The sequence below is a fragment of the Sebastes umbrosus genome, chromosome 19 (genome assembly GCF_015220745.1).
Source record: "Sebastes umbrosus isolate fSebUmb1 chromosome 19, fSebUmb1.pri, whole genome shotgun sequence".
Classification (NCBI taxonomy): Eukaryota; Metazoa; Chordata; class Actinopteri; order Perciformes; family Sebastidae; genus Sebastes; species Sebastes umbrosus.
The window spans coordinates 24,592,416-24,849,971 of record NC_051287.1 but is presented as its reverse complement, the minus strand read 5'-3'; the positions used below and the strand labels follow the sequence as shown (position 1 = coordinate 24,849,971).

Genomic DNA, 257,556 nt, shown 5'->3' with positions numbered 1-257,556 from the left:
AGGGCCTCGCTGTGGAGCTCCCCAGCTCCCACAGCTCCTCCCCGCCTTTGTCTCCCCAACTCCACACCCCCCAGCAGGAAGCCTTTTTGTGGGGATGAGACAGCGGGCCTGCTGGGCCTGGCTGGGCTGAGGATAAGGATCAGGCTGGCTAGAGTAGGGTGGCAGATGGCTGCTTGAGCCCATGTGAGACGACACACCCCTCTGGCAGCCCTGCTCCCAGAGCTCGGCCCAGTGTCACCAATAGACGCAGTAGAAATATTGCAGTTGGAGGGGGGGGGCGGGGGGCAGCATTAGAAAAGCATTAAAACAAACTGCTGTCTGATAATTCTTTTGTTTTTGTCCGACAGGGGAAGGTCTCTTCTCCTCTGTTAAGCCGTGCATGTACATGCTTTGTTAATGTCATCTTTGATATTATTATTATATTATTTTTTTAATCATTTAGTGTTTTTACTGTCGGTTCATTTTGAAGTCTTGTTTTTATGATAACATGTATGTATGAGGTATTAGTGGTAGGCCTTATTGCACAGATTTGATTTGTTTTGCACTGTTTTGCTTTACAATTTTAAAAAAAAAAAAAAAAGCAAAAGTTTGAATTTGAATCAGTGCTTGTGGATTAATATTAAAAATCCCAATAGTGAGACAAATGGGTTGAGCATAGTGAGGGATTTTAGGATGTTTTAATGGACTAGTGGCCTTGTCATGTATCCATCTTTATAGGAGCGCTCTTGTTGCGAGGCCTGCAGGGTCGGCGGCAGCAGAGGGCACGCTGAGGACTAAACTCTCGGACTTATTCGCATCATTCTGTTGCTGAAGAAAAAAAACAAAACACATCTGAACAAGTGAAAAAAGTGATGTGACAACAACAAAAAAAGAGCATGGCACACAGAGAAACAGAAGTGAAATGCTTCTTTAAAGTGTTCTCCAACTCAAGCCATTCTTTGCAGTGGACATTTTGCAAGTGTTTAATATTGACTGTATTTGCTTTCTTTTTGAGGAAAATGACAACTATTAACCTGTGTATTTGAAGATGACAATGACAAAAAGAAGAAATCTTATTGTATGACCTCATTAGCTAGTCATGTGTGACCCTTATTCCAGCTAACGTGTGTACTATGATATTGACGTACCAAGCCAATCATGTACCATTTGTAAATGGGCTCTATATATAATCTGCATACACTATATTTACAAGTATTTAAACCATTGGAATAGAGGGGGGAGAGTGCAACAGCGATGTTACACACAGGAAGACTGTGGTTGTGTGGCTAGAGTTTGGCCTTCCCATGCATTTCTATCAGGAGGTAGTTCTTTGTTTGGGAGTAGTCACACATACATATGCACATGCATACATATTCTTAGTTTCCCATTGAATCTCTGTGGGCAGTTTTAAGTGTTTTTATATTATTTTCTCTGTCTTGCATCAAGAATTAAGAATCCTGTGTGGTAGAAACACACCCCAGAAGATTAGTTAGATGAGAAAGGTGACTCAAAGCTCACAAATGTTTTTGGAGGTGCAGCCTAATCGTCTGTTAAGTGTGTCTGCTTAAGAAGTGATTTTGTTTTATTGTTTTGTTTTTTTGTTGTCTTTATTTTGTTTCTAGGTTTCTATTTAAATTATATTTAGCTCATTTATATATCTATTTTCCCATCTGGTGGGCTTTCAAGACATCTGAAACAGTTGTGATACCCAGCTTGCTGTGTAAGTGTGGTATTACCGTGTTTTAGTTTATGAAAAGAAGAAATACCCATCGGTGAGTTTCCATTATGCAAAGAGCGACTCGCTCTCGCAGCAGATGGGGGCAGGTGGGGATTGCCCCCCCACCCCCCACCTCGTCTGTGGTACTGGAGCCTCCCCCACCCCGCGTGCCCTTAGACCCCTCTGCTCGGGTCACATGACTCACTCGACAATTGAATGAGACACCCCTTAATTTGCATATTCTCATGAATATTGAAAAACGAGGCTCTGGTCAGCACACAGACAAGCTGTAGGTTGGTAATAGTGGGTCATCTTGTGAACTCTCGTTTGTTTTGTTTTTCTAAGCAACTGAAAAATAAACTAACAGGGAAAAAAATGATGTGACGGAACAAAACTGTGGTGTGTCTTTCTGCCTGCTCACTTAACAGCACAGTCGCATGGAAGTCAGGGTGGTATCATGAAGATATTCAGACATCACAAAGGAAACACAATGGTGCAGGCACCGCTTCCTCCGTCATTACCAGATAGACTGCGTAACTAATCTTGGCACCGCAGTAGGTCATTATACTAACAATTCATACATGTGCACACTGGAACTCCTCATTTACATGTCTTCGCCTTTACATGGTCACACATTAAACAGACCACACTTCAGAATTTTAACAACCGTGTGCGTTGCAGTCTGTCCTTGGCCGGTGATTTGCCTTTGGTTAGCCCCTGACACATGCCTGGGGCTCCCCGACTGTGGGCATCCCAACGGGAGCTCTCAATGCCGGGGTTGCCTCCCCAATGAGGACCCCCGTCCCTAGAACCTATAGGACGTCCTTCAGCACTCGTCGACATCAAACAACGTAATCCCATGCGTCAGAATATTTAAATCCATTTGACAGTGTGATCCACAATTTAAAATTACCATCAACACCATGAGAAGCTTTGTTTAGTTGTGAGATGGATTTCTGATGATGGTTTTCTTTCATCTAGAATCACAACACAAGTGTCTTTTTAATGCAGTACAAACAGGGACAATAGGGAAGATGTTATACAGCAGTGGACCAACTCATGCAGCTAAAGCAGCGTAAAGAAAGAAAGAAAGATTCAGTTACTGTAGTGGAAAAATAGAGGGGGAAAATAAGGAAGTGGGAAGAAATGGTGACAGATGAACTGAAATGAAACGTGTACATACATATATATCTATATACTGTGTATACATATACACCAATCAGCCATACCATTAGGACAGCATGGGCACCCTGAGCGGTCTGCGGCTACGCAGCCCCATACACAACAAACTGCTCCTCACTGTGTGTTCTGACACCTTTCTATCGGAACCAGCATTCATTTTTTCAGCAGTTTGAGCTCCAGCAGCTCTTCTATTGGATTGGACAACACGGGCCAGCCTTCGCTCCCCACGTGCATCAATGAGCCTCGGGTCTGACTCTGTCGCCGGTTCACCGGTTTTCCTTCCTTGGACCCTTTTTGGTAGGTCCTGACCACTGCAGACCGGGAACATCCCACAAGAGCTGCAGTTTTGGAGATGCTCTGACCCAGTCGTCTAGCCAGCACTATGTGGTCCTTGTCAAAGTCGCTCACATCTTTACGCTGGCCCATTTTTTCTGCTTCCAACACAAAGTTCAAAGTTCAAAATGTTCACTTGCTGTCTAATATCTATCTTTAGTATAGTATGTCGAAAAAAAAGTCATAGTATAGTATGCTGGAAAAATAAAAAGGTCTTGTATAATATGTAGGAAAAAAGTCATAGTATAGTATGTTGAAAAAATAAAAAAAAAAGTCATAGTATAGTACAATACTTTTTTATTTTTTCGGCATACTATACTATAACTTTTTTTAGACATACTATACTATGACCTTTTTTTATTTATTCGACATACTATACTATGACTTTTTTAAAAAGAATGTCGACATACTATACTATGAACTTTTTTTCGACATACAATACTATGACTTTTTAATTTTTTCAGCATACTGTACTATGACCTTTTTTATTTTTTCTACATACAATACTATGACTTTTTTTCGGCATACTACACTATAACTTTTTCGACATACTATACTATGACCTTTTTAAAGAATGTCGACATACTATACTATGACTTTTATTTTTTCGGCATACTATACTATGACATACTATACTAAGTAATAGTATAGTATGCCAGAAAATTAAAAAGGTCATAGTATAGTATGTCGAAAAAAACTCATAGTATAGTGTGTCGAAGAAAAGTCATAGTATAGTATGCCGAAAAAGAAAAAAGGTCATAGTATAGTATGTAGAAAAAAAAGTCACAGTATAGTATGTCGAAAAAGTCATACTCTGTAGAAAAAAGTCATAAAAAAGTCATAGTATCGTATGTAAAAAAAAGTCAACAACACCCTACAGGCGTTTCTGAGCTACTGCATTCACAAGAATGGGAGGATTGTGAGGTCACAGTGACCTTGACCTTTAACCTTTGACCACTAAAATCTAAGCAGTTCATCTTTGAGTCCAAGTGGACGTTTGTGCCATATTTGAAGAAACTCCCTCAAGCTGTTCCTGAGATATTGCATTCACGAGAATGGTACGGACGTGAGGTCACAGTGACCTTGACCTTTGACCACCAAAATCTAATCAATCCATCCTCAAGTCCAGGTGGACGTTTACACCAAACTAGAAGAAATTCCTTCCAGGCGTTTCTGAGATATCGCATTCACGAGAATGGTACGGATAGATGGATGAGTAGACAACCTGAAAACATAATGCCTCCAGACATAACAATAAAAAGGACTGTAAACTATATGGATTGGCGTAGGCTGTTATTATTGCTATGTTTAAAAAAAAATGTTTGCAAAGATTAAGAATGGACTACAGCTGAAATGACTCGTCAAATTAAAAGACAATTTATCAACAACTATCCTTGAATTTGTGAAGAAAACGCGGCGCACATAACAGTATTTTTACACTCTGGGATTGATTGGATGATTCTTGCCAAAATGCATCTTGGGAGACTTAATTAACTTCTAACCTGAATATTTTATGTATTCAGACTTGAACCTTCAACTTTTTACCAAAGAATCAGATATTTTCCAACAGTTTTTTTTTCTTTTTCTGATGGACATTTTCCCATTATTTTGAACATTTCATAGACTCAACAATTGCTTCATCAAGAAAATTATTAGCAGATTAATTGTTCATGAAAATAATCGTTAGGGTGTCCCTAATATGGACTACAGGGTTAAATCTGATCACGCGTGCTTCATGGCGCAGTATCATGACTAGAGCTTTGCCCACTTTCTCTGCTAGTACTGACGGATGAATGGATTTGTGTTCAGGGTGACTCACATTGTTTGAGCCAGACAAAAGCAGGCAGCATCCCAGCTGGCCTTGATGACGAACCAAAGACGAGGAGGGAGGACACTCGCATTAAGATAACTGCTTACACACTCACCACACACTCTCCCACAAACTTAAACAACACAAGCGCCAGCAGACCCTGTGTTCAAGTATCTCGTCTCGTATCTTCAGTTGTCTGATGGCTCACACATTGTGTTGTTCAGACCTTTATGTTGTGCCCTCCTGTCTGCACAGTGTGAGTCTTTCTGTGTTTGATCAGTACTGCAGAATCTGTTCTGTTTGGTCCGAGGGGTACAGAGGCCAGATATTGTGTAAAACAAAGTGGAGTTGAAACACACAAGCATCCCCAGATGTTTTCCTACAGTACGTTTGCTGTGGGAGAAATCAATAACTGTGGGCTACGGAGTGGTTTTAGCTCGCTCTCTTGACCTTTCCATCTCAGCAGCAGCTACTGCGCTGTAGTTTATTTTACTGCCCAAAAAAAACAGATTCTATCTCAACTATATTTGGATTCAGACATTTCAGTTGTATCATGTACTGATTCTGGAGTCTAATGTGGACCTCTGGACTACATTTACTTATTAAATGTTTTAGTATCACTATTTCTTTATGGCCAAATTAAATCTGTGTGTCATTTCCACCTACAGTATATACCTTTACATTCTGTACTCTAACTCATTTTTCATTGTTTATAAAATACATTTACAGTGTCAACTGAGCCTGACATTATCTCTTGTCCTGGTTAAAGTAAGACCAACAAATAACCACATTATCTGAAGGATTTAGGTTGTTAGAGAACGACATGAAGCAAGGCATAACGTAGCTATTGATATGAAAAACAGTCGGCTGCTGGTCAATAAAACCCCAGAATATAAAGAAATGGTACCAACTTAATGACTAGCATAAAAACTATCAGGCCTAGTTCTTGGTCACAGCAGCCCAAACACACACTTTTTGTGTCAAAATGTTTTTGAGGTTTTTCTCAGGAAAAGAAAGTTTTTCGAGTAAAAGTAAAAAACGTCATCTCAACTAGAGCGGAAACTGGAAAGCTGTATTCCTGCTTCCTGAACTGGCAGTGGAGGAAATTATGTCATGACCTGCTCACTTCCTGAATGAACTGTTTCAGGGCCCCTTTTTGGTGAAGCCCCTGCTGAGTCAGTAAATCACCAAATTATTGGTTTGTGGAGGCTGTGAATGGATCGCATCACCATTAATTCACTTGTGCCATCAGATACTGGGTGGATCTATTGAGCTTAGAACAGCTCACAAGCAAATTCAGACACCCATCAGTCTGCACCTCCATTCTAAAAAAAACTATTTTCTAATCTATTTTGGTGAAAACATACAGTAGATGATAAGATATTAGATATAGATGTTAACATTTTTTTTTAAGTAATGTTTGCCTGTAATTGAGTCGTGAAAGTCTTATTTTCTTAACACGTACTGAATGACAAATGTTCTTGTGCTGTGAGATAATTTGAACCTCTTTCAAAGCAACTTAATATCAGAATTTTCCAGAATTAAGTGTATTTTTTCTTGACTCAAGTGAAACAATCTGCCTTATTATTGTCTTGTTTAAAGATAATGGCACTTATTTCTAGAAAATTCTTGAAAGAAGTTGATTTGTATCAGAAATATGCACTGGCATTTTGCAAGCTGCAAGCTGCATGGAGGGGGGGGGGGCAATCATACTCAGGCAGCTTGGCGGAGGTCTGCGCTCTCCGAGTGCCATTCTAGTTTTATTATAAAAGGAGACTACTAGAAGAATCCACACTGCCAGCAGCGCTGTGAAGCTGTCCTTAGGCACAGTGGTGAGCTAAATGCTAATGTAAACATGCTACCATGCTCACAACGGCAATGCTAACATGCTGATGTTTAGAATGTTTGCTGTCTTAGTTTAGCATGTTAACATACTAACATCTGCTAATTAGCACTTAACACAAAGTACAACTGAGGATGATGGGAATTTGGCATGGATGTGTAAAGAGAACTGGATACAGCGTTGTAGGCAGGCTCCCGTTCATTCCTATTAGAGTTGCTCAGTGGCGCATGAAGCCAAAATGGCTTGACTGCAGAGTGATAAAGTACCCGGATCTTCCGCATCCATTGGGCCCATTGAGCAGGCGCAGTAGCGTTTTCTATAACTCCGCCTCCCAGCCCTCGGTCTGGGGCTCATTCACATTAACGGAGGAAGAGAAACAACTCTAGATTCAGGTATTAGTGCATTTTTTGCAACTTTTAGGACCTAATAATTTAAATAAGGGCTATTCAAGTGTTCGTACTGACAAGTTGATTCACCTCAAAAAACATTATCCACTGATTTACAGACATCTCTTTCCCAATGTAAGTCTATGGGGAAAAATCTTTTTGGGCCCAAATGGCATCACGTGACGGACACGGAAGTTGCAATTTCACCGTTTGGCCACTACGAAAATTTGCTTCGAATCCCAGCGCTCTTCCTGGGGGCTTGGTATTTGGTTATAAACCAAAATAATGGATACAAAATGTTACCAAAGTCAGTCGGCTTCATCACCAGGGGACCATTAATGACTGTACAAAATGTACAAAGATGCAAATTTGTCTACGCTGTACACTGCAATGTTGAAAATAACGTTGTGCCATCCCAATCACTCCACTATTTCATTCATACATCATGGATAGAGAGAGAAAAACAACCATTCATTAGTGTACTAAAACACAAACAGGGACCAAATAACTCAAGGATGTGTACCTCAGTAAAGCACCAGCCATTTCGGCCCAATGAATCACAGAACATTATTTCTCTGAAAGAAATATAAATTGCACACTTTCATGTACGCCAGTGACATGTCTTAAAACAGCTCTGCTTTGAGGTGAGGAAACATGACGTATTTGTTGTTCGGGAGCATGTGTGCCCTTGCAGCAGCCTGGCTGAGAAGTGTGCTGCAGTAGGCTTTTCTCACTTTGTTGCTGCCAGCAGCAACACACACACGCTGCCAACGTCAACATACGGATCTTTATGCAGGGAGAGAAGAACGAAGGTGAGGGAGAGGGGAAAATAAAGGAAATGAAGAAACTTCAGAAGAGGATAACAGAGAGGAATCAGTAGTTTATGTGGAGAGAAAACAAAGGCAGAGCGAGGGAATGATCTAATGGTTCCCCTCAGTTTCTCTCTTACAACATTCATCTTGGCTAAATGCTGTAATTTATGAGGAATGGCGGGTGTGTGTGTGTGTGTGTGTGTCATTTCCAAGCCTGACCAGACCAGCCACCCAGAAGTGTGTCTTCCTTTGTGGCTGACAAGCCGGCGTGAGCGAAGCTTCCGCTGTGAGCTGCACTCAGCGGCTGATCACTCAAGCAGAAATCAACATGCATACAAACACACACACATGTACACACCATAATTAGAGATGAGAAAGGGACATGAGTAGCATCAGTATGAGCCTCTGCTGCTAACTGGAGCAGAGGTGAACACACACATGCTGTACAGTGTACACACACACACACTGCAGCCGTTGGAGGTCGATGGAAGTGTCCGCAGACAAGCAGTGGGAAGTAACACCTGATGTCTTTGTTGCCAGGCTCCCGCCTAGCGACTGTCATTGTGGCAACCCACTGCGACAAGCACGACCCTGTTGCTAGGCAACCTGAACTTCTGTGACAGATAGTCGGAAAGTTCTCTGGTGAGAGCGAAACTGAAAGACAGAAAAGGAGAGAGGTACAGAGAACTGAGCAAAAAAAATAAAAAACAAGGAATAAAACACTCCATGAAGGTCTGTGGACAGTTTATCAAATGAAGCACAAAAACAGCAAGAACTGAAGTGTGTCTTCAACAAAACTGCTGCCTTCTCCTGCTTTTACAGACCCGCTGCCCTGCGTGCCAGCAGCCCTTTGATTTGTGAGGTGGCATGCTGTGCAAGGCGTGTTCCCAGTATACTGTGTGTGTGTAAACACACATAAAAGAGCTCAGCACACAGCCAGCGGATCACATGGAGTGTACAAGGTACTGCTTTGTCTGTGTCCATGCAGACTCTCCTCCACACACACACTGAACACATTCCCAATACTCAAACACATCAACTGAATACACCTCATCTACACAACCTGTTTCTTCAAACCCCTCCATGCAACATGTACATGTCAAGGTTGTGCGCTCCTCCTTGTTTGACCAGTTTGTACCATTTTATAGCAACATAACTAGCCGCAGTACAACTCACAGCACTTTTTAATGCACAGCAGCTACTGCATGTCCACAATTACCGGGGATAGATGTATCGGTGTTTCCGAGCTGCAACTTATGACTTAGTTTAGCTACCAATCAATCTATTGATTCATATGTTAATCAACAGATTCATCATTAAGTCTTTTAAATGTCAAGAATGATGAGAAATGTGAGTCATATATTACCAATTATTTGGGCTGTCAAAGTTAACACGATAAAAACACGTTAAAGAAATTGGTTTTAATGCCACTAATTTCTTTAACGCATTAACACAATCGATCTTTCAGAGGTTGTAGCAGGCTCAGTTTTAAAGGCAGAGTGAAGGTACTGGTATCATATGAAACTATAAAATCTAAGGAATCAATCGGCACCAATCATCGGTGGTGTCATACTGAAGGATGCTAAATAACGCTCCAAACTCATGCTACATTTTGGTGAGGAAAAACTGTCATGGCCATTTTCAAAGGGGTCCCTTGACCTCTGACCTCAAGATATGTGAATGAAAATGGGTTCTATGGGTACCCCCCAAGCCCCCAGGAAGAGCGCCGGTTGTCGAACACAACCTTCGTAGTGGTCAAACGGTGGTACTACAACTTCTGTGTCCGTCACGTGATGCCATTGGGCCCAAAAAGACTTTTCCCATAGACTTACATTGGGAAAGAGATGTCTGTAACTCAGCGGATACATTTTTTTGAGGTGAATCAACTTCCCAGTACGAACACCTAAATACCCCGTATTTAAAAAATTAAGTTTTTAAAGTTGTAAAACGTACTAATAGCTGAATCCAGAGTTATTTCACTTACTCCGTTCATGTGAATGAGACCCAGACCGAGGCTGGAGCGCAAGCTGTGACGACGGCGTGATGTTGGAACCCCCTGACCGAGTCATGTGACAGAGCGGACGCTACTGCGCATGTTCCATGTGCCCAAGATCCGGGTACTTTTCCAGACGGAAGTCGAGCCATTTACACTTCATGCGCCACTGAGCAACTTTCATAGGAATGACCGGGGCCCCGCCTCCAACGCTGTATCCAGTTCTCTTAATACATCCATGATACCCAAAAGTCTCCCCTTTACAGACATGCCCACTTTATGATACTCACATGCAGTTTGGGGCAAGTCATAGTGAAGTCAGCACACTGACACACTGACAGCTGTTGTTGCCTGTTGGGCTGCAGTTTGCCATGTTATGATTTGAGCATATTTTTTATGCTAAATGCAGTACCTGTGAGGGTTTCTGGACAATATTTGTCATTGTTTTGTGTTGTTAATTGATTTCCAGTGATAAATACATACATTTGCATAAAGCAGCATATTTACCCACTCCCATGTTGATAAGAGAATTAAATAACTTGACAAATCTCCCTTTAAAGTACATTTTGAACAGATAACAAATGTGTGATTTACTATTTTAATCAATTGACAGCCCTGGTAATAATGTATTTCATTTAACGTAACCATCGTCATATATTAGAGTCTTGATTAATTTGGGATTAACAGTGATTAACTATGGACAATTAAATATTTTAATCAATGGACAGCCCTAATTTTAAATTAAAATGTTGATATCCAAGCCCAAAACTGTCCATACATGTGTGCATTATATATTGTAGTATAATAATAATAGTGCTAAATAATGTTACAAGTGAAGACTGTGGCAGATCTGAGTCTCCAGCACTCAGTTTTTTTTGTTTTTTTTAATTATTTGCTGATCCACCAGGAGGATCTGGAGAATTATTTTTAGAAAAAAAATAATGTCTGGACCTCAGTTGTCATGGTGAAACAGAGGCATGATTCTATATCCACAAATTAAATAATGCCTTCAGTGAATAATGTTTAGTCTGACAGAAAAAAAGATTTGTGTCAATTCCTACACTGTGTATTTGAATGTGTTGAAGGTCTGAAGCTGCATCAATACATATAAATTGGCAAATCCAGAGCCATGTTTATACAGTAGTGGTATGTGTGAGGAGTCACTGACATTTCAGGAGCTAAGACAAGATGTTAAAAAAAAAAGTCAGTATACCCTGACATGCCTAATAATGGCCGAGGATGATTCAGAGGGTTAGGCAGTGGCAGTGCTACACCACTAAATATAACTGTTAGTGTCCAAACTCTATTAGTATTGGCATTGTGTGAATACTTGTGATGTGTGAGTCAGAGTGATTTTGACTGGTGAGTGTCATACGCCCACGAGTTCCGGGAATCGCTGTAGTCACTTTGTCTAAATGATGCTGCATTACAGGGTGTTGTACTACACAATTCATTACAAGTAAGGATCTATTCATTTGTATTTGTAATCCTATGTGTCAATCTCTCAATATAAACATTTCTAAAAAGAGATTGCAGTGAGCCTGTGCAACTAGGGATGTCACGGTACCAGAAATCTAGTAGTCGATACCAATACCAGTGAAATTACCAATTCGATACCGATACCACGGTGAAAAAAAAAATCCCATATAATTCAACACACACTCCTTTATCAAAACGTTTGAACTTTACAAAAAACAGAAGCATGTAGCCTTTAAGTAATAAATCAAAAGAAACGTCTATTAACATTGTAAAACAGAACAGTGGCATGTACCCTCACGTATTTAAAACAAACTATATTGTCTGGATGTCTGTCTTTGAGGTGCTTTGCTAAATTGGAAGTATTTCCTCCTTTGGAAAGAAAAGTACGACGGCACCGTTACTGCACCGCATACTGTTTTTTGCGAATTTATTATTACTCCTTGTAAATCCACCTCGAACGCAAAGTACTTCCATACCCGACTCTTGCTATTTGTTTTTTTTTTTGCTTTTTGAGGCGGAGGTAGCGCTGCAGCAGCTGCCATCTTTCACATCTCGTGTTGTTTTTTTCTGTGCTGTTACGGCGTTCTTCTTCTTCCTTCATTTCACGGCAGATGAGAACATTTGTAAGCGTATACTGCCGCCATTAGATCCGGAAGAATCTCCAGTACCTCTGCTCCGGTACCAAATGACCATTACAGGCATCGTTCGGTACCTTGGGTATTGAAGAAAACGAGCACTGTCACATTTTTTTAATTTTGGTACCGAGTTGGTACCGAAGTATCGGTTCCCGTGACATCCCTATATGCAACTTTTGCTTGGACCAAATGCAGGATACAACTTCTAGTGAGGTGTCCTGCTTCTTATTTTACCGCTGTTACAATATCTTTATCGTTATTGGTGACATACTGAAATGTAGCAAAAGCAAAGTTACACAACAATATCTACAGCTTTAGCAGCAGATATGTATTGAACTAATTTATTTTTATAAAAGCTTGGTAACACTGGAAAGTAACACGGCAAACTTCATCCACACATTCTCACAAAATATGTGGTGCTAGAAACTAGCGGATATAGGTACCACTCCTTGGGCTAGTTGGGGAACTACTGTTGCTGGTGAGCTAACCACTTACATGCTGGCCAGCCGGAAACATGCTAATGCTACTCACAGTTACTCTCCAAACTCACGCTGTCATTTACATTTAGCAGGCTAGTTAGCTCGGTGGCTAACGGGACAATAAATTGACAGAGTTTGTTCAAGCGGCGTATTTGTAAAATCCACTCCTGTTTTATGAAGCCCATATTATAATGTGCGTATCTGCAAGTAAGCGAGAGGCCGCATGACGTCAATTCCGTCATCAGAGGGTGTACGTGTTTACGCGTAGGCGGACCTGCCGTGTTTCTTTTGTGGAGCGGTTTATAGCCTACTAGATATGTCACAAGAACCGGTACCAAATTCGATGCCAAAATTCTGAAAACGTGACGATACTATTTTTTCTACAGTACCGCAGGTAGCGTAGGTACCGGGGATCGGGGCTCGAGACTAACGGCAACCCGAGGACGATAGAAAATTTCCCTGATAATGCTACACTGTGAACAAAAAATGTGTGTTAAAATCAGCAGGAGGAGAGCTAGCAACGTTAACTGATAGCAGCCGGTGGGCAGCACAGTCTGGCTTGGCAAACAAATGGAGCTAAAAGCTAACGTACGGAGGTTGCATTGAGTTATATCATGATGCATTCAAGCTTTATTCAGTAAAAATGAGTATTGTACAAAGGTGAATTGTAATGTTATCATGATGTGTTCAAATGTAATCTTGTAAAATTTACTTTTTGGCGAGAAACTTGAGGAGGATCATCAAGTATTACCAATAAATTAGCAAAAAACAGTATGCAAACGGTAAAGGGGTGTATGTTGAAGTACATGGGATTTACTGTTTTGTTCTTGTTTTTTTACCATGGTATCAAATTGGGTATCGAGAATCGACTAGAGAACATTTCTGGTATCTTGACATTCCTCTCGCCTACTCAGAAGATGTTAACTTAAAGTGAATGGTGCAAAACAGCTAATAAGCTATGATAGCTGTGTGTTCCCTCAAAGGTTAGCACTGTCAAGACTGTTTCCTATTGGTCAACGGCACAAATTTGGATGCTAAAGTTCACCAAAGTTGAACTTGACCTGAAACATTCATGCAGCTTTTGTTGAAATTAAATGATTTCATATCTTAAATTTAACTGTTTTAAATGCTGGTGTGATCCAACTTCAAGACAGAACATGTTGTTGGATTATTACATTTTTACATCGGCTTCCTTTACATTGCAAAGAGAGATAAGAGAATTATGTTTTTCTCACGGTGCAGCATACAAAAAAGAGATAAATATCAAGCTCTAGACATAAAATATGGTGGCCTTTATCTGCTTCTTCCTGTTCCAGATTGCAGGAGGCAGTAACCTATCACAGCATGCAGAGCAACAAGCTGGACAGATAGTCAGTCCATCACAGGCTTAATACAGATAAACATACAACCACTTGCTAACACTTTCACCTCTACCAGTAATTCAAAGTCCCCAATCCACTTGATTTGGACGATGAAAGGAAAATTTGATTGATTTTATACCATCAGCCTGAGACTTTGTAAAACATGATAGTAATATCAAGCAACACAGAGACTGTTAATGAATGTGCTGTGGCTCAAGGCCAAGAGAAAAGAGAATAGGTAGCATAATTATACTGAGCTGAGAGCTCAGTTAATTCATCTAATTAAGAGTATTGTTGCAAGCGTATCAGCTCACCAGAACATGCTGAGTTTATTTGTACTAGCTAAGCTTTGAAGTCTGCTAACAAAAGAACAGTAAAAAGTGAATTAATATAGAAAAAACAATTGGCCAGTGTGTGAATTATTCACAATGTCTTCATTATTTTTGTCTATTTCCACTGCAGCAGGTTAACTGATGTGAAGTCTTTTATCTTACAGTAGATCCAACACTGAAAGAGTTGTTTTCTTGTTTTTTCCCCCCCTTCATCTTCACCTTCATCTTACAGTAAATACAACATCCCCACCCCCTCTTTGTCTTCCCTGTTGCTTTTTTACTTCTACATAATAACGGCATGCCCACTTGGCACCTACAAGCACACACACACATACAAACGGCACACAGACATTAGGTACAGTAGGCGTCTTTACACGTTTAGTCTTCTGGTCTCCTAGTAACCAAAGTTGGTGCAGCGGTAGAGCAGCTGTCTGCTGTTTTATTAGCTGTCGTCTGACTGACTGACTGAGACCATGTCCACATTAGAGTGAATTTGGAAATGCATCTCTTCCACAACAAAGATGGAACAAAGACTCATGTGGCAAACCTTTCACAATCATGGCTAACAAAATAAAGGTAAAACCTGAATAGATGAATGGAGAATCAAAATCAATGCAGATGCTTCCATGCTGTCAATTTTAGACCGACATGTTAGACAGCGCTCTCAAATAGCATCATTAAAACACTCAATTTATACAATGTTTATACATTCATTCATTTCCGTGCTGGAATCAGATTGCCTAACTAAGCACGATGGATTCACAGTCAAACTGCATACATGTAATCCAACGCAATTTTATCTGATTGATAACAGCCTCACTGTTTACTAAGCGTGTGACGAAATATCGTGCTGCGAAATTTCGCGATATAAAACGTGACGATATGCGTCGTTGAGACGAAATACTGAATGGCGAAGGAGAGGCCAGACACACAGCCAGTAAAGATCAAAGTAAGAAAGCTGCACATGTTGATCGTCATCTTTTCTTGTAAAATGTCCGGTGGGAAAATGTCCTCACCGTCACATCCCTAGTGCTGGTGTGGTTAGTGCATTTGCAGCTTCCTACTCTCTAGCTTATATTGCGTTTCGGTGCGGCTGAACCAATAAAGGTTTTGCGATGACCTATTTGTCTGTTTTGTGGTCAAAGCGTTTTTTTTTACTGTCATACAGTTTGTTTGATAACAAATCAAGCGTTATGTTAATGTCAACTATGACACAATCAACACGTTCTCATTCCAGCTTCTCATACTGCTGCTTTGTCACGTCCCTTGCCGTCACTTAGGATTAGGCAACAGAACCACTTTGTTAGGTTAGCACTTAGTTACTACGTTTATAAAGTGAAAATGAAACTGAACATTTTGAACACAGGGCACAAACAAACAGCTGATTGTAAACCTGAAAGTGAAACGGAACGCACGAGACACGAACAGCGGTCTCCTGGATGAAAGCCTTGTGTTGTTGGACTCATCCACCTCTCCTCCCTCCCGCACTGTGTGCGTCTTTTAGAAAAAAGACTACTTCACCACACTCCTGGCACACTTTCTATAAGCATTTACATTGTGGTTAAGGGAAAGCACAGTGCTTCTCATACAGGTGCTAAAGGGTGTATTAAACGCCGATGGCCATGACAAAGCGTCTGTATTTGACGCCCTGGGAATGAGAACAGGCAGACATAATTGTTTTGACATTCAGTGTGGACAGCAAACTAAAAGATCTATCAATATGAACATAAAACCATACCACCAGAGGCTTCCTGCTGACATGTTGATCCTCTCCCTGTATCCCACTCTGAGCTCACATGACAAAAACAGCCCCGATGCCTTTTGGGAAACCCAGACAACACTGGCTGTCCAAAAATTTGACCGACTCTGTCTCTCATCCTCACAAACATTACACACTGTCCCTGGAGCCCCGTGGGCTGAAGCTCACCTGTCACACACTCTCCACAGCGAAGCAGCCACTCAGACACACGCCTCAACTGGCTTTGTCTGATGTCAGTGGGTGGTCAGTGGGTCACCATGTTAGTCATGTGGTGGCCAAACAGTAGTCAGTCCAGGGGGGTGATAGCAGGCTTGGCGACAACTATCTGGCTATGTTGCTTCCTGGCAGTGAATGCTCCATTGTGTCGAAAAAACTATTTGTGCCGACAGAGCCGAGATATCCACAACACACATTTTCTCCTTTATTTCCTCTGTATCGCTGTCCATGAATTCCTTTCTTTCTGAGAGAAAGAGCAGACAGTTCATCGTAATGCGTCTCTCTTTTTATAACAGTGTTTTCAGCACAAGGGCACTCAACGACGGCGGTGAAGAAACTTTCATTTTTCTCCCCAAATTTAATTTTCATGGTGTTAACCTGAAGAAAATATCAGCATGTTTTCAACAAACAAGAATTTCATTATCAACCTTCTAAAGTGTTAAGCTTTGAAGCGTTGAATTTCCATTACAGCATCTTTACGAGTCCCGGAGGTAACGATGTATATTACTGCGCCTTTATGACAATAATAACATACTTAATGAGATCAGATATGATACACACTCTATATGGCCTGGTGCTCCTCTTCTAAGAGTCACGCTTTTCATTAAATATGTACCTTTTTTTTTTTTTACATTGAGCCATGAGTGAAATGCCAATACAATATATATGATAATTACAATGTGTGGGCTGGAGCATCTCTCACCTCTTTAAAGTCATTCATTATCAGTCTCCCCAGGTCTCCTATCTGTGCATCTCTGTACGTGTGTGTGAGGAGATGTGTGTGTGTGTGTATATGCTGGTAAATGCTTCACTTAATGTAATCTGTATGAAACACAGACATAATATTTCAGTCTGGCCTCTACCCTACCAAGAGTATCCAGTAGATGAGTGGGTGTTACAATAGTGTGTGTGTCTTTGTGTGTGTGTGTGTGTGTCAGAGCCTCCATGGCTGCACTTCAGACACGAGGCCCGCAGACAAAGGGCCATTCATCAACCCATTCAGCCGATCGCGAGGCCTCTCTTGGAGACACTGTGGGGCTGACGCCGAGATTGGTGGCACCGGGCGCTACAATAGTGACATTATTTGGCGTCAGCACAACTACGCCACGCTTCTTGGAAGAATGACTCAAAGCTCCAAATGCTGGAGACATGCACACACACACAAAAAAAGACGTGCACGAGTGTAGGATGGGTTTGTGAATCGATGTTGTGTGTGTGTGGAACTAGTCGAAACAAAGTAGGACATTGCTATTCGGAAAGCAGTCGTGATGGTGATGCCCGTTTCGTCTTCCCAGGAGCAGTAGGTGTTTAGAGGCAAGTTGTCTTGGTAACGGCATATTTCCCGTCTCACTCAAGGTGATCGACTCGGTTCTCACCTCTTCGCACATTCTCACAAACACTCATTGTTATTTTATGGCACGTCAGTGAGGAGCACATGGTACGACTCCCCAGCCTTTCACAGCCTCTGTGTGATTGTCATTCCCGCTCGCAAATCTCTGCAACCTCTCAAGTTTGTTTTCCGTCACAAAGTGATGATTTTAAAATAGCCGTGGTAGAAAAGGTAACCCCTTTACAATAAGGTGCACAAAATCCCAGGAAGCCAATGAGAAAGGATCACAAGGGGGACAAAAACTCCAAACATTTGGTGCTTTTCCTAACGATTAGTCGATTAATCTGTTGAATATTTTCTCGATTTATTGATTAAAATGTCAGAAAATGGTTAATAAGTGTTTCCCAAAGCCCAAGATGACGCCCTCAAGTATCTTGCTTTATCCAAAACTCAAAGATAATCAGTTTACTGTCATAGAGGAGTAAAGAAACCAGAAAATATTTATATTTAAGAAGCTGGAATCAGAGAATTTTGACTTGTTTTTCTTAAAAAATTGCTCAAATCAATTAATACATTATCAAAATAGTTGGCAATTAATCTAATAGTTGACAACTGATCGATTAATCGTTGCAGCTCTAGACGACATCCAAAAATACGACAACCTATGCACAAAATGGCCTTGTAGAAGTGTTGCAGACAGCACTAGAGGTGTAACGATTCATCTACTACATCAATGTATCGATTTATATTCCTACAATCCAACTGCATCGATAGGTACTCGACAAGTTGTTCTTCACGGGGGACGTATATCGATCTAAAATCGATTTGCAAGGTAAATAATCGATTGTATCATTAATAAGAATTTGCACCTTGTATTTAAGCACGACAAACGTTATATGGATGTATTTTTTAGCACTTGTAATAGTAAAGAAATGTTAAACATTACTCCGGTTCACTTACCGTGTTTGACGTCATCAACATGCACCAGCAGAGCCAATCTCAGAAAAACGACAACAGAAACGAAGCATGGCTGATGAGCCGGTTGAGCCAGACGAGCGAGACATTTTCATTCTGCGTTTGTGGTCCAGCGTGTGGAAACATTTTGGCTTTTACAAAAAGGGAGATGTCCTTGATAAATGGCTCGCTGTTTGCAGAATATGCGAAGGCCAGATAAAATACAACGGCAACACGACCAATCTTTCCAAGCACCTACTGAGACGCCATGGGACTCCTAACACCGAATGCCCAGGTAACTATTTGCCATTAATCGTTGTTTACTTGTTTATAGCCATAATTAATTTATCCCTGATTACCTTACAAGAAAAACTTTGAGGAATCCTGACCTGCTCTGTTCAGTATACAGCTATTTATTTCAAAATCATACTGACTGAAGTTTTGGCAAAAAAAAGTTACTGTATCAATTTCAAGTCATTGAGTCGTATCATATCGAATCGCTCTAGATGAGCCAAACATCGTCCTTGAATCGTATCGGAACCATGGAAAGTGATACGTATTGTAGTAAAAACGTAATGTTACACCCCTAGACAGCACAACTAATTGGTTTGTAATTGCTTTGGAAAACTGTCAATTACTTTTGTTTTTTATCGACCAATCTGAAACCTCATATTTGCTCATTGACAAACCCTTTAGACAATCAGATAGTCCTGATTGATTTTTTTTAATCTGATTTGTGTATTATTGACACATTCGTGCTGCGCTAGTTAAGGTGACACATTATTGGCCTTGATTGCTCATCATCCGTACCTCTCCCAGACAGATTGATTAAGTTATTGATTGGTCACTATAAGAACACACTATAAAATCTCCTCCGGCATGTGTTTTGTCTTCTTACAATGGCCCGATGCTATTGATCTTAATTATTAATAAAGCACACATCTTACACATGTGCATTTTAACACCGAGATCTAGGCATGTGGCGAGATAGGGGGATGGTAAAGGAGGTTGAAAGATGAGGAATGAGGGGATATTGATGAATGGAGGGTGAAAGAAGAAATGGAAAACAAAAGAAGATCAGACATAAATTATTTCCCTCCTGATCTCTGTGAGTCAGAGAAGGAGAGACGGTGTGGTACTTTAATCCACCTTTTCCTCCTGTGTGTATTTACAGTGCAGTCTAACGTGTGTGGGGAGTGACTGCCTGGCCTGTAATTAAACTCTAGTTTGTCTTAACACTCACCTCAGAGCCAAGGGAAACACCAACGTGTCAGAATTAACATACAGGTGCAAGAACTTGTTCTGCCCTTTGAGCCACATGGGGCTCGGCTGATATATCCATGTCAACACACATATCTTAAACTGCAGGCTCACTAACAGAGGCTGAGGTGTATTTGAATGTGCATTTAGAAACCTTTTAAAAATAAGCTGACTGAGAGGTGACCTTAAATCAAAAGACATGCACTTGAATACCAGATGCCGAAGCAAGTAAATCAAGTGCCACTATTTTTTTTTTCTTGGTAAATAGGACCATACTGGTTCACTATAAAATGTGTTTACTTTACATCGCTGCCGACCATTTTTGAAAGAATCTCTTGATTTTTTCATTTGGGCTTTAAAGTTAACGCGATAACGCAAATTCGTTTTAACGCCACTAATTTCTTTAACGCATTAACGCAACTTGCGTTATTTCAGAGGTTGTAGTGGGCTCAGTTTTAAAGCTAGAGTGAAGATACTGGCATCCTATGAAACTGGGTAACCAAAGGATGACCATGTCATACTAGCTTGTCGCGAAGGAGGCTAAATAACGCTCCAAACTTACGCTAAATTTTGGTGAGGAAAAACTGTCATGGCCATTTTCAGAGGGGTCCCTTGACCTCTGACCTCAAGATATGTGAATGAAAATTGATTCTCTGGGTACCCACGAGTGTCCCCTTTACAGACATGCCCACTTATGATAATCACATGCAGTTTGGGGCAAATCATAGTCAAGTCAGCACACTGACACACTTGGGCTTGAGTTTGCCATGTTATGATTTGAGTATATTTTTTATGCTAAATGCAGTACCTGTGATAGTTTCTGGATATTTGTCATTGTTTTGTGTTGTTAAGCGATTTAAAATAATAAATGTATACATACATTTTGCATGTCTGTATTAAATACTTGACAAATCTCCCTTCAAGGTCCATTTTTAAAGATAAAAAATGTGTGATTAATTTGCGATTAATCATGGACAATCATGCGATTAATCGCGATTCAATATTTCAATCAATTGACACCCCTAGTTTTTACTGATTTCCTACCTTTCAGGCAGCCTCTGGTTTGCATTTTTAAATAATGTAATTTTCTACTTTCTTGAGATAAGAAACCAATCCTTTAGTTTTTTGTAAAAGTTACAATAACCATTTCACACAGGAAAATAACGGCCAATGGTAGACCTAGCTAATAGAGTGGATTTTCATTGTGTTTTGAACACAATAGTAACCTGTGGCTGTCTGGAAAGTAGGAAATTAACCTTAAAGTGGAACTGAAATGTTGGATTGTGTTTCTACAAAAGTTGATTTGGTTTCTACTTCTCCGCCGCAGGCCGCTGCAAAACGCACTACCCCATTCAAAATGACTTGCGTTTTTGCTGCACCGCCTGAGCCCGTGTGAATGCAGCCTTAAAGTGGAAATGAAACGTTCAACCAAGTTAAGCTGGTTTACTAAAGGGATTTGCACTCTAATGAACCAGTTTCTAACAAACATGACAAATGTCAGCATTGAAGAGAAAAAAGAAGATCTGTGTCATCTTTCGTGACAACAGCGTCGCCCTGTTGCAGTACTCTAGCCTGTGACGTCACTCGGTTGGTTAGCTCAGCTAAGTTACACAGATACAAAGGTAGAGACCGTGAAAGACGGAGACTGAGGAGACACGGGACAGAAGAAAACAAAAGGGGGGAAACTTTAGTATTGCTCCTGGATGTAAAGATGAGTTTTACAATGTTAAAATCAAGGACAAAACAGCCCATTTCATAAACTGACACTGAAACAGAGATCAGTAATGTTACTGCAGCAGTGCTGCCTATAGTGACACTGGGAGAGCCCATTGACAGGCACTGAGTCCAGCTGACTGTCTCCCCATCTGCAGTCCTCTCACCTCACTGATCACCCGTTCTCCTCCTCTGCTGTCTCATTCAGACCGTTCAAAGACAGGGTCGCTAAGAAAATAAACACCGAAAGCACTACTTTATTCTGAAGCCCACGTTGTAGCGCTTGTTTATGTAACTTGCCGGTAGCTTCTGCTAGCTAGCTACCGGCTCAACATTAGCATCCGAAAACTCCCGTCGCAAAGTAAAACTCATCACCAAAGCAAATACTAGAGACATTATCTGCCTAATATTACCCGTGTTCTCCTTCAACTAACCAACTAACTACCTAACACGGTTAATACTCCCAAGCCGACGAGCACACAGACCGACCGGCCCAGTCTTCGCTCCGTGTGCGCATCGGCTAAGTTTTCCTTTGTGACGGGAGTTTTGGTCAAACGCTATAACGTGGGCTTCTGAATAAAGCAGTGCTTTCTGTGTTTATTTAGCAGAGGAGTAGAGACAGGTGATCAGTGAGGGGAGGGAACGGGAGATGAGGAGACAGTCAGCTGGACTCAGTGCCTGTCAATGGGCTCTTTCAGTGTCACTATAGGCAGCACTGCTGCAGTAACGTTACTGATCTCCGTTTCAGCGTCAGTTTATGAAATGGGCTGTTATGTACTTTATTTTAACGTTGTAAAACTCATCTTTACATCCAGGAGCAATACAATAGTGGCCCCCTTTTGTTTTCTTCTGTCCTGTGTCTCCTCAGCTCTCTACTGTTGTATCTGTGTAACTTAGCCGAGCTAACCAACCGAGTGACGTCACAGGGTGGAGTACTGCAACAGCGCTCTTGTCACGAAAGATGCAGGAAAGATGACACAGATCTTCTTTTTTCTCTTAAATGCTGACATTTGTCATGTTTGATAGAAAATGGTTCATTAGAGTGGAAATCCATTAGGTAAAGCAGCTTAACTTGGTTGAACGTTTCATTTCCGCTTTAAGGCTGCATTCACACGGGCTCAGGAGGTGCAGCGAAAGCGCAAGTCCTTTTGAATGGGGGTACGGGTGCGTTTGGGCTGCGGCTGCCACAGGGGATGACAAAAAAAAATGCAGCGTCCTGCGGCGGAGATGTAGAAACCAAATCAACTTTTGTAGAAACGCAACCCGACGTCACGCTGCGGTGGCCAATCACGTAGCCATCCATCCAGAGTTGTACAACCCAGCCACGAGGGAACAAAAGACGTTAATCGTTGCAGTTAATGTGCCATTAAAGTGACTCACCCAAACCTCTGCACAACCCTGCGGAGAATCACCGCAACGCCTGATCTTGTGTGAATGCAGCCTGAGACTTATAGTATGCTTTGTAAAAATGTTGGCAGAAATGCAAAGCCTGCTTGATTTGTGGTTAACAGGCTAAAACTGGTCCATTAAATAAATCAATAAGAATTTTAACTGAAAATTGAATTTCAGATTTTTTAATCTGACACACAAGTCTAATTCTTGAACATGATGCATACAGTCAAAGATTTTAAAGTTTTTTGCCAGGCATCAACTTTCCTATTAGATGTATCAGACTTCTAAACTTTTGGTAGGAGCTTGTATCAAATACACCCCAAATGTAATCATAGAGAGCAAAGCTGGAGCCCAGGCCTCACCCATCAGGTGAGAATTGGGGAGAAAGAAAGTCAGACTAATGGTGGGGAGGGGATCTGTTTACGACGTTGGTGATGAGTTTAGAAATGCTGCCTTTTGGAGGTTAGGTTTCAGGTAGTTATGAGGTTAAGAGGAGAACACATGAGGGGAGGAGCGGGGTGAGAGGAGAGAAGATTGAATTTAAGAGAAGTAAAGTGTGCAACGTTAGATTGATATGAGGGAGAACTTTTTCCCTTAATGACAGAGACAGACATGATGGAGAAAGAAATATATACACCTCAGACACCTCTTCTTCACACTCTGTCTATCACCCTCACAAACACGCAAGACAGATTGCAGACCAAATCAAAACGCTAGCCCTACATATGCACAAAGTCACGGGCGCCTTCCCTGCAATATGAGCTTTCAAGCATATACTGTGAGTGTGTGTTGGTGTCTGTCTCCTTGCATTATCACCTCGCTTCTGCCCTGCGGCTTCCTGTTGACGAGCAATGCAAGAAAAGCAAAAAAAATAAATAAGTGTGAAGCAGAATGCGAGAGACACACTGGATGAACTGTTAACTTCCTCAACCCACCCCCATTCGTCTCACACACACACTCCTGCACTCTGCTCTTTGTCCCAGCTCTTTCCCCTATCTTTTTCTCTACTCCCCCCCTCTATTCAGCCTCTTTCCTCTCAGTCACTGCCTGTGACCTCGGCAGCAGTATAAAAGCCAACCTTACACGTCAGAGGAAGGTCACTTGCACACAGGGAGGTCAAGGAGAGGTTGCGTTCGTGCCCCGGGGCACTGCTTCTGTCCCAAAGGACTGTGGGCAATGTGACGAGAACGAGGTGGGGGTTGGGGGTTCCCACTTGACCTCATGGGGGTGTGGATGTTCAGCTAACACACATACAGCTGTATGCTTCCAAGAGTTTTATATAGTCACTATTAGGGCTGCACGATCAATCCAAATTTTATCAAAATCGCAATATGGCCGCAATTTTCAAATCGCAGGGAGCGCATTATTTGTTAAAGGCAAAATGGGTGTCGAAATACTATTTTAAATTAAATATTGTGGTGCTGCAGAAACGTCCTGGCCTGCACGTCATATTCTACCGACTTAAGGAAACATCTTTGTTTGGTACAGATCTCTGCAACAATCACACCACAATCATTTTAATATGGTTTTCAATGAAAATGAGAATAATTGTGTAAAAATGATCATTCCCTCTAATATCACAAATCATATTGTTATTGCAATATCAGACAAAATATTATTTAGAAATTATATTTAGATTGATTATTTAGATATTTATTTATAGGATATAACGCAAAGGCCGCACTACTGTACACACACACGCACCTCTACACACAACACAACAGCAATATCTGTTTGAGAATAACTAATAATAATTCATGTTTAATATGACTAATGAATAATGTTGTGAGATTATTCCTTATTTCATGGGCTATTTTGGGATTTATACATTATTATTACATACTTATACATTAGAAAATACAAAAAAACAAAGCATTCGAATACTGATTTGGAGGTCGATTTCCACGGCAATGGTCGAAGCATTTGGGTCAGCCCTACTATATATATATAATATATACACAGTATATATATACATGTATAACTATGCTGAATATGGATCTACAAGTCACTTGATTTTTTTGTTCAGTTTGAAGGCATGAATGGCAAAAAATAAAGCTTCAGATTGACATTTAGAGAGGACATGTTCACTGTTTATTGTGATTCACAGCGTCTATATCCAAATAAAAACGCCAGCAGTCTTTCCTGCTCACAGGGAGGGGATATTTCCTCCTATATCTACATATTATACCGCAGCCTGTCATGAGCGTTTTATATTTTGCATAGAAAAATCGTCCTTACTTATACTTCATTTTATGAATTATTCTCATTGTCTTTTTCTTTCCTCCTGTCTCTAGGGTGTGTGTGTGTGTGTGTCCATTGATTGTCTGCCTCCTACAAACTGATCTGTCTTCCTCAGCAGTGTGACAGGTCCCTCTGTGTCTCACAATAGACAGACAACCCCCTCTCTCGCTCTCTCTCACACACACACACAGAGAGTCACACTTACCATACAGCCAGATGGGCTTGTGTCCCCCATCGCCAGACAAATTAAGTTTGGGCCCCCAGATTAATATTCAGGCAAAGCACTGGCTCTATATAATTGAATCACGGTGCCATGAGTGTACAACAGGGGCTACTTTAGATGCAGCCACCATGTGCACACACGCACACACACACACACACTAACACTTGGCTGCCAGCTGCGCTCGGTATCCTGTCTGCTGGTTGGGGGCAGGTCATGAATACAGAATCGCAGCTCTCTGTGCACCACACAATGTTTTGTGGTGGATTTTACCTTTAAGACTCCACTGATATTCCACCACTAATATTCTGAAGAAAAAGGGTACAAACATGCACAACATTTCTTAAAATGAAAACAAACAAAAAGATCTAAATCAAGAACAAGCCAAGTTGGTGCATCTCATTATAGCTAGACTGATAAAACTTAATGCAGGTATATCTGTATATTTGTATCAACCCTGTTTCTTCACAAAATTACGTTTCCCTACAACTAAACTGCATTCTCAATAACATTTCGAGGGAAACATATTTTCTCCCAGATTACGTTCGCAGTTTTAAATGAATTAGATTGAAACAAAACAAAGCAAAACATGCTACAAAACTATTAGGTTTAAAAACATCATGGTTTGGCTTAAAATGAATATGTTTGTTAAGTTAATAAGCCACGGAAGTAAATTAAAATAAGTGAACGTTGACTTTTGCATACACGTGGGACACAAACGGCGGTCTCCTGGGTGAAAGCCCTGTGTTTGTTGGACCTATCCACCACCCAGACTTCCGTAGACTATCAATATAAGCATATTTGTGATACATCAAAAACAAATAAACATAATCAGCGACAAAAAAAAATTAATGAAACGTAAACTGTTTCGTAAACTGAAATTCACAATGCAGTTTTGTTGAATGGGAAAGAGGCTGCTTTGTATAAGTCGGCTGATAAGTTACAATAAATTATTGTGCAGAAACGCCAAAGATACATTATATTTTAGGTATATGTACAGGGTCGCTGTTACATCTTTTGTCCACCAAAAAACAGTGACAAGTCTATTTTTCAACTATTTTTCCCAATTCTTAAAATGAACAAATTTAACGGATCATTATCAAAAGTTAATGTTCTTAAAAAGCATTGAATAAAAAGTCTTGAATTTAATTTACAAAAGTCTTCAATAATTTCTCATGCCTGCCTTAGGCAGTAATGTTAATTATAAAAGGTGGGCCGTTAAGGTGGACCAGCTTTTCTCCTTAAACTGACGAGCCGCTACTCTGAGTTTTGCTCAGCTTTTTAATTAATTATTAATATTTCTTTTAACTGCTTAACCAATCAGTTAAAATGCTTAATGTCGGTTAACGGTTAAACGGTTAATTATTAACATTCCTAATAATAATATATAATTGTGGGCCATATCGTCTCTTCTGGCTTTCCATCATACTTTTTGCATACTAATTGCATTCTATGTGAGATTTAAAAAGTTGATTAAAGTTAATTAGGTTAATTAACTTGGTAAAGTCGCAGAAATCTTGGCTTATATTATGTGTTTATGTAAAAAAAAAGAAAAGGCTACCAGTTGATAACAGATTTTTTTTTAACTCTCATTTATCAATATCGGTGTCCCAAAAATCAAATATGGGTTGGGCTATACTGCTATTCTCTTCCGGCAGGTTACTGCTGGTATAGACATTTTAGCAGCAGACACCAGCATTATCTTATAGTCAATAATCTTGGCTCCACTGGAGAGGGAGGTCTCCTGTGGTGTATGGTTAAAACTTATTTCTTTGTGTTGTGGCTTAAAATGTTGAGCTCACTCAGCCCTGATTGCTGCAGTTCATCTTAATTAGACAAAGAACCAGCTGGCTGGGGGAACTCCAATTATAGGGCTTGCAGCTTCAGTTAATGTACCTGCATCAATACTGCAATTGTGCCACCTTAATGTAAAAAAAAATCCAAGCTTAAGAATTCCCTTGAACCTGTGATGCTGATCACGTATGCTGTGTATAGCGAGCATATGCTATAGGTAAGAGGGATCAAATATTGAAGTTCCCTTTTGATAAGGATTTCTTTTTGATTAGGTATGCTTTTTGAATGAAAGTTCCATATTGGTTGTTTTTTGTCTTACACTTTTAACAAAAGTGATTTGCAGTAATATTCTTAGTGCTGTAAACAACCTTTATCTCCAGGACTTTACTTGAAATAATGCAGCTTTTTAATCAGTAGAAACAATAGTACGGAGGCTCAACAATGGTTCAGTGGTGCACTTTCTTCAAAGGCACATGTTTGGTTTTAATATTTAACTGGGAGGGTTAGTTTGGCCCCTCTGTGAAAAGCAATTTGGTCCCATAGGGAGCAACCAGGTGCTTCAGGGAATTATTATTGGATTTTTCAAATACAGCATGTACTGTACCTGTCACCCATCGATCTGGTCCGTCATGTTAGTCATGTTTTAAAGAAAAGACACTCAGAAAAAAAGATGAAAGAAAAATGGCATCTTTATGTAAACAATATACTCTTGATAATCCCACTTAAAATTATACTTTTACTACATAATTACTGTTAATTTTGAAGACAAATGCCTTAATGTAGTTTTTATTTCCCCAAAAGGTGACGTCTGGAGATACAAAATATTGGGCCTGTGCAAGAACATTTCTGTATTCTTACCCTAACTCTCTCTTACTTTTTTTCGTACCGTGGGCTCATATGAACATGCCACGTCAGATTCGGCAAACGCTCCTAACTTCAGGTAACGGTGTAAATGACCTGCGTAAACACGACGACCGCCACCTGTGCGTAAACGAGCATGTGTTCATGAGAATTGTAAATTAGCATAATTAATGCCCCAAAGATACTACATAAGGCTGTACGTCCTGCCCTATTCATCTGTCTCTGCCGACATATCAGCATGGTGACACGCTCCTGACACACACACCAACCCGACAGAGAACTAGCGGCCGCCTGCTGCGTCGTCTCACGTCGCCTTTGTTTTGGCCAACTAGTTACACCTGAACACACCGCAAAGACTACAGCCGACGCACATTTTGCGCCTGCATGAGAGGAAATAACTCTCCACACCAGCAGGCCGCGGTAGTCTGTATTCCTCATTCAAAAAAGGGAAACGGGAAGACCGAGGACTGCGGATATACAAGCTGTTGTTATGATACGTACATGAACCCAAGCGGCGTTTGCCGAACCATTTTCACACCACACTCACTCACCACTTAGCTTCATTCAAGATGGCCATGTTGTTGTGAAACTATCCGTGTGTTGGAATGATCAGATGAGATGAAGATGAAAACTGAGAAGAGTCTTTTGTGTTTTTCATCTTGACTTTACTCGTTGGCTTGCTTTCCTCACTTCCGTTTCTCTTCTCATGTACTGATTTGTTTAAACGGAACCGCCAATCAGACTGATTTCTTTCACTGCTGGGCGCCGCCGGCGATTTAACATGTTGAATCTGCCGAAAAACCTCCAACACGAGCAGACTGGAGCCGACGGTGCGGGACACACCGACGGCCCTAAACTGTCCGACGGCCGACAGTCGGATGGGTGTGTCGGGGCCTTAAGGATTCCAAAAGAAGTAGGTCAGCCATGACGCGCCTGGTTACACTTCCTGTTGGCCTTATTATATACAGAGACAGATTAGTGCGTAATTGAAGTTGTTTTACAATTTGAGATGTTCATATTGATATTATAGTGTATATATATAGTGGCTATATGAATACATTTAGTATTATATTATTATTCGAATTGTGGAGTGAAACAGGATAATGTCAACATCAAACTCAAAATTCAAAGTAATGAAATGTTCAATTCATTAGTGAAAAACTTATACTTATACTTATGATAACAGCAGACTAATTTTGTGTATATACGACAGATCTGGACCGCTCATAAATTGTGTTCGTACCTAAGAGAAAATTCAAAATACGAGAAAATTGGTGAATGCAACAAGTTCTCCTAAATCACTCAAGCCACTTAAGGACGAATCTGTTCGGACGAGTGGTTCTTGCAATGATCCTAATAATAGAACAGAGTGCTAGTCTGCTCAGCTAGCTGCTAGCCTGCACACTCATCTTTCACCCTCACACACACTCACACCTCCACAGTCTCCTCTGCTTCCTGTTCTCTCACAGGCTGTCGCCCTCACAAGTTGTGGTGCAGAGAGGAGGAGGTGACATGGACACACCCGCACACACAAACACACACACACACACACACACACTCACCACTTCATTTCTCACCAGGCTTTTTCTGTTGCTTCCCCCACCTCCTCCTCTCTTGTCTCTCACACTCTCAGTCTCACTCAGGGTTCAGTCGTGGGTTAGCTGGCACAGTCGCCACATATTGGATTTCATGTTGACTATTCGTCTACGTTTGTTTTTCATCAGTGTTGGCATATTTCGTTAGGGTTTCACACGACATAAGAGGCAAACACTTTCATTTTTAAATGCTCTTCATGTACAGATAAGATGGCAATAAATGCCAATTCTTGTCTGAGTGAAAAGTCCTTGCATCAATGAAGTGGTAATGATTTCCCATCTGCACCTTTTTGGTAATTTATTGGCTCCTCTTGACATCACTTGTGCCAAAATGAGCAGGGAGGACACGAGACGAGTGAAGGTACCAATCAGTGTCTCCAGCTCTCCCACTATTCAAAGCCAGTCTCAGCACAGACAGTGCTAACCAAAGCAGTGAAAACAGCTTTACTTAGCAAAGACGCTCCCACATACAGCTCTCCAAAATCACATCAATGCTCCCCTTTGTCAGTTGGATATAAATTCTTCAACCACTAGACACGACTACGCACACATCAGTGGGTGATTAAGGCCATAATGCCAGCGAGGCTGAGGCTGTTCTATGGTAGAGGGGTATCTGTCGTCCACAGCTGTTTGTATGCTCGACTCATCACTTCCAGGTGATTAAATCCCCACAGTCATCTTATCTGAAGGCAGCAGGACAGGTAAGTGCACTCCACTGGCAACCGTTTATTTGAGGGATGTGCTGCACATTTTCAAAGAGCCGTCCCAATTATACACACCACTTCCTGTGTGGGTGTCTTGGTTAAGGCTTGCTACAATCAGAACCAGACTGAACTTCCCCTATACTAAATTGGTTGTGTCTGCACAGCTTAGTTTATAGAAGTTATAAGGGGTACATGAGCACAAAATATGATTTTTTTAGGGGGACACAAATTCACATGAAAGCCAAAAGGAGTATGGGTGTGTCCCAATACCCATACTTGCGATATTGAGCACTTAAACTTAATAACAATAACTGATTTTTTTATTGGGGGGGGGGGGGGGGGACTACTCAGGGGGCTAGAAGAAACAACATTGACATATCACCTTTTAAAGGGATAGTTTGGGTGTTTTGAAGTGGTATAGTATGAGGTACTTATCCATAGTCAACATTACCGACAGTAGATGACGGTCAGCACACCCACAGTTTGGGGAAGCAGACAGGAGTGCCGACATGGGAGCAAAGCAATGTACTGCTGTAGACGGGGCCTGCAGCAAAACATATTTTAGACACCTAAAAGAAAGGTCCACCTAAAAAAAAAATAAAAAACAATCGATATCCATTTAAGTGTACGCTATATTTAGAATATTTTCGTTGGTTTACCTTACCATGAGACAGCCCTTTCCTACAGGGAACTTATGCCATTGAATGCATCTATGCTCTCGCCAAAGCCACCAGACTCCACTGAAAAAGAAACCTGTAATTTTACCTCACAGAACACAGGGGGTTGCTAATCTACCGCCGCCTCGATCGGTTAGTTTGTTTGTGCTATTATGCGACTTTGGTGAATCCAAACTTACCAAATTCACACAATAACTCAAATACATGAAATGATCGAGGCAACGGTAGACCAGCAGCTCCCGTGTTCAGCAAGGTAAAATTACCGTTTTTTGTCAATGGAGTCTGGTGGCTTTGGCGAGAGCATAGATAACGGCTCCAGCTCCCCATCAAACACAGACTGTATAGCTGATTCACAACAGGGTAAAACAGCAAAAATATTCTAAATATAGCGTACACTTGCATGGATATTGATTTTTTTTTTTTACGTGGGCTTTTCTTTTAGGTGGTTAAAATACGTTGTCCTGCCGTACCCGTCCACAGCAGTACATTGCTTTGGTTACGTGCAGTAAGTCCTGTCTGCTTCTCCAAACTGGGGGCGTGCCGACCGTCATCCACTGTAGGTAATACACTGACTATGGATAAGTACCACATAGAACCCTACTTCAAAACACCCAAACTATCCCATAAAGAAATTGTTAGAAAAGAAGTTGCTCATTTACACATTCAGCAGTTATGGAGCAACATTATCATTTGTTTGGAGTCTTATTTCTGGCCACCTGGCGAATTTGAGTCCAATATTCTCTCTCTTTTATCACAGTTTTTGGTCTTTACCAACTCCTGAGGAAGATATCTACATTCACCAACTATCTGCTGTTTACCTTCTGGTGCTGAGCAGGTTGTGTTCAGTGGGTTTTTAGAGCTTTTTCACTGAAAACAGCTGCCTTCTGCGGCCTCAAAAAACGACATGAGAGCTGTGAACCATAACAGTCAAGTTGCGTCCGGACAGCTAACGTGACAAGTCTTCACAGGTATTTTGATAACATTTTGATGACATTTTGCCGCCATGAGTAATTGTCGCCATTGGAATCCATTGTAACCAACATATATTTATACTGGCCACCGTCGCCGTTTGCCTAAGGTGCGTCCAACAGACACAGACACTGAAAAAGAGCAAGCCCAAATCAACATTAACACACCCCAAAAAACAAAAGAGCAGACTATGCTAGTTGCTCCATTTCCATTATTGATGCCACACACACACACCCATATACACAAACATATGATCACAACAGCAGAACCACTAATGACATGCTTTAGTTCACAATGGCACACCTTTATTAACTCACAACATAACTAACCTGAAAAGAGAAACAGAGGCCTTCGAGCTGGAGTGCACTGGTCAACTCAGACGCTCCCCAAGGCACAGAGCTTTGCCTCTGTAATCTACCAGATGAGGGTATTAGCAGCATGAATAATTAGGTCAGATGTCCTGTTCTGGGCCAGCAATACCCAGCTACTTCCCTAGAGTTCATCACAGAATGAGTCCTCATGATAGGCAAGAACAGGACGCTCAAATGCAAAGCAAAGAGAGGTGCAGATGTGATGTCGTCATGGCCACACAAACCACAAATGGTTAAACATCATCAAAGAGAAGACCTAGATATCACTGCAAGCCCCTGCAGTCCTGTTTTTCAATGTCTGAACCACTTAGCGAATGAGAGAGAGACAGAGACAGAAAGAGGGAGAGAGAACGACATCTTTCCAACGCTAATGCAGCAGGGACGGCGGGCCGTTCTGTTGAAAAGCACATGAAGCCCCAAGGCAGCTTTCTGGTCCTTAGTAATCTTCTTCAAATCTCATCCCTTAATGCTCACTCACACCCAAACACCCATCTGAAATGATCCAAAAAAGGCCAGACCAGCCGCCTGGATGACTGGATGACTGACTGGCCGGCTAATTGACTGGGTGAGTGAAATCAATGTTGTGAACTGGATGTGCTTTTCAGCTCCACTAACAGTACACTGGTTCAGTAAGAGTTCAGCATGCCACAGTAAATGGTGGGGGATTTGTGTGTGGCTCAGCTGGTAGGACAGGAGGCAACACAGGCCCCAGATGAACAAAAAGGAAATTCCAGCCCTGTTTGCCCATTATCAATCAGATCAATGTACAAACAGTTAAAAAGCTAAACCAACCGGAGAGTCATGTGAGAAGTTGGTTTTAATGAAGGTGCAACAGCAAGTCTTCTGTTTTCCATTCACCTCCAAGCCAACTGGAGAGTCGTATAGTGGTAACAAGGCCGCTAGTCTTTATACAGCTCACACACACAGACTCAAACACATGGCCTCACTGCGTTTGGCATCCTCTTCCTCACGTTTCAGGGCTGCAGTGAGACTTTCTGTCCCCTAAATGCAACCTACATGCACACACACACAATGACATTTCAGACGGGTTTCCGCTCTTACAGTACGTCCAGGGCAACTCCGAGATGGGCGCGACGTTGAACTCTGTCCCAAGGAAAATTGGATCCCTTCCACTGTTTAAATTCCACGGACTTTGAGGCATGCAGTTGCTTAGCAACAGCAGAGCTGTATCCCCCCTCTTTAGTGTCTGCATATTCCAGCTTTGACTTAGACCCAAGTTAAGGATCTGAAATAATTCTGGTTTATGTAAATACACTTTAGAAGCATCAGACAAGCAAATAAACAACTTCAAATTAACTTGTTATGATTGGTCATGTTTTTATTTATGCTACGCTTGGGAGAACATTTACACCGACTAGGCTAGTTTGAATTGGAGATGGAAATGACGGTTATAAACAATAAATGTCAAGTAGAGTTGTTCCAATACCGATGCCAGTATCGGAAATGCGTCCGATACTATCAACTTGTGTAACTGGAAATCAATTCTTCTTCGCCGCTCCAAAACAGTAGCCTTGGATGTATCATAGCTGCCACTGGCAACTACTGTTTTAGAGCAGAGAAGAAGAACTGATTGCAGGTAGTTTTTCACATGACGATAGCAAACAACAACAGTGCGGTGTTAGTGGAGAGTGTAAAGCTGGGGATACAACAAGCTGACATCAAAGAACTGGAGGTAACGAAGGCCACCAGTTGCGTCCCCTCTTTGTTTTGGCCGACAAGTTGCACTCGAACACACCGCAAAGACCACAGCCGACAGCCAGTTGGCACGTACGTTCTGCGCCTGCGTGACAGGAAATAACTCTACCTACCAGTAGGTGGCGGTAAATGGTAAAGGGACTTGCTTTTATACAGCGCTTTTCTAGTCTTCCGACCACTCAAAGCGTTTTACACTACATGTCAGCATTCCCCCATTCACACACACATTCATACACTGATGGCAGAGGCTGCTAAGGTGCCAACTTTGCCCATCAGAAATTCACACATGCCTTCGGAAGCAGGTTAAGTGTCTTGCTCAAGGACACATTGACATGTGACCCGGAGCGGCCGGGGATCGAACCACCAATCTTCCGATTGGTGGACGACCTGCTCTACCCTCTGAGCCACAGCCGCCCACAGTAGTCTGTATTCCTCATTCAAAAAGGGAAACCGGAAGTCCGAGAACTGCAGATAAACAAGCCGTTGTTATGATTCGTACATTAAACCAAGCGGCTGTTTGACGAACATTTTCACACCACTCTCACCACTTAGCTTCATTCCAGATAGCCATGTTGTTGTGAAAATATCCGTGTATTGGAATGATCAGATGAGATGAAGATGAAAAATTAGAAGAGCCTTCTGTGTTTTTCCTATTGACTTTACTCGTTGGCTTGCTTTCCTCCCGTCTGTTTCTCTTCTTAGATTGGTTTAAGAACCACCAATCAGAGTGATTTCTCTCACCAACATGCTGAATTGGATGAAAAACTAGAGCCGATTGTGCAGGACACACTGTAAAAACTAGGCCAACGGACGCTCACCGACGGCCCCATACTGTCCGCAGTCAGATGGCTGACGGTTTGATTTATCAGGGCCTTTATGGTAAGAGCGAGCGAGGGGCGAGGAAGCGAGGAAAATGTCAGCCATCCGGCAATACATCGCAGTGGAAAATCCAACAAGTAAAACGGCAATATGTACAGTATGTAGGCTTCCATTTCGAGGGGTGGCATTAGTGTTGTCAATTTCATCACCAGCAATCTTATAAAACATTTGAAGACGCATCACACAAAAGAGCACGACAACTTCACCAAGGCAAAGGGGGGGGGGGAAAGGACGAACCGCAGCAGCAAACTTTGGAAATTCGCATTCCAACAACGAGGTAAATTCTACAAAGATAGCCCAAAAGCCACAAAGATATCATATTTATCATGCTGGTATCAGATCGGTACCCGGTATCAGCCGAAACCGCAAGCTCAGGTGTCGGAATCGGTAAGGAAAAAATGGTATGGGAACATCTCTAATGTCAAGTGTAATCTATTTTTTTTACAGCACTTATATCTCTTTAACTCATAATTAATCAATATTTTAGTGCCTTTATTTCCTTCCATAGTCTAACTATACACAAGGGCACAGTCAGCTGATTAAAGTGTGTTTCTGCTCTGATGGAAGTCAGTGCATGTTTTGATTTAATGTCTGATGGGACTGTAAAGCTTAAAGAAACTGTGTGTGTGTGTGTGTGTGTGCGCGCGCTTTCTGTGTCTACTGCTCTAATCACTATAATAACTTCTGCTGAACATCACAGTCCCCAAGGGTGTTGTGTTTGTGCATGAGAGACTAGTGGGGGCTGAGAATGACGGGACTGCGAGTCTCCGTTTTTTTTTTTTTGTTCTGGATTCTCTGTTTGGAGGTCCCTGCACGTCCCCCACGATTCATCCAACTGGTTTTTCTTTCCTTCATCTCTCCATCATGGCCACAGGAATCAAAGCAGCTCTGTTTGGTGTGTTGCCAAATATTTGATAAGGCTCCACATTGCCCAGATAGACCCTGGACCCGTGGACAAATTCCTCGGCTAACAAAGGGGATTTCATTACATGAGCAGGATTTGCTGTGTGTGTGTGCGCCGCATGGACCGAAGGACTGACTCAGGCTGAGTGGTCCAGTAAATTCACTATATTCTCATCAACGCATGCTCAATATTCTCACCATGTGTGCCTCTGCTGTTTAAATTTTCATGCTCTGTGTTTGAGATGTCATCGGTTTCAGAGGTTTGTTCACTACTAGCGTCGTAGTGTGCTCTTACCATCTCTGTGTTTCCTGTGTTTGTTATAAATAGATTTCATCTACACAGGCCTTTCTGTTCCCGGTCTACAATCTTCTCCTTCTCCATTTTCCCTCTCCACCGGATTATAGATAGTTGTAATTATGAAAGCAGTCACATACTTTATTGGACTGCGTCTCTATGGCCAAGGCTTTAAGTGTCTGTCGTGGCTTTGGAACCTTTGAGAGAGGAACTCGTAACCCCAAACATACAGACTCAAACACCGGAGACACTACAGTATGTCATTCATTGTGGAGCGAACCACAAAAAACATGTTGGCGACACTCACCACTGCTCAAAGACTCAAAAGTCGTCCAGCGTCACGATGTAGGGAAGTTAAGAAAGGTTCAACTTTATGCAACCTGGAGACAACCAATCATGCTCATTTCGGGAAACGGAAGCAAATTGTTGTTATCCAATCCAATCAACAATGTAAAAGTACTTCAAACTAAATAGAAGAAAACCTCGTCATCACCAAGTCAATGGCTTGCTGATTGTCTAAGATATAACTTTAATGAGCCACCGTGACTGAAATGCCAGAAAACCTACGAGTCTACAGCCATGCTTGTGGCTCTCTGAGGCTGTACTTAGCATAGACAGTATGTAAGAAATGGACGTAGTCACCGTGATGTCACCCGTTGGTTTGTGTACTGCAGTTTTGAAGCCTCGAGTTCGGAATTTTCGCCCTCGCCAACAAAGAATCGCCATCAGGTCAACAAGGAAACAACATTTTCAGAGAGAAAACCAATCTCTGAATATGTGATGTGGACACAAATGATGTAAAAATTACATTCCTCTATCACAAACGGCACAATGCAATTGAACTCATCATTTTTACCTATTTGTCAAGTGAGTAATTAAGCTATCGATTTACGTCAGTAAAACAACTTTTCTCTGCTCTGCTTGTTTGCCGTCGTGCTGGGACTCGGACCAGAACATCAAGATCAATTTCATATCTCAGTTTAGAAACGGGTCTTAGACATGTTTAGCTTAGCTCAAACAGTCAAAGCTTCCTTCCAAAGCTCTGTGGTTTTTCTACTCAATGAAAGGGATTTAAATGAAATATATTTAATTGGAAACTGTACCTAAATGGATCTTTTTATGATAGGAAGTTTCTAAAAACATCTTCAAAGATCCAGCCAGTCCGAGTCTTGATTCCTCTATACAACGCTCTTCTAGGATAGATATTTGATGAAATACTATTTTATTTCGTTAAGGTTTTGCTTTTTACAGTAGACCTATGTATTTATCTTATTTGGCTTTCCAATAAAACGTCTACTTTCCTGTAATGTGAGAGCTTTCAGTAAGTAACAGTGGCAGAAAGCTGGAATGAAAAACATTTTCTCAGGCTCTTTGCAGAAGGAGAGCTACACATCATCACGCATATAAAGCTTGTCAGCACACTTCTCTCTCCTTCTGTGATTGTTCTCAATAACCCCTGTTGCCCAGATGAATGATGGCAGCTACTGGATGGAAGCCAGCATCTGCTTCACTTCAGCTGAAAGTCTCTCCCCAACGTTTCATTCAGTACCATATCAGGCGTCAATATCAGGCGTCGCTACACAAAACCAAAGAGCAACGTGTAATAGAGAGAGAAAATGGTTTAAGATGAAAGAGCAGCCGGTTGCTCACGCACATTAGCCCCGTCAAGTGTGACCGAGGCAATCTAAAGGGAGGCGTTTGTCAATATGCTGTTCAAACCAGACAAAAAGACTTTGACAGGGAGGCAACTTTTTATGCAAGCTTACTTATCTTCAAAAAGAATAATGATTTTTAAATTTTAACTAAATCTATCAATGCAAAACTTATTCAAGGCCCTGACACATCAAGTCGACTATCGACTGTCGGACAGTTTGGGGCTGTCGGTGAGCGTCCGTCGGCTTAGTTTTTTTTCGATGTGTCCCGCACTGTCAGCTCTAGTCTGCCCGTGTCAGACGTTTTTCAGCCGATTCAGCATCGGCGGCCGCGTGAATCGGTGAGAGAAATCCCTCTGATTGGCGGTTCAGCTTAAACGAATCAGTGCACAAGAAGAGAAACAGGCGTGAGGAAAGCAAGTCAAGAGGAAAAACACAGAAGGCTCTTCTCATTTTTCATCTCATCTGATCATTCCAATACACAGATATTTTCACAATGACATGGCCATCTGGAATGAAGCTAAGTGGTGAGTGAGATTGCTGTGAAAATGGTCAACAAACAGCGATTTGTTTCATGTACGTATCATAACAACGGCTTGTATATCCGCCATCCTCGGTCTTCCAGTTTCCCTTTTTGAATGACAAATATAGTGTACCGCAACCTGCTGCTGTAGAGATATTTTATCTCACGTAGGCGCAGAACATCCGTGCAAACTGGCCTGTAGTCTTTGCGGTGTGTTCGGGTGCAACTTGTCCGCCAAAACAAAGGCGACGTGGGACGACGCAACCCTCGGGTTGGTGTGTCCTCAGCTACAGTACAGTTTTGCAGTAGCACAACCTTTCTCAGGAATGAAAATCAGGTTATTCTCCTGTGATTTAATGTAAGAAACTTTGTGGGAACATATCTATTTATTCTGCTGATACCGTAGCTTAATATCCACCACAGTATCTCTCTCTACTGTCTGTGTATAGCACAGTGCATACAGCAGAACTAAATCAAACTGTCTTTTTCTTTCTCTGGTATCTCATTTTAACAAACAGTCTCTGCGTGGTGCTAATTTTTTTCCCTTCGCTATCTTGATCTTCTTTCTGCCAGTGTGTCTCCGTCGGCCAGTGTGTTTGGAGAGCACAGTTCGCCCAGGACGACGTGGAAGTACGTCAGCGTTGTTGGCTCGTGCTTAGAAAAAGGCAACAGGAAGAGACCACTCAGAGAGAAAGGAGACAGGAGAGGGGGTGAAGGAGGAGGGAGGGAGACAGAGTTGATGCACAGCAGGACATTGATAACTTATTACATCTTAAAGATTTTAGTTTTGAGTCTATTGAGTGCTCCTTTAGGCCTGTCTTGAACAGATTCATTTGCTCTGAACTCTCTTTATAAACAACCCAAACAGTGGATCTGTTTGACTGAATGTCTTAAAAGGGTCGGATCACACAAATTACAGAAATATGTACAGTTCTGGCCCGAACAAAAGATGAAACTCCCTTTCCAAATAACTTTTGAAGATACAAAACATTTTCAGAGTTGGGAACGTTTCCCTGAGATACTATTAGTCCAAGGAAAGTGACACATGATATAGGCCTACTTCCATGCTGACTAAAGGCCTTTACACACTGGGGGCGTGACGAATAAACAACACAAAAATGTAAAATACTCGCCTGCAAATATTTCTCATCAAAAACAGGTAAATACTGGCAGCGATGCAAATTTGCGACAGTTGCAAGACTTTTTCAATAAAAGATTCAAATAGATTTGAGCAAGCAGAGGACCAACTACCGGGATTGTATTGACCCAGAAAGTCTGGCAGTCTGATGGCCTGGCCCATAATGCAACACTCTTTGTAGGAGCTGGGGTACATCGGTGCTCGCTCCGTTCAAGAATTATATCTGTTGTTGTGACTGCGTAAATATCCATTCCTCTAATATGACACGATCCCGACTTTTTCAAAAGAAATTTCCTGAAAAACCTATCATCTCGGGGAAGATATGGCATTTAATCAGTAATGTGTAGCCATGCATAGTTCTAGTTTTCAGAAATCTGTCTCGGAGATTTCTGTCATCACCCCCAATACAATGGCGCTGAATAGAAAGTCAGTGTGGCGCTCCAAGCATTGAAGAGTTTAAATACTTAATTTAAAAATCAAACCGCTTTTTCCATAAACTGTGTTCTGATCTACAGAAATCACTCATTTTCTAAGGAACTTTTATTTTTTATGTTTTGTTCCAATGAAAACTGTTCACATCAAGGTCTGTGGGTTATCTTACGTATCAAGGACACCATCTCTGGAAAGAGAGAGTGTTTTCGAAATTTCTTAAATGTTAAGTGTCAAACAATGTGAGCGCCTCAAAAGAAAATCCATTCAACTCCACTATATTGAGACGGGGACATAAAGCTTAAAACCGAAACTGTCTTCATGCCTAGAAACCATAGAGGTAAGTCTGTATTGTCCGTATAATGACAATTAAGTCAGCAGCACTGGAGTCAGTGAAACTGGATCTTTACCGAGCTCTCAGTCGAGTGTTACCGATGAATAGACAGCAGTTTCTGTGCTGCTTGTGTTCTCCTGGCATTGAGCGAGGAGATAATTAGAGTAAAAGCAGAAGTTATAGTCGTCTCTGCATTAATCCCAGGATGTTCATTCTCTCTCTCTCTCTCTCTCTCTCTCTCTCTCTTTGTATCTCCTTCTCTTTATCTCTCTCTCCTGCCTGGATCAGCACTCCTGCTTTGATCTTGCTCTTCACATAACAAGGCCCCAGGGTCTACTGTACAAGACAGTAGAAAAAGTCCAAACTACAGTGTGTGTGCGTCCGTGCGTGCACCCATGCACATATGTGTATTAGTACACATACTTAAAAGTATGTGTTGAATATCTTCTTGCTTGTGTCAGACACTCACCAAATTTTCCCTCAGGGATTAATTCTTCGAGGTTTTTTTTTTTTTCTAAAACGCTTACTCCACTTTTATCATCGCAGTCTATTAAGCTGAGCATGAACTGTACAATTTTAGAAGAGTTGTTGTGAAATTCCTTCTCCTATACTGTACGAGTATAGCCAAAGCTCGCGATTTATGTGCTCACACTGTCCGAACCGACCGTCCGCCACAACCTGAGTAATCACACTGTACATGTAAAAAAAAAAAAACAAGAAAAAAACACGCCCCTCGGCCGTTCTGGCTGTTGACAGTTGTCAAAGATTTGTTTGAAAGCTCCGAGGCAGGTAAAGTTTGTTTGCTAGCAGAGGCAGGACTCCTAACTTTTTTCAACGTCTAGAAATGAATGTGGACTGTCCCGAATTTAAATCTTTTTTTTTCTGCATTATCATTAGTTAATCATTCAAAGTGACCTTTAATATAAATTGAACATCAAAAGTGGTTTATTTTTGTTCATAAATTCATAATTTTTCTTTCATTATTTTAAAAATAATTGAATTATAGTTTTTTTTATCTATAATTTGTTTTTGATGTTAAGACAGCCACGTTAAATCTAAGTTGTTTTTTTTTATGTGTAAAAACTAGCATTTGGTCAAAAAATGCTCCGCTTTGCTAAGGGGCCCTATACTAAGGGGCCTAAATGCTTTAATTTGCTAAGGGGCCCTATGTTAAGATTTTGCATAGGGCCCCCAAAAAGCTAGAACCGGCCCTGTTAGCTGGTGCATCTTAAAAGGTTGAGGAGCTGCAGGACAAGATGCTCATGTCATGGGGAGAGGAGCAGCATGTTGCCACGGACAACATGAGATGGACAGATCACATTGCAGCCTTATTACCCAGAGGGGATGAAGAGGAGTAAGTAAGTAAGTGGTTAACATTAGTAACATGATTTGAGCTGTTGTGGAGTTTTGACTCAACGTAACATCAACAGCTCACTCACTGTAAATGCAAACGTCGGCTGCTGACTCATTGGTGAGCAAAAAGGACAGGATGTCCTTAAGAGAGGTCTGTACGGGTCACAATGCTAACAAGGCAGAAACGTACTAACTTGATCATCTGTGCCATCCTGTCTGCTGAAACCTCAAAAAAATATATATTTCTATATCTATTGTACATTGTTATCTTGATAGTTACACTCTGATTACTGTAAAAAGAGGAGAAAAAAGGCACTGATGTTGGGGAACCGGCTCGTGGCTCTGCTTCAACTGTGTGAGAGCTTGTGGACGGCCGACCAAAATTTCTGACATGTCAGAAATTCATGCGACTGTCCGACGGCCGGTCGGGAGGAGTTAATCGGTCCCCCCATACACTGCACGGCAAACGACGCCCGACGAAGCTGAAATTCGGTCCGACTCTAAAATGAGTCCTGCAGCTCAAAATTCGGGCCACAACGGGCGAAAAATTGTACAGTGTATGCCCAGCTTTAGTGATGTTGCTTGGATGAATTTCTAAATCACCATTGCAGAAGGTGATAAATTTAGTGTCATTATGTTTCCTTGCATTAACTGTAGAAAAGTAATCATAATATTGGGGCAGAATTGATCATAAAAAGTGTTCATTCTTTGTTTTTGCTAATTTTCACTCCTTTGTTGCCATAATCAGCACATTTTACACAACTGTGCAAAGACTATTATCTGCAAAATAAATGCCATTTCAGGATTTTGGGAGACTTTGGGGAATGTCGATTTAAGGCACAACAACAGTTTTTTTAATGAATAATGAGGAGATGCGTAGAAAAGTGGAAAGTTGCAAAACAAGGACAGTATGTTCTCCCGTAATTAGAGCCAGTACTATTTCTGGTCAGATGTGTTTCTATTTGCTCGTGTAAATAACATCATCTACCCCATCTTGTTTGTATCTCTCTCTCTTTCTGGTCAGACAGGATGTTTTGAGGAGGAAGACAGCAGGGTCACAGTCTGATTCAGAAAGTATGATAAAGATCAACCATTTCCTTTGCATCATGTGTGTGTGTGTGTGTGTGTGTGTGTGTGTTCCTGTGTGTATATCCTCCTCCATCATAACCCAAATGTTTTTCATGCAAAAGGCTGATTACTGATCTATAAAAGCATTCATATTTTATATATTAACTTATTAGTTACAAACCCCTTATAATGAGTGCCTTAATAGGAAGTGGTATTGTCTTATCTAAATGTGATTTTTCAATTTACAAACAAGTAAAAATGCCACATGCAGTTCATGCTCTTATCACATAAGGTAATTTGTGATTTAGGAAAGCAGTACAGATTGTTACAAACATTTTTCTGCCCAAGCCTGAGCATGTAATACATGAGTAGTAACGTGTAGGGCTGCGACTAACAGTTATTTTCATTATCAATTAATCTGCTGAATATTTCCTAGATTAAATGATTATCATGTCGCCTAAAAAAAATGTTGTTGAAAACTACCATCACAACTTCCTTAAGATGATATCTTTAAATGTCTTGCTTTGTCTATCTGAGGCCCTGTTGAAACCTGGTATTAGAATGCGTCTCCACGTGAGTCTTGAATGACCACTTGTGATCCGATCTCACAGTGAGAGTGTGCGGGTGAGTGAGCGAGCGGGCAAGCAACCGGGCAGGCAAGCGGGTGTCAGCTCCATGCAAAGCACCGGAATAAAAAACACAGACACATCTCCGACAGTATGATAATAATGAACTTCGCATGCCTAGTCTGATAGTCTGTAGATATGTAGCCTATATTGTATATAAGATATATTTTAATATAATACAGTTGTACCTACAGAATACAGTAGAGCAAAGAAGCCGTTTCCATGCTGCGAGGCAGACAAGCGCTTGTGTCTGCCTGTCTATTCACCTGAGGAGCACAGAGACCCGCGGATCCTAGCGGGATGTCAGTAGAGGCGGTGGTGCTTAGTGTGGCCCAGGACACATTCACAATGCTAAAACAATGTGGCCATAGTGTATGTGGCCCAGACCACCTCCGAATGTGATCTGAGCGATCGGATGTCAATGCGTCTCGAGTGCGTTGACACCTGTACTTAGAACTGTCCACTTGTGATCCGATCACTGAGGACGCATGTTAATACCAAGTCTGAACAGGGCCTGAAAATTGAGAAATTGAGAGGATGGAATTAGGGACTGTTAGTTATTTTTGCTTGAAAAATTAACTTAACAACGAACCGTTTTTTTAAAAAGTTGCAAATTGATTTTCTTTCAAGTTCCTAATCGATTAATTCACTAACTGTTTCAGCTTGAGAGTAATATAAATGCAACCATGTACATTTTAGGGCTTTCACAAGTCAACATTTAGTCCATTTTAAACAAACTCGGGTGCAGTTGTGTTTAGGTAGTTGTGAACGCAGTAATAATACTCCGATCCAAGAGTACGAGGACCAAGACCGCTTGTGAGAGGCGGTCTCGGACGGGTTGTTTCCAAGCTAACTCTAATGCAGTTCGATTGCAGTGAGGACATAATCTTAACCAATTTCCAGGAAGTGAACCAAAACGCAGGCTGCCTATGCAGGCATTTTTGTTGACATGGATACAGGTAAACGACAGGTTAAGATGAGTAGGAGAGGACGGACCTAGACTTCTGCAGATGTCCCATGTTTGCTTGACATCTGAGCTGAAGAGAACATAAAGAATATGATAAATAAAGTCCACAAAAATAGTGACGCTTATAAAGTCTGGAGGTGAAGGGATTCATGGGCACAGCGGATCAGTGCCGAGTCAGAGTGAAAAAACTTTGTACACGCCCTCAGCAAATCATTTTTTTTTTTTCATTTTATTTGGTCCGCTTTAATTTGTGCACTGTGAAACTGAACCAGACTAAATACAAAAACAAACCAAAAGTATCAAATTCACTCTGATTTGGACTAGCCAAACGGCTTGGGAAAGCGCCCTTAGGGGCAGTAAACACACTACAGAAACTAAAATGAGATTTTTGGAGAGAGGGCGGGAGGCTGGACACTAAGGGCCAGGTTTGGGTTAAAGGAGGGGGGGAGGTTTTAAGGTCCCAGCCAAAGTGTCTCCTGCAGGAGGTGGTGTGTCGGCATGGAGGGATTCCCGCTCCTCTGAAGTCTGGCAGTCGGTATCTGGTTACTCCTGTAGGTCTGCCATGATTACCCTCCACTCACATTCCTCAGCCCTCATTTACTCCAATCCACACAGGAATCCTACAAAAGTCTGCACTACACACAGACGGACACATAAACACAGGGACCAACAAACCCAACAGATCTCCAGTCCAACGTTGAAACCGACTTTTAACTCAAAACATACATCTCAAATTACCACATTTGTCAACCCCACTTCTTCAAATTTCCTCTTCCTTTTCTCCCCGTCACAAACTCTCTGTCAATCGAAAAATGCAACACAACGACTTGGACTGTGGCTGAGGTTTGTGTTGCCGCTGTAGTGCTAACCTGGTTGTAAAATGCTAGAAATGCTGTAATCCACATGGAGGCGTTTGTCACCTCACACCAAATTGTGAGGGGAGCAGCGGTACCGTCGTGGTTTAGCCCTCGACCTCGTCTGTCACCCTCCTGCTGGAAGGAATGCCGTTAGAGACGGCCGACTAGGCGCCCAATCAGCTGCTCATATGTCCACGTGTTGCAAAGTTCTTCTGTGGTACTGCAAACAGGACGTTATGTGCTTTCCAATTTCATGACATCAGTGTTTGTACACATATCTGTGTGCTCAAATACTCGGTCGCATCCTGCCTGGTGTGCATAACCGTGCCCACAGCCTCGTATTGGAGTCTTGTTGTCTCCACACGCTGCTTCCTTCCTTTAAAAATGAATTTCCCATTCCTTTATTAAAGTCAGCTCTCTGTCAGAGAGTCTGACATCCACATTGTTCCTCTGTGGGGGGCTTTTGGGGGCCTCTGGGAGGAAGGCCCAATAAGACAGAGGACAGTGCAATTCATAATCAAGAGGAAGGCAAGGAAACGGCTCTTCTTGTGTAACTAAATTGAAAAAGAAAAGGATATTGTAGTCATCTCGAGCTTGTCTCGTACCGATATTGCGCCTATCAATCATATTTCATAGGGTGTGTTCACTGACATTTCTCTTGATTTATCATGGTAATAATACACACATACTGTGTGTATAAATACACAGAAAGAGAAGAGGGAGATGTATGTGATGATTTAATGTGATGTGTGTGGGAGGCGGTGTCTATACACTAAGAATATGGACATCCAAACATCATCTTTTTATCAAAATGCATCTAAAGAAAACGTTCCTACAGAGGGAAGTATTCCATATTTGGGTGGAGAATTCCTTAACAAAATATTCACTGAAATAAATTAAATTCTCTTTCATCCATAAAAGAAAAAGCCAGCTTCTGATAAAACTTAGATTAGTTAAATAAATCACTAATTTTTGAGCCAGATGGGGTTGTTTACATATGGAGTTCACATATTAGCAGCTCTACAGACTTCAAAGTCAATATTGTGAACGCTGCAGCTGCTTCAATTAACAATGAAATATAGATATTGTATGAGGTCCCATCCTCGGGGCGATATGTCTGATAAACATTCAACATTTGACGCAGACAGAGAGAGAACGTCTGGTTTCTTTCAGCAGAGACATATATATATATATATGTATGCTTTTCTTTGACTTTAGTGAGATATATATATATATATATATATATATATATATATATATATATAAATAAAGGTTTGTGAAAAGATTGAGATAATCAACATTACTGTCTGCTGTCCAGACCAAAACAAACTACTTTATGATGTAATCTAGCAGTTCTGTCAAATGTATGTCAGTTTTTTTAAACTGAAAACGATCTCTGTCCAGACGAGCGTTTTAGGGCCGTTTCAGAATTAATCTCCGTCCATACCACCACGCCTGAAAACCCATATCACATGACCATTCACATACACTGTGCATGCGCCTGCCGGTGTAAGCAGAAAGCAGTGCTGGGCTCAAGAATTGATGCTTGTATAATAGCTCGCCTCCTGCACATGTAGGCAGTAGTAGCATTTTAAAATGGTGAACTCAACTGCACAACAGCTGCTGCTGTAGACAACAAGGCCAGCAACGCTTGTATTCCGTTATCCATGTTGAAATCAACCACTGGTGGTTGATGCTGATGTCGTAAAAACCCAGAGTTTTAAAACTAAAACGGCGTCAGCTGTGTTTTCAGACGACTCCGTTTTAGAGGCTTGAAAGCGCCGGAGTAGTGTGGACGCTAGGCATAAACGTAGCAAAAGTTATGCTTTCTAAAACGAAAACATATTAGTGTGGATGTAGCCTAAGTAATTTTTCAAGCGGCACTCTCTAGTAGCAGCTTCTCAGTTTGGAAGATTTCCTGCTTTTCTTTGACTTTAGTGATAATAAACTAAATATTTGTGGCTGGGGTTTGGACTGGTGATCAGATAAAGGAAAAAAATATGATCAGGAGATTAATCGATAGTGAAAGCAATCGTTAGTTGCAGCTCTATCTGAGCTATTGACCTGTTGAAAATGATGTCAACAATGTTTGTGCTGATCTCAACGTTTTTTATGCCTCTGCGCCGGCGACAGCCGTGACCAGAGGCATTATGTTTTTGGGATGTCTATTCTCGTGAACGTGACAACTCAGGAACGCCTGGAGGGAATTTCTTTGAATTTGGCACAAACGTACACTTGGACTTTAGAGCCCCGTTTCCACCACAGGAACTTTCCCCCGGAACTAAGAACCTTTTGAGGAACTCATTGCTCATTCAACTGCAGGGACTACAGTCTAAATTAAGTTTAGCTGCTTCAACTCCTGTACGGAAACGGATGGACACACTGAACTTGCAGGCAGCAGAGTGCGTTTACCCCTGCGACCAGCAGCAGCCCTCGTCCCGTGTCATGTCAGCCAACTAATTTGCCTAATCTTCGCAGGTCTTTAGACCACGGTGGAAACGCAGACAACAATGGGCTGTAGGAACCTTTAGTTACTTGACAAGTAGTCCCTGGGGCTAAAAGTCACAGGAACTTTCGGTGGAAACCCGGATAAGGATGAACTGATTCGATTTTGGTGGTCAAAAGACAACACATTTTTCGCCATAACTCAAGAATTCATATGCTAATTATGACAATTTTGAACAAATGACTAACGGCATAAAATGATGTGAAAGTGATGACATTTTGGACAGACATGGATGGAAACTGGAACTTGACTTGTTGGCGGAGGCAAGGCGGTATTTCTTAAGCAAACTATTGCATTAAGAGCACAGTGGTCACAACGGTAAAGAAAGAACATCACCACTTCTTCCTGAACCCAACAATTCACGTAATTCTACTCACATCAGTCAAAATCAAAAGGTTTGGGTGCATCGACATCACCTCGGAATAGGGGTATTACATTTCTCCAAATCCCTGATTCAATTTGACTCTTGATTTTAAGATCACAATTCGATTTTCGATTTAAAGATCGTTACAACATTGTTAGACTATGTAGTCTTGATTCGTAAAGCTCAACAGATCATTGGTTTTATGAACTGACAACTGTTTTTTACACTTTCAAATTCTTATTTAAAAAGAGAACTGAACTCCTTTTTTATTTAGAAAGTGTTTCAAAAATTAGACTACAACAGTCTACAATATGAAAAACTACATCTTTTCAATATCAGTATCTGTGTGACCCACCTCAGTACATAATCATTACAAAAACAAATCCTTCTACAGCGCATTATAGAGTGCTGTAATCTACAAAAATACAGTTTTGTAGTCATTTACTGTCGCGCTTGTTTCTCTCCTTTCTTTTTTTCCTCTCGCCTCTAAGTAAGCGGGGACGGAGAGAGACAAAATGCTCGTCGATCCTGCTTTTGATTTCAATGGTCGAGATCGGAAACTAATTTCGATGTAGAATTGAAATCGTGACCCCCCCTACCTCGGAAGTCTTCGCCATTGTAGTGAGGTGATTTCTGTCGTTTCAATAATCTCATTCTGGCTCTAGTAACTAACAACAAGATGGTGGAGTGCTGCAAAACAAACTTTTAGGCTTCAAAACATTCCTTCTGAAACATATCAAAGATGCTGCATCCATGTTTTTCTATGTGCAAACACGTATGGTGTGGTGGCACAGTAGCAGTTGGCACGGAGATGAATAAGTACTGGCATCTAAACTCACAAACTCTAATTACAACTGCAAACAGTGCACAGAGAAGCAGTCTTGTGCGTGACTGTTCCAAGCAACAGATCAATATTGGCTCAAAAATCATCACATGGAAAACGCAGGACTTGAAACATTTTTCTAATGACGACCGGCGAGCTGTTTTTCTTGCTGCTGTCAGCGAATTCTGATGACAGTGGACAATATAGCATCAGAATCTTTTCATCAACCGCAATGCAGTACTACTTCTAAAAACTTTGAAATAAGAGAGACTATTAGTTGTATTGGAGATCAAAGACAGTCTAACATACCTACGTTGTGCATGCACATACGTTTCAGCCACTGTGTGTGTTGGGTTTGCTTTTTTTCTGGGGTTAGGGAGAACATGCCTGCAGGCCATGCTGGAGCTAAATAAGCATAAGAATGCCAGAAGTGACTGTCCTCTTCTTTAAACCCCCAACCGACACATCCAGCCAGTAAATCGGCTAGACTGTCCCCACCCCACCACCTCCATAACCTCCCATCCTGGGCCCCAGCCCCCCCTCCTGCTGGGAGCAGGCAGATAGACAGACTGTCTTATCTCCCCCCCTCCAGGGAAGAGGAAGAGGGGGATGGGGGGGGGGTCTGGCTTTGTGTCTACCGCCACGGACGAGGACTTTGTGTTGCATCCCTACATGCATGCATGCATGTATGCAGGCACGTGTGCAGGAATACATGCCCATAATATACACATGAGCACACACACAAACAGGCGGGCAAAGAATATATGACACACAGCACGCAAATGCAAGGACAAAGCATCCTTTGATCTATATATACTGCATATATAGGATGTCTCAAACAATAATGTGGTTTAAGATGACTCACATTCCAGGCAAGACTACAGCACATTATTTAAACAATCACGAGGATGTTTATATCAGATTCAATGTCAGATGACATTGTAATTAGAAAAAAATATATAATAATTCCTGAAGTGAAAAGGTCAGGGCGCATTCACACACAAAGAGCAGGCCAGAGCAACCCCCCACTAACCCCACCTAGACGGGCTTCTAAGGCCCCACCTACACACCACAACGCTGTTCATCCTCCCCCCCATCTGCACACACACACTTATATAAATATACATGAAAACACACACGCGTAGTGGCTAACCTGCTGCGTAGACTGCATGGGTGTGTTAACCACAGACAAACCGCATGTTGGTTTGATTCCAACATGCAGAAGCCGGTAGTATTTCATTACATTGTGGAACAAGATGGTGGTACAAACGTGGCATTTTTGTCAACGTGATATGGAGAAAGTGGAATGTAAAAGCATGCGTTAGAAAATATTCAGGTCTATTTTAATACAATAGTCATATGCCCATATGTGCATTGTCTGTTTTGTACAGAAAAAACACCGCACAGTACATCAGGGCAGGGCCAGCATAGGCCATATATGGGAGTGGCTGTGGCTCAGAAGTAGAGCCATTGTGATATCTGATGGGGGGGCTCCAAATCCGAATTTCGCCTAGGGCACCAAAAGGGCTAGAGCCAGCCCTGCATCAGGGCCTTAACTTTGGTTTGTCTAACTCAGACTGCTGAAGCCTCCTATTAGCTTTTTCTGTTCTTTAAAATAAAATGAAATATGGATTTTGTCCTCCATCTCCTAAAATCGAGTTATTTCATCGCATAGGAGGAATGATTACAGCATCCAATAACTCTATAAGTGTATATGTATGGTCTTGTGTAGGGCTGAAACTATTTCTTTGTTCCATCGAAAAATAATCTCCAACAATTTGAATAATTATTTAATTGAGTCATTTGTAAGCAAAGCATGCCAAAAAAATCACTGGACCCAGCTTCTCAAATTTGATTATCTGTTGGTTTTCTTAGTCATTTCTGAATATCTTTGGAATTGTGGACTGTTTGTTGGACAAAACAAGCAGTTTGAATATATCAGCGAGGGCATTTCTCACTATTTTCTGACATTTAATAAAGCAAATCTCCAGTTAACTGCAGCCATGGCCATCATGTGAGTATTGTATTAAGATAGACCTGAATAAATCTAAACCCTTCAAGGATGATCAAACACTGTAGCTAGACATTCCACAAACATATCACAAAATGACTTATTCAAGCTACTTATGCAATATAAAAAGGACAAGGATGGGAAAAAATGTCACAAGCATCCACCAGCCACTGCCAATAAATGCAAACTAGAATGGTGTCTGTCTGTCTGTCTAGACAGCCCAGACAGTAGACAAACAAGGCCACATTAAACCAAGCAACCGCCATAACATCGACAGTCACACACCAGCAAGTAGTCACTTATTTAAGCATCAGTAAAACCAGCAGCAAGCAAAGACGGATGGAAATTAGCTAGTAGCTATATCTGGTACAAAGCATCTTTTAGCTACATGGTCCCACATATAAATACATTTTATAAACTAAGACAAACACAAACAGTCAGGGAGGGTGTATTTGACTTACCTTACTTGACGCTGAGGCCCATTCTCCTGTCTGTCATGAACGTGAAGTGGTCAGTATCCAGGTGATAGTTGTTATGGCAATGTGTAGAGCTGAAACCATTTCTTTGTTCCCCCGAAAATTGATCTGTAACAATTTCAATAGTTAATTATTTATATAAGTAATTTTTTAAGCAAAACATGCCAAAAATATACTAGACCTGCTTCTCAAATTTGAATATTTATTGGTTTTCTGAGTCATTTCTGGATATCTTTGGATTTTTGTTTGACAAAAAAAAGCAGTTTGAATACATCATAATGGGAAATTGTGATGAGCATTTTTTCAATATTTTCTGACATTTAATAGATAAAAAACACCAGTTTATGCAACCATGGCCATCATGGGAGTATTGTATTAAGATAGACCTGAATAAATAAACCAGTCCTTCAAGGATGAACAAACACTGTAACTAGGCATTCCACAACAATGACTTATTCAGGCTACTTATGTAATATAAAACACCACCAAATATGTCACAAGCATCAACCAGGCCATCTGCACTGGTTACAAACAACCACACACAGCCAACAGGTGAATGAACTGCTAATAAATGCAAACTACAATGGTGTCTGTCTGTCTGTCTAGACAGCACAGACAGTAGACAAACAAGGCCACATTAAACCAAGCAAGCGCCATAACATCGACAGTCACACACTAGTAAGTAGTCACTTATTTAAGCATCAGTAAAACCAGCAGCAAGCAAAGACAGATGGAAATTAGCTATTTTGTACATGGTCTCCCATATAAATACATTTTATAAACTAAGACAAACACAAACAGACAAGGAGGGTGTATTTGACTTACCTTACTTGACGCCAAGGCCAATTCTCCTGTCTTTCATGAACGTGAAGTGGTCAATATCCAGGTGATAGTTGTTATGGCAATGTGTAGAGCTGAAACCATTTCTTTGTTCCCCTGAAAATTGATATGTAACAATTTCAATAGTTAACTTTTTATATAAGTAATTTTTTAAAGGGATTGTTTGTAACTTCTTACACGTATAAATCACCCGGGTCGGTGTCCCATGCGCGCTCGCATATGCACGCTCGCGTGTGGCTACGCTGTTCAGACAAGACTCCAACACAAACTACACGGAAGCACCAAAACCGCAAAAAGTTCTATCTAGTGAAGCCCGTCTTGCAAAACAGTGTTGGCCGCGGTCGGAGGACGCGGGGGAGACCGCAGCTTTGGTCTCCAGGGCCGGAGTCTCTGCTCCTCTGCTTGCCTTCACTCAGCTCGCTCCACCTCACGTGCAGGCGCGCACACTACACACTGCAAAAGAGTTAGTTTAGCTCTGAGAATATCTAGTGAATGTACAGTGGACGTTTGTGCAGAAATAACTGCTGCAGCTCCTCCAGACCAACAGAGGTTTTCCGTGTCTTGTGAAGTGACGGAGCTCCACAGAAAGAAACAATATCGTCTCCGACCGGGTGCCGGTGTCTCCCTCCGGCCGCGGTCGGGAGGCTGAGTCAGGAAAAGCCAACACTAGGATCAGCAGTGATTCATGGAGAGACCTTCGTCTGGTCAGCTAACATTACTGCCAAGCAGCTGAAATATAGAGTGATATTGTGGTTTTAGCTGACGTGTGTCGCCTCACTGTTTTGAGCGATGCTCGTTCATGTCTATGTAGAGCGAGCACAAGCGCGAGCCCAACGCTGACTTTCGTTGACGGCCACAGGTGTCGCTGTTAACAAGCAATTCTGATTCTTACAAACAGTCCCTTTAAGCAAAATATACTAGACCTGCTTCTCAAATTTGAATGTTTATTAGTTTTCCCGAGTCATTTCTGGATATCTTTGGATTTTTGTTGGACAAAAAAAGCAGTTTGAATACATCATAATGGGAAATTGTGATGAGCATTTTTTCAATATTTTCTGACATTTAATAGATAAAAAACACCAGTTTATGCAACCATGGCCATCATGGGAGTATTGTATTAAGATAGACCTGAATAAATAAACCAGTCCTTCAAGGATGAACAAACACTGTAACTAGGCATTCCACAACAATGACTTATTCAGGCTACTTATGCAATATAAAACACCACCAAATATGTCACAAGCATCAACCAGGCCATCTGCACTGGTTACAAACAACCACACACAGCCAACAGGTGAATGAACAGCCAATAAATGCAAACTACAATGGTGTCTGTCTGTCTAGATAGCACAGACAGTAGACAAACAAGGCCACATTAAAAAAAAAAAGCAACCGCCATAACATGAACAGTCACACACTAGTAAGTCGTCACTCATTAAGGCATCAGTCACACCAGCAAAGACAGACAGAAATTAGCTAGTAACGTTGGCTAAATCTGGCACAAAGCATTTTCTTTGTACATGGTCCCTAATATGAATACATTTAATAAACTAAACTAAACAAGACAAGACAAACACAAACAGGCAGGGAGGGTGTATTTGACTCACTTTGCTTGACGCTGCTGTCTTTCATGGACGTGAAGTGGTCAATATCCAGGTGATAGTTGTGTCCCACTGAACAAAAGCATAAAATTAGTTTGGTGAGGCCTGAGAGTGTTGTTGTTTCAACATTTATGCTATTTTACAGTTTATTTACCAGAGACGTGTCCGTTTCAAAATGGCAACTTAATTTGTTAATCAAGGGATGGCAACTTCACCTGCTGCTTCCACCTGGTCGGTGGTGTCTAGACGGAAACCCGCAGGTTGGGGAAACTCTCGCGAGAGGGTTACGGTTACACATGGATAGGTCGTTGGGTAGCGAGTCTCGCGAGAGTTTTTGCAAGTTTTTGCAGACCTCAATACTCCAGACCAGACCAATAAATGGTCCTCGGCTGCTTCACATCGTCAGAGTGTAATACCCCCTTTTCACCACACACAATGAATAACATGGGTCAGCCGTTACAATCCAGAGGGGCGCTGTTTCCCCACATTGAGGAAACTCAATTAAAAGAAGAATATTATTATATCTATATTTGAATAATAAAAGAGTTTTAGCTACTGCGAGAAAATAATACTGTATTTAAGGGTTGCACAGGAGGGACTTTAGCCAGGATTTCAGAAATAAAACCCTGTTTTTTCATTACTTTTCACATTTCATTTATTCAGTTTGTGTTAAATTATACTTTCTTTACATCTTCACATAACCAGAAAAGCTAGAAAATGTGTTTATTTATTTATTATATTTTATTCTTTTTTTTTTTTGTTGGCCTTGTCAAATTTAAAGTCTAATAACACACACACATTATAAAATACTCAACTATTTTCTTCTAACTACTAAAACAGCTTTCATTTGTAGACCTAATACACATGTCCGTGCTGACTAGAGAAGCTGGTGAAATATCTGTAATAGTTTTAATGGAATTATTGCAGGGCAGAATAAGGGTCACCCTGTCTGAGGGAAGTCATGGATATTACGTAATTCCTCTCTCGCGCACGCACGCACACACACACACACACGCACACACACGCACACACACACACACACACACACACACACACACACACACACACGCACACAAAGCTTGGAGCTGCTTTACTTGTATTAGCAGGGTTAGGGATTATTGTTGCGAGGGCATAGGCAACCATGAGTTTAAAGTGCATGATGTCAAGGAACAGGATCCCACCATGTGGCTCCACCCCCCTAGTGGGTTATATTCTAATGTTTTTTTCTATATTCGTTGTCGTTTTAAAGTAAATACAATGATACATGCAGTAATCTATGCATTGACTGGGCGCAGTCATTAATAAAACAGAACGGAAAGAATATAAATATGTATCCTTGGACAAGCGTTTACTCAGGGAGACTATAAATATTGGCTGCCATATTCATCAATGTGGATTTATGTTTATTATTATCAGCCTGTATCACGTGTCAGCTTATACCATACAAATATTTAAGAGTTAGGTATTGTCTTTTTTGATATATACAAACAAACAAAAAATTGTTTTTAAATTGCTGTTCGACTCTTTCATAAGAAGGGTTAAAGGGGACACGGAGGAAGTACACATACTGTACATGCTCCATTTCATGCCTCCACTGAGTCACAGCCACTAAATATGTTGTTTTGTTTCCCATATTCTAAATAAAATTCAAGGTTTTTCAAAGCGCCGCTGAACAGAGCAGAGGATGGGGGTTGGATGGTGTGGAAAGTGGGTCTTGTGAATGTAGGTCTTTGAGACAGTGTGTGTGGGTAAAGCAGGCTTACAGTAGTAATCCTCTTCACAGACACCCATCTGACTAGCAACAGGACGCAGCCCAGACAGACACAAGCACGCACACACACACACACACACACAGAAAGGTTTTGTTAGAAGGAAATCTATTTTGTTTTGTCTTGTTTTTTTAGAAATACAATAGGTCATAAATAGGCCATCGTGTCTAATGGCACAGTCAGGCCATTCATGTGATATCTAAGATGTCTAAATGAAGTTGTAATCTTTCCATTATGTACTCATTTCCTCAGGTGTGGCACCACAATCTTTGTGTGATTGTTTGATGCGTTACATTCCTTTTGTTTTAAGCCATTAAAAGAAAGAAGGCTCCTCCAGGAAGCTGGACCCTCTGTTGACTTTATTGGTTCCTGAAATTTGTCATTACTGCTTCCTGACTGTGATGTCATCGGCCGGCTAATGACAGAGAGGAAGAGGGACATTCGTCCGAGAATAACTCAGAAAAAACAGACAATTTTAAAAGGCGTAATGAGCCAGTAAGGACATAGACAATGAGTTATGACTCTGTCATAGTCTGACTCATTTTGTCTCAGAGGGAAATGCTTTTTACGAACCACAACGTGACATCAAAGTCCTTCAGTGACACAAATGTTGACTTTGGTAACAATGAAGAGACAATATTCTGCACCAAAGCTAAATTAGAAGGGTTTTTAGAGAAATAATCCAATTTGGATTATAGGGCTGGGACGATACACCTATCTCCCGATTCGATACTATCACGATACTTGGGTGCCGATTCAATATGTATTGTGATTTTGAGTATTGAAAGCCGATATTACGATTTATTGCCATTTCAAATATATCAGTAACCCAGAAATCTAAGAATAAAGACATTTCCCTCACAAATTAGTGGTATTTACTTTGTAATGTTTTATAATTCTGGTGAATACAATCTAATCAATCTTATTTCCATATACAGTTCCCTTTGTTAACATCTTATTTTGAAAACAGGACGTAGTCACACGTTTATACTTCCTCTAACTTCTCCATGTCCGTCGCTAGCTCTGCCATCAGCTCCGTTCTCTTTAAACACCGATGTGAATGCATTTAACAGAAATGTCAGTATATGGGTGCTCTACAGTTGTAGCGTCGGCCCATTTGACCACGGAGATGAGAGCGACGGCCGGCTTGACCGCACGTTACCATGATACGATAACGTTTCCTGTCCGTGACAGAGTTAGCATGCAGCTTTAGCCGTGATGTCTAGCTCTGCTTTTCCTGTCAATGTGTGAAACCCAAAGTGTTTCCATCCTTTACTGTATAGGAAAGATGTTTAGTGTTTACCACGCTGGATTTAACACGTGAGAGTGCAGGTCGTATCCATGTGGACCTTCCAACATTTTCTACTTTCTAGTTTTGGTTTGCTGCTGCTCGCTGCGGTTTGTTTGGTTGACGGATACGGAACGGATATGATCTCACGTTACTTTGACTCCGCAGAGACTCAAATGAAGCAAATATATCGATTCTGACATAAAAAATAGATTTCAAAATCATAAAAAACAAATATTGAAAAACTGATTGAAACCACCACAAGATAAAACATAGAGACCTGACAAGAAATATTATTTGTATTTTTTTTTTTATTTTGGCATTTCTTTGTTTTGCATTTATATTAAGCAAAGTGCATCTTATTTTCTTTTTCTCATCAACACATTGCACAATACATAAATAATGATGCATATAAAACGTCTTCATATTTACAATTAATAATATATTTATATATAACATAAAATACATTTTTCGCTTCTTATTTCATTTAATTAAATCTTAGTCATTTATTAAACAAAGTCCGTCAGAATTTTGTACTTTCTTCTTCTTCTTCTTCTTCTTCTTTTAAAACTTTTTTTTCTCTGTTTGAACCTCTGGAACAACAAAAAAAAAAGGAAAAGTGGGTGTAGTCTGTTTGTGAGGGGCGAGGAGGGTGAAGAAGAGGAAAGCTGCTGCTATCGGGTGTTGAAGATGACTTCCAACCAGCACGGGCAGCTACTGATGAACTGTCTCGTGTAGCACTGTCCCCAACCTTTCACAAAGCTTATCTGCACCGTGAAGCCCGTGCGAGGCTGCTGCGTGAACTCGTGGTCGTTCGGCCTCTGCAGGCTGCCGGCTTTGTCATAGTCAAAAGCTTTGATGGAGAAACCGGGGAACACCTTGTGCACCAGCAGCGTGCGCGAGTCCGGGTTGTCCAGTGTGGCCGACTTAATGAAGATGGGGTAGCAGCTGCGGTTGTAGACCCACACCCCGTCCGGCTCACGCGTCAGCTGGATGCCATAGCCAATCTTGGCCCGCACCATCTGCACCAGCTGGGACTTGTTGTCGGAGCAGAGCTGGCCCAGGCAGAAGCCGTTCCCCTGAGGTAGATCGTAGAAGATGTCCAGAGAGGGCTCCTGGACTGAGTAGAGGCGCCCGACACGTGTCTTCTCCTCCCAGTATGCCACCACGCACCAATGGGCCCTATCGCCAGACTCCTGCAATGCCAGGGAATCTGAAGGGAACACAGAGAAGAGGAGATGGTCAGTTAACATGATGACACTGAAACATTAGACAGTAAAATACAAAGATCAGAAAGAAAATGAGAAGAGAGGAGGGAAAGATGGGGCTACACCAAACATTGCTACTTCTGCACAACTTCTTCCTCATCCCTGTTTTGGGAACCAGCTTTAAGGCCCTGACACACCAAGAGTGTGGTGAGTAAGTGGTGGGTGAGAGCGGTGTGAAAATGGTCGGCAAACAGCCGCTTTGTTTCATGTACGTATCATAACAACGGCTTGTATATCCGCAGTCCTCGGTCTTCTGGTTTCTCTTTTTGAATGACGAATACAGACTACCGCCACCTGCTGGTGTGGAGAGTTATTTCATCTCCCGCATGCGCAGACTGCACGTGCTAACTGGCCGTCGGCTGTAGTCTTTGCGGTGTGTTCGAGTGCAATTGCAAAGGCGACGTGAGGCGACTCAACGGGTGGCCTTCGTCAGCGCTGGTTCTTTGATGTCGGCTTGGCGTGTCCCCAGCTTCAGTCAAGAGCCAAAACTAAACTCAATCCTCAAACTCATCCTCAATTTCTGCCACGCAGTAAAACCATGTTGGAATTCCTGGACTTCAGACAAGAGAAGCAACTCGGAGACATTGGCAGGCAAGTGTCCACACGCAGCACAATATTTGTCTAAGCATTAAATGCTTATCTTCTGTCTGGCTCGCTGTATTTTTGTAGCGGCGTGGCCAACAATGTAGTGACGTCAACTGTCTCTCTACACGGCAACATGCTTCACCCTGCTGGAGGACATTATAAACGCAATCTTTGAATTCATGTTGAAAGATACAACAAGACATGTGACTTTTCACATAAACACATAAACCGTTCCCCGTCCACGGCGGAGCACACAGCGTTTAGCTGGCGAGCAAGCCGGGCCGTTAACTCTCAAACCCTGGTGTCTGAATCGTTGACAAGCCAGGCCTCTCCAGTCTAAAGTTTCCCCTGAGCGTAAAAGAAGTGTAGCATTGGCCATGCTCCAGTTTCCAAACCCCCTCCTCCTCCTCCTCCTCCTCCTCCGCCCTCTCCCGTCTCCCTTTAGTGCGCCTCCTGCGCCGTCCCGCTCCCCCCCTCATATCTCTATTCCACAGAAATCTGGCTCCCAGCTACTCCCAGCTAGAAAAGTGGGAGCCAGTCAGGCGCGAGGGAAATAGAGGGAGACGGAGAGAGCGCGAGAGGAAAGAAAGAGGGGGCGGGGTGGGGAAGAGAAGGAATGCTTTTCACATATTTCGACTGTTACTTTTGCAACTTTGCTTCCTCTCTTGTGCTTTTAGGGTCGTCACCTAATTGCTGCGACTCCTATCAGCCGCTCGACAATCTCTTCCTCTCGTCTCACACACAAATACAGCCGCGATGAAAGACACATTCAAGGGTTAAGAAAAGCTGAAGGAGGGGAAATATATGTGAGGGAAAAAATTAACAGAGCCCCCTCTCAGAGCCATTTCAGTCGCCCCCGTCCTCCCCCCCTTCCTCGTTTCATCTGGCGGTGGCTGTGAATGTAACCGGTAATTTGGAAGGTCCCGTCTGAGACAAACTGCAACGTTAATGCGGCAGGATCTCTGCCGGGCCTGAGCGGACTCACCGCGGCCTGTCATTAGCCTTCATTAGACGCAGGGGGAAAAAAGGAAAGAAAAAGACAACACTGGGAGAAGATAGACAGAAACAGAGAGGAGGGGGGGGGAGAAAAACTGAAAGCATGCCTTCCATAAAACAAGAGGGGCTGTGTTCTTTGAAGTTGGTCAGAGCCGAGCCTCGGGGAGTTTATCGTAAATCCGTCCTCATGGGGTGCAGGGGGAAACTAAGTACCCGGCTATCTACCTTGGACTAAATGGAGGGAAAAAGGCATTTATCTTTGAGATAAGAGACAGAAAGTGTCTTTTGTGATGTCAGACAGAGTCTCCGATCTCGGGTCTGCTTTGCATGTACGTGCAGGAACAGCCCGGGTTGATAAGAAAAGTCCAAAGCATCCTTCTCCTTAACAGCTGACAGAGGGCCTGCTGGTGGAGCTCACCTGTGGGGCCCTGTGTGTGTGTGTGTGTGTGTGTGTTTCTGTGCGTGTGTGTTTCTGTGTGTGTTTGTTATTGCTGGGAGAGACAGGGCCTGGCGTCAGAGGTCATTAGAGCGGCTGCCTGTCTGAGCCTGTCATTGCAGCCTGAAAACACCCTGCTATTCAGGACTACACTAACTGCCCCGCTCCCCCTCCCTCTCCTCCTCTCAGAAACTCTGACTGGAAGCAAAGAGAGAACCACAGAGGAGAGAAAAGCGAGGGAAGGATGAAAGCAAAGGGGTTGAAGAGAGACGGAAAAACAACAGAGGAAAACATGAAGGGGTCAGCTAGTAAAGCAGCGGTGTAAGACGTATTCTTCTGCAATACCACAATGTAGAAATAAAACATTACAAGGCCTTTCTTGCCGAGAAGAGAGATTAAAAAAAGAACGGTTAAAGTCAATAATCCGCAGAGATATCCCCCCTCTAGAATGGATCAAGCCCCCAAAAACACTACACTTCCCACAATGCAACTCCATAACCTCTTTCGTTAGACCTTCTGTTATAGTTTCGAAGTCCAAACTGAGATAACCATGATGACATCAATATGACATAATTGCTCAGACTTCCTCCTGAGCCACAAATGTCATTATTCGACTGTTTTCACCGGCTGAGTAGTAGAAAGAAAGAGTTAAAAACTATGGCTGTCAAAGTTAACGTGATAATGACATGTTAATGCAAATTCGTTTGACGCTACTTATTTGTTTAACGCATTTCAGGTTGTGGCGGGCTCCGTTTTAAAGCTAGAAGGAAGATACTGGTGTCATGAAAACTAGAAAAACCTAATGACTCCAACGGTACCAACCATGTCAGGTTAAATAATGCTCCAAACTAAATTTTGGTGAGGAAAAACTATCATGGCCTCTGTCCTATTTCCCTCTGAGATGTAGTGGAGTAGAAGTATAAAATAGCACAGCAGTGGTTAGATAAGAGACCGTCTGAAAGCTAATTTGAGAGACGGACAAATGACACCTAAAATAAATATTAGTCCAGTTCAAACTGTGACTTTACAGGTAAACAAAACCACACTTTGTTTTTTTTTTCCTGTTCAGTCTATCAGCAGAGAGAACGCCAGACAGACAGACTCCTCCATCTGTGGGGCGCAGCCTTGTGAAGAATATGTTCACAGCTTGTCATGACAGCAGATGAGCTTACACCTCATGAGTAATGCTGCTGAAGACAGAACCCCACACATACTGTATATAAACACACACACACACTAATGTGAGTGGCCCCGTATCCACACACCTTGTTCCAAGCGCAAGGCTCATTTAACTGAATTTGAATTTTTAACACATTTGCCGGTCGTGCTCCTCGCGTTACGCTCCGACACGATTTCAGGTGCTTCTCGCATAGGTGTGTGTGTCAGACGGTGTCGTCAGAGTCGTCTGTCCTTGGCGTGTTTCCGTCTGCTCCGGGCCCCCCGAGCGTTCGCGGAGCTCGTCTGTACATCTGTCTGCACTGTCTCTGGACGTCTGCCTATCGGAGCATTAGTCCGTCTATCTGTCTGCCGCCCCCACCTGCTCGTCTGCTCTGCGGCCTTTCAGCCTGTGTGTGTCTCGGGCTTCTCCTCGCCGGAGATAAGCGGGGCTAGCTGGCAGCCTGAGGCCATCTGTCACCCCCCAGCCCTTTCTGCTCCGCTCCAGTCTGCTGCCAGTCTGTCCCAGTCTGGTTTGTCCCATGGGGCCCACACATAAACCCCCATCCAAATAAAAGACTTTCCCTGCTGCTGCCGCACTATGACGCAGGAGCTCAAATGTAGCTGAGAGATGGAGCAGATTGGTGTGCGCCATGTGATCACGGATGATAAAAATGATAACAGGCCTTGTTAAAAGCAATTTTTTTTGTAAGAAAAAGCAGCTGGTGAGGTCTAATGTGGATGTTGGCCATTAGCACCACTGTGCAAACAAAAACAGCATATTGCTTCCATGTTTTCTAGGTATTTAATGGATGATCAGCTTATGGTCTGCGAGGTAGGAGGAGGGGAGAGGGGGGGTGAATATCTGTGATTAAATAAACCCCCCGTGCAATGCAAAATATTTAAACCACAGCACACAGCAAATAGACACACACTGCTAGCTCCCCTGTGGATTTTAATGGTCCAAGGTCTTAAAGAGTGGACGCCATGCTAGCTGAGACAACTGGTTGAGGGGAGGAGGGACGGCTGAGAGGACGGGGGGGGGGGGGCGACGACAGACTGGGTGCTTCTCTCAGGGCCAGTCTGGAAAGGTTAATCATTACCTCCGTCTGACTCCACACACACACACACACACACACACACACACAAACACACACACACACACACAGCAGGTCACTACTATACTTAGGAGTCAACACGCCTACACCCTCATGCACACACACACAATGTTCAACCTTCACTCCTGGACACAACACTATCAACATGGGTAAATAGTGAGGAGGCTCCTGAGAACGAGTCTCGTATCGATCCCTCAGAGCCCTATATATATGTGTGTGTGTGTGTGTGTGTGTTTGAGTGTGTGTGTGTGTTCGCCTCAGACATGTAATGACCCTGTCGTCATCAGACACACACTCACAGCGGCTGAGGAGAGGAATCGGGAAGACATGAAGGAAACAGCTCCGGGGGGAAGGAAGGACTCTTCATGGTGCCTTATTTTCTAAGTCAACACCCTCTCTCGAGCCGGGGAAAGTCTATTCCAAAGGTCAAGGGTCACCCTGGAGGCATTCCTTTTGTTCTCCCTGCCACGCCGTATATGTTCAGCCCTGAGTGTGTGCCTCTAATGAAAGCATTTCTCTCTCTCTGTGTTCACCAGAACATTATGGTCTCGCTGATTTTTTCGAGTTACTACAAGTAAATATAGTAGTAGTAGTATAGTAAGAGTCCTCAACGGCGGGCTTGTTGCCTGTTGATCATTCTACTTCTTACTCAATGACAGACGAGCCCTTCGGAAAAAGAAAGGTCAGGTCCGTTCTGTGCGGTGGAGACAGAGGAGTGGCCTTGTCTCACATCCATACACTACAGCTTTGTAGGTTTAAGCCATCGGCTGCACGCGGTCTAATTTTTTTTTTTGTACTGTTGAAAGATAGATGAGTCAATCTGCTCTTAGAATGATTGTGGTTGGTTACTGGTCGTTGCACAAGAGCATGAAACCTGTAACCAAAATGTCATTAAATCAGGCTAAATCATGTTGTTTATCAGCTTGACTGCACTGTAGTACTCCTCAGTAGGGGTATCATTTAAAACATTAAGATGCCAGAGATACTGATACCAATAGAGTACTTCATTCTTGTGTGTGATTCACTGGCTAGCTTATCGGCACCGCACTGCACAGCGCTCATACAACGGTTACCGCTGATAACACCGGCCCCCGACCCACGGCAGCAGGGCCATGTTATCGTGGAACCGTAATCGAAGAACAATAATATATTGCCAAGAAGTGAAAGTCAATCGTTCGTTCCATTGTAACATCAGCGCCCAGCAACAAAGCTACGCTTCCGCCATTTTGGATTGAAAGCGAAACTACTGGACACCAGTAAAACGTCCGGCCTACAAAGTGCCGTGCAAAAGAAAAAAAAAGTTATTTCTATTCTATTGTCATATTCTACCAAAATTGCCTGTGTTGAACAATAAAATATTATAAATACAATAAGCGTTTTCGATCCGTGGCTGTCAAAAAAATATACTCTTTGCCCCGTAATGCCCCCAAAATGACGAAAAAAATGAGGCATTGTTCAGCCCCAGCAGGTAGACAAGTAGAGGCAGAGAGATGGTAGTAGCTGACAGAGGAAGTGCCTCTTTAGGGTGGTTACGTAAGAAGATGTAAAGTCCCCCCACACCCCCCCCCACTTCAGGAAACCTAAATAAGCCCTGATGGCAGGAAAACCACACAGGGGAGTGGCACAGTTTCGCTATCTACAAATCTGACTCCTCGCAGAAACACAGATAGAGAGAATGAGTTGCAGACACGCCATCTCTAACATGAACCATCCGGCCACGGCCCGGGAGAAGATAAGGAAGAAGAAAATGTTTTCCTAAAGCCTCCGTCTACGGTATAATTTTCTCTGAGTGGAAGTTCCTGCTATAATTACATGATGCACATGATCTTGATACTGCTCGGGCACGGCGTTTATCTCAGTTTGAGATCAAATATAGGATGGATTCATAATTAATTGGGGCAGCATCTTCCATTTGGATTATCATAAAACTACAGCATGGTACATTTAAAAAAAAAAAAAAAAACATTTTATCACCCTTTAACATCTCTTTCCTGCGGAGTTATTATTCCAACACTTCATCACGCTGACCCTAACACACACACAACCATCCCCTGCAGCCCAGCTTTCCCAGGGTGACAGGACAAATAAACACTAGCTAGTTGGGACACGCGGTGCCAGGCAGGCTGCGATGATGTCATCAGCTCACTTTTGCAAACAAGTCAGAGAGGATCACTTGCTACGGACAGATGGACAGACAAGCCCAACAATCGCCCACATTGTTGTGGAGCTAAAACACCGTGGGAACTAAATAACAGACACGGAGAGGGGAGACGACCAGCGGAACCAGTTATGTGTGCACTCTGAGCTTTTGTTGTGTTGTTATTAGGGCTGTCAATCGATTAAAGTATTTAATCACATGATTGTCCATGATTAATCATGAGAAATCGCACATTTTTTATCTTTTCAAACTGTGCTCAGTGTGCTGACTTGACTATGACTTGCCCCAAACTGTATGTGATTATCATAAAGTGGGCATGTCTGTAAAGGGGAGACTCGTGGGTACCCATAGAACCCATTTACATTCACATATCTTGAGGTCAGAGGGCAAAGGGACCCCTTTGAAAATGGCCATGACAGTTTTTCATCGCCAAAATGTAGCGTAAGTTTGCAGCGTTATTTAGCCTCCTTCCCAACAAGCTAGTATGACAACATGGGTACATGACGCGGTGCCAATGGATCACTTATGTTTTCTAGTTTAATACGATGCCAGTATCTTCACTCTTGCTTTAAAACTGAGCCCACTACAACCCCTGAAAGACCGATTGCATTAATGCGTTAAAGAAATTAGTGGCGTTAAAGCGATTTTGCGTTAATGAGTTATTAATGCGTTAACTTTGACAGCCCTAGCTGTTATTAAAATGTATGCAACTCTGTGTGTGTGGGGTCTGTGATAGAGATGTGGCTACTGAGATAAAGACCTCCAGTCCAGACCTTCAGAGACAAACTGACTACATGAATGAGCAGGCGGGAGGGTGTGTGTCACACTAGAAATCTGACACACACACACACACACACACACACACACACACAGGTTTACAGGAATGTGTCTCCACTTATTTCCATTTCCGTCTTCATCCCGCTAAAGGGGACGTTCTCCCTCCCTTCCTCCTTTATCCTCCTTCACACACTCAGTCTCTCTTTCATATCTTCGTACATTGAGGTAATGTCAAAATCCACTTCCACAGAGTGACTGCGAAACCAAAACAATGTTCATCTGGTTCTGGGCTTCCCTCCAGCTCTGGCTCGGAGCCACATCTGCATAGCCCACCTTTCAATACACCGGCTGATGCTAAAGGTGGGCTAACTGTAAATGATGCTACGCTAAGAAACAACACAGGATCTCATCGGAGAAAATCTTCAGCACCAAAACAAGCTAGGCACACTCTTTTTTTCCCCTCTCTCTCTCTCTCTCTCTCTCTCTCTCTCTCAACCTCTCTCCATCCTCCGCGTGCTGTTTTTTCGATTTGTGCAGCATAATGACACAGGGTGGGGAAGAGAGGACGGCCAAAACCAAAATTAAGTCCCTTGCCAAGAGGCGGCTTGGCTGCCGCGCAAGGAGAGGAAGTGGGGAGTAATGAGAGATCCTGGCCCCGGCTCGGAGCGGCCCGGCTCTGCTCCGCTCAACTCGCTGGCTGAACACACGGCCTCCAAATTACAGAGAACAGAGCAGAGCTGCCGGCCATCTCTCCCTCCACCCAAAGCCGCCATCTTCTCTCCCTACTTCACTCCTTCCTCTTACGGTTGGAGAAAAAACATTCAACCAAAGCAGAAACTGTTCTATGGAGTTCATTTTCTCTTATTGAGGACCTACGCTTATTTTCAGGTTCATATTTGTATTTTGGGTTTCTACTCGAACATGTTAACATGCTTTAATGTTCAAAAAACACTTTATTTTTCTCATATTCTGCTGCACCACCTCAGCTCCGCTCTAACTTGCTTTGTTTGGGGACATGTTACTTGGTGACATCACCACGTTACAGAAGGAAATGCGGGACTTCAAGCGAGGCGTTTCAGGCAGTTCGGGAGCGGTGTTTCTGAGTAACTCCCTTTGGCGTGGACTTTGGGCTTTGTAACTTTACAGACCTTTTACATGCACTAAAAACTTTACAAAGAAAGGGAAAATCACAAAAGCATAATAGGTCCTCTTTAAACTCGTTTCCATAGCAACTCTACCAGGCTACATATACATTTCTATCTTTCTAGAAACATTTTTTTCTGTTTTACTGCCTCCTTCTTTCTGGTTGGTGCACTCCAGTGTTTGTTTTCTGTCAAGAAGAGGCCTCGGCTGCCTCCCTGTCCGCTCCCCTTTTCCTCAAAGACATGAGGTCATATCCTGCGCAGCCCTTTCCTCTTTCTGCTAACCCAAACAAGGCAGGAATGCCGAGAGAGAGAGAGAGAGAGAGGAGGGAGACTGAGGGCGCTCTGTCTCTGACTTGATTGCTGGAAATTAGCCTCCCGTAAAGATTGTGTCTTAGCATTGGTGATGTATAACATAAAGCTCACTTCCTATAAAAAAAACTTGCACCAAAAATGGGCCGTTTCTTCTGTATGACAGCGGCAGAACTAGTTTTGATTTAATGAGCCGAGGTGCCAGGACTAAATTTAATCTCTGTCAGAGCCCCTGATGAAGGTTATACCTCCAGCCGATTCACCGGATGACTAATTGACTGACTGAAGCGCTGCTGGCCGACTGTCTGTCGAGCGAGGTGACTGGCTGCTGGTGGTATAAGAATACAACTGGGGCCTAAATTTAACCTGCAGTGGGAGGAAGCGCCTGTGTGACAGTCGGCCGTGCGCCAGGGCTCGCACCAGGTCATTCTATCTGCCCCGTCTGTGTGTATGTGTGAAAACGCGCCGGTGTGTGTGCGTACATGTCACCGCAGCCCGACTGGATCCTCTTACACACAGACACTCCGGGTCAGTCCCCGATGGCACCATCAGGCACGCCACCGACACACATACACACACACACCGATGCTACACAGCCAATACGAGCTGGGCACAAACACACGTCTATAACTCGCCTTTAAAGAAGATGAAATGTACACACTACAGCCGGGATGCTCATGAGTACTTCTTTAGACTATTGCTGAACCTGAATACCATTTTTTGGGCTCTGAAGCTTCGGTGACAAATATTCAAAGGTATTCGAAGCTTCGCAATGCAGCCCTACTTTGGACCAACTGAAATGTGTCCATATCACTGATTATAAAATACCATCAATCAGATTCATAATCCAGATTACTTCATCTTTAATCAGATTGTGCCAGACTCCATTCAAATATTGTATTGCAAAGTTCTTGATCGGCTGCTTGTGATAAGACAACTTTTAACACGCGAGAACATTTGGATTCTCCGTCTTAATTGGTCAAAGTATTGTTTCCGTATGTGGTACCAAAACTCAGACACCGTAGCGTCACTAGCATAGAAACATTTTAAAATGATACCCAGCCGTCGAGCACACACATCCACACAGGGGTATTTCCTATAAGACAATTTGTTCCAGACCTCTTTGACAAGATGGACGTCTGGGTGTACGTGGGTGCCACTAGAGCTGCTCGCAAACGATCTCGTCTCTAACAAGTTTAAATATTACTTAACACTCCACAGATTCATAACCAACAATCCAGCGCCCTCTTAACCCCGACCCGGTCTCCCATTTCTAAATCTCCCTCTTGATCTCTCTCCTCAGTTCCTGGGCGAACCTAAACCTCAGAGCTAAGCCCTCACGCCAGCTCAAACCACGATCAGCACCCTGACTCCCAGCTCCAGGCCTCCAGCCATCGACGCCCTCCCCTCCCCCCACCACCCTCCTCTTCCCTCCTCTCTTCCCTCCTCTCTGCTCTGTTCCAGGCTGATGACGTGAGCCAGCGAGAAGAGCTTTGGAGCTGGTAGCCTGGCAGGCAGCCTAGTTTGCATTTGCGCTTGTCGCTGTCGCAGCTCACTTAACTCCTTCCAGCCTGGACGCTCTTGGCTTTTTTCAAGATGGATAAACAGGGAGAATAAAAAAAAAGGAAAGACGGGAGAGGAGGATGTTATCTCTAACCTCATCAGCTCTGTCTGAACTAGGTTTTGTAGATGAACGAGGGTCTTTTTGGGGTATTTTTTATGAAGTATAACTGCTAAATGTCTTACTTTTTCTACTACAATGCAAAAAAGTAACAGAACAACTCCTTCAAATCTTTGCCACCCTCCTTCCATCGTCTCCCTTCCTTCTTCCTCTCTGTAAATACGTCTGGAGAAGAACATAAAAAGGGCAGAGTGAGTGAATTAGAAGGTCAGCAGCGGGCCTCTGGGAGAGCCATGTTTCTTTTGTCAGGGCCCCAGAGGGAGGGAGCGAAGGAGGGAAGCAGGGAGGGAGGGAGTACGAGGGGAGGAGGAATGGACTGGAGCAGCCTTTTTTTTTTCTTGGCCTGCCAGGGAAATCATGAGGGCAGAGAGCTTCAGCCATCCCGCCCCAGCCTTTTCTACCTCTACTGCTTTTACTGAGGAGGCCCATTCACTGGAGCGCTCGCTGCCATGTCATCCTCGCCAGGAAGGAAAACAGGAGAGGTGGAGGAGGAGGACGGTACGCCTCGATGAGGGAGGGAAGGAGGGAGCATGGGGGCGCCTGTTAAGACTCCACTTCTAGGGTTTCATAGTTTGAACTGGGTCTGAAATGTGTCTTTAGTTAATGCACACTTTGATGTCCATCTGAAGGTGTGGAGGACAGGAGAAGAGAGATATTTTACTTCCTCTGTTCTTGTAAGCACTGCTCCAATCTCTTCCCCCATCTAGGGACACACAGACACATGCAGGCAGTCAAGCTAACCCCCCTAGCACCAAACAAAGGAGGGGGGGGTGGAATGGGCAGCGAACACCAACTGACATAAAACAGGCTTTAAAGGCCCGGTAATGAGAACCATCTGAGGCAAAAGGAAAGCAGAGAACAGCAGAGCAATCTCCCTCCCTCTCTCTCTCTCTCTCTCTCTCTCTCTCTCTGTCCTGAACACCATCTTATTCTGTAGCCTGCGGACAGGGCGCCGGGCGAGGAAGGCAACGCTGCCAAAGGGGATTATGGGAGAAAAGCTGAGGAAGCCCGAAACACGTCCTGCATGAGAGACGGAAGAAAGAAAGGCGCCTGTGTCCCGCTCTTATCCACACACAGAGAGCCCGGAGGAGAGTCCACAAAGACATCCCCTGTACGCACAAACACACCCAAACAAACATGTCAGTCGGAGGAGCCTCTTTTCGCTGCTATTTTCTCCCCACAATGCCGCACGCACGGAGCATATTCTTCTCCAAACAACAATTCGGCATGTTTGTCTTCCATTACAACATAACACGGAGAGGAAGAGGAGAAGAAGAGGAGCGTTGTTCAAAGAGCCAGGAGGGAGGGAATGGATGTGAATGTGGGAGAAATACACCACCCTCCTTTTTTTTTATTACAGAGGGGAAGCAAAGGGCCCCCCCACAATCACTGCTTCATCATCACAAGCATTGAGGGGAGATGTGTGTTGAGAGGTATGCACAGGAGACGGAAAAGAAAACAGAGGAGGAAAATAACTTTCATAAAGAGAGGGACGGTAGAAAAAGATGAGAGTATTTACCTGAAAGCCCCACAGGGGCTGAGTATGTCGTTCCCCCAGTATCACTGGATGAAGGTCCAGAGTCTGGAGAATCTACCGGAGAGAGAAACACTTTGAATTAGCACTGTGTGTGTTCCTGTGTGTGTGTGTGTGTGTGTGTGTGTGTGTGTGAGGGGAGAAGGCAAAGCAGCAGCTGTGAGATCGTCAATCACTCGGGTGAAATCAATGCCTAATGAAGACGCTGACGACGAAGCTCACACTCTCACACACACTGGGAAGACTTGCAGAGGAGAGTTTCTTACACCCTCGATAATCCCCCATAATCCACTGCTTCAGGAGGAACGTAAGAGCCGCATCTCTGCGTAGACAAGCTGCTGATCTGGAAGGAGCTGTATTGGTTTCTGCTAATGACCGAGGCGAGGGTTCGGGGCTGGAGATCCCTGCTCAATAATCAAGTGTGCTCTTCTGGGTCTCCTCTTTTTTAATAGAGATCCAAACTGGTTGTCTGATGTCTTAATACGATTCCCGTTCCGGCTTTTAACACAACAACCGCAAAGGTGTATCAGAAATGTTTCTACATCAAGTTCGCGGCTGCCTCGGCAGACGGATCTCAGAGAGAGGCCTTGAAAGCCGCTCGCCGTGAATGCACGCCGCATCTAGCAGGCAGACAAGAAAAGAAAAAAACGACTCATTCTCTCTCTCTACCCTCTCTTTGCATCTGAATGCTTAACTCCCACTAAGACTTGTAATGTAGACTAGTTCCAACATGACACCTGAATGGAGGCTTTAACAAAAAACTGTTGTGTGTGTGTTGAGCGGAGCAGCACGCCGCTGGGAGCGGGCTAGCTCTGCTGCAGAGCTGCTGCTGCTGCTGCTGGTAGCTCGGTATTCGCTAATGATACATTCCTCTCGCTGCACGTCAACGCTGCGCTACACGTTCTATCCATTGAGCCACAGTGTGTGGTGGTGATCGCCCGCCTCCACTCCATTGCAAGCCATGCACGCTACTGTTGTATTAAAGTGCGTTGCTAAAAAAGGAGGGCTGTCAATCTATTAAAATACTTAATCGCGAGTAATCGTACATTGTTTATCTGTTCAAAATGTACCTTAAAAGGCAGATTTGTCAAGTATTTAATACTCTTATTAACATGGGAGTGGGCAAATATGCTTGCGTCATACAAATGTCTGTATATATTTATTATTGGAAATCATTTAACAACACTGAAGAATGACAAATATTGTCCAGAAACCCTCACAGGTACTGCATTTGGCATAAAACAATATGCCCAACAACAGCTGTCAGTGTGTCAGTGTGCTGCATGTGATTATCATAAAGTGGGCATGTGTGTGAAGGGGAGACTCGTGGGTACCCATACAACCCATTTTCATTCACATATCTTGAGGTCAGAGGTCAAAAGACCCCTTTGAAAATGGCCACGCCAGTTTTTCCGCGCCAAAATGTAGTGTACGTTTGGAGCGTTATTTAGCCTCCTTCCCGACAAGCCAGTATGACATGGTTGGTACCGATGGATTTCTTAGGTTTTCTAGTTTCATATGATACCAGTATCTCCACTCTAGCTTTAAAACTGAGCCCGCTACAACCTAAAAATGTGCGTTAACGCGTTATTATCATGTTAACTTTAACAGCCCTATAAGAAAACTATTTAATTGAAGTTGCTCTAATCTAAGGTGTTTTGCAACAACTACAAAGGATGCAAACTGAAGAAATATGGCAAGTAGGGGTTCAGTATGCATTTAATCCACAAATGGCGAGAAGGAGGAGGAGGATTTCTGTCGAACACTTCCACTCTCCAGCTAACAGAGCGTCTCATTGGCCTTCTGTTTGAGCTGCAGTAGCTAAGAAGTAATAAAGAAACGGCGACCAGAGCCCTCATCCCACCACCCTGACACCCTTCCCTGTTCAGACGCGGCCCGTGCTGCTTGTGGTCACCGTAACGAGATGGCCCAAGCCTGCCTCGCTTTCATTGGCCAGCCAGCACCCTTTTGCCCCGGTCTCCCGGGCAACAGTTCACAGCTGACCACAGGGCTGATGGGGGCATCGGAGAGAAAGCGCTAAACAGTGTGTGATTTATATTCCCCAGAGCTGAGACTAGGTAGCGTTTTTTAACGTTTAACTCGGCTGCTTTCACAGCGCTGCTGCTGGAGCGGACGGACACATATTACCCCACTTCCTGCTCACTGGAATCATAAAACCATTATCATAAAATCCATCCGCTCTTCCGCTTCATGCAGATTTCTTTTCTTTTTTTTTTTACTGCCTTCTAAAAGTTATCAATGCAGATTTTCTGAATGTCATGATGATTTAACACAGCCTAATATAAAGCAAATACAGAGAGGAGGATAGTAATAGCCTCCAATAATGAGAAGGGACTGATGATTGACAGCTCCCCGAGGCCACTGGGGAAAAACCCCCCGTCTTTCTGCATGATAAGCTCATCTTTGTGTGTGTGTGTGTGTGTGTGTGTGTTTCTGTACCCTCCAGCCTGCTCCATTGTCCTATTAATATATGTTGTCTTTCACCCTCTTTCACCAATACAGACAGACAGACAGACCGACAGACAGACAGAGTCTCCTTTGATTAACCACAACTGCAGCTGCACTGACTGAATGAGGAAATAGCATGACAGGTGATCCAGAGTACTTTTTCCACTTAAATACTGACAAAAATATGGCTTTAAAGAAACTTTTTTTTAAAGTATAAAAGCTCTACTAAGTTGGGAATCAACCTGATGATATTTCCCTCGCCTCGTTCTGCAAAATTTAATTCCCACACAGTCAAAGCAATTCAAGTTTCTGCAGTTTTGCTCTGAGAGGGGAAACCGGGTGGTAACACGGGTTGTATAATCATTTCCTTTGTCTGCATCCAGCTTGCATTTCCTATTTACCTCCTCGTTTCCTTTCATCGCTGGAAAGTTTCCAACATCTCATCAGGAGGAAGAGGATGATCATTTTCGATTAATTCTGCTTGTATTTTATAAGGTTTTGTAAATGCTTTTCAGGTACAACAATATCGCGAAAGCCTGGTAAATAAAGACAGAGAGAGAGAGAAGGGGGGGGGGGGGGGGGGGGACTGCTTTGAAGAACCACAGCTGCAGCTGCAATGACTTCCTATTGTTTCCACTCACTGAAAGCCACTTTCTCCTTCTCCTGACTAACTGGCTGGCCGACCGGCTGGTCAGCTGAGCGCTCATTGTTCAACTCTGAGCTTTTCCTGCACTGACAGACGGAGGTAAACGAGCAAAGAAGCAGGAAAAACTGTGACACGGAGAGCATCATCTCCTTCACTTCTTCACTGGTCTTGCACTATTCTGGTTATAGCCTGAAATCTAACACACTTCAAAAAACGACTTAACAGGCGATGACATAACCCGATGCCATTTTCCGGCACTGGGGGAGTAAGATGACAACCACAGCAGCGTGTGGAGTCTGGCACATGGGGGGGGGGGAGAAAACTATTAAGCAAGATCAAAGCTTGTTAAGAGGAGAGGGGAAAAAACAGTGAAAACAAAACACATCCAGACAGAGATGTGGGACGGTGACACACAACCTGATGATTAATTCAGCTGATAAAGGCACCGGAGACGTTACTGTCTGTGTCGCCATTCACAACACACCAATACAACCCCCCCCCAGAAGACACACACACTACGCCCCTGGTGACATGCCAGTCAGTCTATAGCTGGTATCTCAACTTTGTGCTGCTCTGCCCTGGCTGCCAGCCATGCTAGAACTGCCCAGCCAGACAGCCAGCCAGCCAGCCAGGCGTGCCACTCCACTGCTATCATAAATCACAACATAACATGGAGCTGTTTCCTACACACACACACACACACACACACACACACACACAGCAGGGGAAGTGAGTATGTAATGTAAAACAACTACGAGATGGCCTTTAAGGTGTGTGTGTGTGTGTGTGTGTGTGTTTTGCAGGAAATCAAATAATAATAATGTGTGTGTGCGTGCAGCAGCTCACCTGGTGGTTTAAGATAGTCCATGGGATAGCGCGAATATGGAGGAGGAGGAGACTCTGCATGGAAAAAAAGAAGCAGAGCATGAGCAAAAAAAAACACAAGGGAGAGATCTACAGTTTATGATAAGAGTTGTCATTCTGGTGGGAAAAAGGTTTTGTGTCTGTCAGCTCAGCTTGGAGAGGAGAGGAGAGGAGAGGAGAACAGAGGAGAGGAGAAGAGAGGAGAGGAGAAGAGAGGAGAAGAGAGGAGAGCAGAGCAGAGGCAGTGAGGCCGGCTGGCCGGGCGGCTATTGCCTTTCATTGGCAGGCAGATAAACAGGGGGCCGCCTGGCGCCAGGAGGGCCACTATCAGCGTCTAGGACAAACTGAGATACGGGCCTCTTTTGGCCCGGGACGCCAAGCAAGCACACACATACACACACACATACACACACACACACAGGCCCTGGAAACTTCACCGTGGAAAGAGCGTAAAGCTCTGGATGAGTCGCTTTTTGCACTTTGGAAATGCCAATTGTGAAATGTTGAAATACCAGATGGGTTGTTTGTTTAAAAAGAAAAGGAATATCCTGATTGACCGAATAATAAACAGCTCTAAAACACATGTTAAAGTCAGGATGCAGCCTAATTAAGAAATCCACATTATGTAGCATTTAAAAGATAAATGATCATCATAATAATAATTGGATGGGGAAAAGAAGATAATGTGATGCGCAATTTGATGGCACCATATTGAATAAGAGGACCTCTTGGCACGGTCCAGTTTGACCTTATGGAAAGTCAAGACAACAGTGCCAAGAGAGATGATGTCATCTGAATTAGGCTAATTATCCCCTTTAAGAGTCTGCTAATTCTCTGACACAATGACACAATGGTGTCTCAATCTGTCCTAAGCCCCCCATGCACCAGAGAATAATAAAAACACATTTTCACAACTTTTTTGTTATTATTGGAGGTTATATTATAATGAATATCCATTCTCACCGAGTTCACACAGTCTGCTCATGTGGTGCGGGTTGCAGCAGACGAGCTCCGGGTTGGTTTTCCCGTAGGATTCACAGCAAGACAGCCTCTTGAGCTCCGAGGAATGCCTGAGGTCCGGCCACCGGAACACCTTGTAGAGCAGCATGGGCAGAGAGTAAGACTGTTGACCCACCAAGGCGTCCAGTCTGCCGGGCAGGAGCAAGCAGGGGCTCCGGGCGCCCCCCTTGGACTCCACCGCCTGCAGAAGCACCTCTAATTGTTTTTCTTTGACCTTCTTCAGTATGTTGTGGGTCAACGCCTTCAGTTCCGCCTCGGACCCGGCGCTGGACTTGGCCACCTTCGTGGTTTTGCCCATGCAGCAGCCCCCGGAGCCATGCGACCCTCTATCCGCCTCCCCGTCGCCCTCCGCGGGCGCACGGCTCCTCCAGAGTCGCCGGACGAGCCCCGATCGTTTGGTCCTAAACATGCGGGACGAAAAGAGGGTTCCCCGGCTAAAAAACGAGCATGGTGTCCGCAAATCATGAAGATTCCGGGGTCCGAATCCAGGCAGTGACGAGCAGCCTGAAGAGAAACACAGAAGACGGTGGAGAAACTGGGATCCGGAGGAGAAGCAGAGGAGATCTGGAGCATCCGCCAGTCTCTGTCGCCTTCTGCCGCACACTGGAGCACCGGAGAGATCACCGGAGAGATCACCGGAGAGCAGCAGCCGAGGATCCCGGGACAGTCAGCTCTTCCTCCGAGGAGAAACAACCATCACCTCCTCCAGGCGGTTAACACCAGCCTATAGAGATGAATCTAGCAGTATAATACAGCTCTGCTCAAACACGGAGGCATGAATGTGCTTCACTTTAAAAACACTCTGCGATCCGATTCTCTCAGCATCAAAATAATGTCAGAACATCTTTCTGTTTGTGCGCATTGGCTGTGGATTGAAATGAGACAAACTGGGGCCTAATTGAGCCCAAACGGTGTCACAATTATCCCATGAAAAACCGACCGTGTCTTCAAGAGCATTAATCCACAAAATCCTTGATCCGACTGCGCAGAGTAGAGGAGAGTAGAGGAGAGGAGAGGAGAGGAGAGGAGTCTCTCCAGCGGGCTTCTTCTTCTTTTATCCGTTATCGTCTAAATATGCGTCTGGTCTGCAGAGGATGTGGTCTGCTGAGAGCCGGGGATCAGATCCAGGTCTGGTTCCCTCTCAGCCGGGTTGAAAGCTCTGGGAGAAAAGCTATAGAGAGTCCCTCGGGTTGGTGATCCGTCCTCGCACCGACGAGCCTCGGAGACGAATCCTTTAAAAAGATTCAATAATCCAAAAGCTCGTATCTCACACGAAGTTTCTGTGTCTGTAGAAGCAAGAAAAGCGAGCCGTCGACGTGCTGTGTAGGTTGGTCAGCAGCAGGCTCTCTCTCTGTGTCTGTAAACGAGGCGGATGGTTTTGGTTGTGGGTGCCCTTGCTCTCTCCGTCTCCGTCTCCAGTCTCTCTAGTCTCAGTCTCTCCAGTGCGCATTGACGCGCCCGGTCACGTGTGTGTCTAGACACCCTGTCGCTTAAAAGAAATGTGATTGTGTTGCGCAAACAACAGATCAAGTAGAGCCCACAGCGCACACACACACACACACACACACACACACACATTCATATACACACACACACACACACAATAAAATAGGAGCAGGAAAGTGAACATTTTCCCAGAAGAAGAAGTTGACAAATTGAGAATATACGAGGAAGAGGTTGGGACACTAAAGCAGTTAGGAGGACACAAGTCATTTCTGTTAGACTTCTACATATTTTGGTAACATAAGAAGGCCCCTCAATTTATTAAAGCTTATTCTTCTTAAAGATTTGTAGCTTTTGGACATTTTAGTGCTATTAATGTGTTGTTTTATTATATTCATAGAGCCTATTAAAGAAGGCATGTATGCTGAAAGTGTGTATTAATGGAGCTGGAATCAATACAGTTTTAATATGGACGACAATACTCTGTATAATCCCATAATAACACATTTTATCAGCTATCAAGATAGTTTTATCTGTTTTTCAATGTGGGTTTTTCCCCCCTGATTTTCGCTTCTCAGGCATTTCTGGCGCCACCATTAAGCACTATAGCTGTCCAGGCAGTATAGTTGGAGCTTGTTCAGGTTTTAAGAATTTGGGGTCTTTTACTACAAGAGAAGGGGGCCATGAGAGAGTGGTTGTGCCTGCGAGGCTCTACTTAGGGCTTAATAACACAGCTCTGGATGGTGATTCGCTGCTGCCGCCCTCTGGACGGTGATTCCTTCAGATGGGACAAACACAAGAGTCCTTTGAGTTTTTTGTCTGTGAGAACAATCAACACAAACAGTTTCCACCCTTCTTTATTTATCCAGTGAAACGGTCCATCAGCTGAGAGGATCAGTTTCCCCCCATCATGATCAGACAGCAGATCTGTAACAGGACACTTTATTTACTGTCTTTATCACATGGATCCATATTTATTATGACAGGCGCCGTGGTTTGATTTGATCAATTGACGGTGTTATGTGAAGTGTGAGAGACAAAGACATACACTAACAAACAGTGTGGCAGTTTAGTTTTTATATGCATGCATAAAACTATCAAAACAAATGGCTATGGTTTGACAAATGGCTACACTAGAGCTGCAACGATTAATCGATTAGTTGACAACTATTAAATTAATCGTCAACTATTTCGATAATCAATTAATCGGTTTGAGTTTGTTTTTGGCTAAATTTTGTTTAATTACTTTTTATTTTTACTCAGTATCATTCTTTGTCATGTATTATGATAAATGTATTTTTGTATTTGTGTATATGTATTTATGTGTATATATATGTGTATGTATATGTATGTGTGTATGTGTATATGAAACTATTTTTCTGTCGGTAAGGCAATACACTCTTCTGTGAACTATAAAATGTGTAATATATGAGAGATTGTTTATTACAATTGTATAATTATAATTCTTATACTTTGTATGACCTCTCATGTGGAGATTTGTGTTTTACAAGTTCTAGTTGTTAAAAGCACAATAAAAACAGTGTTGAAAAAAAAGAAGAAGAAATATTTTATTTATCCTAGGGGGGAAATTGTGACTTTACAGTTGCTCTTAGCCTATATATATATATAATCATAAAGTAATGTAAGAAAATAGAAATAAAGCAGTAAGTAACATGTAGGCTAAATAATGCAACACTATACTATAACACGATATATTTACAGAAATATAAGTAAATAATACAAATGAGAAATAAGGAATTATATACAAATATGTGCTTTTAATACATACAATATATAACAGTACAAATAAGTAAATAAAAAAATGCTGAGAAGTGGGATAAGTGTGTTAAATATAAATGCAATTATAGCATAAATACGAATTGTACAGTTGAGTTAGGCCTACACTTATTAACAATGATGATACTGAATTGTATGAACCACAAACACACCAGACTCCGTTGAGATAATCTCATTTAAAACACCAGATGAGACCTCCAACATCTCAGACATTATTACTTCACACTGAGCTGCATTAGCATGAATGCCTCTTTTTTCTGACGTGCATGCGTGCGTGTGTCTCCTCGTAGCCTAATTGTGTTCCCTAGACAGACAGACAGACAGACAGTAGTCCGGGAAGCAGTATGTTAATGTGTCACTGAGTCGCTGCAGGGCAGAGGGGGGGGGATCATAATGATGAGATGAGATGTGTGTGTGTGTGGGTGTGTGCGTGTGTGTGTGTGAGTGTGTGTATGCATGTGTGTGTGTGTGTGTGTGTGTGTCATTGTCCCATGCAGGATCCCCCACTGGCGCCGCGTAAAGAGCGCAACAGCAAAGCGCAAACGGTTCAGAGGACTGCGCTGCTTCTTTAAGGCAGTCTGGAAGCAATCAGTCAGTCAGGGGAAAAGGTCTGTCACAGGGTTTGTGGAAGTGGCTGCTGCAGACACACATTGTCCCCTCCCCTCTCTCTCTCTCTCTTTCTCTCTACATCTCCCTGCCCTTCCTGTTGTGTGTGTGTGTGTGTGTGTGTGTGTGTGTGTGACTGTTCTCCAGACTCCAGGAAGTAGCCAATTTTATCTAACCGTTTTCCATTTCAGTCTGGCTGGAAGAGTCTGTCTGCTTTCTGGCCTGAATAAAAAAAAAAGGTGCAGGACGGAGTTTTATTTAACATGTTTTAGCCACAACACTTTACTTATTTCAAACCCTAATCTAGTTTCTTAAACAATGGGTCCCTTTGGGTTTAGGGCTGGGCAATAATTCAATATGATAATTTATCGTCTTTCAATGGAATCATGATGGAAGCATATATCGAGATATCATGATGCACAATTACGTTGTCTAAATTGATAATAAACACATACTAACTCAAATTTTCGATCAAGCTCAAAATCAACACAAAATGAAAGTTCCTCGTAGTAACTGTGACTATATACAATGTAATGTGTCCGTGTGATACCAATGTAATGTGACTTACATAAGTAACTTTGAACAGACAAAGCGTATCTAAGTATAACCCCGGTATAACCCAACAGGAAATAGGAAAGGGGAAAGTTGACCGAGGTTCGGCCGGGTTCCAAGCTTGCTCAACTGCTATTGGAGCACAGAGCGAAAAGGGGCGGGATTTAGGATTGGTCAATTTGAACTGTAATATTAATGGAACTTCTAATTGTGCACATTAATAAAACCATGATGCAGGATGACAGAAGTGTTGTTCTGTGCAGAGCCGTTCTCCCCTACTAATAATTTACAACAGTCCCTTAAAGCTAGACCATATCATGTCACACTGTTTATATCACAATATCTTTAATATCTCTAGTTGTAGTAGGACATTATGGGCAATGTTGCAAATCAATGAGCAGCACTACTTCATGGACTAATGGTTTAATCGGCTTTTTATATGATTTCTGCATCAATTTGATGAAGTACCTCGACTTAAAATGGGCATTCCTGTCTAATTGTAATATGTGTTACTGGGATTTTTTCCCCATTAAATAAATAATCTCACAAGGTTTGATATGTGAGATGATCAACTTTCTATGAATTTGATTATTTTGAGTGAAAAATTGAATTTTGGGCACTGCATAAAATGTTGAATGGTCCCAGCTATAGTGTACCATGAAGCCCACTGAGCTGACTCAGAAGAGGGTAGTAAAACAGCCTTATAGCGGCAGAAGGATGATTAATATTCTAGATAGCAGTCCTGGCCTTTACTATAATTTATTGACACAGTCACTGCCTCCAGACAAGGGGTCATGCATATGCAATTAAAGGGGCTTATTCTGTCTGAACCACAGTGCTCAGAATAGGCTGAAGATGGCACACAAAGAGCTCGTCATGGCTAAGATAAGAACAATAAGAATAAGTTTAATTAAAAAGATAGAGGAGATTGTTTTTTTTTTTCACCACTTGCACATCTGATATCATGTCAGGAAAGCGCAAAAACACCTACATTGGCAAATGTCACTGCATAATTAAAATATAAAAAAGCCAGAAGCTGAATGTGTTTAATTTTTATTGTGTTGAAAAAAGTCTACCGATGTCTCAGCGGTGGTTCCATCATAATGAAAGAGAAAGGGGATGGTGTGATGTCCAAGAACCCAGAATTACAATATTAGTTGTACATTTACACTCTTTTTAGCTGACCTTTCAGTGAATGGTTAGAGGTCAAAGGTCACATTTTTCTCTGCTCTATCTGTTTAAAAGGAAGTTAATGAGTTTTATTTCTAAGTCAGAAAATGTCATCTTATTGAACAGTTTCCCCCCTGAAATAATGAGCTGCCTCTAACAGAAAAGCTCATCTCCGGAGTCCACAAAGTGAAACATTACGTTGTCAAGTGAACAGAAAACATTGGTCAATGATATTACACCTCAGGGTGCAGGCAGAGATAGATAGCTACAAATCACAGACATTATCTCAACAGCAGGGGAGGGTGTCAAAAGAAAAGCAGAAGGGTAAAAAGATTTCTTTCATCATCGATTAATCGTTTGGTCTATAAAGTGTCCGAAAATAGCCTAAGGGGATGTCATCAAATTCCTTTTTTTTGTGAGATGAACACTCCAAGACCCCAATATGTTATTTTTATTATCATACAAGACAATAAAAAAAGAAAATCTTCGCAATTGAGAAGCTGGAAATAAGGAATGTTTGGTTACTTTTTCTGGCGAGGAAAAACTGCCATGGCCATTTTCAAAGGGGTCCCTTGACCTCTGACCTCAAGATATGTGAATGCAAATGGGTTCTATGGGTACCCACGAGTCTCCCCTTTACAGACATGCCCACTTTATGATAATCACATGCAGTTTGGGGCAAGTCATAGTCAAGTCAGCACACTGACACACTGACAGCTGTTGTTGCCTGTTGGGCTGCAGTTTGCCTTGTTATGATTTGAGCATATTTTTTATGCTAAATGCAGTACCTGTGAGGGTTTCTGGATAATATCTGTCATTGTTTTGTGTTGTTAATTGATTTCCAATAATAAATATATACATACATTTGCATAAAGCAGCATATTTCCCCACTCCCATGTTGATAAGAGTATTAAATACGTGACTAATCTCCCTTTAAGGTACAGTTTTGAACAGATAAAAAATGTGCGATTAATTTGTGATTAATCGTGATTAACTATGGACAATCATGAAATTCAATATTTGAATCGATTGACAATTATTATTGTTTATTGACTGACATAACCTTGTAGCTTAGGTTGTACAGATTTTAGAGATATGAAGCATTTGACGATACTCCAAGAAATGACATCACAATAAGCAAAAATACCAATGTAGGCACTGAAGGACCATTTCTATTGCAGAGTTCAAAGGGTTAAACAAAACAGCAGTAACATGTAGCATGAAAATTAAATATATTGTAGTACCCCTATAATATAAAAACCTGGAGGAAAATAAAACATATTTAGATTATAGCAGATATTGCAATTGAAAGATTTTGATTAGTCTTTTAGATTCTTTCAGTATCATTTTTTATTTATCAGTTTTGATCATTTCAAAATGTATTGTATTTAAAAAACTAACTAAACCGAATAAGTCAATAATAAAATAATAAACACATATAAACCTTCCAGTTCAAAACTTCCGTTTCATACAACAACAGCTCAGTTAGGTGAGAGATGGAAACTGGAACAGAAACACATCGCCGCCTGCAGACAGCAGTCAATCAATAGAAAGAAACACCGTAATACAATATTAATCACTTTCAATCGATCCAAACTTTTCAAATGGATCAAACTCAGACTGATGCATTGTGATGCATCAATGCTTTTTTTACACCCCTACATACCCTATCATACATTTATGTACTTGTTAAAAATTAATATGTAGCAAACCATCGCAAGCAATTATAAAGTGCATTGAAGTGGCTGGCTAAGAGAGACATGAGTATAAGCTTTGCTGCTATACACTAAAATGTATTTTATTCATGTCTCCTTCTCTGCAAGAACATTTCTTTACCTCTTGTTTGTATATGTGGTTTTCTCTAATTTGACGGGGTTTGTTAAAACATCTTTTCAATGTGGGATTCATGTCTATGTCTAACTTTTTACCCAGTGAAGGACTCGGTATAGAACAGGTCATTTTACATTCAATTACTTTAGTCTGTTTTTTTGTTCAGGGATTCAATTTGTGACATTTTATGAAAGTAGCTGGAGGCCTCAGTGACCCAGTTCTCTTTATAGGCCATTAATGTGAAACAATTTTGAAAAGATCTGCATACGTGTCTACATATAAGAATGCCGAGGCCGATGGAATGAGATATCTCAGACTGAATGTTGAGATTGATTTTAAATGTGGTCTGGATGTTCATGGATTCCATTAAGAATTATATCTGTGTATTTGGTCACCTCTTAAATATTCCCCAGGCTTCACCATCATGCCAAAATATGTACTTGTACACAAGAAACATCAAAATGTACTTGGTAGATTGCCATGAAATGTAACAAGCACATTCATGCTCCCCAGGGGATGAACCTTTTCCAATTTCGATTCCCCTCTTTATCTCCCTCTGGCAAAAATGTCAACTTTGTAAAAAAGACACAGTATAGCTCCATTACTGTTCAAGCTTTACAAATAAAAACAGTTTTTTTAACATGTTGTTGGTTCAGTTTTTGGGAATAGGCTACTTGTGGGGCTTTTGTATTTTCACCATGTTACATTCAGGGTTTTAAACCTTTGAGCTAGATGCTAACATCAGCATGCTAACATGCTCACAATGACAATGTTAACATGCTCATATGTAACAGGTAGAATGTTAACCATGTTCTCTATCTTAGCTTAGTCTCAAAGTCAATGTTTTTTTTTGATGGGTTTGTAGTTCGATGCCAGAAATAAATTCTGTGGTTAAAACAAATGTAAGAGATTTTAACGTTTTGTTCTACAACATAATATTTTTCAAGAAATATCCCACTTGTGAAATTTGAAGCTTTTACGTGTCTTAAAAAAGGCGGTTGCGAACAAGTGGCTAAATGAGACTACCAAACATCATCACGCCGAACACTAGTCCGCCTTCAGCTTAGTGGGGGTGACGTTAAAGTCATACAACCATGGTGTAGTTCGTTTATAACCTAACGTTAGCTTTTTATTTCGGGCAATTGAATTTATGCTTCAAAAACCATAAAAGTGGTGTTCATTCGTGATTCGTGAAAAGTATCACAAACGTTTGTTTGCCACAGAGCTTATTTTCTGCAGTAATCCAAAATCCAATGCAAAAATCCCATTGGCTTTTTTTTGAGGGAACCAGGCAATGCTAACTTCCTGGTTGGCCTGCAACCAGGAAGTCAACCTAATGATGGCGCTAAGAAAAGCATAGGATATCTCTTCTGGGAACCATGAATGTCCGTACAAAAAATAGTTTCATAGTTAATAATGCCAATCCATCCAGTAGATGATGATTTCACAAGATAAGTGAAAACTCTGACCTGCTGGTGGTGCTACATGTAAAGTCAGGGGGTCACCAAAGCCAGTAGGATTCATGCTCTGTGGACAATGAACAAAATGTAATGTCAATCTATCCAATAGTTGTTGAGATATTTCAGTTAGTCACTTTAAGCAGCTTCATGTAAAAAGGTCAACGACTGGTGACATAGAAAGTATTTGAGCAAAGTAACTCAACAACTAAAAAATAGAAAATAGTATAAAATATAAAAAATGAGAACAGCTTCAGTAAAAGTATGTGACTGTTTATTGTTCTCTTTCTGTAACCCGTGACTACTAAACTTAGGTTCTCAGATATCTTTCAGACATCAAGAGCACAATACAGCCTGTCTGTCTCTTCTTTCTATCTATTTTCCATTGACAGCCCAGCCCATTGAAACTCTGTTTTCATTCCACTGAAGATTTGTAGGAAGGAATGACGTTATCTGTGTTTATTTTTATATTTCTATCTAACTCTCGGTGCTGTTCTCATGCTGTGAACGAGCTTCCCCCTTGCTGTGACCTAATCCTAAAACCATTGAGCCTAACGACCTTCCATCGTTACCATGGTAATCTGTCATATTAATGAGCTCCGTGTCACTAGGGGCTACCAGTACTTAGTACAGAGCCACTTCAGCAAACTGGTCTCCAGTGCCCTACTTTTTACATCACTCAATAGACGCTGATCTGGGTGTGACCTCTGCATCTGGACCCACGCTGCAACACAACCTCACCTAGACCTTGAGGAAAATGTACCAGCCTGTAAAAAAAAACATGAACTACCCATCCCAGAATCCCCTGCCCCATCCATCTTCCTGCTGTCACCTGAAACGGGAGCCCATGGTAAGGTGACCCCCACACCATGATGGAACAAGGAGGGCCATGTCACTTTGTGAAAACCTCCCCTCAACCATCTGGCACTGCGATAATAGAGCTGGAAGCAGGTGAGCGTCGGTGCAGAGAGTCTGGATAATTTGTCCTCGAGCGCGCTGCCTCACTGTAACCTACCGACGACCCCGCGTTGAAAATGGGCCATTCTTTGCATCAAATTGCATCCATTATATTGTCCTTGAGAATGAGAGAATTTCAGGCATGAAAATCAATACAATAGAGACGAAAGGCATGAAATTCTCTCGGGAAGTGGGAGCTCCGGCGACACAGTGGGTGCCATTGTGCCATCAACTTTTCCCCCCCAAATTGGTTTCATGCCTCTGTTTCTGCTGCCTCTGCAGCTATGACCACAACAGGCAACAATGAGACATGAGAGACACAAGCAATGCCAAAGTTTATCGATATTCTGTGACGCAGATAGAAACAGAATATGATTTTTCTTTTGTGCAGAAGTAAGAAAGCAATGAAGCTGAAATGAGCCAAGGATGAAGTCTGGTTATTCTAACTGAGTCAGTCAACATGTCAATATCTTCCAGATGACTTCAACATTAAACAGAACGAAGCTGTCTACAGTAGTGTGTAACCAGTACGTGTTATCAGTAAGACCAGTGTGAGAAATAAGCTTTATAAGCTTTAGTAACTTTAAGGATTGGACCAGCTTCAGAAGAATTTAGGATCGTCGGGAGCCAAGAGGATGAGTGACAACAGTGAAACAGAGACGCAGATACACTATACATTTTAACTGCATGTATTTAACAGTAAACCAGGTGATAAGCAGGTGGGACCCAAGGTAAGTTCACGTTACAATGCAAATCCAACTACAACGTTCAATTAGAAATGACCAGTAAGAAAAATAAAAAACAGTGCGCACAAAAATTAAGAAAATAATAAAGACGTGGGTATTGTCAAAGTCTTTGCAAGAGTCACAGTTGTCTCTCTCACTACCGGTGTGGGACCGATATGAATAAAGGTATGTATGTAGTCCAGGGCTGTGTTTGTGTGTACAATTCAATCCTACCGCACTTGATGAAGGTGGGAAATACGTGAATGTTCTTCAGTCACGGCCCTCTGGCTGAAGGCAACAGGTTCTTTACTTTGTGGGCTGGGCTCGCCATCCAGTACTGGAAAAGGGTTTCTCTGGAATCTATATTCTGAAATCTCCTCTGAGGTCTCGGGCTGTCATAAAAGATGACCCCACTGAAAAACCTGACCTATGAATAAGGTCAGAATAAAACTACATTCATGCTAATTCCATGAGCATTTCTGATCATAGGATAAAGCTGATGTAATCAATATAGTACTCCAATTCACAATGACTGTTGTACAACATACAGGAAGCAATTCACTTCAATTTCACATTTCAAAATTATTTTGTTTTAGTAATAACCACCAAAATTATTTCAGCGAGCTAATACCTTTAGTACTAGGGATGTCATGAGAACCGATACTTTGGTACCAAGTCGATGCCCAAATTCTAAAAAAGTGACGGTACTCTTTTTCTACAGTACCGAAGGAACCATACGATGCCTGTAATGGTCATTGGTAGGGATGTGACAGTGAGGAAAATTTCCCACAAGTTAATAAACTTGTGACAACACCGGTGTTACCGATTACACCGGACATTTTACAAGAAAGATGACGGTCAACATGTGCAGAACGCTGACTCTGATCTTTACCGTCGGGTGGCGGTGTGTCTGGCCTCTCCGGTAAAGCTTTTGCTGCGGGGCTCCGCTGCTCCGTGCACACCGGCTGTGATGGCTCCATCCGCCTGGCGGCGATTACCTCATTAACATTATGGTTCCCTTATAGCATTGGGGTTAAACGTGAAATATTGCCAAATAGGTGCGTTTGCTTTTCACTTAAACAACAAATCCTCTGCCATTTCTCGGTCTGTCAACTCTCTTGTCCCGTGTGTGACACCTGCTACTCTGAGCTGACAAACCAGATGCATTCACGGTCAGTATGTAGTGTCCGTCGTCTGACTATCGATTGATAACATGCCGCTGATACGCCAAAATGAACGAAATGCGTCAATTCTTTTTATTTATTACTTAAAGGCTACATGCCTCTGTTTATTGTAATGTTCAAATGTTTTTAATAAAAGAGTATGTGTTGAATTACATGGGATTTATTGTTGTTGTTGTTTTTGTACCGTGGTATCGAATTGGTATCGAGAATCGTGGAAATTCACTGGTATTGGTATCGACTACTAGATTTCTGGTATCGTGACATCCCTACATAGTACAACTCAACTGTAGTGTTAGCTAAGGTGCATAATGAAAAACACCAATAGCAACTCAATTGTAGTCAATGTACTAGATGATTCAACCACTCTGGGCTACAAGTGGTTCCCAACCAGGGTGGATAAATTTGGGGGCTGTGCGATGATTAATAAGGTAGGACAGTTAAAAAAACTTCTGCTACATACAATGACTTTTCTCCATTTCTTTCTTTTTACTTTAAAATATCAGACTGTTTTAGCTCTTCAGGCCTCTGAAGGTGCCGACTCTCCAAGCCGACAGTCTGGGGACGTCGGTGTGCGTCTGTTGGCCTAGGGTTGAAGTCTGGAGATTGACTTGGCCAGTGTAAAACCTTTCACTTCTTTCCCCTGATGAACTCCTTGGTTGTTTTGGCAGTGTGTTTTGGGTTGTCTCCCTAACAGTTTGATTGCATCTCTTTTTAAATTGGCAGACAAAATGTTTCTGTAGACTTCTGAGTTCATTTTGCTGCTGCCATCATGTGTTACATCATCAGTGAAGATCAATGAGCCCGTCCCAGAAGAAGCCATGCAAGCCCAAGCCATGACATTACCTCCACCGTGTTTCACAGATGAGCTTGTGTGTTTGGGATCATGAGCAGATCCTTTCTTTCTCCACAAGTTAGCCTTTCCATCACTTTGGTAAAGGTTCATCTTTGTCTCATCAGTCCATAAAACTTTGTCCCACAACTTTTGAGCCTCTGTCTCTGTACTTTTTTGCATCTTCTGGTGTAGCCTATGTACTTTTGTTCCCGAAGTCTTCTGCGAACGGTGGATTGTTATACCTTCACTCTTGCCCTCTGGAGGTTGTTGGTGATGTCACTGAAAGTTGTTTTAGGGTTTTTCTTTTCAGCTCTCACAATGTTTCTGTCATCAACTGCTGATGTTTTCCTTGGTCTACCGGTTCGACGTCTGTTGCTCAGTACACTAGTGGTTTCTTTCTTCTTCAGGACATTCCAAATGGTTGTACTGGCTATGGCCAATGTTTGTGCAATGGCTCCGATTGATTTTCCATTTCCTCTCAGCTTCAAAATTGCTGGCTTTTCTCCCATAAACTATAAATGCAGTCTGCACAGGCAAAACCCAAAGCTGAAACTGAGAGTAGACATTGTTTGAATAATCAATGTAATAGAAAAAAATGGGTGGGTTCAAACAAACAATGCTATCTTCTAAGTTGTGTAACAGATCTAGATGTAAAGACCGGTAAATAGAAGCTGAAATACTGATCTCTTATTCATCTTTTGATGTCAAACCCAAATGTTTTTCAGTGTACAGCAAAAATAAAGGAATTGGCCTCGCTGTTCCAATTGTTTGAGGGGTCTGTATCTTAAGAAAAGCTATTCCTCATTTTTTGTGCATTTCTGTACAAATGTCTAACAACACGTGTCAGTTTCCGCTCATGACACGCATAATGTATTTTCAATATAAACTTCTGTCTTAACAGAAAACAACTTGTTTAGGCAACAAAACTACTTAGTTAGGTTTAGGAAAAGATCGTGGTTTGGGTTAAAGCAACTCCGAAAGTGGCGTAGTAGGTTGTGAGCCTGGTAGATGGCTCAGGGCGTTTGACCTTTTCTCTATCCAGAAGCAGTCATCGATGGAGGGAGGTGAGAGGAGATGGAGGAGGAGCCCACTCGGTAGGGAGGCAGCATGTCCCGTGTCTGGACTGTTGAGTAGGTTTTTTTTTTTGCTTGTTTTTTTTTAAAACAAATGAAATAAAATAAAATATGAATAAAACAGAATAAAATAAAACTGGATAAAACTGGATAAAATAGAAGTGGCGTAACCAAAGTACTGAAGTTATGTGACAACGAACAGCGGTCTCCTGGGTGATCACCCGTCCACACCGACCTTTTGACTTTGCTGAATAACCATGTGACACTTGCTTTGATTTCATATTTTTATTTAAACTCCTATTTCCAAAGTAATATTTGCCACAAAATGACAGCTGTTGTCATATTATAATGTAATAATATAAAGCCAGTTTCCCACCTTGGAAGAATCAAAGTATAGTACCACCGTTTGTCTTTCAGAAGAAGTAGTCATTTCAGTACTACCACCATTTACATTTTGGGGGGGGGCTGAATGTGTAAAAAAAACAATATACATGAAAATAAATAATTTAATACAAAGTCTCGAGTTAAACATGCAAATAAAGTGACAAATCAAAGAGACAAGTGTAATTATGCACAATAGGACAAGGAGGTTTAATGCCTTGTCCTAGTTGATGCACTTAAAGACTGGGTAAAGTCAAATAAACGGGCTGGAAGCAACAATGAAATCACATGAATAAGAGCGATGTGGGGCGCTAATACTACCCAGGGACTTAAATGAAGCATTAATTATACCGTAATTCAATGTGGGTTATTGGAGGTGGCCACCAAGCAACTGTGGTGGACTCAAATCTGAAAACCATGCATGTTACAACAAAACAGAGGACTTTCTGTTGGAGATCACTTTCTCTCTTTCTCTGACCTTTTTTTTTTATTTCACAAACACAAATCTTTTATACAAACCCATTGTATCCAGAGAACAATGTTGGTCAAAATAAAATGCTAATTATGAGATACTTAAAACTCAATATCATATAAGTTATTCCTAAATGTATGTCTTCCAAGTCTTTGAATATGGAGTTGGTATTATTTCTTAGCATTCGGTGCAGCGGTAGATGAACCAGAGCGGTGTAACACTTACACGTGTTTCAATTGACCTTTTCTTTGTAAGCAAGAAAAAAACAAAACAACATAGGATTATCCATCGCCAGCGTCCTGAGCTCCTCACAATAACGGGACGTTTTACAGAACTCGGCGTGTGATGTGGAACCAGGTGAAGTTGCTCAGGTGTCGAGTCGGTGCTCCCTACAGGACTGAGTGTACGTGAGTGAGCGCTACTGTGTGAACTGTTAACCAGCACGGATGAAGCTTCACGGTGTCGAAGCAGAGGAACTATTATCATATGAGGAAAGAAAAGAGGTTGTGCTGCATAAAAAGAAAGTCTGTACAAGGTCGAGGCACTTTCAAAGCAGCGTGCACATAGCGTACCCACCCAAACACACACACACACACACGCACACACGCACGCACACACACCCACGCACACACACCGTCAGTCTTGAACGGGGATGAAGACACACGTAGGTCCGCTGCAGCAGGTTGTTTCAGCCAGAGTCCATGCTGAACAGCTCGATGCCGTGCGGGCTCCAGTGGAGGCCGACTCCAGAGTTGAAGACCAGGGACCAGACGTAGGGGATGAAGAAGTCCTCCGGCTGATCCTCCTCCACGTACTTAAACTTGAGCTCCGGAAACTTCTATTCACACAAAAAGAGGAGCAAGAGGTGGAAAGGAGAATTGTTAGGATTAACAACCGTGATGGTTCTGTTTCGTTTGGTAACATTGATGACATTTTAAGAAGATCATTTCTAAATGGGAATATACAAAATCTCCTCTGGAACACCGGCTCCACTTTGAGACAAGAGTTTACATCTCTAGAAAATGAACATGGTGATACTCATTTTATACTCGTAGTAACAATTGCCAACGGTAAAATGAAACCTCCCTAAGTCCCGCCCCTTTTTGCTCTGTGCTCCTGTAACAGTTGAGTGAGTGTGGAACCCGGCAGAACCTCGGTTCACTTTTCTTTACCCTAATAAAATCCAATCTTCACGGACACATTAAGCCTGGTTTATGGTCGCTGTAGTGAAGCCGGCCCGAGGTGCACACGCCAGAAAGCTTTCGTGATGGTTCCGCAAGTTGTGGCGGCGCTTGGTCGAGCACCTCTGAATTTATTGTAACTACGTGCCCACTGCGTGCATCTTTCATTTCAACGTGGACGCCTTTGAGGGAAGACTGGCTGAGCAGGTTGGCCTGTACAGACATCTCTACGACTGTTCACTGAGACCACAGGGACAGTCACATGACATTAAATACTTGGAAAGAAATAGGCAACACACTGGAGAAAGAACAGGCTTTTTTCCGCAGGCTGTGAAAGAATAATGGAGATCGTTTTGTAAAAGCTAAAAAAAAAAAAAGGTATCATGGAAAGAGTGGCGACCCGAGGGGAAGCACCGAGAGACGGAAAGTCATTTTGACTTGGAGGTAAGCGACAGGAATGACTACACTACACAAATGCAATGTTGGGCGGTACGTTGGAGTTTAGTATTTACTACTGTTGCCAGGTAGCCTACTTTCCTTTCCGGTACCCCTCGTTGACTTCTTGCTTATCCACAGAATATTTTGTTTGTATGCCTCCTGGCGTTTCGGAGCATATTGCAACGAACAACGTGCTGAGCATAAACGCCTCTGTGAGCGCTGGTGCGCCATCTATGGAGGCCCACACCACGGGTTCTCCCCGTGCCTCCCTTCCCTCCAGCGGGCCCAGCAATACGGCCTGGGTCTCCAGCAGAGTGGTGTCAGTGTTGGCTCCCAGCGGGGACCGGCGGAGCAGCGAGGTGAAACTCTGCTCCTGGTCGGAGGAGGATATGCTGCTGCTGCTGCTGCTGGGCGCAGAGCTCTCCACCTCTGGTGATGTTTCTGGTGAACCTGCATGATTTTGTTCATATTATCTCTGCTTCGTGCCGAAGTATGTTTCTTTTTGTCAAGCCTGTCCGACCTAGCAACAGTAACGAAGGGGGGCGGGACTTCGGATCGGTGACTACAGTGCCTGTTGACGTTGCATTGTTGTGACAGAAGTTGAGCAGGATGTTGTTTTTATGTAATGTCTGCAGCATCTCATTGAAATTAATGAGGGGGTTGTGCTATTCTCGGTCTGAGACGACAACACCAGCAAGACACTGCCTTCAGCCAACATTGGATATTTATAAGGTGGTGTGAAGAGCGCAGTGACATCTCTGCTGCTATACAGGTAGGTTAACCTGTTCAGGCCTCTCAGTAATCACTCTTCATCAGGTACAGTAGCTCGCTGCCTGGCAGATGTAATTCCATCTGTCTGTGAGGTGAAATTGCTTACAGCGGCCTGCGGGAGGACAGGTATCGCTCTGCGGTCCGACCGCCGACCTCTTAAAGCGACGGCTAATGTGCCAACGTCACCTCAAGACCCCGGCAGGCGACTGGATATCGACAGCTACAGACCGACTGTCGCTCGGGGCTTGTTCAGAAACTACCCAGAGGTAAATGAGAAAATAGACCTGAATACACAACGAGGAAATACATAAAGAACTAACAAAAGGCGATCTAATAAACGGGAACCAAACATAGGGGGTGTAACTTTACAGAGCAGTCTGTCAGCCATCGTGACCTTATTGTTTAGACCCGTGGAGAAGTGCTGAGTAACCTGATTACTTGGTAATAGCCACTCAGCCCTTCAAGCTTCAGCTTGTCATGACACGGCCTGTTAATGGACAAAACACTCACTGAGCTGGACCGGGAGAGGTTATCAAGTTCATACTGGAGGGCCTCAGTGTTGATTATGTCCCCGCAGCTAATCCACCGGGACAAAAGAGACAACAAACATGTGGACTGTACTATCTTCTGCATACTTATTATGTTGTGTTAGAGCTGGGCGATGTGGAGAAAACTCAATGAATTGAATTTCCCTTCAGGGATCAATAAACTGTCTTCTTCTTCTTCTTCAATGAGATGTTTGATAAATAATCATCAGTAATGTGGATATAATGACTAAGTGGGTAAAGGCTGGTAAGTTCAGAAAACGACATCACTTTACTGTAATGCAGCCTTTAAAACCAGGAATATAACTCTTGCCACATTACGATATTACAATATCCAAAATATAAGACAATATCTAGTCTCATATAACTACATCGATATATTGCCCAACCCTATGTTATATATATATATGAATTTTACAGCTGAAACAATTGATCGATTAGGCAATTTGTCAATCAACTGGACATTAGTCTGCAACTACTTTGGTAATCGATGATTCATTTTAATATTTTAAGCAAAAAGTTCCAGCCTCTAAAACTGGGAAGACTTAAAGCTGCAGTGGGTAGAAATTGGAAGAAAACGGTCACTATATCCTGACAGTAGTGCATGAGACAGGTAATCTGAAAAAAATCATGTGTCCTCTGTGTCCTCCGTGTCCTCCGGTGCTCCTAACGGCATCTGCAGGATTTTACAGACCGGCAGAAAACAACCAGTCAGAGCTGATCTGGAGTCAGCCGTCCAGCTGCTGTCTATGAGAGCCGGCTGTCAATCACTCGCAAACTCCAACCAAACGGTCAAACTAGGCAGCGCTGATCAAATATGAATCAATATTCTGTTACTGTAATGCCTATTTCTCTCCTAAAATGTTTTCAGAATCATCTTGTAGTGTACTGTTTAGCTGTAACATGAGAAAGTTTGTGACTCGGCAGCCATGTTGAGATCTGTTGAGGAAATACTAAGCACCGCCCACCAGCCGGAGCACAGCCAATAGGAACACTCTCTCTCTGAAATGACCTGTGATTGGTCAAAGTCTTCCATCACGGGCTAGATTTTCTAAAGCCTGAAAACAGAGCCATGAGGAGGAACAGGAGTCTAGTTATCTTTCAGAACACTTGAATTACAATATGCTGAAAGGTTATTATGGAATTTTTGCCAAAACATTCTGCTTACTGCAGGTTTAAGTGTTTTCTGTCGTCTATGATAATGAATTCAATATTTTTTGAACAAAACAAGCGATCTGAATAAGACTTGGGCTCTGGGGAACTGTGATATTATATTTTCTGATATTTTATGGAACAAATGAATTGGTAAATTAATCGTTATGTCTATATAATGTATCAGAAGAACAGGGCTGCAACTAGCGATTATTTTTATTGTCGATTAATCTGTAGATTATTTTCTTTATTAATCGATTAGTTGTTTGGTCTATAAAATGTCAGAAAATGGTGAAAAAATGTCTTGTTTTGTCCACAACTCAATGAAATTCAGTTTACTGTCATGGAGGAGGAAATAAACCAGAAAATATTCACATTTAAGAAGCTGGAATCAGAGAAGTTAGCATTTTTTTCTTAAAAAATTACTCAAACCGATTAATCAATTATTAAAATAGATGCCAATTAATTGACAACTAATTGATTAATCGTTGCAGCTCTAAATATAGTGAAAAATGCACACTATAATTTCCGACAGACAAAAGTTACTTCTTCAAAAATCCAAAATGTTCACTTTACAATGATATAAAACAGAAAGAAGCAGAAAATCCTCACATTTTTTTTTTTTTTTTTTTTTAAATGTTATTTTTTTGGGGGCATTTTTTAAGCATTTTATTGATAGGACAGTGTTGAAAGGGGGAGAGAGAGAGAATTGACATGCGGAAAGGACCACAGGCCGGATTCGAACCCGGGTCCACCGCTGCAAGGGACAGAGCCTTGGCGATACATGGGCGCTCGCTCTACTGACTGAGCTAACCAGCCGCCCGAAAATCCTCACATTTGAGAAGAAAGACTCAGATAATGGTCGTCATTTTTGCTTGAAAAATGACTAAAACGATAGATCGCCTAATCGTAAAAGTCGATTTAACACAATCTCCTTTTATTAGCAGATGTAGCGCTCCTCTCTGAAGTGTCTACATAAAGAAATGTTTTTTTCCTAGCCTACTTGAAGCCAACACAAACCCACTCAACAGCAGGTAGGCAGCAAAAGCAAGAACATCAATAATACAAGGGTACCTCATTATATCCTCCTGTCTACACACGCATGTATATGCACACACGCAGCCAGTAATCAGTCTGCGGTGAAAGACAGACGCTGAGGGCCTTTATGCGACGGCCCCAGTCCGCTCTATTGAGTCCTGGCTGGCTCCTATTCACAGCCACACTATCGGTATCATAATGACACAGACAGAGGGGCTACGGGGTCACAGGCCATATGCCAGGCTACTGAGGCCAGACCACACACACCACCGCCATTGTGATGGCGAGACACAATGCAGAAGCTGTATTATCTGGCTGGTATTTGTGTGTGTAGGTGACTGTCTCGTAGGCAAGCGTACCAACTCATCAAATGTTCATATGACACTGATGGTTGAGAGTTACTCAACCCAGGCTCACTTTTACTTGCTATAGCGCACACAGAGGATGTAATACAGCACAGCTTTTAATGTTAAGACGGAAACTATTTTGTTTTTCTTTAGCAGATCTGTTGACTCATACGCACAAACAAACTAAAACAGGACATAGCTGATGAATGTCCTGCCATCATCATCATCATCTTGATAAATGAAACACAACTAGTTCTGCTAATTATGTTAAGATAATTAAACATTAATCAGCAAATACTGCTGTCCACAAACACACGTGTGGTATTAACATTTTTCCGCTCTTACAGCATCAAAAGTTTCTCTCATTAATTTGCAAATATATGGAAGCTATATGAAGAACATGCGGTGTAAGCAGCAACTGTCATGTTCTTAAGTGATTGTTTTCATATCTACAGACAGACATAAAGCCACTGAGGCAATATAACGTTGCACATTGCAGCTTTTCCATAGTAGCAGGACATTAAAAGAACAATATTTCCGTTTATGTTCTTTCAACCCACGACTGGATTGTGACTGAATATGAGAAGCTCTTAATCATGACCTCTGAATGCAGCATTCACAGTTTACAGGAACGAGCGAAACAAATCAGAGCTCGACTATAAGCGCACAAATGGTCTTTTCTCAGCCACTATATTTGAATGCTTTGTGCCTTTGTGAATACATTTGCAATTGGCGTCAACAGTAAAGGCAGAGCGTTCCTTTCCGCTCCTGCATTATGCATTTTCTCTTAAAAACAAGTATGTTCTTCTCTCAGGCATCTCTGGTGTATTGTGTCATGGAAAGGTTATTGTTGAGGGATAAAGAAAGATTAAGAATCACAAGGTGCCCATGGAACACCAATGTACACTCAATGGTATTTTGCTAAGCTCAATAAAACTACCAGCAAAGGAACAAAATGCGCCTAAAACTGGACCATTGATACAAAGAAAATCCAACTTAATTAAAGTCAAAATTTGCTTTCTTGCTGAGAGTTAGAGGAGAATTCATGCCACTCTCTACCTTAAATATGAACAGCCAGCAGCCAGTTAGTTTAGCTTAGCATAAAGACTGGAGATGGGGGAAATCTGCTAGCCTGGCTCTGTCCAAAGGTAACTAAATCTGACTACCAGCACCTCCAAAGCTCACTTATTAACACGTTATATCTCCCAGCTAAGAAAAAGTACCGCACATGAACCGTTGTAAAACTATAAATGATTTATACACTTCGGTTTTCACAACCAGGCTAGCTGTTTCCTCGTGTTTCCAGTCTTTATGCTAAGCTAAGCTAACCGTCTCCACCTTGATATTAATGCTGCTTTCCATTTGAACTGGGAAGTCGGAATTTCTGAGTTCCCTGTCGGAAATTTCAACCGAAACGCACCCTGAAGTCGGATTTCGGACTCAGAAAGTCGGGCGAACCTCACCAACCCAAACCTCAAAATCCTAGATGGCTGCTCCGGGTATCAGCTGTAAAACAGCTGTAGTAATAGCTAGCACTGCTGTCTTAATTATGTCTCATTAAGTCAGTCGTACACAGATTATTGTTCTATCTGTGGACTATGTTGCTATGGTGTTTGTATGTGTAAAATACCAATGTGTTACATTGTTATCAACTGGTATTACTAGCAATGGTAAACCTGTGTACAGCAAACCCAATTAAGTTTTCCGACTTGTTGTACTGGAACGCGGCCAACTCGGGTGTGACGTCATTCCCAGCTCTGACTTTTTATTTCCGAGGTAAATGGAACGCAGCATTACACCTCTTCCTAAAATGCAGCGACCGAGCAAACTCTGGCGAATGGAGCGCAAAAAATTGTCCAGATATACTACGAGCGATGTCACTCTCTATTACATCGAGAGAGTGGTATTGATTAACTGTCAAGCGACTTTGACCAGTGAAAACAGGCTGGAGGTGCGTGAAACTTTGCATAAATAGAGCCGGGGCGAGCGATTTTTCAAATAAGCAACAAGTCGCTTTGCCTGTTCGCTGACGCATGTAGCAGGTTAGGATATCTTCATTGGGAAAACTGAAACAATCTGATGTTCGCTCGTTCGCATCACGTCCAGTTAAGGCCGGCCCACACTAAAAGATTTTTCAACCTTTTACAAGATTTGTTTTGTTCTTTTAGTGTGTAGAGAGCAACGATTTTGCCAAAACAGCACACCACACTAACAGATTAATTCATGAACAAGAGTCTCCACTAAAAAAAACAAAACGGAAATCTCGCGGGATCACTCGTGATCAAACGTGACTTTAGTGTAAACAAACACTATCAGGCCCAAAATCGTCTTGTTTCTCATTTAGTGTGTACCACGCATTAGAAAGAGGTGTTAGCATACAGATATGAGAGGTGTATTGATCCTCCCACTAACTCTAACCAAAAAAAGCGAATAAGCATATTTCCCAAAATGTCAAACTATTCCTTTAATGATACAGGCTGCCGGTGTGGTGCCACAACAGTAAAGCAGGCAGTACACAATCTCACAAGCTGCCAAGAGACTGAGAATAATCACAATGGCAAACATTTTTCCTCCTACTTCTACTGTATATGGGACAGAAGCACCAAGGGATTTAGTGCAAGGGGAAGTCTCGGATATCACTACATGCCTCAGAGCAAAATATCTGAGCATCTATGGGACCATCCTTTAGATTATCTCTGTCCCTTATTCTGTCTATACTGAGGCTTCCTCTCTGTTCATATCTCCTCTGGCTCTCTATTGCCTTCCCTCCCTCCTCTTCCCGTCCTCCTCTGTTTTGTTCTCAGTCTGGCAGCTGTCTGGGCCCACTTGGCCCGGGCTCATATCAGTTAGTTATGGGTCCTGGCGGGTCAGGCCCTCGCCCCTGAACACAGACTGACTGGCTGGCCTCGTATCTCCACTCAGGACTCGGTGTTCCCTTCCCGCCTCTGCAGGCTGCTGTGCTGTCAGAGCTCGGTCAGACAGAGAAGAATGCGGCTAGGGAGCAAATATGAACTCACACAAACACACACACACGTAGATGCAGGTACGTACACCAGCATTGAAAGGTTCTATTTCAAAATGAAAAACATTAACAGTAGTGATTTCAGGCCGTGTTTTACATAGTGGTGATAAAGAAAAAACATTCGAATATTTTCAAATAGATTTGTTCAAAGTCTACTCTCCTAATTTTCTGTGCACACTTGCAGTTTTATATTGAAGTGGTCACTGAAATATTTACACCGCCAATTAAATGTAGTGGTGTTTATAAATCAACAGGTTGAAGCTTCTCAAATGTGAAGATATGTTGCTTTGTAAATTGAGTTGCTAACAGTCGGTCCGCCACTTTGGTCCTGACTGAAATATCTCAACAACTATTAGATGGATCACCATCACATTTTTTTCAGACATTCATGGTCCTCAGAGGATGAATCCATAGGACTGTATATAAGAAGTGGACATAGTCATCATGACGTCGCCCACTGGTTTTGTGGACTGCTGTATTGAAGCCTCAAATTCTGCATTTTGTCTGTCACCATCTTGGTTATTTGCAACCAGAAGAGACACGAGAGGGTGGAGCTAAGTCCACCCGAACGCTGAATAAGACATTTTTAGGCGACCAAAATATTACAATTAACTTTTGTCAATCACAATCACAATCACTAGGTAGCCCCGCCCTAGAGCATCCTCTGCTTTATGGTCTATTTGACACTAAATGGGACCATAATTTACTAAATGAACATCATGCTGTATTGAAGAAGACTTGAAACTAGAGATTGAGACCATAAACTCATGTTTACAATGTTTACTGAGGTAATAAATCAAGTGAGAAGTAGGCTCATTTTCTGATAGACTTCTATACAATAAAACTTATTTTTGCAACCAGAGGAGTCGCCCCCTGCTGGCTGTTAGAAAATACCTGCAAAACTAATGACATTCACATCAGCTGTACTTTGTGTTCATGCTAATTAGCAAATGTCAATTCTAAACATTGTAACTCATCATGATAGTATTGCCATTGTAGCTTAGCTTGGTTGTAGAGTTTTAGCTATTTATATTTTATAGACAAAGTGATTAATTGGTTTTGAATTAAAATAGTTGCAGCCCTAAGGATTGTAATTTTTTTTAATTTATGTTAATTTATGAAATGTTAACGCCAACAACTCACAATCTGAACTCATGCTCAAGTACTTTCTTTCCACTACATGGTTACAATAATCTTAAAATAATTCTACAGTAGCTCTGTTACTATTGCAGAAAGCCTTGTTCACCCCTAAATCTGAGTTGTTAGATGTTTGTTAAACCTGGTACCGAAGCTCCGTTATGAAGACAGGTTTTCGGAAGTTACTCCATCGTTCTGAAAGAGACTTTAGAGTGAGAAAAAGCATATACCCTGTGTTGTCAATGTGTGGGAAAGTAGTGCTGACCAGCCATCAGATCTACAAAGGCCCAGGTAGCGAGTAACAGCTGGTAAACCCCCCTCCAGCCCCTCCAGCCCCTCCACCCCGTCCTGAGGAGCCAGAGAGTCTGTAGGCTATCACTGCTCAATAAGGCGGATTTCAGTTGGTCGGGCTAAACAACACATTCCACAGGCACTGCCCATGAGAGCCGCTCAGCCTCACACACCCTGAAACAACACGCACACACACATACACAAAGACTGAGAGGGAGATGGCTGAGTGACGAGGTGCTGAGGGGTCGTCCCTGGGGTATTAACCACCTTCTTTGAACCTTTTTTTCAGTTGGGACCTAATTTACATGTCTGGGTCTTTGTGTAAATGCTTTAAAAACCTTTAAATACACAGCCTTTGTGCTGTAGATGTGTGTCTACATTGTTCCCCCTCACCTAAAACAACATGGTTAGTAAAATCTATACAATTATTTACTTTACAACTGTCAGCTCCTCCTAATAACGGGATTTCAAGGCAACAAATTGAAGTTGTGTCCACACTAAGGTGGATAAACGTGTTGTTCGTATGTGAAAATGACTTGCGTCCGACTCTCCACTAGTGCTTTCAGGTGGAAAACTTCTGTCCAATCTGAAATGCAAAAATAACAGGAAAATAGCTGAATGTGTTCTTCCTCATCTTTTTTTGACACATAACAATATTGGCCATTACAGGCATCACCTGGTGACGAGTGAGACAGACACAACCGGGTTACTCTCCTTGGCCTTTTTGTGTAGTGATGATTCTTTTGTCAGAAACCTGGAGGTTAGGTCATTTGATCAAGACCCATGAATGTTACCCGTTGACAAAAGCTAAGAGTACGTCCACCCTAAGGCGGTTTACTATCAGCCCTCTGTTCAGACTAAAATGGCGTTTTTCTCATGTCTTCAAAAAAGTCTTAAAATGCTGACTAGGTGATTAACTGTGTACAGGTGAAACAGAGCTTTTGCAAAGCGATGACGTAAGCTGCCCAGCGAGGGCAAGGGGCCGTGTAGCAGTAAAGTTCAGAAGGATTTTCTGTCACCTCTAACTCTCTCTTGCTGATTGATCATTTTAAATGCAAATCTAGCCGAGCACACGGTGCATTAACCTATATGACTTCATCATGGCAGCGCAGCAGCTTGAGAATGACTGCTGGTTAACAGGTAGTAATTTTGAGCAGCGGTCATTGTCACTATTTCATACTCCTTCCATTGTCTGACCATAGAAACAGAAAATTATTTAAATGAATACAACTATATTGTGAATTTGGCTGTATTAAAACACAGGGTATAGGTGATCACAGAGATCAGGAGGACACTGAACGGAGGTGTAGCTGCCCGGTCACGGTCAGCCGTGTGGCAGTGACTTTCTTTGCGATCACTTGTTTTAAAAGTTGATATACGATACAGCAAATATGCTGTAATCAAACTGTATTTAGGTCATTTTTATCAGACAAAGTCACGACTCACAACCATAAAATAATGATTTGGTCAGCCGAGCTGTCTGTTGGATGTGATGCAGTTTTGCAGTTGCATTGTTTTCACATGAAAACAGAGTTTTAAAATGTAGACCTTTATATCCTGTTTTACAAAATGTTACACCTCTGTGTGTGTGTGTGTGTGTGTGTGTGTATATATAAATATATATATATTATTCTCCTCTATATATACATACTACATTCCTGTTTACACCTCTGTGTACATATATAACTTCTCATCATGCATTTACATACTACATCTTGTTTACATTCAGTTTTCCCATCTGAAATACTGTCATCAACTAAATTACAAATTTACAGTTACATTACATTATAATTTATATTTACTTATGTTTATATTTATTTTAACTGCACTATTTTATGCCTTAGATTATCATTTTACTTTTACTTGTGTGATTTCCCCTTTTATACGTACTTTTCTTTATGAGCATTGTTGAAGGAACCTGAGACCAAAGATTTTCACAAACCTAGACGGCCTAATACAGACGTAATCTTATGCCACATTTCCACTGCATGGCACGGCATCCATTCGCAAAAGTATTTAGTACTTTTGTGAGCTGAGCCGATACTAGAAGGTGGAGTCAAAACACTGCAGACGACTGATTGGTCAGAGAGAATTGTTACCAGCGCGACACGGGACATCCCATACAAACCTGCCATTTTTAAATAGTCAAGCTACCATCAATAGCGACCACAGTTTATTATTCACTTGACCCAGATTTAAAAAAAATGGCAGTCGGTTTGTTTAATGTTTTGTTTTGTTAGTTATGTCTACTTTTTGTTGTTGTTGGTTTGTTGTTTGTTTCGTTTCTATTTATGTATTTTTTTTATTGCATTGTTAATGTATGTGTTTTATGGTATAATTGACTCCATATTGATACTTGAAAAGTAACTGGATATTTGTGTGTTGTTGAAAACAAATTTGAGAAAAAAAGGCAGCCTGTAAAACTACGCCGTACATTACGTACACTACGCCGTACATTACGTATACTGCGCCTAAAAATTACAGTGTGCAGACGTTCCTCTGTTTGGTTGCTGATGAAAAGATTCAGCGAGTGTCATGTTGAAGATGATGTCACAGCAGTTTAATGCAACGGCGGCGCTACGGCGATCAGCAGAGAATCCCACCTACACTGACGGGGTACTATCCGCAGTGAAAAACAAAATAGAGAAAAGCTCCCGGTACAAAAAGTTAGTAGAGCCGAGCCGAGCCGAGCCGTACCATACAGTGTAAACATGGCATTAGTTATGTTTAGCGCTGTCCCGAATACCATTTTTGGGCTTCGAAGCTTCTTGAGAAATGTTCGAAGGTATTTGAAGCTTTGCAGCGCCTGACATGTTCTCTGTGTCTGTCTCCATCTCCTGTTTCAGTGCCGCTGCTGCACTACTGTACACACACGCACCTCTACACACAACAAACAACGACATCCGTCTGAGAATGACTAATAATAATTAATATTCAATATGAATAATGTTGTAAATTAGTCCGTATTTCATGTGCTATTTTGGGATTTATACTTTTTTATTACATAAAAAAAACAAACTGAAGCATTCAAATACTGATTTGGAGGTCGTTTACCACGGCAATGGTCGAAGCTTCAAAGCATTCGGGTCAACCCTGGTTATGTTGCATACTTATGTTGCTGGCTAATTCTATTATTTATGCAGAATTTTGTTGCATATGGTCCTCATGTTTTTATTTGATCATACTAAGTCTTATTATATATTTGTTTATAAGTATAATTATGTATGCTTCAATTAACTGTCCGTCTTTGCCATCCAAGTTACAACGCAACATCGGCATGTTCAGACGTCTCTACTCGGAAGAGTGTTCTCAGAAAGCTGGTTCGGGCTGTGAAGGACAGAAAGCCGAAACAGAGAGAACGTTTCTTTAGCTGGCTTAGTGTCGACACGGCTACAACTTCAGGAATTCAAATTTCTAACACAGCAGATTAACCATTTATTAACTTTAACAGCATTCACTGACATGCAATGTGCTGCTATTAAATGTGAAAGTGACCGTGGGATAGAATAACTTCACTAATAAATAAAAACCCCAGCGGAATAACATGCTCAGTTTGAGAGGAACATCTCTTTCTCGTCAGCTGATTGAGACACCAATACTCCTTCGAAGAGCTTTTACAGGAGTAATTACCAACTTATTGATGATTCCACACAACATTAATTCAACCTATGGATTTTCGCGTTGGGAGCTGTACAGCAGATTGAGCTCATGAGACGGAGGGAAGCGGGGAGGTAGAGAGACGGCTGTTTGTTTGAGCGATGGTACCATGAAGCGACAGGGACTTCTCCCCGAGGAGACATCGCCCACATGTACTCTTCGCTTCATGTCACCCTATAGAGCTGGAAAGCACTCAGGTGGTGGAGACTACAACTCTCTTTTTTTGCACAGAAACAGAGACTGACGCACATGGCTGCACACTCATCGAGATCCAAATGTAGAGGATGACACACACTCATACACCACACACACACACATATATATATATTCCAGCTCCAGCTGATTGCGTGAGTGTGTGCTACAGGTACAGCCCCCTCGCTGAAGGACATGGCAGGGTTATCCACACGGCTCCATGTGTAATTCTACGGCTCTTTGGTCGATCGCTACATTAGCGCTCCAAGGTGCCGAGACACAGAGAGAGAGAGAGAGAGAGAGAGAGCACACGGACTCGTGGCCACGCACCATCCCTCTTCCACATTGGCCAGCGAGACAAATGCCTCGCAGCCAGCCGCCAAGTATAGAACATGAAACACATGATGAAACATGCAATTAAGAGCTTCTGTGCTGGTGAGCAGCAGAGTGGGGAGACCGCTGGTTACATATTTCCTCACTGATTAATAGAGGAGCACTGGGAAGGGCGGGGGTTAGCGAACCCACCAGGAGTGGTGGGAGTGTTGGGTAACGAGGCGCGGTGGCAGATTTATGTCCCCACCGCCCCCCCCCCCCCCCCCCCCCCCCGCTCCCTACCCCCAATCTTACGTGCCCATGACAAAGTGCCCCATAGCCCCCCATCCCATCTCCTTGAAATGCCATTACATGTTCGCATGCAGCAGGCCAGCGGAGATGGAATGAAGATGGGCATTAATGCTAATGAGAATTGGGGCTTTAGTCTTTTGTCTCGTGTCCCAATGGCTCTTTCCATCTTTCCCTCGCCTCAGTCCATTTCCCGATCCCATACCTCTCCCTCTCTCACCTGTCCAGACAAGCTCATTCCCTTCTCCTCACCTCCCCAGCACCAAATCAACCAGAACTCGCAGCCCTTGACAACACATTGCACCCTCTACACATGCACCTTGATGTCCAATATGTCCCACTTCTTTTTTTTCTCTCTTCAGCCAGTCTCATATTTCATTGTTCTTCGTCTCCAGGCTCTGTCTCCCAGCTGTGTATCTGTGTGTGTGTGTGTGTGAAAGAGATTTACCTTCAGTCTGTCTGTGGGCAGGGCCTGGGCTCCTTTCATGATGACTTCCTGAACCCTCTCAACAGACAGGTCACTCCCAGCCTGCTCCAGACGCTGACTGAAGAAGCCGATCACCTAAAAAGTCACACGAGAGGAAATCAATATATATAGGTCTAATAGAGATGACTTGTATATACAGTTACAACATTTATGGAAAATACTCTTACTCGCTTTCTTGCCAAGAGTTCTATGAGATGATCAATATCCCTGTTAGTTAAATATGAAGCTACAGCCAGGAGACAATTAGCTTAGCTTAGCATAAAGACTGGAAACAGCTAGCTTGGCAAAATCTGCCAACCAGAACCCTAAAAATGTTTACAAATCCTCAATTTGAATAAGCTGATTCAGTTTATTAAATGAGTTAGTCCTTTTTTATTAAATCTACTTTCTTTAATCAATAGAATTCATCAGTTTCGTCAACATAAATAAAGTGATGACGTCTCGACGGATTCGCCAAGTTGTAACGACTTAATTCATTTACTTTAATAGTGTTAGAAATAGTTTGTTTTGTTATTGTGGTTACATTTATTTAATTTATGGTGGTGTTAGATTGCTGCTAGACTGGCCACTTAATACAGGTGCGTCACGCAGGACAGCAAATACGTTTTTGACCGTTTTGAAAATGTTTTTTTTTGAAAGACTAAACACCAGCAAATATGGATTGAAGCAGAATATTTCGTTAGATTTGATAGAAGTAGCAAACAAATACATGTTTTTAAATAGTTCTATATATACGGACTTTTGTATAAATTATCCAGTAAGTGTTTTATTATGATTTTGGTTATACATGAGCAAGTCTAATTTTGACAACCTCAGAGCAGACAAATCCTGGCGCACCCCCTGTGATCTTTGGCGACCCCAAAGGGAGGCCCGGACCCCAGGTTGAGAACCACTGCTCTAAAGCTCACTATTTAACACTTTAACCAACTTAAAGCTACAACTTGTTGTACACTTTGGTTTTTGGACACCTAATGTTATCGACCAATATTGGGTTGTCATGGATACACCGGTATTAGCGTGTGTGTTATATGTAAAAAATTAAATGCAGAGTAGTTAACTGCAGTACTACAATAAATGTTTATGTATAGCCGAGTTACATTTTCCTCAATTCAAGTTTTACTTTTTTGTTCTAATAATTTAGTTTGGTATGTTTTAATTTGTAGATACAGTATTTAAAATAATTCAATGTTAATGACATTTTCTTTTCAAAATGAACCAGAGCTGCAACGATTAATCGATTAGCCGTCAACTACTAAATTAATCGCCAACTATTTTGATAATCAATTAATCGCTTTGAGTAATTTTAAAGAAAAAAAGTCTAAATTCTCTTATTTCAGCTTCTTAAATGTGAATATTTCGTCAAGTGTCAAATATCTTTATCACAAAATGCTTGTATAGTTCCGTGTTTATGTAAGAAAACAAAGCATATTAGGTGATATATTGTTATAATATTGCTGTAAGTACTAGTGTTGGCCTCAGTCGGGCTCGAGTCTATAGTCTTTCTTTAATCCTGTTCATGTTTCTTAACTCACAGTATCTCAGTTCAACTTGATCTCATGGAGGTTTAACATCAACTCTCAGTTCTGTCATGAAGCTCTTTGACTCTTCTAATCCCGATGTTTGGAGCTGTCACATTGATGTTGCAGCAGCCACGCCCTATATGATGACACTGGGTGCAATATGGAGATCTGTGGCATCATGCTACATGTAGAGGGTTTCACGCTGTAAACAGTAGCACTGGTGAATGTTCTAACATTACATGTTAGAACAGTATATGTTGACGGGAAAACAACCTGTTTGATTTGAGACTATATTTTGCTGCTTTTGCATCAACAGCCAACAAGACGTATCCATGGGTTGTCATGTTTCCTAGCAACAGTAAGTTGCTCCGAAAATGTGTCTATACTGTGCAGGGATACAGAGCTACATATAGTATAACATACATATTGCAGTTATATGCCAATACTAGGGCTGTCAAAGTTAATGCCATAATAACATGTTAACGCAAATTCGTTTTAACGCCACGAATTTCTGTGATGCATTGACACAACTTGTGATTTTTAGGTTGTCGTTTTTAAAACTAGAGTGAAGATACTGGTATCATATGAAACCATAAAAACTTAAAGAATCCATCGGTACCAACCATGTCATACTAGTTTGTTACGCTCCAAACTTGTGCTAAATTTTAGCGAAGAAAAACTTGCATGGTCATTTTCAAAGGGATCCCTTGACCTCTGACCTCAAGATATGTCAATGAAAATGGGTTCAATGGGTACCCACGAGTCTCCCCTTTACTGACATACCCACTTTATGATAGTCACATGCAGTTTGGGGCAAGTCATAGTCACGTCAGCACACTGACACACTGTCAGCTGTTGTTGCCTGTTGGGCTGCAGGTTGCCATGTTATGAATTCAGCATATTTTTTTATGCTAAATGCAGTACCTGTGAGGGTTTCTGGACGATATTTGTCATTATTTTGTGTTAATTGACTTCCGATATGTTCATACATTTGCATAAAGCAAGCAGGTTGATAAGAGTATTTAATACTTGACAAATCTCACTTTAAAGGCCTTGAAAATGGTAAATGGACTTGCATTTATACAGCGCTTTTCTAGTCTTCCGACCACTCAAAGCGCTTTACAATACATGTCAGCATTCACCCATTCACACACACATTCATACACTGATGGCAGAGGCTGCTAAGGTAAAGCAATAATACATATGCATTCTGGGTTTGTCACACCACAGCCACATTTGAATGATTAAAAAAATCACTAAGTATATAAAATTAGCTTTCAAAATCATGGAAAAATAAGCAGTATTCTCTGCTCTGAAACGCTGGGGGCGTGTCCGCTGAAGGCGCTGAAACCACGCGGGGAAGGTGCATTCCCTCAGTAGCGTCGAGCGAAGAGGGAGGAGCCCAGCGCCGAATCCCCATCCGACGGGCGGTTTGGGGAAATGTGGCGTACGAAAGACCACTTGCCCGGTGTCGCTCGAGGGTCTGAGTCCTTCTGATCGAGGCTCAGCCCGTGGACGGTGTGAGGCCGGTCTCCTCGGAGTCGGGTTGTCTGGGAATGCAGCTCAAAGCGGGTGGTAAACTCCATCTAAGGCTAAATACCAGGACGAGACCGATAGTCGACAAGTACCTTAAGGGAAAGTTGAAAAGAACTTTGAAGAGAGAGTTCAAGAGGGCGTGAAACCATTGAGAGGTAAACGGGTGGGGTCTGCGCAGTCTACCCGGGGGATTCAACTCGGCGGGTTAGGGACGGCCGCTCGGTGTGCGAGGATTTCCTCGCGGGACCTCTCCCCGGTGCTGGCTGGCCCCCGCCGGGCACATTTCCTCTGAGGCGGTGCGCCGCGATCGGCTCTAGGTCGGCTTGGAAAGGCTCGGGCGAAGGATGCTGAATTTCCTTTACACGGCCTTTAAGGTACATTTTGAAGAATTAAAAGGTGTGATTAAATTGCGATTAATCATGGACCATTATGCGATTAATCGCGATTAAATATTTTAGACAGCCCTAGACAATACTGATTGAGAATCTTTGCAAATGAGTGGATACAAGTCGAGGCTATAAAACTGCATGGATTCTGCTTTTAGAGAGTGAAAAACTTCTAAACCAAATTCAACATGCTATACGAACATATGCTTGGCTAATATGCCTGTAGGCTACATACTCAGAAAGTATATACATACAGTATTTCAGATTACAAATGCACCATAGGGTTTGAGCGTGTTTCATCCCACTTAAAATGAACACTTCACTGGTGCTCAAATTATCTGATGCCTTCTGGGTTTAAGCCCAAACAAGAGATCAAGGAAACTGTATTTTGCGTTTCCACTGCTGTGCTGGCTTCTTTCCCCTGGAGAAATGTTTGATATTTGATCATTAAAATAACTCTAGGTATTACTGATTCCTTTTAATGCTCTTTTTTGTCAAACCAACAGTGAAAAACGCATCTACAGGCAATGTTTTCTCTGCTCACGCTCTGTGGTTGCTTTAGAGAATTCAAACACACCACACGAGCACTGTGTGTGTGTATGTGTGTGTGTCTATCTAATACTAATCTCTTCATTAACTCTGAAGGCCTCCCATATGGGGTTAATTTAGAGGAGCAAAAAAGCAGCCCCTCATCCTGAATCTCATGCTCGCACACACGGATTTGCAAGCACGGGGAAGGCTTCGGAGAATAGCCTTAGGGAGGCTGACTTAACTGAGGGATTCAAGATAGCATGCTTCCCTCATACTTATGGATAACAGCGAAACCCGTGGCTATGTATGCAGCTACCCCCCATCCCTCACACATACATATACACCAAAGCTTCCTTTCCTCTTCTATATGACAAGCTATGAATGACAGCTTTCTCTCACACTGTTCCTTCCTCCCCCAACACTCGATGAATATTTGACACGCAGCCTCTCGACACAAGGGGACTGATTAATTCATCAATACTACTTAAGCTCGGCAGGGCTCAGCGTGACGTACGGTCCAACTGCACACCGTGTTAACGATGCAGTTCGCATATGTTCCAGCGCTGCCTGGCTTTTTGAAACTTTCCCTGCAGACCGAGAGGACATTCAGGGAAAGATCTGTATGACCTTGATCTATGGAATAATTACCACAAATCAGCCATGAGGCGAAAGCGCTCCCAGGCTCAAGCTTCTCAGCGTCTTATATTTGAGTGACTAGCGGGAAACAACTTCCGACTGACCGTGTCCAGGTTCTGCATGATGTCCTGGAAGGAAGGGTGCGTCCTGAACTGCTCAAAGAGCTCCCTCTTGTAGAGCAGCGCGTACACCAGGTTGGGGTTGTGGTGTAGAGAGTTGCACAAGCAAGAGTTGATGATTTCCAGCATCATGCGGATCACCTCCTCAATCACATTCAGGTCCTGGGCCTGCGGGGAGAGAGGATGTAAAGGTTAATTGGTTTCCCACTACACTGGTTTCACTTATAATGCTGTTTTTTAAATCATTGCTTCCTGATAGATTGATCAGCAGGGGGGAACAGAGAGGTGGAAGAAATGGCAGAAGGAGGGAGAGACGGATGAAAGTTGACAGCCAAGGTCTTAGTGAGGGACAGATGGGTGACCTTGTGAGCCACAGATCAGGTCATGTCACTGTAGGTTTCCTCTGGGGGCAAAGACAACTGGTGATAGGTGACAGTATGGGAAGAGAAAGGATGTGGGAATGATGGAGAGAAAGACGAAAGAGATTGAGTGGCTGACATGACGAGTTATTTACGTCGCACAAGGTAGGTCACAAATGTCACAAATCAAAATACAAAGCACTTACAGAAATCAGAAACACAGATACCAAGCAGAGAAGACATCCCAAAGCTGTGAAAGGAAGGAACTTGTACTGTATGCATGAGTGGGTTGTAGTTAAGGTAGGTCAAATATCAAAAGGTACTTTAAAAGGAATAGTTTTTAAATGACAGGATTGATATCACTCTCATGTCTGTACGGTAAATATGAAGCTAACATCAGCGGCTGGTTAGCTTAGCTTAGCATAAACACTGGAAACGGGGAAACAGCTCGCCTGGCTCTGTCCAAAGGTAACAAAATCTGTCTACCGTTCCATCTAGCCACGGAGTCACTGATGGACTAAAAGTAAAAGAAATGCTGAGTTTTAAATGAAACTTAAGATGCTATAACAGGAACGATTTGGGGACTTTGGGATTGTGTGTGTCTGTCCAAATATGTATATTAAAGGGCGGGTCCATCTGCGCTCTGTTCTTTTTTTTCCTTTTTTTCTAATGGAAACGCCCATTCAGCCGTTACAAAAAACAGCAACGTAGGTTACCAAAGTAAGCTGATCAAAGCTGATCAATGAGGTTATGAATAATGTGAATGCTAGCATTAGCTGAGTCAAAGTTAGCTGTGCTAAGTTTGGAAATAACTGAAAGGGTTAGTTTGGATTTTTTGAAGTGGGGTTGTATGCATACTTCCACATTCTGCGAGGTAAAATTACTGCTTTTGTGAATGCAGTCTGGTGTCTTTGAAGAGAGCGATATAACGGCTTCAGTCGGAAAGGGCTGGCTGACGCCGAGGTGAAGCGTCTGTGGACCGGAGCAGCAGAAAAATGTATTTTAGCCACTTAAAAAAAAAAAAATCTAAATCAGTTCAAGTGTACGCTATATTTAGAATATTGTCACCACTTTACCTTGCCATCAGACAGCCCTTTACGATGGGGAACTTAAGCCATTATACCGCTATCTTCAAAGCCAGTAGACCAGACTCTATTCACAAAACAAAAACAGTAATTTTCCCTTGCAGAAGATGGGACTTGCGGGTCTACTGCTGCATCGATCGGTTCGTTTGTTTGTGTTATTGTGTGACTTTCGGATCCGAACTAACGTGGCGTCCACACAGCGGTACATTACTTAGCTTCCGTGGTGGTACTCTTGGCTGCTTCTCCAAACAGGGTGCATGCTGACCGCAATATAAGTTACTGTATGTAATGTTAACACACTGACCATAAGGATGTATATATATACTGTACATGTAGCAGCGTCATCATGCAGAAAGCTACGTGAGGTCACGTGGGGAAAAGTTTTTAGAAGGGCTTGGGAAAATAGCATTTTGACGTTAAAACTATAGAATGATATAAAAAACCTCAACCTCAATAATGGACCGGCCCTTTAACACACATACTCTAAACCTGCAGCAATATAACGGAACCCTACAGAACCCGATTAGAATGAATATAATTTAGAACCTGGCCTGATTTGGGTCCCCAGTTGAGTCTTGGTTATTGGGAACTAAGAGGCCCCGTGATGACCTCTAGATAGACAGATGTCCTCTTCTAAGAAGTCTATATGTAGCTCAACTGAAAAGAATAGTCAGAAGAAGACAGAGTTACCAGTTCATTAGGTACACCTGAACTAAAGCAATCCAATAGAGCCATTCAATAAATCCTTCATTTGTTCAGCTTTCTGGTGCTATGAAACCTTTAACCTTTGTACCACTAGTTGTAGCTCTTAAACAGTTAGCCTACAGCCCTATATCACTACTTTAGGGAGTTTGGTAGTTTCACGGAAATAGGTCTTCTCATTAATGTGGAAATCTAAGCAGCAAGGTAAAATCTAATCAGCACATCTGATCTACTTGGGGAACCTGCGGTTTAAGAACAGAGATTCTATCACGCATTGTTCTTTGGCTACTGTGCTCACAATAATGCGTCTGCACAGACAGACAGACAGATAGACAGACAGACGCCGCCACGACAAGATAACGTCCCACATGTTTTTGTCCATTGTGGCACAGAACGGAAACGGCAGAGAGGACTGTGGGAAAATGAACAATCTCTGAAGAGATAAAAACCACGAAGGCAGCAATGAATTGGGGAATACAGTTCAAGAGATGATGTATGATTTCCCGTGGTGTGACAACTGCGGGCAGAGCTCTGCAAAATCCATCATGTACTGATGGTATTACAGATTATATCCCTCGATGATGCCGCCAGTTTCCAAACCAATCTAAAAATACAAAAAAATGAATAGTAACGCGCTTCATCTTGATGCAAACAAACACTGTTAGCAAAATGAGGCACGGCGAGCTGGTTTTCATTTGCCAAAAAGCTAAAAAAATATATATACATTATGACTGCCTTATAAGAATTTATAGCAAGTGTATTTGAAGAAGTATACCATTAGCTGCTTAGAAGCTCATTCGCCCTGAGATGTATTGACTCTATAAACAGTACATCCATGTTAAGAAGAACAGAGCAAAAAGACAACAGCTAAGAAGAAGCTGAGACAAAAATGCAGAGTCAAGAACATCGAAAGTGGCTTAGCTTAATGCGATGATGGTGCACTAATGAAATAAGTCCAATGGTAGAATGACCAACACTGTAACACACATTGGCAAAGATTCCTTAACCCTTACCCTGGGTCTGTATGATTAGCAGGAATAGCACGATCGAGTCACACTGAGAAGCTGTATGCTTTTGAGTAAATCGGAAAAAGATCTATAGATCAAATTCCCATTTTTTACATACAGAATGCCTTAGAGACATGTACTGAGCGGGACACTTTTAATGGCTTCATTGTTTCTAAATGACCTTGAACATAGATTGGGCATTTCTGTGCATACGCCCTGATATTGATATATCTTTAATAAGCTAATATTGGTATATATTAAGGCTGTCAATAATAATAATACGGGATAATAACACGTTAACGCAAATTTGTTTTAACAACACTCATTTCTTTAACACATTAATGCAACTTGCGACTTTTAGGTTGTAGCGGGCTCAATTGTAAAGCTAGAGTGAAGATAGTGGTATTATGTGAAACTAAAAAAACTGATGAATCCGTCGGTACCAACCATGTCCAACTAGCTTGTCATGAAGGAGGCTAAATAACGCTCCAAACTTACACAAAATTTTGGCGAGGAAAAACTGTCACGGCCATTTTCAAAGGGGTCCCTTGACCTCCGACCTCCAGATATGTGAATGTAAATGGGTTCTATGGGTACCAACGAGTGTCCCCTTTACAGACATGCCCACTTTATGATAATCACATGCAGTTTGGGGCAAGTCATAGTCAAGTCAACACACTGACACACTGACAGCTGTTGTTGCCTGTTGGGCTGCAGTTTACCATGTTATGATTTGAGCATATTTTTTATGCTAAATGCAGTACCTGTGAGGGTTTATGGACAATATCTGTCATTGTTTTGTGTTGTTAATTTCCAATAATAAATAAATACATACATTTTCATAAAGAATGCATATTTGTCCACTCCCATGTTGATAAGAGTATTAAATACTTGACAAATCTCCCTTTAAGGTGCATTTTGAACAGATAAAAAAAATTGTGAGTAATCGTGATTAAATATTTTAATCGATTGATAGCCCTAGTATAGACATCTAATCACCTGATTCGACGCTGCACCTGATTTGATGTGTTATCAGGCCATTGAATAGGTGTTATCGGTCGCTATAAGCACCATTGATGTGGGTCATGAGGGGACTACTGTGTCTACTATACTAAAAAAAAACATGTTCTAACACGTAAAACTGAATAAAACTTTACGTTTTGAACACAAACAGAATGGCTTCTTTAGGTTTAGGCAACAAAAACAGTTAAGTTCAGGGAAAAAACATTGTGTTTTGGCTTAAAACAACTATGTTTGAAAATTGGATGTGAAACTTAACACTTGTGAACACGAAGACAACTACAAATTGTTGGTTTCACACGGGATGCGAACCCCTGCCTCCTGGGTGAAAGCCCTGTGTTTTGTGTAAAATCTAATATTGGGTGTAGCAGGGCCCTACTGACCCACATCTATGGGGCTTATAACCATCGATAACGCCCATTTAATGGCCCGATAACAGTCTAATCGGCTGATCTAATCCATACTGTAAAAATAAACTCAATAGAAGTACTTCAAATTCAAGTCACTGAACCAATTGTGGACATCAAAAATGTCTTACGGATGCACTGTCCATTTTAACCCTAAAATACAATAAAAAGAACTTTCTTGGAATGAATGGACCGCCATGTTTGTATTGATCATCAACAGGCTTTTCTCACAGTGGACATTTTGACTCATCATTCTAGGAAAAGCACGTGTTACTATAACATTAATGATGGCTCTGTTCCATTCAAGTGTCTTTCTTTTACCTTCCTGGCAACGTTGCGCTAGAAGTCCACTCACAGGTTGACATGATTTTTTCTACAAGACAATGTAAAACAAATATATTTAAGATTTAGTCTATATTGCTGCCTCTCTACTCTGTTAACACCTGCCTCTACGGCGACAGTTCAGCGCAGATGCATAGCTTTCCTGCAGTGTGTGGGCATCAATTGACATACAGACCACTGTTCTTCCAAATGCAGATTGTACTATCGTCTGTGATGTAGCTCCGAACAGGTCTGTGACATTAAAAGGCAACGTAGTGAAATAAATAAATAACTCCTTTAAAAACTTAATCGACCAGTTCAGCAGGTTGCTCCCAAAACATGAATAGCCATCTTTGCTTTACAGGAAGCCTCGCCTTAGACAGTGATCATCAGCAACTTCCTCTGGGGGTTTCATCCTGCCTCATTTCAGGCTTGAAATGAGAGAAGTGTATTCCCCCTGGAAGTATTGAAATTCCTGTAAAATACATTAGAATGAGGTGCTGAGCAAGCCAGTTTAATCTTTAATGTGAAGATGTATAAATCAGTAAAACTTTATGGTAAAAAAATCTTTTCCTCGGCGCTATGGGACATATTTAAAACCTTTTGGGAGTGAAATAAAGAGCATATCGGCCTTTATGTTCTCCATAGTGAGACTTATCCTTAAGGATTCATGACAAATGCCATTGTTCTAATGACGACCTGTTTTGACCAAGAATTTGCTAATACCAGCTAAGACCAGAATCAAAACAGCAGCTCAGCGAGACTGATTAGAAGCTGAGATTCCCCCTCCAATCTGGGCTAACCATCTGTAACAGAACTGCATGTGGTAGCATTTTATATTCCATCTTCGGTGCCCTGCTTCGGAAACGAGTCCTTATCTTATAAATAACTTTGCTTGCTGTGTGGCCTTTTTTTTTTTGCTGTATGCACATGAACACACACAATCACCGAATGAAAAGTGCGCAGTGGGATTAGGATTGTAAATAACTGTATTCTGTTGTGCGTTGACCATGAATCAGGCTTGCCACACAGATGCAATAATGCATTGATTTCCAGGCTGGTGGACGAAGGTAGACGAAGGTGCACGCGGTGGCGTTGGAGCTTTAAACAGACAGACCTGAAGAGGCGAGTGGAAGGCAGGAGAGCCGGCTATAATGAGGATTGATTGTGCGTCTGGAAGCAGAGGGTGGCTCTCTGGGCTCGACTCCGCCGCCTAGCTAGACCTGCTCCGCTCTGTTCTGCCGTGGCAGGCCATAATTAGACAGAAAGCAGCGACGGATACGGAAGACAACTGAGTGGGAGGAAGAGGAGGGAAGACGGCAACAGAAATGGAAGCGCAGAAGAAGAGAGTAGGGGGGGAGAAAGTGAACATGGTGAAGAGGAGACAAAAGGAGGAGAGGAAGGCAGAGTGGGAGTGAGGGATGCCTAGTGTGTTTGTTCTCCAGCTCTGCACCCAGCTTAATGAGATTAGCCTGGCAGGGAAAAAATGCCACACTGGGGAATTCAGGTCACATGAAAATAGGCTAGCTAGACGTCTGCCTGGCCCAGTGTGTATGTTTGTCAAGTGGATGAGATTAGGAGGTCCATGGTCTACTTGAAACCCAGACAGGATTTAAATATACTGGCTCCTCCTCTTCCACTCCCCGCTCTTGCACTTGTTTTCCCCAAAAAATGTACCCGCTAGACAGTCCCGAAAACACCTGACATGTGTTCGTATGACTGCATGAAACCGTTGCGGCTCTTTCTCTCGCTCCCCTTCCTCCTTTTTTTTCTCCTTCCCCCTGCCCTCCTCTTTTCTGCTCCTTCTCCTCCAGTCATGTGCTATTTTCCAGCCTGCTGCATTGTCATTTAGTCACAGCCACTCATGCCGCTATTTAATGTCTTCTCTCCACCCAGGAAAACACAGGCCTCAGACGCGAGCTATGTCATTAGTCTCAATGATCCTGCCCCCGTTTTACTCGTTTCACACAAGGCTGTGAGTGTGCGTTTGTGATTCTGCTGCTAATACTTCAACACGCTGAGCGCAAATGTGTTATGTCTGCAGGTATGTTTGACCTTTGCTATCTGTCTGACAAGGAAAATTATAGAGTTTGCGGATGCAATCAGTGACTGGGAAGGACATTGCCGGCACTACGCTATCTGTGTGTTTGTGTGCGTGTGTGTGTGTGTGTGTGTGTGTGTGTGTCTAGCCATCCTATCATACCAATGCATGTTTTTATGCGTGTTTGTGTGTGCGGACAGGGTGTTTAGAAACACAGACATGTAAATCCCTGTAAAGTAGGGGCTGGCATCATTAAACCAATAGCTTAGTGATTCCCTGGCTGGCCCCGCTGCTCACTGCAGGCTGTTGCAGGGCAGACAAACCAGACATATTAAGAAAGAGTACTGACACAGACAAGGGCATAGAGATAAACACGGACGGATACACAGAGAGCGTCAACAGCCACACCTACGAGACAGATGTTTTCACAGGGTCAGAATACATCAGATATGGAAAGTAAATATTTGCATTTTGATGCAATATCAAAAATAGGGAAGGTTTGTTGAATAAGATAGATAGATGAAGGAAAGCATGAAGAGAAGAAAAACCCACCACGTAGACAGACAGAGAAGGTCAGACTGACTGAGTAGTAGCAGCCTGCCCTGTCTTTTGGGAGTTTTTTTAAATAGGTCATTGTCTGACCTGCATTATGGTACCACGGCCATGTCATAATCACACCATTTTGTAGAGCACCGTGCCCAGGTCAGCCTCTTATTACCCCATAGCTTCACAAAACATCCTTTGTTGCACACAGAATGAAGCAGAACTGCAGCACTGACAATGCCTGTCTAGCATCTATTTAGGAAGGACCGTGTTGCTGCATCACCCTCTGTGTGGAGGGGGAAGTCCAGCACATTTTCAGACGGGCACCTTATTACCGGTTTAAAATACCTCTCGGAGACTTGGCTGGCAGTAACAGCAGGGGGCAGTGATGTCGATGATGACGCCAGTGATAATGATAAAAAAAAAAAAAAAAAAGAGATGACGCCAACAGCTGCAACAGCAGCACTCTGGCAGATAGGTGGGCAGTGCTAATTGATCCGCTGCTAGCTGTGCTCTGTTTTGCTGCGCCTCGACAAGGAAAAGACCAGGGCACAGCAGGGCTGCCATAATTACCATTTGGAAGCAGACAATCATTAGGACCCCAGAACACCTGCTGCCTGCAGGGGTGGCACTCGTACTGCCCGGGAATAGACACAGAGAGAGAGAGAGAGAGAGTCGGAGCGAAAGAGGAGAAGAGATAAGAGGCTGACAGATATATAGAGAGACAGGCTAACAAGTAAACTAACAACTAGGTCTAGCATTGTCTTCACTCGGCAGGTGAGGGGAAAAAATTGTGGAGGTGAGAGGGTAAAACGGGAGGTCAGTGAGTAAGTCAGCTCTCAGCAGGATACGGACTTAATGAGAGGAACACAAGGGGACAGACTTATATCGAGACTGAGAGGGTAACATAATGAGCAAGTGGCATCAGTCTAAGAGGTGACTTGGACTTTGTAAAGATCAACATCATTATAGAGTATTTTATTCGGGGTTAAAAGGTGTTAAATTCCAAATTCAGAACATATCTATGACTGAGGGATTGCCTCCACATGGCTCTCAACCGTCCGGCGGCTAGCAGTGTTAACCTGGGGAGGGAAACCAGAGGGTGGGCGTTGCACTTCGCCGATGCCGGTCGGGACTGCGTTATCAGTGGTTACCGCTGCAAATAGCAGTGCAGAGCTGCAGCAATTAGCTAGCCAGTGGGGCACACACACTGCACTAAAGCACTTACTTTCCGCTTACTGTCTTTCCTAGGAATCTTTCGAGGAACCCATTGCTGATTGTTTCACAGCGATTATGTTCTAAAGCACAAATAAATAACCATCAAGCGCTCAACAGATGATTTTACTGTGGAGACAGACGCTCTTAAGGCTGTCGGAGAGTTTTAAGCTCATTTTTTGGGGTGTCCCGCACCGTCGGATGTGTCCCGCAATTGGCTCTAGTCTGCCTGTGTCTGAGGTTTTGCGGCCGATTCGGCATGTTGAACCCGTGCACGAGAAGAGAAACGGAAGTGAGGAAAGCAAGCCGACGAGTAAAGTCAAGAGGAAAAACACAGCTCTTCTCATTTTACATCTTCATCTCTTCTGATCATTCCAATACACGGATATTTTCTCAACGACACGGCCATCTGGAATGAAGCTAAGTGGTGAGTGAGAGTGGTGTTAAAATGGTCGGCAAACGCTGCTTTGTTTCATGTACGTTTCATAACAACGGCTTGTATATCTGCAGTCCTCGGTCTTCCGGTTTCCCGCCAAAACACAGGCGATGAACAGATTGCCTTCATCGCCGCTAGTTCTCTGATGTCGGGTTAGTGTGTCCCCAGCTTTAGTTTAATTTTTATCCTCTGCAATTCATTCATTACATCCAACGTGCATCAGTAAATACTATGCAACATTAAAAACTAACGTTTATGTTTTTTGAACGTGTTTTAGATGAAACTGATGGGTACACTGAACTGCAGGCTGCAGAGTGTGTTTACTGCTGTTACCACCAGCAGCCCTCGTCCCACGTCATGTTGCTTTTTCATGCGTCAGCTGAGTAATTTGCCTATTCTTCACAGGTCTTTAGACCGCGGTGGAAACGCAGACAACAATGGACTGAAGAAACCTTTTTGTTCCTTGAAAAGTAGTCCCAGGACTAAAATTACCGGGAAACTTCTTGGAAACACGGTTAAACGTGCACACGTGGCTGGAGCAGCGATGTAAACAAAGCACAGAGAAGCTTCTGATTACAACACACACAGAGGGAGAGTGACTTCATTCTCAGCTCAGGTAGACATTCATCCTCCATATCTTCACATTGTAAATAGTTGTTTGCTGCTATATTAATGCTCTGGATTTCAAATGTAGTACCTTTAACTTTTCTAAAAGGTTTTTATACCTTGAGTTTGGTTTTGTACAGGTGAAACCCATGTCTTTATTAAACCCCTTTTACTGGGGCTTGTTACTCACAACACATCAGTGGGCATTCAGACTCAAAACATCCCTGTGTTTGTTAAAAAAATGCAAGGGGCTGCAGTATTAACGGGGGTGTGTTGCTTCAGTTCCTGGTGAGGCAATGAGATATGATTCAGGAAGTCTAGTTTGATCCCTGAGTTTGAATGCCTAGCAGACACCAAATGAGGACGAGGAAGTAATTTTTACTTCTCTGGAAAGTTATCACGGCGGCAATCATTTTATCTTTCATCGCAGTAATCGCGAGGTAAACAGTAGAAATACGGAGCAGCAAAATAATCTACCAGGAATGTGCGCTCGCATGTATTTGATTAATAGCCAACACAGGCAAACAGAGAGTAGAGCACGCAAATCCACAAAACATCTGCAGGTGCTGGATCCTAAAAGCAAACTGAAGGCAGAAGTCGGACGAAAGATCCACACATTGTACTGACAGCTCCCATTGTCTACGCCTGATGAATACCTCTGCCGGTTGCAAGCATGCTTCTCACTACATCACCTACTATAATAACATAAATTCAGAAGTACCTGATACAACAACCTAGTTGATAATCCTTATGTCATACTGCTAGACTCCAGACCACAAGCCAAAATCTTCAACTGTAGGCACATAAATGAAAGGTTTGAAAGGTATGAAATTGTGAAAAGTAAAACGTATAGGCCCCCTTTACCTTCCTCATTTCTCTCTCCCCGCTGGGTATTTTCACATGGAATGACAAGAAGCTCTCTGTGTGTGTGCACGGTAACCTCTGATCTCAGGGAAAGCGATATGATAATGTACATCAGTCTTGAGGGGGCGAATTGGTTCTACATCAAAAAGACTATAAGAAATGTGACAGCATAATTCACACTTCAATCAATCAATTCCTACTTTCAGGTAAACCATGTATGAAGGGAGACACTGAGCTCTGCCCTTGCACATAATGTTGTCCCAGAGTCTCCATCAGCACCGTGGAATTAGACGAAATGGACATGGAGGAAAGTCGGCGTAAGGCCCGGGCGATGAAACTGCAATATTGAACAATCTCAGAAACTGAGAAGTAGAAAATACATGAGATTCCCATTTGTGATTGAGCCGTGTGGAGGCTACACTGAACATAGTCATTTCATACAAAATATGCAGAGGGGAGAAAGATCAGGAGAGGACGAAAAAGGAGACTGGAAGCGAGGAATACTGTCTGAGATACATTAACATACATACATTAATACATTTCCCGTAACTTTCCATACTTTACTTTCAGTCCATTTATTCAGCATTTATGAGCAGTATATAAACATTTAAAAATGGTTTAAAACCATAGACTGTATAAGAAGTGGACATCGTCACCATGACGTCTCCCATTGGACTGCCATTCTGAAGCCTCGAGTTCTGCATTTTGGCCGTCGCCATTTTTTTTTTTTGCAACCAGAAGTGACACGTCTTTGACTCTAAATGGGACCATAATTTACTAAATAAACATCAAGCGATTGAGACCATAAACTCATGTTTACAATGTTTACTGAGGGAATAAATCAAGTGAGAAGTAGACTCATTTTCTCATAGACTTCTATACAATCAGACTTTTCTTTTTGCAACCAGAGGAGTCGCCCCCTGCTGGCTGTTAGAAAGAATGCAAATTTAAGGCACTTCTGCATTAGCTTCACTTTTCAGAACCAGAGGCAGCCCACTGTTTAAAACTCACTGTACTGTAGTCGTAATCAGTGTTTATTAATGTATTTGTCAACAACTATAACTCCTCAATAACTGGAGGTTGTTGTGTAAACAGATAATGAATGACGCTATAGTAAAGTACAGTTGTAATAATATAAAACATGTCTTCATTTGAGAAGTTCTCATAAAAATATTGTACATTAATAAACAGTTACTACACGGCTTTGTTGAACACTCAATTCTGATTGGTCAATCACGGCGTTCTATTATTGCTATGGACGCAGTTCTGAACTCAGACTCTGGCGGACCGTTTTTGTGACAAATTATTGACTTCTTAAGTAAGTAGCTGTGTAATAAGAGATAATGTCCAGCGAGCCGGTCATTGTTGTGAAAACCGCTTTGTGTCGGGTGCCGCATCACCCTGTCGGGGTTTATTTCACAACAATGACGGGCTCGCTGTACATTATCCCTTACATATACTGCGTAAAAATGCTAAATAGGGGAACTTACAGGAAAGATAGTTGGGTATATATTAAAAAAAAATTTCACCAAAACAGATTATATATATATATACATTTAAATATTAAAGGTTAAATATTATTAACATATAAATATTTTACATAAACCAAAACAAAATCTTGATACAGATTCCTTCGATTTAAAAAAAACAAACAATGATGACCATACTACGCGTCCTGGACTATTTATTGGTCTAGCTCTATATGGGACATTAAAGGCTGCATTAGGCTAGTGAGTATGAGTATGCTTGAGTCATCGACTAACAATGTAAAACACACTCAAGGCAATTAAAAATTGCAATCAAGTAAAGAAGAAAAATAATTTCCTGATGGTTATCTGTTCACCTACAAATACTTCAGAGACTGCACACTAATCGACTTTAAAAACACAATTTCTACGAGGTATTGAAGCATTAATGGGAAAAATTTTACGAAACAATTTTGTAGCTTAATAAGAAAAGTGGCAAATTCCTGGAAGGCCTGATAATAAACAGAAGACATAATGTTTATTATCTGTTGATGTATCCTCGGGCTCTGCTTTTTCCCTAAACAAAAAGAATGGTGCTACAAAGCTAATGCATGTGTCTACTCTGGCTATTAAAAAGAGATCACAGATTGTGACTCAACCAGCGCACATAAACACATAGACAGGGTGGTCCAACATGCTTCTGGCTCTCTCTCTCGCTCTCTCTGTGTGTGTGTGTGTGTGTGTGCGTGTGCTTGTAGTCTCTTCCCAGAAATGTGCAACAGTAAACAGACGAAGAGGCACAGAAGTAACATTACCACTACCACTGGCTGGGAGCATCAACAGTGACACATAACGCAATGCAATGCAACACAGCTCATACTTCCTTTCTTTTTATGTTTGCTTGCGAGTGTACCAGCACATACTGCATGTCACTGCACATATCTCAAAGGGCGAAAAGAAAAAAGACAAACATGTGCGATCAGAGGTGCAGAGGCTGCAGAGAGCAAGCGTCGGGGCCCCGAGAGAGCTGCTCTGCTTGGACTGGGAGCCTCTGGCTGTCCCCCGGGGGCTCAAGGGGCCCTTACCCTTCACTCTTTCTTCCCTGACACTAACCAGACACAGCAGCACAAACACATACAAGGATGGGGGGTGTGCTCTGTGTGTGTGTGTGTGTGTATGAGAGAGAGGCAGACATCAAGAGGGAGGGAAATGGAGGGGGAGACAGAGAAAAAAAGAGGGAGACATTAACACAATGCGCCCGGCTTTAACCCACAGCTTAGAGCATTTGACGACATTTTTTTTTTTTATATCCTCCTCTCAGTCTCTCTCTCATAAAAGAGGGCAATTACATGTCCAGGACAATCCCACATTAAACAAACATTAGTTCTCTCTCCAGAGCCAGACTCAGCCAAATTACATTGTTTCCAGATGCCCATCACAAGCCCACCCTCTCTCTCTCTCTCTCTCTCTCTCTCTCTCTCTCTCTCTCTCTCCATAAACCCCCTCATCTCCTCTCCTCCAACTCCTTTCTCCTCTTTCTATTGTTCCTCATGTTCGGCTCCTCTTTATCTCTCCCCATAGTTCCCTAAACTTCCAGAGTTAAGATGAGAGTTTGTGAATGACACCAGAGCAAGCTGCTTTCAATTACACTGCCACATCCACTACTACTGGAAGAGGAGAGGAGGGCCAGCGATGGAGAAAACGACACCATGTCTTCTACTATAGATGTCTCATCTTCAAAACCAGAGAGGAACCCACAGTTTGCTGTTTACCAGCTTGTTTAGGTCACTAATTTTATCTTATATAATTTTTTTCCCCCGGTTTTGTCTTCCATCTAATATGATTTTATATTCATTTTCATGTGAAGCGCTCAGTGCATCTTCATTGTTAAGCACTTTGAGCTGCTTTTCTTGTATGAAAGGTGTTACACAAATAAAGTTTATTATTATTAAGTGTATTATTACCTTAACCAGTGTGCGAGGTCATTATAACTGGCCTGACAAACAAGCTTAACCTTGCATAAGGTTTTATGTAAATTTCAGTTGAAGATTCATACTGATGACAGAGGGTAGAAAGGAATGGCTGGTTAGCTAATGTTTAGCTAGAAGATAACATTTAGCTTGTATGGAGTAACCTTCCTTTTCTTTTTGCGGTTGTATTAAACATTTAACTCGCTGTTTATTTTTTCATCTATGATCTCATTCCTCCATTGTGAACAAATGAGCCAGATTGAGTCTATATGCAAAGACAGTTTAAGTAAAACACACAGCGTTAACATCCATGACAGAATTTGACAGAATTGAACAATCCTATGTCAAATTCACTGCTGCATAACGGGTCAGTTCTGTTGTTTCTTTTAGTCTTTTATGAAATTATCTGATCAGTTGAGCAGAATACACATAAGTAACTTCCTGGTCACACAAATCAGACGCATTAAATATCAAAATCAGATTCAGTCCGTGGGCTGTTTTTTCATTTCCTGTTTTTAACTTGATCTATGATCAAAGTACGAAAAACAAGCTGTTATTTTTTTTTTTTTGGATTGTGTTGGATTCATAAATGAATAACGACATAACATTTTTTTTTCATTTTCCGATTTTGGATTCCCAACTGAATATGAAAAGAACAAATGACACACAGATTCAGAATCAAGAGTCAGATATTTTTTTGTAATTGATTAATTGTTAAAGTCCTTTTCAAAATAAGTAAACATGCCAACAATTCTTTAGTTTCCAGCTTCTCAATTGTAAGGATTAACTGATTCCCTTTGTTTGTGTGATAGTAAACTGAATAACTCTAAGTTTGTGGAGTGTTGCTTTGATGTCACGTTAGTCTCTGGGAAATGGTAGTGGCAATTTTTCACCATTTTCTGACATTTTACTGAACAAACAATGAATAAATGAGTTATGAAAACACAGATCAACTGATGATGAAAATGAATTCTTAGTCGCATCCCTGCTGATCAGGCCTACATTTAAAACCCTCTGTACATATGCCATACTCCAATACTTTGGGACAGCGGTGGTAAGAACAAAATGTTAATGTTAGCATCCTAATATGCTCAAAACTACACATCGGGGCTGTAGTCAAGACCAACTTAATCAAGTCCAAGACCAGGTCCAGTCCAGTCTGAGTCAAGACCGAGTCCAGAGCAAATTGAGTCTTGTTCAACACCATAAGAGGCCATAGTGTCTTTCACCCATTCACACACACATTTATACACTGATGGCAGAGACTGCCAACCTGCCTATCAGGATCTAATCTAAATACTAGAATAATCTTAATTCCTGGCCAGGAACAACTTGACCAGTTCAATAGCCAAGAATTTCAAATCCAACAAGACACGAGATCCAAGACAAGCGCCAAGATCTCAAAAAAAGTTGCCTCGAGACCGGACTTGAGGCCGAGACCGGAATTGAATACTATAGCCATGGGACAAATTAAAATATTTACAATATTACAATGAATTCATCCTGAGGTCCCCCAACCTTCTGAACCTTCCAGACTTTACCAAACATCAGAAACACCACTGACTATGACCACGATGTTTACTACCAAATATGTGTGAAAAGCTGATTGTGCACTCTTGCACTCTGTTTTCCAACACACAATTAGGGTGAATCTATATCTGGAGGGTGTGTGGGTGTGTGTGTGTGGGTGTGTGTGTGTGTGTGTGTGTGTGTGTGGGCATTGTTCAGAAGGCAAACAATACAATATGTTCCTTTTAATCAAGAATCAAGCAATGAAGCTAAAAGTTGACTTCTAGGGAAGCCACGGGAACTCTTGTAGACATGGGAACCAATGTCACATTGAGTTAGTATAGTCTAAGCTCAAGGATAAACAGCGGTATCAGAAAAAGTGACCAGTTCGGTCTTAAAAGTCTATGACCCAGACTGGATGTCAGACGCTTTTCTAGGAAAAAAAACCCTCGTAAAAAATTCCCATGAAATAATCCGACTGGAAATGTGCCTCGTGCCCTTGAGCAACACGCTGGAACTGTTGTGTGGTCGACGTCACACTTTGACCTCTAGCTGTGTATGCGTGTATTTGTCTTATTAATGTTGTCACTATTATTTTATTCACTCTGACTGCACTCTCTGTATGGAAAGCAGCTGGCTGGACTGATATCTTTAACAGAGGAGATTTAATCAAGGCAAAGTAATCTGTCTTTCTGTTTTTCTTTTCCATTTTCAGTCACATATAGTGGGCGTTTATGCATGCGTGTAAATAAAACAGAGCATTAAAACAAGCCCTGGAGGAAGGAAGCATCAAAACAAAGCTGGATAATTGCACTGTATATGTTTTCATGTGTGTTTATGTGTGCATAGACGTCTGTTTGTGAGGGGGCCTCATCAGACAGGCGCTACATGGTTGAAGGAGCACTCAAAAACACTCACGTTTCCACAACACCTAAGGGCATCTATGGGGACCTCCTAATATATCTCCAACCCCCAAACACACAAATATGTTTACGCACACACACACTTATCTAGGACCAAGCTAATCTAATAAGACAGCCAGACTGAGCCGTGTACAGACGGACCTGAAGGCAGAAGTGCCTGAACACAAATACAGTGAATAGTCAACAGAGTGTACTCAGGTGTGGTGTACTAACAAGATCCATAGATACTTGATTGCATTGGGACAACATCATTTTAAATGTATTGGTTTAAGCTGCGCCACTTAGTCAACTGCTGTGATGCTGTTAAAGATTTCAATTTCAGATAAACACTGATGTTTCAGAGAAATTTCAGTATCACTTTGGCGCCACTGCGAATGACGGATTTTAACATCCAATTTTTATAAACGCTCAATACTTTCATCTAATATTATTCTACAAGTGGAGACTCCATTTGGGTGTGTGTGTGGGATGTGAGCTGGAAAAGTAATGAGAAGAAGACAAAAGGGTTGGAGCAGACTGTGACTCGATGCCGGGCCTGCAGCCACAGGCCTTACATTTAAATTGAGAATGTAGAAACAGAATCAAACTGTGCACCCCGCATCCTCAAATGAATCCCAGTGAGAACCTAAACTGGTTGATATTAACTGGTGCCGGGAGCAAAATGTGGAGTTGTCTCAGTCTTTTACAGCAGACTAAGACAGACATACAAAAACATTTGAAAATCCATCATAGAGGAGATGCTACAAAGCGGCAGAAGATATTGTGTCTGTCTACTTTAACAATATCAAATGATGCTGACAGCAACAGCTGAGAAATAAATGGGCTATCTGATGAACTGAACATGTTGATGGTGACAATTTTGAATTTAAATACTACGATGATTGCTTGTTTTTATAAAATGTTAGGGTAAAAATAGTAAGAGGGTTACTTTGCATGAGAACATCAGTACCACTGTCACATCTGTATGCTAAAGATGAAGCTTTAGCCAGCAGCTGGTTAGCATAGCTTAGCATGAAGACTGAAAACAGAGGGAAACAGCTAGCCTGGCTCTGTCCAAAGGTACTGGTGCTGGGGGCTCCTTGCTCACCCGGTAGCCGCATGGAGGGAGACCTGCACCGGTGTGCATGTGCTGCCGGAAGCTTCACTTTGGGGGCATTACGACGAGGCGTTATCAATCCACTCGACGAGGGCGGCTTCAACCACAGGTGCTTTCACCGTGCACATTCATTTTTCATTCAGAGACAATTACTTTCTTTTTCCCGTTATGATTTCAATGTGTATGCAACCTCAGGTATCCAGCCGGAAAGCAGACGGTCCGCGAGGCAAAGTATCAAGGGAATAAAGTAAAGTTCAAAACAAAAATTAAACTAACGTTAGTGTAACGTATTTTTAAAAATGTTTTTACATATGTCGTCATGTATGAAAAGACCCATGAAGGCGAATAAGCGCATTTCCCAAAATCGTGAACTATTTCTTTAAGACAAATTTGGGGCTACTACCAATTTATCCAGCCCGGTCGCACGAAATGACGAGACACGAATATGACACGATAATGCACGAGGCAAAAGCATGTAATGAGAACGCACTTCGTGCTTTAGGCGTGTCATTTTCACACCGTTTAGTCTGTACTGATTGCAAAGCATCTGTGTAAATATGCCAAGCTCGGAGCTAGTGACGTAGAATAAAAAGTGAGAAAGACTGTTTATTGGGGGTTGGATGGGCCCAACAAACATAGGACTTTCCACCAGGGGACCGATGTTTTGTTTTTGTTTTGTAAATTAAGTTAGTGATGTTTGTCACGTGTTTTGTAGTGAGGCTTGTCCAGGTTTTCGTGCAGATGTTATGCTGTTTCAGTGCATATTTTACTTGGTTTACGTACATATTGTAAACCCAATTATGATGTTTTTCCTGAACCTAAGTATTTTTTTCCCTAAACCTAAGTGAGTGGTTTTGTTGCCCCCTTTGCTGGAACTGCACCTTCATACTAGGCAAAACCTGACACTGACACGCAATCCTCTGATGGACCGGCGGGTCTATTACACGCTTTGGCGTGATACTGGGTTGCATTTAGCACAATTGATTATCATTTTTGATGGAATACATTTCTAAAATGCCAAACCTTACAATAAAAAAAGCAAAAATTCATGCCACTTCAGGTACAAATTGAAGTAACTTCACACTCACTAAACAGTCACAAACACCCATATCAACTTCTGTACTTTATCCAAGTAGACATAATTTGGCGACTACTAATAAACTGATTGCAGACTGAGAGATAGAGAGAGAGAGAGAGAGAGAGAGAGAGAGAGAAGAGAGGAGAGAGAGAGAGAGAGAGAGAGAGAGAGAGAGAGAGTGTGTGTGTTACTCACATAGTCGGGCAAGGCTGTGTTGTCTCCCTGTCTGCCTCTCAGAGACTGTGTTGCCTGCTCCAAAACCTTGTTGTGCTTTTTGGAAAGCAAAGCAAACAAACTGCAGGAGAGAGAGAAATGGAGATAGAGAGGGGGGGGAAAGGAGTGAGAGCATTAACGACAGATGAATGATACACCAAATACACAGTCGTCATTTGGCACATGTTGACCAGTAATTCATGTCTTTACTCAGCTTAACTGAAGAGAGAGGCCTTTCTTTAAGATGGATTATTATTAGAGACGGGCCTGTTTTGCTTTCTAAATGAGGCCTTTAAAATAATGAATAATAATTAGTTTTGGAAAAACAAAATAATCATGAAATTGGCAGGAGACAGCTTTAGAAATTATTTGTCAAAATATGAAACATTACGCTTCATTTACCATCAATTTACAATCAGAACTCCAATATTTATACATGTGTGTTTGTTGCCCTTGTAGTTGACAGTCTGCCATTTGACCCACAAGTTAGCTGATTTGCTTTACCCTTATTGTGTGTGTGTACAGTTGTCTGGATGGGACTGCATGATTGAATGTGATGGCTGGACGCGGACATACAGCACATCAAGAGTCCTAAAGTATGCTTGACCGACCTTGGGTAGCCATAGGGTGGGTCAATACATACACGTCATTAATGGCACAGTGTTGATGCCACAGTAAACTTTCTTTAAAGTAACTTTTTGAGTAGCGCCTGAGCAAAGAACAACTCGCTGTCACTTTGAGTTCTTTTTAACTTTAAAACCCCCCCCCCAATAAAAATAAATTTAAAAAACATGTTCTACTATATTGGTTGTCTAAAAATTCTATATTTTTCTCTTGTTAACATCTTATCTATAACATAGTCTTAACTCTCAAAGTCTCATATTGTATTCATTGAGGTGTTTATCATTATAATTATTAGTGACCTTCTGCTTTAATTACAACTTTTTAATAGTCTTCCCAAGACCCCCAAGGCTGTTGAATGTTTAATTCTTGTGTCAATCAAGGAAAAAAATGCAGAATAAATTAAATTCAATGACAGGAAAGGGCCAGGGGAAACTCTGATGCAGAGCTCAGCTAAGCCCCTTAGAGCTACACCTGTCCGTCTGTCAGCACTGGAAAACACACACACACACACACAACATCTCTCAGCATTCTTTCTGCAGGCTAATTGGCTAAATGATAGCTGGATAGAGACATCTGAGCAGCTATGAGGAGGTCTACTTGTTATCTACAGACATTATGTCAAAGGCCCTGTTAGACATGACTACTTAATGGGACCTGTTGTACTATCTAGTCGAGACCACCGACCAAGTTCCACCTGGGACGTTTGCTCACAATAAAGCACTTTGACTAGTTGCTCCGTCACGTCCCTCATCTGGGCCGAGGCAGTGACGGACACGGCCCGGGAAACGGCGACACAGAATGATTTCCACATTTGGCCTGATCCCAAAATCAGTTATGAGGCCGAAGTAACGACAGACGAGGCCCCCCCCCCCCACGACTCACTAAAGATGTAAAGGTGCTCTGTCTCTACCAGTTCAAAGGATCCTTTTTTTTATATGGACACACAGTGTGTGGTCTGGTGCTGTTCATCTAAATCTGTATATGGACATTTGTATGTATGTTTACACATTCATTTTTAAGGTTTGACTATTCAAAATTTGAAAAGTTTCCATTAAAATGCTGCTCAAGCTTTGAGACGATCGATCACATTTATCCAAGAAAACATAAGATGAAGATTACATAATCTCCCGTGGAAAAAGTAACTGAAATTTCATGCCGTTTCATTGCTGCTGCTCACCACAAATTGCATTTGTGTTCTTTAAATTAACTACTGTAATATGTCTCCTCTTTTCCATGTGTACTTTGTTGTGTTTTATCAGCTCCTATGGTGACAGAGAGGGGGGGTGTCAAGGGCCCTCGTCTGGACTCAAACAAGGGGGGGTTGCAGTTATGTGTGTCCTCATCACCCCAGTTGTATTTGTTCTTTATTTGTTGGGCCTTCCGGTGCAGTGGAGGCATGCAATTTCCTACGAATGTCTAGCAACAGGTGTCAATTTCCGCATGTTACATGCATACAGTCTTTTCAAAATAAACTTCTTTCACAGGAAACTACTTAGTTAGGTTTAGGAAAAGATCGTAGTTTGGGTTGAAATAACTACGGAAGTGGCGTTACTTAAATACGTAAGTTACGTGACAAAATAAATCAATGTTAACTTCTGGATTCACACCGGATACAAACAGCGACCTCCTGGGCGAAAGTCCGGAGCTTTTGGACTCACCCATCCACCCCGACCTCCTCCCTACTCAGCGTTTGTCGCTCCTTGTCTACATTGACTACAGCTGAAACGGTCAAATAGTAGATTATTCAATCGATAGGAAATTAACAGGTCAGTATTTTGATATTTAATTCGTAATTCTAGTCATTTTTAAGCAACAATTAAGGCTCCAACTTCTCAAACGTGAATATTTTCATCAGAGTGTCGGTCAGACATTGATCAACCAAACAATGGAGAGAGTAACTGGTGGTTTAATGGGATACGTGTGTGGTGACAGAGGAGACTGTAGATATGGAGGACAGAAGAACAATGCTCCAAAACGGAAATATTGATTGTGAGAGAAGATGAAAATAATAAGGAAAGATGCAGGGTGGTGGTGGTGGAGACAATTCAAAGCCACTGCTGCCTGTAAACAAACAGCAGAGTTCAGCACCGCCTGGCAGACATTTGGAAAATTCCTGGCAGGAAATCCCCTTTATCTAGCCAGCCAGTTTAGCCCAACCCTGGCCATCATAGTCATCATCATTATCATTATCATCAGACATGGAGTCACTTGCTCTACATCACTCCAGGACGGACGTGTGCACATTCACAGACAAGTGTTCCTCTCTGACTCAAAGCACCAGAGAATCACAGATACGGAGAGAGAGCCAGGCAGCCGGATAAGAGGATCCTTGAGTGTGCGTACATTTGCACGTCTTCAGGGAAAGGAAACACTCCTTCCTGTGTGTCTGGAGTTCATGAATGACTTGATGTGTGTGCGCGGTTTGGCCCTTGTCCTCTCACGTCACCTGTCTCCTCATAGGCCAAATTCTTTCACTCAGTCACCTCGTGTTACATAATGTTTCTTCTCTACAACATTCTCTCAATATTTCATGTCTTAGTCTCCACTATCAAGTTACTATAAGAATCATTCAAATGAATGAGTGTGCTTGTGTGTGAATTAGAACTTCTACCCTTCCGCCCCACTCTTTGGGCAATTGCTGTCTCTCTTGTGCCGTCTTTGCTTGCCTCACACAGATGAAAATTGTGTCCAAGCCTGACACTTAAAGCTTCAGTAGGCAACAATTTTTTGGCATCATTTGGTAAAAAATCCATAATAAGTTTTCAGCATATTGAGAGATAACTAGACATCTACTCCTCCTCATGACTATGTTTTCAGGCTTAAAAAAAATCTAGCCCGTGACGGGAGACTATGACCAGTCACAGGTCATTTCAGAGAGAGAGCGTTCCTATTGGCTGTGCTCCGGCTGGTGGGCGGTGCTTGGTATTTCCTCAGTAGATCTCAACATGGCTGCCGGGTCACAAACTTTCTCATTTTACAGCTAAACAGTACACTACAAGATGATTCTGACAACATTTGAGGAGAGAAATAGGCATTACAGTAACAGAATATTGATTCATATTTGATCAGCTAATTTGACCGTTTGGTCGGAGTTCGCGAGTGATTGACAGCCGGCTCTCATAGACGGAAGCTGGACGGCAGACTCCAGACTCTGATTGGTTGGTTTCCAGTCTGTGAAATCTTGCAGACGCCATTAGGAGCACCAGAGGACACAAAGGCACATGATTTTTTAAATCATATTTGCTCCATTTCTACCCACTGCAGCTTTAACTTGAAGCAGCAATTGAAACAGTTGAAATACACGCCAGCTAAGTGTGATATATTATACACTACTTGTGCTGTTATGAAACTACACAAATGTCAGAAAGCATGTTGTCTGCTGTGCAATAGCTCTAGTTTGGGCAGACTTTACCCACATGCACGCTCTGAGGAAGGCCTCTGGCTGAAGCACATTTACTGCTTTGATGGTGTGCCACCCGTTTCTACTCTACTAACTGATTTATATTGTAGAGCACCAAGTTTCTCTCTCTGGGATGCACACTGTGTCTTTTTTATTCAAATTGTCCGCCAGAAAGGAAGCACATTCAGCACAGTTTAGAGTTAGTTGGGGTCGGAGATATGACGATGCTACGAGACAATGTTGTCTACGGTCAAATATGTTGCTGTACCATTTAAACGGGGGTAGTATTTTTTTTATCATACATTGTTGGAAATGTTGCAAGTCAAAGAGCAGGACTTGTTTTGTATGCATTTTGGATAATTGTGATGGAATGACTTATTTCTATTTTGATTTTGTGTTATTTAAAGGAACAATGTGTAACATTTCAGGGGATCTATTAGCAGAAATGGAATACAATATTCAAAAATATGTTTTCATTTGTGTACAATCACCTGAAACTAAGTGTGTTTTCGTTATAATGAGCCCTTCATATCTACATAGGGAGGGGGTCCTCTACATGGAGCCATGTTGCTCTGCCATGTTTCTACAGAACGGACAAACCAAACTCTGTGCTCTAGAGAGAGCATTTTGTGTTTTTACGTTAACTTAAGGCCACCGTAGTTCTACGACACGCTTGTGAAACTGTGGTAATTTGAGCCGCAGAGTGTAAAACCGTGGTACCGCCAGCTGCCGTCTGACTTACGTTGCTCATAAAGTGGTATTATTATGGTAAGGATGACCTCTGAGCGAGGCGTTACCACGGTTTTGCACTCTGCGGCTCACGTTACCGCAGTCTTGGTAAGGGAGGAGTGAGCGTAGGGGTACTCAGTTGGTTGCAATCTGGAACCACACCACTAGATGTCACCAAATCCTTCACACTGTACCTTTAATTCACTGAATTAGCCAAAAACAGGCATCCCTGTCTGGTTATTTTATCTGGTAACAGTTGCTCAATTTATCATATCAAAATATGGCATCAATTGTGATATAAAATTCGATATACTGAGGAATTCATCCATATCAACCATCCCTAGTTGGAGGATATAAAGACTGTCAAATATATAAGTCAAAATCCAGATTCTACTTTAAAAGTAATAATCTTGAAGATTTTCATTTAAATAAATGTCTGTTAAGTCACTATCTATCTATCTATCTATCTATCTATCTATCTATCTATCTATCTATCTATCTATCGATCGATCGATCGAAGCCCTTGCATTTGCAGTATTACAAATTGGGTGTCTGTGGTGATATTCCCAGGAAAAATCACAAGCGGCGCCCACTGTTTGGATCTCTGGGAAGTGAGATCCAAAAACACACCTGCAGTTACCGCTTATCGTCAAGGGTGCCGCCAAAGAGAACGAAATGTAGATCTTCCGAATTCTAATTTAAACCGATAAAGATAACACATTCAATGTCAAACAGGGAAAATAAGAACATAATAAAAATAGACTTGGTCACTTATATACTCTTTTTGTCTCAAGCCAATTTTAATATTCTCCCAAAGTAGAAATTTGCTAGAACAAGACGAGAGCTGGAATAGGTCGTATAGAAAATGGATGGATCTATCAATTAACATATTCTATCATCCTCTGTTCTGCTTTGTCTGCTATGTCATTCATACACCTACAGTATGTCCTCACCTGATGATGCGCTGGGCAGCGTACTGGTGGAGACAACGAAACTGGGCGGACATGTTGGCAAGTGCAGCGAGACAGTTGGTGTGGAGGTACTTATCCTGGAGAGGATGCACACACAAACATACACGTTACCTGATGTTACTGCTAAACTGTAAATTACTTAGTACTGTTTGCTTTTCAAGTGCATAAACTTCCAACCGTTTAAAACAAGTTTGGAAGAAAGCAATGTTATGTAATGTCATAGATAGCCTAGTAGTTCATTCTCAGCTACAGGAAAATAGGAGAATGTTGACACAAGACACAAGATTTTCCAGGATATTTTACTTTTCTATGTATTTTCAATGACTGGAAAATTGTTTTCCAGGTTTTCCAGGATGCGTGGGAACCTGTGTGTGTGTGTGTGTGTGTGAATACGTGTTAAACCTACCCTTGTCCGTGTCATGTTGAATTGGATGGTGCGGATGACCACCAAGATGAACAAACTGCCAAGTGAGATCTCTGTCAGTGTTCTCTCTGTGTACCATGTGACGTTCTTCAATACCTGCGAGAGGCAGAGAGACACACAGAAATGAGACATAACTGTTGAAAACATCAGGAATTATTTACAAGTATTTCAGCTATTGCGAGAAAAGCAAGGTTGCGGTGGCAAAATGCCTGAACAACACGCATTAAACTGTCTACCCACCACCTCGTGGATGGAGCGGTTGAAGGCGTCGTCCTCTGTGAGGATGAGGAGGATAATGAGGGCCATGTAGACGTGATGAGAATTTCTGTCTTCCACGTGGTAAAGAATCTCGAGGATCGGCAACACCTGAGAGGGAGAGAGTGGGAGAGCGAGGAGGAAGTGTGTAGGGGTAGTCGCAGAAAATGACATTCATTAAATCCTCGTTACAAGATTTCACAATCAAACAGCCTGAGGGGACAAAAAATGGAAATATCAACCTTGCAACAGATGCAACTGAAAAGCTGAATACCTGTTCTACAAAGCATAAGCTATGCCCAAACAAAAATGTATTCTTTGTATTATTCTATTCAGGGAAAGGAAGCAGTCGTTGTTGTTGTTGTTGTTAAAGCTTAAACTACCAACGAGCCCAATACAATCATATTATTACTACATAAAGCCATGTTACTATAGTAGTGTTACCACCTGTGGTGCACATCCTCCCAATCTTCCTGGGAGACTCCTGTTTTTCATTGCCCTCTCCCGCATTTCTCCCAATTTATGACGAATTTTCACACTTTTTTCCCCTTTTCGATATCACAACCCGTTTCTGGCACTGTACAGCCTGTGTAAGCCATAAGCACCTACTGTCCCCCCCACACCCTCCCGGACGGCAATAGAGCTACACCAAATGTCGTTTCCTGGTAGAAGAGAGCTGCTCGCGACACAACGCAGTTTGAGCTGTGCTCGCCGCTGGGTTCAGTGCGAGTCACAACGTGCAAAGTTGGGCTTTGTTCGACACAGTGAAAAGACGTCCTGGCGCAAGCCATTGGAAATAATGAGTTTCAGAGTGCAGTGGTGTCGTTGTTTGAAAAGGCCTTCAGTGAGTGAGAGGCGGAGAGAGAAATGGAGAGTAAGCTACTTAGAGAAAGACATACTGAAGCAGTGGCAAAAAATGAACGAAGGAATGAATGAATACTGATGAATATTAGTTTTTGCCAGAGATTCACGCCAGAGGGGTGAATTATTCTATATTCTTTCCTGAATTAAAAATAAAATTAAAAGTATTTAAGATAGAAATGCTCTTGTAGTGTACTTATTATTTTCATTCTTTAAAAAGACACCAGAATGCAGGAAACAAAGTCTCTGAAACTCAAATTCTTTGGGGGGATGACCCCCAGACCATGCTTTGGTTCACTATTTTTGAGGTCTCAGGTTGGCGAGTACGGTGGTGCAAACTGAGTACCACATAAAAGAGACGACATAACAGTAAAAGCAGCACTGCAGATGCTAGTTGAGGAGACATTTACATCATTTACTAATCCATGGCTGCCAACCTATAGGTGGAGGCAGATGTTCTATTCAGAAGTATGCAAAACAGATGGTAAAAGTGATCCGCTAATGACAACAGTGTTGCAAAAGATTTAATTCACACAATCATACTGTCGGATTGAAAGCAGTTAGTTGCTAGCATGGTGAGCGATGAACCCACACAGATGCAGCGTTAGCTCATTATGCTGTCGTGCCGCGGTGTTTTATTGTGGCTAGACTCATTAGGAGCCCCCCTACATAATACTCTCAGTCTAGATTTGCTAATGATGATGTTTTATAATAGCTGATATAACACAGAAAGGTCATACTGATAGACGGAAAATTAATTTAATTAACCTGTAGTTTCAAAAATATGATTGGAATTTAAAGTCATTTTCCTTCACGTTATGATCGCCGTGAATTTGCAGTTAGTTTAGATGCTGAGTCTTTTTAAACTCCTACTTCCACTCCTATCCGATAAAACCAAATTATTTAGCGTTGCGCTGTGTGAAAGAGCCTCATATGTGATTGCCTGCCATGCTCATATGTGATACCATCTGACATGCTGAGCTTAAGATTGATTTTCATTCACTAAATGCCTCAGTACATTCACTCTGCTGTAAGGAATAACTGGCAACTGTCCCACATGGACAGAATAGCACCAGCTGCCACTGCATACATCCTCTCTGTTTACTGAGCCGTAGCTTTGGTCCTACATGAAACAGTTTCATGGCCATACCCATGTGTCTAAGAAGGGACTGCATAATGTGTTTTTGTTGAGGATTACCCAATCACACAGTGTTCTTTGCTTTAGCCTTGACAATAAACTAGACACAAAACGTCAGATTGAGACAGGACTAATGATGCGTGCGTGTAAATTAACAACTGTCTTCATTGCCATCCTATACCCACCAGATTGTCCATGTCGGTTCTGGAGAGCATGTACGTCCTCATGTTGGTGTTCTGGTGGAGGAGGGTGTACAGTAGAAGAGTGGCCTGGTCAGAGCGCTGCTGCTCACACAGCGCTGTGTACAGACTGTTGAAATTGATCTGGAAAGTGTGAGGTTGCTCCATGGACAGCGACGACGTGTCTACATGGGCAGAAGTGAATATTGTCAGGATTATCACATTATTATCAGGACTTTCGAGAAATATTCTCATTTAATTTTTATTTATACCATGCATGCATTTAATAGATCACACTTAATAGATCCTACTTCTCAGCATTTTATACTTATTACTTATTTACACTGTGGTATATATTATATGTGTCTGATACACATTATTGTACATATTTCTTATATTTCTAAATTCTTATTTTTATTATTTAATTATATTTCTCAACATATTGTACGTAATATGTACATAATTCACATGTTACATACTCCTTTATTTCTATTTTCTTACATTTCTGTGCTTTTATATAAGAGCGGGATCAATAAAGTATTTCTGATTCTGATTATTATTTGATCACATTACTTCATCACCCTCTGGTACATGTCACACACATGAGCAATTCTCAAACATGTACAATGGATTAAAAATAAACACCTTGTGTGTTTCTGAAACACGTGATAGCCTGGCGGTAGGGGTTGGGCCAGTCGGGCCCGTCCGTCAGATTGGCCAGGACCAGCAGTAACAGAAGGCTCTGATTGGACAAAGGTAAGGGGTTGTGTTCCTGCTCTATCCCGGCTTTGCTGCCAGCTCCACCTAACGTGAAGACACTCCACAGCCCACCTGGAGACACACAAAGAGTACACAGATAAAAATAGATACACACAAACACGTACATATACACAAAACATGTCTTCTGTTTCTTTCCATTACTTTTTTTTTTTTTTTTTGCTGTATCATTATACATGAATTATATTTCTGGTGGGTTCATGCATTTTTGCTAATTTTGGTAATTTTTTTCCAGTGCGTGTTACATTCAAAGCAAAAATTCTGTTCTGTTAAGTTATTTTAATTAATTACATTTTTTTATCGACTACAGTCGTTTTAAAGGTGCAGTGTGTAGGATCTGAAGGCATCTAGCGGTGAGGTTGCAGATTTCAACCAACTGAAACTTCTCCCCTGTGCCAAGCGTGTTGGAGAAAGACGATGGCCGACGCAAAACCATGAAAACGCGAATGGCCCTATCTAGAGCCAGTGTTTATTTTGTCCGTTCTGGGCTACTGTAGAAACATGGCGGCAGGCTCCGTGGGTCGTGTCTAGAAGGTAACCCGCGAGTTGGGGAAATTCTCACGAGGTGGTTAAGGTTAGGCATTGATCATGAATAGTTAAGGTTAGGATAGGTCGTCGGGCAGCGAGTCTTGCGAGAGTTTTTGCAGATTTCAGATCAGATTTCGCAATTTTCAGGTTACCTTCTAGACACGACCATCTCGGTGAAGAGGACCCGCTCTGTAGGTATTAACGGCTCATTCTGAGGTAACAAAAACACAATGATTCCTAGTTTCAGGTGATTTATACACTAAAGAAAACATACTTATTAATATTGTATTCCATTTCTACCAATAGATCCCCCTAAATGTTACACACTGGTGCTTTAAGTACAGAAACAATATTTCCTGCCCATCTTCTCTAACACACCTCCCCTGTTTTAAAAGTTTTTAATGGATTAGCTCCACAATACATTACCGACCTGCTAACTCCATATTCTACCCCTATAGGTCAGTCACGTCATCGTCACAACAACTCCTCTCAATCCCTCACTCATGCCTCGTAACCAGAGAGCTTTTTTCTGTTGCTGCTCCGAGGCTCTGGAATCGCCTCCCCGTCCCACATTAAGTCCTGTTCCACCATTCACAATTTAAAATCTAAATTAAATTTAGTAAAAAAAAAAAAATGATTAGCACAAAAGGTATAGTACATCAGTACAAAGGGATATATTTTCGCAACATTGTCATCCTAGATTCATATTCCTCAAACCAAGGCACCTCTTTGATGTGATTGAGATAGCGTGGTACACATCGAAGATTTGGTAAATTAAACATGGAATTAAATTCAGTAATCACTGACACAGTGAAGAAGAAAAACAGATAAATAAATAGAAAACATAGAATAAAAGATAAATATAAATAAATAAAAATAAAATTGTTACTTGAGGCTTCCCCATGGCAGTCCCCTCTTAACTTATTTCTAACGTCCTCTTACTGCTTTTTAATCTGTTGTTGGTTTTATCCTATTTCTCTTAACTTCCCATTTTATTTCATCTCTATTATTGTTTTATTGTATACCAATATGCATTATTGTCTTTTATTTCTTTAATTATGTATACCTGTACTGAGGCAGATCCTAACCAATCTGCTTTGACTGGAGAGAACTCCTGTTGTTTCTAAATGTGCTGTATAAATAAACTGACTTTACTTGACTTGGTGTTCTCCATGTTGGGTGGATGGGATCTGTGCTGGACCCAGTAATGAAGAGCAGTCAGGTTGTGTGTATCAACCTTTTTATAGAAAGCACGAAAGTATTCTCCCAACTTGCAGCTCTTTAACCGCTTTACGCTTTCACTGGGAAGTGAATGCAAAAGAGTATGTGCAGTCAGACTGATGTAATCAAGGCCAAAACGAGCACAATGGAGTCACGCACGATGGTTTGCAGCACCTGAAATTTGAAACAACATAGACGGCGCCACAGAACAAAGAGAAACTGGAACGACTGGCCAACTGGAGTGGGGCTCGTTTTTCTTGCTGGGGGATGAGAGGGAGCTGAATTTCCTACAGAGCCGCAGAAGTGCTGGCGCTTTCAGGCGTCACGAGAAGCACGAGCACCAAGGTACACAGATGTCAGTCTCTGGCTCCTGCACGTCTAGCCACACTGAATGCACGAACCAAGCACTAGTGAGCGACAGTGGGAGTGTGTCGCAGGTCCAAGTTACTGAATTTGAGGAGCAGCCCAGTAGATTTGTTGCCATCTAGTGGCGAAGGGTGGAAGAGAACAGTGTTGCCAGATCAGATTGACAGTTTCCAGCCCAATCACAACTTAAAACCTGCCCAACTCAATAAAAAACTGAACAGCCCAAATCATAACCTTGCCAGAAACCTGTGTAAAACCATAAAAACATTAAATGCTCGATAGAAAACATCACAAGCATACAAAGCTTCATATCTGCATCAAATAACCAAAGATACAATGTTAGATAAATAAGCTATCGCAAACCCACAAAGACTGCAGTCAAACAACAAAATATACAAATTACCATGTCAAGGTAAGTAAGTCCTCCGTTATCCCTAACCACGACTGAATACAACTCATGTCAATCAAGTATTTCTCAATTAAATGAGTCACTAATATGAGTAAGTGACACAACAAAGTTTATTGAATTTTGTAGCTGTATTTTTGACCATAAAATTATTTTTGTGAATGCTTGTTTGGTAATATTTAGGGCTATCAATCGATTAAAATATTTAATCGTGATTAATTGCATGATTGTCCATGGTTAATCACGATTATTTATCTGTTCAAAACATACCTTAAAGGGAGATTTGTCAAGTATTTAATACTCTTATCAACATGGGAGTGGGCAAATATGATGCGTTATGCAAATGCATGTATATAATTATTATTGGAAATCAATTAACAACACAAAACAATGACAGATATTGTCCAGAAACTCTCACAGGTACTGCATTTAGCATAAAAAATATTCTCAAATCATAACATGGCAAACTGCAGCCCAACAGACAACAACAGCTGTCAGTGTGTCAGTGTGTTGACTTGACTATGACTTGCCCCAAACTGCATGTGATTATCATAAAGTGGGCATGTCTGTAAAGGGGAGACTCGTAGGTACCCATAGAACCCATTTATCATTCACATATCTTGAGGTCAGAGGTCAAGGGACCCCTTTGAAAATGGTCATGCCAGTTTTTCCTCGCTAAGATTTAGCGTAAGTTTGGAACGTTATTTAGCCTCCTTCTTGACAAGCTAGTATGACACGTTTGGTACCGATGGATTTATTAGGTTTTCTACTTTCAGATGATGCCAGTATCTTCACTCTAGCTTTAAAGCCCCCTACATCCTAAAAATCACAATTTGCGTTAATGCGTTAAAGAAATTAGTGGCGTTAAATCAAATTACTGTTAAAGCGTTATTATGGCGTTAACTTTGACAGCCATAGTGATATTGTTTTCACAGTATTTTCAAAACCATATGTTGACAAAAGCAGATCAAATTTCATCTACCAGCCCGACACTATTTTTCCCAGCCCAACTGAATGAAAAGTAGCCCAATTGGGCGGAAACCAGCCCACTCTGGCAACACTGGAAGAGCAGATCAATTCATCTGACCGATCCATCCAACTATGACACACTAACATCCTCAGTCCACTCGGTTACTGAACCAAAGAAGATCAAGTCAAGCGAACAAGGAGACATTAGTTCAAAACATTACAGGGGTGACATGCTTCATGTGCGCTGACATCCCGCTGCATTAAAAGATTAACTCGAGGAGAAAATGGGAGGTCACATCCCAGTGGCCTCTTCTTGTACTGTTTAGAAAGGAAGGAGGCAGAACAAAGGAACAACTTGTGACTGTTTAAAAAACTTTGACCGGTTTCAACCTCACAGGGACTTCATCAATTAGGCATGACAAACTCCCCTGCCTAAGGGTTGCATTGGAACAACTTGTGACTGTAAAATTCTCAGGAACATGCATGGTTTATAAGTTGGTTTGCCCTTAATGGCTAGTAAAGAGCTACACCGACACTGAGTCTGACTTTGTGTGTTTACACGTGTACGCAATTCCGGTGAGGAGGGTAATGGATTTGCTTATATTTGAGCAAAAGGACATCAACAAACTGCGTCCACAACAAAAAGAAATCCCCCGGAGAGAAATGACATCATTTCTCTCCACACACGATATTCTTCTGTGCTTCTCCAGCTCAGAACGAGGAGTGAGTGTGAGAGAAAACAAGATCTTGAGAGAGAGAGAGAGAGAGAGAGAGAGGGCCAAGTTGTGACGAAGCCCTGTTCATCTCATCACTGGCACCACAGTGACTAGCCGAACAGTGTCAGAGAGCCCGGTCTGGCAGCCACATTTCCTGCACTCTCGCACACACACTTTATTACTCTCTCACACACACACTCACAGAGCTCTATTTTACCTTAGTGGGTGCTGTTTGTTATCCATCTGGCTCGGTTCCCTCGGCCTGTCTGCCTGCCCACCACATAAACCCAATAATGCTACACTGCTTAGGCCCGCTCCGGCCCTGGCCGGCCGCCCAGTGGAAAAAGAGGAGGAGGACGTGAAGAGGAGGAAAGGGAAGGAGAAAGTGAGGAAAAGAGAAGGTCACACACGGACACGGAGGCTGGCACGCTGAGATCAGAATCTGGGCTTCAGGACTCGGGGGCAGTGAAGGCATCCTACTGTGAGACACGCAACACAACTACACCCCACAAAGTCTGACTTTACTTCAGCCTGTATCCACAACATCTCTGAGAACTCTTCATGACCTGCGATCCATTAAAACAGGCTCAATAACAGACTATAATACAAGATTCTGGAGCAAAAGATGAGCTTTTAATGTCTGACTAAGCCTTGGTTTTAGGACAGAAGGCTGTCTTACATAACGACCACCACCAACAGACACGACTGCTGGCACAAAGTCAACTTCTATATTCAAATATCATCACACAGTCAAATATCTGCAGAGTCTTTCCAAATATTCGGACGCAGGCTGTAAACCATCCCTTCTAAATCCACATGTCCCCCCTGACATGACCTAGCACCAAATCCAGATTCATACCAGGGGTATCATCAAACACACACACCCCAGTGAGGCACTTAATGGTGCCGCTGTTATTACACTGTTGATTGGGGGAATATCATTACCTTACTTTCCTTAAAAAATGCTGCAGGGCTTCTTATTTTCAGTCTGAATTAAAGCTTCACTAGTTTTTGGCGTCATTGGGCAAAAATTCCATAACAACATTTAAGCATATTGTAATTCAAGTGTTCTGAGAGAAAACTAAACTTCTGCACCTCCTCATGGCTCTGTTTTCAGGCTTTAAAAAAAAAAAAGAAATCTAGCCCGTGACGGTAGACATTGACCAATCACAGGTCATTTCAGAGAGAGAGAGAGAGAGCGTTCCTATTGGCTGTGCTCCGGCTGGTGGGCGGTGCTTGGTATTTCCTCAACTTGATCTCCACATGGCTGCCGGGTCACAAATTTCCCATTTTACAGCTAAACAGTACACTACAAGATGATTCTGAAAACATTTGAGGAGAGAAATAGGCATTACAGTAACAGAATATTGATTCATATTTGATCAGCGCTGCTTAGTTTGACCGTTTGGTCGGAGTTTGTGAGTGATTGACAGCCGGCTCTCATAGACGGAAGCTGGACGGCAGACTCCAGATCAGCTCTGACTGGTTAACTTAAAATCAAATTTATTAAATCTTAATACAGCTCAGTTATCTAATAAGTAAACACCTAAATGCCTTTCTTTTTTGGGGAATTTAAATCCATACCTACAAAGCTTCTCCTAGCCTACCAAGAGTAAAAAAAAACAAGACCATGTGGCTAAATGCTAACAAAAACATGCTCCCAATGACAAAGCTCACATTCTGATGTTTAGCAGGAATTATGTTTACCATGATCACCATCTTAGTTAGGTTGATAATTAGCAATAAACACAAAGTACAACTGAGGCTGACGGGAAAGTCATTAGTTTGATTTACGACTAAAACGCCTGTAAATAATTGGATGAATTCAATTTTTGACCTGATGATGGTGTTAGATGAAAAGTCTGAGGATCACCAAAGTCATTAAGATACATCATCTGGGAAACATTAATGTCTGGACAAATGAGTGAAAGCCTCGACTTACTGGTGGCACTGAAGGAAAAGTCAGGGGTTCAAAATTCAATCGTTTTTTTTCAAAATGGTATTTGAGATATTTCAGTCTGGACCAAAGTTGTGGACCGACAGACCAACATTACCATCTATCATGGCTAAAATACTGTATATACATCACCAGTACATATAAATCACCAAAAGAGACTCATCTCTGTGGAACAGGATCAAAAAACCTGCATTTCCAAGTTCACTTGTGCCACATGGAGCATACGCTTGAACATCATCAGTGGCCTGTGGAGACACTAACGCAGGAAGAGCTGAGAACAAACCTTTCAGTGCAGACAGAGATGTGAACGCCTGGCGAACAGAGACGGACAGAATGTGCTACTTACATATTTACTTGCATAGCAGCAGTGAATGAAATATGACATCAGGGCTTCAGGCCAATGCCTCGGCCAAGCACGCAGATACACACACAAGTACGCCAAACTCGTGATGATTATCCAAAAAATGTACTTGGGGAAACATGCTGTACAGACAATAAACAAACACACTATTCTGATAATCTCACACAAATGAAAAAATATGCTCAAAGCACTTTCATCCAATCCAAACTCCTTCTAACAAAAACATATAAAACATATGAAAACATTCCACGGACTCCGAATCATAATAAAGAGCTTGGGCTAAAATGTTAAATGAATCTCTTTAATACCCTTTCCCAGTGTGACCAGCACATTTTCTGTTAAGTGTGCTATACTAATGAGGACCTGACCCACATACATGTAGATATAACAAGGTGTCTGTGTTTGTTGGGCTGTTAGCAGTTAACAATAGAGCAGACTGGGACCACCGCCCTCGGACTATAAGAGGAGCAGAGGTGCTTTAAACCTCTCTACGGAAGCAATGTGAAACATGAGGATTGCACAGGAAATATTGTCATGTGTATCTGTTTGTAGTCGGACAGATGGCTCAAATAGTATTGCGTGTGTTTGAGAGAGAGCATTAAAAGTTACAGGAAATAGCACATGGGAGAGGAGAGGAGCGTAGAATAGAGCAGAATAGAGGAGGGGGAAGGAGAGGAGAGTCATGGAGCGAAATTGGTCTCAAAATATGTATTAAATGATCTACAAATGAAAAATGTAATTTACAAATGTGTCCAACGATTTGTGTTTTAATTTTGGGTACTTCGCAAATGCGTGTTCCAATCTACACACAAATACCAATCATTTTGAACACATGTGAAACAGATTTACAACACACACATCACAGCCTGAATAAATATTTCGATTTTACGTACAGATTTTTAGCTTCAACTTCACAGATCAAGTCAATTTTATTTGTATAGCCCAAAATCAGAAATCACAAATTTGCCTCAGGGGGCTTAGACTAGATCTGATCATTGTCACTTTCGAAAAGCTTCCTGCGTGTGCACGGGTCGCCTGATATGCACGGATCAGGTTACATCGTCTCCTTGCTGTTACATCGCGATTTCTTTATTTATTTTTTTAAATTAGACATTATAGCACGTCACCTCTTGATTAGAACATATAATTTACCGACTATATACTCAATATAGTAGCCTATAAATGTAAATATATGGTTTAAATAAGCTACTGCCGGTGGACTTGTTCTTCTACTGGGAAAACAGCATACAGAATACAATAAGTAGTAAGTAAGAGTCGAGTAGAGTCAAAGCAAGTTAAATAGAGAAGAGGAGAGTGGAGAGTAGAGTATAGTAGAATAAAGGAGACTGGATGAGAGGAGAGGGAAAAAGAGGAGAACAAAGTAGAGTATAGTAGAGCAGTGGAGAATAGAGGAGAGCAGAGGAACGTAAGAGACCAAGAAATATATATATATATATATATATATATATATATATATATATATATATATATAGTGGGTAAAATAAGTATTGAACACATCACCATTTTTCTCAGTAAATATATTTCCAAAGGTGCTATTGACATGAAATTTTCACCAGATGTTGGTAACAACCCAAGTAATCTATACATACAAAGAAACCAAAACAAATAAGTTCAGAAATTAAGTTATGTGTAATAATGTGAAATGGCACAGGGAAAAAGTATTGAACACATGAAGAAAAGGAGGTGCAAAAAGGCATGGAAAGCCAAGACAACAGCTGAAATCTATCAGTAATTAGAAAGCAATCCGGCCCTTTGTCAGTGCAAATTAATATCAGCTGGTTCAGTCCCAACTGATGGCCTATAAAAAGGTGTCTCATTACCAAGGTGTCACACAAGAAACATCTCATGATGGGTAAAAGCAAAGAGCTCTCTCAAGACCTTCGCAACCTTATTGTTGCACACATACTGATGACATTGGCTACAGACGCATTTCTAAACTTCTGAATGTTCCAGTGAGCACTGTTGGGGCCATAATTCGGAAGTGGGAAGAACATCATTTCACCATAAACTGGCCACAACCAAGTGCTCCTCGCAAGATTTCTGACAGAGGAGTGAAAGAATTATCAGAAGAGTTGTCCAAGAGCCAAGGACCACTTGTGGAGAGCTTCAGAAAGACCTGGAATTAGCAGGTACAATTGTTTCAAAGAAATCAATAAGTAATGCACTCAACCGCCATGGACTGTATGCACGCTCACCACGCAAGACTCCATTGCTGAAGAAAAAGCATGTTGAAGCTCCTTTAAAGTTTGCTGCACAACATTTGGACAAGCCTGTGAAATACTGGGAGAATATAGTCTGGTCAGATGAGAGCAAAATTGAACTCTTTGGATGCCATAATACACACCATGTTTGGAGGACAAATGGTACTGCACATCACCCTAAATACACCATACCAACAGTGAAGTTTGGAGATGGGAACATCATGGTGTGGGGCTGCTTTTCAGCATACAGTACTGGCAAACTTCACATAATTGAAGGCAGGATGAATGGAAAAATGTACCGGGACATTCTTGATAAAAATCTGCTGCCATCTACCAGGATGATGAAGATGAAACGAGGGTGGACATTTCAGCAAGACAATGATCCCAAACACACAGCCAAGGAAAGAGAAAGAAAATAAAGCTGCTAAAATGGCCCAGCCAATCACCTGACTTGAATCCAATTGAAAATCTATGGAAAGAACTGAAGATCAGAGTTCATAGAAGAGGCCCACGGAACCTTCAAGATCTGAAGACTGTTTGTTTGGAAGAATGGGCCAAAATCACACCTGAGCAATGCATACGACTAGTTTCTCCATACAGGAGGCATCTTGAAGCTGTCATTACCAACAAAGGCTTTTGTACAAAGTATTAAATAAATATCAGTAAGCGTGTTCAATACTTTTTCCCTGTGTCATTTCACACTATTACACATAACTTTATTTCTGAACTTATTTGTTTTGGTTTCTTTGTATGTATAGATTACTTGGGTTGTTACCAACATCTGGTGAAAATTTCATGTCAATAGCACCTTTGGAAATATATTTACTGAGAAAAATGTGTTTTATCAAGTCCAAAGTCAACGCAGCCGTCTACCAGGAAATTTTAGAGCACTTCATGGTTCCGTCTGCTGACAAGCTTTATGGAGATGCCGATTTCCTATTCCAGCAGGACTTAGCACCTGCCCATAGTGCCAAAACTACTACTAACTGGTTTGCTGACCATGATATTACTCTGCTTGATTGGCCAGCCAACTCGCCTAACCTGAAGCCCATAGAGAACCTACGGGGTATTGTCAAGAGGAAGATGAGAAACATCCAACCCAACAATACAGATGAGCTGAAGACCGCTATCAAAGCAACCTGGGCTTCAATAACGCCTCAGAAGTGCCACAGGCTGATTGCCTTCATGCCACGCCGCATTGATGCAGTAATTCATGCATTAATTCACTCAATACTAAGTATTGAGTGAATAAATGCACATACTTTTCAGAAGTTGGACATTTCTGTATTGTAAATCCCTTTTTTGATTGATCTTATGAAATATTCTAATATTTTGAGATACCTTTTTCTTTCTTTTTTGAGCTGTAGGCTGTAATTATCGAAATTAAAATGAAAAAAAGCCTGAAACATTGTAGTTTATGTGTAATGAGTCTATAATATATTATATTTTCACTTTCTTAAATAACTGATGAAGAATATTGAACTTTTTCGTGATATTCTAATTTTTTGAGCTGCACCTGTATATATAGCAGGAAAAAAAATATTGCAATGTCAGTTGTTTTTTTTTAATTTGTAGATTAACAGGGATGTAGCACAGCCTAGAAGTGAAAATAGTGCTTTGTTTATTGTAATGTGAAAGTGCAATAAAATATATGTTGTCGCTAAAATCAATAAATAATCGTGATAATTGATAAATAATCGTGATCTCAATATTGATCAAAATAAACGTGATTATCATTTTGGCCATAATCGTGCAAACCCTGGAGGAGAGGAGAGTAGAGAAAAGTAGAGCAAAGAGTAGAGAAGAGTAGAGTACAGAGAAGAGGAGAATGGATGAGAGGAGAGGGAAGGAGAGGAGAATAAAGTAAAGTAGAGTGGAGTGGAGTAGAGTCGAGGAGAATAGAGGAGAATAGACCACGTAAGAGTCTAGTCAAGTCGAATAGAGGAGAAGAGAATAGTGGAGAGGAGAGGAATGTAGAGTGGAGTAGAGTAAGTAAAAATCGAGGAGAGTTAAGTTGAATAGAGAAGGTGAGAGAGTAGAGTAGAATAGAGGAGAATATATGAGACGAGAGTAGAGGAAGAGGAAAAGGAGAGGAAAGGAGAGGAGAGGAGAGGAGAGGAGAGGAAGAGGAGTGGAGGAGAGGAGAGGAGTTGTGCGTTGCCAGTCTGGGTGATAATCCCCCTGCAGACTCCCGTTCAGACTCAGACAGCAGAGTGTGTAAAAGCAAGAGAGGAAGAGACATCCTATCCACCCACACATTAACATGGCGACGGAAATGAAGCACTGCCTTGCTTTGCCAATGACCAGTGCTTGTTTCTGGGGGAAAGTCCAGACCGTCTATGAATGGAAGCGTGGAAGCATGAATGATTTTACATGCTACTGACATGATGATGGTTTCTATAAAAAGCGAGGTCATGTAAAGGAAGTTGTGGTGGTGTAGTGTAGACCAGAGCACTGTATGTGGATTCACAGACTTCATATAGTGTGTGTTAAAGGTTTAGGTCCTCCTGTTAGACCTTCACTGCTAGATAAATGCATGCTAAAGAAATTCAAACTGATATTTACTGTTACTACAAAACAACACCGGTGCACACACCCATCGTCAACATCCAAATTAAAATGTGCACTCTGCCTATCCCCGATGACTGTGTGCATGTACGAGACAGAGCGACGGAGAAAGAAAACAAGTGTTGTTTCTGAGCTCTGAGTATAAGAGCGCTTGTGTCTTTGTTGGTCTGTGCGTGTGTGTATAAGGGAGGCGGCTGCAGACAGACAGGCTCTAGGGGATTACAGAACAGGACAGGGCACCATAACTCATCGGGCCGATCACTGGCCACAGACAGACAGGCTGGGTTGAATGCTGATGGCTCACTGATAGGAATCTGCCACCAACAACCGACAAAGAGCATTTATCTGTGGGGGGAAACCCGGCCCTATTCTCACACTCAAACAAACATGCATTCAATACACACTCTCACACACACACACTCGCACACACACACACTCAGAGAGCACATTACCAGTCTGATACACACACACTCTGTTCATTTTTGACTCATTACTTTCATCCTCTCTCTGTCAGCATGGCTCGCACTTTCACTTCTCAGATTAATCATATTTCTCAGGAAAAAACTGACATTCAGTTCTCTTTTTTTAAACTGTCTGGCTCCTATTTTTGTAATTTCACCATCCTTCCTATAATTTCTGAGGATGTTTCTGCTGAATTTTGATGTAGGGGATGTAGCAACATCACAACAAAAAAAGTGCAAAAGGGGCAAGCAACAGTGACCAATCAATGAGAAAGATGCCAAGTTTGCACTTAACTAACTGATAATAATTAATGTTGAATATGAATAATGAATAATGATGTGGAATTATTTCTTATTTCATGGGCTATTTGGGGATTTATACATTGTTATTACATACTTGTATATATAAAAACCGAAGTATTCGATAACTGATTTGGAGGTCAATTACCATGGCAACAGTCGAAGCTTCGAAGCATTCGGGTCAGCCCTAAATATTAGGTGGATTTATCAGTTAAATGAAACAATCTCAAAAGGAAAAATAATCACTTTCTGATGAAACAGCTCACCAGTCGTTGTCCACACCAAGGCCATAACCTGGAACTAGCGGTCCTAACATTGCTTCATTATAGGGGTTCACAAGCCAAAAAGGTTGGGAACCACTGATGTAAGCCATAGTTTGGAAGAAAACACACATTGACTGCATCCAAAATGTTCAGTAATTCAATGCAATAAAAAAAAAAGAAAACTGATGCTGGGTCTATGTTAAACCAGGATGTGGCTTTGCAAACTTTAATACAAAGTTTAGGTAACCATTTACAATATTTAATATAATATTTACCTTCAGAAAATAACGGCAAAAAAAAAAAAAAAACATAAACTAGAATAACCCCCTTGTGGTTGTATGCCTCCGCCAACCAGTCAAGTTTCAGTTTACATCCTTGTCGGTCCAAAATTCAAATCAATTAATCTTTTTATCCTATTAGATAAGTGTGTGATATTGTCATAATTAGCATATCAATTCTTGACTTATAGCCAAAAACATGTTTTGTGAGGTCACAGTGACCTTTGACCACCAAAATCCAATCAGTTCATCCTTGAGTCTAGGTGGATGTTTGGGTAAAATTTGATGAAATTCCCTCCAGGCCTTCCTGAGATATTGCATTTATGAGAATGGTACTGATGTGATACGTACTGTACGTACGTATGTACAGACGGACAGACAGACAACCCGAAAACATTATGCCTCAGGCCGTGGCTGTCGCCGGCACGGAGGCATTTTTTATTCGTGTGTGGATGTGTGTGTGGACTCTTACTTGCCACCCCTGACGCCAGGCCGTAAAGCAGGCCTCCTTCGGCTTTCGGCTCAAAGATGTGGGTCGCTGGAGGTGGACATTTCTCCTGCCTGATGAAGTTATAGAGCAGGGTCTTCACCATTCGACTGGTTAAAGACAGACTGGGGAAAAAGAAAGACAAATGGAAAGAGAGGTTTAAAACCAGGAAACCTCAGAGCACGCTTTCTTCGGAGGTAATATAATATGTGAGGTCTTCAACATTTTAGGAATTATAAGAGTGTTTATAGATCACTGAAAAAAAGGTTACAACTAGGGCTGGGCGATATGGCCTGAATCTTCTATCCTGATACAGGTCATTTCATATCTCGATCTTGTTTACTGATTACAAATCCTACTCATTCTGCCTTTATAAGCTGTTCCTCACCTGCTCAACAGAAAACATCAATTTTATCCGACTGCATACAACTGAATTAAGAATATGAACAGAATCATTTGAATTATTTTATCAAACCTAGAGAAGAAAAATAAAGTTCTTAATGTCAACTCATTATCATTGCCTCATTATCTGCCACTAATGCGAGTAGTTAACAATCCAGTCACAGTGTAATAAAAAGCACAGCCCAGACACAGGACCTGTTCTTACATGTGCAAGCAGGTGTGTGTGTGTGTGTGTGTGTGTGTGTGTGTGTGTGTACACCCGGACAGACTGAGCTCCTATTCTCCGTCCACAGGTGTCCGTATCAGGTGTCAATTTGAGACTGGACTCTTCCCTCATCACGTCAGCTCTCTCCCAACGAGTGACATGCATGTAATTGGTGGTGTCCAATATCCAATATCACTGTTTTTCTAGTTACACGCAGTTTTGCTTTTTCAACTGACCAAATGGTGAAACCATTTTTAGATGTTTTGCCACTATCAGCTACTTGGAAGCCTTTCTTCAGCTCAGTGGCAATTAATCCAAAGTGCTCTCGTTTGGCGCTTATGCTGCGAGAGCCCTAAAAGAAAATTACTTCCATCCTCCGTCCACTCATCTAAATTGCACTACTAGACATTTATCTGCATTTATTACTATTCAAGATAATAATGAACGAAGGAAAATTGTGTTCAAAACATTTAAAAGTAGTTTATGGTAATCATCATTTAAAAAAAAAAAAAAAAAAAAGCGGCACGCTGGTTCACTTTCCCTCAAAATTACAGACGACAAGGTCACAGTGGAGATAAGTGTCATGGTTTACTAAATATGTTTCCCTTTAGAATCAGTTGAATGACACATGAAGACATTGTTTGGAACATGATGAGATTGTCTGGAAGCACAGAGAGTATCAGAGTCTGGATAGATAGAACAGTAGGCTGGATCAGACGGTGACACATTGGATTGGAGAAGATCCAAAATGATCTGGGCCTGCGTTCAAAGACGTCGTCGACAGATTGTGGACGACCCAGTTACAGAGGCAAAAGAGAGTAAACGCATAGAGCATTCGAAATGTTTGGAAATTATTCCACCTTTCTGTGTTTGGTCTTCTATTTTTATGCAACCTTGGTTTTGGGGTTAATGTTAGCGCTAAGGTCTTGGTTAAGTTTCGCCATGTAGTTTTAATAGTTACTGTTTGGTGTATTAAGTTAATGGTGGTATAAACTTGTGTGTGTTTTCTCACCATCGTCCCTTCATGATGTGCTGGTAGATTAATCCATCTCGGAGGATGTCTTTGTGGAAGAGTTGGTAGGAGAAGAATACCAGCAGCGTGGTCACCGCTTCAAACAGGATGCTATAGGTGATGTCACTACAGGAAAACACAGACACATGTAGAGTTAATGCAAATAAATCCTAATCTCTTATAACAACTTCAAAAGGTATAAATTAGGGCTGTAAATCGATTCAAATATTGAATCGCATGATTGTTAATATATATTATTAACATAGTTAGTCACGTAAATTAATTAACCACATTTTTTATCCGTTCAAAATGTACCTTAAAGGGAGATTTATTCACATATCTTGAGGTCAGAGGTCAAGGGACCCCTGTGAAGTTGGCTACGCCAGTTTTTCCTTGCCAAAATTTTGCGTAAGTTTGGAGCGTTATTCAGCCTCCTTCGCATTATGAGCCTACTTCTCACTTGATTTATTACCTCAGTGAACATTGTAAACATGAGTTTATGGTTTCAATCGCCAGTTTCAAGTCTTCTTCAACACGACATGATGTTCATTTAGTAAATTATGGTCCCATTTAGAGTCAAATAGACCATAAAGCAGGGGATGCTTAAGGGCGGGGCTACCTTGTGATTAACAGGTCGCTACCACGGCGTTGTCCGGTCTGGACTTTAACCCTTTCAGTGTGTTTTCTGTTCATATAAGCTAATTATAACCCTTTTGGGCACCTAAAAAATGTCTTATTCAGCGTTCGGTTGTACTTGGCTCCAACCTCTTGTGTCACTTCTGGTTGCACAAAGAAAGGTTATATGTGTGGACAAATAGGGACCAACTCTGATTTAAGTGTCACCATGCATCGTCTGCCTACCTGGAAAAGTGATATAACAAACTATTGACATCTATCTTTCCTGTGAAATGATTCAAAGCCACAAAAGGTGCAGAAGTCTGTTTAAGATTCCCATCCAAACCAGGCGCACGTACAGAGGAAATGGGCCGACAGCCACAGAGTGGTGGAGGGAAGAAAAACAGGTAGAAGTCTTGAAGCTTGGAACAATGAATAATGTTGGAATGCTGAATGCATTTACACAAGAGCCAGAGTTTGATGTCCGGAGACAACAGAAGAGAAGGAGAGAGAGAGAGAGAGAAAGAAGGCTGGCTGACAGAGAGAGGAGGATCAAGAATGACACAATACAGACAAGATGCTGCGTCAAGGAAACAGCAATTGTCAGTCATGTTTCTGTGAACTTGTTTTGACACTGCAGAGGAGGATTTTGTCCACAGAGACGTACATACTGTATCTTTGTCTCTCTGCGACAGACTGAGTGGCAGGCGGAGATAATTCCAGCACTGATGAGTAAACACACTGAAATAATCACTCATTAAAGCAGAGAGTGTTAGCGTGCACGCCGCCCACGGGGAGTAAAGGATGATACCGTTTTCCAATCATTATGTTCCCTCCTCTCCCACTCGTTGGCAACGCTCCTAATAAAAACTTTCAGTCCTCTTCTTCCTAAACAACAAACATCTTTTAGTCATATCCTCTTCCTTTTTAAGTTGTCCCTTTGCTCATCACGCCGCCAGCTCAGCGCTCCAGCACGTCAGTCTGGCTGACGACTCTGGGAGTGAAACACATGGACATCCGAGCCTAACCTTGTTCCTTAATGGATTTCAGCTCCTCTTGGTTAGTGAATCAAGGAGCGAATGAGCAAGTGGAGCACGCAAAAAGAGTCACACATACAAACTGTTTCTCATTAACTGCTCAGTGACGAACATCCTAGACACATTAACAACCAACAAACAAGGAATAAAAACAAGGAATGAAAACTGAAGGATGGGCTGGGCTGAGAAACGGCACAAAAGTCAGTAAGACTCAATGTTTTCGTGTGAATATTTTGCTGTAGGGCTGGGCGATATGACAATATATTACATCAAAACAATAGAAAAATGTCTCAGGGCTGTCAAAGTTAACGCCATAATAATGCGTTAACGCAAATGTGTTTTAACCCCACTAATTTCTTTAACACATTAACGCAACTTGCAAATTTTAGGTCTCAGTTTTAAAACTTGATTGAATAGTGAGGAGTGATATTAGTATCGTATGAAACTAGAAATCCTAAGGTTTAGTCATACTAGCTTGTCGTGAAGAACGCTAAATAACGCTCCAAACTAACGCTACATTTTAGCAAGGAAAAATGGGCATGGCCATTTTCAAAGGGGTGCCTTGACCTCTGACCTCAAGATATGTGAATGAAAATGGGTTCTATGGGTACCCACAAGTCTCCCCTTTACAGACATGCCCACTTTATGATAATCACATGCAGTTTGGTGCAAGTCATAGTCAAGTCAGCACACTGACACACTGACAGCTGTTGTTGCCTGTTGGGCTGCAGTTTGCCATGTTATGATTTGAGCATATTTTCGATGCTAAATGCAGTACCTGTGAGGGTTTCTGGCATTGTTTTGTGTTGTTAACTGATTTCCAATAATAAATATATACACATATTTGCATAAAGCAGCATATTTGTCCAGTCCCATGTTGATGAGAGTATTAAATACTTCACAAATCTCCCTTTAAAGTACATTTTGAACAGATAAAAAACGTGTGATTCATTTGCGATTAATCACGATTAGCTACGGACAATCATGCTATTCGCAATTAAATATTTTAATTGATCGACAGCCCTTTATATACAATATAATATACGATATATACTGTACTTGAAGCTGTTTCATGTTTACTTTTATTTTCCATTTTCATATTGTAGGCTAAGCCTACATTTTATTGATTTTTTGCACTAAACTTCTTAAATGAGAAAATACTCCCAGTACTTTTCATTTGTCAAGTATACAAAAATAGGCTTTACCATGTGGTTATTATTATTTTTTTATACGTTGTTTTTTAATTTTTATTTACTTATTATATCTTTATTGTTTACTTGCTTATTTAGTATATCTTGTTTTGTTGTTCACTGATGCCTCTTGTTGTTTTTCACTGTCCCCCTTTGCTGCTGTAATCCTGCAAATGTATCCGATCCGGGACTGATAAAGGATTATCTTATTTTATCTTATCTTATTTCATATAGACTATTCATTTATTGAATTACCATAAAACATGCTATAATCACCATCGCCATATCGCCCAGCCCGATTATGCTGATAATATAATGTCAAACAAGTGATCTTGAACAATTAGCACTGGGACATTAAAAAAAATAAATCCCTGTGTGGGGAGTGTAAAATGTCACTTTACATTGTTGTATCCGAATCAGACTTGCATGTGTGACCTTTTTAGTGTGTGTAAAACACAATGGGGTGTTTAATTCAACCTTCCTCTCACACGTAGAAACGAGGGAGATACTTACAGCAGGGGCACTTCCACGATCAGGTGGATGAGGTTGGACAACAGCTCCTCCAGGAGGTCCTCGCTGCCTGTTTCTACACAAGAGGGAGTTATTATAGGAGACATATATGGCAGCTCCCTGTTGATCGTCGTCTCTCTTTGCTCTGCTCCTTCCAACTCCCACTATACCAATCCCCCTCTCTATCCTCCCCGTCATCCATATTTCATGCTCGCTGTTCAGAGGAACGGCATTGAGAGAAATTAACTAATTGGGATAACAGGATTTCTGCAGGGTTCGCAGAGTTAAATTTAAGACATTTTTAATACCACATAGAATGCAATTTAAGACCTGTTTCACGATCATATACCGGCCAAAGCATTACGACCAGGAGAGACGATATGGCCTGTAGAATTATTTATTATTAAACCATAGTTTCAGTGCTTCCCAGCAGTATAGAGCAGTATAGAGCAATAATTCCTAATGATAGAATTAATCAAATTAACGCGACCTGGACATGGATAAGCGGCAGAAAATTAATGGATGGATTAACCAAATTAATATGATTAATTCATGTTAATGTTATTGCTAAAAATTCACACTTCCCATTATGGGATGATGAGTTTCCTAGCTACTGTAGTGAGCGGTGGTGACGGTGCTTCCTACAGGTCTGATGGTGCTGAGTGAAGCTACAAAAATAAGGGTTGAACAGCCTCGTGCGAGCACGATCAACTGTCGCAACAACTCCCCTTTTTTTGTTAACCCATTTGTGCCGGCAACCGAAATTTTTAGTTTCCTTGTTGTTCTCTGGGCTTGCTTAAGCACTAATGTGAAGACATTTTCAAAATTGTTTGGCTGAAAAGTGAGTTTTTCTTATCATGCCACTGTATATCTAGTCTTTGGGCACATTTTTGTAATAGATTCCATCATATTTTAGGAAAAGAACAGTAGTCCCATGTACTCAAACACTAGATATAGTATGATAAGAAAAACGTCTGTATCTCAGAAACTACAAGGAGCACAATCAAGTATTTGGTATCTATGAACTCATAACAAGTTGAATATCAAAGATATGCACACATATGCAGTGTAAAAAAATATTGGTAACACTTTAGAATAACCAGCATTTATAAGTGGTAAATTAATAATTAATTAAACTTAGTTAATAGTTACTGTTAACAAACAATTAAATAATAATAATAAATATGTATTGATTATTAGTAATGTTATAATTGATGTTATTTTTGCACACATTATAACAATTTATATACAATATATATGTATTTAGTAATGATTAAGATAATATTTGTAAACCTTAAAGAAATTGTTAGTAAAATGGTTAATAACTGGTTTGAAAACCGTCTATAAACATTATTTAGATGGCTGTTATAAAGTTACCTTTTTAAATGATTAAGAAATATAGTTTAAAAAATATGCTTTGTAAAGCATCTATAAACATGATTTAAATAGTTAATACTCGGTTAATAATTGGTTTCTGGTCCATCTATCTATGTAATGTTTATAGACGTTTTACAAACAATTTCTTAAAGGTTTACAAATCGTTTGGTAATCATTAACAAATACTTATCATAGTATATAAAATGTTAAAATGTGTGCAACAATAAACAGTTAATAAATAGCTCACCATTATAATCAGAATATCATTGTTAACATCTCTTATCAGTTATGATACAATATATGATTTATAAACTAATTATTTCATATTTCACAAACTACTGATAAAATAACAGAAATTATAGCATGACAAAAAATTAGTAAACATTATTAATTATCATTTCATTTTTTGTTTACAGTAAAATAACTATTAACTAAGTTTAATTAACTATCAATTTACCAATTATAAACGATGGTTATTATAAAGTATTACTTATAGTCTTTGGCACAAACGGATTAATAAATGTATATTATGTCTCTCGACAGCCAACAGTCGGACACAAGAACATTTAATACCTAACATTACTGTCTAGTACAGACAGTAAGACTTCTGCAAATTACAGTTTAGACTTTTCTGTACTGTACTCAACACTTTTTAAAACTTTTCACGACCTGCAGATACCCTGGATTATCTTCTCTTTACCACTGTCAACAAGCTGTAATTAGCTCTGTATCATTTTGCAGGCGAGACCACAGAAAGATATTTTTATAACAATCAGCCAACACAGCAGATTTAACCCTGTAAGATCTGTAGGGAGCTGCAAGTGAGTGAGTGAGTTTGATTCTGTCTTTGTGAAAATGTCTCAGTTCATGATACAAAATGTGTTAAACCAAAAAAGTCTTATTTACATTTATGGAGGTTGTCAAAGAGGGCTTATTTGGAGACTTGCCTCAAACAAGGCTAATGTTTGAGGCCAAAAAACAAAAAAGATGTGCAGTCAGACACAGATACAGCCTTTTATTAACAGAGTCTCTCAGAGACAGCTGATCCAGGTCAGTAGCCAGGGGTATCTGTGCTAAATTAAAAAAAAACAATTTCTTATCTCTCTTTAGGTATGAAGGGAACTGTTACACATTTGACCCTTGTGGCTATATTCTAATACCTCACATCTTATGAGTCTACTGGGAACCAAACACTTTCAAGAATGTTGTTCATAAGATTTTTTTTCAGCAGATGAGGTGGATTTTTGAATAAAGTACACTCAAGTGTAAAAAAAAAATCTGTAAACTGATTTAAAGTCATTTTTGTCTCAGACAACACAGCTGCTACTCACTCCATACGTACAAAACAAGGTGTTCAATGTGAAGTTAATTTAATTATCTAATTTGTGGCCCCACTTCAATCTCCCTGTGACTTCCTTTTCAAAAATCATCAACGTGTGATGGATGGAGCTCACCTCCGCAGGAGCCTGGCGCCCTCTCCTGGTAGGAGAACTGTAGGTGCAGCTCTTCTTCACTCATCTCCCTGATGAACACCTTGAGCAGGCAGCGAATCATGAACAGTGCGTTGTGGGCCTGCCAGATAAACAGCTGACTGCGGAAGAGAAACAAAACAAAAAAGGACATCATGTTCAAGGTCAAAGGGAGTGACGGAAATAGATGTTATGAAGCGACTGGGTATGTGCATCTGGGATATGTCGTACATTTACAGAGGAAAGCTTGGCTGATCATGCATGTTCTTCGGTAATATGTTGCTTCAAATGTTAACAGTTACACATATTCATTCAAAAGTTGCTCGGCATACACACTTGGGATTAAAGGCCTTGTGTGTTTTGCCTACTAAAACTAGAACCCTAACACTAAAGTTAAAGGGGAACTTCAGTATTTTTCAACCTGGACCCTATTTTTCCATGTTTTTGAGTTTACCGGACAACAATTTCTGAAACTGGTCCAGTATTGAGGTAGAGGCTGTAGACAGCAGCTGCTCACAGACTGCAATATAGAGCTATTGGGGCAAGCTGGCACCATCATTTACGTCCACTAAAAGTGTTTGTTTTTGCCATGACAGGCTCTGATTGTTATTAGAAGTGTCTGTCATTATGGAAAGAGTCTCGCTCAAGGAGAAGTCTCGTTGTGAAATCTGGCGAGGTGACGTGTTGCCTGAAGACAACGGTGTGATAGTGGAATACTTCAAAAGGTGGAGTGTTGTGATGGAGTACAGAACTTAATTTTGTCTAAAATATTTTCAATGTCATGGCTGAATATTTAGATGATTTCCAAAATGTGGATGAGGTCTTTGAATTCGATGACCGCCCGTATTTATTTGAGCCAGAGTATACGGATATTCAGATTTCACAAGACTTCTCCTTGAGCGGGATTTGGACGCAATAACAAACAGACCGGATCAAGCTAAAGGTAAGAAAAATGTTTTATTTCTCTCTAGGGTCCTTTCCAGAATGTTGTCAGACACTTATAACAACAACAATTCTAACAATCTGAGCCTGTTAGTGGCAAAAACAAGTGTGTTTAGTGAACTCAGCTCGTTTCACGGTTTGTCGGTTGCAGCGTTATCCCTCAATACTGGACCAATTTAAAAAGTTGTCAGAAAAACACGGGAAACAGGTTGAAAAATGCTGAAGTTACCCTTTAATTTCCTCATGGCAAATTAATAAAGCATCACGGCCACTGACTGAGCAGAACCAGTGGATCATACTTTGAACGAGGGTCACATTCAAAGTAGTGACCCTCTAGTGCTTCTCAAATAATGACACTAGGCATGGGACGACGTGAAAATTTCATGTCACGATTATCCTGGCCAAAATACCGTAATTGCGATTCGCGATATTTTCCTGATTATCATCAAAATATGCTTAAAACTCTTAAAACAGCACTAAAACATATTGGAATAATTTTACTGTACCTTACATTTTGTTAAGAAACTAATATTTTTGTTGCATAACAGATAGGACACGTCTTTTTTTTTGTGGAAATCAAACAATCTTAAATAAGGTCATTATAAATCAGAAGGTCCCCCTACATAAATAAAGGATACATAATTAAAAGAAATCACAAGATTGTGTGATTCTGTTAGTTCTTACATGATATTTTTCAAATCAGGCTCTATTTTTTCACTTCTCTACACGGAAGCAAAAAAAGCTAGACAGCTTTTTCATGTCACTCGTGAGGACATTCAAGATTATCGCGATAATGAAAATTTAACACGATCAACTTATTGTGAGTGTTTTTTTATCGTCCCATCCCTAAATGACATCCCTTATGGCTTTTGAGTTACTTTACATCATTTGCATCATCCCCCCGGTAATATTTAAAATGGTGATGATGAACAGTTTTCCCATAACTGCAACCTTCACTTTGTCTGTGAGAATAAACTGTCTCCTTCCCCCATAGCATGTAATGATGTTGCACAAGTTACTATACATTCACACAGAGACAAAATTGGAACAACGTTGGTGGAAAAACAAATGAGGAGGAAAACAAGAAATGATTGGAACCATCCAGTGCAAGCCACGCTGTTTCACAACCACTAAACACTAACACGGGGGAGTGTCTAATCAGGCCCGCAAATTGACAATTTGCGCATGCCAATTATGTTGTTTATGGGACAAAACCTGTTACGAAATGTGAGAAAAATAGATGGGAGTGGATGGGGAGCGATAACTCCGACCTCTAATGATGTTTAATAGAGAATGAGGAGTTCCCACCCAAAGCATTTTGGGGACTTTTTGGGCAGGGTCAATCTCTGGAGCTTGGCAGCGAATGCAGGATAATGCCACATGTGTGGATGGTTATACCTCAGCAGTTTTCTCATGGGAAACTTCAACCACTTCAGTGTTTCTCCCCCTTGTAAAAAATAAAGATTCCCTGACTGCCTGTGATCAAACAATAACTAGCCTGCACTCCCGCACAGCCAACACTGACATGCACCGGGTCTATCATTACTGACACAGTCATCCGAATAGTTCCCATACTCACTCTTGGCATTCTGTAGAGATTTTCAGCTCTTTGGTTCTTCCCAGGAAAATTCTCACAAGAGAGCCAAAGTTCCCCGATCTGGGATTGTTTTCAACTTGGGAGAAAAAAAAAAAAGGGAGGAGAGAATTTATCAGCAGCATTACATAAGATCCAGAAATGTCTTTATCTGATAGTTTGGCATGCAAACAACAAAAAGAAACAAATGTTTATCTTTAATTTAAAGGTCCCATATTGTAAAAAGTGAGATTTTCATGTCTTTTATATTATAAAGCAGGTTTAAGTGCTTTATAAATACTGTTAAACTATCAAAACGCTCAATATACGGAGAAATACACACAGCCTGTATTCAGAAATTGTGCGTTTGAAACAAGCCGTTAGGATTTCTGTCAATTTGTGATGTCACAAATATACAATATATAGATCATTACACGGTTTTCAACGTAAACATTCTGAATGTGTCCCAGCTTACTTCCTGTTGCAGTGTATGTAAATAACATCAGCTAACAGGAAGTAAACATGGACCCAAACTGTTGCCTAGTAACGCAATTCCATTGCTATTCCATTGAAATGCGCTAAAACGGAGCGTTTCAGACAGAGGGTAAATACAGGTATATTCAGGCAGACAGTATGAGGAAAATGATGTGTTTTTTGAACATTAAATCATGTAAACATGTTCTACTAGAAACAAAAAATATAAGTATGAACCTGAAAATGAGCATGATATGGGACCTTTAAACTCTGGAGAAGTTGATATTCATTGGGATCAACGTATTGACCAGTACATATATCATTTATGTTTTTAATATCATAGGCAACGTACTGAGGATCTTGGCAAGGGGGATGACAGCCTCTTCCAGTAACTTGGAGTCTCCACTGGTTTAAAGGGGACAAAAAACAGCAAAGAAGAGAGTTAGAAAGAAAAGGAAAAGATACTAGAGCTGCAACGATCAACCAATTAGTTGTCAACTATTAAATTATTCTGCAACTATTTTGATAAATAATCGGTTTATGTCATTTATTGAGAAAAAACAGTCTGATTCCAGCTTCTTAAATGTGAATATGTTCTGGTTTCTTTCCTCCTCTATGACAGTGAACTGAATATCTTTGAGTTGCGTGGACAAAACACAACATTTGAGGACGTCATCTCGGGTTTTGAGAAACACTGATCGACATTTATCACCATTTTCCGACATTTTATAGGCCAAACATCTAAGGGTTAATTGAGAAAATAATCAACAGATTAATCGACAATGAAAATAATCATTAGTTGCAGCCCTAAAAGATACTTAAAAGATATGCAAGTGAAAATGGATAAGAGGAGCTGATTGCTTGTAGCATCTGCCCTCTGTTCTCATGCTACAGTAGAAAACTGCAGTATAACCAAACACCAATAAGATTCAAATAGATTGTGTCTGTATTGACAGAAAATAGACATTTTAAGCTCTATAAATGCCTGTCAAAGACTGAATGAGATGTACAGTGACGTGTTAGGATGTACAGCACAACTTGTTGTCATATTCTTACGACCAGTGGTTCAAAGAAGTACTCAGATCTTTTACTTAGGTAAAAGTAGCAATACCATAGTGTAGAAATACTCTGTAAGTCCTGAATTCAAAATGTTACCAAAAGTAAAAGTACTCATTATGCAGAATGGCCCATTTTAGAATAATATATATTATATTATTGAATTTTAATTATGAATGCATTAAAATGTACATCGGGTTACTTTAATGTTGAAGCTGGTAAAGTTGGAGCTTATTTTTTATACACCGCCGGGTATTTTGTGAATTTCACCAAGGGACCAATAAAGTCCTATCTTTATCCAATCTAATACATGATCATTTATTTTTTGATGATATTTTGCATTATTAATCTGAATCTGCAAAGTAACTTAAGTTATTAAATAAATGTAGTGGAGTTAAAAAGTACAATATTTGCCTCTGAGATGTAGTGGAGTAGAAGTATAAAGTAGCAGAAAATGGAAATACTATATATAATAATAGAGTGTACAGTACTAATATTAATAGAGTGTTGAGTGTGGAATCTCTTCCCTTTCTGGTAGATAACTGTCAAAGTGCCGTCATGTCAATTTTGCGAGTAAAAAACATCTTTCTCTGCCCTCTGGATATTACTGTGATCATCAAGCAAAAAAAAACTTTTACATGAGCCATAACTGGAAGGACCAGCTGGGTCACATTAAGGCATTTAAAGGAATAGTTTGACATTTTGGGAAACTGATTATTCACTGTAGGTCAAAGATGACATGCAGTCTGAATTAGGGCTGCTCAACTAATCAAATTGTATTCAAATGGCAATATGGCCGACTGAGATTTTTCGAATCGCAGGAGGTGCAATCTTTGTTAAAGTTGAAATATGTGTTAAAATACCATTTTAAATTAAATATTGTCGTGCTGCAGATATGTCCTGGCCCCCACATCATATTCTACAGACTTAACAGAAAACACCTTTGTTTGCTACAGATCCCCACAAAAATCACACCATAATCATTTTAATAGGTTTTTCAAAGAAAATGAGAACAATGATGTAAAAATGATTTCCTCTAATATCAAATCATATCACAATTGCAATATCAGTCAAAATAATCACAATTAGATATTTTTTTCAAAATCTTTCAGCCCTAATCTGAATATGTCAACTTTAGCTTTTGGAACTTGTGATGGGCATTTTACAGACAATTAATCAAGACAGATTAATCGATTATGAAAGTAACACTCTTGTTTTTTTGTGTTGCCCCCAGTGCATATATGGTGTGTTGACTTTGTGTGTTTATGTCTTGTATTTGTGTTCAAATAAACAAGACAAATCTTGGATTATATGAGGAAAGCATAATGCAATAAGGAGCAGGATAAGTACACAAGTGCATACACTCTGTTAACAACTTTCCAGAGATGAATGAATGGAACTAGATGAATAATATGTCAAATCAGGCAAAATCCAGTTGCAAGAAAGAATGCAGTGTCCTTACTTCTCAACACTATTTACAGAGGAACTATCTATTCTCAGATGAGCAGGACAATGACCGTGTTGGATCATGAGGTTGAGCTCTGCAAACATCCTGTCTACAGATTAACATTAGATCCTGGTTGGAAATCTTAGAGGACTTTCTCATTGGACAGGCTGTGTGCTGTTGGTAAGGAATACTATAACTCTTGAGTAGATGCTTGGAGAAATTTGTCAAATACAGGAATTTTTAAGAAGCTGTAAAAGGAGTCACTAATAGTTTGTTGTCCTCTAAATTTTTAAACACACCAGCTATAAAACTTTGATGAGAAACACTTCCAGGAAGATCGATTTTCCACCAAGGCAACTAAGGTCTGCAATTCAACGTTGCAACTGTAACGATCAATTTCAACTCCAACTAAGCTACTAACACTTATTCTCATTACCAGTGATTTCTTTTGTTTAAATTAAGTTGAATATTCTTCTTATGATTTAGTCTATAGGCTCTTGTGAAAGTGCTTCACCTTAGTTTGGCTAAAAATCCTTAACACAAGGTTCACTTAGTAGCTTTCTCCTGAGCTTTCAACTGCATTTATTTCATCATCATCATCATCATTTTGAGATGTGGCTGAAAGCTCCGGAGAAAGCTAGCAAGTGGACCTAATCTTAGTAATTATTTGTCTAGCAAAGTATTCACTTTATAATGATGTCAGACAGAGTAATGTGCATGAAATGTTTGGTACTTCAACTTGATAAATCCCTGTGGTGCTGTCCTCGAACAAAGAAATTCTTAGTCGACTAACACTCATATGATTTTGTCGACTAATCATTTAGTTGATTTAATCGACAGATCTGTAAAGTTTCTCCACACATCACTCAAAAGCACCACTTTAAATCTTGTGTTTATTAAAAATATACTTATAGGTTTCTTGGAAATAAGTCATTCAGCAAGAAAAAACATAAAAAAAGACTAATCGACTAAAGAATTCTTCCAAAGCGACCGATCAGTCGACTAATTGACTAAGAGGGGGCAGCCCTAAATTCCTGACGTTAATATGAATCTTGCAACATTGTGGCACATAATCGGACAGGTGTCCTACAGAAGCTTTCCATGTGTGTTTATTTACCTGCTGGTGGGACTGATGAAGGTGAAGGAGATGAGCTGGTTCCAGAAAGGATCATTCTCAGATATGGACTCGGTGCCCACCAGGGCCTTGAGGCTGGGGTTATCGGACAGGTCACTCACCTGGCTGGTGTTGGCTCCCATCTCGCACTCTCTCTCTCTCTCTTTACTGGCTCCACTCAGCCAGACTCACCACTCTTCACTGCTTCTTCACCAGGCATATGCCAAATCCTGGGGCAGAGGAAATGCTTTAATCATTGATGGCATCACAGATAATGAACAACTATACTACAAACACACAATGGATGTCTGAGCCACTTGACAGAAAGGCTTTCAAGGCTTCATTATGTCCCATAATTCAAATGTCTAGAAGAGGGCACCCTGGGGGGTTTAAGGTGCTGGCCATATAACCACATGTCATTCCCCATCTCTTTCTCTCCCCTCATTTCCTGTTTGTCTGTGCAGTCCACTCTCCAATAAATGCATAAACCCGCTCCCCCCAAAAAATGTTGGAATGCTGGAAAGAAACTTATTAACTTTATCTTGATTTTCCTTGATTTTAAATGTCCTGGCAAATATTAATCATCAGCTCAACACACACAGCACCTCTGCCAATTGTGTTTTTTACAAAAAAATAGTGCATAACATTTTTGAGGGATCTATTATCAGAAGTAGAATATAATATTCATAACTATGTTTTCATTAGTGTATAATCACCTGAAACTAAGAACCGTTGTTTTCGTTAGCTTAGAATGAGTCTTTCATATCTACATAGGGAGCGGGTCTTCTTCACGGAGTCCGCCATGTTGCTCCGCCATGTTTCTACAGTAGCCCAGAATGGACAAACCAAACACTGGCTCTAGAGAGACTTTCATGTTTTTACATCACCTGAAGGCCACCGTAGATCTCCGACACGCTTGTGAAACTGCAGTAACATGAGCCGCAGAGTGCAAAACCGTGGTACCGCCAGCCGCTGTCTGACTTCTGTTGCTCCTAAAGTAGTGTTATTATGGTAACGATGGCCTCTGAGTGAGGCGAACGGTGTTACCACGGTTTTGCACTCGGCTGCTCACGTTACCGCAGTCTTGGAAAGGGAGGAGTGGGCGGAGGGGTACTCAGGTGGTTGCAATCTGGAACCACACCACTAGATGTCACCAAATCCTACACACTGTCCCTTTAAACATGCAGTCACAATATCCAAGTCAATATGAAGAGCATACTTCAGTAATTACGACCAGGCTCCCAGAGTTTGACTTCTCTCTTAAGTACAGGATTTTAGGTCACTAAAATGGCTAAATGGCCCTTACAAACATCCATGTACAGTAGAAAGGCCAGTGGGAGATGTAACTGCACAGAACTGAGATTCATTATGTTACTTATCACTTTTAAACATAATAACAATCAAACATCACCTTTAAGTTAGTTTAACTAATCAATGGCAAATATGCATCACAAGTAGCAGAGCAGTCATGTGTGCCTTTGTTCTATGTAGACATTTAAGAAGTTAATAAACAATATATGAAGACATTCTACAACTGGGACTGATCATGTGGATCTCTACTCATTTTTTATTTGAGTAATCCTATGCAACCATCTGTCTTTACCAAGTCCAACACATTCATTTGAAAAAAGAGGTCAAGTCTACTACAGGATGAAACATTAGGAACCAGGATGTGTGGTTGGTTTTCTTGAGATGGCACACCTTTAGCACACAGGTGTAGCCAGCCAGCCAACATTTGCCCAAGTAAAACTAGAGTACACTAGAAGCACACAGTTGTAGTAAACCACAGAGATAAGATAGTGTATACCTATATTAGTATTAATGGTAATAAAGGAAATGCACAAATCTAAGCTAAGAAGGGATAGGGATGGAGGTCCCCTCAATGGACACAATATACACCCAGCGCTGCAGGAGGAGGCCACAGAGCATCCTGAGGGACAGACACCACCAGGCTCACTCTCTGTTCAGGTGGAGGGAATCAGGACACAACCTGAGGCACCACAGGCCAGAGAGCATCTCCACTCACAGAGCACCTCTGGTTTCACAACAGCTTCTTCCAGCTACAATCAGACTGGTGGCAAAGGACGTTAAAGAGGGACACAAATACCCTACACCTCACCTCCATACCATTATTGACACACAGTACACCTGAACTGAATGGACTGTAATGCTGTGCAATATGCTGCCTTCCATTGTGGAATTGTCTGAAATATATTAATTAATATATATTATATTATATATTTATTAGTTTTTAAATATTTAAATAAGTTCTTTTAACATGGTCATGGTGCATATATATATATATATATATATATACTGTATATTTGTATTGTGGGGGTATCGTTCCTATGCAGAGGGTAGTGTAGTTTATTTATTGACTACGATGAGGGAGACTTTGTATTTTAATAATTTATTCATTTATTGTGTTGAGTTGAATGTGCTACTTATTTTGTACTGTAATTACCTTGTGCCTTTTCTACCTTTTTTCTTTTCATAAAGCTGACTCGGTGTAAACTGCTCAGAATTCCCATGTACTAATCTTGAATCTTGAAATACAGGAATTTAGGTCGCTAAAGTGGCCCTTACAAACATCCATGTACAGTAGAAAGGCCAGTGGGAGATGTAACTGCACAGAACTGAGATTCATTATGTTACTTATCACTTTTAAACATAATTACAATTCAGATTAAACATCACCTCTAAGATAGTTTAACTAATCAATGGCAAATATGCATCACAAGTAGCAGATCAATCATGTGTTCCTTTGTTCTATGTAGACATTTAAGAAGTTAATAAACAATATATGAAGACTTGCTACAACTGGGACTGATCATGTGGATCTCTACTCATTTTTGATTTGAGTAATCCTATGCAACCATCTGTCTTTACCAAGTCCAACACATTCATTTAAAAGAGAGGTGAAGTCTACTTCAGGATGAAACATCAGGAACCAGGACGTGTGGTTAGTTTTCTTGAGATGGCACACCTTTAGCACACAGGTGTAGCCAGCCAGCCAACATTTGAAGCACTAGAATCTACACTAGAAAAACACAGTTGTGGCAAAAACAGAGATGGATAGTGTATACATATATTAGTATTAATGGTAATAAAGGAAATGCACTAATCTGAGCTAAGAAGGGATGTACATGCCACCAAAACATGCTATGTCCTGATCATGTTCTTGTTGTTGTCAGACTCAGTGCTATCTCTTTAGCTCTACCTGCTAGCTCATTTTCAAGTCTCAGAAACTCGGCGGTTTAGACTGTAAACACGGTGTCTTCACTGACACTCACACATCAGCATGAAGTCGTAGCTAACACTAGGTAAATGACTGATTGATGAGCGTGTCCGGTTAACCGGCGGTTACTGACTGTCTGTCCAGAGAGCAGCTACCGTTCACGGCTCGGATGCTATCAGCTGACCGCTCACCTGTCAGTATCGGTGCTCGCTGTCTCCTCGGCTCTCTCTCCTCTCACAGGACCGTTAACAGACGACTGTTCTTACACCAATAAATAGTTGAGTCTATTGTTTTTTATCGGGTATGATTTCAGAAGGTGAACTCTTGAGACTGTGGGTAATATGAGACAATTAACTTTACTACTCTACATACTGCTTTCCTCCATGTTTTCCACGTCGCCACCCCTTGCGTGATGACGACACATGGGCGTTGATTACGTCTGTGACGTTGCAGATAGAAATGGGGCCGATAGAACGTGCAGTGGTCCGGGTAGATGGTCCGGGTCTATACGGTCTAGGTCTAGGTCTGTACGGTCTGGGTCTGGGTATGACCCGAGACCTAAAACGAAAAACAAATTCATAAAACGATTACATTTTGTTTTTTGCAAGTTTCTTTCTGTCATCTTCTCTTTTGAATCAAAGAGCGAAGAACGGCAGTCACCTGACCCGGAAGTAAAAGCAAACATGTCAAAATAAAAGCCAAGAAGACAGGTTTATCATTCTATAAAAGTGTTACATTATTTAAAGGCCCCATATTATAAAAAATGAGATTTTCACGTTTTTTGATTATAAAGCAGGCTTAAGTCCTTTATAAATACTGTGAAAGTATCGAAACGCTCAATCCACAGGGAAATACACACAGCTCGTATTCAGAAACTGCATTTGAAACAAGCTGTCAGGATTTCTATCCATTTGTGATGTCACAAATATACAATATTTAGACCCTTGACATAATTTTAAACATAAACATTCTAAATGTGTCCCAGTGGTTGCAGTGTATGTGAATGACATCAGCTGACAGGAAGCACACATGGACCCAAGCTGTTGCCTAGCAACGCAATTCAGTTGCAATTCCGTCAAAATGCGCTAAAACGGAGCATTTCAGACAGAGGGCAAATACAGGCATATTCCGGCTGACAGTACGAGGAAAATAAAGTTTTTTTTTAACATTACAGCATGTAAACATGTTCTAGTAGAAACACAAAATACAAGTATGAACCTGAAAATGAGCACGATATGGGACCTTTAAGCACAGGATCGGGGTAACGGTAGAAGATAAATAGGCTAAATAAATACACAAATAAATACATAAATAGATTTATTTTTTTTTGTTCTTTTCATTAACACACAAATGTCTTTTATCCAAAAAGTGTGTGATAAATTACAGGGAGGGTCTCTACAGATGTTATTCAGAACTCTCACGTAATTGACACTTTTCTCTCTCACACTCTTACTATGGGTTGTTTCTTTATGTCAGCGGGTGAGCAGCACTATGTGGCTACTCCTTTCAACACACCTGACCCTTCCACCTGATCCCTTGCACTCCTCTTGGAAGGCTGTAGACTGGTAGTTGTTGTTCTGTTTTCACCCAGTAAAGTGAACCAGAGGACCAGTAGCCTATTTCATGCTCCCATGCTCCAGACTGGAGTCCATTTACAGCCAGATACATAGAAAGGATGATAGAAGGATATTGTAGCTTATTTTAATAAGATTATTTCACAGTTAATAAGTAGTGAATATGTTCACAATGCTCTTTGATCTAGCTCTGAAAAGACACAAAGGTACACAATCCTTTTTTTGTTATTTATCCAGGCATGGGCAATGCCGAGCATGGCAAATTCCCATTAAGATAATGAATGGTATTTTTTAAATTATTTTTGTGATGTACTATTTAGTTGTGCAGCGTGAATTAAAAGCCTAATTAATTATATGTGGAAATCGCCTTTGTGGTCCTTTCCAGCAGAAGTCCCCACCTCATGTTACCAAATTAAATAACTTCACATTCTACAACATCATCAAGCTAATGTTCAGTTTCATAGCTGTTGTTCATTGTTGACTACATGACGTAGTCCTCTGGTTCACTCTACTGGGTGAAAACAGAACTACAACTACCAGGATACAGCCTTGCTGGAGGAGTGCAAGGGATCAGGTGGAAGTGTCAGGTGTGTTGAAAGGAGTAGCCACATAGTGCTGCTCACCTGCTGACATAATGTTAAATAAGTATATGATTTCACCACTCAAATCCTCTAGAGATTACAACTCAAATGGAAAAGTCTGAAAAGGGAAAATCCCTCTTTGATTCAGTTTACAACTCGTGCATGCACCCTGTGACAACTGGTCACAAGAAAAGAAAATTGTAGCTCTTAAAAGCTAGAGTGAAGATACTGGTATCATATGAAACTAGACGACTTCAGAAATCTATTGGTTAACTTGTCAGGAGGGAGGATAAATAACGCGCCAAAGTTAAGCAAAATCTCAGTGAGGGAAAAACTGGCATGGCCATTTTCAAAGGTGTCCCTTGACCTCTGACCTCAAGACATGTGAATGAAAATGGGTTCTATGGGTACCCACGAGTCTCCCCTTTACAGACATGCCCACTTTATGATAATCACATGCAGTTTGGGGCAAAAATCCTGCAGTTGTTTTCATGCAGTATAAATATTATACTATGTTATTTTCGCCTATACTAAAAATGGTGTGTTTGAATATTTCTGCATACTGGGGTCTCTAAACAGTTTTAGAATTACTTAAATTGGGTATGACTGTAAAACTGAGACTCTTGTGGATCCAATCAGCCTAACTGTATTCATGTGTGATGATGTTAGTCCCCATAGGAGACATTTCATTGTAGTGAGACCATTTTTTGAAACTTGATGTCACTGTATAAAATGACCTGTGGTGACCTCTAGGATAATCACACCCTCGTGAAACTTTACAGCCACAAACTAGAGACCTAGAGCATTCAGAGGATGGATGGATCAAACTAAAGACCTAGAGCATTCATAGGATGGATGGATCAAACTAGAGACCTAGAGCACTCATAGGATGGATGGATCAAACTAGAGACCTAGAGCATTCAGAGGATGGATGGATCAAACTAGAGACCTAGAGCATTCAGAGGATGGATGGATCAAACTAGAGATCCATAGCATTCAATCGCCGAAAAATGCAACTCTTGCAGAAATCTCCAAAAGTCAAAAGCTTACAGCATTACAGCCTCAAAGAGCCGCTAACAGAAGACTCAGTAGGCCCGGTGGTCATGGTAATCACAACAGGTCCTGAAAAAAAGGTCAAATAAATAATAGTATTAGTATATCAAATAGTCTGAGTTATGTATTACTGAGTGCATCAATTGTAATGTACTGTTTTTTTGTTTTTTTTTTAAATTTAAAAATAACATTGTTTATACAATTTCACAAACTTTACACAAAGGAAGCATGGAGATGAAATCCACAAACTGAAAAGATAGGATTAGCCAGGATTTTATTCAAAATCTAGCACGTTCAACAACACAACAATGCAGGACATCAACAATGTAAAGTATTACACTACATGTAAAACATCATAATTGGTGAAATGTACCAATAAAAAAATATGCAAAGAGTTTTCAGTCGTCAATTTGTTGGAAGTGAGCTGCACAATATTTTGCACTAATTGCAACCTCAGTGGACCGATAGGCCACAGTCTACCAGGTCACCAGTTACAGGACATTTCAGAGGCGGCATCACTGTTTCGTCGTGTGCGGATGGGGGACCAGCCAAACTCCGACTGGGCGTCCCCCCCCTGGTGGAGACGTCCCATGCGGTAGCCATGTTTGGCCTGTTTCCCTGCCCATGCGCGAGGCTTGGGATTCATCTGGAAATAGATGATGCAGAAATGAGTTAAAAAGCACCGTACACTGTCTGATGTTCCCACGTCTCACAAATAGTCCCAAGTAAAATATGTGAATACATTCATTTTCAAAAATGATGATGATCCAAACTAGACAGCGAGCTAAATCAACTGTAATGTAAATGTACAGGTCGTTCTCAACTGGGATTCTATCTCTGTGGATTTAAGGAATTTGTTTAATCAAACTTTTAATAAAGCTCCCTGAAATAAAATGTTTTCCTGTGTCACAACCCATAAACAAGGCGGGATTACCAACAAGGCAAAGTGGGCAACTGCCAGAGGAGGAAGACGTACTCTGATCTTTTACTTTAAGGGACTGTTTGTAACTTTTTAAGCGTATAAATGTTCCGGGTCGGGACACATGCGCGCGCATCTGCTGTTTGTGTGGCAATTGATTTGTGATAATTAAACAAATTTGTTTGGTAATATGCACAACTAAATCACAATAACTCTAATGGCAAAGACTCTGAGGTGGCTACTGTATTTTTGCCCAATGTTGAGAACCTGTCCGGAGAGCCTGTATCAAAATCAACTTTTAATACCATTCATATTTCAGTTGGTATTATGATTCCATGGTGCATATTTTTACATAAAATCTATCCGTTTCTCACCTGAACAAAAACAGTCGTGTTCATGTGAAGAGTTTCCACTCGCTCTGACAAGTGATTCAACCAGTCCAGGTGGTCAGCGATAGACTGGGTGAGATCACCGTTGCTCTGTATTAGAAGAAAATGAACGTCAAATTAGGTGAGATCTCAAGAAAAGTGAGTTTTGATTAAACCGGTTTTTATTCTAGATGAGGGATTTATGGCATGCTGATGTACTGTACCCCGGACAAGTTGTCCTTCAGGTCAACGGCAGCGAGGCGAACATGCTCCAGTTTGTCAATCTGCTCTTTCAGCCGGTCGTCCAGCTCCTGCATCATCATCAGGCCTTCATCGGGCCTGACGCCGCCCTTATTCGCCATCCTGGGTCACAGAAACACACCTGTTGACTGAAACAGGCTTGTGGCATGAGGCCTCTTTGAATGGGAATCACAAATTGAAATGTCTTTTTAAACAATATCCTGATGCTTTCAAATATATACATATATATACTGGAAAAACAAAGTTTGGAAACTTGTGTTTGGTCGATTACTTCTCTGTTGTATCAATGCTAATGGTCATTGTATTTTACATCGTTGGAAAGCCTGTTTATTTACCTTCGCAATGATGTCCAACTTGTAAGGATCATGCATTTGTGGGATGAGCAACACAGCTGATTATGTGGGTAGCGCCCAAGAAAAATTTGCCAAAATGCTCCGTCAATGGTAAACAGTGTATTCTCATAAGGCTACCAGGAAGCCTGCAATGACTGCCCTTCACCGTCAGGCCCATTTGTGCTGGTGTCAACAACACAGACAATGGAACCTGAACATGTGGGGGAATGTCATGTTCAGTGATGAGTCCAGGTTCTGTCTGCCAAAGTTGGATGGCAGGGTCAAAGTATGGAGACGACGTGGAGAACGCTATGATGATTGTTGCACCGATGGAGTAACAGCTTTTGGTGGGGGCATCTCCCTCACTGGCAAAACAAGACGTGTCATCATTGAAGGCCATCTCAATGCAGTGAGATATCGGGATGAGATTCTGCAGCCAGTGGCGATCCCATATCTCCACAATCTGGGACCTAACTTCATCCTCCAAGATGACAACGCTCGCCCCCACAGAGACAGGGTTATCACAGACTACCTCCACAATGTGGGAGTAGAGAGAATGGAACGGCCTGCCAAGAGTCCGGACCTCAACCCAATTCAAAACTTGTGGGATCAGCTTGGGCGTGCTGTACGTGTTAGAGTGACCAACACAACCTCGTTGGCTGACCTGCAACGAATCCTGGTTGAGGAATGGAACGCCATCCCACAGCAACGTGTGACCAGGTTGGTGACCAGCATGAGGAGGAGGTGCCAGGCTGTTGTGGCTGCGTATGGATCTTCCACCGCTACTGAGGCTCCTGACGGTGGATTAAATTAATAAAGTGTAAAATTGCTAATATGTCTTGTTTGTTCCTTGTTACTGATAGAGAGTTAAATCATCCAATCCACCAAACAACTCAAAACAAGAGTCAACACCAACAGGAGAATACACTGTTTACCATTGATGGAGCATTTTGGCAAATTTTTCTTGGGCGCTACCCACATAATCAGCTGTGCTGCTCATCCCACAAATGCATGATCCTTACAAGTTGCACATCATTGCGAAGGTAAATAAACAGGCTTTCCAACGATGTAAAATACAATGCCAATTAGCATTGTAACAACAGAGAAATAATCCACCAAACACAAGTTTCCAAACTTTGTTTTTCCAGTTTATATAGTTTAGTAAGTGGGCAGTTTTAGTTTGTTTCATTTTTTTCCCCCAACACAGTTAAGATACAAGTAGGCTTCATCATTATCATAACATATAATGGAGATATGTGAAATGGGACACCCTGATAAGCCATCTAAAGCTTGAAAATAGGGGTCCAGACACTAAGCAGATAGTAAACATACGTTTTAAATACTAACACATTGGCTGGATTTGAAAAAGTGCATTTACAACCTACAAAACACCTAAGACTAACCAAAGACCCTAAAAACTAACTCATCTAACCCTAACTACCCAGAACATGTCAGACCAATCAAAACTATTGTTACATGTCAACTAATGTTGTAGCAGCAATGCAAGATCAGCTATTGTGATTGGCTGTAAACATTTTTAAGGGCTATGATGCTCCAACCGTATCTGACCCATTTGACCTGACTCCATCCTGTTCCATCAGACTAAACACTGATTAAATCAGTAAGATTCAATAAACAGAGACATATGTCAAGTGGAAATAACAGTACAATTTGAATGGATTTCAGAGTGGAGTAACTAGTTTAGAAGTCCCCAGCCGTTGAGGGTATTCAAGCTTTAACATATTTTTGTATGTTAAAGCTTGAACACATTTTAGAGATGGAATTCTTTGAGCTGTTTACTTGCAGAGAATTCCAGCATTTCTTCACTGACTTCTAGGTGCAACCACCACCAGAGGGAGACACAGCTTTCATTCCACATCCATTAGATTTCGGTGCTGCTGCAGGAATAATCCTGCTGCTGATGTTTTCAGACACATTTTTACGATTGCCAGCATTAAAAACAATCTGATCACGACGTCACTGATATGATCATGAGAAACACATAACACAAATCTAAATATGAGGAAACTTGAATGAGAACAAAAAACCCTGAAACCCTGAACTTCACACACGTTTAGCTTAAATGTGATTTAGAGAAACATTGCAGACTATATAAATGGGTGATATATTGGGCGCACGTTATAATCACTGTTCATCTTCATCAACATCAGATGGCTGCACACTGGAGGCATAGGAAAACTAGTGTTAGCCCAACAAGGGCGAACTTTTTAGCCAGGCCTTCACCATGTTTTAGTAACAAACACAGAATACTAGTGAGACAAACATCTTCAGAGAGCCTCGTGAACAGTTTACGGTAACGGTAAACGGTAGAACTGAACATATAGAAACAGGACGGAGCAACACGTCTGTCTCAGACGAACTATCGTTACCAGCGGGGACGACGAAGAAGTGAAAAGGTTAGAAGAAGTTGAGTTACCTCGTTTATCAGGACGTAGAAACAGCCCAAATGCACCCAGAGAGGTAAAACACCTAGTTCCTTCCTCACTCCGCCGCTACGGAGAGAATCCTTCCTCCGTCCAGACCAGACAAGACTCTCTGTTCTCTAAACTATCTCAGGAATGTGACGCTCACGCGCAGCCGGATTTTCACAGGTGCATTGTTGAGGTATTACGGTAATTGTTATTTCTGAAATAGTGACCGAACAACGGAGCATCTCTTTATCCCTCTGAGACCTCCATGTCTGAGACCCACAATAGAGACGTTTTAGTGTTTTTTAGGGGGGGAAAGGGGGTCTTTAGGGGGAGATAGCAGGTCAACAGTAGATGTCACATAGAAGTGGTGGACATCATCTGAAAGCTGGGAACCTGAAGATGAATTTGAGATGCAGCTCAGCACTGTGTGTCAAGTTATTCTAGTCATTATCAGAAATAAACATGAATTGATTAATTATTTTAAATTAATTGTAAAGTGTATAAGGGTTTGGAACATTATGATAGAAGTATATATGATGGCCATCCCCATGCTTTATTATGTCTCATAAGTTGTTGTAGCAATGTTTGGGTTGATACCATTTGTTACACAGATTTGGTGCTAAATTTAACCTTTTTTTTCCAACCAATCGAGAATCTATCAAAATGATCAATAATCCCTCCAAAATACCACATTAAGACACCAAGACCTTGAGGAATACTATAGAAAAAAGCATGTTGTGATTTGGTATCAAGAATGTTTGACATCTGGAGATTTCTGCAGGAATTGCATTTTTCGACAATCGGATGGCGAGCACTTCTGTTGTGTAAACTGCTCAGAAACCCCCTTATTGTCAGTCTACCTAAGAAAGCCATCCATCCTCTGAATGCTCTAGTTCTCTAGTTTGTGGCTGTAAAGTTTCATGAGGCTGTGATTATCCCAGAGGTCACCACAGGTCATTTTATACAGCAGGTTTAAAAAATGGTTTCACTACAATGAAATGGCTCATCACAATCTCAATCACACATGAATACAGTTGGGCTCATTGGATCCACAGGAGTCTCAGCTTTACAGTGACACACAATTTATGTAATTCAACACTGTTTAGGGACCCCAGTATGCAGAAATATTCAGATACACCATTTTTGGAATAGGCAAAAATAACACATATATACTGCATGAGAAAAACTGCATGGTTTTTGCCCAAAACAGGTCTGTAAAGGGGAGACTCGTTGGTACCCATAGAACCCATTTTCATTCACATATCTGGAGGTCAGAGGTCAAGGGAGCCCTTTGAAAATGGCCATGTCAGGATTCCTTTTTTCATAGGATATCTGTAGCTTCATTCTCGCCCTATAAGTGAACCTACTAGAGCCTCTGAAAGACAGTAAAGTCAGTCGGGATCGCGTGTCTCAAGGGGTTAAAAGTGATAAGAAACACACTTTATTATAATGTCACTCAGATGTTGCAGTGGATCATGTGCCTCCTTGTCCTCTGGTGCTCCTAATGGCATCTGCAAGATTTCACAGACCAGAGGAAAACAACCAATCAGAGCCGAGCTGGAGCCTTGCCATCTCTGAGCAGCTGTCAATCACTCACAAACTCCGACCAAACGGTCAAACTAGGCAGCGCTGATCAAATATGAATCAATATTCTGTTACGTTAATGCCTATTTCTCTCCTCAAATGTTTTCAGAAACATCTTGTAGTGTACGGTTTAGCTGTAAAATGAGAAAGTTTGTGACCCGGCAGCCATGTAGAGGACATACCAAGCACCGCCCACCAGCCGGAGCACAGCCAATAGGAACGCTCTCTCTCTCTGAAATGACCTGTGATTGGCCAAAGTCTCCCGTCACGGGCTAGATTTTCTAAAGCCTGAAAACAGAGCCATGAGATTTAGATTAGATTCAACTTTGTCATTGCACATAGTACAAGTACAAGAAAATGCAGAGGAGGTGCAGAAGTCTAGTTTTCTCTCAGAACACTTGAATTACAATATGCTGAAAGGTTATTATGGAATTTTTGCCCAATGATGCCAAAAATATACTGCCTACTGCCACTTTAAACCAAAGAATGAGTTTACCCTTCCTTGTCTCATCTGGGGGATTTTAGAGGATGAAAGAAAAACAAGAAAGCAAATCATAGAGAAAAAAAAGAGATTGTCAAAATTTTCTCTCATATCCCTTTAATCTTCTTGGGACCCCTTACATTCATCTTGGGACTCCTTGAGGGGTCTTTGCTCTGATTTAACATGAGGACAATTCCCAACTAGACTACCCCAAAGGGAGAGCTTGCTGGACAAGGATGGACAGTCAAGCCAGATCTAAAAGGCCCTTTAAACTGCACAAACATGAATTGTCTTGGTTTTTAGAGTATTGTTTTTGTTTATTTGATGCCTTGAATAAATGGCTAATAAAATAAATGAATAAATGAGAAGGGGCATCTTCATTTTGTAACCAAGCACTTCCACAAACCATGTTCTGCATGGATTGCATGGTGTACGGGATAGGCTGAGAAACAGGACAATGCTTGTTCCAGTTCTATGGTTTTATGGCATTACCATGCAGACCAAATGTTTTTGTGTAAACTTATTTTAAATTCGAAATCGTTGAGCGGTACTCACGTGCCTGGAGGAAATGCTGGTCTTCAAGCTGAACACTTCTGCGTGAAATTCTAAAAACACGACATTCGAACGGTCGGTGGTTTTCCAGAAATTGTGCCGGACACGCAAGCCTAAAATCATTCCCCCATAATTTCTGCTTTCACAAGAATTTGATGCATGATTTTAATATGACAAAGTGAGAATACAGAATCAACAGTACATTTAAGAAATCACAACTGCTTTATTTCTTTTCTTTCAATAAGCTCTTTTTTTTTTTTTTTTTTTAACAAGGGAGAGTAATGACCAAATATCTGAAAGGATAAAGATCAGGTAGGATAAATAGAATGCTGGATCAGCTGTAGAAAGCACTGGTCCTTTGACAAAAATGAAATATGCATCTTAAAAGTACAAAAAAAAAGAGTCAGGGCAACATTTTGGTGCAGGTACAATGATGAGAAGCATCGAGATCTTTTGCAGGAAGGGATGAGAGGCATAAACACTCCAAGCCCAATAAACCTATCAACAAGTGAAAGCAGTCCATTCTGAGAACACGGTGACCTTTTAAATCCTTTATAGTGCCACAATATCTAAAATGAAATGTGGGTTTAGAGCCTCCCCTCGCTGGCGAGGCTTGACTGTACAGTTAAGTATGCATATACATATATACCAGTGAAACACTGTCAAAGAGAAATCGCAACATTTTGTAGTGTCATGGAGCGTAATGGTAAGCAGTAACATTTAACCAGTTATGGCATTGTGAGTTTCAAAATGAGTGTCCATAACCAAAAAATAAAATAAAATAAATGATTCCAACAGCTTCACATTTTCAAATAGAACACTTTTTAAAAGTCCTTCGTAGTCCTCTGGAACTGCAGTGCTCACAAAAAAAGCTTAAGCAAATATCGTATTTTAATTCAACAAGCGATGCTATACGCCCCTCGTTTATGATCGTTAGCGTCTAACAGAAAAAAAAAAGAAGTTATTTGGACCCTGATTGTGATTATAGTTAGGCTGCATTTATTGCTAGTGCCACCTCAGAGACCAGATACTGAATAACCAAATGAGTCTGTTTCTTCACAAGTCCTCCCACAGTACTGTTTTAACGGAATTAGAAGAGAAAAGAAGAAAAAGCTAAACGCTCCAGACTGAGGGATGTAAAAATCATCACTTACATCACATGTTCATTAACAGACAAGTTTGATTCATTACAACCCAAACAAAGCGATAGGAAAGCAAACATTTCAATCAGCTATTTTGGGGGGTCCTTTTACAGCAATTACGAATGCAGCCCCTCCCGCCCCCCCCAAACCCCACACACACAAAAAAACTTCACAATGAGCCCAAAGAAATCGTTGCCAGCTTGGTTGATCGAAATCCACAGTCGATGGCATTACTATGAATGCTGAGTTCAGTTTAGTTTTGTGAAATGTTGCTCTGTTCTACGTGGGAGTCCCCGCGAGTTTACGCACGTTCAGCACGTCACATGCACACGCTGCATCACTGCCGGCGAAGATCCCATGGAAGCAACATGATTTTGGTAAAAGTGTCCACCTTTTTAGTTTCAATTTACATACAGAAGAGAGAGAGAGAGAGAGAGCGACACAATGTAAAAGCAAAGAACAGAGTTTTAAGAAAAGAAATGAATTTCTACCAATCTAAGCAGTTTTTCGCCACAGTTCATGGGCTGGGTGAAGTACCCCCAGAAGATGCATTTGACTTTGACTTTTTGCCATGTTGACATGCAATGTCCACAAATTTTTTTGGAGTTAATAAAAAGAAGTCCTTTACCAATAGCAGGAATGAGTGATGACTTATATTTACCAGCAAAAATGCCAATGAAAAATGCCAAAAAGAAAAAGTGCCCCACTGCATTTTCAAATTTAAAAAAATTTCAACAAGACTTTGCTTCTCATAGCGAGTTGTATCAAGTGTCTGCCGGGTCTAAACGGCTACAGACCATAAAGAGGGAGTAAATGCAGTTTGGCAAAATGGTATGAAAAATGCACCATCTGTCTGAGTTGGCCACTTTCCTTTTTCCCCCACCTCGGAGAGAAAACAAAAAAAAACAAATATCTTTTCTCTTTACCAATCTCCCCTTAAAAGTGACTAATAATAAATTAAAGAGGACCTTGAAGAGATCTGCTTAAAAGACTGTGTGTCTATGTATATATTTATATATATTTATATATCTCTATACGTGGTTGTGAAATAATAGTGTCCAGTTCTGACAGTTCAAGAGGGGGTAGGTAATTCATTATGATGTCTGCAGGTATGCCCCTTGCCACGGTGCCTTGGGTTACAGTGGGTCTTAGAAGGCTCACACGTTGGTCAAGGGGGCTTGTGGTTGGCAGGCTGAGTGGTGATGGAGGATTTTAAGGTCCATTGTTATGCCTTGCCCTCCTCTACTTTGACAGCCTGGGGTTTGATGGCTCCAGTGCGTGCTGGTTTGGCGTGCCCCGGGGAGGGCAGGGGCTCCTGGAGTTTGCTGGTCATGCCCCCGGATGGTGACTTGCCCTCACCCGCTGCCTTGCGCACTTCTCGCATGGTTTTATTCTGCACCAATAAAAAGGCAGAGTTACTTCCAAAAGCAGCGCCTGGAAAACCACACAGTCATGCACTGACAGTCGTTTGTATAGCCCGAGGCTGAGGCTCAGCTATCGGGTACAAAAAACAAAATACATGCTAGACTTTTGACAATTTTCTCCGTCTGCAACAGTTTCTGTCAATGTTAGCGGTTGCTTTGCCAATTTATTCTTTGTCAGTGAAAAAAAGGGTTGGGTTGTTTATTACATTGGATCAGTTTTACATTGTCATGAGGCAGGAAAGATCCTTAGCTATCCATTACACCACAAACTCTACAGAGATTTAGTCTCAAGTGCTACTCTGACCTGACCATTTCTAAACAGAACCGTTATGCTGATTACCTGACGACTACCTGACGGTTTTCACATGCAAAGTTTTACTGACATTCTTGTCACTTCAAATTAAACGATCAGTTTTAGACAACCCAAAAATGTGCAAACATTTATTTGGTAACACTTTATACTGGTGCCTTCAAATGAAACTTGTGAGCTCGTGTTTACAACTTGGGAAGTCGTGTACACGACATGCTTGGCGTTCAAGTGGTTAAGTCGTGAGAATGCCACTGCTAAGCAACGGCAATATTAACGTTACTATCGACGTCTAGAAGAGGCTAACAATTTAGCATGGTAGCAAGTGGGTAACATAATGCAGTAAATGCAAAGGCATAACGACAGAGGAGAACGATGAGGCTGTGGGGAAGATCAACATTTTCCTCAGACCTACAGACTTTTAAAAACACCACAATATATTAACTTATTATTAATTAACTTCCAAGGCCTCCGCCATTTCTGACAACATCAACAAACACGTCACAACTCGTGAACTCTGAGCTTTCAGAAACTTTCCACTTATGAGGTTGTTAACTAACAACGAAATGAAAATGTTTGCTAATTATTAGTAATGCTATAATTTATGTTATTTTAACAGTTTATTGTTGCACACATAACAATTTATAATATATATGTGTTAATGATTATGATATTATATGTAAACCGTAAAGAAATTGTTTGTAAAACATATAAACATTGCATAGATAGATATTTGTAACACTTTGTTAAGTTAAGGATAATGTACAGCGAGCCGGTCATTGTTGTGAAATAAACCCAGACAGGGTGATGCGGAGGAGTCTTGCATCGCCATTATCCCGCTTATTACACGGCTACGCACTTAAGAAGTCAATAAATTGACACAAAAACGGTCCGTACATTTTTAATCAATTCATCATTTATAAATGATGGTTATTATAAAGTGTTACCATTTGTTCATATTTGATTATATTCAGGATTACAAGTCATTACTGTTACCACATGGAAAAAATGCTCCAATTAATATTTTTGATAACTATTTGTGAAACATTTTCATAGTATAGTTTAGCTTATAATCACATCAATATTATTATTACAGTATAGAATTATACTATCCCAGATAAGTCTTACAAAGACCTTTCTATCTGATCTATAACTAGCTATAACTTTACAATTGCAGTCAAAGGCACACACTCACAAATACACAACACAGGAAATACAAATAGAGTGAAAGAAAATGGATAAAAATGAAATTACCTATATTTATAGTGGGTGGCTCACCTTCATGCCATCCTCTGGCCCTTTAACAGGGATATCGGGGGCCGAGGGAGGGGTGGAGTGGGAAAGGCCGGGATTGGGGTAAGGGGGGGGGCGGATGATGACAGGCTTGTTGACCTGCATGACTGGTCTCTGGATGGGGTTGGGGAAAGGGCCAGAGGTGGGAGGCCGCATGTGCATCACCATGCTGCCCTGTGTTGGAACCTATTGGTCCCGGGAGGAGGGGGGGCGGGGGGGATGAGGGGGAAGGAAATAAAAGAAAACACAAATAATTAGCTCTTATCTATTTCTCAGGGGAAATTTTCACACTTTGTCCAAGTACTTGAATTCAGTCGCAGTTTTGTTTCTTCAATCGCATCCTATCAGTGTGTTTAAAAACACAGGCCCTGTTCAGACCTGGTATTAACATGCGTCCTGGATGATCCCATCACAAGAGGACAGCTCTTGACTAGTCCCCAGACGCATTGAGGACACATTGAGATCCGATTGCTCAGACCACATTCGGAGTAAGCTAGTCACGGTAGTCGGTGTTACCGATGTTACGCAGTGGTCGGGCACACAGCGATTACATTACGTACCCACCGGCCCCATCGTCGTTTCGCTTTTTTTACGGAAATGAAACCCATTTAGTTCATTTTGGCGTATCAGCTGGACGACGGATGCTACAAACTGAAAGTGAAAGGGTCTGCTCCATGTGGAGTCTCAGCTCAGGGTAGCAGGTGTCGTATTTCCCACACACGGGACGAGAGAGATTTGACAGACCGAGAGATGGCGGAGGATTTGGTGTGGACGCGAAGAGCAAACGCGCCTATTTGGCAATATCTCAGATTTAAACCAGGTACACCCCTGTGGTCCTGCAGCAAAAGCTCTACCGGAGAGGCCAGACACACCGCCACCCGACGGTAAAGATCAAAGCGCGCTACACATGTTGACCGTCATCTTTTCTTGTAAAATGTCCGGTGTAATCGGTAACATCAGGTGATGTCACAAGTTTATTAACCAGTGGGGAATTTTCCTCACCGCCACATCCCTAATTCAGAGGTGGTCTGGGCCACATACAGTAGGGCCACATTATTTTAGCAGTATGTACACGAATGTGTCCTGGGCCACATTAAGGACTGCCTACTTAACTGACGTCCCGCTTGGATCTGCGGGTTCTCTGTGCTCCTCAGGTGAATGGACAGGCAGATGCGAGCACTGCGAGCATGGAAACGGCCTCTGTGCTCTACTGTAGGTTACATATCTACAGACTAGACATGCAAAGTGCATTATTATCATACTGTTGGAGATGTGTCAGTGTTTTTGTTTCACGGAGCTGATGCCTGCCCGCCCCCTCACTCGCTCTCATTTCAGACTCTGAAGCTCTGTAACCCGCTGTTGCCTGGCAAAAGTGGCAATGTCGGCGGCACGGAGGTCCCCGGGGACCACCGGTAGACAATAACCTTATATTTCAATGTTATTAAATTGTACCCAAATTCACGATTATGTAGGATATTACTGCTGACATTTCTGCAGACGTTGCAACGTCTGCTGTATTAGCCGTGTGTTTACTACATGTTTATTTGCAAATTGAGCGGGGAAGTGAGATCGGATCACAAGTGGTCACTCAAAACGCACGTGGAGACGCGTTCTAATGCCAGGTGTGAACAGACGTACTTAGAACTGTCCACTTGTGATCGGATCACCCGAGACACGTGTTAACGCCAGATCTAAACAGGGCCATAGTTTTGTATACTGTGTTCCAACTGTACATAATGACGGGTGATGCAAACGTGGATGCATCTAACCAATCATGTTATTAAATTCTAATTCTTATAAGCAATCTTTTTGAGATGGACTTGAGAGTGCTTTTTGACAGCAGCTTTCAGACTTTAGCAAATGTATCAAGCTCAACCGCTTTAGGCGTTGATAACGCTCTCCCTATGGCCCAAGAATAAAATGCCCTGATTAACCTATAAAGTAAACACATCTCAATATATAACTTTAGAAATATCATTTTGAAAAATAAATACCTGTTGGGCAAAATGTGTAGGCAGAGGGCCTACAGGCCCCCCAGGACCAGAAGGCTTCCCACTGGGGCTGGCAGACCCAGGCCTGATGAGGAGAAAATAAAAGACAGCTTTACAATCCAGATCCTAAAACAGGGGTCTCCAACACGTCGCTCGCGACCCGATTCTGAGTCGCTCGCCAAAGCTTCAAAGAATATGTAAACAAATGTGATAAGACAAAGTCACTTGGTAAACCTAAATTTCTATCCAATCCAAGTCACAGACATCCCGCCCCCTTCTGACACAAACTCATTATTTGCCAATCATCTGTCAATTAAACGAGTTGCGCTGCTGCCAAGTTTGATTACATCAGTGACGCCGTAACATTAGGCGATGTTAGCAGGCCAGTGAGCACACACCAGATTTGACAATGACTGCGGATAATAGCCAGCCCAAGAAAAGGCAGAAAACATACTATTTTCATGAGGAATGGGAAAAAAACTTTTTTTTTCACGAATGTGAATGACAAGTGTGTGTTTCTCATTTGCGGTGTGAGCGTGTCGGTCGGTAGAAGATGTAACGTCGAGCGCCACTTCACCAAAGTCCACGGCAACTTTTCACGGGACTTTCCGGCTGGTAGCGGTCTATGAACGGAGAAGGTGAAGGAGCTGAAAGCAACGCTTAAAAGACGACGGTCTCTGTTTACCGAACCGACGAAGAAGACCAACGCAGCGACGGAGGCTTCGTTTAAAGTGGCGCACATCCTAACGAAGCACAAAGAACCCTTCGCCGATGGTTGTAAAAGAGGCGATGACTGCGGTGGCTGAAATGTTATTAAAGGACCATAAAAGTAGGACAGAGATCTGAAGAAAACCGTTAACTTTATTATTTGCACAGGTCATTTCCACTCACCTGTAGGACCCTCCAGACATGCCTGGGGAATGATTCTTCTCAGAGAACTGGAAGCCTTTCATTTCCATCTGTGAACCCTGAGAACAGGGCAAGAGAATTAGGCTTTGCCAAAGCACATAGATATGCAGCATTATACAGATTTGTCTACATGTTTTTTTTGTGTGGGATAAAATAGAGTTTGTCTTCCATCATTGCATTAATGACTGAACAGAACAGTTTTGGGTTCGGCAACATTAAGATCAGTAAGTCGCACCTCACGGCCGCCGGTCATGACTTGAGCCTGGGAGCCAGGTGGCAGCATTCGCCGTGGGCCACCGACTGACAGGTTCTGTCCCTGCTGCAGCTGGATGGACTGCGGGAGGATGAGATGCTGCTGAGCTGAGCCATAGCGCAGCTGAGAGCCAGGTAGGGGCATGGTCACCTGGTGAAAACAGGGATTTTATTACAAATGTTGTTATTAACAGTCCAACGATGGTCTGATTATGCTATGAAGGCTTATACTTGCTGGGCTAACGAGAATGTTATTCAGCAGCATCAAGAAGAAAACATTATCTTCAGCAGTCCTCTAACCTGGATGAGCTGAGAGTCCATTAGCTGGGAGGAACCCATCCCAGGCCCTTGGTTCATCTGGCTGTCGTAGACAAGCTGCTGGCTGCCGTTCATAGGCTGGTAGTGTGAGCCTGACTGTTGCTTGACCATGTCTGAGGGCTGCATGCCAGGGAAAGCCGAGTAGGGCCCCTTGAGTTGGCCTCCGCCGGACAGCACCATGGGGCTGGGCTGTGACAGGTTGGGGTGCATGTAAACCTGGGACCTGAAAAGAGGAAGACACAGCAGGGCAGCAGAATGAGTGGACATATTAAACCACATGGTGGTGCCACACAAATAGGGCTGTGGCTCAGAGGGTAGAGCAGGTCGTCCACCAATGGGAAGGTCGGTGGTTCGATCCCCGGCTGCACTTAACCTCAAATTTGGGTTAATTGTGTGAATGAGTATTTAGATTGGATCCTGATGGGTAAAGTTGGCACCTTAGCAGCCTCTGTCATGAATGTGTGTGTGAATGGGTGACTGCTGACATGTAGTGTAAAGAACTTTGAGTGGTCGGAAGACTAGAAAAGTGCTATATAAATGCAAGTCCATTTACCACATACATGACACAGATAATATGTAGGGCTGTAATCGATTAAAATATTTAATAGCGTAGTTTATCGTGATTAATCACAAATCTTGTTTTTTTTTATCTGTTCAGAATGTACCTTAAAGGGAGATTTGTCAAGTATTAAATACTCTTATCAACATGGGAGTGGGCAAATATGCTGCTTTATGCAAATGTATGTATATATTTATTATTGGAAATCAATTAACACAAAACAATGACAAATATTGTCCAGAAACCCTCACAGGTACTGCATTTAGTATAAAAAATATGCTCAAATCATAACATGGCAAACTGCAGCCCAACAGGCAACAACAGCTGTCAGTGTGTCAGTGTGCTGACTTGACTATGACTTTCCCCAAACTGCATGGGATTTTCATAAAGTGGGCATGTCTGTAGGGTTGTCCTGAATACCATTTTTTAGGCTTCGAAGCTTCGGTGCGAAATATTCGAAGGTATTCGAAGCTTCGGTAAAGTGTCGCACTACTGTACACACACGCACCTCTACACACAACAAAAAAAACAGCGATGTCCGTTTGAGAATAACTAATAATCAATGTTGAATATGAATAATGTTGTGGGATCATTACTTATTTCATGGGCTATTTGGGGATTTATACTTTATTATTAGATACTTGTATATATAAAAACAAAACAAAAAACAAAGCATTCAAATACTGATCTTGAAGGTCGATTACCATGGCAACGGTTCAAGCTTCGAAACATTCAGGTCAGCCCTACGTGTCTGTAAAAGGGAGACTCTGGGTACCCACAGAACCTATTTTTAAGGTCAAGGGGCCCTTTTGAAACTGTCCGAAGGTTTTCCTTGCCAAAAGTTTGCGTAAGTTTGGGGCGTTATTTAGCCTCCTTCACGACAAGCTAGTCTCATGGTTGGTACCAATGGATTCTTTAGGTTTTTTTAGTTTCATATGATGCCAGTATCTTCACTCTAGCTATAAAACTTAGCCCACTACAACCTAAAATCCGCAAGTTGCATTAATGCGTTAAAGAAATTAGTGGCGTTTAAACAAATTTGCGTTAACACGTTAACTTTGACAGCCCTAGACCAAAGTGAAGCAAATTAATGGGTGTGAAAATGTGGAAATTTCATGACAAATTGAGGCGGCAGTACCTGAAGGGGGGGATAGAGTTGAACATCTCTTGGGACTGAGAGACGGGCAGACCTCCCCGGAGCCCCAACTGAGCCTGAGCCTGAAGAGACGTGTGTAAAGAGATGGGAATCTGCTGGGCAGCAGCCGCCTGTATGGATGAACAAAACTAACATAATGACAATTCTGCTGATACACAAACAAGCCTGTCAGTGTGCGAGATTGTGTGTGTGTGTGTGTGTGGTGTTTTTCTGTCTCTACCTGTTGGTAGCTCTGCTGCTGGGTCATGGTGGGAGGTACAAGGCGGGGCTGGCTAGGAAACACATGACCATCCAGGTATAATGGGGGAATATGACTACCTACAGAAGGGACAAAACAGGCTTTTAGTTTAGTTCCCCTCAAAGATTAAGCCCTCATTAAACAGAGGAAATGAAATGCTGTTTTACCTTGCATGGACATGGAAGGTGCTACTGATGCCACAGGCATCGGAGGCATTGAAACCCCTCCAAAGGAACTGTAGCTGACACCGCTGGATGAGCCAACGCTGCAGGGAGGCTGAACGCCTGAAGCACCGCCGCCAGGAGAGCCCTGCTCGGGGAGGGACTGGGAGTTCTCCCACGCCTTGCGTGCTGATTCCATCTGAAGGAAAAGAAACATTTAAGGTTGATGCCCATGTTTGAATAACAGTCAGTTTTGCCTTCATTCTTTTTACCATACAAGAAAGGGTTGCTTAAATAGATAATCCTCATCCCTTATTTGTTATATGTAAGGATGTAACGGTTACTGGTTTCAGGATAAACCACGGTAAAATTTGAGTTATCATTAAAACTGTATCGTAGTATCCTGGTCTTAATGAGGATATAGACTTTACATGGTTCAACTCTGGTTGAGTCCTCGTGTGAAAGGGGTATAGAAATGTTAAAGTGTTCTTGGGGTGACAAGACGAGACAGGTTTCCGGTGGCCCGTGATGTTAGCGAGCGTGCGTTTTAGAGAGAGAGATGATGGTGGCGGTTGTTTGTCTCGGGGGGTTCCTCCCTTCAGTCTCCTCTTTAGCAGGTAAAATGCATGCCCATTAGGGTTGAAGTCTGGAGATTGACTTGGCAAGTCTAAAACCTTCCACTTCTTTCCCCTGATGAACTCCTTGGTTGTTTTGGCAGTGTGTTTTGGGTCGTTGTCTTGCTGCGTGATGAAGGATCTCCAGATCAGTTTGGTTGCATCTCTCTTTAAATTGGCAGACAAAATGTTTCTGTAGACTACTGAGTTAATTTTGCTGCTGCCATCATGTGTTACATCATCAGTGAAGATCAAAGAGCCCGTCCCAGAAGAAGCCAAGCGAGCCCAAGCCATGACATTACCTCCACCGTGTTTCACAGATGAGCTTGTGTGTTTGGCATCATGAGCAGATCCTTTCTTTCTCCACAAGTTAGCCTTTCCATCACTTTGGTAAAGGTTCATCTTTGTTTCATCAGTCCATAAAACTTTATCCCACAACTTTTGAGCCTCTGTCTCTGTACTTTTTAGCAAATTCCAATCTAGCCTTCCTATTCTTATTTCATCTTCTGGTGTAGCCTCTGTACTTTTGTTCCTGATGTCGTCTATGAACGGTGGATTGTGATACCTGGAAATAGAAGCTGAAATCCTGATCTCTTGTCTCATGTTTATCTTTTAATGTCAAACCCAAATGTTTTCAGTGTACAGCAGAAATAAAGGAATTGGCCTCGCTGTTCCAATAGTTTTCGAGGGAACTGTGTACATTGGATTGTAATTCAAATTACCTTGAGAGTGAGGTCAGCACTGGGGAAGGAGAGGGGGTTGAGGTTCATGCCAGGCTGCAGGTGGTTGGAACGCAGCATGGGGATACTCTGATTGAGAGCCGTCTGTTTAAAAACAAATGGAAAAGTTCAGGATCAATCAGTTGCAAGTCAATATCTTGTTTTTAAGCAACAAAAAGACACTTCCATTATCAAACAAGGCAAAAGTGAGCATGGCTCACATACCCCCGCTCACTGCTTGACCCCTACCAAAGTAGGGCCAAAGGTTTTGCCCTTTTTGAAGTAATGGAATTAATTATAATTTTAGAAATGTTGGTCACCCTGGACTTGTAACCCCCAAAAGGCACAACTAAACTACACTGTTAACCATCATACCAAATTTGAAGTTCCTGAGTGAAATAGTTTTCGAGTAGTGCTCCGGAAACTAAAGTGTGACACGCAGAGCGCTATATACCCCCGACTACGTTGTCGCGGGGGTATAAAAAACTTTCTGCCTATTCCTGTGGTGTCACATCAATCTTTAATGCGTTCGGATTACCACTAGTTATTTTATTTACAAGACACCACTAAAGTACAGATATAATCACTCACATTGGTGGTAAGTGCGTCCTGAAGCTTGTTGACAGGATTGGACACGGTCACTGGGGTGGAGCCCGGTTGCAGACTGAAATCAGAGTCTTTGGCACTGACACCAAACTCAATAGGAGGCACAGGCAGCACGGTGTCCACATGGAGGTCCACGCCATTGACTGGCGTGATCGGGCCACCTTCCAGCCGATCGACACCTTCTGATCCCTTGCGGTGCTTTAGGGAGCGTTCATTTCCGATGGGCCCTGGTTTGTGCGGTTCTTTGCTCTGCTCTGGGCCAGCATCAGAGTCCTGGCCAAGAAGAAGAAAAGGCAATAATTGGTTTAGGTTTCTCAATGGAATCCGATACCATTGTAGCCAATTTGTTATTTGTCAATAATGAGGCAAAACAAATTCATATTCAGGATTCAGAAATATTTTTTGACCGCAGACAAATAATGCATAACACAGAATATATGCAATTTAGGGTCCATGCATTGTACTACCTCAGAGTTGGGCTCGCTCCCAGTGTAAGACACCTGTTTAGTCCACGAGTCTCCCCCTGAAGACTGGACTGAAAGAGCTGAAAAAGAGAAATTAATGCCTTTAGTGAAGAATGCAATCAATTTGTCTCTTTTCAAAAACTTTTCATTCACAAAAAAGCCTTAAACCATCTATAAAATTGATAAATGTTGATAAACAAAAACTGACATTTTAAAGGGATAGTTCAGGTATTCTGAAGTGGGGTTGTATGAGGTACTTTTCCATAGCAGGTGTATGACTTCCAGTAGATGACAGTCGGCGTGCCCCCAGCTTGGGGAAGCAGACAGGAGTACTGACACCAGAGCAAAGCAATATAGTGCTGTGGATGGGGACGGCAGAAAAACTAGCCACCTAAAATACGGCTCTAATTAAAAAAATGTATATTCATTTAGATATACGCTATATTTAGAATATTTTCAGCGCTTTATCTTACCGTCAGAGAGCCCTTTCCTTCTCCTTTCTGACAGGGAACATGAGAGTGAAACTTATTTATGCTCTCTCCAAAGCAGCAGGCTCAGATGACAAAAAAACAGTATAGATGCATTTCACTTTCAGTTCGCAGTTGGAAAATATTCTAAATACAGCGTACACTTAAACGGATATCATTCTTTTAGGCAAGCCTTTCTTTTAGGCAGCTAAAATAAGTTTTTCTGCCGTCCCCGTCCACAGCACTGTATTGCTTTGCTCCGGTGCTCCTGTATGTTTCTCGATGCTGGGGGCACGCCGACCGTCATCTACTGTAAATAATACACAAACCCGCTTCAAAACACCCAAACTAACACAGCAAACACACTAACTAACAGACAAAATAAGGCAGCTTGCACGTCAGCATAAAGGACTACGTTTTTAACTTAACTAAGTTAAAAAAAACAACAACAAAAAAACACCCAAACTGCTCTACAAACAATTTCAAGTTACTATAATGTGTCTTAGGCTACTGGTTAACACCGACAAAAGCATCAAGAACAAAGCATTGACACAAAGTTGGGTCATCTACTAACCTGAGCTGTTGGTCTCCCAGATTTCAGTTCCCAGGTTGTTGGAAGAAAGTGCTTCCTCGGGTTGTTCAATGCTCATGCTTCCCTGCTTTTTGGCAAAGCGTGGCGGTATCTTGGATGTGATAGTCCTGTTCTTCACAGGCACCTAACACAGGCAACAATGAGAAGAAGTTTAACAAACTACACACTATTTGTTCATCCCTGGCATGATTACGGAGCATATGTTGACTTACAGCAGCTCCCTGTTCCTTCCTCCTTCTATCATCGTCCTGTGGGCGTCTTTGCTTTTTGGACAAGGCATCCTGGTATCCATCTGGATTGGAAACTGGTCCCCCTGCGTCCCCCTCAACTGCAAAACAGGCATGTGGTCAATGCACAATTATCTGGGATACGTAAGAACTGCAGTACTGAACATTATCGGGATTTCTGTTTAAAAATGTGTGAGTCAGCACCGTAACATCATCACATCAGGAGTTTTTTTAGCTTAAATGAGATCAGTAATCAGTATCTTTCCTAAAAATGTAGCAGCGCCAATTGTCCAGAGATTTTTTTGTCAATGTAGATGGGCAACAACTCACCTTTAGACACTTAACATTTAACGTGGCAGTAGGCAGTATATTTTTGGCATCATTGGGCAAAAATTCCATAATAACCTTTCAGCATATTGTAATTCAAGTGTTCTGAGAGAAAACTAGACTTCTGCTCCTCCTCATGGCTGTTTTCAGACTTTAAAAAAATCTAGCCTGTGACAGGACACTTTGACCAATCACAAGCCATTTCATTGAGAGAGCGTTCCTATTGGCTGTGCTCCGGTCATGTGACTGGAACTTGGCGTTCCTTCACCAGATTTCACAATGGCGGCGGCGTCACAAACTTTCTCATTTTACAGTTAAACCGTGCACTACAAGATGATTCTGAAAACATTTGAGGCGAGAAATAGACATTACAGCAACAGAATATTGATTCATATTTGATCAGCACTGCCTAGTTTGACCGTTTGGTCGGAGCTCGCGAGTGATTGACGGGTCAGCTCTTACTGCTTGTTTTCCTATGTGAAATCTTGCAGACGCCGTTAGGAGCACCGGAGGACACAGAGGCACACGATTTTTTTCAGGTTACCCGTTTCATGTACTACTGTCACGACCGTTTTATAAAAATAACTTTTTATGCTCCAATCTTGCCTACTTCATCTTTAATTTCGAAAAGATAAATTAAAAAAATTGGACTCACTTGGGTAGCTGCTGAGCTCATACTGGGAAAGAGGTTCGGTCATGTCTGTCTTGACAGATCCTTGCTTCAGCTCCTTATCTAATTTCTTCCCGGAGGTCTCACTGGGCTCCCTCTCGTCCGGCTGCTCGATGCTGTAGACTTGGCCCGACTCGTCTGGGCTCCTGCTGAAAAACAGGAAAGGGAGACAAAAGGTTTTAAATTGGGGATTGTGACATCAAAAAAAATAATAACATTGGCAAAATAACCAAATAACATATTCTCCTGTCAGGCACAGGTACCTTTCCCAAATACATCTAGCCAATGAAACTGAGCTACATTCTCATCTGGGACAGACTGCATGGTGAGAAGTGCCCAGTACCTCAGACTTTGTTCTAGGGCTGTGCAATTAATCAAATTTCAATTACGATTTTGGCTTCCAACGACTATGAAAACAAGATAATCGACATAAAACAATTATTGGCCGCATTAGGTTTCGCAATGGTCTTGTTTTGTCTTGTGTTATAAATCCAGCGCACCCCTTTCCTTTACAGCGGCGCCCTAATCAGTGGGTGAGGGACAGCCACTCGGTGTGGGAGGATCCCTTTGTAGGAACTCTCCCCGGCGCCGGATGGCCTTCGCCGGCCATATTTCCTCCGTGGGTGGTGTGCCGCGACCGGCTCTGTCAGCTTGGAAGGTGTGACTTATGTTTGCCGTGTCAAAGCCATTCATATCTTTACAACGAATGGTTTATCATTAAATTGTTTACTAGAGCACAACATTTTTATAAGAGTACAACATTCTTCCTCTATCTAGCCTCTTATTGTTGCTCTCAAAGAGCACCAGATTGATGCATTTGACTTTAAAATGTAGGCGTCAAAATGTTTCTTTCTAAATGCATGATGTTTCCAAAGTCAATGAGTAATCGTGTTAAATAATTGTGATTTTAATATTGACCAAAATAATTGTGATTATGATTTTTGCCATAATCAAGCACTACTTTGTTCAATAACAGGGGAAACAGTAGCACAACTATAAATAACATTTTTATTTCCTTAAACAATGGAGAAGAATGGAGACGAGTCGAACATCCAAAGAAGAAACTACAGTATCTAAAGGCTAATGACGGATCAATTTCAATCAAGAGACAAACTGACACAACAAAAGCTAACTGTTGGTGCAAGTTAACAACAGACGCGTTCACCAAGCAGTCCAGAAATTAAATCACTAAAATGAAAGCTAGGTATCTGACTGGACTCTATGGAGAGTAAGCACTCACTTTCATATATTTGTACTACCCAAAAATAAAGGTGAGCAAAAGATTTGTGTTCAGTCTCCTCCCTGTTAGTGTAAGTCGGAGTATATCAAGGTCAAAAACAATATAGGAAACACCCTGTGCTGTTGGTTTCCAAGCAACTATAAAACAACCAGACCTGAGACAACACACTAGAGCATTAATATAATTCCCCAGCACACTATAAGGACAATTACTTCAACTTGAAGTTTGTTCTATTATTCAGCTCACCTCTTACAAGAAGTCCCTCCATTCTGCCAACTGTCACTCCTGTTGGAGGAGGAGGTGGGGGGATTATCAGGCGTACGCGCCATCTTGCCCGCTTCCAGCAGTGATGGCTCTCCTTTCCTGTTCTGCCGTTCCACCAGTGGTCTCTGGCTGGAGAAGCTTCTCTTGCAAAGTTCCCTCTTCTCACCAGAGCCTGGTTCACCGTGGCCAGAGTCTGAGGGAATATCGCCATGACCTTGTGTAGCCGTGCCTCCACTTCCACCTCGCTTCTCTCTCCAGTCACCAAAGTCGCTGTTCTCTGATCCCGTCTCCCATTCCTCTGCCTGACCGTGCTGGCTGGGGCGTGCACCAGTGTAGTGGCCGCTGGGCCAGTTCTCTTCCCCGCTGCCTTTGGGGCGACCAGGCCAGGGGTTTGCAATGTCTCCATTTATGTACTCATCACTTGTCCACTGGTTTGAGCCAGGTTCACGTTCTTGTTGTAGACGACGGAAGCGTGGAGGCTTGTCTTGACGGGGTGGACGCCGTCTCCTCAACATCTGCCTGTCAGGGTTGTCATTGTCGAAGTAGTATTCTCCTTCACCTCTGTCCTCTGTGCCATTTTCCATGAAGGAGCCAGTGAATTTAGGGGGGTACTTGAGAGTCTCACGTTCAACAGGGGGTCTGCGGGAATAAGTAGCCTCAGCTCCAAGACCGTAACCATTTTCTTGCATGGAGCCACCAGTGCTACTAAACTGGGGCCCACGGCCCCTCCATGTAGAAATGTCCCTCGAGCCTCCAAAGCCTCGACTGTAACTTCCAGTGGTGTTCATTCTGGGAGGCAGAATGCGACCTCCAAAGCCCCTGCTGCTGGCCTTGGCCTTTTCTCTGGAATCTATGGCCGCCTGGTCATCTGTGTAGACCTTGTTGGATCTCCAAGAGTCTCTATCAGCCTTACGGACTTCTCCAGACTCTGTGTAACCTTCTCCATTTTCAGATCCCTTCTGGCGACGCCTCTTGGGCAGTTCCTCATACTCAGACGTTTCACTCAAGGTCTCACTAACATTTCGCCTGCGGGGCTTGCCCCTCTGGAACTCCTCCACCTTGACAAGGTCCCTAGGTGGCGGTCTGCCTCTGCCTGTCCGCTGAACGCCACTGCTGTTGTTATTGTTGTTATAAGCCCCCCTGAGATTGTCTCCACCTCGGCCACCACGGGTTCCACCTCTTGAGCTAAATTCCCGAAAGCCTCGACTGCGGCCTCTACCGGTTCCCCTGACAGCACCGAAGGCCTGTTCTTCATCGATGAAGATCCAGTTATTACGCCGTGGTGCCTGGGGCTCCCGAATTTCCTGGCTATCTCTAGGTGACTGGTTCTTGCCGATGTCCCAGGCGCTCTCCTTAGGAGAGTCATCACTGTGGCTGCTCAGAGGCCTGTCTGTTTTGGGGGGAGCTGGTGACTGACGCTGCCTCTCTTCAGGCTGTTTCTCAACAACAACAGGCGAGGCTGAACGCCTGTTGCTGGCAGGCTGGTTGTCTTTCTTCAAGTCGTAAACATTAGTAAGGACTTCTTTCTCCAGGCGGTAAGGGACAGGCTTCTCCTCAGGCTCAGGTTTAGGCTTCTCGTTCTCCTTGTCTTCCACCTTGAGAGCCTTGAGTACTGGTTTCTTGATGGGCCCAGTTCTGCGAGTCAAGGTGCGCCCACTGGTCTCAGACGGCTGGCTAACACTACTACTGGAACTGGAACTGGGTTCGGACCACTGGCTTTGAGCATTGTTGAGTCCGCTGTCTTGTTTCTGGCCTCCATCTCTTTTCCAATTGTCCATGGAGCCATCTAAGGTCTCATCGTGAGATTCAGAGGCGTCTTTCGGGTGCTTGTCTCTAGAGTCTTGCTTCGAGTAATCACTATCTGGATGATTCAAGGAGTGGCTCTGAGCAGTGGTCAGTAAGCCTTGGTGTTCTCTGTCTGTGCCTCGGCTCTGGTAAGCATGATGGGGGATATCATCTTGGGGGTGGGTCAAGCACTCATTGGCTCTTTCTTCATAGGAGTCCTGTTGGGAGCTGGCCATTTCACTTCTGTGGAATAAAGAAGATACAAGAAAGATGAAAAATGACAAAAACAGACAGAGGCCCACCAAGAGGGGCTTATGGCCCTGTTCAGACCTAGTATTAACATGCGTCGTGAGTGAGCCGATCACAAGTGGACAGCTCTGAGTACAGGTGTAAACGCACTCAAGACGCATTGAGATCTGATCGCTCAGACCACATTCAGAGGTGTCTGGGCCGCATATGGCCACATTCTTTTAGCAGTGTGTACACTAAAGTGTCCTGGGCCACATTGAGGACTGCCTACTCAACTGACGTTCTGCTTTGATCCGTGAGGTCTCTGCGCTCCTTTTGTGAATAGACGGGCAGACGCGAGGACTTGTCTGCCTCGCGGCATGAAAACGGCTTCTGTCCTCTACTGTATCCTGTCGGTACAACTGTATTTTATTAAAATATATCTTATCTATAGGCTACATATCTACAGACTATCAGACTAGACATGCAAAGTGCATTATTATCATACTGTTGGAGATGTGTCAGTATAATTGTTCTGGTGCTCTGCATGGCGCTGACGCCCGCCCACCTGCTGGGTCTCATCACCGGCTCTCTGTAACTCTGCACCCCGCTGTTGCCTGGCAAAGGCAGCGGTGTTGGTAGCACGGAGGTCCCCGGGGACCGCCGGCACATCCACCCACCGTCTGTAACTGCTTATCCTATTCAGGGTTGCGGGAGGGGATGGAGGGGGGGGGGGGCTGGAGCTGATCCCAAATGACATTGGGCAAAGGCGGGATACACCCTGGACAGGTTGCCAGACTATCGCAGGGCTGACACATACAGACAGACAACCATTCACGCTCACATTCACACCTATGGGCAATTTAGAGTCAACAATTAACCTAACCTGCATGTCTTTGGACTGTGGGAAGAAGCCGGAGAACCTGGAAAAAGCCCACGCTAACCACCGTTACCGCTGGTACAATAATCTTTTATTTTGATGTTCATAAAATGCACCCAAGATCAGGAATATGTACGATATTACTACTGACATTCCTGTAATATTACGTCACAGCGTCTGCTGTATTAGCCGTGTGTTTACTACGTGTTAATTTGCATATAGAGCGGGGAGTGAGATCCTATCGCAAGTGGTCGCTCAAGACGCATCGGGAGACGCATTCTAATGCCAGGTGAGAACAGACGTACTTAGTGCTGTCCACTTGTGATCCGATCACTCGGGATGCATTTTAATGCCAGGTCTGAACAGGGCCTATGCCACTAAGCAGGGTTTTAAGCGGTGATATTGCTTTGCCTTAATTAAAGAACTGCGAAATTCACAGGATCTACTATTTTAAACACAATAACTGACCTCTCCTCTGGCTGGCCACTGTCTGAGCTTCCATGCTGTCTCTGGTAAGGTGGAGTGAAGCTGCGCAAGGGGTAGCCATCTTGGTTCCACATAGGGTAAGGCTCAGTGGAAGGGGCTCTTCTCTCCTGGTGCAGGTTGGGATGGCATCCCTCATCAGAACCAGGGCTGTTCAGGTGGTCTTGATGCATCATAGGTTTCATCATTCCTGCTGAAAACAATCAGTGTTCAAATTGGAGAGTTTTCCTTGATAAAAAAACAGCTGGGAAAACGGTCTGATTTCAGATGCAAAGTTACGTGCTCATTTTATTGAGTTCACCTGTAGAGTGGACAGCACCGGGGTAGTAGTCCACAGGAGATCGTCCTTGGGTCATGCGGGGATCCATGAAAGGTGGCATCATCATCCAGCGGGGATCAAATCCGAGAACATGTGGGGGGTAGTAGCCCCGCTGGGCGTGGCTTGAGCCAGATGGGGCAGGGTGAGCAGACTGTTGCCAGTGCTGCATCTTGTATACTTGTTCCTGTAGAATATTACAATGAATACACTTTAAATCCACAGTCCTTGCTCTGTGTATAAATGACATCTAACATTCAGCTGAATCTAATATGAGACTTCAGAGTTAGCCAAGTCAAGGGGATATCTTCCAATGTTACAGTCTTCTTAGTATAAAATCCCCTTCGTTTCAACCCTTTTCATTGTACATGTGAACTATTTTGAATTCCACATTCACGATTGAACACAGAAGACATTAAAGCCGCTCTCAGCGTGGAATAAACTTACATGATTGATTGACTAAAAATCCAAAATTAATATCAAGGAAATTTGACACGTCTGTGTTTCACTCCTCATACATTATGGTCATCATCACAGCAGGTCTTCTCCGGGAAAGAGAAAATGACCAAACAGTCTATCAATCAGCCTTTTTCACAGCAGACATTTTGTGTAGTCATTTTGGCGCTGCGGCTTAGTGGTTAAAGCGCCTGTCTCGTAAACAGGAGATCCTGGCCTCACTCAGATAAAACACTCTGTAGCTCAGTGGGTAGAGCGGATCGTCATTTAACACGGTTAGCGGTTAGAAAGGTTGGCTGTTCGATCCTGCTCTCTGCATGTCAAAGTGTCCTTGGGCGAGACACTGAACTAGGGCAGGGCGATATGGCCTAAAAATAATATCGCAATATTTTTTTTGTGTCCGAGAGGGAGCCAAAGAAGAGAGGGAAAGAAGGAAATGCCAAAGCGAGTCTCATGCCGGCGGGGTGGCTTAAAAACATTACATGACAATTTGTAGTCGATGTTCGCGATATAGTCATTTTATACACCACACCTGGGACAAGCCGCGATACATTGACAGACCGTATGTATGTGACAACGGCGGGCAAGAAGCCACCAGCAACGCTACATCTCCGAACGTAGTACAAACCAAACAGACACGGTCTGTCGGACACTCGCTAACGTTACGCCAGGCAGACACACTGCGCACAACTTCACAGCTAAACTAAAATGGTGTGGTGCAGACTTACTGGGAAAGTGGCTGCTTGTGTCCACGACACTACACGCAGGGCCGTGGCTGCTACAGTAACTCTCCCGAACGGATGAACTGGGGATTTTGTCTGTTGTGCTCATACACTGCAGCTGGCGCACCGCTGCATGCGACGCACTAATCTTGTCAGTTAACGATTAATAATCGGTTAACGAGGGTCGGTTATCGGTAAAAAAAAAAAATTCAAAATTTGCATCCCTACTTTGCACCCCTACTGTTCTTCTTGCGTGAGAAAACCAAATGACATTAGCTCCCAAAACCCCTGACAAGAATTAACAATGGACAATCCAATCAAAGACAAATAGGTTAACACGCTTCACAAGGCTGTTTACATGTTGATGACATAAAAAAAAAAATCCCTGCTTCCACGAACTCTCTTCTCACAAAGCAGCCACTAATACATTGACGCATTAGTCTGGGATTAAGACTTTATGGGTTAGAAGGGGGCATCAGCTGGTGCTCACCTGCTGCTGCGGATGGTGCTGTGGCTGCTTTTGAAAGCGAGGTGGGACGGGTTTGGAGGGATGACGTCCACTGTAGTCTCCCGAGGGAGAGGAGGGCTCCTGACCATCATCCTCGCTGGCACGGTAGCTGGAGAAGGCAGGTTCCTCACGGTAACTATGACCAGGAGAGCTGTCTGGGGGACACTCGCTTCCATCTGGAAATCATTTGACCACAACCCATGCTTAGAATCTGCAATAATCTTTATATTTTATAGATAATATATAGGCCTAAATATACAAGTCTACTTGTAGTTTTTGTTAAAGCTTTTAAGTTTGTTTACCTTTTGTGCTGTACTGCCAGCTCTCATGGTGGCTTTTACTCTGTTCCCGGTCTGGGGAAAGTGGAACCTCTTTGCCCTCTCCCTCTTTCAGGCCCTCGTCCGTCCTTGATGTCTGCCTTTCAGTCTTCCCAAACTTCTCATCCAGCTTTTTAAGTTTTTCAGCGCAGGCAGCCAGCCGTTCCTCACGGGCACGCCTCTCTTCCTCCTCCCGGCGTCTGCGGGCCCGCTCAACAGCCTCCGACAGCTCAGGTGACACATACTTCGCCCTAGCTGGAGCCTGAGACTGGCGAAGGTGATCTTCCTGGTCAGCCAGTGGCTCACCTTGGATTTTCTGCTGGGCCTAGAGACGGAACAGAGGTAATTCAAGGGGAGGTATATATTACAGTATATTAAGTATATAAAAATATATGTACAATGTGACCTTTGAGAAAAGCTTTTAACTACGAAATATTTGATATTTTACTCTGAGACCAAAAGGATTTGCTGATTTTAAAAGTGTTTCCTTTAGGGGGAGATAGCAGGTCAACAGCAGATGTCACACAGAAGTAGTGTACATCATCGGAAAAGCTGGGAAACTGAAAATTAATTTGAGATGCAGCTCAGTACTGTGTGTCAAATTGTTCTAGTCATAGATCTGAAATAAACATGAATTAATTAATTAAAATAAATTGTGTATAAGGGCTTTGAACATTCTGATAGAAGTATATGATGGCCATTCCCATGCTCACTTATATCTCATAAGTTTTTGCAGCAATTTTTGGGTTGATACCATCTGTTACATAGATTTGGTGCCAAATTTGACCATTTTATTAAACAATCGAGAATTGATAAAAATGATCAATAATCCCTCCTAAATACCACATTAAGTCACTAAGACCTTGAGGAACACCACAGAAATAGATAAGATGTTGCATTCCTCTAAATGATTGAAACGTGTGAAAAGAGGGAGGAATGATGACAAGCAACTAAGGTCCCAGGCCATATTCAAACTCTGTAATTAAAATAATTATCTCTGTAAAATAATTGTTACATAGGATGCACCTTAGACCACTAGGCCTTAAAGATACTAGAGCTGCAACAATTAATGGATTAATCAATTAGTTGTCAACTAATAAATCAATCACTGACTATTTTCATAATTGATTAAATCGGTTTGAGTCATTTTTGAAGAAAAGAAAAAGGCAAAATTTCTGATTCCAGCTTCTTAAATGTGAATATTTTCTGGTTACACTTCTATGACAGTAAACTGAAAATCTTTGAGTTGTGGACTAAACAAGTCATTCAAGGATGTCCTCTTGGGTTTTGGGAAACACGGATTAACATTTTTCACCGGTTTGACCAAACCACTAATCAAGAAAATAATTGACAGATTAATCGACATTGAAAATAATTGGTAGTTGCAGGCCTAAAGGGTACCCTAAATGACATCGTCTGCTAAACCCATCCGCTCACATTGACAACTTAAGCCTCAAAGACTTGTTTAGTGAAAGAAAATATTAAATATGTAGGCTTAAATGTGTAGCTCTACTTGTAGTTTATTTTAAGGGAATTCATCCGACAGATTTTTCACATTGAAACCGTCCAAAAAAACAGAAGCGTAGTCTGTATCTCCATTATGTCTGTCACATCATTTCCAGTTGCCAGGAAAAGAGCACGGCGAGTGAAAAGCAGTCAGACACATATCTCTATGGTTACTGCAAGGTCATCTCTACCGATTCACAATGACAGTCTCACTCGAGGGTGTGTGAAGGCACACTGCTATTCATATGCCCTGTGGTGTTGGCTTATCCTCCACAGTCACACAGGGATTAAAGAACAAGATGTGTTATTACTGTGGATAACATCATAATGAGTTAATCTTAGATAAGTCATCTCAGAGGAGGAGGAGGATGAAAGTGGAAAAACACAGCATTGGTTTGTTTGTTACCAGAGTATCTGTAGAGAGATATCTGCCATTGGTCTTCCTGGGCAGCTCGTGGTGATGATGTTGGTAGGAATAGCTCTCCTCAGTGCCCTCCTGGGGGTAAGACACCTCACCTGAACTTAGGGAGGATTGGCAGTCACGCAGGATCTCTCTCTCCCTCTCCCATTCAGTCCTAAAAAGTAAAGTAAAGTAACAGATCAAATATTTAAACCAGGATCCCTTTAAATGATGACAAAAACATACATTTAAATAAAAAAAGAGATCTCACCACATCCTGCTTTTTTCACCGGAGTGGTCTTCTTCGTCATCACTGAACTTAAGCTTCTCACTATAATCAACTTCCTCATGGAGTCCTGGAAAAACAAAAACAAACTAACAGTCAGTGGCAAAACCATACACTCGAGGAATGATATTATCTGGCTGAATGAAAACCATAAGAGAGCAAATCAACTTGCTATGTCCTGAGCAGAGCATGTGAGTGGAGCGGAGCCTGAGTGGAAGGACTTTGGATGGAGCGCAGAGCGGCTTTAAAAAAAAAAGTTGGAGCGTCGCATTGCCTCCCGCTCCATCCCGCTTCAACTTTGCTCCAGTACCGATCACACCATGAGTTCGAAACATGCCCGAGCAAGCCCGACCCAGAATGTATCTATGTATTGCGCACGACGGCTGCATAGGATTGTTTTTGACTCATGTAATCCAAACATTTCCAATAACTCCAGAGTGATGTAAAGTTAAAAAAAATAAGCAATTATTGAAAAAAGACGGATGTAATCATTTCCGAAATTCACAACATGTTTTTTTACGTAACAGAATATCCTGCTTCAATCCATATTTGTTGGCGTTTAGCCTTTCAAAAACAACATATTCACTGCGGTCAAAAAAACTGTTGGCTCTCCCGCTCACCACACACAAAGAATGCACGTGTATTAACAGGGCGGTCTAGCAGCAATCATACAAAACTGGCGAGTTATAGGCTATTCACTAAAGGAAGTAGGGATGTGCATTCCAAGCAAAAATACTATTTGAAAATCACTGGAAATTAGTCGATTATTATTCCGAAATCGCTGTATAAAAATCCAGCGTACTCTTGCTTGTTTCTCTAGATCACCAACCCTGCCTTTAAAGAAGATGAACTCTTATTAGTGGAATCAGCACAGTGAAGGCTGTAACATGTTGGCATACGATTAATAATTCAGCAATACTTCATCATCAACTATGGTGACGGTGAATATTCAGAAGCTGAAGAAGAACCTTAATGTAGCACAAACTGACTTCACACTCAATCTTTTATTTGGCCTCCTATAAGAGGGGGATGGAGGGAGTTAAACAAGTGTAAGAATTACTGACCGGCCCATCCATCCTCGCAGTCATTGTCAAGCTCATCCAGATCCTTCAGGTCGTCTGGATTAATGATGGCTGGGCGTGTCGGTCTTTCACCCGGCCTGCGGATGGGCTGAGAAGAGGGTCGAGGTGGAGCACGGACAAAGCGGTTCTCTCTTCTCACATCACCACTGCAATGAGATGGTAGAAAGAAAAATTAGCAATTACCAACTACTTAATGAATGGATAAATGCTCTCACATTGTGAATGTACTTACTTGACAAGTTCAGGTTTGGCGGCGTAGCCCTGTCTAAAAGCGGGTTTGCTTTCAAATCGGGCTGGTGCTGCTACGGTGGTAGGAACATGGTCTGTACCTGGAGCTTCACGTGTATCTTTAGAGCACATCTGAAAACAGCAGGATCATAGTAAAAAAAACAATGAGCCACCATAAGGTTTTGAGTTGTTTCTGGTTATATCCAACAGCTAATAGTAAATCCACTAGACTGCAGTTTTTTTTTTTTTAACAAACAATGGCCTAAAGTAGTCATAAAGTACTTACAAATGCAGGCAACATGTCGTGGTAGACAGCAGTCGAAGTGTGGTGAAGCTGGTACTGCAGGGCAGTAGGGACGGTTGTTCTGCGGAGAGGCTGGGCGGGTCGCAGGGAAGGCTCCTTGGGGTCAAGGACTGGTGACTGAACCGTCACTACACTAGAAGAGGTTGTGACGGTGGCAGACGGGGGGTGAGATGAGGCGGGAGGGGTGCCAGTCTCACCCAGGGCAGTGAGCTTACCCTCAGGATCTGCTGGCAGGCCGAGGCTCAGGGACGAGGGCTGAAGGTTCCTGCCACCACCTTCCCTCCAGCTCGTCACATCTTGAAGTGGGGAGAGAGAGATTTCAGAAACACCGATGAACAAATTGTATATGGAATGATTTGCACTGACAAAATATGAAATTAAAAGTAATACCACACAGTTTTGAACCTCATCTTAATGTTTTTAATGACATAAGTTAATTGGTGCCAAGTCCAATCAACGCTCTCTGTGTCACTGAAACAGCTAATCCAGAACATCCCAAATTGTCCGTAAAAACTTAAAAAAATGACATCTATTCTCTATGTGAACACGTCTGTTGAGGAGTTCTACTTGCTTGGAAAATACTCAAGTATATGACATTGACAGACACATAGCGTTGGGTTCGAGAAACATTGAGTAAAGTGCTCTCTACCTCCCATTGTAAGTTTCAACAGTATCATTAGATTCCAGAAAGACCAAATTAATAATTTGCTTTCCAGCAGACGTTATCTTATCTTTGAGACTGCCAGCCAATTCTTGAGAGTTAAGACTTACTCTGGGGGCGGAGGCTTGGTCCTGGCCCATACGACGGATCGAAGCCGCTTCTTTCCTTGCCAGCCCTGTCCTGTTCTCCAGCTGCCTTCAACGTGGGAAATTCCTCGTGAGAGAAGGGCTGAAGTCGGTTTGAGGCCCTTGAACCTGATGTTGTCATTGAGAGAAGTGGCATAAAGAAAAACGTTTGTCTGACTTGTGCACGCAGAAGAAAGCTGTACTAATTCCCAAAGACGTATGGGGGTCAAAATCTGGACAGCATATCATTCATCATTAGCATGTAATTTGATTTGAAACACACCTCACTCTCAATTATAGATCAATCTGAGATGACTCACCATCTTGCTCTACTGCCTTTCCATTTAGCTGGGCCCATTGCTTTGGTCCACCTGTGTTTGTGTTCTGTGGAAATGAAGAAAAACCATGGTCACTGTCTAATATCTGCATTATATCTCTTTGACCTTTAAGACACAGGCTGCATTCACACCAGATCAGGTGTTGCAGTGATTGGCCACAGGGTTGTGCGGCGGTGTGGGAGAGTCACAACGATTAACGTCTTGCTTCCTCATGTCTGGGTTGTACTTGTGGCTCTGCAGTTACGTGATTGGCCACCATTTCTTCAAAAAGTTGATTGCACCCCCTGAGGGGGGTCGCAGCCCAAACGCACTATCCCCATTCAAAATGAATGGGAGGACTCGGGTATTCACCGTACCGCCAAATCTGGTGTGAATGTAGCCTTAAAATTAGTCTTTTTTTTCCTGACAAATTGTGGTTAAAAGCCACCAACTCCATCTTGACCTGCTCTCTGTGTTAACTACACTGGAACAGAACAGACACACTGTAACAGAAAAGAGTACTGGGTATCACCCTCTCTATATCTTGTAAGAAAAAAATATATGTCCACCTAGCAGAATAATTTGCTCTCAAACTGAGATAGTTAATACAGCCGAGAGTATTTAATACACACTGGTACACAGAGAATCTATGATACTTGCCAAAAATTACCAAATGGATTATTAAAGCTAGGATTGTACAGCAATTGTTCAGTCACATGTATTTTAAGACTGCACTGAGTTTTCTTACACAAAAGGGGCATTTTTTTCTTGACTTTTAAAAAAATATATATATTTAACAAAATCTGCACTAAGCTCACAGTTGTGTATTAGGGAGTGCTTCTCTAAGATCAAACAAGAGACAGAAGTTTAAACATAATCTTCATGACCGTAAAAATCTGTAAAAAAACATCCCAGGTTGAACATAACCATACACACCTCTTGGTTGGCTACCGGTAAGGGCTTCTGAAGATTGGAGACAGATTTCTGTAAAGCCAGCTGTGGCTGCAACTCCGGCAGCTGTGGTATTGATGCAATAGAACTACAAATAAGCAGAGAGGAAAAAAAGAAAGTTAGTTTTGTGAAATTTTGGGTACAATGACTTGATAAAAGGCAAGAGTCGAGAAACAACAGTCTAGACTGACTTGCACTGATAGACTGGACCTGCGGGAAGGTGTAAATACAACAACTATCTCTTATCATAAGATAAAAGCTTTAGATGAGAGGGTAGTTTGCAGTGTTTTAACCTTTCTCCCCTTACCTCTTTTGATCGGGTTGTTCCTGCTTGTTCGCCCATCCTGTACCGTCTTTCGGTACAATAATCACGTTGGGATCGTTTCCTTTGTTTTCGGACTTCAAGCTCGGTAGGTGAGCAGGTGGGGGCATGCGCCGGGCTGCGGCCACTTTGCCAAGACTCTGCAAGCCATGTCGCGGAACTACTGGAAGAAAAACACAGGTAGATAAAGCAAGGGGAGTGAGATTAACAAAAGGGACTGAAACATAGTAACAGATATGTAAAGAAAGTAATTAGGTATTGAGGAGAGAAACTAAATAAATCAAGCTTACCTGCGTTTTTTTGAGTTTCTATTGATTTTCCCTTGTACTTGTCAAATAGGCTGAGTGAGGAATACTTGCTTTTCCCATCCTTGGACTTGGTTATTTGCCCCAAACGATCGGACATTGCGATGTAATGTCATCGAGTATGGAAATTTTTATTTGCGCCTTTTCCCAGTTTCTTCTGATTCTACAAAGAAGAGGAGAAGAAATGTCAACCTTAAGTGCAAACCTCACTGTAGGAAAAAAAACATCTAACCTAAAGGGAGGAGGATGTTTATCCATCCTGTTTTTTTATTTATTAGAAACAGACTATTTTCTCAGACAGGTGCAGAATGCACATTGGCGGTAGGGATGTGACATGATTCTCAATTTTTCAAATTATAAAAAATCGACTAGTTTATGCGACTATTGTCCTGTCTTAAAAAATATTTTTTCCCTTGTTTTAACCGTCGCAGACGCTGGTATTAACGTTACTACCAGTAAAAACGTGTGTGGCATGGTCAGTTCTTCTCATATTCTGTCAGCGCAGGTGTGTGTGCGCATGCGCACAAGCAGCGCCTCACCCCTCATAGTTTCAGCAGGTAGATCAGCTGTTGTGGCTGGGGGGTATGCGGCAATTTTCGAAAAATAATCGACTAGCTCCCAGTTATTATCAAATAGTATTTTTGCTTGGAATGCACAACCCTAGTTGGCGGTCAGATGGGTGATGTCTATCATCACTGCAATGTGTTTATGTGCAACTTCCAACAAATGATGTGAGCCAATCGAGGTGACGCATCAGTCGCCCTTTGTCAGCTCTAGTACATTTGACACAACATGGCTTGGAACAGGTGTCATAATCAAATAAAAAAATACTTTGGGTGTTCAATGTGAAACGTGATTATTTTAAAGCAGGCACTGTCCTGTCCTCTACATTAGATTTTAAATGGGAAAATGTGATTTGCTCCACGTCTACATCTGCTGTGGAACGTCGACTTCAGTTTTTGTTTGTTCCACATCCTGACTCGAGGGTAGAGACGCCAACAAGTCAACTTGTCTATGACATGCAGGTGTCACAGAGTTCCTCATGTAGGATTACTGGTATTTTGTATAAACATGCTACCTTACAAACAGCACTGAGTTGTTGTTATCAATCATAGGAAAGGTATTTGAGTGAGTTTGAAGAAGATAAAATGAGTGTTCACTGTTTTACTAAAACCAGACACCAAATAATCAGAGCATCACCATATTTTGTGTTTGATATAGTTCAGGTACGTGGATTATCATGAGTAAACAGAAACACTGTTTCTAATTTTTTCAAATATATTTTTTCTATGCTTTGATCAGAGCAAAATAAATTGAGCCTCCGTCACTGCAAAAATCTGTATGGCTTGATACCTCTAGCCTTAAGGACACAGCAAGCTGACGGTCGGTCATAGGACAGTTTGGGGCCATCAGTGAGCGTCCGTCGGCCTAGTTTTTTTGGTGTGTCTCGCACCGTTGACTCTAGTCTGTCTGTGTTGGAGGTTTTTCAGCCGATTCAGCATGTTGAATCGGCGGCGGAGCGCATCAGTGAGAGAAATCGCCCTGATTGGCGGTTCAGCTTAAACAAATCAGTGCACGAGAAGAGAAACGGAAGTGAGGAAAGCCAGCAAACCAATAAAGTCAAGATGGTAAACACAGGCTGGTCTTATCATTTTTCATCTTCATCTCATCTGACCATTCCAACACACGGTTATTTTCACAACGACACGGCCATCTGGAATGACGCTAAGTGGTGAGTGAGAGTGGTGTGAAAATGGTCGTCAAACGCTGCTTTGTTTCATATACGTATCATAACGACGACTTATATATCTGCAGTCCTCGGTCTTCTGGTTTCCTTTTTTGAATGACGAATACAGACTACCGCGGCCTGCTGGTGTGGAGAGTAATTTCGTCTCATGCAGGCGCAGTCTGTGCTAACTGTCCGTCGGCTGTAGTCTTTGTGGTGTGCTCGGGTGCAACTTGTCGGCCAAAACAAAGGCGACGTGAGGCAGCCTTCGTCGTCGCTAGTTCTCTGATGTCGGTTGTTGTGTCCCCAGCTTTAAGGATAAGGGGAAAATGTGTTTATGCTATTTAACAAAACTGTCCTTTTTAAATGAATAATTATCTGACTTAAACTCCATTTCCATCTATTTTTTCTCTTACTGCTGAGCTACTTCGTAAAACTGATGCGATGTTTGCAGAAATGGCTTTGACTTGAACGTGAAATTCTATTGTGAAATAGCTCAAACACTCATTGTTACCAAACTGAAATATACTAACATACACCTGATGTAATGCAATATACAGCAAATACTACTGTAACTTCAACCAACACACAGAAGTACACAAAAACATGTGGATTACCACAATTATGCAGACACTGTAAACAGAAACCTGAAATATAACAGCAATTCATTGAGGTTTACCAGTTGAGCTCTTATTTAAAGTTACAGGAAACCTAAATTGTTTTATGTACACTTAAATCTACCACAATAGTCAAGTGGTGGCAAACGTTTACTAGCAGTAGCAGTAACACAAGATCTACCAACTTCTTATCACTGAGAAATCGGAATTATTTGTGTTAATTGATTTTGACAAAGACAATCAAATCACATGAAGTGCACACCCCAAAGTGTGTTTTTTTCGAGTTAAATGTGATACATGGCCAAACATGTTCTTTTAAGGTCCCATATTGTAAAAAGTAAGATTTTCATGTCTTATATATTATAAAGCAGGTTTAAGTGCTTATAAATACTGTGAAAGTATCAAAACGCTCAATATACGGAGAAATACACAAAGCCCGTATTCAGAAATTGTGCTTTTGAAACAAGCCGTTAGGATTTCTGTCCATTTGTGATGTCACAAATATACAATATTTAGACCATTACACGGTTTTAAATGTAAACATTCTAAATGTGTCCCAGTTTTTTTTTCCTGTTGCAGTGTATGTAAATAACATCAGCTGATAGGAAGTAAACATGGACCCAAACTGTTGCCAGGCAACGCAATTCTGTTGCAATTCCCTTGAAATGCACTAAAACGGAGCGTTTCAGATAGAGGGTAAATACAGGTATATTCAGGCAGACAGGATGAGGAAAATAAAGTGTTTTTTGAACATTACAGCATGTAAACAAGATTTAGTAGAAACACAAAATACAAGTATGAACCTGAAAATGAGCATGATATGGGAACTTTAAAACAAGAACCAAAACAACACAGATGGAGACACAAAGCTTTAACAGTGTGGGCTAAATGATCGTGTTTTTTTTAGTATGTAACGCTAGCTACGACCTAAAGCCCACTCTGGCGTGTTGCATATTTAATACACAATATAAAATGTTAAATAAATATGATCGTTTCAACCAAACAGCGCTACCAGGCAACCCGTAACTTAACGGTAGGTTACCGAAGGCCGCTCCGGTAAAGCTCCGCAGAGGCGTTTTACTGAGATTTACCGGGAAACATATCTGTCCATCAAGGTCGATCTAGCTGGTTATTTAAACACATCACGCAACACCCTTTTGCTTTCAGTAAAATCATATAACACCTACAAACGACACATTCACCGTTACTTAGTGGTCGTTATGTCAGAAATGGAAGCTAACCTGATGACAGCTAGCTAACATACATTTACTTGACGTTGTTCGCATGTTTAAGGTTATTTCCACAAGACAATAAATAGAAAATAATATATGTACTACAAATTAATATACTTAAGATAAGTAAAAACATAATTTTGACAAGCACAGAATACCGTTTGACCTCTCTACCGGTATCTGGAGGTGTCGTTAGCTCACTGGAAGCTAATGCTAATGCCAGCACATGAAATTGACACCACGAAAACAAAAACACACAATCTAAATCAACTACTGAGCTATAAGAAAAACAGCGATTTGTGTTCAATGTGGGAGATAATAAAGATGACCTAACATTACCTTGAATTGTAACGTAACAAACACAAACGTCATATAGGACCACATCTGCTAGCCATCACTAGTCACAGATGCTAGCTGCTGGCTAAAGAAAGATGGCTATGTAAACAGTTAACAGCGGCCAAGCTCCCGGAGAGCTGCAGATCAGATTCTACCACATATTACACTGTCGATATGGATACATTACATTTATTTCTGTTTGTACAAGCTATAAGTGAAATAACACCCAGCTAATTGTTCTTACTTAGCTTCGACAGTCAAACACTAGCGAAGCGGCGGTCCAGTGTAACAACAACAACCTGACAGGCCGGAGGTGTTCACAGCATTTACATTAGTGCTTGACATGATTAAACACACTGACTTTGGGGGGAAATATGTGTAAAACACTCAGACCCATGCAAATATTTTCAACCTTTCGCTGTTTTCCCAGAACGACAGCGATGGTGGGGATATATAGGGCAAGGCGATTAAAAATGGCTGCTGCTGCCCAGAACAAAGCAACAATAAAAACTGGGCAGAGGAAGAAGACGAGCGAAATACTGCAGATTTCACACAACCACCCGCATCCATAACTCACCGATTCAACGTCTTAATGTATCTTGTGATCAGTGACGGTGATATATTTCCACAAAGTGTAGTCTACTGAAAGGATGGATGGCGATTGAGGAGCCCAATCTTCTTCGTAGGTTGAACCGGTCGCAGCGTTGTTGCTGGGGTTCTTACCCGGCCTGGAAGTGAACAGCGCTGTGAGTGTGGAGGCTGGATGGGCTCGGCTGACAACGTCATGACGTCAATAGACGTCGTTGGACACAACACAACACACTAGCGCCCCTATTGGTTGGTTTCAGCAACTACAGAAACACCATGTTCATTTTTGAGCAGTGTTAATTAGTATTTTATGAATAAATATTGGATTATAAACTGCAGGAAATGTCACTGCAGTAAAACTAAAAAATATACTCTGACATTGCAGGCATATTCACATTTAATTTAATTAACATTAAAGGGACTGTTTGTAACTTTTTAAGCGTATAAATGTACCGGGTCGGGACACATGGGCGGTGCGTGTGTGGCTGAAGTCTCTGCTCTTCTGCCTGCCTTCACTCACACCACGAGCGTTCTCGCTCCACCTCTAGAGGTGAACGCGCGCTCACTACACACTGCAGAAGAGTTAATTTAGCTCTGAGAATATCTAGTGAATTTCTAGTGAATGTACAGTGGACGTTTGTGCAGAAATAACTGCTGCAGCTCTTCCAGACCAACAGAGGTTTCCCGTGTCTTGTGAAGTGACGGGGCTCCGCAGAGAGAAACGTTATCACCGGTACACGGTCGGAGACGGTAACGTTTTTCTTCCTACAGCGGGGCTGAAGCAGTAAGAGAAACGTTACTGTCTCCGCCTGGATGCCAGTGTCTCTCTCCGGCTGTGGTCGGAGGCGATAACGTTTCTCTTCCTGCTTCAGCCTCAAAGCCAACGCTAGGATCAGCATTGATTAATGGAAAGACCTTCGTCTGGTCAGCTAACATTACTGTCAAGCAGGTGAAATATAGAGGGATATTGTGGTTTTAGCTGATGTGTGTTGCCTCACTGTTTTGAGCGATGTTCGTTCAGGTATATTTAGAGCGAGCAAGCGCGAGCAAGCGCGAGCAAGCGCGAGCAAGCGCGAGCAAGCGCGAGCAAGCGCGAGCAAGCGCAAGCCCGACGCTGACTTTCGTTGACTTAACGGCCACAGGTGTCGCTGTTAACAAGCATTTCTGAAAGTTACAAATAGTCCCTTTAATTAGTATTTTATGAATAAATATATATTACAAACTGCAGCAAATGTCACTGCAGTAAAACTAAAAATATACTCTGACATTGCAGGCATATTCACATTTAATTTAATTAACATTAATTTACACTTTACACTATACATCCTATATACCACTTTATAGACTGCACATATGTACATATTACATTTATTTACTGTACATACTACATTTATTTATTGACGGACTGTACACACTATGTTCACCCATTCACTCTGTATCTTTTATATCTCTATTATTGTTTTAAATTTTTTTATTCTCAATTTTTTATTCTTATTTTATTCTAACGTTTTTATCTATTCTTTTGTTATTATACTGTTTGACTTGCACCAACATAACCAAAGCAAATTCCTAGTGTATACCTCTTACACCTGGCAATAAACACGATTCTGATTCTGATTCTGATTCTGATTTTTATAATTTTTGTATACCTTTACCTCTCCTGTGTTTCCCTCTGTTTGCTGATGTTTGCTGATGTTGCTGCTTTGACACCTGAATTTCCCTCCGGGGATTAATAAAGGTTCATCTTATCTTATCTTATCTTATCTTATCTTATCTTATCTTATCTTATCTTAATTAAAACAATAATACTATCTGGACTATCTGGACTACCTGCATCTATCTGCACTACCTACAACCACGTCTCCTAACCACTGGTGCACTACATCCCGTATACCATTTTATAGACTGTACATATTACATTTATTTATTGTACACTACATTTTTTATTGACGGACGGTACACACTATCTCCATTCACTATGTACATTCACTATTTATATTCTGTATTTCTATTTATTGTTTTATGATCTTTTTGTACACCTGTACATCTGTACCTGCGCTTTGCTGCTTTGACACCTGAATTTCCCCCTGGGATTAATAAACGTTAATTTTATCTAATCTTATCTTATTTTATAATATGAGCTCAAATAGGGAGCTCCCAGTGATTAGCTGATGAATTTTGGGTAGACTATTGCACGGTAGTCAACTTCTCTAGTGTTAACTTCTATCTATCTACACATGAGACTAGGCTATTTCAGAGATAATTTGTCTGTTGCACCCACAAAGTAACTGTAATCAAAAATAATTTCTCCTGTTGAAAATAGGGCTGTCAATAGATTAAAATAGTTAATCGCAATTAATCGAAAATTAATCGCACATTTTTATTTGTTCAAAATGTACCTTAAAGGGAGAATCATCAAGTATCTAATACTCCAATCAACATGGGAGTTGACCAACTATGCTTGCTTTATACAAATGTATGTATTTAATTATTATTGGAAATCAATTAACAACACAAAACAATGACAAATATTGTCCAGAAACCCTCACAGGTACTGCATTTAGCATAAAAAATAAAATCATAACATGGCAAACTGCAGCCCAACAGGCAACAACAGCTGTCAGTGTGTCAGTGTGCTGACTTTACTATGACTTGCTCCAAACTGCATGTGATTAACATAAAGTGGGCATGTCTGTAAGGGAGAGACTCGTGGGTACCCATAGAACCCATTTTCATTCACATGTCTTGGGGTCAGAGGTCAAAGGACCCCTTTGAAAATGGCAATGCCAGTTTTTCCTCGCTACAACCTAGAGAATTAAGTAGCGTTAAAACAAATTTGCGTTAATGCGTTATTATCACGTTAACTTTGACAGCCCTAGTTGAAATACATTCACTGTTCTTTGAACATATACAGTATATCTAGATGGGGATGGCTTGATAAATAGACTGCATATATATCTCTTTAATCCAAAGGGCTGTATAATTTGCCTGTCATTCATCCCAACTAAATCTCTGTGGCCATTTACAGTAATTCTGTAAATTATTTTTTACCACCGGGCCATCAGGCTTCTCAACTCATAAACCTATACCACAAACCTACTTACCTGCTGTACTTATTTATTTTTACTGTTATTTAAGAATGCACTAAATCATCATACTGCCGGTACTGAGCCACTTTATGAACTGTATATGGTGCTATATTCTTTTTATTTATTTATCTATCAACTCATGACAATCCATTCTTATAACCTACTGTATATCTCATTCCTCTGTCTCATTACATTTGTGCAATACTGCCGGAGATATTGTCACTTACTTTCACACACAATCTTCATTTTCATATGTATATAGCACTATATTTAATTTGATTTATGTCATCACTTTTTTTTTCTTACACTTGTCGTCATTTTATATTATAATTTCCTTACTTTCTTATGAATGTTATTCTATGTTATTATTGTCATTTTATCTTATCTTATATATTGCTTTTAGTGCTGAGCTGACCCGTTCTCTCATCCTATACATTTCATTGTACTGTTGACCCTGTTGTGTTAACCTGCACATGACAAAGAGAACTGAAACTTGAAACCATATTAAAAGATGTGTGAGGAATACATTAAAAGATATGTTAGGAATACATTTCAAATGAAGACAAATTAACCTTGAAATGTTAGACTTTCTCCTCTCATAAGGAAATTAAATGTTTACATTCATATGAGTGTCCCAATTTTGAGTCATGTCCTGGCTTTGATCTTATACTGGGTGTGACTGATTCTTACTGGTATGAGTGATCTCTTACTGAAAATTAGTTTTTATTCAATTGAAATATTTCCACCAAAAAATGGAAAAGTAAAAACAATCCGTTCTTTCTTTTCAATTATCTACTTATTTACTCATATTCACTGATTTACTCAAGATTCTCCAAGCCGAGACTGGAGTTCGCATCCCGTGTGAAACCAACAATGTGTAGTTGTCTTTGTGTTCGTAGTTATTTTAACCCAAAACACGATGTTACCCCTTAAACATAACTAAGTTGTAGTTTTATTGCCTAAACCTAAACAAGCCATTTTGTTTGTGTGACGTTTCATTCAGTTTTACAACATGTTAAAATGTGTTGCTTCTCAGTTTCACTTTCACTTTTACAACATAGTAGGCCCCTACTGACCCACATCTATGGTGCTTATAGCGACTGATAACGCCTATTTAATGGCCTGATAACAGTTGAATTGGGTGCAGCTGGGCATGATCAAAACATTACATCTGCTTCACTTCACAAGTAAATTGTCTGTAAAAGGAACCTAGTATGAACATACTAACTTCCGCTGAAGGAGCTCTTTGATGTGATGTGACTCAACTTGTCTCAGACAGTCGGACAAAATTAAATAAGATAAATTAAAGGGATGAAATTAGGTAATGAGCAAGAAACAGAGATGCAGAACAATCACATATAACGATTTTTCTCTCTGCATTTTGCATTTATTTTATTGATTGGCTGATTTTCACAGGTCACAGTCTGTTATATTAAATAAGTTATAAGGTTTTTGCCGCTTAGAAACCTTAAGACAATAAAAACAATATCTTTCTAGAATATAGCCAGTGCTCATAATAGTTAAGACAAGCAGAACCCTCTAGAGGGAGCACTTACTCTTCTTCAACTATTCATTTCAAATGGATGCACTGATCCACCAGCTACTGTATATTTATTTTGTTAAGTAAAAAAAAGGTATTTGTTTATTTATTAGCATTATGCAAATGCTTTTAATAGCCTGCAATGCTTTCAAGGGTGATCTATTGGACAGTAGTTTTTTATCCTAATGAAGGAACATTTCTGAATTAGGAAAAGGAAAATTGTCACGGACAATCATCAGAATACCTGTTCGGTATTATAACATGCTCAGAGCTACATACCTACAGCTTACACAAAGGTCAGTGGCACCTGGACAGTTGTGGTGTCTAATGTTTCCTCAGAGCATGACACAAACAGAGCATCAAGACACAACAGCAGGATGTGTGGTGTCTGTTGACAGGCCTGCAAGCACTAGCACTCACTCACAGCAGGGATATTTTGGGTACATGCAGTGCAGAGGCCTTGATTCTGGTGCAAAATCAAACAAAACTGTACTGGGACAAGCTCTAATTTGGAGATATTTTTTTTCTTTTGGACAGGTAATCTCCTTGAGACAGGGGTCCCATTCTCGAAAGAGATCTTGTTAAAGCACAACAGTAATATGACACAAAGTTACAAACAGACAGGACATTCATACAAAGACAAAATAGAACACCCATTATACAGGTGATAAGTGCAAAAGTGACAGTTTAAAAACAAGAGAAAAGAGGGGATTCTGGCTGGACAGCTTCAGTTCCTGCTGTTGCAGCGTATTCCAGGTCGAGAGGGCAGAGTAGGAGAAGGCCTTTTTTTGCCAGATTCTGTTCAGACTGAGGGGATGGAGAGAGTGATGGAGCTCTGAGAGCATGGCAGCACTGTTTACGTGACATGTAAGTGGATAAATAAGTGGGCAGCAGCTCAAGGATGGATTTATAAATGAAGTAGAGCTGTCAAAGATAATAACATGTTAATGCATATTTGTTTTAATGCCACTAATTTCTTTAACGCATTAACGGAATTTGCATGAAGATAGTGGTATCATATGAAACTAGAAAACCTAATCCATTGGTACCAACCATGTCATATTAGGTTGTCGTGAAAGAGGTTAATTAACACTCTGAACTTGCGCAAAATTTTGGCGAGGAAAAACTGGCATGGCCATTTTCAAAGGGGTCCCTTGACCTCTGACCTCAAGATATGTGAATGAAAATGGGTTCTATGGGTACCCACGAGTCTCCCCTTTACAGACATGCCCACTTTATGATAATCACATGCAGTTTGGGGCAAGTCATAGTCAAGTCAGCTCACTGACACACTGACAGCTGTTATTGCCTGTTGGGCTGCAGTTTGCCATGTTATGATTTGAGCATATTTTTTATGCTAAATGCAGTACCTGTGAGGGTTTCTGTACAATATTTGTCATTGTTTTGTGTTGTTAATTGATTTCCAATAATAAATACAGTATATACTGTACATACATTTGCATAAAACAGCATATTTGTCCATTCCCATGTTGATAAGAGCATTAAATACTTGACAAATCTCCCTTTAAGGAACATTTTGAACAGATTAATCACAATTAACTATGGACAATCATGCGATTAATCGCAATTAAACATTTTAATCAATTGACAGCCCTAAAATTAAGAGATACCGGTGCAAAGTTCTGGGCATGGATAATGAATACCAGTTGACTAAAGAATACAGAGTTAATGGTGTGTAGGGGTTTAAAACGGGTTATAAATCTATGGAGCTCCGTGATAGACAGCATCCAACAGATGAAGAGAGTGAGCTGAAGTGTTCATGTACAAAACATCCCCGTAGTCCAGAAGAGGCAAGAATGTGGCAGCAACAAGCCCTTTCCTGACATCAAAGAAGAAACAGGATTTGCTCCTAAAAAATACGGCCAATGTTAATCTGAATTTCCTTAAAAGATGATAAATATGAAATTTAAAAGAAAGGCTTCCATCAATTGTGATGCCTAAATATTTGTCACAGTAATAGGGGTACCTTGTGAAGACATGATGCAGGGAAGAACAGCTGACACCTTCTTTTTGCTAGAAAAGAACATGGCCTTGGGTTTGTCTGCATTAAACACTAGTCTGAGGTGGAACAGGTGTGACTGAATAGTATAAAAAAGATGTCAAACCTTTCTTCTGAATGTGGATGTGGTTTAGTTCAGAAATGGTAGGGAGTACACAGCCAATTATTTTTGAAGTTGTGCGCACGACTCTGTCCATCAGTTTTTTCTTGTGGGCTGTAGAATTGCAATAGTTATTGAGAAGGTGAGCACACTCTCTATTACCTCTCTGTAGAACAGTAACATTGCAACCTTTGACACACCACATTTCCTAAGCTGTCTTAAAAAGAATAGTCTTTGGGTAATTGTGTTTATGTGGAAACTTTGCCTCGACGGAGGCACTAATAATAAACATGTGAACAATCATCCTCTGGGATCCAAGTATGTCCACAGCAAATCTATTGGAAATCTGTCTGTCATTTCTCAAAGCTGCAATTCCTCAGATTGTATTGTAGGACATTGCATCATGCTGTGTACCAACCAGACGACTAACTTCGATTGAACTTTCTCTGAACCCGATTTTTTAGGTTGCAGTCTATGTTTGCAGCAGTGATATTTAATGTCAAAGTCTCACAGATGTATAGAGTTGAGAGGATAAAAAACCTTCTGCTCCACACATTCTCAAACTCTGAGCCTGTAAATGCTTCATATTAAGGACATGTGTCTTTGCTGCTCTACACTGCTCGATCAAAACATTTTTTTTAAAATTAAACATTTGCTTTAAATGTGCTTTGACTGCTGCAACTCTTTCCGATCTGACTCGCACTCTCTGCCAGAGTTTTTTTAAAGCAGTTTCTGTTCCTGCTATTGAGGGTACCGAACTGTTTCAGAGCACACACCATTGCATTGGTGTTACTTCCTGTCAGATTTTTCTGTGGTAAGAGTCGTGTGACAGGAAACTTGTGCCGAAGGCTGTGAAGACACAGAAATATTGTTGCATCAATACATCATTTGCTGTCTCAGTCAAATAAACTACCTGGTCTAAAATTATATGTACTGTATGCAGTTAAAGCTTCAGTAGGCAACAATTTTTGGCATCATTGGGCAAAATAATAACCTTTCAGCATATTGTAATTCAAGTGTTCTGAGAGAAAACTAGACTTCTACACCTCCTCATGGCTCTGTTTTCAGGCTTTAAAAATATCTAGCTGGTGACCGAAGACTTTGACCAATCACAGGTCATTTCAGAGACAGTGAGCGTTCCTATTGACTGTGCTCCGGCTGGTGGGCGGTGCTTGGTATTTCCTTTTTTAAATCATATTTGCTCCATTTCTACCCACTGCTGCATTAATAGGAAACCGTTAGACTAAGACTGAAACACTAGATGTTGATAAAAGCACTCAAGCTTCATGTCAGGTGAACCCCTACTTTGCACAGAAATGATTTTTTTTAGTTTAGATATAATTTTTCTTCATGTGAAGTACATCCTTCTTCTGAGCAATAAGTAAGACACATTTATTTAATTTTCCCTTTAAGTTTACCACTGCCAGAAAGACTATAATGACCACGTCAGAACTGTCTCATCATTTCGGGTTTCACACTTCTTCTTTATTCTTTTGCTGACCAAGTTGTGCACCATGTGATGTCTAATGTCCATGTGATTATTGAAGCAATCTTAATTTGTCGCAGAAAGCCAACTTATGAATAGCTAAGCTTCCTAAAGGATTCAGCTGATACATAAACATTCATCGAATTACGTTTAATGAGGATTTCCTCATTCTAGTTGGCACACAGATTTAAATTTAAGATAAGGTATTGCACATGAACAAATGCACGGCCACATTATTCACCCTGAAAATTATTATAAAAACAAGCTATATTGATTATTATTTGCGTTTTTTCATGTTGACATGTAAAAATAATAATAAAAAAAACACAAAGGCATCCACGTTTTACTGACAGCCCACCTCTTTTTATTAATGATGGGAAAAAAACCCAAAATAAAAACATGACATACAGGTCCCTGTACAGAACTAAAGCAAACTAATGTACACAAAACTGTATTTACACACCAAACCACAAAAAAAAGTTTGCCACAAAAACCCAGCAGGTTTCATTCAAAGGTCCATAAAAATGCATTTGGAAGAGAATGATAATTTCAAACAGATATTTTTACTTAGTATGCCAACATTCACACACACACGCACACACACACACGCTTCAGTTGTTTAGTGGGGCACAGAATCAGCATCACTGACCGTATACATAAACATCTGTTAGGCTGCAGACTGCAGCAGCCTGAAATGAAAGAGCTGCCATAAATTAAAGAGATTTAACTCATTAAAGCATTAATGGCACGTTGAATGGAAATTATATTTGACCCTGTAAGAAAAAATATTAAATTCTGTGCAAGTGTGACATTTGTTTTACACAAGCAGCTAAATTCAGTGGCATCCAAATAAGTTCATGTTTCATAAGCATTCATTAAGCAGAACAGAATCCCATCGGTAATATACAAACATAATAGTCATGCCAATATGGAATATCCAAACAACAATCACTTTATACTGTATATTTTAGTGTTACATCCAATATTACAGCCTTACACCAAACTATTCAGTGTCCAACGTGGTTCGCTATTCCAAAATAAAAGCAGCGATATTAAAAACAAATGTGAAAAGAGGAAGAGGTAGCAGGGAAGGAGGAAGTAAAAGGAAGCAAGTTGGCAAAGAGGAAGAGGCACACACCCTCAAGAGAGAGTTTGTTGAATAGAAAGAAGTTCAAATCTAAAATCTAAAAACTTCAAAAATCCTACATATATATTTTCACCAAATCATTGTCAGTTTGCAGTTGTCTTGATTTTGCCTTTATTAGTAGTATTTAATTGAAGTAAAGGAGCAGTAGAGATGTGTTTTAGTAGGTTTGACTGAAGATACTAGGATTTGTGAAGCATTATGAAGGCCTTGGATGTCTTGGTCGTTACATGCAAGCCAGCATCTGGTTCCAAATATGAATGCTTCTGTTTTCACACCCTGCGATGAGAACTTATGACCCTTGCAAAAATAACTTCATCAGACCTTAGTCCTCGACATTGCGAGCTTAGTGTATCAAATAAGCCTTGTGTGCTAGCATAGCCTTATATCAAAAGCTCAGAAAAAGGGGCTCCAGCTGAGCGTGCTGATGGAAATAAGAGTCTGACAGGTGCTCGACGAGAGCCACACCGACTCCATCAAGCTGAAGTGAAGCATGCCCAGCGCAAAGCCACACACCATATCGGTTAGGTGGTGTCTCCCCAGCAGCACCCGCGACATGCCCACTAGGAGGGCCCACAGTACCAACAGGATGCGAAGCGGCACGGCCAGGACCAGGTGGGACAGCAGGAACTTGGAGACCATGGCGGCCCGGCTGGCGTGAGCAGCGGGGAAGGAGTAGATGTCCATGGCGACGCAGTCCATGAAGCCCGGCATCATCTCCCAGGGTCCTCTGCGCTTCACCAGTCTCTGGAGTCCAGCCACAGTCAGGACGTCAACAATGAGGGCTGTCACAAAAAAAGGACAAAAAAAGAATTGTGTTGACATGCAATAACCTAGACAATTCCAGTGGTGAAAGATTAAAGAGGACCTATTATGCTTATTTTCAGGTGCATACTTGTATTTTGGGTTTCTACTAGAACATGTTTACATGCTTTAATGTTCAAAAAACGCTTTATTTTTCTCATACCGGCTGTGCTGCAGCACCTCTTTTCACCCTCTGTCTGAAACGTTCTGTTTGAGCTCCTGCCCCGCGATGTCAGTGATTGGTCAACCGAACCAAAACTCTTCAGACTCTGCTCCAGCTCCGCTCTAACTAGCCTTGTTTGAGGGACATGCCAAACTACCCGCTACGCAGGTATAGAGGGCTACAGGAATGAGTCCTAAAACCCGGAAACAAGTTAGCATTTTAGCACATCCGGTTCCCTCGTCTGGAAGACGATGGGTTTTCTGAATGGGTTTTTACTAGATAGATGCCCGAAATAAGGACTGTAGTTAACACAAGCTGAAGAGATTTTAACAAATTGTTCTACAACATAAACTACAGAAAAAAAAACCCAACTTGTGAATTTTGAAGCCTTTGTGTCTTAAAAAAGGCGGTTGCTAACAAGCGGCTAAATGAGATTACTAATCACGCAGACTCATCCGCCTTTTTGCTTCTAGTGATTGCATTCACGCTTCAAAAGTGAAGATTATCTTGCTGAACAAAACGTGTAAGTATCATAAACGTGTGTTCGCCACAGAGTGTATTTTCTGCAATAATCCAAAACCCAACGGAAAAATCCCTTTGGCTCTTTGTCGAGGGAACTGGGGCGATGCTAACTTCCTGGTTGAAAATCAGGAAGTTCCTACAGAAAAACGTCATCCCTGGAGCATTTTATTATGCAGATGTGTTACTTGGTGACATCACCACGTTACGGAAGAAAAGGCAGGACTTCAAGCGAGTGATTCAGGCAGCTCAGGAGCCTTGTTTCTGTGGGGAAGAGTAACTCCCTTTGGAGTGGACTTTCGCTTTGTAACTTTTCAGACCTTTTACATGCAAAAAAAACTATATAACACACTGAAGGAAATAGGTAAGCACAAAAACACAATAGGTCTCCTTTAAGATCCTTTAAAAGTAGTAAAAATGGTTGACTTTCCCTGTAGCGCCACCATGAGGTACACAATTGTGGTTTTGAGTGAAATGTCTCGACAGCTATTGGATGGATAGCCATGACATTTGGTACAGACATTCATGTCGCCCTCAGGATGAAATGTAATAACTTTGTGATCCTTTCCATCACAACATCATCAGGTCAACATTTTAATTTGTGACTAAATACTTGCAAAAACATTCCTATCAGCCTCAGTTGTAATTTGTATTTACTGCTAATTAGCAAATGTTCAAATGCTAACACGCTAAACTAAGATCAAAGAACGCATATTGCCATGAAGTGAAAGTCAACTGTTCACTCCATTGCCATTGTTCATTCAGCGCCCAGCTACGCCAAATGCCGTACAAAAGTAAAACAAAAAAAATATTTCTATTCTATTGTCATATTCTACCGAAATGGCCTTTGTTGAACAATAAAATATTATAAATATAATTACAGTTTTCAGTCCAAAATGGCGTCAGCGGCTGTCGTCAAAAACACAGGAGTTTCGTCTCTTTGCTTCTTTGCTAAGATGATGGAACATGGTAAACATTATACATTCTAAACATCGACATGTTGGCATGTTAAAGTTAGCATTTAGCTCAAAGCAACTTTGTACAGCCTCACAAAGCTGCTAGCATGGCTGTGGACTCTTATTCTCGATAAATCTGTAAACAATACCGGACAAAACGATAGTGATAAGGCTAATATACAGATAATTAACATCTTTAACAAACTGCCTCAGCGCACAGTGTTTTATAGAACGTAGTGAGTCTTAAATAAAGCAGAAAACAACTATAGTACCTATGTAAACCGATATCTTGGTGACCAAGAATAACCGATAAGATACAATTCCGAGAAGCATTTGCTTTGAGTCCACATACCAGACATTTGCAGAGGCCTTTTATAGCACAATAATAGCCCTCCCAAAAATACCCCTTACAATTGCCATCTTTAACTTCTGTTGAAGTCTGCCATCGTTACACACACTCAACCAGCCACGCGCTAAATAACTGTCAGTTGTGTGACATATTGGTCATGCTGCCCTACTTCTCATTCCAGTCGCCTGCTCGCTGTCCTAACAGGGCTATTATTTTAAACTTCTATTCCAGCTCCTTAAAAGCAGGCTGGTGAGGTGGAAGAGAAACCTTAATGCCAAAGGAAGAGATGAAGGGACAAAAGAGAGCTGGGCAGGCTAGTAAAACAAGTCAAAACTGTTCAGGGCATAAGCTAAGCAGACAATGAAACTGGTGAGATCTGAGTGAGGGGTCCCAGGCATAGACTGTATAGAAGAAGTGGACGTAGTCACCGTTATGTCACCCGTTCATTAGTGGATTGCCATTTTGAAGCCTTCAGTTCAGCATTTCGGCCGTTACCATCTGTCAAACACAAGGTAGCCACGCCCTAAAGCATCCTGAGCTAAATGGTATGCATTGCTCCTGGGTTGTGACCTAGGTCGTATCTGAATTGTCCTGACCAGGGTTCAACCCGGGTTGACTGGCTTGGTTTGAATTGACAAAAGGAGGGTTGGACCAGGGTAGGTTAACCCTGGTCCAACCCTGGTCATTGGTGTGAAAAGGGTATTAGTAGGTACGTGACAATAATTGTGCAAAATTCTGGTTTTACTTCATGATGTTTTTTTCCCCCTGATAAATCCTGGTTGTGTTCTCTAAAACCTTGCTTTCAGATTGTTTGACTTCTTCGTCCCCACCAGGATTTCTGTTGCTCAGTGTTTTTGCTGCAGTCACAGCACAGTGTAACAACATGTTTGAAGTTACCCCCCAGTCAGTCAGCACACTGTTATTGATCACACAAAAACTGTTCTGAGCAGCCAAACCTCCACCTCTCCATCACCATCAGTGAGTCAGATCCTGAGCTCAGATCTACTGTTCAAGGGGAAACTGCTATATTGAGAATGGAAACTCTTATCTCTAAGAAGTGCAACAGGTGTGGGCAGATAATTGGTCGGGCTGCCACAGTTCAGTTTGCATTGTGAGGGAAATCCCATAATAGTCATTGTTTTTCCGTACTGAGCAATGACGTAGGAGTACTAGAACAACGCTTTGTGCTGTGCTTCCCCTGATTCTAATTGACTCATTGTAGTCAGAAAGTAATTTACAAATATGTCAGAGCAGGGCCTCAGACCCTTTCAAAGGGGTGTTTTTCCTAATCTTCCAATTTACTTTTACAAAAAGTGCAAGTTCATCTCTAAGAAGATGATTCAAAGTATTTGAAATTCCCCTGTCAGGACCAGTGATTCCCCATGTTTTAGTCCAAAATAGGCATACCCGCCCCAAATCGAGATACTGCACACCTGTCTTGTTTCAATGCAATACAAAGGCTGTGCATTTAATAGAAAATACCTACTACAACAGTCTAAAACGGCAATACATTATTATTATGCCACTTGGGGGCAACAAAAACAAACTGTAAACACAACACTGACATATTACTATCTTTACAGTTCATATGGCGACCAGTTGTATATTTACCATAGACTCTATATAAGAAGTGGACGTAGTCACCGTGACGTCACCCATTGGTTTGTGGACTGATGTTTTGAATCTTTGAGTTCGGCATTTTGGCCGTCACCATCTTGGTTTTTTGCAACCAGAAGTGACACGAGAGGGTGGAGCTAAGTACAACCGAACGCTGAATAAGACATTTTCAGGGGACCAAAATTATATAATTAATTTTCATGAACTGAAAACACACTGTGAAAGGGTTAAAGTTGTAAGACGAGAACGCCCCACACCGAACAACGCCGTGGTAGCGACCTGTCAATCACAAGGTAGCCACGCCCTAAAACATCCCCTGCTTTATGGTCTATTTGACTCTAAATGGGACCATCATTTACTAAATGAACATCATGCTGTATTGAAGAAGACTTGAAACTAGCGATTGAGACCATAAACTCATGTTTACAATGTTTACTGAGGTAATAAATCGAGTGAGAAGTAGCCTCATTTTCTCATAAACTTCTATACAATCAGACTTCTTTTTGCAACCAGAGGAGTCGCCCCCTGCTGGCCGCAGTTCCGACATCCGAACTGCGCCCATGGCAATGGTCTGCTATACATAACAACGGTCTGCTATACATAGCAACAGTCTGCTATAAAAAAAATTACAGACCGCAGAACGCCGTGATTGACCTGATCTGACCTTATCCATCGCCCTGATCTGCTATACAGTCTGCTATACATAGCAACAGTCTGCTATATATAGCAACGCTCTGCTATAAAGAAATAACATACAGCAGAATGCTGTGATTAACCGATCCGAATCGAGTATTCAACAACACCATGTAATAATGCTGAATGCTGACCTATCTGTTCCATCAAGCATAATGAAAAATTAATGAAAGCCAACAGCTGCGTCAGTACAGCCTCATCATGTCTGTTTGTTACTGTCATCATCCATTCAGGCCTCTACTACAGTACAGGGAGTTGGGCATTTAGAGGACACCAGACTCATTTATCTCATCTTATCTGGAGAAGCGGTGACAGCGATGTTATCGATATTGTTGCAATCACATCTGCGTACCTGACGCGTCTACCAGTTGTCTATATGTTTCGTTTTTGAATTAATGTTAAAGAGAAATTGCGCATGATATGAGGTAAACATGTTTTTTTTGAGAAACGGAGTAACTAAGTTACACAGAAGAAGAAGAAACCAGAAAACACCGAAGCAGAGCACCTCAGCTGATAAGGATGGGAACATCCTCTGCACTGTCAAGGTCTGCTTTGGGAGTCTCCGACATGCTCAGTAGTCTCGTAGACAGTCCCACTCATTTCAAAACACTGTATTGAAAATATCTCAGCACTGCACAATTCATACGCTCATGGCGGTGGGCTGAATTAAACCAAACCTGACAGGCCAGTCTTGGCTGATTACTTTCCTGTTAGGTGAAAACAAAACAGAATTTCAGTCAGCGTTAAATATTAATTCACCCACCCACTGTTCAGCATGTGTGTAGATTTTTCTCCAGACAGACCAAAATGATCCTGGACCGACAAATAATGAACACGCATTTGAGGCTGAACAATGTCCCAAACACAATACAACTATGTCCTAAATCCAGAGATTTACTGGCTTCCAATCAGAGCTCAACGTAGCCACAGACAGGAGATTTATATGGTCAATAATCTGTGTTTGGGTCTAGACTGTGCATGTGTGTATGTGTGCGCACACCAACACACCGGTCCCCCAATTCATTCTGAAAAATTTGATCTGATCTAAAACCGTGTAGAGCATAGAGAGGGTCAATATAATATCATGAACCACTGTGTGATCTGATGCAACACAGCACTGCAGAACAACACTACCTCTGCATATATTTGTCATTTTCAGTCAGTACTTTTTGCATGACTGTATTAGATTGTATTCTATTGTTACATAATGGTAAGGTGCAACTCATAATATAATATAAAGATTTATATTATATATAATAAAGAAGTTGCAATAGTAAAACCCTCCCTTTTAATACATAATATTGTCATTTATTGCATGTCTATCCATCCTGGAAGAGTGATCTTTCCTCAGTTGCTCTTCCTGAGGTTTCTTCCATTTTTCCCTATTACAATTTTTTTTCAAGTTAAGTTTTTCCCATCCGAAGCGAGGGTCGTACTGTTAAGGACAGAGTGTTTCATATTCTGTACAGATTGTAAAGTCCCCCGAGGCAAATTTGTGATTTGTGATATACAAATAAAATTGACTTGACTTGACTCTACTGAACAAAAGTGATACACTCTCTACTCTAACTACAAGTAATACTTCAAGCTGAAGGGATTTTACTTATTCATTTAATATATTTTGTTAAATGATCTGTAAACCATATAGATATAGAAATAAGGTATACGACTATGATGTATAAGTTGCTTAAAACGGAAATAAAAACTGAGAAATCAAAGTGACGCATGTTGACATTCTGTCTTTTTCTTCTTGCAAAGTCTGAATGTGCTGCTTTTTTTCTTTTCTCTGTTGCTGAGGGACAATTGGCACAATATTCATAGTCATAATCAATCATGTAATGATTAACAAGGGCCATTTTGTATCATGGTGTAAAAGTTTGAAAACACAATCTGGTTCCACTTTCTAATGAGCCATACCTTATAAAGTAGTTATACGTTTTAGCTAATGACTTTATAACAGGGCTGGTACGATTCACCTATCTCCTGACTCGATACTGTCACAATACTTGGGTGCCAATTTGATATGTATTGCGATTCTACAAGTATTGTGATTTGATTTTACAATTTATTGCGATTTTTGTTAACTTTTTTAACACTATCCATGGGGAAAACATTAAATCATACACTTCTAGGGACTTTTACTTTGGACAGTAAAATGTTTTGATTTTCAGCATGTATGTAATCAGAGATGTCCTGAAGTCAAATATATCAATCATAGTCAGGCATTATTACCTCCGCCAAGGCTGAAGTCTAGGAAGGAGGTTATGTTCTCACCGGCGTTGGTTTGTTGGTTTGTTGGTTTGTTTGTTTGTATGTTGGTTTGTTGGTTTGTTGGTTTGTTTGTTTGTATGTTGGTTTGTTGGTTTGTTTGTTTGTATGTTGGTTTGTTTGTTTGTATGTTGGTTTGTTGGTTTGTTGGTTTGTTTGTTTGTATGTTGGTTTGTTGGTTTGTCCGTTTGGAGGATTACTCCAAAAGTCTGCGATGGATTTTAATGAAATTTTTTGGAGGGGTGGGGTGCGGCACAACGAACAATCCATTAGATTTTGGTGGCGATCTGGATCATGATCTGGCTTCGGGATTTTTTTTTAATAACTCCGCTCAGCCTGTGCATTAACACCACAGGCTTTAAGACATGCGCAGTGTAACTGATGACGCGTTCATGACGCTTCAACCTGCTTCTTTCCTTCTGCCTGCAGAGAGAGAGACAGAGAGAAAGCGGGGGATGGGGGTAGGGGGGACACCTGTAGATTCTGCATTTTTTCACATTAAACTGGGTGAAATTACAGTTGAGTTGGACAAAAGCACAGTTTATTGATTGTTGGAAAGAGTAACTACGACGGTTTAGGTGAGTTTTACTTTGTTTCTGTCCAGTTTGAATGAAGTGTTTTACGATGCTCCGCTACGTACAGCTGATCTCAACATAAACAAAAATACATGTGGATGATGGCGCAAGCTGAACGGAGAGGGGGGGGCAATCGTACTCGGGCAGCTTGGCGGAGGTCTACGCTCTCCGAGTGCCATTCTAGTTTTAACCCAATTATGCCAAAAACGTTCTGCCTACTGAAGCTTTAAGTAACTTTTTGAATTCAAGACTTTTACTTGAAATGTAGTGTTTATTTTTTAGGCTATGGTATTTCTACTTTTACTTACTACTTACTATGTAGGATACTTCTTCCACCACTGTACTTTATAGAGCAACACAAACTCAGTCATAAATACAATTTTTAGGTTGCCATTTTTTGAATATCCCTTTCCCATTCCATGATCTATGAAGTATTAAAGGTCCCATATCGTGCTCATTTTCAGGTTCATACTTGTATTTTGTGTTTCTACTAGAACATGTCTACATGCTGTAATGTTCACAAAAATCTTTATTATCCTCATACTGTCTGCCTGAATACCTGTATTCACGCTCTGTCTGAAACGCTCTGTTTTAGTGCATTGCTACGGAATTGCAATGGAATCGCGTTGCTAGGCAACAGTTTGGGTCCATGTTTACTTCCTGTCAGCTGATGTTATTTATATACACTGCAACAGGAAATAAACTGGGACACATTTAGAATGTTTATGTTTAAAACCGTGTAATGGTCTAAATATTGTATATTTGTGACATCAAAATGGACGGCTTGTTTCAAATGCACAATTTCTGAATACGGGCTGTGTGTATTTCATATTGAACGTTTTGATAATTTAACAGTATTTTTATAGCACTTAAACCTGCTTTATAATATAAAAGACATGAAAATCTCACTTTTTACAATATGGGACCTTTAACACGTTCTGTATTAATCACTTGAATTACAACTTATAAATCCCTTGTAAAATATGAATATGGCTGTATGCCTGAATTTCACAGGTGGGAAGAAAACTGGGTACACAGTCACCCTTGACAAGTTTTGGCAAAGACAGAATGTGAATCAAGTTTCACCCAGAGAAGTGAAACTAAGATTGTAAGTCCTTCTGGGTATACTGGTCTGGAGTGGTGCTGAAGTTCTGGAGAGGTTGGTTGGTGAGAGTGTGTTGAGGTGAGGCATTTATTTACCCAGCAGCAGGTTGACCAGGACCTCCTGCCCAGCCAGAGTGTTGCTCCTCGTGAGACACACGATCGTGCCAATGATCCACGTGATGCCGTGCCCGGTGAGCGCCAGCAGGCCGACCATGGAGCGGCAGCCTCCCCACGAGGACGACGTGTACGCGCACACCCCCATGCGCTTGGACAGACAGATGTCGATGGCGAGCAGGGAGTTAATCGCTATCCCCTTGAAGGAAGGGTTCAGCTGCATGCAGTCCTCCTCCGGCATCTTAGCGGGCTCTCTCCGGTCCTTGCTGCCGCTGTCGGTAGCTTCTTCGCTCGGCTGGCTAGTTTGGTGCTTGATCTGACCCGGTCGTCTTGCGCCACCGCCGCCGCCGCTGCTGCCGCCGCCACTTGCGCCTCCTCCTCGGCTCTCAGCGGGGCCACCACCGCCACCACCACCGCTACTGCCGCTACCTCCACCGCGGAGTGGAGGCTGGTTGAGGGAGATGAACTCCGGTCTGCTCAGGACGCTGTTTCTCTCCCTCGCCCTGGACCTCACATTGTAACCGGAGGGCATGTTTTTGGATCTCCTCTGTGGGGTTCAACAACCGATTGTCAATCTCCGGATGATAATTCAAGTGGACCACGACAGTGAAGTGAAGCGTCCCAGGATAAACCCCCCTGTCCTCCACCAGTCCTCCTCCTCCCCCTCCTCCTGTGGCCTTAATAGATATATTTAGACCGGACTGGAATGTGCGCTGGCCATGCTGTTTATACCCGCGGACGCAGGCTGGGACAGTCCGTTGAATGGCATGTGCCTCGACCAATCCGATGAAACCTGATCTACAGCATGGAGATAAAATAACAACATGAGCATCTCGTTACGCACACAAGCACACACACACACACAGCTAACAGGTGCTTTACTGCGTGTACTGCTGCTGCTGCTGCTGCTGCTCTTGACAACAACAGGCTAGGAGGAAATGTGTGCAAGAAATGCGCAACGGTGTTGTCATCTTACCAAGCGAAGGATGGATGTGAAGCTAAATGTGCCTCCATAACACCTCTGATGTCCTGGCAGCAGCGAGGTCGAGCATTTAAAGAGGAAACCTGAAACAGTTAACCGTCAGCCAGTATCGTCAACAAAGAGGTGAAGACGAGGCAGCCCCAGCAGTCAGTGCAGCATCTGGTACTTCCTTGCGGATTTGACGTAGTTTACGCACAAATCCCGGATTCAGTTCCTCCGCAGTGCGCTGAGCTGCGGAGCGGAGTTCTCCAAGGTGCTTAAAGCATGAATGTATGGATGTATGGCTCCTTAAACAGACAGCAGCACAGTTGGCATGATGTCAGAGACACAGAGAGACACAGGCTGGACTGTCAAAGTGCTGCCATGCTGCTAAACACACAGCTACTGGAAATAAAAGTAGAGTCAATAAATATATTAACATGTGCAATCTTACTTATTTTTCTGTTTGTTAGCTTACATTACCTTTTTTTATTTTACTTATCTTATTTACTCATTTTACTAAATGTATCTTACTTAATTGTTATTCTATTAGGCACTGGTGATAGAAATAGTACTTTTTTATATTATACACTTGTATTTTATACGCTTGAAATTGTTGCAATTTTGTTGTATTTTAGAGCAATCTCTCGCACAAGAATTTCCTTCAGGATTAATAAAGTTCTATCTTATCTTATCTTATCTTATATACATTTTTGGTTGTTTTTTTGTAGAATAGCCTATACGGTACTTGATTGATCCCTGAAAAGAAAAGCTACTTTTCACATGACATGGCAGCTATAGGAAGAAACAAACACCATGTTAATAAAAATCTGATTGTCAGACCACAGACAATATTGATTATTGATTACATAAAAGTTACTGATTTCAGTAATATCCAGCCTGCCCCGAAAGCTCTTTATAAAGTCAAATAAAGAATTAAATTCATTGGCATGAGTGTTGATGTTACCTTGTTTTGCCAAATCTAAATTACAGTTCAATATCACATTTTAATACGTAGGCTATAAACAAAATAAAATAGATCAATAATCACAAGTTAATAACGTTATTATTAATTTATCTCCAAGTTAATTATGGAAAGGAATGTGATCAGGGCAGTAAAAAATAGCACTGTTACACTACGACCATAGCCTTTAATAATTAGAATAAATAATGATAATCTTAATAATCTTAATAGTTATTATTAATTTATCTCAAAATCATATAGTGAAGGGGATGTGCTCAAGACAGTAAAAATGCCACTGCTACACTATGACTATAACCTTTAATAATTTTAATAATTATTATAATTAATAATAATAATAATTATAATAATTATAATAATCAAGTTATTATTAATTTATCTCCAAGTTAATTAGTGAAATGAATGTGATCAAGACAGTAAAAATAAATAAATAATAAGCTATATTTGTAGGCCTATAGTACTTGTCTTAACAACGTTACAAAGTGCTTCACAGCAAGGAAAAAAAAATACATTAAAACAATAAAACTAAAATACAATAAAATAGAATACAGATAAATAAATTGCAATGAAATAAAATGATCATTATTATTATTCGCCTGTTTGAATGCGCATGCGTAAAGCAATAGGTCAACGGTCAACATGCCACAACAACACATCCTTTTCATCCTCTTCATCACAGACAGAGAGGTCGCAGCCTGCTGATTCATCTCATCTCTCTGTGGGGCTGAAATCCTCTACATTACGCCTACATTTCCCAGCATGCCCGCAGCTCAGAGCGGAAGTGTCGTCTCAGAGAGACTTATAAAGCTGCTTTCTCACAGGCAGGCAGCTGAAATAGAGCAATGCGTAGCGGGGTGAACCTGCCGAGGCAGCAGCGATGATGGGACGAGACCGGAGACCAAATGACAGCTTGAGCTGGAATCTAGGCTGAACCGCATCCAGACACACACACCGGACCGGACTCTGTCGGGCTGCTTCACACTATGTGACAGCTGCAGCTCTCCCTTCAGAGGCGCAATATATTATTTTTAATTTATTTATTTTTTAAATGTGAGAATGGATCCGGTGGAATGGGTGCTAAAGTTGACCCGGTGGTGTCCTTTGGAGGTTGCGGCGCTCCGTCTCCAACTGGACTAGTATTGTGGAAATGCTGCCTCTCTCTGTCTCTGTGGGACGGTGAGATCATTTACATCTGTATAGGGCAGAAATAACGGGAGCCGGTTGTGAAGGAGATAACGGAATTACCTCTCGGACCGAAGAACTGTGTGAGCGCACTGGATCTCTCCAGGATCTCACCCAAATGAAGACACTGGAGACACCGAAGACACTGGACACCTTCCAGTCAATTGTTTTATAGGTAGACTTCTTTTTGCATGTTGTTTTTTGTCCCCTAGAAATAAACCACAATTCATGCAATTGCACTGCATGAGCCGTTAATCCGCACATGTATGAAAAACGTTCAGTTAAATTGTACTTTTTATTGTGTGGATTAAATGCACAAGGCTGTTCCACATAGTGTGAGCATTGTGAGTGTGCAATGTGCATTCTTTTTGATTATGATTCCTGTCACCAGCTGGACATAAAGAGCATTATTAGCCTTTAGATATAGCCGGTAATGACATAAAGAATCACACAAGAGAGAGAATATGACGCCAAGGTGTAACATTAGTAGTTTTTGTTAATTATTAATCTCATGAACCTTTTACGCGCACCTCTCCAATGGATGCATGTTGCCAAAAGGTCAAGTCATTTTGCGTAAAAAAGCGCATTTAGGAGGCAATGACTTGGAAACATCAGTGCACGGATGAAAGGAAACTTATTGCACCTGCACTTGTTTGATGGAGTTGCGTTTTACGCACCGGAAAGCATGCGCCCTACAAATATGGAGATCTTCTAGGTCTGTCTTCTTCTTCTTTTCTAAAAAGTTTTGCATCAAAGATGCATGGCTTTTTTTATGAGACAGTCTGCTACAAATAGACATTTTTTAATCTGGTGAGTTTTTTTTTTTTTTGGTTGGAAATCATGATGTGGATCCACCTGATGTGGTGATTTTCTTGCTGTTTCCATGCGCCTTTCTTCTCCTCCAGACCTCTGGACGTTGTTGTGGATTGTGTTGCTCTTTAATGCGATGGGCTGCATCCAGAGTATCAGGTGTAAGCCCAAGAGTTTCCGAGACAGTGTCGTCGTCCAGGAGGTGAACACGTCCATCGACCCAAACCCCACCAGCATCGACGAGTCCTCCAGTGTGGTCCTGCGCTACCGGACGCCGCACTTCAGAGCTCACGCCCGGGTCCTGGTGCCACCAGTAGCCGGTAAAGAGACGTGGACCATCGGCTGGATTCAAGCCTGTAACCACATGGAGTTCTACAATACATATGGAAGCAAAGGGATGTAAGTATCATGGGCGCTTTTTTTTTTCTTTTTTTTTTCTACTGTGTTGTCAGGCTTTGACGATCATCATGATGAGCATGTGTTGCCGGAATTTGGTTGAGACTCATGTACCGGGAATAATGAGGAACATTCATTCTTTAAATGAACAAGAGAAGTGCAATGCTTTATCTTTGGCATATTGAACCTTAAAACTGATAAATAAAGCCCTTGGGGCTCTGTTAGGTTCATAATTTATGCCACAAATCAGATTATATAATTTAAATCAAAGTTGGTTACTTGGAAAATGTTTTTTTTTTTTTTTATCCTTTACCTCCTCAAGACTATGGTCATGTGTTACAGAAACAAGTTAACATTAGAGCTGCAATTACACTTCAATATCGATTAATTTGCCAATTATTTTTTCTATTAATACATTTTTTGGTTTATGAAATGTCAAAAAAAGTGTGAAGAAATGCCAGTCACGACTTCTCAGAGCCTAAGGTGACGTCTTCAAATGTCCTGTTTTGTCCAAAACCCCAAAGTTATTCAGTTTACTATCATATATGACAAATCTGGCCATTTGAGAAGCTGGAACCTGAGAATGTGTAGCATGAATCTATTATCAAAAATAGTTTCCAATTAATTTTCTGTTGATCGACTAATCAATTAACATTTTAATCTATAGTTCACATAAGTAGTTATGTAGTACTTTGGAACATGTAAACATGTTAACATATATTTTGTTTATACCATCCGACTCCGATTGAAACATGAGACACTTTTGGAGAAATGCTTTCACCCAAAATAGAGAACTTCAAGTTAGTTTGAACTCAAGCATGTTAGGCACTCATCTCGCCAGTGTTGGCATTCCTGTTTTTGTATTAGACATAATGCTAAAATTATTGTTCAGTGAACATATTCGTAAAGGTTGCAACCAAGTGAAACTTCTCATGTGTGAAAGCGAGTAGGCGAAAACGGGAAAACACGAATGTCTCTCTCTAGAGCCAGTGTTTAGTTTGTCCGTTCTGGGCTACTGTAGTAACACTCGAGCTCCATGAAGAGGACCCGCTCCGTATGCAGATATAAACGGCTCATTCTGAGGTAACTAAAACACAACGATTCATATTTTCAGGTGATTTATAGACTAAAGAAAACCTACTTATTAATATTATATTCAATTTCTGTCAATAGATCCCCCTAAATGTTACACACTGTTCCTTTAAGTAGTGAAACTTGTCTATGGTTGCATCTGGGATGCCCAGTTGAACGCCAGCATCAGTCTGTGTCGTGCAATGAAAATATTAACATCTGTATTCAGGAAGATAAGTAGAGTAAGTAAATTGACTTGTCTGTAAGTGAACTTTAATGTTGCTCGGTTATCTACAGTATGTGGGCTTGTGGCTGCGTGCCTGCAGGCTACAAAGTACTTCAAAACCTGACAGATATGAGAGAAGGACATTGTGATGGAAAATAATTGCTTTGACCTTTCAGATCCACCCCCCCTCCCGCTTGTCTATACAGTTATTTTGCGTTATAAACAAGAGCAAATTCAGCTTTAAGGAAATCAGTAGGAGTGTCTATGTGTGCTATAAGTACAAATGTTAGAAAAATAGCGTTCTTATATCCTGTAGTGGGCAACCACACGCTGACCCAGAATATGCTTTATCTGTAGACATTGAAAGGATGTTTGAGGGCTGCACGTCTAAGATTAGAGACATAGTCCCCTCCCCAACACCCCAACCCAGTATGGTGCTACATGTGTGTGTGTGTGAGAGAGAGACAGACAGTGAGAAAGTCCTCAGTTACTTTCTAAAAATCCACTATGATCAATGCCTTTTGTAGACTGCATTTTTAGTTACAGTAATTGCTTCTTTCATCCGAGCTTGAACATTCACTTTTTTTATCCTGCTGAAGATGAGTTGTCGTGCCATTTTGTCAAGTTTTTTGTTAGTGATGTACCGTTCATATAAAAGGAACATAGACACATTAAAAAAACGTCCAATTTTGAAACACAATAGACAAAAAGTAGAAGAGCTCCTGACTTTGAAGGTCAAAGGTCAACTTTATTGTCCTGCCAGGGGAAATTCATGTGGTCATACACGTCTCATAAAAAGCCCAAAACATAACATTGGAGACTAATTCCCAGTGTTGTGTACTTGACTGGGCTCACATTAGAGGTAGTTTTCTCCTATCTTTCAAGGTGTAAAAGATTGCATTAATTACCAAACGGGATGCAAAATATCGCGAACGGACGTTGAAACAGACTTAAATTACAAACGCTGGCACAAAAGTGGGACATTTTAGGTTAAATGTCACTTGGCAGCATTTTTCAGCTATTAAAGAACAACGGCAATCAGCACCTTCACATATGATATGTGCTTAAGAACATAACTCATAACTCTTTGTGATTATTTTTTGTGAAATGTAATTATTCATTAATATGTAATTTAGCTTTGGCAATAATGTAACCTGAACATTTATGCCAATAAAGCTTATTTATATTTGAATTTGAATTTGAACTCTAAAGGCAGGAAAACAACAAACATGCAATTAATATAATTAATCTCCAAAATCATGTCAGCATATGGTAAATACAGACAAACCACACTGACAAAGAAGAAGAGTGATCACACATATACATGTATATATATATAGCACTAGGGGTGCTTGAATGCTCCCACCCGCAAATCCCCCCTTTGTGCAGCGTCTACATTACATTCTATCCCACGTAGCTCACACACTTAAATTTTTTTTTTCTCTATATATCATCGTATACGCCATTATTAAAGTCGTTAAACTTCACAACCACATTGAGGCCACTTATTCTTGATGTTCATTTTTGAAGCCGCTCTTTAGGATGCGAGAGATGAGTCTGCTCTCACTGCTGAGGCTCTCATACTAAGTAGTTTCTTTGATGGCAATAAAGCTTCGGCGTGCTGTAATTGGACAGAACAGCTGAGGACGGTAATGTGGAGGATTTCTCTGTTGGCTTTGGATGACGTGCTCTGGATTCTGGACACATTCATCGTCTCTCCTCCTCCCTGTTTGTTGTATAGCCGTCTTTTTAGAATGGCTTTACTTCTAGGGTTGAGCAGTGTGTGTGTGTGTGTGTGTGTGTGTATTTATCAACAGGCAGGCAGTCACACATACCGATGTGTGATTACATGAGGCCTCTTGTGTTACCCTAAAAATTTGAAGGCGCTAAAAATAGGAAGTGTGGCAGAAGTGAAACTAAAAAAGATCTGTTGTAAGAGTTTGATGCAATTTGCTTTGGCTATAATGTTTCTTAAAATGAAGTTTAACCCTAGTCATTAACATTAAAGGGGACATATCATGCTCATTTTCAGGTTCATACTTGTATTTAGGGTTTCTACTAGAACATTTAATGTTCAAAAAACACATTATTTTTCTCATACTGTCTGTCTGAATATACATGTGTTCACCCTCTGTCTGAAACGCTCCGTTTTAGCGTCTGTCTCTTTAAAACCCAATCCCGAAAAAGCCCTGTCTGCTCTGATTAGCTCGCAAGAAAAATATGGTGCACCTTTACAAAGGTAGTTTGGCGATATACAGTATTCTAATGAGGCTGCATGTGACATAGGAAGGGGTGTCAAATCTGTTCACATGTTTTCTGGGCAGCCCACAAAAACTGATTGATTATTTCACAGTTTGTGGGTTGGTAGACACTCCAGATACACAAATGTACTGTATGTGCACAAGCACTGAAAAAGGGAGTTTTTCATGATATGTCCACTTTAATTTTGCGCACAGAACTTGCTGCCAATATTCTTGATAGAGCAGTGTGGTAGTCTACACACGACACATACAGGTGGTGAGGCTTAAGCATGCTGTAATTGATTAGTTAATTGCATTGGCACCGTCTTTCTTCACTTCTACTCCTACAAAGTTGATCCAGTCTTCGCCATCTGCTACTGCATCTTATCAACAGAATTCTGATACTCTAAACCAATTTGCCCGCAACATGCAAATGAAAAATGAATGTTGCAGAAACAGGATATGAGCTGTGTTTCTGTGTGGCTCAGTAGAAACACGATTTCTCAATGAAGGAAGTTTTTAATAATCCTCGTGTTGTCATCAGACCTAAAGCTTTGGAACCTTTTACACATCGTCTGCTCAATTTCAGCCCGTGAAATCAACTTACATTAAGATTTCTGTCCAAAACACATGCAATCTTCACAATATGTTGAAAGACAGCAGATATCTTTTGGATGCATTTTTCAAGAGGGTTGTTATACTCTAACATGTGGTGGTGAATTTGGCTTAAGATGATATTGGTTCAGTCAAACCTTTGCTAAAGAGCTTTCAGTTCTGATTTATAGAACACAGGGCCTATAACAATCACTGAAGGTTTAATAATAATAGGTGAACAGGAAATTGAACCGTGTACTACAGCAGTGGTTCCCAAATTTTTGACATCCCTGTCAGATAAACTCAAGTACCCGCTTCATCAACACCACCAGTCATGATCCAAAATGTTCCAAATGTTCATTTGAACTGACTTTAAACTGGATGTTATTTTACACGATTAAAGGGACAGTGTGTAAAATTTAGGGGGATCTATTTGCAGAAATGGAATATAATAAGTATATTTTATTTAGTGTACAATAACCTGAAAATAAGAATCGAGTTTGCGTTACTTTAGAATGAGCCGTTTATATCTACTACATAGGAAGCGGGTCCTCTTCACGGAGACGGCTGCCATGTTTCTACAGTAGCCCAGACTGGACAAACCAATCGCGTTTTCACGTTTGCCACCGTAGTTCTCCTACACGCTGGGCACACGGGAGAAGTTTCAGTCGGTTGCAATCTGCAACCTCACCACTAGGTGCCGCCAAATCCTACACATTGCACTTTTAACACTATAAAAGTGGATATTGTTAAAAATATTCTTCAAACAATATCCACTTTTATAGTATAGTACAATACAATTAAACCATCAGCGTTCTGTCTGTGTTGTAGTCTGGTCAAGTTTGCATTTGTACTACCAGTGGCAGAAACTTGACGTATCATCCCTTTATCCATTATTTAGCTATCTCAACCCCTTATCCAGTCAGTGCAAACTGGCTAACTGTGTGAACTGTTAATATTCCTTTTAATGTTAGCTGTCTATTTCAGCCATTTATCCAGTATTTAGCTAACTATTTCAACCACATATCTAGTAAGTGTAGCTAACCGTTTGAACTATTAACAGTATATTCCTTTTATTGTTAGCTATCTATTTCAGCCATTTATCCATTTAGCTAATTAGTTCAACCACTTCTCCAATAGGCTAAGTGTAGCTAACTGTTTGAACTGTCTATATTCCTTTTAATGTTAGCTATATATATCAGCCATTTATCCATTACTTTGAGCTAACTGTTTAGACATCTCTGCTCACTTGCTAACTAATTTTATAGCTCACTCAATATGTGTATATATGTTTATTCTTTAGTCAAATCATAATCCCGTGGCAGCTACAGTAGTTCCCCTGAGCTAAAAGTAGCCCTGGTTGGGAGTCACTGTGCTAGAGTGCATGCACCATTTGCACTAACTGACATGCTCAGTCACAATGCGAGGCAGTTGAGTATTTTTTTTTGAGTGAATGGTTGTTAACCTCCCTGCGGTTCTGTCGCAAACACTCACACCACTTATGTCAGACTATTTGGCTGTGACAAAGCCGGCAGTGAAGACACAAACAGGAAGTGAGCCATATCTCTGCAATGCTTTCACCACTCATGATCAAAGTTCCTCAGCGGGTAGACGCCTTCACATCGTACCTGTCTGTCTGCAGTCTGCTCTGCTGTTAAAATATTTTCTGAGTTCCTGACAAAGTGGAGAATTGCTGCAAATTGTTTTGGATGCATCAGTTGAGAGGATTAAGTGATTTTCCGGAACAGAAATGTATACACGCACACACAAGGGCCAGCTATTATCATGCATGACATGCTAATCTCACCCCCCGGGTGAATACATAAATCAGAATGCGCGGCCAGGCCGAGCAGGCAGTAAGTCATGGGGCTGGTGATCACACTGTTATCTCCTCTGTCCTACTGATCCTCAGCCTCAGGGAGTGAAAGGTAATCTTAGTCCTGCTGCGGGTGGAAAATCCATAGGTGGACAGACCAGAGGTGCCAGCAGGTCACTCCAGCCATTCAGTGTCGCCCGCTGTGTGTGTCACAATATTTTATTGTTGTATTGTACTTTTCCTCCGCAGAAAATTGTCGGAAAGCTCCAGCTGTGAGGCTTTGAGTCAACTCCTTGTGTCTGTCATGTGTGCTGGATATGATATCAAGAAGGAGACTTGTCACCCTATTGAGATGCAAATTCTCAGCTATTTATACAGGAAGGATTAGACGGGAGAGCTTTTTACACGAGGAATCCTTTGGTTTGGTTTAGTGTGCCAGAGATGAATTTAAAGGATAATTCTTACAACGGGTTATATTTTTGTAGTTTTTGGCCATGATTTATATCAGTAATAGAAATGATGACATCTCTATAAAGACAGTTGATTAGACTGTTGTCAGGCCATTAAATGTGCGTTATCGGTCGCTATAAGCACCATAGATTTGGGCCAATAGGGGCCTACTACACCCAATAGTAGGTTTTATCATCTATTGACATGGCAGATAACCGAAAGAAAGTATAAAACAGCACGACAGCCAACTCCAGCGACTGTAGGACATTAGTCAGGCGTTGTAGTATAGACAGCATGAGGCCAGGGTTTTCGTGTGTGAAACCAACAACGTGTAGTTGTCTTTGTGTTCAGAAGCGTTAAGTTTCACTTTCACTTTTGAAACCAAAAACATGATGTTTTTGTTGTCTAAATCTAAAAAAAGTTGTAGTTTTGTTGCCTAAACCTAAAGAAGCCTTTCTGTTTGTGTTCAAAACATAACGTTCATTCAGTTTTATGTGTTACAATGTACCTCGAAGAGAAAACAAAGGCAATATGGTCCAAACTGCCAATTGTAAACATACATCTCAGTTTACAGACAACTTCCTGGTTCAACTTTGGGTCACTGTACTTGTACGTGCATACAGTTCTCTTGTGCAATAATGCATTATTACACAACATTTCACTGCAAAGGAAGTGGTTTAAATAAAAACTGGCTTGATTGTTGTTGTTCGATCATGTTTCTTGCCCCGTCAGTTATCATAACCGATAAAATGATGATCAAAGCTATGCTCAAAACACCAAATTTGTATCAAAGTGCAATTATCCTTTAATCTCAACAGCCACTTAAAGGTACAGTGTGAAGGATTTGTTTGCATCTAGTGGTATGGTTGCAGATTGCAACCAACTGAGTACCCCTCCGCTCACTCCACCCTTACCAAGACTGGGGTAACGTGAGCCGCCGAGTGCAAAACTGTGGCAACGTCGTTTGCCTCGCTCAGAGGTCATCCTTACTATAATAACACAAATTTAGGAGCAATGGAAATCAGATGACGGCTGGCGGTACCACGGTTTTGCACTGTGCGGCTCACGTTACCACTTGTCGAAGAACTACGGTGGCCTTCAGGTAACATAAAAGTCTCTCTCTAGAGCCAGTGTTTGGTTTGTCCGTTCTGGGCTACTGTAGAAACATGGCAGAGCAACATGGCAGACTCCGTGAAGAGGACCCGCTCCTATGTAGATATGAAGGGCTCATTCTAAGCTAGCGAGAACAGAACGATTCTTTTCAGGTACACTAATGAAAAGATCCCCTGAAATGTTACGCACTATTTCTTTAATGACTATGAGCTCCATTTCTGGGTAAATACTCATCTGTGACTCTCAACCTCCAGGTCGAGTTGGGAGCTCCCCGACCTGCGTGAGGGCAAAATCCAGGCCATCAGCGACTCGGATGGGGTGAACTACCCGTGGTACGGCAACACCACGGAGACATGCACTGTGGTAGGCCCCACCAAGAAGGACAGCAAGTTCACTGTTAGTATGAATGACAATTTCTACCCCAGCGTGACCTGGGGTGTGCCCGTCAGCGACAGCAACGTGCCTCAGCTTAGCAGCATCCGCCGAGACCAGAGCTTTACGACCTGGCTTGTGGCCATCAACCAGGCCACCTCAGAGACACTCGTCCTGCAGACAATCCGCTGGAGGATGCGGCTTCACATCCACGTGGACCCGGAGAAACCTCTGGGTCACAGGGCCGTTCTGAACGAGCCCGTGTCCCAGGATCAGCCCCAGATCCTGGGCAAGAACGAGTCCATCCCCTCTAACGCCACGGTCAAGCCCAACGCCAACGATGCCCAGGTGCTGATGTGGCGGCCAAAGAACGGTGACCCCGTGGTGGTCATCCCACCCAAATACTGACCTGTTTCACTGACCAGACTGGCCTTGGATACCTTAACAGTATCATCTCTTATTTCTTTTGTTCCTGCTCATCACCAGCTCTCACCGCTTTAACCCTTTCCCTCTTTTTTTTGCCTCTATATTCTTCTCTCTTATGTTTAAAAAAAAAAAAAAAGACAGAGAGAAAAACAGGCAAACCAGCTCTGAGAAAAAGACCAGCTGTTGCTCTGAGGTGGAGGCTTGAGCACACTTTTTGGAACTGGAGCGAACAAACTGCAACCATTCTACCTTCAAACCGGGTCGGGTCGCACTGTGCTAAACGAAGTCATTGCAAAAATGAAGAGAATTTCTTTGTTTTTATATTTCAGTTTTATATTTTGGCTGTTTGGGCCAAGTGATATGGGGTTTGTGAGTGTGGGTGCATTTTAAGTATTTACATGACCATGTCTGTGCACCTGCTGCATACATGGAAATGCACAAACCTTGAATACCAGTTGTGTTTTTATTTATGGGCTGGGAGAAGAGTGCATTTCATTTTGTTTGTTGTTGCATTTGGGTGACATACTAGATTTTAGTACTTTTTTTAAGAACATGCAAGACATTCAATCCATGCTGCCTTAAGTTTACATCGCTTTTCCACTGCAAACGTTTTAGCCTTAAACAAAGTGCAATGCAGTATTTTGCTCATTTGTCCCGTCTCTTCCAGATTGTTGGTGCTGTGTGTGGGTTTAGGACAGGAACGATACCACAGAAGAAGACCAGGGTCTGAAGGCTTTTGCATGTACCTGACAAATGTAATGTCTCACGAGTACAACCAGCGTTACGCGTAGACACAGTGACACAACTGAGTGAACTAGTTGTGTTTTCAAGTGTATTATGCAACAGAAGAGATGCTCTGTACTGATACAGAGAACAGCTGTAACAGCTGTTCCCTTGTCAATAGCACTCGACACAATAATGTGCAATAACAGCTTGAGCAAAAAGCACTCCTCAGCTAACCTCATTTCATTCACTTTATTCTGTTTATAGGCAGTTGTAGCATTCAACATCGGAAGTTTTCCTTTCTCTGTTTCACTCCATCTCAGGGCCCCTTTTTCACTTCCTTCCTGTCTGGCCTACTCTTTCTTGCCACAGCACAGCGAGAAACTAAGTGTTTGTATTGCTCACATTGAACAATCAATACTTTGATTAATAAGCAGACACAGACAGGGGAAATAACTGGAGACTTACAGTAATAAGAACAGCAGGATATCTGCTGTGTTGTCACTCTTGACAATCTTACACACGTTTTATTTAGCCTATTATTATTGCCTTCCTTTAAATCAATAACAGCCCTTTTCACAACGCGTCTCTCGTGTTAACAGTGCATTTTGTCCCTAGCCCTCAATCATCTGTAATCTTTATCTACACCAGTGTTCCTCCTCTTACTTCCTCTTTCTCGTTTTCTATCTGTTGTCGAGGCTGAAAAGCAGAGCAGGAGGTATGCAAGTTTGATCCTGACTGCTCGGTTGGCATATAGATGACCCACTTCTCTGCCCTGCCAGTTGTAGCTCTCGCTTGCAGAAATGTGGGGGTTTGTCTCCCTTTATTTCACCGCCGCTAAGACACAAACACGCGCATACACAAACAGCTCTGGTCAGTTAAATACCAACATTAAATGAGATGATGCCCGTTAAGCTGTTAATCTTTGAGACGGGGCTTCAGCTGCAGACTCTTAACAGCAGAGAGAAAGGCTGCGTTTATCACAGGAAGCCCAAATAGGGATAAAAAGTGATTTATGTACACGTACTATTTTAAAATCTGTTAATGAGCTCTGTTAAGTTGGCCAGTTTTTAATGGCCAGTTTTTCCACTTTCAGATGTTGCAAACAAGCTCACTGTGCTCACCAGGTTCCCGTGTTATGCCTCCAACCAAAGGAATAATTTGCATGCAAGTCTGATCTGCATTGTGTATCTCAGAAAGATCAGTAAGCCGCTGCCCTTTCAGTGTATTAGCGTCTTCTTACTATCGTACAAAGCATTCATCCATCAGACTTTGTGTTTTTTAGGATATTCTCTCCATATAACCGTTACACGACAGAATTATTCAGTAGAACTTTGGCTGATATTTCTACCAAGAATAGTTTGACATTTTGGGAAATACGTTTATTCGCTTTCTTCTTTCGATAATTAGATGAGAAGATCGATACCACCAAAGAGTATAGAAGCAAACAGATGAAACTCCAGCGTTTTTTTGACAACATCCGATGCCGCCATTTTGGACTGAAAATGCTTTATATAAATATTTATAATAATAATAAACATTTTACTGGCGTCCAGCAGTTTCCGACATTCCTGCAAAAAATCACACCATAATCATTTTAAAAAAAAAATTCTAATGAAAATGAGATTAATGATGTACAAATGATCATTCCCTCTAATATCACAAATCATATTGCAATATCAGTCAAAATAATCGCAATTAGATACTTTTTCAAAATCGTGCAGCCCTGTACTGTAATGCCTATTTCTCTCCTCAAATGTTTTCAAAAACATATTTTAGTGTACTGTTTAGTTGTAAAATGAGAAAGTGTCCCGGCCGCCATGTTGAGAACAGTCGAGCCAAAACCAGCCACAGATCATCTGTCTCATGTACTACTGTCAGGATATAGTGACAGTCTGAGCAATTATGACAAAAAGTTACCAAGTGTAGCTTTAATGTAGTAATATTTAGCTGAACCAGAGCTCAAACATCCATTTGATCAATTTGATGCCACCAGCGATTCTAACTACATTTTAAGCCCACGCATGACTGAATATAGCCGCTCCTGCTCGGCTCGGTTCATGTGTAACTAGGATAGCCTCTGCTCAGGCTGGGTCGCAGGGCTCTCGCTGTGCTGAGGGGAGAAAGGAAGTAAAAGGCTAGTGGGGGGACTGCTGTCATAATTAGATCTGCTGTGACACACTTGCATGCCCTAGATGGACTGAACTGTGCCGAGTCGGTGCCGTGCAACGCCAGGGCCAGCTGGAGTCATGGGTGAGGGTTTAAGTGAGGTCAAACAGCAAAGGTCAGGGTCAAAGTGTTTGTGTGAAGGGAGCCGTCAAAGTCCTAAAAATGAACCAAGTGGCGGTGAGGGAGTATTCTGAATACGAAGGTGAAAACTAATTTAGACATTAAAGCCAGATTAAAATAACGGTGACATTTACCGAGCCCAACTTGGATGTTAACCACAATTTATTTCAGTTTGTGGTTTGTTCTGAAGGCGGCAGAGAAAGCTGCAGCTCATGTTATGATAGTACTCTGGAGCTGGACAACATGTAATGTAGTTCAACCTGAACACGCAGAGTGTCCCGCACTCACAACATGTGTGTGTGTAGTCATGTGAGCGTGTGTGTTTAAATCCCATTTGAGGGATTTAGGAAGGATGAGGAGTTTCACTGATGTGCTTCTGCTGTTGTTGAGTCATGATTCTTTCTCTCACACACACACACACAAACAAAGTGCAGGGGAGGTTACGTCCTTGTCATAAAACAGGGACAGAGCTTGCCCTCACACACACACATAAAAACACACACATAAACACCCTGAGGGGACGGAGCAGGCCTGGTGTGGTATCGGATTGTCACAGCAGTGTCACATTGGCAGTGAGGACTCATTTATTAGCCCTGCACGTGGACCGTCTGAACACATGCATATGCTACAAAGCCATATGCACAAACACACCTGTTTACTAATAAACAGGAAGTGATACCGTGCATTTATTTCTGCTGTTAAACTAGAGTGAGTAGGTTTTAACTGAGCTCATTGGGTGGGTGCCTGTCAACTATCAGTAGCATCTTGTGTTATTTTCTAGGATAAGGGCACTTAATTATCTTCTTTGTGTGTGTCTGAATTTGTTAAAGATGTGTTCATGTTGTGTATTTTGTGTTCACACAACAGAAGAACTTCTTTATGTGCTTCCTTAACTAAGCCACAGAAAAACAAAATCGCACAGTTTGTTTGCTGTACGGAGGACAAAAGGTGCCAAAATTGGACAAAGCCAAAACTATGCAGTAGGTTATTGTTAGTAACTCGTGAACTCTAAAACCTCCTGGCACTTAATAACAGGCCTGTTTTCGGTTGTTTTTGATCATTACATGTATTTAGCATGTCCTGAGAAACATCACAAATGCAAAATGTAGCCATGTGAAAGATTTTTCTTTTTTTTTTTCTGCTTGTACGGCTGGGCCAAGTGGATGAAAGCCTCCTCTCCTAAACCCACACCATTACAGTTCTTCTGAGGGCTGCTACCTTTGCTTCAGATTTAATTGCTGTTTAACTCCCATGAAGCATTAGTAAATCATCATCCCCCCCAATAGAGAGGTGAAGTCCCTCCCCCTTCCAGCGGACTCCATGGGACCTATTTCGGAAGAAATATGTACGGTAGTCAACAGAGACAAATATTTTTTTGATCCCGTTTGAATTGCGCCATGAATCACACATGTTGGTCAATTTAAAAGATAATTTTGCAGGTCAAGAAAGTCAGTTAGTCGTAGGTTTGTCGTAGGTTTGTCGTAGTATCATTTAGTTTTGTGTGAAACCGCTCAGTGAACTACATCTCTCGTCTCGCACAACATATTTCACTAACACTAGCTAGCTAGAGCTAGCTAACTTAGCTATGTTCAATGCACAAATGAAACGTTATCTTACCTGATGTGTTTTCTCCAGCGACTCCTGGTGTCTTTAGCAGCCGGGAAGAGAAAGAACGATTAGACCCGTTGCTGGTGTGAGTTCATCCCAGAAGGAAACACACAGGCATCGTAGCTTCAGCAAGACGCTTTCACAACTTTTGGGTGTGTCGTCTTCCTCATTACGTATTTTCACAGTCTGATACTTCAACAGTTTCACAAAAAACTGAGACTTTCGTGACTTGCAAAATTACGTTTCTCAATTCAAACGGGATCAAAAAATTATTTGTCTCTCTCCGTTGATTATGTTCATATTTTTTCCAAAATACGGTCCCATGGTGTTCCACCCGAAAGGCGGGACTTGGCCTCTCTATAAAACATCCCCAGTTCACACTCAGGACCACCTGCCTTCATTTCCTGGCTTTGCCTTTTGGTTCTATCCCATTAAAAAAGAAAAGTTCAGTTCATCTTGCTGTTCTCCTTACTATAAATCAACATAGTCCCCATGGTTTAAACACAACCATAAATGTAGCACAGAAGATAATATGAGCGACTATGTGTACGTTTCTCATTTTGTTTGGTTTGTTTCCTGGAAATACAGCACTGAAGTAGTTAAAGCAGTTTGTGTTCTTTGTGTTCAGCTTTGACTTTTACACCAATACTTGAAAATGGGTCAGTTCTGGCAAATATTTAAAACTGTGAAAATGCACAACACTGGGGAAACAAACCCTGAAAGAAAATATATAAAAAGGTCTTTTTCATGAATGAATAAAATGTGCAAATATTATCTGTTGTCTTTCCTTCTTTTCTTTTTAGCTCATATGTTTCCCATTGTGATATTCAAACAGTGAGTTTCCTTCGCTGTCTGGTAAATGTACACTCTACATTGACTTCCTTAATGACTGATTATACTGCGTGAATCTACTAGTTTCATCCATACATGTGCCACCTCAGGGTGCTTTTCTTTCCAAACATGTTGTTCTGTGTGTTTATTCACTGCACAAATCAAAGAACCAGATAGCCTCTGAGCCACGACAGAAAGAAAGAAATGCAGTCTCCGATGCCGAATTGAAAAATCTTGAAAGCCTGCATGCATACGAAGAAACCCCGAGGCTACACATACATGGCTGAGCACATGATGTACTGTATGCCAACTCGGCCAGTCAAGAGATCCCTACAGCACCGGAGAGGATGTTTCTGCTCTATATATGTCTCTTTTTGTTGATTAAAAGCAATGAAAGAAGATAAAGAAAGTACATAGTAGAGTGAAAGACTGGGTTAAATCAAGAGATGATAAAAAATAGACAGATTAATACAGTATAGATCCTTTAGACTCGTATGGTCAGGGACTATGTGGATTTGACATACATACAGTCGGGAAAACCTGAATCAATGAGACAAGAACTTTAATTTTCAACTACTGTATATTGCTAGAGATTAGAAAGAAAGGAAATTCTACATATAAACCTCAAAACTGTGACGATTTTAGAATTTATCTGTAGTACAAATGAATTCAGTGGCGTTGTGCGTTGTGTCAGCCTTTTGGTTCAAAGATATACCACTCATGTATTTACACACTATTGCCTTTCTAGCAGTGTGAAAGCTGGTAAAAAGAAATACTCCATTGTGTCTGTTGATGTGTGGAGAATGGCGACTCCTCTACCAGTCATGAGGAGACTCTATAGAGCGCTGCAGGGATGATGTATTTTTGTAGGCCAACCAGGAAGTTAGAATCACCCTGGTTCCCTCAACAAAAAAAAAAAAGACTTACACGTTTTGTTAAGCAAGATAATCTTCACAATCGGCAGAGGTAAAAAGCTAACGTTAGGGTATAAACGAACTACAACACTGTCGCATGAGCGTGAGTATACACAACGAGGCTGTAACGGCGGAGGAGTCGGCGTGATGACGTCTAGTAGTCTCATTTAGCCACTTGTTCGCAACCGCCTTTTTTAACACACGTAAAACATTCAAAATTCACGAGTGGGATATTTATTGATGGATTTTATATCGTAGAACAAACCGTTCAAATTTCTTCAGCTTTTGTTATCCACAGACCTTATTTCAGCCATCTAACTAAAAACACATTGACTTCCAGACGAGGGAACCGGAAGTGCTAAAATGCTAACTCATTTCCGGATTTTAGGACTCATTCCTGCACCACTCTATTAGCTCTCCTCAATCTCTAATTATTGAGTCCTTCACAGTTCTTTTCAATCTTATTACCTCCGCCAAGGCCGAAGGCCTAGGAAGGAGGTTATGTTTTCACTGGCGTTTGTTTGTTGGTTTGTCCGGTAGCAGGATTGCTCCAAAAGTCTGCGATGGATTTTAATGAAATTTTTTGGAGGGGTGGGGTGTGGTACAATGAACAATCCATTAGATTTTGGTGGCGATCCGGATCATGATCCGGCTTCAGAAATTCTTTTAAGGATTACAATCAGCCAGAATATTAAGAACACAGGGTATAACACATGCGCAGTGTAACTGATGACGCGTTGATGACGCATGACCCCACCTTCTTCCTTCAGAGAGAGAGACAGAGAGAGTGGGGGGTGGAAGGAGGGAGGAACAACTGTAGAATCAGCATTTTTTCACATTAAACTCACTGAAATTACAGTTGAGTTGGACCAAAGCACACTTTCTGATTGTTGGAAAGAGTAACGATGACGGTTTAGGTGAGTTTTACTTTGTTTCTGTCCAGTTTGAATGAAGTGTTTTACGATACTCCGCTACGTACAGCTGATCTCAACATAAACAAAAATACACATGGATGATGGCGCAGGCTGAACGGAGAGGGGGGCGGAGGTCTGAGCTCTACGAATGCCATTCTAGTTCGTATATATTATTATTTTCTGGATTTTCATTTGTACTTTTCTTTAATTTACACTTGTAGCTATATTGCTGTTTAAAAGATAAAACTGGCAATATTATATTGTTCTTATTGTTAATAAATTAAAGGTGCAGTGTGTTGGATTTTGCGGCATCTAGTGGTGAGGTTGCAGATTGCAACCAACTGAAACTTCTCCCGTGTGCCAAGCGTGTAGGAGATTTACGGTGGCCGATGCAAAAAAAGCAAAAACGCGAATGGCCCTCTCTAGAGCCAGTATTTGGTTTGTTTGGTCTGGGCTACTGTAGAAACATGGTGGCTGGCTACGTGAAGAGGTTGTGTCTAGAATGGAACCAGCAAATTGGGGAAACCTTTGCGAGATGGATAAGGTTAGGCATTGATATGGAATAATTAAGGTTAAGCATTGGCCTCTAATAGTTAAGGTTTGGATAGGTCGTCAGGCAGCAAGAGGTTTTGCAAGTTTTTGCAAGTTTTTGCAGATCTCAGATCAGATTTTGCAATTTGCTGGTTACCTTCTAGTAGACATGTCCCCATGAAGAGGACCTGCTCCCTATGTAGATATAAACGGCTCATTCTAAGGTAAAGAAACAGGTTTCTTATTTTCAGGTGATTATACAATACAGAAAACATACTTATTAATATTCCATTTCTCCCAATAGATCCCCCTAAATGCTACACATCAATACTTTTTGACTCCCCTACCCCGTCTGTGGCAAGAAACCTTTTCAAACTGCTCACTAATATTTATTCTGAGCATCAGGGCTACATTATATAAGATGAGGCACAATAGGACAATAACTAACTCTCAGTGGCTTTGGAAACTCTTTGTATCCCACCAACATTCAATCATTGGGTCAAATGAATTTATGAATTTTTAATTAAGTCATTGAAATGGAAGAGGGTACACAGCTATGCTGGACAGCAACAATAGCAGTTCTTTAACACCCCTTCTGAACTGCACCTCCATTAGAACTCGTTCTCAAAGGATTGCAAAGTGCTCTACTGTGTTGCTTCATTTTCAGTTCATCACCAGGTATATAATATTATCACATTAAGCACGTAGGTAAGGGATTCAAATTAATCTTTAGTCTACAGCATAAGCAGGAGGATGATATTGTCCCTTTCGGTACAGGCTCAGAGAATCACTGCAGATATATGGAGGAGAGTGACTCACAAGTCTTAAGACAAGTTTGGGATTTAACCACCGGTGGCTTTAATGAGAACTGTGGAAAGTCGGGATAATGGTGAAGTAGAGAAGACAGAGGGGCTGATAAGGTAAAGCGATACTATACTGGGATCTAATCATTGATCCTATGACGTGTCTCCACAAATGAAACGCTTCAGCATTAGCTTCTGGATGTCTTGTTGGACTGCTGCCTCTAGTGTCTGTGCTATCCTCGTCACATTCCTGAGCTCTCCGATCACAGCTATATTTACTTGACTCAGAGTCTGTGAGCATGTTGCTGTGTCTCCCTACATGCATCCACCTGTCCCTATTTGTAATACCAGATAATCACTGTGCCACCAGATGTTACTATTAATACTCCCGTGGTGCCAATGTTAGAGTTGTGATAGCTCTCCGTCATTCTTTGTGATCTCTGGGACAATACTAAGGTTTATTAGCCACTGATCCACAGAAATATACTAAAGACATCCGTCTTTACCAGGATTGACTTCTATATAACTTTGTTGTTTGGAGCAGGACTTAGTTTATACTTTATATCACTACTTTCCACCTCCTTGATTTTCAAAGTTACAGTACTTGCAACAGTGTCTGAAATTAGCACCCGCAACCCGCCAAATGCGGGTAAGTTGTTGGCAGTGGCGGGTCAAATCGTCAGGCCATCCGCCACTTTGGCAGGCAGGGAAAACGCTATGGGAATGGAGAACCGTAGATGTCCGATTCCTTGGCATCTCATGCCCCCGTGACTACGATTCCTTTGTAACGATTCTTTCCGGTACGCATGCACAATGACGCATTCTCACGCTGTATCATGTTTCAGTTTGTTTGGGCCCGGAGTGCTCAAAAGCACGGCACTACTACTAAACCTGAAGGGGACGCACCCTATTTTTTCTCCTGATAATGCGACACTGTCAACAACAAATCTGTGTTGAAGTGAGGAGAGTTAGTAACGTTACCCGTTACATTATGAGACGTTCAAGTAAAAGTTACAACGTTATCGTTATGTGTTCAAATGTTCTTTTGTAAAATTCAGTTTTTGGCGACAATCTTCCACCCTCCCAGCCCCGAAAAACAGGGCTCCCCCGGAAGCCACGGTGTAATTCCAACAATGTAATTTACCGTGCAAATAATGTTTTTCATGAAAAATATATTGAACATTGAATGACACCACATCTAAAATGTTATTCCTTCATTTAGCGCAGAGATTTCAAAGGTGGCAGATAAAATTTCTGAGTGGCAGACAAAAAAAAAACTTGCCTGCCAGACAGTGACAGGAAGTGAAAAAAGTAAACATGGGAGTTTAATTCTTTTCAGTCACCTTTAATTTTACTGGGGCTTTCCTCGACCAAAGAAATTCTTTGTCGACTAATCAATAAGTTGATTTAATCGACAGAAAAAGCAGCACTTTAAATCTGGTGTTTATCAGAGATGTGCTCAGAAGTTTTCTTGGTAATAAGTCATTCAGCGTGAAAAAAGCATAAAAAACGACTAATGGACTAAAGAAATCTTAGTCGACTGAGACCAAAACGACCGATTAGTCGACTAAGAGGGGGCAGCAATACATTTTAGTGGAATAAATGACAGAATTCAAAAACATTTGTGAGGCAAATCTTTAACCTATCAATAAAAAATGGGACAGTCTGACGTAAAGTACGGCTTCTGATCATTATCTGAAATGTTTTATGCGTTGTCGACAAAGACCTGGAATGGATACTTTCTGAAGGCACTGACTGTGCTGCATATGTCTGTTATGAAATGACCAGAGACTGATGAGGCCACAAACTGCCCTGTGTTTGGATCCCCGTGTGGTTTCAACGATGTAATATCCTGTTTGGCCCGTTGGATTCTCAGTCAACACAAACAGGACAAATGAACGGAGAGAGAAACAATGAAAGATTTCTATTAAGCGACTCTTTCCTCCGGTCACAAGATGTGACGTCCCTGTTGATCGTATCAGTCACAGGGTCTCTGCAGGCGTCTCCAAGTTACACTTAAGACTTGTTAGGAGCTTTTTAATACCACATTAAATGCTATTTAATATCCATTTTATGATCATATCAACCACAGCAAGTAAGTATGATGTTTTTAGTACTTCCCAGCAGTATATAACAACTATTAAATAATGCAACCTGATATAAGTGGCAGAAAATGAGTGGACTCAATAATAATAATAATAATAATAATTCTAAATAAAGATATCACCATGAAATTTCCCCAGCTGATTTATTTACATTATGACAATTATTTTTTTGTATTACATGTTTTCTGAAATTTTATATTTAATTATGCAAATGAGGCATTATCTTATTAAATATGGGGTAATTTGCATACATTTCCAGAACAGAAATCTGAACATTGGATAAAGCCAGGTTCAAAATTCTTGTTTCATTTTGTTGACATGTTGGAGTCAAAGGTTTTTACAGTGGGAATTCAGGATATCTCTTTTTATCGCTTCATAAATCAGAATGTACTGACATCCATAAAAAATCAATTTCCGCCATGTTTTTAAGGAATAAAATGTTCTATAAATCAGGCTATGAATGATTTATGAACAAACCCCTCAGTAAAAACCTTCAGACTATAGACAGGGAATGAAACTGGGATGTTTGTTGGATGTAAGTGCTACTGAAGTGAAGATTTCTGGTTAAGAGTCTCTCATTTTGAATAAACAGCCTTTAATGATATGGATTGTAAAATTCCATACATTATTCACTACTGGTGGATAGGGTACAAAATTTAACTAAAAGATTTGACCATGAAAATTCCCCAGTTTATTACTTACATTAGGACAAATATTTTTTGTATTACACGTTTTCTGATATGTTATGTTTAAATATGCAAATGAGGCATTATGTAATGCTAGTTTTGGGTGAATTTAGGAGAATTCTACAGACACAAATAGACAAAGTAGTAAAATAAACACCTAAATGTGTATTTTGGATGTTTTCTTTCCACTAGTCTGAAAGAAGACGTGTTACAGAAGCAAAGAAAATCTCAAAATTGACCATAAAAAAATGCCTGGGGTGTCTCACCTTAGACTTTTCAAGACCTGCAGACAATATTATGTCATTATTAATTTAAACGTAATGCTTCACGTATATCAAGATAAATCAATGTTGCGCTTAACCAGGCACTCACATCGAAACCCCTACAGTTATGTAAGAGATTAGTGTTAAAACAACATCAGGACGACATCTGGACTGTCAGACTAAAAGCCTTAAATAAGGACAACAACTACTTACAGTACACAGTATATAATAGTGTATTCTTCCATTTAAATTAATGATAGCAATTAAATACTGAACATCCCACAAGCGGGAACAAGGGCACTTATAGGCAAACTTTAATTGCCATCAGCGTAATTACGGCATGTGATGTAGTTGGAAGCTACACCTCCCACACTCTGCCAAGGCTTTTGTAATGAACGCAGACATCACAAGAAGCTCCTGAGGGGGAAAGCATTTAGATCTCTACACACAATTATAAAGTGAACTACTTTATGAGAAGTTAAACTCAACACCTCATCTGACCTGTGCCTGCATTGTCCATAATTCATTTCTGTGAATATTAATACCTTCACCCACATTAATAAAACATAAGACTTAGTCCCCTTTCATTACTTTAATTTCTCTCTCTCTCTGTGCAGTTGCACAATTTAAAGCAGCTTACAAAAGGTTGAGTAAGGGCAGGTCTAAAATAGGTGGAAAAAAAAGCACACATTTTTTGAATAATTTCAATTGCACTCATTTTTCTAAAGACAAATTGATCTTTACACCACCAGTGTGCTATTGTCCCGGGTGAAGATATGCTGCCACGTAGGTGATATATGCTCATGGCTGATGAATCCCAACCCCATCTAATCTCTCACGTGGTTTTCTGACTGTTGAGAAATGTCAAAAACATCAAAACATTTCATGAAGATTGATAGCAGTGAGGACAACATGTGAAACATTCTTCAACGCCACTTTGCTTAAACAAAATTCATGTGTGTGGACTGACATGTCACACCGCTGTGTCATGTGTAGCACCTCCATATATATCAACAACAAGCCATTCAGTGGCTTCCTCGAACAAAAAATGCACTTGGAACCACTTTCTAGCTCCTTTTATAAAGGGTTCATTAGTTGTGACTTTATTAATAGTCAATCAATCATTTGTTATGTTTTACAGATGAGTTACAAAGTATTAATGACAACACATTTTGGGTTGCCAAAATCCTAATGGCTGGCAATAACCTCTCTCTTTTTTGTAATAATGTATTTGTGATAAATGTAGGTTATATATGAGTAAATTCTCATGGATTTCACTTATATATATATATATATATATATACACACGTGGACAAAATTGTTGGTACCCTTCCGTTAAAGAAAGAAAACAATGACTACCATCATTTTTGTCCAGGCCAGTTTCATTAGTTTGTTTTTTAAAATGATTCTGTTGAACCACAATTCAAAAGCAATGTCTGATTTTCATTAGTTCATTTTCAGTAAATTTTTATTTATTATTACTTTTGTCAGTTTCAAGTTATTTCAGTGACCATTGTGGGTTTTTCTTTCTTTAACGGAAGGGTACCAACAATTTTGTCCACGTCTGTATATGTTAATTAATCTTATGTGGTATAAACATCAATTCTGCAGCCCAACCACTAAAAGGATTTTTTCACAACCTGGCAACACAAAAGGTGTTCTTATTAACGTTAAAGGTGCAGTGTGTTGGATTTGGCGGCATCTAGCAGTGAGGTTGCAGTTTGCAACCAACTGAAACTTCTCCCTAATGCCAAGCGTGTAGGAGAACTACGGGGGGTACGACGGAGTATTAGAAACTACAACAACTGAGATTTCGAGAATAAAGTCATAACTTTATGAGAAAAGTCGTAAACTTACAAGAATAAAGTCATAACTGAAATACACACAGCCCTTATTCAGAAATTGTGCGTTTGAAACAAGCCGTTAGGATTTCTGTCCATTTGTGATGTCACAAATATACGATATTTAGACAATTACACGGCTTTAAACGTAAACATTCTAAATGTGTCCCAGTTTATTTCCTGTTGCAGTGTATGTAAATAACATCAGCTGACAGGAAGTACACATGGACCCAAACTGTTACCTAGCAATGCAATTTCGTTCCATCTATCCATCTATGTAATGTTCATAGATGTTTTACAAACAAGGCTCATGTTACACAGTGTGAATCATTTTGAAACATTTTCTAACTGAGCTAAAGCCAAGAAACTAGAACAGACTGGATCCTTAGTACCTACGTCAGTTGTCATACTCTGCACATGGCCTACGATTCCTATGCTTATCCTCTTTGACCAATCAGAAAGAAAGCCATTGGTTACGGGTAGTTTGGCCACATGCCTGTTAAAACAAACAGTATACTAATCTAATGACAACGACCTGTCAGAGCAGACCAGAGAGCTGTATATGATAAACACACCACTGGCTAAAAAAAGGTAAAATCTCACACCGTATACACTGAATCATTTGCAATGTCTCATCAGCAGACCTTTAGATTTTATTGATGACCAAAAGCAGGGGGGGGGATCATTTTTGGGGCAGATATGGATTTAGTTAATTTATAAACCCTAAATTTGGGCAGTACAACACATCTGCTGACACCATTGTGTTTTAATATGCATTCAAATGCAAGACGCTTGCTTATTGAAAAGGGGGAACGTCCTAGATTCAGCAAATAAGAGAATTAAATACCGTAAGTGTTGAGATTCAAGAGCTCAAACTGAAATACTCTCAGAGGGATATTGATGAAATAATTAAAGTCTTCTGCTGCAAAACAGATTCCAAGAATGATATCAAAACCACTGCAATCAAATTATACTTCAAGAGGTCGGATAAGATAACAACTTAGTTACTTTTGGGATCAGTTCTGATAAAGTTGATGAAACCTGATGACTGAGACCTTAAAGCGGCAGTGGGTAGAAACAGAGCAAATATGATTACAAAAAGTTATTTTTATAACTATATCCTGACAATAGTGTATGAGACAGGTAATCTGGAGAAAAAAAAACATGTGTCTCTGTGTCCTCCGGTGCTCCTAACGTCATCTGCAAGATTTCACAGACCGAAGGAAGACAACCAATCAGAGCTGATCTGGAGCCTTACCGTCTCTGAGCAGCTGTCAATCACTCACAAACTCCGATCAAACAGTCAAACTAGGCAACGCTGATCAAATATGAATAAATATTCTGTTACTGTTATGTCTATTTCTCTCCTCAAATGTTGTCAGAAACATCCTGTAGTGTACTGTTTAGCTGGAAAATGAGAAAGTTTGTGTCCCGGCCGCCATGTTGAGATCAGTTACAATATAAAATACCAAGCACCGCCCACCAGCCGGAGCACACTTTCTAATTTTACAGCTAAACAGTACACTACAAGATGATTCTGAAAACATTTGAGGAGAGAAATAGGCATTACAGTAACGGAATATTGATTCATATTTGATCAGCGCTCCCTAGTTTGACCGTTTGATTGGAGTTTGCGAGTGATTGACAGCTGCCTCCGTTGAATGAACAGCCAATAGGAACGCTCTCTCTCTCTGAAATGACCTGTGATTGGTCAAAGTCTCCCGTCACGGGCTAGATTTTCTAAAGCCTGAAAACAGAGCCATGAGGAGGTGAAGAAGTCTAGTTATCTCTCAGAACACTTGAATTACAATATGCTGAAAGGTTATTATGGATTTTTTCCAATGATGCCAAAAACATACTGCCTACTGCAGGTTTTAAAGGGATAGTTTGGGTGTTTTGAAGTGGGGTTGTATGAGGTTTTGTATGTGTTCTGCGAGCTAAAATTAGTTTTCTTTCAATGCGGACACTCAAACAGATATTGATTTTTTTTCACGTGGGCTTTTCTTTTAGGTGGCTAAAATATGTTTTTCTGCCAGCCCCGTCCACAGCAGCACATTGCTTTGCT

General features: G+C 41.4%; 5 protein-coding genes across 15 annotated transcripts; 1 reads left to right on the top strand and 4 right to left on the bottom strand.

Moving 5' to 3' along the window:
* Positions 1-57,117: 57,117 nt before the first annotated feature.
* Positions 57,118-76,458, bottom strand: smad7 (SMAD family member 7). The gene is made up of 4 exons (XM_037752884.1): positions 74,920-76,458; positions 73,939-73,992; positions 69,963-70,034; positions 57,118-58,028 (listed from the first exon to the last, which is right to left on the bottom strand). The coding sequence occupies exons 1-4, from the start codon at positions 75,383-75,385 to the stop codon at positions 57,490-57,492; spliced, it is 1,131 nt and encodes a 376-aa protein (XP_037608812.1). The 5' UTR covers positions 75,386-76,458; the 3' UTR covers positions 57,118-57,489.
* Positions 76,459-88,872: 12,414 nt separating this feature from the next.
* dym (dymeclin) lies at positions 88,873-168,471 on the bottom strand. 2 transcript variants are annotated; one of them, XM_037752744.1, is made up of 17 exons: positions 168,237-168,471; positions 164,811-165,037; positions 161,543-161,595; positions 160,723-160,816; positions 158,187-158,323; positions 155,359-155,425; positions 152,004-152,129; positions 150,370-150,509; positions 137,150-137,335; positions 136,511-136,689; positions 134,312-134,437; positions 134,054-134,167; positions 133,630-133,724; positions 127,906-128,005; positions 109,048-109,230; positions 104,296-104,409; positions 88,873-90,293 (listed from the first exon to the last, which is right to left on the bottom strand). In XM_037752744.1, the coding sequence occupies exons 2-17, from the start codon at positions 164,948-164,950 to the stop codon at positions 90,144-90,146; spliced, it is 2,004 nt and encodes a 667-aa protein (XP_037608672.1). In that variant the 5' UTR covers positions 164,951-165,037; positions 168,237-168,471; the 3' UTR covers positions 88,873-90,143. The 2 variants fall into 2 exon arrangements, with proteins under 2 accessions (XP_037608672.1, XP_037608671.1); XM_037752743.1 differs by having other exon boundaries at positions 155,359-155,431; positions 168,237-168,470.
* Positions 168,472-178,333: 9,862 nt separating this feature from the next.
* On the bottom strand, positions 178,334-210,976 carry prrc2b (proline-rich coiled-coil 2B). 8 transcript variants are annotated; one of them, XM_037752734.1, is made up of 31 exons: positions 210,793-210,976; positions 206,290-206,467; positions 205,985-206,162; positions 205,663-205,765; positions 204,730-204,793; positions 204,395-204,538; positions 203,606-203,919; positions 203,324-203,451; positions 203,074-203,237; positions 201,995-202,079; positions 201,730-201,898; positions 199,803-200,142; positions 199,483-199,676; positions 197,800-198,001; positions 197,484-197,691; positions 194,105-196,150; positions 192,604-192,767; positions 191,607-191,722; positions 191,377-191,518; positions 190,339-190,415; positions 189,857-190,144; positions 189,269-189,370; positions 187,939-188,131; positions 187,754-187,851; positions 187,516-187,661; positions 185,801-186,041; positions 185,484-185,651; positions 185,231-185,307; positions 184,343-184,424; positions 182,334-182,534; positions 178,334-180,717 (listed from the first exon to the last, which is right to left on the bottom strand). In XM_037752734.1, the coding sequence occupies exons 2-31, from the start codon at positions 206,402-206,404 to the stop codon at positions 180,550-180,552; spliced, it is 6,717 nt and encodes a 2,238-aa protein (XP_037608662.1). In that variant the 5' UTR covers positions 206,405-206,467; positions 210,793-210,976; the 3' UTR covers positions 178,334-180,549. The 8 variants fall into 8 exon arrangements, with proteins under 8 accessions (XP_037608662.1, XP_037608665.1, XP_037608666.1 ...); XM_037752737.1 differs by having other exon boundaries at positions 185,231-185,298; XM_037752738.1 differs by having other exon boundaries at positions 187,516-187,643.
* Positions 210,977-219,375: 8,399 nt separating this feature from the next.
* On the bottom strand, positions 219,376-230,583 carry LOC119478066 (inactive phospholipid phosphatase 7). The gene is made up of 3 exons (XM_037752472.1): positions 230,321-230,583; positions 229,327-230,142; positions 219,376-220,967 (listed from the first exon to the last, which is right to left on the bottom strand). Exons 2-3 carry the CDS (start codon positions 229,874-229,876, stop codon positions 220,579-220,581), a joined length of 939 nt encoding a protein of 312 aa, XP_037608400.1. The 5' UTR covers positions 229,877-230,142; positions 230,321-230,583; the 3' UTR covers positions 219,376-220,578.
* Positions 230,584-232,097: 1,514 nt separating this feature from the next.
* fam78ab (family with sequence similarity 78 member Ab) lies at positions 232,098-242,141 on the top strand. Of its 3 annotated transcripts, none has more exons than XM_037752475.1 (3): positions 232,099-233,279; positions 233,375-233,678; positions 241,440-242,141. In XM_037752475.1, the coding sequence occupies exons 2-3, from the start codon at positions 233,416-233,418 to the stop codon at positions 241,963-241,965; spliced, it is 789 nt and encodes a 262-aa protein (XP_037608403.1). In that variant the 5' UTR covers positions 232,099-233,279; positions 233,375-233,415; the 3' UTR covers positions 241,966-242,141. The 3 variants fall into 3 exon arrangements, with proteins under 3 accessions (XP_037608402.1, XP_037608403.1, XP_037608404.1); XM_037752476.1 differs by having other exon boundaries at positions 232,101-232,644; XM_037752474.1 differs by having other exon boundaries at positions 232,098-233,678.
* The last annotated feature ends 15,415 nt before the right edge of the window (positions 242,142-257,556 follow it).

Excerpts from the sequence above, each read along its gene's own strand:
- smad7 (XM_037752884.1), bottom strand. The coding sequence starts at position 75,385 with ATGTTTAGGACCAAACGATCGGGGCTCGTCCGGCGACTCTGGAGGAGC. Across the intron at positions 73,993-74,919 it reads GAGCAGACTGTGTGAACTCG|AGTCTCCTCCTCCTCCATAT; the intron begins GTGAGAATGGAT and ends TTTTCCATGCAG. Across the intron at positions 58,029-69,962 it reads AGCCCCTGTGGGGCTTTCAG|ATTCCCTGGCATTGCAGGAG; the intron begins GTAAATACTCTC and ends TGTTCCCTTCAG.
- dym (XM_037752743.1), bottom strand. The coding sequence starts at position 164,950 with ATGGGAGCCAACACCAGCCAGGTGAGTGACCTGTCCGATAACCCCAGC. Across the intron at positions 128,006-133,629 it reads GCTGCCCAGCGCATCATCAG|TTTGTTTGCTTTGCTTTCCA; the intron begins GTGAGGACATAC and ends TCTCTCCTGCAG. Across the intron at positions 90,294-104,295 it reads TGCCCACAGACAGACTGAAG|AAGTTTCCGGAGCTCAAGTT; the intron begins GTAAATCTCTTT and ends TTGTGTGAATAG.
- prrc2b (XM_037752734.1), bottom strand. The coding sequence starts at position 206,404 with ATGTCCGATCGTTTGGGGCAAATAACCAAGTCCAAGGATGGGAAAAGC. Across the intron at positions 200,143-201,729 it reads ATCTCTCTACAGATACTCTG|GCCCAGCAGAAAATCCAAGG; the intron begins GTAACAAACAAA and ends TTCCGTCTCTAG. Across the intron at positions 184,425-185,230 it reads ATGTCTGGAGGGTCCTACAG|GCCTGGGTCTGCCAGCCCCA; the intron begins GTGAGTGGAAAT and ends TCTCCTCATCAG.
- LOC119478066 (XM_037752472.1), bottom strand. The coding sequence starts at position 229,876 with ATGCCCTCCGGTTACAATGTGAGGTCCAGGGCGAGGGAGAGAAACAGC. Across the intron at positions 220,968-229,326 it reads CCTGGTCAACCTGCTGCTGG|CCCTCATTGTTGACGTCCTG; the intron begins GTAAATAAATGC and ends TTTTTGTGACAG.
- fam78ab (XM_037752474.1), top strand. The coding sequence starts at position 233,353 with ATGCGCCTTTCTTCTCCTCCAGACCTCTGGACGTTGTTGTGGATTGTG. Across the intron at positions 233,679-241,439 it reads ACATATGGAAGCAAAGGGAT|GTCGAGTTGGGAGCTCCCCG; the intron begins GTAAGTATCATG and ends CTCAACCTCCAG.